At 38.9% G+C, this 245,205-nt stretch overlaps 5 protein-coding genes across 10 annotated transcripts; 2 read left to right on the forward strand and 3 right to left on the reverse strand.

Annotated features, from left to right (window-relative positions):
- Nucleotides 1-68,783: 68,783 nt before the first annotated feature.
- On the forward strand, nucleotides 68,784-184,652 carry lrfn1 (leucine rich repeat and fibronectin type III domain containing 1). 3 transcript variants are annotated; one of them, XM_023272023.3, is made up of 5 exons: nucleotides 68,784-70,029; nucleotides 126,650-126,701; nucleotides 154,400-154,515; nucleotides 178,678-180,074; nucleotides 182,721-184,652. In XM_023272023.3, the coding sequence occupies exons 4-5, from the start codon at nucleotides 178,699-178,701 to the stop codon at nucleotides 183,619-183,621; spliced, it is 2,277 nt and encodes a 758-aa protein (XP_023127791.1). In that variant the 5' UTR covers nucleotides 68,784-70,029; nucleotides 126,650-126,701; nucleotides 154,400-154,515; nucleotides 178,678-178,698; the 3' UTR covers nucleotides 183,622-184,652. The 3 variants fall into 3 exon arrangements, with proteins under 3 accessions (XP_023127791.1, XP_023127793.1, XP_035804836.1); XM_023272025.3 differs by having other exon boundaries at nucleotides 68,784-69,754; XM_035948943.2 differs by lacking the exon at nucleotides 126,650-126,701.
- A 5,432-nt stretch (nucleotides 184,653-190,084) lies between these two features.
- nkapd1 (NKAP domain containing 1) lies at nucleotides 190,085-197,067 on the reverse strand. Of its 2 annotated transcripts, XM_023272059.3 has the most exons (6): nucleotides 196,991-197,067; nucleotides 196,652-196,728; nucleotides 192,809-192,897; nucleotides 192,514-192,654; nucleotides 192,317-192,370; nucleotides 190,085-191,503 (listed from the first exon to the last, which is right to left on the reverse strand). In XM_023272059.3, exons 2-6 carry the CDS (start codon nucleotides 196,718-196,720, stop codon nucleotides 191,056-191,058), a joined length of 801 nt encoding a protein of 266 aa, XP_023127827.1. In that variant the 5' UTR covers nucleotides 196,721-196,728; nucleotides 196,991-197,067; the 3' UTR covers nucleotides 190,085-191,055. The 2 variants fall into 2 exon arrangements, with proteins under 2 accessions (XP_023127827.1, XP_054868358.1); XM_055012383.1 differs by lacking the exon at nucleotides 196,991-197,067 and having other exon boundaries at nucleotides 196,652-196,981.
- A 13,016-nt stretch (nucleotides 197,068-210,083) lies between these two features.
- On the forward strand, nucleotides 210,084-220,341 carry dixdc1a (DIX domain containing 1a). Of its 3 annotated transcripts, none has more exons than XM_055012223.1 (16): nucleotides 210,084-210,320; nucleotides 210,433-210,626; nucleotides 214,228-214,385; nucleotides 214,484-214,629; nucleotides 215,968-216,057; nucleotides 216,306-216,359; nucleotides 216,462-216,512; nucleotides 216,768-216,872; nucleotides 216,992-217,045; nucleotides 217,141-217,230; nucleotides 217,912-217,989; nucleotides 218,509-218,682; nucleotides 218,801-218,867; nucleotides 219,064-219,172; nucleotides 219,389-219,497; nucleotides 219,761-220,341. In XM_055012223.1, exons 2-16 carry the CDS (start codon nucleotides 210,604-210,606, stop codon nucleotides 219,842-219,844), a joined length of 1,392 nt encoding a protein of 463 aa, XP_054868198.1. In that variant the 5' UTR covers nucleotides 210,084-210,320; nucleotides 210,433-210,603; the 3' UTR covers nucleotides 219,845-220,341. The 3 variants fall into 3 exon arrangements, with proteins under 3 accessions (XP_054868198.1, XP_023127795.1, XP_023127796.1); XM_023272027.3 differs by having other exon boundaries at nucleotides 210,085-210,320; nucleotides 217,138-217,230; XM_023272028.3 differs by having other exon boundaries at nucleotides 210,085-210,320; nucleotides 217,138-217,230; nucleotides 218,521-218,682.
- A 119-nt stretch (nucleotides 220,342-220,460) lies between these two features.
- On the reverse strand, nucleotides 220,461-224,698 carry pih1d2 (PIH1 domain containing 2). The gene is made up of 5 exons (XM_023272029.3): nucleotides 224,246-224,698; nucleotides 221,795-221,915; nucleotides 221,475-221,714; nucleotides 221,065-221,339; nucleotides 220,461-220,922 (listed from the first exon to the last, which is right to left on the reverse strand). The coding sequence occupies exons 1-5, from the start codon at nucleotides 224,426-224,428 to the stop codon at nucleotides 220,788-220,790; spliced, it is 954 nt and encodes a 317-aa protein (XP_023127797.2). The 5' UTR covers nucleotides 224,429-224,698; the 3' UTR covers nucleotides 220,461-220,787.
- Nucleotides 224,699-224,772: 74 nt separating this feature from the next.
- On the reverse strand, nucleotides 224,773-241,257 carry tmprss5 (transmembrane serine protease 5). Its single transcript, XM_023272018.3, has 15 exons — nucleotides 240,949-241,257; nucleotides 234,462-234,532; nucleotides 231,425-231,701; nucleotides 230,323-230,461; nucleotides 229,885-229,965; nucleotides 228,646-228,759; nucleotides 228,145-228,280; nucleotides 227,798-227,911; nucleotides 227,647-227,690; nucleotides 227,301-227,463; nucleotides 227,002-227,186; nucleotides 226,049-226,147; nucleotides 225,788-225,930; nucleotides 225,526-225,678; nucleotides 224,773-224,969 (listed from the first exon to the last, which is right to left on the reverse strand). Exons 1-15 carry the CDS (start codon nucleotides 241,255-241,257, stop codon nucleotides 224,961-224,963), a joined length of 2,037 nt encoding a protein of 678 aa, XP_023127786.2. The 3' UTR covers nucleotides 224,773-224,960.
- Nucleotides 241,258-245,205: the final 3,948 nt, after the last annotated feature.

The raw sequence follows: 245,205 nt of genomic DNA on the forward strand, positions 1-245,205 counted from the left end.
GAAAACTGCTTTTCTTTCAAAAATAAGTACATTTCTAAGTGACCCTAAACTTTTGAACAGGAATGTATGCTGAGCCTAAAGTCATAGTTTTCAATTAACAACAGAGCTAGCAATGTCAATGTAAAGATGACTGTCCTTTACCTGGCTAGATCACCACACTATAAGGTTATTCCAAATGTCAATGTCAAATCATCAGGGCCCTTCTGCTTTGCCATCTCTAATTTCCATGAAATGTTTTTATCTTAAACTATGAATAAATGTTATCTGTAAAGTTTTAGCTTGATTTATCAAGTACAATCCAAGATAAAACAATCTTCTTTTTGCAAATTTCCCATCAATCCACTTTAATTTTTTTTTCACACATTGAAGATCTAAGGGAAATTTTCACTGTTGCTTCTCATGCCATTGATTCTGAAATCTGCAATGTTGGGCAAATAGATCAACTAGTCTCTGATTATGAGTTGAAATATGAAATGCACCCCACCAGTCATGCCATGTATGTCACAGTAATACAAAACATATAGAATACATGCAGAATTTACTGTGAATGTGAAATACTTAAAAATTAAAACTTTGTTGAACTTTGATACCTGGCAAGTTGTACCACAAAAACTAAAGTACTGGTAGATAGCCATATGCAAGTAAGAACTGAGTTCTAGAGTTTAGGATATGAAAATATGTAGCTTTTTAAATGTGGGCATATGTTTTATTTTCAAACCCCACTTTGTAGGAATAAACCGTCTTTGTCATGTAGTTTTGCTTTGTGTCATTTCTTTGGGAATTATCACTGCATTAGATCGTTGGGAAGACATCAGCATAATATAACCGTGATCAAATACATAGATCTGTTGAGATAATGGGATTTTTCCACCAGGAAACTTGAATGCCTTGACATGTATTTGATGGTAATCTGATGTACTTCTGTGAGCAAGACTTTAGTGGTAAATTTATTCTCATGATCATTGTAGAAACCGTCTGATAGGATCAAAATAGATTCTCTTGCTTCGTGTTCCAGTGGAAATCAACTTAGCCTTCAAGACCAATATCACTGTCAATGTGTGAATACATGGATATTTATAGGAACCACTGAAGAGTTTACCTTCAAGCTTTTTTTTTGGTATGTATATGAATTCAATAAATAAATTAGGTAGCAGTTTACTTTTGTTTCTCCAACTAATAAACTGGGATGACTGTGTGGAGTATGAACCTTACGGATGCCTTGTTTTGACATCCGAAGCAAACATAGACTTTGTGTTGCTGACCATGGTAATGCTCCTTTTCCTTGTTCAGTAGTGAATGACTGCTCATTCTTAGTTTCAGGTGACAACGTTTGACTGTGTCTGAAAACCTTGGGGGTTGAAAACAGCCGACTGTCTACTACTGTCTAAAGGTGTTTTAAAATTTCGCTCTTAACTAAGGAAAATAAATATTCTTAGTTATATTTTTTTGGGGAAAAGGGATTTCCAAAACTCTGTTGTACTTGGATTAAGCTTTCTGGCAATATTTTTGTCTTTGTGGTGTAACTGGTATTATCTGCTCATTCACGTATGAAAGCTTCAGGAAAATAACTATTTTCCCCGTTTTTGGGATGGCATGTGTCATATTAAAAAGTGTTCTAAATGCTTGGTTTATATTATTGTGACATTAAACTACATATGGTTCAGCAAATATCACTGAATGAATTCCTACATGATCTTTTTTATTATTATTCTGTGCTGAAAGATGATAATGGTTTCTTTATTCTTCTTCAATTTCAACTTATCCCATAACAAAGATTATTTGACTGTTCTACTTGTTCAATATTGGAGATTCTGAATCAATGATATGAGAAAAAGTATTGAAAATTTGAGGCTTTTTTTGAATAGTTCCTCAGATATTGTCATTCAGACATTTGAAAATTCTAAGTTTTTATTATATCAGGCTAAAATTTCACAAATATCTAGAAATATCAGTTATGTGGGTGTATCTGCAAACCTGTAGAGCCATATGATGCGCAAATGACGCGCAATTACACTTGCGCAAATTGTATGCGTCTTGTTGCCGTAGAGAAACGTACATGCAGTCAGTTTGTAATGAAAAAAAGCATAAAGCTATTTTTTTTTTTTTAAAGTTTCGTCATGATTTTACACTGCATGTTTTGCAGCTAATGGAACACAGATGAGAAGAAGTAGACTATCGTTGAGAATATTCAGTCAAGAACACTAATTTAACTTTTATTCGGGCATGAACGTAAATATCCTTCCTTTTGAAGCAAACCTTATTTTGCTTGAATTTTTTTCCCACATTCCCCCTCGTGCATCATTTGCAATAATAGCGCTTTTCCACCTTAATACATTTTTATATTCTTCACAGCTCTTCATTATGAAACCTGTTCCTGCTGAATGAAGTAGGCGGAGCCCGTCGGTCCATTATATGCGGAAGAGGAGTCAAATGACACATCAGACGCCCCCTTTTGTACAGAAAATAATGGTTAACAAAAAAATATAACCACCAACGTGATTCCCATTTTGTCTGATTGGAGTTTTAGATTTACTATCCGGTGACACAATGAAATGCCCGGTGTCCAAGTGGCTTCTCATAAGCTGACCACGTGGCAGAGAACAGCAGAGATCTGCTGCAAAGTTGGTTCATCCCTGAGATGTAATGGACTGGGCTGTCAGATAAATGCCACATTCATGGGTGCTGGAGACAATAAAGAGATTCAGAGGGGAATATTCAGCACAAACAGGTGCTCACAAAGCTGCACAGCATTTAAAAACAGGATTCTCTGCAGAAGCCGTGCTGTATGATGGGATGAACACCAGGCCACAAGGATCATCCAGGCCTTCTGTGGTAATATCTGGGCAGGACTCCTCAGTAAGTCATCCTTTATTTATTTATTTTTTGTTGAAATGAATGCCTTTATGTGCTGCATGTGGCACTATGCTGTTTGTATCTGCTAGTGTGTGAGGATTTTGTTGATCAGCATGCTGGTTGTGGTTATTGATTGTTGAAGCGCGCTCATGCTTTGGCTTATGCTCACTTTGTCTAATTATTGTTTGGAATTAGTTTTAGTTGGTGGAGCATCTGCCTTATGCTTAGCAGTGCCTGTCCGCTCATTGTTTCAGCTTGCAATGTTTGTGCAAGTAGCTGACTAAAATGTGTAACATTCATCTCCCCAGCTCGTGGTTTATTTGTTCCATTTGCACTGTAAGAAGGTTTTACCAATGTTTTTACCTTGTTATATTTTAGTTCCCGGAATGAGGTAGAATAAGACAACAAGAGATGTTCTAAAAATGTTTGGTGATGACATTGTTAGGCCATTATGTCCTAATGTTCTCAAAACTAAATGTTGCACTGAGAATGTTCTTCTTTTGGTTATCACACACCATTATTGAAACATTTTTTTCGATTCTAAATTGTGTTCCCTCAACATCCTCAGAGCATTGCAGATGTTGTAGAAGTTATTGTATTATCATGCCTTGAAAACATCTGGAAAACATTTTTTTGAAGGTTGGTTTGAAACATTGTCCAACATTGTCTTCAAAACGTCCTCAGAACGTTGCAAGTAGAATGTTCCACCTTTGTGAATATTTCACAGTACAGGAACATCTGATAAATAATGTTCTGTCATCTGGATATCAACATCTTGAAAAATTTTTACAGTGAAAACATCTCATAGAACAATAATCTACAATGCGTTTTCTCAACAAAAAGGTAGCGATTTTATTTTTACTGTATTACATTACAGAAAGTGTTCTGTAGAAGAAACATTTTGTCATCTGAGGCTTTGACAACATCTAGAAAAAGTATTTTGAATGTTGGTTTGAGTGTGTTCTTCCCTTGTTATCATGCGACTTTGGGAGAATGTTTTATAGAAGAACGTTCTATAATGTGTTTGCTTAACAACGTCCCCTATATCTCAGTGCAGAAAAGTCTCATAAAGAATGTTTTGTCATCTTAAGTCTTAATAACATCTTGAAAATGTTGTTTTGACTGTTGTATTGAGAACATTCTTCATTTGTTGTTGTTGTGGAACCGTCTTAACGGAGAACGTTCGACAATGTGTTCCCTTAACAAAAAGTTTAACCTTTAATGCATCACATTACCAGAACGTTATAAAATGTTCTGTATAAAGAATGTTCTGTCTTCTGAGGCTTTGAGAACATCAGGAAAACATTCTGTGAATGTTAATTTAAAAACATTTGTCCTTTTGTTATCATGGAACACTGTGAGAATGTTTTATAGAGGAACGTTCAAGATTGTGTTCCCTCAAGAACAGAACATGGTAGCCAGAATGTTCCACCGTTGTGAATATATCACGTTACAAAAGCGTTTTATAGAAGTCATCTGAGGCCTTGCGAACATCTTGAAAACATTTTTTGAATGTTGGTTTAAAAATGTTCTTCCTTTTGTCGTCATGGAACACTGTGAGAATGTTTTATAGAAGAATGTTCTATACTGGGCTCCTCAAGAACATCCCCAAAACATACTCAGAACATTGCAGCCAGAACGTTCCAACCATTGTGAATATAGCACCTTACTAGAATGGTTTAGAAAAATCATGAGGCCACGAGAACATCTGGAAAACATTTTTTAAAATGTTGGTTTGAGAGCATTCTTTAATTGCAGCCAGAGTGATCCACCGTTGTGAATATATCACGTTACAAGAACGTTTTATGAAAATCGTTCAGTACTCAAGAATATCAGGAAAACATATTTAGAATTTTAGATTAAAAACGTTCTTCCCTTATTATCATGGAACATAATCTGTGTTCTGGACAACATCGTCTGAAGCATGACTCTCTAGAAAAGTTACTGGAAATGTAACTTTTCTTGAAACATTCTTTGAACGTTTGATTAAAATATTTTCTTTAAGAAATGATTAGAGCTTGTGGGTAATTTTATGATCCAGTGTTGTGGGAATGTTCCCTGCCAGATGGGCTTTATCCTAGGCAAAGCTGCATATGGTACCTTCTTACAATGGCTGCACCTCTGTTAATGGCAGCTGTGGTGACATACAGCAGACGTGTGCGACTCGAAAATTGCAGCGATTTTTAAAATTAAGCCTCTATTAACTGTCTGCTTCTTCAGTGCCCACCGAGGCTTTAGGTAAAGTTATTTCCTCAAAGTAGAATCCATTCTGTTCAAGGTTTCTTGTCAGAATGAGTGACACATGTTGACGAATGACCGACTGCAGGGGAGCAGTTAGAGAAAAGTTGCATCATGTTGAAGCTTTAACCACATTGGATCCTAATAGCCTAACATGTCAAGTTGTTTTCCTTCCCGGTGATTGATGTGTTTTTGTATCGCATGTGTCACTCAGTAGCTGGGAGACTTTTTTGTTTGTTTGTTTGTTTTTGTTTCTTTACACGTCTATGTTCTAGTTAATATATTTCTCAAGCTCACTTAATCAAACCTGAAGAAAAAAAAAAACACCCCAGCTTGCTGAGTAAACTGATTTAAAAGACAAATTTGCTGCTATTTTCGGTTTAAAGTGGAAAAAGCCTGCGGATGCACTGACACCGTGTGGCTCCGTAAACTTTGTATGGACAGCAGATGGTTCTACCAAATATAGACACTTTCCTCTTTTTTTCATCTAAATTGGAGCAACATAACTGCAAAAAACAGACAGATTTTGTCTAAATATGCTGACATGAATATGTTCCAGTTAATTCTACTCACTGTTCATTGCAGATCTCAAATTGTGGCTACAATGTAAACCAGCAGGATCTGGCATTGAGTCTGAAATGACTCATTCACTGTTAGCTACATGCAAAACGTTCAGTAATGAGGAGTAAATTGAGATTGAGACACTGATGAATCATCATCATTTTTGCATGATGGTGTTCTGTTGCGCAACTGATTCCCACGTCTATCAAAGGTGAAGTTTCAGTTTTTGCTTTGGACTTGGTGGATGCCACGGACCCATTTTGTTTTATTGCTGAAATTTGGAGGGAGGAGGGGGAGGGCTATGTAGTGCTTCAACTTCCCCCACAGAGAATTTGCATTTTCAAATCAAATGTCAGAAAGTGCACTGAAAAAAAAATTAAAAGGCAGCATGCAAATGGACTGTTTTGTTGTGAGTTGGAGATGAAGTTAAAAATCTGATTTCTATTGGAAATTCAACTAAAAAAAAATTAACCAGTGACAGGTTCTTAACTACTAAATTAGTCCACAGCTTAGTCAGGTGTGGCTTTAAAGGACGATGATCAGATGGAGTCACCAGACTTTTTTTTTGACCAACGATTTTTAAAGAACACCTTAAAGTCCAACTAAATTCAGTTGACATGATGCCACAAATCACAATAGAAAGACAAAAATGGGTCATTTGTTATGCTGGATGCTGTCATGTTATTCAGGACCGTAGCCAGGTATTTCAATGTCTACAACTTCAGTGTTTGTCGTCTAAGAAATTATTGATAGACATGTCCGATCACATGATCCTGTTTGCCGAAATGTCCTTTAGTGTCATCAAGCCCGTTGAGAAGATGTGACTAGTTCCTGAATTGTGAAATCTGGTCGATGACCCCACTCTTTATCTGCCTTTTCTTGTTTTCAATGTAGTACGTACTTGTTGTAGAGATTCTGTGTGTTGGAACAACAAATACCAATTCCTTTATTGTTTGCCCAGCATAAATGTAGTAAAGGACATGGATGAGAAATCCTTCAGCTACGTGGCTTGGGCACAAATCTTGATGAGACTACTGATGTTTAAAGGCACAGAGGCAAAGGCAGACTCAAGACCTACTTTTGTAGCCACACTTTTGATTGATTTGATTGGGTTCTACTTATTTATTTGCAATTTTAGAACTAATTTTATTTTTTACCTCTGTTTATTCACTTATTTACACTTTTCAATTTATTTTGTGTTGCATTTATCAGTTAATTTTTTATTCTGTTTTCATGAATTTGGACTATTTTGTCTTCCTTCCTTCCTTCCTTCCTTCCTTCCTTCCTTCCTTCCTTCCTTCCTTCCTTCCTTCCTTTCTATGATAGCTTTTCTTCAGTTCCTCAGTCCCTGTGTTTTGAAATCTTTCATTTATATCATGATGTTTTTTTATTGCACTTTTATTTCTTTCATCCTTAAAGCTCTTCATTTCATTTGTATAAAAACTGCTATATAAATAAAATGTAATTGATTAATTTACTGATTGAGAGCAAAGATCACACCCTAATTCTGACTTAATTTGTGTTCTTCTAGCCTCTATATGCTTCTGCATTTAAGTTTTCTACTGCTGTTTTCATGGAAACCTCTTTGACACGTGACACTATATGGAAAGTATAGGTGAAAATAAGAACTGTTAGTGCTGGCTGAGCACCATCTAACTGCTGTCACACTTTCACGGCAGACTGGAGCACATCGCTGTTATTAATTAACACCTGCTTTTTCTTAACTATAATTTAGAATGTCTGCTTTGAAGTAAAAAAAGCTTACTGCAAGTATAAAATGCAGATCCTACCAGAAAGTACAATTGGAACAGCGTATCACTTGGAGGTCACACATACACGACGTTTCCTGGTGTTTTTAGTAACCCGGCTGGTTAGACCTGTAGTCAGGTGGAAATTCGGGGAGCGATGCTGTCAGATGACAATGGTGGAATTTCTTCCTTCTGCTTTGACAGGTGCAACACATTCAACACAATCGTGATGGAGATATCAATCAAATGCTGTGTGTGGACACCCATACAGTCTTGGGAAGAAGCCTAATCACTCAGCGTAAGCGAAAACAACCACGTGGATGGAATGTGGGTGTGTTGGGACAGTGACAGAATGCAGATACTCTCAGAATAATCTTCAAAATATTGAGTAATATCATGAGGAGATCAAATTTCAGAGATATATTATGATTAAATAAAAAGTCTGTGAATAGAGCACTTTAAAACACCAAGTTATACTGTGTATGACAAAATATAGTCAGATCAAAACACAACGCAGCGAATAAAAACCAACACAGTGTTGGAAAATAAATAAGACGGCTCAAAGGAAATTAAAACTCAAGCAAAGTCTGAAAAGGTTCTTGAATAAGAGTGTGTTTTTAAAAAAGGGACTTAAAGGAGGTCACTGTCTCAGCCGACCTGATTTTCTTGGACAGATCCCTCCAGAGCCTCGGGGCCCCAGTTGAAGCACTTTGTCCCCTTTAGTTTTCAGCTGAGCCCCTGCACAGACAAAAGACTTCTGTCCAAAGATTTCAAAGTACAAACGGTGCATACAGTACTAAGAGGGCTTTAAAAGGAACCAGTAACATCTTAAAAATCCTAAAACCTGCTGGGAGCCAGAGTAAAGAGGTTGAAACTGGACTGACGTGATCATGTCTCTTGGTTCTGTGTAAAAGCCTAGCATCTCAGTTCTGTACAGTCCAGAGTGGATCAATAGATTTTTTTTTTTTGGTTTGAGCAGGATAAAAATGGCTGCTGCAGCATTCTAGGGGGGGGGATGAGATGAAAGCGTGTAAACTGGTTTCTGTAGCTTCAAAAATGAAGATGAATCACATTTTTTTTGAAAGATTTCTGCGATGATAAAAAAAAAGAAACATGATTGCACAGGCTTTGTGGTGCGCTGCTCAAAAATGAGATTACTGTCAAAGCAGATGCCAAGATTCTTGATATGATTCAAAAGGGAGCCAGATGATGAGAGTTTGTTTTGCCGAGTGCTGGGAGTGAGTGACGAGGATCTCTATTTTGTGCTCAAATTTACCTACAAAGTTCAGTAATAGATGTTGTTTGCTATTTACTATAAGCAGACAAAATACCTCAGATTCAGAGAACAATTGATGAAATAAACCCACCCACACGGCAAAACTATAAACTACAGCTGTATGTATTGCAAAGTGCAAAATACAAACAGGATCTTAAATGGAGCAAAGACCATCAAAAACAGCTGTTTCACAAATTTCAGTGGAAAATAGAGTAAATGAAAATCTGCACAGAACAACAGTAATTTTGCAAATGGTTGTGTGTGGAAAGTATTGTGGCAGGAAGACTGAAAATATAATATTCAGTAAGATAAATATTTAAAGGCTGTTACAAGTTCAAATAGATCAGCAATACAACACCTGAGAGTACATTCAGCCTTGTAGGAATATTGTCAGACATTTACATTATCTTTTGCCTCGGCAAAGCCATGCTGTGATCTATATGTTCTGAAGATTTGCATCCTGTGCAATATTTAATTGGAAGCTGGCGTGGGCTCCGCAGGATTCGGTTAATTTAATCAGTTTGATAGTTTCTACTCGGAGTCTGTCAGGCATGTTTTAACCAAATTGCACAGTTTTGATGATTCACTGACACCAGCGAATATGGCAATAAAATATAAATGAGGTTCAGAATCGTGCAATTTAGAGGAAGTCCTGAGGTTGCTGTATAAGTTTTTCTTCTTCTAAATTCATCCAAGATGTGTAGTGAAGGGTCAAGCACATAATTTAGGGAAACGCCTGGATATCTTCATGTTTTTTTAACTTCTTGTTTCTGTAGTAAGGCCTAATAATTCTCAGCTAATTTAAAGTTGTAGAGCAGAGTTTTTTTTTTTTTTACTACATTGCAGAAGACCAAAATAAGCTGTTGGCTTATAGATAGAGCAAATGTTTTAGACTTATTTTCCTGCCTCTTCTGCTTTGCTTTTATTGCCATCTCGTATCTTCAATTCAAAGCAATAAGGTTCAGTGCCGACTTGACCACAGCTGCATAATGCCTCCTTTAAATTCAGTTTGGGGAGAAAATGACTACAATCAGTTTCGTTCATATCAAGCCCTCTCTTGAATGGTAACTACAGTGAATTCTGATTGTATGGAGAAGACCATGCTGTTAAATTTGACAGAGCAAATTGAAAGGGAAAAGAGCCGGAAGAGTGCAAGGTTGTGTTGAAATACAATATGCTTTTATAATTGGCGGCAACAAGGAAATGACACAAAATCTGATTCTAATATATTATTTATATAACAACAACAGACAGCACGATGTAGTCACAGTATACACTCACTGGCCACTTTATTAGGTACACCTCGCTAGTAAAAGGTTGGACCCCCTTTTGCCTTCAGAACTGCGTTAATTCTTCATGACATACTTTACTACTAACAAGGTATTGGAAACATTCCTCAGAGATTTTGGCCCATATTGACATGATAGCATCACGCAGCTGCTGCAGACTTGTTGGCTGCACATTCATGATGTGAATCTCCCCTTGCACCACATCCCAAAGGTGCTCTATTGGATTGAGATATGCTGACTGCGTAGGCTGTTGGAGTACAGTGAACTCATTGTCATGTTCAAGAAACCAGTTTGAGATGATTTGAGCTTTGTGACATAGAACATTATCCTGCTGGAAGTAGCCATCAGCAGATGGGTACACTGTGGTCATAAAGGGATGGACATGGTCAGCAACAATATTCAGGTAGGCTGAGACATTTAAATGATACTCATTTGGTACTAAGGGGCCCAAAGTGTGGCAAGAAAATCTCCCCCACACCATTACACCACCAGCAGCAGCCTGAACTGTTGATACAAGGCAGGATGGATCCATGCTTTCATGTTGTTTATGCTAAGTTCAGACCATCTGAATGTTGCAGCTGAAATGGAGACATCAGACCAGGCAACGTTCCTCCAATCTTCTATTGTTCAGTTTTGGTAAACGTTTGTGAATTGTAGCCTCAGTTTCCTGTTCTTAGCTGACAGGAGTGGAACTCTGTGTGGTCTTCTGCTGCTGTAGAACATCTTCTTCAAGGTTCGACATGTTGTGGTTCAGAGATGGTATTCTGCATTCCTTGGTTTTAATAAGTGGTTATTTGAGTTACCGTTGCCTTTCTGTCATCTCCGATCAGTCTGCCCATTCTCATCGGACCTCCGACATCAGCAAAGCATATTCGTCCATACAACTGCCGCTCACTGGATGGTTTCTCTTTTTCGGACCATTGTCTGTAAACCCTAGAGATGGTTGTGTGTGAAGATCCTTGTAGATCAGCAGTTTCTGAAATACTCAGGCAGCCCATCTGGCAACAACAACCATGCCATGTTCAAAGTCACTTCAATCCCCTTTCTTCCCCATTCTGATGCTCAGTCAGTGAGTGTAGATTGTAGCTTAAAAAGTTGATGAAACTGATCCAATTATCACATTATTGTGCATCCTCCAATCTAATGTGCCGATTCCCCTTTGGATTAGGTCACAGGTCCCTAAAGCTTTTAGTATTTCCTCTTTAATTTGGCAGAAAAAAATGCTTCCCCAGGAGGGAAGACCTTCACAGTTGTCCTGCATTGTGTTGTTTCCTAATTTAAGGTGTCATTTCTTTTTGCCTGTGAGCTCCCCCATTAGGCAAAAGGGATCCTCTCCTGCTTTTAGTCAGCAGTAAACCCATTCATGCACGAGCCTAATGTGACATATCCAATTATAGTTTATTAAATTTGGGAATTCTACCCCACCTCCTGTATTTGGGCAGCTGTAAGGTTTTCATACTCAATTGAATTTTTTTTGTTTTTACTCATTTTACTCTAAAGTTTGAGTAATCTTCCTCATTCTTCTTTGCTGTATTTTTTGGATTCAGAGGCAACACCGGCATAAAATGGAGCAGTTAAGGTAATACATCCATTTATCTTTGAAATGGACAGGTCTGACTATCTATTGGGATCATTCTTGGCAGCTTTAAGTATCAGAATTTTGTCTCAAAAGGCTTCTATTATGTGGTGTTGTGATAATCCATCCATTCGGTATGAGAATCCTGACCAAGAGAAAGAGACCTGAGGCACAGTAAATACACCCTCACTGTGTCCACTTGGCAGAACCATCCATTTATCAAAATACATTATATATACTGAGAGAAAACCAAAATCTTCTCTCCTCTGTGGATTCCTCAAATTTGGATTATGATCATCATCTGCATAAATGTAGCATTTTATTTGAGCCCCTAATGCACTACTGGGATTCCTAATGGCCTCAGCAGGGGGTTAAAATGGCTCCAGGATCTCCTCAGAGGCCTCCAGATTTAACATAGCCAAGATATCTTTTCATTGTAGGGTTTCACTTAGCCTACCAACCGCTGTTTGTTGTCTCTGAACCTGCTATGAGTGTGTTCACCTGAAAGAGGTAGAGTTGGCAAAGATGACTAATTGCAAACATGGACAGGTCGAGTTGCACATTTTACAAACTGTAACATTAGATAAATATGAAGATTTGAAACACATAATATTAAAGGACTAAAGGAAACACAACTGCAGCAGCCAAAATGGAGGAGAAGCTGAAAACAACTGCAGATTGTATGAATGTTAACAGGCTTATCAATATCACTACCAAATTATTATGGCCCAAGTAGATCTGACTGTAATTACATCTTTACATTCTGCTACTGTATCCATATGTATCTACTTTGTATGTATCATCTTGCTTATCATACATATATCCAACTGTGTGCTGTATGTTCCTTGTTCCCCACCCTCCTCTTCTCCCATCCCTCCCCCTCTACCTCTTCTGTCCCTCTCAACCCACCAGCCAGCAGGCAGATGGGTCGCCCCACATAAAGAGTTCTCAAGGTTTCCTCCCGTTAAAAGGAAATTTTTCTTGCCACTGTTGCCTTAGAGCTGCTCTCGGGGTTCAGGCATATGGGTTCTGTAAAGCTTCTTGAGACAATTTGACCTGTAATTGGCGCTATATAAATAAAATTGAATAAAATTGAATTAAATTGAATATATCTATATATTCATATATTGGTGTGTTCATAGTGTTCTGTCCATTTTTTTCTGTTTATACTGTAACATACTGGATATACCATACTGTAAATTATGCACTATACTGCTGCTTTTGCACTTCTGGTTAGATGCTAAATCTGCATTTTGTTGCCTTAGTACTTGTACTCTGTGCAATGACAATAAAGCTGAATTAATGTGCCACTTAGGTGTATTCTTCTGCTGTGAAAGACCATTTTAACCTTATTCCTTCAGCTGCAACCCTGCAGTGTTAAATGCTCTTGGAAGAAAGTAAAAAATGTGCGTACAACTTTACATATTTCTCACAAGAAGAACAAACTATAATCCTAAACAAATTTGAGGAGTTTACAATATAATACAGGCTAAAAACGGCACAGCTGCTGTAGCCAAAGTCAGAAAGAAAAGCTGCAAAAAACTTCAGATTGTGTGAATGCGTAATACTCTGCTTATCAGTATCACTCTCCATTGTGTATAAGTTGCACAGAGAGAAATTCAAGCTTCACTTTGATTATATTATGCATCACAAGATTGTATAATGAAGGTACAGATGTGGTCCCTTAATGCTGCTCACAAAAAAGCCACAAATTATTTGACGAATAAATAATCAGTTATTAAAAATAAAACTATTTTCATGGAGATGTGGAGGAAGAATTCAGTAATCTCACATTGAGTCTCATTTTTATGGTGTGTTAGACAGTTTAAGTCTCATTCTTACAGCTGCAGCCCTGCTGGTGTTAAACAGTCATGAGAGCAGGTACAGAACAAATATAAAAGCATCATTCAAACTGTTTATTAGACTTACTGCAAATCTTGTGACGTCAACAAGCAGGCTGTAAGGCTTTAGTGTTTTAATCAGTTTCTGTTTTAGGATTATATCACTCTACAAAGGCACACAGAACACTGAAATGACTCTGAAATCACTCAAAACTCTTGTTTTCCCCCCCTCATTATCTGCACTGGAGCTCCCAGAGTTCTTCCAGGAATCCTGCTGCTGTTTCCAAGAGAACTGATTGGTCAGTAGGCGGTGGTTTCATCTGTATTGATCTGTTATCTGGAGCATAACCTGCTCTGGAGTAGCATCAGTTACCACGGTGATGGACCTCACTAACAAGTAAACCACCATTGTAGTTGTAAAAAACCCAGAGTTAAACCTGAAATTACCTCGTTAACTTCAAAGCTTCAAAGATCTTCTTCATGTGTTCATTTTACATGTATCCATCACCTCTTTAATCATTAATAATTTCCATATTTTGCATACATTCATTATTTAACATAAATAATACAAGTAATAATAGTCATAGTCATGGTAGATAATGGTAGTGGTCTTAATCTGCGATGTTGGTGTCTCCTTGTTATGTATCAATTTCAACTCTCACCTGAATGTTTAAAAATAAACCCATGTTATGACACTATTTCCAGAAAATAACGCCTCCCTCCTTTTTGCTGTCCTTGTCATCAGGCTATGCTGACCTGGGGACATATCATATTTTGCAGTCGTAAACAACATTTGGTATGTAGCAGAAACCCTCTAAACACAGATAGTATTAGATACTTCATCATGTATTGGACAGAAAAACCAGAGACTGCACAAACACGAAACACAAGCCGTTGCCACAATCCAGGAAATTGAGGCTAAGGCTATAGTAAGGCTACTGGTTAAGTTTGAAGGCAGCCACAGATAAACCTGAAGCAGATTCTGGAAGACAATAATTAATACTTCTTGAAGTTACAGATCTTAGTGGAGAGAAGAACAGCAGACATACCTGCAGGAGACAGACTGTTCAATCTCAGTTAATCTCACATATACAGAGGAGGGTGTCTTAATTTAATCACATTTAATCACAAATTCAGTTATAGTCACCTTTAGTATTGAAGAAGCCCACTTATGAATTACTGCTGTTTCCGTGCTGTTAAAACATTGTTTTTAACGTATACTGATTCCAGATATCTGATATTGGCCTTTCTTGATTACCGGTAACTGGTATTGACCCCGAAAAATCTGTATTGGTCGATCCCTAGTCTTATTAATGTCACTTCTGAGTAATTTTTGAGACTTCAGTAAGATGCCCCATATGCCATTAACAAATCCACTGACCCTTGGTGAATAGTATTAGTAATGTGGGTTACTAGCTTAACACAGTTACCACAGCTCTTCAAGGGACTGAACTTCTGCTCCAAGCCAAATGATAACCCCTGTTTTGATGGATACATTTGTCCTGAATAATACTGAGTTTTTGGATATTTATGCAGTATATTGAGCTTGAGAGCCAAAAAACTTTCCAGAGGTGTAAAGAGTGTTCAGGTGTGAAGCTAATAGGAGCCACAGGACCTCAGGTGGTGTACCTTTTTTAAGAATTAAAGATACAGTGGCTGAATGCAGGGAAGAGGGCAGGAAGCTTTTCTCCACTCAATGCAAGTACATATTAGCAAGAGTAGTTGCTCTATTACTAAGACTTTTACTATAAATGTTTAATAAAACTCTGGGCTATAAAAAGGCTTTGGAACGTTTCCACTCTGCAGGGACTTTATTGTACTTCTGACCTCAGGATCACAGGTTACCAGCCTCCCCGGAGCTTTCTGGTCTGCCTCAGAAAGTGCTGGAGGGCGAAGGTTTTTCAGAATACTATGTATAGAGTGCATGTCTGAGGCAGTTTTTCATAAAAATCATTCTTTCTGCTCGAGTTTTTTCTCCTGGTGGTTTCTGCCCAACTCATCCTTCAGAGAAGAAATAGCACTGGATACACGCCTGCCCACTGCCAAGTGTGCAAGCCGTCATCTTGGGGTTGTCCCACATTTCAAATAATCTGTGCTTGGCATAGATGAAACTGGCTCGAGATCCTTGAGCAGAGTTGCCGGGGGATTGTCTTTTTACATGCCTTTCAAGATCTACTGGTTGTTTTTCCAAACAAAGTTGTTCTTTAAGTGCCTCTTTTATCCTGGCTGTTCAATAGGAAATAATGCCTCCCCTCAAATTTGCCCCGAGTGCATTCCAGGCGCTGTATCTTTGTTTTTTAATAGTAGTTCTCCATACTAGACTGTGTTCTGCCGTGCAAAGAATTAGAAAATCACTAATGATTTGTTTGCAGGGAGGAGGCAAAGCTGCAGCGTAACATCTTGTGAACACTTGGCGTTAAAAAAAAGGGGAACTGCTCTCGGTAATTGCCGGACAGATTGTACAGTGTCTTTGTGGAGTAGGTGTGGCAAAGCAAAGAAAGGCAGATCTGATCACATTATTTCCTGGCATGATGGCAACTCTCTGGCACACCGAGTCCAATCCAGCTGCCAATTTCTTGCTCCTGTGGTCGGGCAGGACCGTTGGGAACAAATGTTCCTGGCACAAAGCTTGCATTGTGTTTTATCTATTAGGTGCACAAAGAAGAGACTTGTGTAATGATGCAGCATATTGTGGATTTCATGCTGTAGGTGTGGTGTAGCGGGGCTGCTGTGGTGCTGCCTTTCATCTCCACCTGTTCAGAAATGGATTCTACAGCAGCAAAGTCATGGCCACTTTTTAAAATTAATTAATTTTTTTGAAAGGGACTAGCAAACATCTTATTTTGTTCTTTATATTACCACAAATATTTCCTACAGATTTTTTCCGTAGCATGACGAAGCATCACAATGTGCTTGATGTTTTGTGCGTGCTTTGAGTTTGTGCCTGAAGGTAGCTGTTGTTGGGTGGAGGCCGTCTCAAGCATGTAGAAAATATCAAATCCATGTCATGGCAGCGGCTTTAGTGTGAGTCACACTATCATCTGGATCATGAGGAAGCTGCTATTTCCCCTACAGCTTTAAAACTCTACATTCAAGCTCTGCAAGCTCACATCAAGGATAACAACAACAAAAAAAAAGATGGTTCATGTGTCTTTTAAGGTAGCTGTTCAGTGATGAGCTGAAATTCACATTTTATCCTGTATGATGAATTTTGGCTATTTGTAGAAGATGTTTTGTTGTATTTAATCTGTTGTTCCTTTGAACAATGGTGAAGGTTTGTCCCAGAGTGAACGTGTGCTGTAGTCTGCACTGTATAACAATATTTGTAGCTGTAATACTTTGAATAATTTATTGTAATTCTACAGATTTCCACAGTTTTGCTAATTTACTGATAATACCAAATTAAGTAACAGGAAAAAAAGTACTAATTTACAGTTAATTTTAGAAAATTGGGCCAAAATTGAAGTAAACCTGTATTTTCTGCTATGATAATTTGATATTTTACAGCATTTGACAATAAAATTACTTTATTTAAATTAGGGAAACATATTTTATAGATGTCTGCCATTATGTGAGGGGAATAATTCTCTAATCTAAGGACTGAAAAAAATGATTAATAATTTAAAAAAAAAAGATTGCAGTGTAATTGTTTAGTGTTTTTGTTACTGTGCATTATTATGTTGACTGTAAAAAAAATGAAAGCAACACCAATAACAAAAAAAAAACAGGCCAAAACTATGCATAATATCCAAATCTGTATTTTTACAACATTTGAAAATTGCACAATTTTTTTTCTGTATTTGATTCTGCAAAGAATATTATGATTTTACAAATGTTTGCCATTATTTGAAATAAAAATTAGGTATATTAAATTTTTTAATTAAATTAAATTTTAAATTTTTACAGTTTTTCAATGTTACAGTGTTAACATATTTGTTTTTCTGGCCCCCTTGCTGCTTGTTTTTCAAAATTTTTTAAAAAGTGTGTATATAGTGTCAGACATTCTGTGTCTGCTGAATTAAGAAGCTGTCTAAACTGAATACTCCTACGAAATGTTTGCACTAATAACTCACCCCTTGTTTCTCTTATGGCTGACTAAGAGGTTTTGCTGTTCAGTGGAGACTGAGCTCCCACAAGTGGCATCCATTTAGGATGTTTAAAACTGTCCCCTGTAACATCTCACAGTAATGAAGTCTGAGGTAATCAGTCCTTATATCCGGTAAACATATTTATGAGAATACAATATTCCTGTATGAACTGCTTCTACAGATTCCTCCGTCAGGCTGCCATTTGCTCAGTTATTAGCCAGCAGTGCTTATCAGTCATAGCTTGCATTGACCTGACACCATGCAGCTGAAGGGGAGCCACTGACTGACAGTCCCATGTTTTATCAATGAGGGAGCAGAGACTGTTTGCGACTGTGTCCATCTAATCTCTAATGATACGTCCCTTTGAGATGTACAAGCGAAATAGAGGGCCACGTTCATTTCACCAGTGCTGATTGATTGTTTGTGATAAATGGAATATGCAGCAGGCTCAGTGGTTAGCACTGCTGCCTTACAGCTAGACGAGCCCCAGTTCACATCCCGGCCTGGGCATGGAGTCTGCATGTTCTTCCTGTGCACGCGTGGGGTTTCTCTGGCTTCCTCACACAGTCCAAAAACATGCTGAGGTTAATAGGTAATTCTAAACGGTCTCTAGGTGTGAATGTGAGTGTGATTGTTTGTCTCTATGTTTAGACCTGTGATTGTCTGGCGAGGGTGTCCCCTGCCTTCGCCCAAAGTCAGCTAGGATAGACTCCAGCCACCTGCGACCTTAATGAAGATTAAGAGGTGTGTAGATACTGCATGGATGGAATATGCAGCTGTGTGGCTCGCAGGACTTTATTGTCTGTGTTGAACAGCCTCTCTAATAAAAGCAACACAACTGCATCCAAAGATTTGTACCTTACGGCGATCAGATGTAGGACAGCGTTCTTAACAGTTTTTATTTTAGGCTGTAGGAGTGAGAAATATAACAAAGATCTGATGAATAACTGTGAAAGTGGTTTCATTTACACACTGGGAATTAAAATGGATGAGCAGGTGGAGGGGAAGGAATGAAGAAGGTGTTGTCTAGTCAGTCAGTGGCCTGCTGTGAAAATGTGCCAATAGTCTACTTATGAAAATCCATATAGAAAGATGATTTTAAACACAAGCCAGTCTGAGAAGTGGTTTACCTGCTGAGAGTGCTGTAAATTCATTTGCATGCTCTGCTCAACCATAACCAGACTCCATCCTGAAAGGCTGAATCACAGTCTGCTGCACATACAACGCATCCTGCCCCCGAGGCAGGATTTAGAGCAAAGTCAGCACGTTATGCATCTCACTATCTACATGGTACCACCAAGAAACCTGACAATGAACCTGTTTTTGAAAAATTTATTTAATTATTTGTTTTTATGCTTGACAACCAAAAAAATCTGTGTTTTGGAGCGTTAGGTGAGAGCAGATATGAAGCTCTAGTGGGATTTTTGAGCTTGAAATGAGCTGACAGTGCAGGTTCCTGGTGAGTAACCTCAGATTGACGGGTAAAAACAACCATCCTCATAATATCGACAGTACGACAGATTTTCTGTCTGACTGTCGATATCTGTTCCGCCTTGAACTTGAAGTGGGAACGACTCTGCCATGAGGTGTAAAATTACAAGTTCAAGAAGATGACAGCACAGTTTATGAAGCACGGAGCAAAATTATATAGTATGAGCACGATTACTGACAAATGAGCACGTGTGGAGCTAAATCACATATTTGTGCTATGTTATTTTCTTAACACAATGTAATAAATTAAATGCAAGGAAGCTGTAATTTTATAATCAATCATTTTGACACAACAAAAGACAAATAAACTTATGTATAAAGATTACATTAAGGTGTTCCTGAGACTGACAAGAATGGAACCAAAGAATAGGATTTGTGTGTCTGTGACTTTACTGTGTAATGTTTTTGTGCAGCTATTGACAGAGACAGACTTTGTGTATGAATGAATGTGATATGTAGACACGTCTGAAAGAAAACAACAGAGAGAAATTTTTTTTCGCCAGCGTAATGCATTACGGTGGAACACGGTTCATTGCATTGAACATCAATCAACGTTTGGTTTGAAGATACACATTTACTGTATCGTGGCGTGACAAGAAAAAATATTCTCACGGATATTTTGAAATCGATTTCAGCTTCATTACTCAGTCCTGCTTACCTTCTCCGTCAGCACCGAGAAAAACAAACAGTTGGGCTGATGGACACCTCCTTCAGTCTCTCAGCTTCTTGACCTTTTGTTTGTGAGAGACGGAATGAGGGAATAAGAAAGAGGGAGTTTTTGTTCACTTCGGCATGTCAAAGCTGAAATTAAATAAGTTGTGCAGAAATTTGCTAGATATTGGAGCCAGAGTTTATTTTTTGATACGATTCATGACATAAGAGTGACCAATAATGTGGTTGTGTAATACAATACGAGTAGTTGACATTACTTCATTAGTGGCCTGAGCAAAATATTGTTGTTTTTTGCAGAACTCTTTATATTTTTTGCACCAAAAAAATTTTAGAATTAAAATTTTCTGCAATACAAAGCTAGGATACATGTGGGCAGACTAAAATAACAGCAAAAAACAGTGAAATTAGCATTTTGGTACATGAGATGTCTTCATGCTCACAGTCTTGATATTTTTCTGGTTAAATGTTGGACTCTTGGGCTGTGTTTTTTTTTTTTTGGCTCGATGACATTTTGCACAGGACAAGATATCACACAGTTTTTATTTTATCTCCCGCTCGAGGCTGCTGTTCATTTTATTTACGGTGGCATAATTTTAGCTTCATCTCTCCATTAACAACATGCTCAAAGAGGCCAAAATCCGCCGATTTTATTCTGGAAAATAGTTCTTGGTGCATCTTTAACTTATCATTTAAACAGCAAAATATGCCAAAAGCAACTCTGTGACTGTCCAAATGAGTTTTGTTTGCCAACACTCGATGCTGTTGTTTCAGTTTGAGCTCCGAACTGCAGATGGTTATGGGGGTTGCAGAGTGTTTTCAGATAAAAGGTAACATTTGATGCGATAGTGGCAGTGTGACTCTGTGTTTAGCTGACTTGAGGCAGGTTTGCTGCTTATCTCTGACCTCTTGTGTGGAATTTGCATGTTGCATTGTCGCAGGAAACACTGTTCTCCAACAACCTGGATGAAAAGTGTTCAGTAGAGATACGTGTCTGTATGATTATATGTTGTGTTGACTTATTGTGTCTTGCAAAGGTGTCTACCTCTTAAAATCAAAACAGAGTTGTTTTTATTGAGGATATAATTAAGGCTCAAGGGAAAATTACTGTTAAAGGACACTTCAAGCTTGATTGGAGTTTGTGCTGATTTCTTGCAAACCTTAACAGTCATCTTTAGTGAGCATTTTTGTGCTGTTGTTGTTGGTTGACACTTTGTCAGTTTTAGGCTGACAGAAAGTGGGCCTATAATTGTAATATATAGAAATCCCTGTGATATTGCCATCTTGAATGTGCTGCATACATATTTATACTGTTGCAACTGCAGGTTTAAATGAAAATAGGAGTGAAACAGAAGAACAGGATAATCTTGGTTCATATTTCAAGGAACAATTTATTGAAAAAGTTCCAACCACTGCTTCAAACTAAACTGAATCTGTGTTATTTTTGTGTGCATGTGTCGTGCTGCGATGCCCCAAAATGCCCTCATGCGTTTAGAATTCAGAAAGTTACAAACTGATTGCATCTATTGAAAAACTTTACGTATCAGTTTATCCGATAAAGTTTAAATTTTAATGCAGCAGTTTAATTTCTGTGTCTGCAAGCTTTTTGATTAGAACTGCCTTTGAAATCCATCCTTTTAATTAGAAAGTTGCGTTGTTCAGGACTGGGAAATTTATGAAAAATCTGTGTTAAGATGTTCTGCTGTGATGCTGTGAAAATGCAGTGTATTATGTGTGAAATATACTGTGTGAAGACATTTCAAAAGTACATATTTCTCATATGTCACCACAAACTGCGATACAATCACTGGAAGGCTGTGTTACGAGGTGTGAAAATTGGTGGTGTATGTTCAACTAACCACCAATTTCTCAATTTGTCTCCCACCTGTGTTATGACAAACCAGAAATATTACATTTCAGTGGTCACTGCTTTCCACTGATAATGGTGTTTAACTATTATGCAGTACATCATTGTGTAGGTTGTTAGCCAGGAGACAGTGACAGTCTCATTAAACTGGACCTTTAATTAATAATCTCGTCTGTTTATTACAAGTGTTGTGATGTGCAACCGCTGCACATTCAGACATCGTCAGCACGACAATGCATCCCAGATTGCTATCTTTGACTGCGATCTGAAAAAAAAATCGTTTTCTTAATTCGTCAAGAAGGCTAGGTTAAACTTAGCACGTAGGTCAGAGAGGCCTATTTTCCCCTTTCAGGAATCCTGACAGAGTGCCAGAGGGTCTGGTCACTTTCATTATAATAGACAGCTGAGAAGATTTAGTTTCTGCTGCAGTCACCAGGCAGCTGCAATCAGGAGCGCGACTCTCTCACGTTCTTGCTCAGTAATTAGAAACAAGGAGAATGGAAGGAAGAGCTCGCATTTAACCTTCACATCCCTTTGTTTTCTAAGATGTGAATTTCCCTGTCCAATCCTGCTACACAACTTATGTCTTTCTTTATGCAGTTTCCCTCATGTGGTCAAGGTCCTGCTTGTTATAGAGATTAAAATGCATTTGCTATAATAGGCTTTTATTTATTTCTGGTGTTCTGACATTAATTACATTTCTAATATTGTGCAATTTTGGATTTGTTTCAAAATAAGCATTAAATACACTGATCTGAAGGACTAGACCTCGTAAATGGAGTTCAGGATGATGAGTTGTGAGGCGTTTGCTTGTCATCCACACCACAACTAATTTCGTATGCCCACTGGGACTCTTGGCTCGCCGCCCTTCACCGTGTGCACCGAGGGAATCCCAAATTCCTGTCGTAAAAAAGCACAGGAAGCTGTGACCTCTTTTGAAAGACTATGAATCATCCTGTTATCTCCATCTCCTCAGCACCATCTCCATCTCGCTGTCGAGTCCGAGGCTCAGCAAAATGAAGCGGGGAAGGCAGTGGTAATGACATTGCAAAGGCATTCTCTAGGATTCAGTTGGGGAATCAAATTTGCATGGCTTCGGCAAACGGCATTATGCAGCGAAACTCAAGAGAACGATGCAGGTGGGAACTTAAGTCATACAAACGGTGGGAGTGATAGAAAGATCTGTTCAGTAATGCCTCTTTTCAACAGTGTGGTCCCAGGCTGGGGTAATGAAGCACAGACAGTCATTAGTATGCCCTGCGTGTCTAGTCAAATTAACTCTTGGCCTTGCTGCTGTGACTCAAAACAAGCAGCTCTACAAGTCAGCTGATTAAATGTAGTAAATCCCTGCGTTGGCTGATTTTTCCCTTAATTGGTGGTGAAACCTAAAACCAAGTTCCCACTCAGAAATATCATTCTTTGGATTCTCATTCAATATGTTCAGCCTCACCGGGGATCTAATTTGTCTAGAAACTCTTACTGTTAAATGGGAAATTCGAAAGATGCCTGCAAATATAAAAGGTAAACTGTTTATGGGTCAGCATAACCTCTCAGTTATATTCTTCTGAGTTATCATATGCACACTGCAGCCTCATGCTGGATGTTTGACTTTGGTCGGTTTTATTCCTTCTGGCATTCACATTAGTTCTGTATTGTCCTGCACAATCCTCCAGACAGAATGTGATTTAAACCTGTGTGTATCTATGAATTACCGAACAGTCACTGGTAAAATGAGCTTATTCGAGGCTGACTTTACTTAAACGTTTGTGTTTTAACAACATTAATCTCTGTTGCTTAATTATTCAAGTAAGGTTTAGAGATCTCGCAAACACGGAGGGCATTTGATTGATGAAAGGAGGAATTTGTGCTCCCCTCCTAATCTGTGTGCAGCAACAGAATGAGTTTCAAAGGTCACTTCCTTGCCTCAGACAGACATAATGGATATGTCACTTCTGTCTGTTTGTCGTGGCTACGACCGGAATATATACAAGTGTCACACTCCGCATTAGGCTTGTATCCTCAAGCATGAAATTATATCCCAACCTGTATGAGTAAAGGCACTGTAACAATTTATTTTTTATAGTTTTGGATTGCTACCTCTATTGAAATCCTAGACAAAGAATGGTAGTTGGCCTCTTTATGTTTTGTCTTGCTCCCCTAATAAAACTGCAGAATTAGACAACAGCATCATTGCAGAAATTCCTATCAGAAACATGTCTCCATCCATCTATTTGCAGGTACAAATGATTGCATTCATACATGCACCCAAGGGAGCAACAGGCAGCGTTCACATGTGGCATAATGCCAAATTGAATTCTTCAGCAAAAATAGGTTTAAGCTGGCCCTCTGCCAAAATACTAAGTAAATCTTGTACGTGCCAAATTACAGTGTTATCTAAGCTAGATTTGATATGGCTTATGCTGTGTAAAGATGGCTAATAAAGGCTGTTATAGATGAATTAGAAGATGCTGGATTAAGAGTTTATTGCGTAATGTACTGTTAAATCTACAATATCACTTCATGTGAGCTAGCCTCCCCCTTTATTTCTCCCCCACCCTTGGAAGAAGACAGGTTAGGTTGGATTTTCTCCTGTTAATGACTGTGACATTTTCTAAATGTCTTGTAAAATAGACCACATTGCCTGCCTTTGAAAGGGAAGTTGGGACACCTGGTGGTCCAGAGCTGGCCAGGGGCCCGAGAGATGGAGAAAAGGCTAACCTTTTAAAATAAAATGAGATTAGGTCATTCATCCTTGTCTCAGCATTTCCATTGTACAGTTTTGTGTGAGGGGGGAAAAGATTAAATCACAGCAATCTCAAGGCCTCTCACACAGAACCTAAACACTAAGATTAGGTTTTGCGCTTCCCATCTGCGACATATTGCACAATACATATAGAGTAGCACAATATGGGAAAGACTTACAGTTTCCCACAGTGTGCTGCGCTTTCCTGGCATAACTTTGACCCAGTCATCCCCTGCAGTGCAAGGTTAACCCTTATCTCACTTAGCATATTGATTCTGTGAAGTGAGTGTGGAAAAACGCTATCTTTTAGGCATTTCAGACTTCCCTTTAGGTCCTCTGACAGGATTAGGGGTATGTACAATATGTTGCATATCACATTGTTGTGCTGCTGGGGTGATAACTGCGTGTTGAAGTCACAGCATTAATGTTTATAGCTGGAGTTGCTCCAAACTTTTGGAGGATTTCTCCAAAAGGATCGTCCCCATTCCAGAACCACCAGAACAATTTTGTTTCCCCCCTTTGACTTAATATTCATGTGTCTTTACTTTGATCAGTTTGCTGTCAGAGTGAAATAATTCATGATGAGCTGTTGCTAATCCCGCAGAATCAGTGTTTCCAGCGATTAGTATTCAGCAGAAGTTTAATATTCACAGTATTTTAATTCATAACTGCACTGCTCAAATAAAGAACCTGACATAAGCACAGAACTCGACTACAAATTTATGATATTTTTTTTCGTAGCTGTGGCTTGCTTTTAATTCCCACACATGTCACTTGGTGGCTGCTGGAATAATTATCACCTGACTAAATATCTCCCAGCAACGAGCTAATTCTGTGTTAGGCTTAAAATATTACCTGAACAATACTGTCACCGTGTCACGCAGAATAATTTTCATCCTTTATTTCAGTGAAATTTTGTAGGAAATCACCATACTTGCTTCGAAATCACACTGAGGTTTCAGATTCTGTTGTACTGTATCAATTTCTGCTAGACTGACTTGCAGTTTTGTTTCCCATCATTACTTATTGCCGACTTTTGTGACTGTGAAGCTGCTGCTTGCCCAAAGAATGGCAATGATGGCAAATTGCTATATGAGGAAGAACCAAATATAGTAAGGATGTTATTCATAATTTAGGAGATAAACTATATTAAAACTTTCTACATTTTAAACATGCAACACTGCATTTGTTTACATTATAGGCTACTGAAAAAGTCAAAGCTGCTGTTTCAGTTCATTTAAGATACAAAATGTAAACCTGAAGAGGAAAAAAACCGTGCTTGATTCCCAAACTTTGAACCCAAAACAGCTGCAGGGAGCGAGAGCCCTGGTCTACGTTGGTGATTCAGAGGCATCTGAGCCTGCAGTCTCATGTCATTCCCATTTAATATTTTCATTAAAGAGATTACACACTGAAGCCTTTATAAAACTCGTGTCATTGTAGTAACAAATTTAACTCTCTGCCCCCAGGAAATTAATCGGACGATGTTAACCTTTGGTGTGATAAAGATAAATCCCCCAACTTGGGAAATACTCCTTTTCATGAGGACACCACCGTCCTAAAATAGAATAAACCGTTTTATCATGCTCCAGCGGTGCTTAAACAGTAAAACAGTACTGCAGTTAGTGCTCTGCGGTGCACATCCACCACCTTTTCCTCCTGCCGCTCTTCTGTTTTTATTTTACAACCCTCTCCTAATGCCCACAGCATGTCTTCTGCTGGAAGATCAAATGCAGTTTTCTGATTTGGGAGCAGTCAAGTATGGAAGTAAGTTCTGAGACACTGTGAAGCCCTGCACTGTGATCTTTATAAGGACCACATATTTTTTAGGGGGCTATAATCACAGTGGTTTCAGCCTCAGTCTCCTCTTTGTCTTGTGTGATGTGTGTGTGTGTGTGTGTGTGTGTGTGTGTGTGTGTGTGTGTGTGGTTTTTCCTTTGCAGAGGAATTAACGTACCATTCTGTTGTGCTGCTTCCTTTGGTATTATTTAGATTTTTTTTTTAGAAAACACTTAGCAATAATGGATTCGCTTTACACATTTTTTAAATTAGTAAGTACTAAAATAGACTGCAGTTGTTCACACATTAGCATTATAGCAACCAAATTTATTCTCCAATATTTACACACAGTTGTTTATAAGCAGCTGCTACGTAGAATCAAAGGAATAAAAATGCCACTAAAAATGTCAGTAAAGTATACCTGTGGGAGCCACTTTTCTTCAGACGCTTACGGCTTTTTATCGTTAAGAAGTCTGCATGCTGGGCTGCTTTGCTTTGTTGACAATCTCTTCAAACAAGAGATAACAAGCTACCACCTAATCTAACCTGTAAATAGCACATGTGGTGTCATAACATGATATTGTGTCCCTCTCTGTGTGGAGTCACAGTAAAATAAATGAAAGACAAAATTACAGGATCTATTGAGGATCCACCACATGATGGCCAAACAACAACAAAGCAGAGTTGGAGTGGACACTAATGGGCTGCAAGTAATTCCATGCTAAAGAATGATCTGTAGGCCACTGCGTTTAGAGAAATAATTCAAAGCAGCAGGTTTATTATTTGAATTATGTTTCTCCATAATCATTTAAAATGTCTTTGTACCTTTGCCACTGGACATTGTGCAACAGCTATTGTCAATTCTTCTGCATAAATGCAGAGGCTCATTACTGTGTGTCAACACATTTTTTTTAAAACACGTGAATCTGTTTCATAATAATTGCTGTTGAATTATTAGCAGTGTAGGCATTTGCAAATGAAATTGGGAATATCCATTAACTATCTACACAGTCTAAATGCTGTGCATAAAGTCAGCTGACACGCTGATTTTGATAAATGCACACATGCATTAGGAATTCAACTTTTAATTGTGCATTTTAGCTGCATCACACAGAGTTAATTGAATAGTTATCTTTACTATGCACTGTACTGTTGCACACAATACGTCATTTAAAATCAAATTCAGTAGCAAATCATCGAGGTTGGCCAGGTCATGCTGATTTTTACCCATCTGGAAGGGTAACCTGCACTCTAAAATAAATGCTTCCTGTCTAGTTTGCCATTACTACATCAGCCTTTAAAACCCGCTAAGGATACCAAAGAAAGAATGATAGCTTTTTGTAGCAGCATCTGCAGGGTCTGATAAGCCATGTCTAGCTGGTGTTAGTGAATCAAGACCCTTGACTATCTCCATAAGCCCTATTGCAGTGGCCAATTCCTAGATATGGGTCTAGATAAGCCTTGGCCTGCACATCATTGACAGCTTTCAGGCAAAAGGATAACCAGAAGGATGAAGAAAGAAAATCAGTTGTGATACATGTTCTTTGGGTCACCACACAGACGCCCCCTTCGTTGAGCTGCTTTGTATCCAGCTCTAAAATGAGGCGTGCAGTCTCTCAGCTCTGTGGCTGCAACGTGCCCTCTAGCAGGTGTGATGACAGGACAGTGTAATACAGGATTTTCAGAGACCTCAAACACTAGCTTGTTGACTATGTTGACTACATGACACAAGGTTGTGTGTGAGTGATCGGGGGTGGGGGGGTCCAGCACAGAAAGCCTTGGGCTCAAATATGAATAACCAGCTTCTGTTTGTGGCTGTGGCAGGAACATGACAACTATGCAGGTGCAAAAGCCAGAAATGAGTTCTAGCGAGCGTTTTCCTCACATTGCAAAGGGCTGAAGAAGTACTTGATGATGCAGTAAAAGTGAAACTCTGGTTTTTGTCACATTGTTCTCTTGTCAGTTTTTTTCCCTCAGTTACAGCATCCATTAAAATTCACAATCTAAAAATATAAAAAAAAAATAAATAAAAAAAAATAAAATATATATATATATATATATATATATATATATATATATATATATATATATATATATATATATATATATATATATATATATATATATATATATAAAAAAAAAATTGTTATGTGTTTTTGTTTTTTTTTCTAGTATTTAGTTCAGGAAGTGTTCGTATTGTAGGAAGGAGGAGGATGGGTAGATGGACAAAGCAAAGAGTTTTAACAGAGGGCACTTTTGTTTGCAGCTTGCCTCCCTCTTGTAGCTTAGCTTGTTAAAACACACTGATTAAAGTGTGGAGAAAAGGGCAGGTTAGAGAAACAGAGTGACTTGATTAAGATTGCAGGCAAGGGTTGCGATTTGGCATCAAGTGACAAGTGTATCCTCAAATGGCTTAATATCGTGGAGGAACTAAAGGCCTCCTGATATGAAAATCTAGTTTATCAGGTAGCAGACATATCCATCTGGTGTTCTTTTATATGTTAGAAAACATATCGTGAGTGCACATTAAGTATTCAAACCATGACTGAGCATTTCTGCCTTGAAGCTTCGTTGTGCTGATGACAGTCTCAAAAACACTGATTCAGACTTCCTGATTTTCATACATCACAAACCTAAGCAACCAATCACATCAACTTGCAGGGTGAGGCTTTCAGTATTATTATTCTTCTTCAGAATCACTTTGCAGTTTGAAAATGTGTGACTGAAATGGTCCCATATTAAAACTTTATGATGATTCTGTGGCATAGAATAGTTTTACAGTGTTTGAACAGACTCTAGATGAGCTGGTGTGTTTCAGCTACAGCAAACAGAGGAGTGGTGGGTATAGAGAGTTGTAGCGCCACATATTCTAGAAGAAATAACCATGTAGAGTTGCATTTAAGCTGTTTTAATGCATAGAGGGATTTGTTTCATGGAAAAAAATGTTACAATATTTAATTGTGATACATAGAGATGAGTTTTCAGGGGTTTAATCAATGCCTAGTGAGGAACTTTAAAGAAACAAATAGAAAATCTCTGAATATGTCCTTTTTATCTGACAGTGGCTTTTTTTTCTTGCTTGCCTTGACTTCATTTTTCTGTTCATGGGCGCTAGTTAAAAATGTGCAGGAAGCTGAAAAGTGCCATCAGTATTGTTGATCAGGACAGAGTGTCCTTGTAGAAATAATCATAATAAAACTTAAAGTTTATATGCAGTTTTTATCACAATAATCCATCATTTATTAAAGATGAACCAGAAACAGAAAACAGTCATTGTGTGTGTGAAAAACAGCACCGCCACCGAATTCTTCTCTTACCGTGGCCTGCAGGATACACCTGACATTTGAAAAGGTTGAGCTGCACATGACGCCTCAGAACAAGTTAAGAGAAAGGCCTGAAAGTCAAATACAGGCTTTTCTTTATAATTTCAAACTGAAAAATGGATAAAAGTTCTTCCATTTTTCTTTTGTCTCTCCCAATCGACACAATTTAAAGCATGTTTTCTTCTGCCTTTATTCGGATGTTGTTTGAAGGTGGTGGGAGATGGAAAGATTTGTATCTAGAAAAAAAACAAATAAGGCAGTGGAGATTGGAAAACAACAGAGCGTCTCTGCTCTGTATTGCAACTATATCAGCTATAACCTCATAGGTAATGTTTACTGTTAATATTGCTGGTATGAATCCTGTCTCCTCTTAGATTTCTTTATAGAAACTATGGATTTTTGATCAAGTTGGTCCAGTTAATGTTGGCAGAGGCTCATATATAGCAGTCTTATAATGTGCCATAAGCAGCCACATTAACAGAAATCAAAAAGTGCTCACTTGGTAATGTCTGCTTAGCCTGCAGTTTCTCCAACAGAGAAATGCTGAACAATGGCTTTATGTGAGAGTGTTTGCGTGCAGAGGCGTTTGCATATGTGTGCTAATGGGAAGCTAAATCGTGATGCCTTATCTTCATCTCCGCTCTGTGAATTCACCTCGATGCGTGGTAGTTTGAAGCAGCTTTCCTGCTGTCCAGTGAGACGATTTGGCTGCTCAATGTCTGCTGCAATCTCCGCTTTCTATACGGTCTCCTATTGAAATTCAGACAGAGCACATGTTTGGCATATTTTGTTTGTTTTTTTTGTCCCTTTTTCTGAGGTGTGCTTTGTTGACAAAACTATGTGAGCATCTGCTCTAAAGAAGAACAGAGCCCGACTGTAAAAGACTTCACAGATGTTATTAGTGTTTCATCACAAAGGCAATAATGAATATTCATCTGCATATTTTTACAGTTATTAATAAATTACAGCAGCAGTCCCCATAAGCATTACTTTCCGTAATTAGGCTAATGTTGAACATCCGTTTTCTGCGTCTTTGGCCTTCTGTCGTTAAAGAGAATGTGGATTTAATGATGCTACTATAAATGCTGCCATAGATGACCATTTGTTTTGTTCATCGGGTGCATAAAATAATCATAGTGGGTGCAAGAGCAGCATTGTCTTTGTTTAATTCTGGTAGAAAAGAATTACATCTCTATTTAAAGATAAGTAAAATAGCTGATGTAGCTGAACGTCAGTGTTGGATTTTGGGTGTGTACTTTTGCAACACACAGCCGGGAAGAACTGGAAAGTTAGTTGTTACCTCATGGCAACAAATCTCCGTTTGACCTGCTGGTTTTTCTTAAACCAGACTTTGTTTTTTCAGGGGATCAGGTTTGTCACAGCAAAGCTGCTTGAGCTCCTGTTCAAACAAAACAGCAGGGCTGCTGGACTCAGAGCTGCAAAATGCTCCTCTTGAGGAAAACAGATTTACAAAAATGTCTGCGTCATATATTAATCTAGCTGGCATGACTGCAGTTGCATATTTCGGCATATAGACCAGTGGCTCACAACATGATGGCTGAGAACCCCCTGTGGGTTATTAATTAAATCTAAAGGGATATTAGATGATTAACAGGATAGACAAGCTGTACAAAATGTTGATTTTTTTTCACAATATATTGAGTGAGCTTTGTTTTAAAGGATTCACAAGAGAATAAACTGTGATATTGACCATAACAAAGTGAATGATCTGCAACATACAGTGCAACACACTATATTCATTATTGCATTTTCAGTCTAAACTCCTATTCACAAAATATAATATGACTAACAAATTAGCAAAATATCACCCAAATTATTGTTACAAAAGGAATATTACCTTGCAGTAAAATAAAATGAAGTAGCACAGACATTCCAGTTGTTTGAAGCGGATCTGCAGCTGGATTTGATGACACAAAAACTGCCATAATAAATCGACTGCTAGGGATAATTTAGAACAAATTGGTTGATATTTTATACCAATTTATGCACAAAATCCATTATAGAGAGCTGTTATTCATTAAATATTATTTGTAGAAAAATTGATTTGAAAATGTTTTCTTTTTCCCTTTGGGTATTTGTAATACATAAGATGTTGACCAAACTGATATTTAAGGCCAAATAACCTTGTCTGTAGTGTCACACTGGATGCTTGTTTGTCTGTATAAAGTGATGCAATTATTCATAGAGCTCAGCAACACCTAAAAATGATAACCATCACTCAGCTTGTCCTCTTTTTTTTAATTTGGACAGGAATATAGCACGCCGCACTGTATTTTTTTCTGTTCATACAATCGAGTCCGATCAGGACAGATTGAAAACTCATTTCGCCATGCTTGATAAACATGTAAATACATGCAAATTTGTGTAGCGCTGCTGTTAAACTTAAGATTTTCAGCATGCATTTGCTCTGAAGGAATGGATTTTGACCTGAGTGATTCAGTGGGTGAATCAGGAAGCCTCTGCAAGGGGTCCTATTGCAGATCTGATGAAACCAGAGATGGGAGTGAGGGGAGGGGCAGAACAACGTGCTTTGATCTCCATCTACTTGAATGAGCACTGGCATAAATTGCCGCATCCACTATCAGCAGTGAAAATCAAATGAGATCTACAAAGCATGGGCCTAGCTTGGCTCATGTGCTCTCACCATTGGCAGGGTCCAGTGAGATATCATTAACATCACTGTAGTGGGAAGACACAGATAAGACAGGCAGATAGGCTGCAGAGAGGCGATAGCTGACTGTTTGTGCCTGTGTAATATATTGTCTTTTTATTTTGTCTTTTTCAGCTCGCTTACACTCTGTATGATGGCCGTTGGGGGTTTGTGTGTTATGAATTGGTCCGGCACCAGTAAGCTCAGGAGCATTCAGTGCTGCTGTCCGTATTCTCACATCATTCATATGTATGTTTTAGTATTCTGTCTTCATCTGCCTCCTGTTAAATTGACTGCGTCCCTCCCTGTAGTGTTGCAAGAGTGTACATCATGTTTACCTCCACTGGACTCTAGTTAAAGTGGACAGGTGGAAATGCTAAGGGAGCTAACTGTAACAAATGTAGGGGAAATCCACACAGCTAATGCTATATGAGCAGTTGTGTACAATGGAAACTAGTGATTTTCTGCACAAAATGGCTGCATGTGCGACCTATTCACCCACTCGTCAATCTGGCTGTCGAGCAACTCCACTTCCCAGATTAATGCTTCAAGCCGTTTTATGTCAATGTAACAATTGTTATGAGTTAAAAAAAATTACAAAGTTACACCACCTACTAAAATTTTAACACCAACATGACTTTAAAAGGTTACACACACATTGTGTTTTAAGCAGTGGTGGCCCAGTCGCCCTACTGTTACCGTTTAGCAGCTCTCTGTTCTGAAATATATAACTTACTTGGATCAACCACAACATTTAAAGCACTGCCTGGTGAGGTGAGTAACACTGATTATTTCGGTACAATAGCACCTGTCAGGGGGTGGAATACATTGGGCAGCAAGTGAACAATCACTTCTTCAAGTTGAGGAGTTGGAAGCAGGAAAAATGGGCAAGTGTAGGGATGTTAGTGAATCTGACAAGGGCCAAATTCTGCAGGCGAGACGAGTGAGTCAGAGCATCTCCAACACAGCAGGAGCTGTGGGTGTGGGGTGTTACTGGTAGTCAGTGGTTACCAAAAGTGGTCCAAGGTAGGACAACAAGTGAACCGATAGCAAAGTGATGGATGCCCATGGCTCACTGATGTGGAAGGGGAGTGAAGACTGGCCTGTGTGTGGTATAGTCCCACAGAGAAGCTCCTGCAACACTGTGAAAAAGAAAACTACAGTCTATTCAGCAGAGTTAGTATTCTGATTTGTTTGAACACGAAAATATAAATAGCTATACTTGACATGAAAATACACATCAGACCAATTGTGTGTACCTCATTATGTCTAAATTTGTAATTGTGAATAAGCTGAAAATGTAAAATGTTGTTGGTACAGCAAAGTTGGAAAAGAACACAGGGTTAATAGTAGTGACTAGTCACAGAACAATGTAAATATTACTGGTACAACAATGAAATATGACTTAGGACAATGAACCAAAAAATTTTACTGCAAAAGGTTGCCTTGAAATTTTAAGTTTTCTCAACTATTTTTTTTTTTTTTTTTACAGTGAACACAAATAGTTGAAAACCTTAATGCTGGCTGTGATAGAAAGATGTCAGGACAGTGCATTGCAGCTGACTGTATGTAAATTGCAGACCAGTTAGTGATCAAGCTCAACCCTGTGAACCACCAAAACCACCTACAATGGTCATGTGACCATCAGCATCAGACTTGATGCACACTGGACCGTAGGGCAATGGATTTCTTTTCATGTGAACAGCTGGATGCATGGTTGTTGTTTACCTGGGGAACAGAAATAGCCTGTGGAGGCAGTGGGAAAACCTGTGTCTGGGCATTCACATAGATGTCACTCTGACATGTACCTCCTTCCTTAACTTTGTTGCAGCCCATGTAAACCCGTTTAGTCAACAGTATTCCCTGGCTTCTTTCAGCAAGATAATAATCCCTGCCACACAGCAAAAAATACTTCAGGAATGGTTTGAGGATCTAGGAGGTGTGCATGTAAAGCAAATGGTAAGTGGTCTGCACTTACATAGCGATTTTCTACCTAATGCTACTCGCAGAGCTTTACAATGTGTTTGCTTGCCTGCCGTTGGGAGCAACTTTGGGTTCAGGACACTCCAGCATGTGGAGAGGCAGGGAACTGAACCACCAACCTTCCAAAGAGTGGACAACCTGCTGTACCACTAGAGCCACTGTCCCCCAGTCACTACAAGTCCAATCCATGGAGGTCTAAGGATCTTCTGCTAAAGTCTTTTACCTCAGGACGCTTTTAGAGGTCTGTGGAATCTGTGCTCTGACATATTAGAGCTGTTTTGGTGGCATAAATGGGCCTCCATAATATTAGGCAGGTGATTTTAATGTTGTGTATATTTCTATATAGCGCTAATCTACATTACATGTGCTGTGTTCCTTGTTTTGAAGCATCTAAACTACCCATACATATACAGTATATTGATTCACTGTGCCTAACGTATTGGCTTCTGTCTGGATGTTGTTATTCCTCTACTAACTATGTGTGAGCAGCCATTGGTTGATCTCCCACACACAAAATAAATCAGCAGCAGCCATAGATCAATCTTTAATTCTCTCACCCTCCCATTGAGCAACACCTAACAGAATAAAGGGAATACTGAGCACTAGTGCACTTAGTTGTACATTTTAATGTCATTAAATTAAGGAAGAATATTAGTAAGAGTGCTGGCATTAATACTGTTGCCATTAAAATCTTAACAATAACCATATCTCTTGCATTTTTGCGTAATGGCAGAAAACAAATAATGTTTAACAAACAGGCGGCGTGCTTTCCAGATCAGCAGTTTTGGGTTCAAGTTTAACTTCATTTCAGTACATAACACTGTCAGACTATCACCATAAAATGTCACCATATGCTTTATAGATTGTTGGCTGATGCACCCTCGCCCGGAGCAAATGTACACAACCACAGACAAATGTATTATTTTCAGAGCCAACAATGATTTCTCTATGAGAAACCCACAATGTGGGCTGCCGGGGGAACCTTTTTTTCCTTTGGTAAAAGACGCTGCAGCTATTGCCTTTCCCTGATGATGAGATCACTATCCATCTTGCTGAAATTTGGTTGGGGATTTATATATTCTGCACATCAATAAGACATGTTGCGAGCGCCAAGTACTTATTCAGTGCAGCTTTATGATTGCTGGGGAGTAATGCTCTTTTCTGTCGAAAAATGCTCCCACAGATAAGCATTCAAGAAATCCCTTTAAGATGGCGATGCAGATTTGTCCCTTAAGTTCTTTTTAGGGGAGATTTATTTCTTGAATCACAGAAATGAAAGGGGAATTTTAAGAAAAAAACAACAAGATTTAATTGCACAAAAATCTGCCCTTCTAACTAGAAAGTACATTCTTTTTGTAAACTTTTTTTTAAACTTTCTTTTCTTTTTCATCAGGGTTTCATTCCTGCCAGGTTAAACATACTAGAGCTCCATAGTTGCACATTACTCACTGCTGACCTGTTGGTCTTTAAAGATTCAGCAACATTTTACCTCATCAGTGGGATTTATCAATGTGAGCAGAGGCCCTTGATATGGCTGTCCAACATCTCAGCAACAAATGAACGACGTCTGTGTTCTGCTGGTTGTGGAAACAGTTTCACAGTGTCTGGTCCTGCATTGAAATTCCAGTCCTGTAAAAGACACAGACGTGGAGTGGAAAGATAACAAGCTCACTCCTAATCTCCCTAAATGTGTTTGAGGCAGGTGTTTCCTGTAAAATGAGGACAACACGCCAAGATCAAAGCACATTGCTACATAAATTCTGTCATCTCATTCTGCATTCAGAGTGGAATGACCTAGAAGCTATTTGCTGTTTGGAATAGTTAACAAAAACAAATGCAGATGTGCCTGCATCTTCAATTTGATAGTGGTGTCAGTGTGTGACGCTGACAAGGCCATAGGTTTCATTTTAGGTTTGAGCTGATGGGGATATCTGCTCGAGGTATTTATTACTAGATGCAGTTAATGGATATTACAGTGCAGCATCTGGAAACATTTACAGCAACTGCAGAAGTTGCTCTCAAGAACTTATCCTTGCCTTCAGAAAGGTCAATGGATAAATAAATGTGATGTTAACAGAAGTGGCTCTAAATTGTATCTATCAGAAGATACAAGGCCACCAAGGAAACAGAATTGAGTGTGTTGTTTTCAGCGAGTGACACCTTATCTACAGCAACCACAAACAACCAGCCTTCTATTTTGGGAGGAGTGGAAAGCTCGTCTTGCACTGGTTGTTATATATCCAGTCTGGACGAGGAAGACTCTCCTCACGCTGAATATAACAGCTTTGACAAAAAATCCCAACATTCCTCTGACCTATTTCAGTCCTGCATTCATCTCACTATGAGTGAAATCCACTGGCTAGAATATCTGAGAGTGAAAACAGTGAAGTCATCATGAGAAACTGATGTTTTTTCTCAAGAGACCTTTTTAAAGATTGAACTGTGGTGCTTTTGTTAAAAGAGAAGAATTCAGGTGCCCCTGTAGCTCAACAGTTTGAATGGGCGACCCATAAACAAGGATTATAGGTCTGACGTAACAGTCATGGGTTCAAGTCCAGTCCATGGCCATTTCCTGTATGTCTTTCCCCCACTGTTTTCCCCAAATTTCCTGTCTCTCTCTCCACTGTGCACCACAACAAAAAAAAAAACTTAAAGAAGAGAAGAATTCAAGGGTCATTTTGATCTCATATCTGTTGGCTACTATCATTTAACCCAATAGAACGTCTTTTCTTACATTGAGGCGGTGCGACGTGGCTTCCAAGATTGTACTCTTTAGTAGAGTTTTTTCTTTCTTGATCTTGAGTAGCAAATATCAGACTTTTATTCAAAACACTCCAGCATTGTCCCATGGATATGCAACATAGCGTCTTTCACACCCAGCCTTTGTAATGAGAAATAGATTTGATTTCACCCAGGGAAAAAAAAATAAAAAATTACCCTTGTGTCGAGAGGAAATGCACAACATAGTGCCGTTTCCCAACAAACAAAATTAAATCCGTTCCTCTTTGCATTACACAATTGGCGTCCCGAAAACAAGCAGTTGTGTTATGTTGCGTGGGGTTATTTTTTGGAGACGCCGATGGAGAGATGGTTTTAAAATTCAGGTCATATCCCAGCAGACAGCATCTGAAATGGGTGACCATATGATCCTGTCTGCACTGATTACCTGCTGCATTGTTAAGTGATTGCTTTGGTTAATAAGTTGTGTATCGAGAAGAGTGTGATTTCTGTAGCCGAATCTCCTGATGGAGATATAAACACAGCTGTTGGATTTTACAGCACGTGTTACTGGTATCAGTGCTAATTTGTGCCTTGTTTATGGAGCTGTAAAGTGATCTGACAGGAGGCAAGAGGTGTGTGTCTGTCTCTGTGTTTCTGACTCTGTGTGCCTGTGTGTGTGCGTGTGTGTGTAACCAGAACTATGTATGAGTCTTATGGTAACTGCTCATGGAATCACAGGATTAAATACCCGTTGCAGATGACAGATTTGACACCGGGTTTTTGTCAGATTATGTATTCGGTTTTTGAAATTTCTGCATCATGTGGTTTTATATTACTGAAGCATACAGGCAACAACAGGCATATAGAGGAGGTGAATAAAACATTTTATTGTCTATTTATTTCTTGAAAGAAGTCGTGCACATGAAGGTAAAACGGTGAAGGCCAGGAGTTTATAACTGTTCTGTGTACCGATTTATTTTGGCATAGAAATTATTCCCGCTTTCATAGAGACAAATTGCTGTTTGAAGTTGCATAAATAGTCCAATCACGACTGATTCTCATCTCAGTCGGGAATCAGATGCCGAATAACTTTTAATTTCATAATCATTAAAATGTAGAAAAAGATATGATGATTCTGAGGGAAAGTGGCCACGTAAATTAGGCTAAATCTAGCTGTAATGAACCTTTGACTTGCAGTATTGGTGATTATTTTTCTGTGTGTGTGAATTAATTCGCTGAGCTTCTAATTCTACCATATTTTCTCTGTTCAGAATTTTAAATATATGTTTGTAGATTATACATTGTAAATAGTGAAGAACTTGTACAGACAACAATATAAAGGGTTTTATGATTACATTATTATATAAATGCTCTTTCTGTTGAGAAAATTTTGTGATGATGCTTTAGTACAGTGATAAACATATCTGCCGCATTTTTCACCATTTTACCAAATTTATTTAGTTTGGCAAATAAGCCACTGTGGTAAAGCAGAGTTGTTTTAGGAATTTTAAAAGCTGAACTTGTCCTTGCCATTCTCAAACACATCACATTAGGATTCATCCTGAAATTCCTTACAGAGTTAATTACTCCAGAACACAATGAACTTTCTGTCACCTCTTTGTTCACAGACGAGCACCTCATGCATCAAATTAAAATCGAGCTTTTCAAAACGCAGTAAACAAGCAGCGCATAAAAGTCTGTTTGCCGAGTTTGAGCATTTGTATTATATTAGAAATTTCTATCAGGCATTCATTTCAAGTAAAATAATGTAGTTTGTTGAGGCAAGTCCTGCTACTGTAGCTCAGCTCCATAAACATGCACATATACAGTATGAGATGCATATCGGTTGCTTTTGCATGAAATTACCATGACAACTTGATGCTCTTGTACAGCACGAAGCATCTGAATCTCCTCTTCTATGGGATGTATCCAAAATGGGTGAAGTGAGGTGACAGCTTAGCCAGCTTGTTTACCAGACAGATGGAAATGCTGCTTTCTATTTATGCTGGGCATGACACACCAACCCCTGAAGCAACTGAGAGAGTGGGAGAGGGAGGGGGAAGTGGAAACGAAGTTGTCTCACAGTGATTAGAGTGTCTTAAGTAGCGGGGCGTTTTGCGTTAGAACTGTTTTCGCTGCAGCTGTTTAGACTTCGTTCTGGCGCCTCGACTGTCCTCGGTTTTGACTGGAGGTCCTGACACACAAAGAATCCCTTCTGACAAATTTAGGCCAATGGGAAATAAAATTGCAGTGGTGAGTATGTCATACTGTAGAGAAACAAGTGGCTGGATTGTTAACAGTTTGTGTGACCTCATGCTGAAGTCCACTCAAGCATCCATTCAGCGTGTCCTTGCTGCCCCCATCGTCGCCGCCCTGCTTCCCTCCAGGCTCCAGGATTAGGATCATTGTGAGCCAGCCTTCTCCAGACCTGTCAGTTTTTTTTTTTTTTCCCCCCACAAACTGACATCGGGACCCTGCCAATGAATGTGAAGTCTGGGCTGCCAACTTTTAACTGATACACGGCACTATGGTAATTGGCCCTGACAGCTCATTGAGAGTTAGGGGGAAAACTGCGTTGAAATCAGGCACATGTACGCTGATTATAAGCCGGTGCAGCCGATGTGTGACACATGTGCCTCATGGGCAGCAGCAGAGGAACACAGTGAAAAGACTGTCCTTCAGTTCTTCAGTTCTGTTTAAACCCCCGATGGTGTTACTGAGCATCTGCCTTGTTGAAGTGTCCTTGAGCAAAGAAAAAAAAAAAGTAAAATAAAAAATTTATTCTGACCCTGTAGCCAATCACTTTGGAATGAGAACTTTAAAAATAATCTCGCCATGAATAAATTATCATACTGCAATTCCCATTAATTGAAGTGCCATAGATTTACCCTCCTAGCCTAAATGAAAGTCCTGTGTAGTGTACAGCTGTGATATTTGGCTTGAAACAGGTGCTGTGACCCTGGGTGGTCCAGCAGCAAAATTTGCAGGCTAATCATGCCTCCATATAGCTGCAGAAAAATGAGTATTAGTAAACTCAGCTGGATTTGATATTCAGATTGGTCTTTTCTGTCAACACAATTACCAAGCATTAGCATTTACAGGGTGAATATTGATTATTGTATATGTTTGTGTGAGTTGGCTGCATGTCGAGTGAGCTGCAGGTCCTTTAGATTTAGGTGAAAGGTTTGGTTGTTCACAGTGATGGACTTTGGGGTCTCACAGTGTGGTGATGGGAAAAGTGCACCGCTTTCACTGCTCAGTGCCATCAGGAACTCAGAACTTCACTACAACAAACAATATGTGCTACCATGTTTGTGTTTACAGTTCTCCCAGTTCTCGCTTAATAACTTGGGTAGCGACTCATACCATTAGTCATAACAATAATAACAACAACAACAACAATAATAGACTAATTTGCAGCTGTAGAGAATATAAAATACAGCAACTTATGAATAAGGGATGCCTCAGAAACCTCATTTTGTTTCATAACCGAATGAAAATTGGTCTTATATGCTGCCTAAACAACATGCATGTGGATTTTTATTCAATTCTATTTAAGAAGATGCAGACAATCTTAAGATAAGTTTAGCTAACAGTTACCTCAGAAAGCTTGGCACGTTCAAGTTAAAACATCCACCTAGAGAGCATGGTTTGAGCAGAACGTCAGAGTCAGTGAAATTACTCAGTGGCTAGATAATGAAAGCTACACTGTTCTGATCATTTTCTTCATTCAGCCTGGAAATTTCATCTCTGCTGTTGCCTTGTTAGCTGCATTTTGGTTGATCAAATAGTTAACAATCATCTTAAGAGTTGGGAAAATGTAAATTTAGCTGAGTTAAATGAACTGAACTTGACAAAAACAAGTTCAGTAAACTTAAGATATTAATTTCAATCAACTTGTCACATAAACAGAGGCTAAAGAGTTGCTTTCCCTATACATTTTTTAAGCTTAGCTCTTCCTAATTTCATTTTGAGAACTTATAGACTCAGCTGTTGACTGATTTCAGCACTAGCTTTTGTCATGGTTACAGTTCTTCTGATATATAGGAAACAAAACATCCACAACAGAGATACACAGCAAGTTTCCACATCCATGTCTGTTTTCTCAAAGTACAAAAAAAGTCTCTGAGAAGTTTTAACTCTCTAACAATGCATCCTAGGAGGGCTCTTTGTGTATATTTCAATACAATAAAATGCAAATGAATCCCCTTTTAATGTAATTAGTAAAAAGCTGCTCCATGCATATTAATGCATTTATATGAATAATCTCCTTTTCCTTTGGGTAGCCACTATTCCAAAATATACACAGGAGACTGTACTTACAGAGCTTTAACTGTCAGGTGCTGGGTGTTTTGCATTCCACCACATAAAGAGCTGAGGGTTGTCAGCACAGGTCAGACCTTGTTACTGTTTTTGTTCAGTCTGTCAAATGATATCAATCATTGCTCTACTCTTTTTTGTCAATAGGTTGTTTTTTTTTATATGAATGTAGGCTTTTATATTTTGCTCATGTGCACAGATATGTGCACCCATGGCAACCTTGAAACCACAGAGTCCGCCTCCACATCACAAATCCCAATTTCACCCCTGGGTGCTGCCTTGAATAAAGTGAAAAGTTGTGATAGTTCATGGTGCCAACAGCTGGGTGTAAAACTCCTAAAAAAAAAAAAAAAAAAAAAAGAAAGAAAAAGAGAAAAGAGAGGTATTGATGATGAGACAGCAGAAGAAGTGGAGTGCCTTTGCAGAGGGCAGCAGAGTCTTCTTTCAGGGGATTTGACACTGTGCACCCACATCTGTTTATACAGTCAACCAACCCACTGCTGCTCAGAGAGAAACATTCATCACTTTAACAGAGGTTAAACGAAATAAGACTTATTTCCTGAAGCAACATGGGATGGAAGCAGCAACTCTGCTGTTAAATGAAAATGAATTTATCCCTTCAGACTGAACACACGAAGACCACTGTGAAATCCTCCTTTTCAAAAATGGACATTCCAGTAAATTATTATTTAATGGCGTACAGTGAGTGCTGTGTCCCTGCTCTTCCTTTATGTGCATCGTTTTGTTGTAATTCAGTGTTTTATCTGTACTGCTGGCTGTGCTGTCAGTCACACAGCTGTTGTAGGCCAGGATTATTTCATGGTGTTATGTTCTTGTGTCAAGTTGCATTTTCGGGCTGTAATATTGATTTTGTGTGGTGCATAAGATCACTGGCCGATGGCCATGTTCTCATCATGCTCTCTGGTATCGAAACAAAGCCTGAGTCAGTGAGTAGGCATCCATTATTTGTAATTTTATACAATGAGAGAGGCTGGTGACGTGATCAAGTCTAAGCAGAAAATCAAGGCTAAATGTGGTCATGAGCAGGGCTGCAACTAAGGATTTCTTTCATTTTTGATGACAATTTTTTCTTCAACAGATTCATTGTATGGTGAAATGTTGATGAGTGTTTCCCAAATATCAAGACAACATCGTCATATGTCTTGTTTTATCTACAGCCCAAAGATATTTCATTTACTGTCATAGAGGAGTAAAGAAACCAGAAAATATTCAAATTTAAGAAGCTAGAATCAGAGATATTTGATTTTTTTTTTCATGAATTACTCAAGAAGATGACTCAGTTCGCAAAATGGTGGACAACAACTAATGCGTTAATTAAATAATGATTGCTGCTCCACTCATGGGAGGACAATTGCTAAAATTTTCATTACTTTAAAATGCACATCTGCCACCCAAGCAGTGATGGCGTCAACCTTAAGTCCGTGCAATAACACATTGGTGTATATGCAGGATTAGACAGCTTTTGCACAAAAATATGTGCAGAGGATCCTGTAGAACTTGTTATTATAGGTAATCTAAAAACAAACAAACAAACAAACAAAAAAAACAACTCATCAGCAAACTGAAGTTCATTTAATCCACTGTTGTGCTGCAGGTGTCTCTCTAGCTGGATACACTCTGCATTAGTTTGCCCAAATTCTACTTTTTTTGTATCACAATGCAGTCAGATTCATTACATGCCACTTTCCCATCCAAAATTTGGAGCTCTTTTTTGGGGGGTTTGTGTTAAACCAAATCACCTGTGCTTTCATGATTGGCAGAACATGCATTTAGTTCAATTGACTAGCAATAACATTGGTCCTGAAATACACATAATGTTAGGTACAATTATTATTTATTTTTTGATTGATTGACAGGGCTGCACAGTTGCTCGGTGGTTAGCGCCGTTGCCTTGCAGCTCGAAGATTCCCAGTTTGTGTCCCGGCCTGGGCCTGGGATCTTTCTGCATGGAGTTTGCATGTTCTCCCTGTGCATGCATGAGGTTTTCTCTGGGTACTCCGGCTTCCTCCCACAGTCCAAAAACATGCTGAGGTTAAAAGATTATTCTAAACTGCCTGTAGGTGTGAATGTGAGAGTGATTGTTTGTCTTTATATGGAGTAATAGACTGTTACCTGTCCAGGTGTCCCCTGCCTTCACCCTCAGTCAGCTGGGATAGACTCCAGCCCGTCGTGACCCTTATGAGGATTAAATGGTGTAAAGATGATGGATGGATGATTAATGACAAGGTACAAAATAACTACAACGCACAATCCTTTGTGCTGGAAGAAACACTAATAATAATCATAATTTATCACAACCACACATGCACAGATACATACTTGCTCTGATTTTCAGCTGCCCAGTGATCTAGAACAATGCTATCAGAGAGCTGCAGGCTTTGTAAGACTTTTGTTTTTCAGGATTAAAAAAAAAAGAAGAGAAACCACATCATTATATTAGTTAGCGTGAGGTACGTTATCCTTCCAGCTGTTCAATGGAAAAATGGACTTGTTCGCGAAAATTACAGTCCCCTGTGAGCTGCATTAGTCACCTGTCGATATTGTTTTTATTTGTAACAAATAACAGTGAACCACACATCTGTCCCTTTAAAAAAAATACAAATTTTTAAAAAGCGGCAGTTGTAACCCAGTTTGCAGAATAAAGCAGCAGGACTCCTGACTTTTAAGTAACTAAAAAACATCAATTTACTATGTGCAATTTTTTGATGGCACATTGCATAATTTCTGCCTACTAAAATTGTTACATCACATCACTGCACTACCAGTGTGTTAATTCACAACCTGAACCTTTTTTTTCTGTCAAACTGTAGCACGTTGCTCAGAATCTTGCTTTGCTTGGGCAGTGAACTGAACATAACTATGAAGAGAGATTTGCTCTCTTGACAAACAGACAAGTGATGTGGATTACCTACAGCAAGATGAGCTCAGATGTATTGAAATTCAAGTCATGGCTGAAAAATATTAGACGAAATCAGAGCTTCGCCTTCTAGGTATTTTCATATTGTCATTTTCTCATCCAGCGAAATAAAAAAAATAAAAAAATCTAAATATATTTAATTCACAAAAGTTACAGAGAAAGGAGGAAAGTACTCTGGCATATTTACTTCATATGTGATTTTAAAACTGGGTTTTAAACTGGGTCCTTTGACTTTAGCCGTAGGTGACTGAGGAAATTCAGGTGTTTCCCAGATAAAAAGAAAAAGAAAAAATACCCCACAGACAGTGACATTTTGCTCAGTTAATACTGCCAACATTTGAGTTAGTGAAGTTAAAACGGCAGCGGGTGAAGCAGGACTTGAGAGTAAGCAGCATTCTCACAGGACATCCTTATCACCTATTCTTTCATTTGTCCAAGGCAAGTTTTGAGACCCTGAAATTCAGGGGATTAATGTCTGCTGTGATAAACGACAGGATGTGCCGTCGGACTCGGAGCTGCAATCCGCGGGACTGTTGAACCATGACGCCCTTGCAAAGCATTTCATTTATATTTTAGGGATGAAATAAAAGGAAATGACTAAATCAACTGAATGATAAATGAAAGGGCAAGGATAATAATCATAATTAAAAAAAAACATCCAGAAAGATAGGTGCATTTTCAAATGCTGACCGTGTAGGTGAAGTGAAAATTGAGAGTGGAGGCACAAGGAATGCTAACTTTATCCTCTCTGCTTGAGCTGAGGCACTTGATTCATCAAAGAGGGGGTCAGGCAGTCCTCATCACTGCCAGGTGGGTTTCATTAAGTTGTCATCCTCAGCAGGGGAGAGTTGCTCTGTCTGTCGGTAGCTTTCCAGAGGGCTGAAGTTCTTTTATGCTGGCTGACTGAGTTCAGTGAAGAGTGAAAATGTACACATATGCAGCATGTTTCTCATCACATGCTAGTTAAGATTGATTTATTCAAGAGATATCATTGAGATAGTTAGTTTTTGCAACAGAGATCGCTTATTAAGTAACGTATATACACTTGCACGCGTAGAGACATGCAGTTGTGCAGTTTGTTCTTGCTTAATTTAACACTACGATATTCAGAGACCTTTATATTGTCATGCCATATATTTTTTTGAAATTCAGCGTAGAATTTGCATTTTCATTTCTATATGTCCATTGATTTTCCTTTGGGTGGCATCAGGCTAAGTAGGGCACTTCAGCCATCCCTCCTCCTAGCATTACTTTCCAGCTCCTCCCGGGGGATCCCATTCATTCCCAGGCCAGATGAGATATGTAATCCCTCCAGTGAGTTTTGAGTCTACCCTGGGGTCTCCTCCCAGTTGGACGTGCCCGGAAAACCTCCAAAGTAAAGCACTCAGGAGACCTCCTAATCAGATGCCTGTACCACCTCAACTGGCTTCTTTTAATGCAAAAGGAGCAGCGATTCTACTCCAAGCTCCCTCCGGATGTCCGAGCTCCTCATCCTATCTGTAAGGCTGAGCCTAGTCACTCTCTCTATGGAAGAAACTCACTCTGTCTGCTAGTGTCCACAGCCTCATTCTTTCACTCATCACACAGAGCTCATGACCATAGTTGAGGGTTGGAACACAGATCAACTGGTAAATTGAAAGCTTTCCCCTCTGGCTCTACTTCCTTTTTTCACAACAGCTGCCAGGTACAACACCCATCATACTGCTGATGCTGCACCAATCTTTGTCCATCTCACGGTTCATTTTCCCGATCCCGAGATACTTAAATACCTTCGCTTGAGGCAGCGACTCACCTCCAACCCACTGGTTTCCCACAGAGAACCATGTAACACTTGGAGGTGCTGACTCTCAACTTGCTTCACGCTCGACTGCAAACCGCCCCAGTGCGCGTTGAAGGTCACGGCCTAATGAGGCCAACAGAACCACATCATCTGCAAAAAACGAGCTTATTGTACACATTTGTATATATCTTGCCTGACTTTATTTGTATATGTGTCTTTAGACATAAATGTGTCCAAAAAAATGGTGAAAATATAAGCAAATATCTGTAAAATAATGATGTTCTTATCTGATTTCAACACAGTAAAATAGTCATTTTATGGCCAACATAGATACAGTCCTACCTGAATAACTTGGTTTTAACATTAAGTTTAGCTTAATTATTGTCTTTTTAGTTAAAATAAGTTTAACTTTATTTATTTGCAATCTTGATTTGTCATTTTACTAAACATTTTGAGCTCAGTATCAGAAGTGTCTTTAATATATCTAGAAAGTAACAGAAATCACCTCTGTTTCACCTGTGATAGGAAAAACTGTTCCAGCAATGAGATGTGGGTGAAATGTGGATAAAAACTGCACTTATGGTTTACAGCAATACCCATGATGGTTGTATACAGCACTCTGACCTTAAGGACATTAAATATCACTGCAACGTATGTGATAATTTAAAGTGAAGTAAAAATACATGCACACGATGGCTCCTGGATGTCAATGATGACGAGGTGACCTTTTCATATAATTCGCCTCAGTGAGTATGATAGCCACAAATCAAATAGGACTACGGTAAAAGGTGTCTAATGGTTTAAGGGTAGAGGCAGTAAAGTGAGTGTACATAATATCTCCATCTGCTGCAGATAGCAGATTTCCTGCAATGTTTCACACAGATGTGTGCCACATCGACTGAAACCAGGAACATTCATCAACAAATGAATCTTCTGTTATAAAGTACACCATTAACCACCACAGGAAAAAAAACTCTGCTTGATATTTGACATAATTAATGAGTTTGGCTGCTGTTGAGGATGTCATCTGCTGATAACAGTAGGGTGGCACAAGCAATCGAATATTAATCAAGATTTTGGCTTCCCACAATTAGCTGAACATGATTGACTGCGATATTGATGTTTTACATGTGTGCTGTTGTCATAGAAAACTCAAATAAAATCTCTTGGTTTCACCTTGGATAAATTTGACATTACAGCACCATATTTTATGTTTTCCAAAGTAATTTTGTGGTCTGCCTGCAGTGGAGACTAGAGGCTTCTCTGTGCACAGTCGCCTCTAGCATCTACTTCAGGGGACATCTGTAATTTGTAGTGCCTGTTGATAAGCCGATGTTCAGCAAGCGAGAAGTTTAGAGTGCAGTTTAATTGCTTTTTTGCCTCTAGGAGATTCACTGAACTCAGGTGAAGAAGAATCTTTTGAGTGAATTTTGATGCAAAGATTTGTATATCAGCAGGAATGTAACACAACATGAGTCAAATGAGTTTTCTGTTTAAATTTAAGGTGCAATTAAATGATTTTTTCCCCCCAAAACCAGTGAATAGTTGTGATGAATAGTCCTGAGCTGAGTAATGAACAAAGCAATCGTGATCCTAATTTTTGCTGGAGTCATGCAGCAGAACTTTACCAGAATGATGCTACAGGATCTGGTGGAAACCCTGGCTAGTGGTCTGCATAATGAGATTGCTAATAATCAATAATTTGAAATAAATAGTGAAAGTGCATGCTTGTAAACTTTTTGTTGATGCATTATTTAATCCTTGCAGGGATACTAACCTCATATTTGGCAGACAGGGGAGAGCAGCGAAAATTTCACTGAAAGAAAAGCAAACAGTCAGCATTAAAAATACAGATTTTGTGGCTCAGAGACACTGCTAATGGAAATTTTATGCTGCTGTTGGACCCTTAACACAAGATGAATAAATTCATGGCTATGGTGTGGTGTTAAAAATGAATAGTGAAATGATGATTGAAGCAATTAGTGCCATTTAATTTAATTGTCCAGATATTCCTATTTAATTGCCTTGCTCATGCATATCAATCTATTGGGTCTAAGAAAAGAAATCTGTTTACAGAGTGTGAATGTCACTTGATCCTTGTGTAAATTGATGGTGGAGGCACCGCAGTGTATTTTCATAATAGGGAATGAACTCCCCAACTTTTATGCATGACAAATTTAGAGTATGGAGGGTTGTCTGCATATAAACAGTGTAGGTAATTGTCTGCCATAAAGTAACCTAACTGTGTAAGGTTCTCATCAGATATATTTTACAGTGGGTTCCTGCAGAAATTGTTCTATTTACTATAGCTGTAGCGGACAGAAATACTGTTTTCCCGAGAAGCAAAAGAACACCCTGTCCTCTCTTCCATGACATAAACACACACCTCCTATCTTAATAATACCTTATTCCCCCACATTCATATTTTGTAATTGTATCCTTGTTTGCATAGTGCAAAGAGTAGTCATTAAAAACTTCTCGTGTGCAGGGTTTTCATACCCGACTGTGCGATTGCTCTCGACTGCACAGGAAATACAGTATGGTTCATTATGAAGCATTTGGCAAAGGGGCACTGGCTTCTTTGCAGAACCCTCAGAGGCCATAACAGTGATAATGCCACACTGACATTATTTGATAAACCAAACTGCATCATTATAACCACTTTGTGCAAAAACTCGTTTTGTTTATGGGATCTCCTCTGCGGTGCAGATACAATGAAGGCTGCGTTGCACCAAAGCATTGAGGTTTGTCTCCACTAATCATGCTGCCAAGTCTGCTGATTACATCCACAATAATCAATGTGACGTCTTCAATAGAAAAAAGGGAGAATGAAAAATGGAAATTCGCACCATCTATGAGGGATCCTCGCCCATAACACACTCACAGACCCAATGATAGGATGAGAGATTTTATTTGTCATTCTTATAATTACATTTTTAAGCGGCAGTAAATCAGGTGTGTCCATGTTTGTGGTTGTGGCTACCTATTGGAAAGAGATCAGGATGAAATATTGGAATTGCTGCTCTGGGCTGGGAAGATGCTTGTTTCAGCATGTTGTGCATGTCACCCTTCCCACCACAGCCCCAATCAATGCTGCCTTGACAAATCTCCCCCAGAGTGGGAATCATATTTTCAAGCGTTTGAAGGGCATTTGCTCACACTGGCCCTCACTGTGACCCAGCTCTGGTTCACATTCACAACCATTTCACAGTGCATGACACATACAATCCACTCTATATTCAGAGACTGACTCCAGGATGTCATATATCCCCATGCTGTGCTCCATATATATGATTAGCATATATACAGTGGATGATTAGTAAAACATATGACAGATGGAGTACAATGTGGAGATATATAGCTATATATAGCCTGGTTCTGTTCTCTATCACAGTTACTGAAGCCAGATTGTGCCCACACGACCGGCGCCACTGTACCAAGTCTTCCTCGTCTGCACCCTTGGCTGCTTCTGTTTCTCTAATGCTCGACTGATTTTAGCCTCCTTCTTGCCCCTGATTGTTGAGTTACATTCTCTGCTGGCTGTGAGCTAGGTAATAGTGTATATATGTTAATAATTTATTAATTTTAAATATGCTTTTTATTTCAAAGCATCCTCACATATATAAACAACATTTATCTTACAGCAATAGTTGATTAATTCTGGTGAGAAAAGAGAGAGTTTTTTTCTTTTTAGAGAAACAGCATCCAAATTGGCTGTGTTGTTGTTAAAGAAAATACAGTCATTAGAACAGGTTGTAATGAGGATGCAGTTGATTTTAGGGATGAGTTACTTGCAACCCAGTGAACAAAGCATTGATATTCTACCCTGTTGTTGTTCAATATTTTTATTTTTACAAATGAACATAAACATCTCACTTTGGCCTGAACAGTTTCAGAAGCCCACAGTATGGCTGAGAGTCTCTTCACATTTGCTGTATTTTGGCAGCGACTGCACACTTTTCACTGCTCCCCCTTTGCACATGAATGCACCTGAAGTGCAGGCGTATCAGCGAACATTACAGAGCCTTTGACTCATGGTGATCAGCCGGCCATGTGAACCAGTATGATGTTCAAATCTTCTCTCTCTGCTGGTGAGTTTCTCACCCTCTATAATATTTGACTCATGCTCACCTTTGACACGACAAGGACTGAGGTGCCAGATCAAAGTATACATGAAGAGAGTTTGAGGTGAGAAGGGCAAAACCAACCATTCATGCTCGCTTGTTCTTCAACTGCTGACTAAAGCAAACCAGTACACTGTAAAAATAAGTCCTGTATGAAAAAAAGCTGTGAAAATCTGGCAGCAGCAGCGTCAGGAAAAGAATGTGTTAAAAGATGGTTGAATGCTTAAACTTCAAAAATTGCATCAAAAACTGTGAAAATAACAGCAAATATCTGGAAAATAGTAAATAGTATGTATATATATATATATATATATATATATATATATATATATATATATATTTTACCTCATTAAATACAGTCAATCAGTGTTATTTTACAGTGGTGTACTGTTAAAACTCAAATTGCTATTTGTAAACATACAGATTTTGATATGGACATTATGTGCACTTCTGGCCTGTCTGTTTGTTTTAAAGTCAACATATAAATGACATCTTTCCTCATTGGATTTAATAGCTATCTGCGATTTAACAACACTGGGAAAATCTATAAAAAAAGATATTTCTCAATTTTTAATCCTCAATGTATATATTATTATAATATTCAATAAGAACAAGTTACCACTTATATATGTGTGTGTGCGTATATATATATATATATATATATATATATATATATATATGTATGTATAAAATATGGATGCCATTTACAGTTTTGTCAGTTGTTTTATTTTGTTTGTTTGTTTAGGAATAGCATTTAAAATAATACACTTCACTGTGGTTTTACTAGTTATTATCTATAATTCAAGAAAACTTGAAAAATCTGTAAAATAACAACATAAACTACAGTTAAATATATATACACATATTTTTTTACAATGCTTGTTATTTAGCTTATCATTTAAAAATATTTTTAGTGTATTGAAATATATGCAGCTGTGACAACCAGGGACATGGGAGTTGATAAACAAAGCAAATTGGTCCAAAACAAGAGCCTGATAGAGTGAAACTGATAGTGTATGGATCATGGTGCGTGTGCAGTTTGTGTAAATGTCAGATTGAAGGTAACAGAGAATGGAGAAAAAGAAAAAATATATATTGTTGTTTTTTCCTTATTGCTATTCCAAACAGTTATCTGGCATTTCAAACAACTGAACATTTACTTTTTTTGGTCCAACTTTTGGAACAGGAAAGTTGAAATGTTTGGACCCAAACTAGAGTTTTAATTGATTGAACTGAAGCCCACGTAACAAATGACATGTTTCATATCCTCACGTATGTGCCAGAATGACATTCAGGTGTGTGAATGATTCCTGTTATCACAGTAATGAAATATGTGCCACACAAGATTTCAAAGGGCCTTTTTTAAATGAAATCTCGTAAATCTAACTTCATAATGGTTCTAATGTTTTTTAGTCCTCTTTCTTCTTTGCTAGAAGATGTCAAATTAAATGTGCATGAGTTTGAAATAGTCGGCACATTGAGTCTTGTGAAGGCTTTCCAGGAAAACAGATGGAGCGCAATTAAAAATCCAGCTTCCCAGCACATTCAAATATATTTTTTCATGAGAAAAGGTCATATATGATTGCCAGGTAATCTTGTTGCTCTGACTGAAGATGAGTGAATTCTTTTTTTGGTCAGGCAATAACCAGCACATAATGCAAGCCTGAGAAGACACACGGTGTCCTCCAGATGAGGAGAAAATACAAATGAAATGAAATATTGCAGGAAAACAACACTATGCTGATGATGTGCTGCTCAGGTAAATCTAATGCTGCTGGGCTGATGCTGCATCGGTGTTGGTCGGGGGAGTTAATGGTGTAATTTCAGTTATGTTTGTGATCACGATCCCGCCAAAAGATCAGAGAGGACCACGGAAAAGTTACACCCAGGCTGGTTGGATACACCTAATGTCAGAGTCACCTTAGTACAGTTACATTACTGTGGTAGAATAGCTAAGAATAAATGTGATAAAGAACACACTGTAGAAGAACCTGTGGTTAGAAGCTCTGTAGCACAGCAGTGACTGATGAGAGGAGGTGAAGATGAAGATAAACGGAGGAATGTCATGACCTGAATGTAGGGCAGTGCAGGAGGGGACGGGAATAAAAGCCCTAACCTGACAACTAAACCTCGGCTTCCTCCTGAAAATGATGGCGCATCTGCGTGTAAATGAAAACACAGAGGCTGCCAACCGCACTCTTAAACTTTCAAGGTGATACCTGATTCTTTGTATCAGTGGGAAACTGTTGCCAAGGGAACAGAATTACTTGACTGTTGATAAAGAATGTCAGGCAATCAGGGAGGGAACTGGAGGCACTGAAGCACACTCTGATAGGGCAGCAGCAGCACCTCCACCTCTTCTCTGAACAAGGATGTGGGAAACCTGACAATCCATCAGCTATTCCACTGATGCTGGTCAGATTCACTGCAATGCTGTGGCCTAAACGTCTCAATCCGAGCACAGCCGCCACAATAGAAGCAATGTAAAGCAACGGCATTCATAATGACAGTCATTACCTGACAAAAATAGACCTTGGAAGGTCACCTGCATGGCGGTGCTCAGTTTTACAGAAAGGCAGCTAACAAATGTCATCGCGCTGTTCTCCGTGGACTTCAGCTGCAGAGTCAGTCAAAGCAAAAGATCTATAGCTTGACATTTTTCTCTTTCTGCAGCGTGTCGTCGGTTGTACAGTTTCAGGGGAGCCTGTCAAACCTGCGCACACAGGCCTCTTGTCTTTATGTAACAGATCTAATTTAACGCTACTTGTTTCAAGTGGAAACTCTCCCGTCCACCCAGTTCAAGCTCAAGTGAATGTAATCGGGGCTGAGGAATATTTTCTGTTTGATATAGTTTACTTCCAGGGTCCACTGCACTCCCAAGGTTATGTATATAAACAATGCAAAAGCACAAAAAATCATGCGTACACTATTTCCCACAAGTCAATCTGTATTTATAAAAGGAGATAATGCAGCGAGAATGTGCCCAGTTTCTACATGATTTTTAGTCCCTGTTGTAGGTGATGTGAGGTAGAGATGAGCTGTTGCCCTCCAATATAAGTAGTCTGTTTGATTTGTTTCCGATATTACAATATTCCTGCACTTACTCTTAAATATTTATGACTTTGGAATGTTAGATTTATTTTTATGCCCTTTCCGGCTGTCATTTTTCCTGCTAAAGATCATTTTATTTAATCTTTAGTTGTTCAGCACTTTGTTATAATTATGACGGAGACATGAATGATAATTAAAGGTCACATTTTTTAGACATTTTGTCAAAACGAAGTAATACGGTGGGATGTAGATCTGTGAATGAAAATGTGAGGGTCTCAGTGATCCCTGAATAATTCAGGTTTTACTATATAGAGTTTGACAGATCAAATATGTTCTTTTAAAATTCTGACATACACACATTATAGGGGACACAGTCCCGTCCACGTCTTTTTGTTCTTTGAAAACCTTTTTCTGTGCAGAAGTTCAATTGAATATGTAATGACAAGATACAGTTTGACACATGGACCAATGTTGGAGTGGCAAATAAATGAAGCAGTACGCATACATTTGGGGATGTCATCAATTATTCCAGGTTACAAGTAGTGATTAATTTATTATGTCTTTACAGAGAAGACTGACGATGTCAAAAGTCTAGATAAATTAGATTTACCGTCATTATTCAGTAACTGAGATGCACTGATCAGACAAAGAATTCCCCTCCCGTTTCTTTCTTGTTTTGGACTATTTTATTCTGAGGTCTGAAAAGTGATGGAAGCAGAGAGCAGAGTGAGAGCTCGGCACATACTCATCTGAATCATGCTGAGTTCATAAAACTGTAAGCTGCAAATTGGAAGTAATTATGCTCCACTTACCACAGAATCACCTCTCTGAAGACTCTTACAAGCTAAAATGTTTGAATAACAACCAAACACATTTTATTTCCATTTATGTTTATATAATTAAAATAACGAACTAAAATGATAATGTTATGTTCCGTGAATACTCCGAAACACACTCTGCTTTCCTCTGCAATGCTTCAATAACATGAAAGCAGTAGTTTAGGTGATAGTGGAAACGGCATTTTTAAAAAAAAAAAAGCGACTCCAAATAGGACTTTTGGCTTGTCTTTGCATGAAATTCATTGACAGCATGATGTGAAGCCATATTTCTTAGATTCTTGGCAGACACGATGCAGAAAAATCTGTGTTTAACAAAGGACTCTGCCAATTTAGCACCGATTCAGAATCTGCCAAATTAGTAACCTTGACTATATTACAGTTGTTCAGACTTGGATTCACACAGAGCTCAGTCAGGATCATCCAAATGAAGGTTCATAACTTTTGCAATTACACAGGAATTAAACAACTGAAACTAATGGATGTTCTTGTGCCTAATTGAGGATTCTTTGATATTTTGCATTACAATGGACAGTGTTTTTTAAAAAAACTAATTAAACAGGACTTTGCACTACATATTTTCAGCTTACAAATCCCTCTGACTGTTGAGACTTTCTGAGACTGTGTTTCCAGATCAGACTAAAAACCTACTGTTCTCAACATGCAAATCTACCTTTTGGGAATCAGTGAACAAAAAGGAAATTGTCAGAGCATACACTAATTGGCTAAAAGTACCTGCAGACCTTATTCCACACTAACATCTCTTTCCAAAACTATGAGCAATAATGTGCTGGGAATGCTTTCCACTACATTTTTGAAGCATGGCAGCAGAGATTTGTTCCCATCCAGACACAAAAGCGTCAGCGATGTCTAGCACTGATGTTTGGCGATAAGGCCTGGCTCTCAGTCGGTGTTCCGGTTGAAGGAAGAATTATCGCAGTTCATCTTGATGTTGATGCATGGGGGTGGAGGTCAGGGTCAAGTTGTGCCACGACAAACACGGGACACCAACACCTTATGAACCTTGTGTTGTGTATAGAGGAATTAAGATACTGAAATGGAAAGGGGCCTTGTAAATGCCACCATAACCAAACCATGAAAAACAGTGTCAGATCAAGGACACAGAGGTAAGGCTGTCCATATATTTTAATTAATGTTTTAACTAATGTGATTGGAATTAGAGTACAAAAAGGGAAAAATCAACTCTATGCAGTTTCTATACATGTGTGAAGTTGTGTACATGTGCCAGAAGAATATTTTTCACCTGCTTGCATTGTGCAAATTTCATTATACATTATTCTGAAATTGCATCTGAATTTAGCATTTAAATAAGAAGATATTTTTACCCACATGTTGGCATTTCTTTCAGCTTCCTTGGCTGTTGTTTGCTTCCGATCAAACCAAACGCTGTAGAAGGAGGCACATGAAGTATTCATTGTTCCATCGTCTTGCCCTGCTACAAAGCTCCAATTGTATTAATTTGGCCACATTCACTTCCAAATTGCCTTGACTCATTTGTGTGACAGCTGAATTAAATATAGTCTCTTAAATTTCACCAATTACAGGGTAGAATTAAGCAGTGTGTTATTTTTTTCCCTGTTTCAGTAAAATATTAAAGACAAACCATTTGATTTTAAAATTATTATTTCCTTTCTGGTCAGAATTAGTCATCCACTTCATCAGGAGTAGGCAGCAATAGATATCCCGTTCTTACATCAGTGAGTTACATCAACCTTTGCTATTTATTTTCACACTTAATTTTCTTTTCTTCCCTACAGGGGTCTCATATAAAATTTAGATTTTTTTTGTCTATCTCGTTTTGATTTAAAAGAGAAGCTGTCAAAGCACCTGCTTCTAGCTCTAAAGTTGAAATGGGCTCAGCTTCTAAGCAACGTCTCCAACTCAAATTCTTTTCAACTGTTCTCACACTTTTCAACCTACATTACATCTTGTTTTCAGCTTTTGTCACACCAGTATGGTGTAAGATGGAGATACATTGCGAGTTTGTGCTAAGCTAAGCAAAGCTCACTGTCTTGTAGTGGTAGTTCTTATTAAAAGGTGTGGTTGGCAAAATATTGAACTATCCCTTCTCAAAAATCTTACTTTTTTTCCATTGTGTGGATGCTATGCCACAATACTTTTGCGTGTCTATGGTGTCATATTGCACCAATTTTTGTGTAAAAATGGAAACATGATGAATACAAATTGACTGGTTATTGGTTGAATGAGATGGCAATTCGAATATTGTATTGGATCTGACATTGTTTCACTCACACTGCCCATAGCTACTAAACAAACTGCAGAATCACTTAACTGAAGAGGTTGAGGATGATGAGTAGTCTGAACTGAACAAAGACGATATATACCTCGCCTGCCTTTCCAATGACTCCAGTCTTGGCAGCTCTGCAGCAACTGATCCTAATTCACTCACTAACTCTGAAACTCTCCGACTTGTTCAGCGCAGAACATTTGAAGTCCCTCTCCTTTTCCAAGACTGTGCGCAAATTGGTTAGCAAAGGGATGAGCTGGTAATTGTTGCAGCATCACAGAAAGCATTGCCTGACTCCTCACAGAACTGAAGTGAACTCCTCAAACTGAACGAAGTGGGTCATGTTGGGTCATCTGTAGTCAGAAATTACTTTAACTCTTGTTTCACTGAAAAGCTTTGGTGTCATTTTGATGATGCAACGTCACTCACCAGCTTTAAACAATAATATAATGCCATGTTGTGTGAATTGTCAGAAAAATGAAATTAAAATTCACATGTCAAGGTGGTGCTAAGTCTTATTGCATACAAGGTCAGATAGAGCTGTTAAAATCTCTCTCTCTCGCTCCGTCGCCCACACAGACACTCGACAGGAATCTTTAATATTCTCTATCATCTGTTTTCCCTTCAGATTCTCCACATTTCAACCTGCGAGCTCTCTCTTTTGTCACTTGAAGTAAACACCTTTTTGTGCCAGCGATATTCCCTGCATGGTGAGAGTTCAGAAAGAATCCCTTAGTTCGTCAAGATAAGATGTGGTATTGATGATAGCTCTGCGTGAGTCAGACCTTGAGCCAGTAATTTTGCTGTATATGAAGCTCTCCCCTGTAGATATCTGGTCTGGGAGTAACATCAATTGGCTTGTGGCACAAAGAGAACAAAGTGCAACAGTGTGTAGTTTTACTGTGATGTAAACCTAATGTGCTTCTGATGAATTTCTCATTAAATAACTGTGCATGGCAAACTATGGATAAATGTTGGGCATTAACACTCAAAGCTCTTTAGGCAGACACAGTGATGTGAGGAGATTTTTTAAAAAATGCTTAGTTCAAAGAGTATCTTTGTATCTAGAGTAGGCAGTTTAATCCTTAAAACTCCCCTGTCCAACCTGCTCTACTAGGTTTTTTTTTTATAGTGTATTAAAGCAAATACATAATCCTAAAGACTTCAGTTCATAATTTTTTTAAAGGATGTTTTTTGTCCATGCCTTCTGGAACAGCACATGAAAACATTTCCTGCCCTGACACCCCTGCTGGCAGAGTGACATTATTTAGTTTTCAAAGCTGTCCAGATTACAGTTTCAAAAATAGAACAGTTCTAATTTGTCAGCCACAGGGTTTTCTCAGGGTTACAGACAAAAACATCTTTATTGGAGCTGTTTGTAAGATTTCTGGTGGACATGATGCATCTGTCTACGTCAAAGAAGAAACCCAAACTGTGTATAGTTGTTCTAAATGCTACTATCACTGGCCCCTCCTCTGCTGCAGATGGACATGATTCATAACTCCTAGCTATCTTTGTCATTGAACATAAATAGATGCTGTTTGGGGGGAATTTGCAGAAACAGTCGATGCTGTCATTTCTTGGGAGCACTGTGTTACTGACAAACACTTTCATGTAAAGGATCAGCTGCGTTACTACACCCACCATCCACCTATGAGCACCAAGGACACATTGTAGATCAGAAAAATGTGGCGCAGTGGTCATGTTTCCTTCGAAAGCGTAGCATTCATCGGAACGTTGAGGGCTATCAAACCATACGTAGCTTCCTTTTTTCTTAACATATTAATGCATTTCTGAACAGTGACAACATACAGCATCGTCATGGTGTGTAAAGAGATTTCACACTGTCTCAACCATCATTGCCAGAGTTAATTGCTCGAAAGAGTCCCTATGCAGTTAAAGCAAAACAGGATTAAACACCAACTGATCTTCCCCCTCATGCTTTACACTGACACCCTTTACCAGTGAATGTATACTGCAAAGACACTAACAAGCATGAGTCCTTACCGCTACTCACACTTCGTTGTACGGAGCTGCAGTTTGGCTGGTTGATTTTTTTTTTCTCTGTAAGACAATCTGTCACTGAAACTCGTTATCTATACATAGTCTTTCTTAGACTGTTTACCGTGTTTTAGTAGCACCTTATAAAAGTATAGACTTGGTTTATGCAATGATAAATACATTCATATCTGCCTGTGCTTCCTCTGGCATACGGAGCATTTTGAGGGAACATTTTGTGCATCATAAAAATGTGTCGCTGCTAAACATATGCATCGACAAAGATCAGCCCATTAAAATGTATCGCAGCCTGTCTATCTTTTAGACAGTGACACTCACGTTTTTTTTTCTCAATGTATGTTAATGCACAGCAGCTATACTTTGCATATAAGAGCGACTACAGTCAAACCAGAGGAGAATTTATTTCTTGTGTCTCACTCTGATCCTGTCATCACCTCGCAGAGATTGTTTTGAGCCTGATGATATTGGTCAGGGAGAGCAGCTTCAGTCGCTTGATCCACAGTTGGTGCTGCATAACACTAGCTATTGAATATTGAATGATCAGCCTCTGGGGAAATTAATGGGGTATCACAGCAAACAGGCTGTATCACAGATCTGGTTAAAATGACAGTGGCAGGAAAGATGGGGAGAAAAAAAAAGCAGCTTTGGGGAGGAAAACGCTGAGCGTACTTAGTGTTATCTATTGAAGTTGCAGAGCTGCAGGTGCCCAAGGCTCGACTCCACCTCACTCTCTTCCTGTGTACACACTTGACTCCTCTGTGGAAAGAGCAACAACAGCTGTTTAACCTGAAGCACTATTGTCCAACTGAGGGATTTATGGATAAAGGAGTGTCAGTGTAGAACAGAAAGAGAGTTGTCGCAGCCAACATGTTCGCTATTCCAATATAAAATGACAAGTATGGAGCCGGAACAGCTGTTCTCAAAATTACATTTTGCATAACTTGCGAGATCCCGAGCTAAAATGTGCCCTGTGAGGAAAAAGGCTGAGCTTGAACCAATAATATTAAACACAGTTTCCTGTGTCGAGGGCTATTTTTAAATGGGGGGCGGGTGGGAGGACCTAAACTGGCTGCCTCCCTGTTGGACAGATGTACTAATGGAATTCTGCATAGTCTCAATTATAAACAATACCCAGATCTACTGTGAGATGCAAACAAGGCATTGTGTATTTACAATTTTTACTTCTCTGCTGAGAAAACACAAAAAAAGAGACGAGCAAAGAGCCTAAAGGCAAATATTGTGGCTTAGAAGACCATATCATTAGAGAAATATACTAGAGTTGAGTAACAAAAATCCCACACTATAGTTTTTAGGCTGTCAACCAAGAACTGACCAGTTTATTTACGAAGATACAAAATCTGCATCATTGCACGCACTGTTTAATGTGCATCAAAATACAGGCACTTATTGCTTCCTATGTACCGTTAAGGACACAAATCATTTCTATTGGAGTGACTCTCCTCTCTATGCAGTGAAGGGCAGCAGGTAATCTGAGATTTTAACCACCTCTGCAGGAATTTCCTTATAAAACATCAAACAAAAAATGCTGTGAAAGTTAGACACAACACTGTAGAGTGAATAGTTACACATTATTTGCTAACAAGAGCTACTCGGTACCCTGCAAACATTCACAAGTCCACGGAGACGAGCTAAGAAAGTAGTAAAGGTGATACTGTTTGCCTCCGGTGGGTAACCCTGCTGTAAACCTGCACACCGGTGGCCTCTTGACTTGTCAAAATGCACTACTGTCCTGTGTCAGATATTTGCTCTCCTGGCACTCTCTCACTATTTAGCTGGACAGCCTCTTCTGTCAGTGTGGTGTGATGCGAGTCAAGTGCTATAGCCTTCACCTTTCCAGCACTGAATGATGTGATGCACTGTGCTGTGGCCGGTGTAGGCAGCACATAACTAAACCCAACTGAATTAAACATCAGACCTCTGCTTGCACCACTTTGACTACATTCCCGGCAGCAAAATCATAAGGAAACCCGATGGTGTCTGCAGGTGACATATTGCTCATCAATGAACTGCTCAGTTTAATACAGTGTTGCACCATTGAACACAAGTAATGCATAAATCAACGCCTTACCTGGGGGTTGGCTCACCCTCTGCCCTGGTGTGTTCCCCCTGTGATTCAGGCAGCTTTGACATTCACCTGCCTGCCATCATGGGCAAAGTAACAGACCAGTAGCCTGCCTGTCTGTGCTGATAACGCACTCTATCAGAGTCAGCCGGGGAAGAGGAGATGAGGGTTGTTCTGTGGCGCTGCTGTGCTCAGGTGGGGCCTTTAGTCACTGCCACCCATCCTGTGTGTGTTAGCCAGCATCCTCCTTTTATCTCAACCTTGGTAGCCTCTATTCCATACACCCACTGAACCCTAACACTCATCTATTCAACAGCACAAAACCGTGGTGTGGAGCCTTGAAACTCACCTACATGCACTCGCACAATGGCAGCCTCCAGATCCATCTCGTCAGATGTCCTTTTACTGACTCTTGAGCTTAATTGTCAGTCGTCAGGGCGGTTGGCAGCTGGTATTTTGATGAGACCACTGCTTGATTTAAAGCAGAAAGTGCTCGAATACTCCAGACTTATATTATACTTTACATTCATAGCGGCTCTAACTCCAGCAAGAATGGCACAATGATAGGCTGCATGACTAATTTCTTTAGGAAGACCTTGATGTACTCTGCAACTTGTTAGCAGCAATTACAGTGCCAGCTGAGCTTGTGATAGTATCTTAGGAAAGATAATTAAGGTGTCAGACATTATTAAAGTTCTGAGACAAGATGCATAATTTCTGAAATACCAACAAATGTCACTTGGACGTTCGTTTTGTCAAAGAAGACACATTAACTTAACTAGAGACATCTTGTGTGGCCATGAAACTTCAGACTAGAAGGATTCTCAGTTAACAGTCCAAACTTAACTGACGTTAAATCTTAATCCATATTTTTGTGTAAAACATCACACATAAATATTCATTCAACTCATATGGCATCAATGATTCTCTTTGTCACTTGGAAAATTCAACGTTCAAGTGCGTTTGCATGTTTTCTGTCAAACTTTCCGATGAAAGGCACTTTTGCAGAACGATCATCACCTATTATGTGGCTGAGAGTTGTGTACTCAGCACAAAAAAAAAGGTGTCCAGCTGAGTTTTTTTCCAGATTATTTTCCACTGACAGATGCTCTCTGAATCTGTGCTGTGAGTGATTATGTTTGTCAGGACGGCGGTCTGTTTGCCGAGCACTAGAGAGTGAGATTGGGGAAGTGAGAATAGCCACCCAAGATAGACAGCTGCAGCGCTGTGTTGATTGCCACTTCCTCTTGTGTGATTTGAAATTGAGTTTTTTTAGGTTAAAAAAAAGTGTCCGCCTACGGAGCTCTAGAGTGAGCCCTTCATCTCCATGCCAAGGCGCTACAGCCGCTCTCACTCATCCTCTGACTGAAGGGCCATGATAGAACTGAATTTTTTTTTTTTTTTGCACCAGTGTCCAGATGAAGACTACAACACAATGCTTATGTGTGTGCAATCAGACTCTGTTGCTCTTGCAATTGGAGTAACAAATTGTCTCCCTTGTAATCAGCCTCTCTTTGCCTGCTGTTCTCATCAAAATTCTTTGAATGTTCTGTTGCCATGGTACCTTGAAAAATCTGCAGCTGAGATTTTTTTTCTCCTCCCTTCCTGAGATAGCAATTCTCATTTTTCTGTCTGCTTCCCTCACAGACAAAATCACTTTGGATCAATTTGAAATAAAATTAGCACATAATGTAAAAATAGATGTTTTGGAAAAAAGAAAAATCAGACCGAGTAACTAAAATGAGTAATGTTCTGCTGTGTAGCTTTTTGCTGGATTTTGGTTGAATTCATTTAGTTGAATGCATACACAAACACACTAAGAAATATGGAGCTTGAAATTGCTCTGGGCAGGACTGTGGAGACTCCATCAGGGGCAGCGGTTGAAATCATGGTCACCTCAACCACAGCATGCACAAAGATCTATATACACAACAAATATTACAGGTTTTAGATAGAAATGCTCAGTTGAACAGTGTAATCTTTCTCTCAAAATACTTTCCTCAGAGGTGCAGGCAGGATCAGATACATTGGGTATGTATACTGAATTCCTGAACCCTCAAGGATCCATCAAAATTTCTGTGAATTAAATTTTAAAAATATTGTTCTCATTTGTTTTGAAAATTGGTCTGTAAGGCTGCATTAACCATTTTTTAAAATGTTACGGTAGATCAAATGACCATGTGTAATGTAAAACTGAAAGAGAACTTTCATTCCAAGCTAAAGTTTCCCTCAGCTCAGTAAGCATTTTTCATTTTTTTCAACTCATTTTTCTGATTTTACATCTGTAATGTTTTGGTTCGCTGTCATCACTCTCATTAGCCACAACATGCTTTGGTCAAAAAACCTTCAATAACCCCAGTGTAGAATTTCTGCACAGCACCCGGCAGCTAGCCTGTGAACACAGCGGGGCATTTCCTTAAAGCCTTTGTGGAAACCAAAGGCACCAAAAAAGAACATAATTTGTCAGGTGTCCATAATGAACCTTATATGTCAGCAGGTTGTGTAAATAAGCAACTGTTTGCCACAAACCACAACATGTAATAATACATCAATGTTTCCCCTAATAGACAAAAAAATGCAAAAAGCAAACAAATAAATAAACAAGCAAATGCAGCTTTAACCCTCCAATTTTGACTGAAATATAAAGTCCTGCATCTGTGGCTGGAAGCAGAGACAATTTGTTTGATTATATATTTTACAAAAATGGAAAAATCCTTGGATCAACATGTGCAACATTTTTCCTAGTGCCCACAGACGTTACCAATACTTAAAAAATGGTGGCTCTTGTATACTCTTTTTTTTGTTTATAGGATCTGTTCAGTGGTGGAAAAGAGCATGAAATAAAGTGATTTAGATAAGCACAGATTTAGATAATTTTCCAGTAGAGCACAATTTCACACATGATTAGTTCAAGGACTGTGAAAGAGTTGAAAATCCAATGATTCTTTCTGCTTTTACAGTTTTTGGCTATAATAAATTGTGTAATTTTGGCCTTTTTTTCCCCCTTTTTTTTAAAACATAGAAATGAAAGCACAGTGTTGACATTACTATGTAAAATGAATATAAGTTACCAGTTAGTTGAATCCTAACATTTACACATCAAAAATAAACACCTAGTGCCATTTTAGTGCCAGACCTGGCTCACCAGGTGTGGATTACAGGTAAAAGTCTCCCAATGGCCCCACATTTCACGTGGCTTTCTCCTCCCCTTATGCTATCTATATATTACCATTTTCCGAATTCCCTTCACTGCATGAAATCACAACAACCTCTGGCCTAGCAGATGCTAAATGTCAGTATTCGCCTCTCTGCATGCAAATGTTTCACAAAAACAATTTCTGTCATTCTTTTTAGGGGACGGATTAAATGAAATACAAACAAGTCAAAACATTTCCCCTCCTATGGCAGAATGATAATGAGGTGCAGTCAGACCATTCTACACAGCGCTGTGCCAGCACTAGAGAATGATCTGCCTACAGATCGATATACAAAGTCTTCATATTTTTGTGAATCGAAGTGAAATGTGGATTTTCTATTCTTTATTTTAATATATAACTTTCAAAAGTTCTTTCTTGTTCTCAACAGTCCCTAACAACTGACATGTATCTTTTGTTCAAAGGGTAAAATAAAACGCCTGTCACAACCTTGCATTCCCTCCTAAGCTGAAGATCAAAACATGCCAAGCAAAAAAAATTTCCAACTCCTGCTGAAGAACAACAGATAAAGCTTTAATGTCAAAAATTCTCACTACAAGCCTTCATCGGGGTTCTGTGGTAATTTGCAGTCAACCATAAACATATTCAGCTTTTTCCAAAGTAGCCCTAATTGACCATATACAGGAAATACAGAAAACATTTGTACGGCTGCAGGCACGCAGAGATTCATTAACTGTAAAACAACAGATATGATGGATGATTTCATGCCCTCATGCAAAGTGAAACACAGTGCTCTTTGAAATACTGAATTACTGAGTGCAGCTGCTCCATTAAGAGAGATGGTGTCAAAAATCATGTTGAAAAGAGGCCAGACATCCAGTGTCTTCTTCTTTTTTTTAATTGTCATTGAGAAGGTGTCTCTTGGTCCAGGAGGAAGTGATTTAAATTTCATTAGAAAAGAAAGAGAATGACCTATTGGAGCCTTCCTTTTTAAAAGCCATAACCCAAGATGAATAAATGGGGGACCTGATTTTTAAACATTTCGTTTTGCTGTTTTAATATGGTGCTATGACTATTCAGTGTCAGAAAGACACTTGGTGATAGAAGTCTTAAAATACTAGGCTGTTTTCCATATACAGCACATTATCTTCCACTGATGAGAGCTTTTGTAGCTGAAACTCATCTTTTTCTCTTAAATGTGTTCCTAAAGAGTAGCAGCATTCTTTTAAATTTTTCAGTCATTAAGATGAACCCAGAGGACTGCTTGTGAGTGAGACATACCTCACACCTCCCATACAGATGGCCGATGTCTGTCTTTAAGATTTCCCATACAAGGCCACATTGAGGAGGCCTTAAAGCTGCTAAGTAGCATTTATTCTGTTTAGAGAAAAACAGGCCAAAGCTGACATACAGTATGTCTGAAACATGAAAGCATGATTGCAGTTGCTACGCGTAAGCGATGGGAGTGGAATAATGTATAAGATCATTCACGCTGATCAGCAGCAGTTGCAAAGGATCCCTGGTGTTTGTTCAATGCATGTTCTATATATGCATTTTAATTGTAACACAAAGAAGCACTGTTTCTGTCACCCACTATTCATGCTAAGCAACAGCAATTGCAGTACTGTTTACCATTTGTATTCTATATGATATACAGTATTGTGATATTTTTTGTAACCCCTAAAGAACAGATTTTTTTTTTAGTTTGAAATAGTTTTCCTTTTCTTTCTACATAGATCTGAGAACATGGCGATATCATAGAAGTCCTGAGAGCTCCACATATGTACACAGTATATGCATACCATCTGTACCTCATACAGGCCGACCTCTGCTGAAACTGTCTGCTTACTGCTTTTACCAGTTTTTTTTCATCACGTTAAAAAAAGCACTGCTGATGAGCCAATTAGAGAGCCTTATCGTGGAAATCACATCTGTGATGTTCCCGCATTTGATGGTGAGACAGAGGCTTTAAAGTACATTAACAGGAACTTTTTGCTCTATGAGTGAGAGTGCTAATGTACAGGGTGATTCAATGGTATAAACAAGACTGCTCTAATCTGTTACAGAGCGCTCTGTGTACTGTAATGATGTTGCAGGCTGCTCCTGCTGACAGCTTTTTATTGTTTCCGTCACTGCACTAATTTTAATCCCAATTCAAGGTACACATACACACGAGACCATTCACTGAAGCACTGAACTGATGGAGCACCACATTATCGGTCCTTTGGGCTCAGCCAGGGAGAAGAAATTGGGAATTTTACTGTCCTTAATGGAAATTGATTTGAACAATTTGTTAAAACACCGGCAAGGGCAACTGTGTTGTGTCAAAAATGACTTTTTCAGATGGACACATACAAAGGCTGCGTGCGCCTGAACCTAGATTGAGCAACCTCCATATGTAATATGTTCCAGGTCATTAAACACACCCTCTGAAGGTATTAGTGGCTGGGTGGTAGTGATGTGTGATACCACTTATTTCCTTTCTGATCCACTGGAAGTGAATCCTGGGCTCAGAGTGTTGATACATATGCTTTTTGTGTATGAAAACTTATAAAAACACTCTATTTCTATTTTGTTTCCCAGATATCATCATGTACTATGTACTATAATACAATTACTAGGTCAAACCGATTGTTTGAGCCACATGTATGTGTGGTGAAGCTTTTTTTTTTTTAGCCTCTCACAACTGTAGAAAAGACGAATCGACAGGTTACATAGACGTGCTTTTCTTTCTATGGCGTGCCATCTTCAAATAAAAACAACACCAGTGAAATACATCATGAAATAAATAAATGCCATAATAGTGCATATAGTCAAAACAAATGAGACTTGAACATTGGCTACTCAAAGCCCAATGTTTATTAGGTTTCTTTCTGATACAGTAAATCATCAGAATCAGAATCAGAATCAGAATCAGAATGAGTTTTATTGCCATTGTTCATGAGGTTCACAAACGAGGAATTTGACTCGGTGCAATGCTGCTACATTAAACATTTAACAAATAGTAGAGATAAAAATAAAGATAAAAATAAAGATAAAGTAAATACTATAATAAAAGCTAACATCTACTATAATAAAAACTAACAACTAAGTACACTGTACAACAAAAAAGTGACTAAGCTGTGTGTTCCATTACTTGTGTGAAGTGCATTCATTTTGCAGCCATATTTCTACATAGCAATTTGTTGCATAATTTCTATTAGACGACATTCCGACATTTTAAGAAAGCAGAGAACTCCCACTGTTTGAAGAGCAGACGTGAATCACTTTCCCACGGTTGGTGATACACATCGGCATAGCTACACACTTGCTCTCTCTGTACCTGAATGGTTCCTGCCACCGTCAAAGGCCTCGGTGATAGAAATGTGTCTCGCCCTAGCAGCACCTTTCTTCCGTCAGGGGCTCACACATTTCTAGAGCTGTATTTGGAACATGGTTTTGACACGTTGAGGAGGAAGCAGCTCATATCAATCTGGATACTACATCCTGCTGGTGACATATTTGCTTTCTACTGCGTATGATAAAATACACATTTTACCCAAATTACTGACATCTTTTGATACAAGAATGAATTCCTAGAAGTGAAACGTCCAGATCAGAAGTATTGATATTTCAGCTTCGGTCTGCACATCACTAGTGGCTGGTGTGTGCTTGATCTGAGTGCCCTTCTAATGTTTTGAATTTTCGGGGAGTGTGCTGATTAGAGTGGATGGCTCACACTGACCTAATCTGCTATTATGCTTTCAAAGACTAGTGTGCAGTAATTTCATCACTTTGGTGAGCGAGGACCGTTTGGATGGACAATATCTCAATAACACACTAATCAATCACTTTTAGAGTGCATTACTGTGAGAGGGAAGCTATGCCCCATAGAGTGCAGCCTGATATAAATAGCAGATTGGCTTCCTTCGTAGCACTTTTTCAATTTTCCATCAGGATTCGTTGCATGTGTCTTAGCCGCTCACCCACCTCACGAACACACATGCTCATTCAGATCAGGCTCAAAGCAATCACGTAATGAGACTTAAATTCCACAGCGCGTTCTGCAGCACAATGATATTTTGAGAAAATGCTGTCTGTACAGGCACAAGACTAGTTTTAGGGTGCATTTGAGTCTAAAATCATGTGGTTTCAACCCTTTTAAAGATCACTTTGTTTTGAATATTTACCGAGCTATAGTTAAGTGGTTGGATTTTGATTGATATTGCCCTCTGAAAGAAGAAGCATCATTTGCAAGTGGTTATGTCTCCCAACATGAGTTTGCATCATCTCAGTAATCCATCTAAAATGCCCTGCAGGTGCCCCACCCATTTTTAACTGCCCTTTAATTACAACAGGCTCTTGTACAGGCAGTTAAGCATCAGATAACTGTGACACCTGTCATGTTGCAGTAGTGGAACAAAGCTGATGTTAAACCTAAAAGGTTGCATTTATTGCAAAACTGAGAAAAAGAAATACTCCTGTGAGGATTTACTGTTCTTATGATGTTCATTTTAAGGACATAAAGGTTGCCGGTGGTACTCGATTAGATATAGCCTTGTTATTTATGGTACTTTTATTTCTTATATATCTTTTCACATTATTACAGTCCTACATTTGGGACCTGTTATGTGCGATCCTTTCAGTGTATCTTAAATTTTCTAATGTGATGAGCTACTTTTTATGGTCTATTAATTCAGCTCGCAGAAGACGTTTAAATCAACTGTACTTTAAAGGTAAGTCTGTAATTTCCCCTTATGAGTTCCTGCATATTTCAGGTCTCTAATATCCACCGGTTCACGCAGTGCCAGTCTGTGCGCCGTATTGTGTGATGCTCCTGCAAGCCAAATCAATCGGATTTGACAGGATTTGTCAAGTCCACCAGAATTCCTTTTCTTGCCACATATCCTGTGGCCTCTAAGCAAGCAGGACAATGCAGTTGGGGACGAATATGCACAACAACAACAAAAAACGAGATTCAAAACATGTTGCGCATGTTGTAACGGAGGGTGGGCTATCACTGGTTTTCTTGTGCAACTGTGAGAGGATTAACTATTGTGTTTTTTCTTGTTTTTACTCGTGGGAGGATATCCATTTTATAGGCTGGATATCGCATTTCTGTAAGATCTTGGCTGAGAGGAGTGCATGTCCCAGAGTAACACGAATAAGAGGTGCTATCTGAGGTACTATATGTGGGTGGTCAAAGTATTTGTGCTTCTTCTTTTTTATTGAAGATTGAGAAGGATAAGAAGTATTCACTGGAGCCTGAACACAAATCAGGGAACACATCTTCCACCTATAGGGGGGTGAATGGGATTTTTTTTTTTAAGTGCAGCAATGACCCAACACCCCCTCCATCCTCTCCATCCTCTCCATCCCTCCATCCCCTCCCTTCCTGTCCACTGTTGCAGTATCCTGTTGTGCTGGACCATCCTGGAGTACCACAAACACCCCTCCTCTCCATATGAACTCACATGTCCAAACCCTCTTTCTTCTCCTCCTCTTTACCACAAAGAAAGGAAAAAAAAACAGCCCTCAGTGTATTTTCTTTAAATGCAGCCCAAATGACATCACATTGCTGCAGTGCTGCACTGTCCATGAAAGGTGTCAGTCGTTTCCTCTGATACCAAGATTTTTTTTTTTTGGTCCACTGGCCCCTTGGCTCTGCTCTGCTCCAGACATCATGGCGTGACAACATGTTTGTCTTTTACACCGGGCTGGATTTACGCAGGTGGACGCCTGCATGAGGGAGCAGAGGCGCATATCCAGAGAAAGGTATTGTTTTTGTGGTTGCCTGTTCTCTGGGACACAGCAAGATTCTCCTGCCTCATCCCGGACGGAGAAATCGACCGCATTGCTTTGTTGAAGGAGCGCACAGACGGACAGAAGTGGGGGGGAAACTCACAAGCCCGCATGGGTAGAATTAAAGAACAGAAAAACCACGATATCAGCGCATGGGTGGGATTCCTTCATTGCGCTTCAGACGAGGAGGAAGTTATGACAACAAATGGCTACACTGATGGCAGGAGAACGGGCTCGGTGACTGCGCCGCGATGCTGTAATTAACGGAAAAAACCGGAGAGTTTTCGTGATTTTGGACTTGAAGCTGGTGATTTAACGCCAACCTTCAACCGTCTTTTATTTCCCGAGGAGCGCAACCTATCGCTTCACACCGAACCCCTGACTGCAGTTCTCCATCCTGACACCATCTGTACTGCAATTCATAACAGGCGTGAGATTTATTGGAAATTTAATCCACCGTATTCCTGCGTTACACCCCGGTACGCAGAGGAGAGGGGGGGACTTGATACGACCACGTACTGACGCTTTAACCCATTTGGAGACGACTCGGACGCATCACTCGGACCCTCCTGAACTGCTCTATGGATTTTTGGGAGATCTCAGCTTTACATTTGCTGCCTTCAAGCCTCAATCGGATCGTACTGGGAATTTAGGTGGGGTTTTTATTCTATCCCGACGCAGGTAAGATACCGCACTGTGTCTTGTTAGTGACACTTCAGCAGCAGATTGCCCCTCATCACGTCCACTTGGAATTTTTCAGCACAGCCCCGACCGGCGTAATAAGACGGTTTCTCGTTTTTTCCCCCCCCGATTTTGCGCGTGAATTTGGAATAAATGAACTGTCGTCAGCATCCGAGGCTCGGGGTGAATTTATCCAGAGAGACAAGTGTGTGGACAGCTAAATCATGTGCACTGGGATCAACCCTTCGGCATCTGCTTTATTAGTCCCACTTTTGGTAAGTCCGTTAGACTTGGAGAGAAATGCGAAATGGACTTTGGCAGCTGACGGTGTGGATGAAATGTATGCAAATGGTTTCCAAATCTGTGATGTGCAAACTAAATATAGAAAAACAGGCCTGCAATACTATCTATCTATCTATCTATTTTTCTATCTATCTATCTATCTATCTATCTATCTATCTATCTATCTATCTATCTATCTATCTATCTATCTATCTATCTATCTATCTATCTATCTATCTATCATCTACAAGTCTTTCATTCTAGTCTGCTGGATAATATGATGCCTGTCTAGCTGAGATGTGTTCAGACTACTTGAGATCTTCAGTCCTCACGTGGTGGACCAGTTATTGTCAGTATTAGTGCTGTTTTACAGTCTGTTAGATTCCAGTCTGATGGGCCCCAGACAGCCCTGTCACACTGTACTGCTGTGCTGTGGCTCCTGACCGTGCAATGAAGATGCTCTAACAGTGACACGAGTTGAATTCCCACAGACACAAGCACATGTGGAAATGGCCCGGGTGTGTCTTGCATCAGCACCATGCAGAGACCAAGACTTTTCTCATAAATTAGCAGCAGCAGCTGCTGTAATCCTCCTATCAGGGCAAACTGCTCTGATTCTTCAGAGAGTGGACGGTTTTACAGTAGAGCCCAAATGATGAGGGGGAAACTTGTTAGTGTTAACTTTTAAGTTTAAAAAAGCCACACACGGCAAGGTGATTATCTGGTTTTATCGTGAGGCCTCAGCAGGATGTGGGCTGCACAACACCTTTTGGTTTTGGCCAATCAGCTAAGAAGTTTTGGAGATGATACAGAAGCACTGATGCAGCATGATAATGATCTCATGGGCACTGCTGTGAGTGAATGCTGGCGATTATGTTTGCAACTGGATTTTTTTTTAGCCTCTCTCATCATTTTCTCCCCAATAAGCTATTCTTCCTTAGTTTCAACTCAGCATTTGTGGTTAAGGTTGTGGCTGCACACAGCTTTCTCAATTTTGGCACACAGGGCTGGAGAGGTCAGTGTCTGGCCTCACTGTAAATATCTCTTCATCACCCAGAGGACATCAGCAACAACAGATAGGAGAAGTGAGGGTGCAGGATGCCTGTGTGGAGTCATGGAGGTTGTAAATCTGTTATATTGAGGTGAGGTTAGATGTCAATATCTTAGAGTAATGTCAAGCGAGCATCCTTCATATAGCTCTGCTTTATTTGCACAATACATTCTGAGGTATCTCCAGGGGAAGATGTAGGCATTGACCAGCTGTGTGGCTCCATCAGGGCAGGCATTGAGTGTTACTGCAGCTTGCAGTGCTGATAGAAAACACCGACTAGCAGCTGCATCTACTGTATACACCCTTCTTTACCATCAGTGATGCATGTATGTTCCTACATGACAGCGTACCCCACCTCTTCACCGCTGCCTGCTAATGTCTACAGCAGAATGAAAAATGACTGTTGTCATAAAGTCTTGACACTGTTTCATATTCTGACAGATGTCTGAGGGCAATAAAATCTCATACTGTATTTGTCATGTAAAGCATATGTAGTTTTAAAAAAGCAGCAAGTCTTTGGCACACTGTACATGTATATGTTTTAAGTAAAGGTTTAATCCTGTGCTTTTGAGTGAATACTGCAAATTGAAATTATGTTTGGTTAAAACTGTGCATCATGCAGGTTTTAACACAAGGGACTTGAAACATCTCCTAAAAACAGAGGTTAATGAGGTTTCTTCTTAGGGAGGGTTGATACCCTTGAGCCTTATTGGATTTGTAATTTGAATTAGCAATGCATGCAGCAGGGCTCTTATGTATTTAGAGGTCTTTACATATATATATATATATATATATATATATATATATATATATATATATATATATATATATATATATATATATATATATATATATATATATATATATATATATATATATATATATACATATTTGTACTAGCTGTGTGTTTTGCTGTGAGTGGTGATGATCACGTCTTCGGCTTGTCAGTGTGTTGCAGGATGTTACAGCAGAAGCTCAGAGCACTCGCTGTCATGTGTTTGCCTAATGAAATCAGACAGGATGGTCATTATCATTATCATGCATTATTGCCAACACTTCCATGTTCAGCAATGCTAATGCAGGCAGGAAACGACTGCACAACAAATTCATATCTCAGCAGGTAATGCATAAAAAGAAAGTTACGATGGCGTGTTTGCAGAGATGCTTTTTTTCCGTCTTTTATGCGTGCCATGGGGTGAGATTGATGGGGTCTGTCTGCCTTGCCATTCTGTTGCATTGTGTTACAGCAGCTGCTCATGGTGCCTGTGTCATGTGTTAGCATTATGAAATCTGGAACAGTGGAGGGTTGTCAGCGACTGCAGGAATGAGGGAATAACAGGCAACACAAGCTATTGATCCGTATTGGGGAGTAAAAAAGATTTTAGAAAACAGTATGTGGACTTTCTTTTTTTCTTATTTCATTTACAGTGAGTCATGTTCACAACTTGACATTTTCAGAATGTAGATATGTCCTGCAAAATTACTTCACTCAAGATATTCTAAGCTATAATCCTCAGAGGTAAAATGGTAGTATATTTAACCACTTTATTCTTTATACTTAGCCACACGTCTCCACAATTATGTGCCGGATCATAGTGCCTAATAATATTGTGTGGTTAGTTCAAAGTGCAGAGATAAGAGGTTGATTTCAGCATTATGGAAAAGTAGTTTGTTTTGACTTAGTACAGTTGCTGGTCTTAAATTGTGAAGGATTTTTCATATCCACTTTGAAAACTCAGGCTGTCTTTGCAGTCATGTCTTTTTTGCAGATAAACAGGAACGGATCTGAGGATGGTATGATACCACCCATGACAGACTTAAGATAAATGGTCTCAGTGAACAGAAAACTCTAGCCTCATGTTAATTTTGTGAAATTTGGATCCTGAACATAGCCAAGAACCAGTAAAGAAAGCAGAAAATAAGTGCCAATTAAGTTGTTATCAGTCGACAGAATGAGATAGATGTTTCTCCCAAGGCAAGGCAAGTTATTTAGTGCTTGAAATGCATGGGAAAAAAAGTCGAAGAAGTGGCGTAATTACAACTAGCCAAAAAGATCAAAGGAGTAGCCACCAAAGCACTGAAGCAATTAAACTGGAGCTTTTTTTGCAATTTATTTTTTAGGGTTAGCGAGTAACAAAGAAACAGGAAAAAAAACAATGGTTCACTCAAAGCGCTGAACACAGGAGGCAACACAGGTAAATAACATACACGCCTCAGGAGGCATGGAACACTCCACTTTTCAACTTTGCTGCATCATGAATTTCAGTGGGAACAAACGTAAGAGCAATAAAATGTTACACTAAATGGCTACTGCAGTGTACTGTTAAAGTGGTAAATAGAGCTATTTATTACCCACGTGAGATGATGCGGTTCATATAGATTGCTTCTTCTTACTCTTCAGTAAACAGTGAATTATCTGGTAATGTGTTGAAGATAGAAAATGTATTTTTCCTGCTGCAGTAAAGTAAACCCATGCGCAGTCCGTAGATGTGCACCTGAGGTGGATAGAAAACATTATTTTACCTGTTTGAAGATGAATGTGACTTTGTTAGCTCTGATTTCTGACCTGTCCAGAGAGTGCTTTGCAGATAAGCTGCTGTCCCCTACAAGTGACAGTGCAAGCAATGTTGGAGATGGAAGAATAAACTCCATTGTTAGCTGTAAGTGTTTTTTCTGTTGCTTATGTCACAGCAAATATGTTAAGGCAATTAAATGTCAATAAATTCATATTAAACAAACTGAACAGTGGAAAACCCTTCTAAACTCAAAATCCAGTTTAAAGATGCGTCACCCAGAGTAGATAGCCTTTTGCACTTGGCCATGTTTTTCTGTGTCTTGAAAACATTTGTATTCTGACTGGGTAACCTTTAGAAATAATGATTGCTGCATGGTTCCTCCTATCTTGGAGGCTTTTAGCCTCTCACATCTGAGCAGTATATCTGAATAAAGAAAACTGTCATTTATTGTCGGAGAGCATGCATGTGTGCCTGGAGTCTGCCTGTTAATGGCGTGGCTAACTTGCTGTCATTTGTTTCTGACAACGACTGATACAAAAGAAAAAGACTAAAGGCTGACCTGCTTGGTGCTACACGATGACTGTCACATGTAAAATGGAGTATTAGGGTGTGACCAGAATGTGCAATGGACTCTGGTGTAGAGGGCCATTGAGGGAAGCGGTGGAGAGTCATTTTGAGAGAGGCTAGCTGTCTGATGGAGGGATACAGATGCAGATAAAAATCCATATGGAGGTTAGAGAGCTAATTCTTTCAGGAATACTGTGCAGGATGTGGTACGATTCAGAGCGGAGCCCAGTGGTAAGCAGCGGTTATAAATCAAACATACCATATTCAGCCTGTCTACAGCAGCCAGAGTCCTGACACATATTCAGCTGGGAAAAGCATGTAGCCGGCTGCAGAGCACATGGCATTTAAACTGCAGAGGAGCATGACTTTTCATACCCATGAGAGTCAATGCATGGTACCAGCCAGGCGCCCATTGCTTCTCCTGACTGGGGTAGGAAAATTATTGGTGGCATCTGTCTCCCTAAAGAAACACTGTTGTGCAGTCATCCTGCCACTGTGTCAGCCTCAAACTGTTGCTCCCGACACTGCGTTGCAGAGCCTTTATATGGACATTTAAATGAAGTGACATGATACCATTACGTAAACAAGAAACAACGGATGCATGTGGCGTAATAGCAAACTTCTAGATGTCTTAAATTGCAGCTTGTTGTCTTGTACTGTTTACCTGAAGGTGACATTGATCTAGATCCTGCTTTCAGTAGCTGCATCTGGTCAAACCGATCAATATCTGATACTAGAACTGCATTTCCCCTTTAGCTCTCTTGAGCAAGCCAATTAAGAGTACTGCATGCTCTCATACGGAATTTGAAATGTGCACAAACACTATCTTCCCCACAGTGCCATTAAATAATGCATAAGAACAATATATTATTGTGGACCGCTTACTACCACAGGTCTTACTAGTCCTTTTTAAGACTTTCTCCTCTGAACCGAGAAGCATTGGACAAAATGTAGTGCATTTAATGCACTATTCAATCTTGACTGAGGCATTAGGAAAAAGATAATGCACCCATGAATTACTCCTGCTGAATATGCCTCTGTGATGAGAGATCATTCCGTTCTTACTTATTGATTCGTTTGTCAGAAAGTTGTATGGCGTGCTCTTCATCAGACTGCACCAGCATCACTGGAGATGTCTAACCCTGCTGCCTATTAAAAGCGGAAAGACTACAGGAGCATTAACTATTCTAGTGTAGTGAATGGCTAAGAGCCTCAACCTTCACATTCTGTTTTCTCTGTTTGGTTGAATGTGTGGCTTTAATAGAGAAAACATGCATTATCTAGCACCCCAGTGCAAAAAAGCAAGAAGTCTGCAAACGGTTTCTTGTCACTGACCATATTTGTATCTAGTTGTCTCTTCAAAGTGTCTTCGCATGTTGTTTTCAGGACAGCTGTGGGCACTGGATATGCTTCACTTTATGCCCTTTGATGCTGTGCAACCACAATAAGAAACAGTATGGATCTAGTTGTTTCTTTGTGTTTTGATTTTTCCACAAAGCCCGTCTATTTTAATACTTAATCAAAAGCCGTGTTCAGTTCTGAGCGTCTTGGATTCTTGTTTTTAAAGCTGACAAACAAAATAACAAACATTCAAATCACGTTGACTGAATCTCTCCATGGTTTTAATGTATTTAAGGAGAATTTCACAGGACTACTGGTGCATTGATATAAGTCCAGCCAGGATATATCATCGCAAAATTGCACAGCTACAGTAAGATGAAAAAAGATATTACCTCAAAGGAACACAGCGGCAGAATATCCATGCATTTGGCCCGAATCTGTGAAGTAAGTTTTACATTAGTGCAATCTGTTGAATGTGCTATTTGATATTTATCTAACAGGATTCACACCTTGATGATTTACTGCCGTGGGCTTTTTTGGAAACAATAACAACTTTGCAGGTTTATCTCATGGTATGGTGCACTATGTTTGTGTAAAACTACAGATTATTGCTGTTTAAATCTGTTAGACCTTTGAAAGCTTTATTACCCTGAAATACTGAGTACATTGCACAGAATAGATTTAAGGTGCAGCTGGGCAGAAATGTGGTGCAAATAATTATTGATTAGTGTTTTTGGAGAGTAATGGATGTAGAATATATCCAGTATGTTCACTGTAGATGAAATGTCTGTTATAAATCATATTTGATATTGGTTGTTTTCCCAAATGTTAATGTAGAATTAAGAAAAAATGTGAAAACTGTTTAAAGGAAAGATTTTTATGAGGTGTACTTATTTGGTTGCACTTGCCGTTAAGTAAGCAGTATAACACCTTGATCAGCACATTATTACACATACATGAGCACAAGGACACCTAAGTAGGAAGGATTTCTTGCTGATGCAGAGCTTGAACTCTGGCTCAGGAAATCTATCCCTCAGATCAGCATCTATTGAATGTTTCTATACTTGTTTTCAAATAGTTCACTGAAGTTCAGCCATTAATTACAAGAGCTGTTGCTACTGTACCGTTTCCAGCAGCGAGTTAATTTCAGTAGAATACGTAATTTTGGCAGCGCTTGTGGGCGCTTCATTCTTCAGACTGAATTTTGTACCTCTGGAATGTACCCAGTCTGTCCCATGTGTCCGCAGGCCGACTGACTGTTTAGTAGGCTGTGTGAAGCCCGCAGAGCATTAAATTTTCATGTGTTGCATGCATTCAGTGAGTGACCGTGCCAAATGTAGCATAGATTAGCACAATATAGCTTACATGGCATACTGTAGCAATAGGTTTGCCCAGGGGGAAATGAATCAGTGCCCATTTACAGTGTTTTGGCTGTCTAGCCATCTATCTGTCCATACTTAATCACCTATAGCGTTTGTTTGGTAAATCTCACAAACTTTTTAAAACTAATGCAGTCCAATACAGTCATCCAATTAGTCCAACCAATGCTAAATAAGCATATATAATATATATCTCTATAATGAGTCAGAGATTTAGCCATTGCTGTAGCCCCCGATGTCAATCATTTTCCCAATTAATTGATTAGGTTGACCGATAGAATCAAATGCCAAAAGATGGTGAAAATTGACAGTCTCACAAAATCCAAGGTAACGTCCTCAAATGTGTAATTTTGGCCACAGCTCAAAGACATTCAGTTTGCTGCCAAAGAGGAGCCAATAATTTAGAAAATGTTCAAAATTAAGAAGCTGGAATCCGAGAATTTAGACTTTTAATCTGTAAAATTGTTGGTGGTTAATTTAGTAGTTGACAAGTGAATGATCAATCCATGGAGGTGTGTGTGTGTGTGTGCGTGTGTGTGTGTGTGTGTGTGTGTGTGTGTGTGTATATGTATGTGTGTATATATATATATATATATATATATATATATATATATATATATATATATATATATATAGACACACCACCAGTCCAAAGTTTGAACACATCTTCTCATTCAATGGTTTTTATTTATTTAATTTGTACATTGTAGATTAATACTGAAGACCGCAAAACTATACAAGAATACACATGAAATTATGTTGTACACAAAAAGTGTTACTCTTCAGCATTATTCTACAGTGTACAAAATGATGCAAATAAATAAAAAACATTGAATGAGAAGGTGATTCCAATCTTTTGACTGATAGTGTACACACACACACACACACACACACACACACACACACACACACACACACACACACACACACAACCAGTCAACAGTTTGGACACACGTTCGATTTCATGATTTGTCTTTATTTTCATGACTATTTACATTGTATATTCTCACTGAAGGCATCAAAACTATGAATGAACACATGTGGAACTAGAAAAACCCTCAGAGAGCACAGTACTCCACCAAGGCTGCATGGCTGAATTTAACATGTCTGGCTGGGGTTTGCTACATACGTGATCTAAATATGTAGTGGACGGCAGGAATTGATGGGACTCAGAAACAGCCCACAGTTTAATCATTAGTTCCTTGTATGATTTCCAACTGATAAATCACAGTCAGTCTGTAGTAGGATGCAATCATGTGATCGTCAGCAGGTAACTGACACAGTGTTCACATCATGGTTACAGTGATGCCGTGCCGGCTGCTGTATCTGGCAATGGGAAGTCCTTAACAAAGCCGTGCAGTGTTTCCTCTAGGATTTTTTCCGGCAGCAGGCTCCCGCTCCGCTCCCCCCAAAATGTGTGCATAAAAGTATATATCTGTTTGTCTAGCTGTGTCACTGTGTCTCAGACCTACTCTGTGTGTTTGCTTATTTTCTGGACTATTTAGTTAATCTATACATATTAGCACAGTCTGCTTTAGCCAGTGATGGGGCAAGTCAAGGAGAAACTTGAAACTCAAAGATTGTTAAGTTGGTGCTTAATGCTGCCATGTGATGTGATTAAAACTGAGTCATTTTCCAGGCAATGAACAGTGACATTGTTGCCAAAAACAATTAGACGCATTCAAGTCGAGACCTTTAGTGGGGCACTGGTGACATCCCAAAAAACGATCTGCAGTCCTTTTGGAACAGAGCCTCATGCGAAGTGGATCAAGTGCATGCTATGCTTTGTGCAGCTGCTGCCAAGTCACAATGCAGCTTTAGCCAAATATAGCCTATAAAAAAACTGTAATACTACAATCCCTCTACTTTACTTGTGCTTAAAGCTTGTGGAGGGTCTTACTGGAAGGCAACAATGCAACAAAAGGTCCTACTTTACTATTCATTGCAAATAAAGTGCCATTCTGATGAGCATTTTCCACAATATACACAGTATCTTATATTCCAGTAAGTAAAGTGTTACTTTCTGTTGTGCCCTCCTTGAATGGAAATCTGTTCAAGGGAATCAGCTGAATCTAGTTTCTCCAGCACACCAGTTTGTTCTCTGCAGGATGGTCGGCTGAAGGCTGGGATTATCGGGCTGCTGCCAATTGTCTTCATCTGGTCCGATGCCGTTGTCTTAATTATGAAGTGCTCTGGACATGCCTGTCTGCCAGATGCCATTAGTATAAATACTAGTGTGAGGTTTGGGAATTTCATTTTATTTATTTATTTTTTTTTAAAGAAATTAGGATTTTTTTTCCACCATTAAAAGTGCAGGGACCAGCCATACCGTGGTAACATTCCACTCAGTATACTGCTATCTTAAAACTGAAATCTCTCTCTGGAGTCCTACTAACCCACAGACTGCCAGTGGACTTTTAAGTGTTTTTTTCTTTACTCTCTCTCTCTGAACTGCCCGATTTCTAAGCCGGCATGCTTTACATAGGACGAATCGGCTCAAGGATGGGTAGTTTGTATCCCATTTTCTGTATCTGTGCCGGGCCAGCACTCAGGGCAGGTGGATGACTTTGACTTGCAAGAGATGTGAACTGGCAACACAAAAGCTATACCGACTCAAACATGTCCATGGGAAGAAAAACCGCAGTGGCATGGCAGTCTCAACCCTCAGCGTACCTGTCTGTCAAGATGCATTGAGACATGCCAACCAAAGTCGTGTCAGAGGAAACAGTGCCCGGGAGAAGGTCAGCTGTATATCATGTTTGTATGAGTGGCATCAAGACGTGAGCCAAAATGAAAGCTTTATGGGCTGATACTGACATCAATAGTTGAAGTTGCAGCAAACAAACCAGCCCAGTGCAGTGCAAAGCAAAGTGATAATCTTGTTAAAGAGTGATCATCCCCTAACATGCTGCATGCTTTTGGAGCCATCCATGCTTAGAGTTATTGATGATTGCCCTTTGACGGGCTTCAGCAAGATCAGTTCATTAGATTGGACTGACAAACTACTTTCTCCATCAAGAGTCTTGATAAATGACGCCTGGATGTAGTTGTTGTGGGCTGGGTGTCTATTGACTAAATGGGCCTCATTATCGGTGGCCAAGATCAGTGATGTAGGACATTCATAAAAGGTGTCAGGCTGCTGCTGGACGTTGGGATGGATGGATGGTTGAAGACTCCAGGCGTATCCTGCAGATAACTTATATGTGTTGTAGATCTTGGTGCTTGACCTCAGGTTTGCCATTCTGCACGGCTGCACACTTAACTCCATTTCAAAGGAAAATATTGAACGGTGAGAATCCAAAAGGTTTATTCTCCAGAGCGAGTGGCTTCACATATGATACTTACTGTTTGTCTGCTTAATTTAACACAGGCAAGATTCTTTTTGATGCATTGTGTTGACGTTGCTTCCGTTCATACACAATAAGTGAAAGATGTCAACACCTTTTGTGCCACTTGTGGTTCTGTTGTGTTCATACATCCATCTGAAGATGCATTGTTGTAACAAAATCAGTAAAATATGACAACAATTAATACATTTGTTCATTTTAAAATGTCCAAATAGGTAGAAAATGTCTACATATCAAAAATATTCTGCATTAGGGTGTAACTCATCAATTTTTTAGTGTCAGTTAATCCACCTGTTTATCATTTTTATTATTTGAAAAGCTTGGTTTAGATCCTTATCCTGATAATATATATATATATATATATATATATATATATATATATATATATATATATATATATATATATATATATATATATATATATATTTTTTTTTTTTTTTTTTTTTTTTTTTAAACCCAGTTCAGCATAAATCAGGAAAACAGGAAAACACAAATATGACATGTAACAAAGAAAAACAGAGAATTCTCTTGAAAACAAAAATCTGAACCAGAGAATATTTGGCCATTTATTTTGCAATTTTATATTTACTCAAAAACAAACAAACAAACAGCAAAACTAAACTAAAACTTAATAAATACCTAACTGATGATTCAGTTATCAAAATAGTTTTTGGTTATTTTTATTTCCTCAGCTTCACTGTCTTATCTAGACAAACTGTAAAATATTACTAAATATTTTGTGTTGGAGCAAACGTGGCACATTCATATTGTTTATTCCACATCTTTATTTATTCACTGAGCCCACTGTCACAGTTTCTTATTTCACATAATATTACTTCTAACAGATGTGGCATCAGAAAGTGGAGCTTTAAAGATTAAAGAACTGCTTCTTTGGTTTTCATAGCTTCAAAAAAAAAAATTCTTACTCACATACACAAATCTTGACGAAAGCGTCGTCTGCAGAAATAAGAAGTTTGCTGTCAGTGCCTCTAATTATTAAACCTGAAGGAAACTTAGATTTTTCAGGATTTTCATGCCTGAGCTCAGCAGGTAATTTTAACAACAATTACTGACTCCTCTTGGACTGTATAACCTTAGCTTTGCAGATAAGGCGTCTGTATATCTAATTGGGGAAATGCTGCATGTTAATGTGACAAACAGGTGAATTTAAAATGCACTTTCCTCTTGTCTTGTGCTTTGTTTTGCCTCATGATTGGGTGCTGCTTTGTGCTCGGTGCATGTCTTGGAGGGAATAAAGCTCTGGTTCAGGATGAAAAGGCGATAACATCTGAGAAATCCTCTAACTGAAAGAGCGCATGGCATTAGCTCAGTAATAGCAGATGGATACTCCTTTGATCCATGGTTGGGGAGGAGAAGTCGATTGAGTGACTGTGATAAGACATTCAGCAGTTAAGTGCCTCTATTGTGTCTTGATTCGGCTGTATTTAGACTACACAGGCATTTTAATAACACTATTATTTAAATAAGGGATTGAAATTGAATTACAGCATACATATGTTACTACAAATGTGCTTTGAAATTTGAATCACATGTGTTATCAGATACAAGAGGAACATGTGTTCATCTGGATTATAGAGAGCGTACATCCTTTCAGTGTCAAATTCAATCATTAAATTCTAAAAAAAAAATTCCCCGTGAATATCTTTACAGCTGCGAAAGTCTTTGAATTTTGACATGTCAGTAATTTTGAGATTAGACAGCTAAGCAAGCAAGACGTCTGGCAGCTGGCTGTCACTGGAGTGGCTTTGGGGAAGGGACTTCATTACATTAGACGGTAAAATCCACAGTGCATTTTACAGTATTCAGTGATTTTCTCCTGTGATCATTACCCACAGAAAATTCAATCTTAAATCACATGTTTAAAGAAATTCCTGAAATTAGGAATTAAATGTAAATCCACCGAGGCTTGTGAAACATACAGCAACTCACTGGCAATGTTTAGTTGGGCCTTCTTCTTCTTAGAGGAAAAAAAAACATCTCATAAAGACATTTTGCCTGAACACTTTTTCATCCTGCTGTAACAACTACAAAAGCTCTTTTATTGGAATAATGTGGAATGAGACAGCTTTGCGTAGATTTCCTTCCCAAGACTCTCCGATCACTTTCGAGTCTGTTGACTGTGGCATTAACTTCATTTCACTCGTGTGGCATTGTGGCTCTGGCTTTTTTTTTTTTTTTTTTTGGTTTTCCTTCCCTTTTGTAGCCCTGTTGATAAGACATGTCGCTGTTATTTGCTGTGTTGCCATGGCTGCAAGCATCCCTCAGAACTGTTAGGTGCTTGTGGCATCCTGGTGGCTCAGCTGGATAAAGTGTGTGCCATGTAATCATGATATGCTGTGTTTGAATCCAGCAGAGACACTGTGCTACATATTGCTCCTTTTCTCTCTCCGTCCCTTCTGTCTCCATCTTTCCCCACTGTTTGCGCTATTATCTGACAAAAATATGTAAGAAAGGACATTTTCAACAAGGTGCTCTGATTCACTGTCCTTCATGTTAATGTAAAAGTGGATGTTTGGGCAGAAAATCGCTGCCTTGCAGAGCAGGTTCTCTACTGGCAAACGGAGACACCCTTAAATCAACTGCCCCTTTCAATTGGATATGCAGTAAAGAGGCTCGGAGATGTAAAACAAGCCTTATCCAAAACAGATGCACCCTTGTGTTTGACTTGAGGGGTAGTGTTTCTCTCAGCATGGCTCTAGTCTAATCGGTGGCCTAACATATGGCTGATGAGCCTTCAGCACATTCTGGTCCAAGCACAGTTAATAGACTCAGAATGACTTGGCCTCTAGGTGAAACACTTTGTGTGACAGAGATGGGCCTGTTACAGTGTACTTCCCTCAATACACAGACAGTACACGGAGTACTACTGCAGCGATTCTGTATGAGTTTTAGAATCCTTGTCAGTATTAGAGAATGTAACTGAAGATGTTGAATCTTTACCTAAATAAACACACCTGTAATTAATCAAGGAGTAGGTCAGGATTTGTATATTGCTGTTCACTGATGTTTAATAAAGGTTTTTTTTTACCTCATAACATGACATTTACAGCAAATCTCTTCTGAGATTGCAAGTAGAAACTAAAGACTGAAAAGATTTTAGTTGATGTTAAATGCAATACTGGAAAAATAGCATTGTATTATCAGGCTGCAACTAACAATTATGTCCATTGTTGATTATTTTCTTGAGTGTTCAGACTTTTTAAATTAAATATGTAACTATAGACTATAAAATGGCAACCAAAAGGTTGATTTGTGTTTCCCACAGCACAAGATGACCTCCTCAAATGTCTTGTTTTATCCACAACCTATACATACTCAACTGACTGTCATAGAGGTCTAAAGAAACAGAGAATATTCCAATTTAAGAAGTTGGAAGCAGAGAGTTTTGCAGTTTTGTTGCTTTTAATGCTTCTCAAACCGATTAATTGACTGTCAAAATAGTCGCAGATCAGTTTCATAGTTGTCAATTAATGGTTGCAGCTCTACTGGGTTATTTTTTGCCCATATTGTGAATTTAAATAGTTGAGTTTGATGGCTTCACCAGAAATGCAAATGCTCCATTGTGCTAAGTTTCTAGGCATTAAAAGCAAAGTGAGGATGCGTTCAGTAACTCCAGAAGTAGCAGTTAAGTTTAACAGCACCAATTCTCCTCAGCAGGTTTGCACACAGTTTTCATGGTACTTGACAGGTAGGTTGCTGCAGACATTTTGGAGAGCTTGTCACAGTTCTCTGGATTTAGGTTGTCTTGGTGTCTGCTGCCTCTTCATGTAATCCCACACTGACTCCATGATGTTGAGATCAGGGCTGTGACAGGCTCATACCATCTGCTGCAGGACCCTTTGCTCATCTTATTGCTGAATCTTTATGATTCTGGCTGCATATTTGGTGTCCTGCATGAATTTGAGACCAATCAGACTGTCTAAATCCATGGAATGTGTCTGTCTTGGCATTATCTGAGTGCAGGTGTACAGAATCTGTAAACTGCATAACCCCAAAGCAATGTTGAGCCACATAGTTTAGGTCTAATTTGAAGATGTCTTGGAAATGATATAAAGTTTGTATTTGAAATGTGTTTTTCTATTTTGCTCATAAGTGAAGTCGGCTCATACATTATCACCTTCATTTGCTTTCAGGAGCAAACAGAGGCTTTTCACATAATGTATGCTCTGTTCTGACTCACAGCCGTGCTATATAGAAAAGGCGATGTTGATTTTTCTCTTTAGTATTTTGCATACCATTTACATTTAATTTGGCTGGTAGCATCATAATTTAGCATGGCATTTATTCATACAAACCAGTGTCTTGTTTCCACTTGATTGAGTCTATAAAAAGCTTTCCATAATGCACAGCTACTTTCACCATTTACCTTATGCCATTACAATGCAAGTAGAAGCCAAGTTCATTATGGCTCCAAAAGTCAGCCTTACTATTATTCAAATATGTAATTATTTTCACAGTAATGTGTTTGTCATAGGAAGTCCCTGTTAATCGTGATGGATCAGATTACTGTAGAATCTTACATAGACAATTATGTTTGCGCTGCGCAACAGTGATCCTCAAAGGTGCTGCAATCGTCTTTCATAAATGAGTTTTTAGGTAATATGCTAATAACTGAAATGAAGCTGTAAAGTTGTCAGTGTGGCAGATGATAAAGCGCCTTAGTGAGCAGTTTATATACATGGGAAAATCAATGTAGATGTGCCACAGAGACTGAGAATGTAAATGTAATGAGATATGTTTGCTGAAAATAAGTGATTGTAACACCTCTGCTAGTTTGGGGATAAAGATGATGCTCGGATGGAAATGTATTTCAGCAGATGCACACAATTTCTGTCAACTATTACTTATTTTTTCCAGGTGCACGAACATACTCCTGGTCTCCTTATTAGGTACATATGTAATGTCTCACGCAATCCACTTCAACAACTCTGCCGTAAATAATACTTTGATGAAACATTTCAGTGTTTTCATGTGTCACTAAGATGACAATTCTACTTTACATGCATTATTAAGATTATAGTAGATGCTGGTATTGATGGTGCACTGAAATAAACTACATTTAGAAGTGTTGATGGGGTGGACATTTTTAAATATAATACAGACCCTTACACAACCACCCATTCTGACCTAAATAAGATAGTAGAATTGTCACCTTTAAGACAACAAACTGAAAATGTAAAAGCTTCATGAAAGCAGAATATATCTAATAAAGTGTCTGATCAGTGTAAACTAAAATATCTTTAACAATGTTTGTTTTTAATACACCACCGATTTACATAAGTAGTACTTACTGTGGCCCAGTAATTTAATACTATTAGTCAGAAAAATTGGAAAATAGTTTTAAACCTTTACAAAGTCGAGAGCCTTCAAATCTGATTTGCACAATGTTCCCATTTCTGGTGGCAGTGAGCCTCATAACCGGTAAAGCACAATGAAAGAGACTTTTTTGACTTTGAAGTAGCTAAATTAGAATGACAAAGGCACATGGGAAAGCCAAATTAAGATGAATAACAATTAACAGTATGAGTCAGCTTCTGAATCTTTGGGGAGGAAAAAGCTTGCTTTGAATTAGAAAACATAAAAGAAATTACAGCCACAGCTGACTGAAATATCAAGATATCATAGCTACAACAGAGTTTAAGCTTTACAGAGCCGAGCCAGGAGCAAAAGACTGTAGCTGACAAAGGCCTGGTGTATAACTGTCTGAATAATAAGGACAGGAGAGAGCAGTGTTGCTTTTATGTAGAACAAAGGAGGGATATATGTTCTTGTATGTTTTTGAAGCAGATAATTAAACAGTTTCCATATGTTACAGTGAAAAATTCATGATTTTAGATACTCATCCCTGGCTGTGTTCCCTGAGACGGAGGTTGTCTGTGAATAATTAGCTCAGTTTGAGCTTACTCGTTAAGAAGCTTAGAAGTGCTATGAGCTAAAGTATAAGCCGGCTTAGTGAGGTAAGTCTTGTACACCAAGTATTGACCACATGTTCTTGTGGAGCACAGATATATTTTCAGAATCTTTAATAGGAGGTTTGCTGGAGCCCTATCACATATCGGATTAAGGTGTTTTCTGAAAATCATAAAGACGTTCCAGGTACCGGTGGAAGTGTTAAAGCACATGAAGGGCTGAGCTGTCACCCACTTCTCCTGGGAAGACTGCAATTCCACATCCTGGAAATGCTTCAAATGATTATGGTGGATGTAGTAGTTGGGATTGACATTGTATCGGCTTGTTATGTGCAGGTTACACTGGCAACCATCGCTAAATGAAGTCTTTATGATGGTGTTTCCTTTCGTTTGGATGGCGCCGCTTATGAGAAAGTAATAAGCCAGTGACCCTGTATGTCAGTCTGTCTAAGCTGTGATGGCAATGTCAGCAGGATAAGAAATGTATAATGGCCTTGTAGTCCCTGTTGCCTTTTAAAGACGTCCAGATTTTCCAAGCCATTACCTCTGAGAGATGAGCACCAGTAAAGAGTGAATTATCCTGTTTGAGTGGTGTGTTCCACACCAGCATTGACTCACTCAGAAGGGGACCTTGTTTTTGTCAGTAAATCAACATGGCCCGTGAGTCTTGTAGTTGCACACGAGGGGGAATCATTGGCAGGGCCCATCCTTCAGGTTCGCCCTCCTACAGAAGATGATTTCCAATAGTTACTGAGACCGTCACGCACCTCCAAGGGCTTAGTTTCTCTCTATAAAAACACCATCTGCAGTAGTATGTCACATTTGGAATTTCTAGTGTGATTGCAAAGCTAATTTGTCCACAACAACCTATTAAACAGGACAAGAATAGTAAACCTTTCTATTTCCAGGAGATGGAGAATTAAGACTTTAGCACCATTAGAGCAAATGGTGCATGTCACTACAGTGTACTTCATATAGCAACCGACTAAGTGCCAATAAATGTACCCTTTTGTAATTCCGCCGGAGATTTCTTCATCCACCATTTCCCCTTTAGATCTTTTTTAAAATTTTTTTAGGAATAAAATAAAGCTCCATCTGTCCGTCCATTTTGAAAGTAGCTCACACAGTGCAAAAAAACAACAGCAAAAAAAATAAAAAATACTCGAGCCTTAATTTAATGACAGGAGTAGATGAGATTTGAAGGAAGTAGAGAGGGTTGAGCTTCAGTTACCAGACAGTGCATCACAGAAGAATCTCTGGGTCATTTCACAAGCGTGGACTGAACAACTCGTATTCATTTAATGCACTGGATTTATTAAAACTTCTAACAGTTTAATGTGCAGTGTGTCTTCAACAGCACCAAAACATTATTTAACAAGAGTGCTCTGGTGTCCTTTTTGGCCCCAATGTATTATACTCTTTGCTAGAGTTTTTAAAAAGTGCTTGAGTTTTGTTCAGTAATGGATGTTGTGGCTTCCTGTTTGTTAGTCAACATAGAAATAGCCCCTAGTAAATGAGTAAATGGGTGTACAGCTGGTTAATGTATTTGTTATACATGCACTGCTCATTGTATTCAATATTTAGATGTCAGCTAAAACTGTTCTGAGGCTTGACTTCTCTTAGATCACACTCAAGCAAAAATAAAATGTCATGCTTTCAGCTCAGTCTCACCCACCAATGAAGACGCTTCTAAAAGAGGAATGACGCAGATGTTACTGTCTGCAGGCGTTTTTTTTTTCTGCATGTATCTAAATTGGGAGCAGAGCCATGTAATATCATTTTAGAGACATGTGCTATAGATAATCACTGAGAGGCAAAATAATAGGGTTTTGGACTGAAGTTCACGTTGTAGATGCTAATTTGACAGCTGCTTCATTTCATAAATGTTATTGAAGTAGGATGACAGTAATGTGAGAAATCCTTTGTGTTGAGCTTTGACACTCTTAAAATCTATTGTGTGTTAATCCACTGTATGTCTGCAGACAGTTTGCCACAGTAATACCCCAAAGAATCAGGATGATGCCAGTTTTTTGGAAGATATTTTTGCCCATACTTTTATAAACATCTTATACGGATGTCATGCATATTCTTCAGGTGGAAATGCTTTCTGCCAAGAGTTATGAAACAGGAATATACCTATATATCAGGCTCTGACTACCTGATCGGATTTCGCAGATTTCCTGTATCCTGTTGCGGCACAAACCACAAGAGCGGATCAATTTAACGTGGGCCAAAATTTAACTCTTAATCGTCGGTTAATTTAAACGCAACACATCTGCGATGCAGAGATGGAAGGAGGCACATTTTCAAACCCAGTGTTGCAGTTCACCGCTTTGGAGCATGCCCCAGCCATTGGCATGTAGTCACACTGTTTCCATTATTAATCACATGGTTCTCAAGGACGACATCTGTGCAAATTAGTATGCAGAGAGCTCAAAGATCACTTACCAGCACTGACTTCAGAATTAAGTGTTAAAAACAGAATTCTGGCCTTTTTTTCTCTTCGTGCCGAGGCCATATCTTTTCTCCTGCACAGAATGGCCATGGGGATTTTGCTGAACATCTCAGGCTTTACAGTGTTTTCACTGAAATTCTTTGTGCATGACAGATAAAGACATTGCTGTAACATTAATACTTTTACCTCCATCTTGTCTTGTTGTGTGAAAAGGGCTCAGTGAAGGAGAAAGCAGACTCACTGAATCCCTTGTTGAACTCTTTTCTTTTCAATATATCATCAGTTCTACTATAACACCGTTAACAGACTGAATATATTCAAGGGTTTGGTTTTATTTAAAGTTTATACTGATATGACAAAAGACAGCCGTGGTAATACATCGATTGGTCTCAGCATTAAAAGTAACAACAGGTGAAGTGAATAACTTGGACAGTCTCCTTACAATGCAGCGTTCTGCAGGGAAACCTGAGGTCCTGGAATTCGTATGGATATTACTTTGGCATGCACCACCCACCTAAACACCACTGCAGATCAAGCACACCTCCCAATGACTGTGGCACTCCCTGATGGCAGCAGTCTTCCCCAGCAGGACAATGCTCATGAACAGCCTCCAGACTCTCCAGATTCCAATCTGATGGAGCATCCGTGAGATTCGCTGGAAAAAGCCAGAAACATGGAGGCCTACCACTGCAAAAGCCACAGTACCCAAAGGATCTACTGCCAGTGTTGTAGTGTCAGACACCTCAGAACACCGCTAGAGGTCTCACATCCATGCACGCTCCAATTATGGGACCTACATAACATAAAACAGGTGGATTTAATGTTGTGGCCGATAGAAGTAAGCAATGAGTTTTTGTGGCTTTCGTAGATTTGTAGATCTTCAGATTTCCTTCATTTATTTTATCGACCCATCAAGCTATTTTTTTTTAACTTTCTACCTGGAAAAAAAAATTTCCAAATTCAGTCAGTGGCAGCCACATAACTATCAGGCTAAAATGAACAATCTTGGTCTCAATGGATAAGAGACACTTGGGAGAATTTTGAAATACAGCAAAGTCTCTTAGTCCCTCATCACCGGGCCAGAGTAAGATTTGAAAAACTCCAGCAGAAATTTGACTTTTTTTCTCTTTGCTCTGGTGCAGAGACCTCTGGGGTGGGAAGGGTTAACTCTTTTAATCTAATATTAAAGCAAAGTAATTAGTGTGGCTCAAAGAAAAAAAATTTTTAACTTGTACAATTGCATGACCACTGTTCAAACTCCATCTGCTAGTGATGATCAGGAGCCAGTTGTACCAGCTGTTAGGAAGTTCAAACTTAGCTTAATTATAACACAAGTGCTTATTATGTGAAGATTTTACACATGAATTGAATTTGAGTTTCACCACTTACAGTGTTTGTTATGTCGAGATTGGTTCTCAATAATATCAAACCCAGTGATGTCTGTTGGGATGCTGCTTTGCTACCTGAAAAACAAAAATTAACTTGGTAAATGTTTCACATTGAAGAGTAAAAGAGGTTCATCTGACCTGACAACTACTGCATTACTTCAAAAAACAAAACAAAACACAGTAAATACAAAGTAATATGTTAAATATTGTGCCAGCAATAAAATAAATGAGCAAATATAGTCAATTATCTTGCATAAATATTTCTAGCAAATGTTGAACGGCAATAATTCTGCAAACTGCCAAATGTGAAATAATCATATTTCCTGATGCATAAGTAAAAGTTATTTGCAAATTGCTATGAATGAACTAATTATATACATTTGCTAGTGACCAATTTACACAATGTTGAAGTTTCACAATTTACCTTAAGTTTAACTCTGGCTTTTTTGGTACAGTAATTAATACTACTATTAACCACTACAGTTTTCACCCCTGGGATCCCAGTTTCTGAGTGTTTTTGTTATTATTATTTTTTGTTTTTATCACTGTGGGTTAATTTGTCACTGCATTATAAAGTCCTGTACCTCTATGGAAACAGTACACCTATAGCTATAAATAGAGAGAACTTAAAGTGTATTTTGTGCAGCTTGGCAAAGCTATATTGCCATAAATCACAAAAAATGAAAACAAATAAGAAAGTTGAATTTCTTGATAAATTTTTTTTCCTCCAAGTTTTCTAAAACTTGGAAAATCTGGAATCAACATGTACAACATTTTTTTTTTCTATGTCAAAGTGTTACCAGTACTGGTGAAAAAAAAGATTGACTGTGTATACTATAGATGTTTTACTTACACATTTAACTTGTTTACATATTTGTCTCCTATCTGCTCTGTGAAAGCACAGCCTGCAGTTCAACTAAGTAATCCCATCATGGTTGCACTAAGGAGTGCTGAATTTATTGTTTTTTACAGAGTCTGGCTAGATTAAATGCTTTGTTTTTGGTGAATCTTCAAATGAGACATATAGAATATATTGAATTTGATTAAATGTCTTTTTTAAACATTAGATTTGGAACGTTTAGGTGGATTTTTCTGATGGAATGACACTTCTTACACGAATAGTTCAAAAACTGTCAAAAACCTGGTTATTCTCTCTGTTTTTACTGTTTCTGGCTCAGATAAATGGTGTAATTTTGCCACTTTTAAAGATAACATTTCTTTCAAACTGCTGGTGGGTTTTGAAGTTCAGAAGGCTCAACATTAACTTCTACTAAATTGAATTTGAGGTTTTTACGGTGCAGTTATATTCAGTAGTTTTTTTTTGTTATATAGTATATGATTTTTTTGTTTTCTGTGCTGTTTTGCATAAAACACTTTCTCCTGGTGGTAGTCCATGTTAAACTGGCAGTGGTCTTTGTGCATTTGTGCTGTCTGTGGATTCTTGGAACTGCTAATATGAGAAGTGCTCACTTACATTTAGATTAGAAAATGAAAAGCTTCTATCGCAGTAAAAAAAATCACTTTATAGAGGGCAAAGGTTCACAGATGAAGTTTCAGTGAAAATCCCATATCAAAATACAGAGAGCTGTTATGTTAAGTTATTAAGTTATCTTGCAGATGACTCGAGTCTAACTAAAGGTCCTCTTTCATGTAGTGAACTGTGGTTGAAAGGCAAGGCCCTGTCAATGCACACTTAGTGGCTGACATTCAGCTAATGAATCGTCATGCTGTAATATATTCATCCCCCTGCTGTTTCTGAGAACAGGTTGGATTTTGATACTGAAGGATTCATCACTGCCGTCTACACACTTCCAGTGTTTCAGTGGAGGCGAATGGGGAGTGCAGGTTCAGTCGCTCAGAGGCAACAGATTTAAAACTGTGGCACTTTTCCATCAACAGCCGCCCATAGCCACCTCTCTCAGTGAAAACAAGGAGTGAGTTGACCGGCAGGCAGAAAGGGATTTGTTTAGCTCAAGGAAGTGAAAGTAGTCGCCTGCTATTCACTTTTCAGTGGAACTTCTCAAAAACCTAGTGTGGCACTTAGAGGTAGCAATGGACCCTGGAGGAATTGCCCAAGAACAGCACCATCTAATGGTGAAAGCATCCTCCTCTCTGCCCAGAATTACTTTGCCAAACTGTTACTCTGCCTCAGAGAATGAGAAGGGACTCGAGCAGCACTGTGACCTCTCACCCGTAAACGAATGCACTCGCTGGACTTTTAGGATCTCACTGTGCAAGAGGCATACATCCCTTTTTTTAGCGTTTGTGAACATACATCGCGTCATGCCTTATTCCAAAGATAATCTAATAGACACTGTGTGGTAACACAAGGAAGCTACCATCTGTCACCTGATGGGTGTTTAGTGTTTCAAAGACTCATAAGGAAGAATGTGCAGTGCAAATAGAGAAATCCCCAGTGCCAACTCACTTAGACTCCCACTCATCCACCCACTGAGATGTCTTTGAACTTGAGATTCACAATTGATTTTCTTTAAGTTGCTTTAATGGGTTGGGCCCGCCACCCGATTACCACCGCCCTAATCTCGCTCTGAGGTTTTTTCCCCCCAACACATGCTCATTAAATTTGAATGTGAGCTGGGTGTGTTTCAATCCAATCCCAGCTCCCCTCAGTCGCTGTGTTGTGACACTTTTCCCTCATCTTACTTCCCCCCCGGTGGCGTTGGCTCGTGTCCTCATTGTTTCTCATGTTCACTCATGTAACCACAAAGCAGTGTCACCCAATATGTGATTTTGGAGATAACGTAATGTAGCGTTCAGGCGACTTGATCCCAAGAGGCGGATAGTTTCGTTAGGGCCTCTAGTGCAAGACGCTTAACCTGGCCAGTTAATCACCCATGCTAATGATGTCTGCTGCGAGCCCATATGCTGTCCGTAAGCAGCCAACAAAGAACAGCTTTCATCTAAACCACAGATTAATGTGTGCTGTATAATCGCAGTATGTGTGTTGTCGGTTCAGGTAGGAGTTGATGAAAAGATATCCAAAAAATTAGACATGGATCAGTTTCTGTCAGCTGCTGTTTCTAAAGTACACAAGTTAAGCTCTGTTATATTCTTTTACTCTTTCGGGATTGGGTCGTAGAAAAGTTTTGGATTTAACGTTTTCTTAAGATAATGGATTATATTGTGTTTTCATCTTCATTTTTTGCTAGTGACAGAAGAGATTCTGGTACAGCGGTTAGCACTATCGCCTCACAGCAAGAGGTTTCGAACCTGCTGGTTGTTTGGGGGTCCTTCTGTGTGGATTTTGTATGTTTTTCACTGTGCCTGTGTGGCGTTTTTTGCGGGTTAACCGGTGATTCTGAGCATGCATGGTTGTCCGTGTCTTTGTTTTATGCCTGTGATGGACTGGCGGCCTGTACAGTGTGTACCTCACCCCTCACATAGTGTCAGCAGGGAAAGACTCCACAGAATAAAAGGGGATCTAGCTAATAGATGGATGGAACATTCGAGAAGAGAGAGTATAGTAAACATTGACCGAGAACATTACAGCTAAATGACACGGTGTCTTTTATTGATAAAAAACTTTTTTCTAAAAAAAAAAAATCTTTTGAGAGAAGGATAACATTTTGAAACCGTCACACTCATTCTTACATCCAGAAATTAGTAAATTTGATGTTACTTTCCAGTGTATGAAGAAATGACATCCTAGATCAGACATGAAAGCTTTCTATCATTTCTTCTAAAACCACTATTTTTCTTAGACACTCAACTTTCTTGCTGAATCTGAGTTTGTGTCATCAGATTGTATTGATTCCACATAATAATGAAGATTTTACACCATGTACAGCTGAGGGATCCTTTACTTTCTATTGGATTTCTGCAAAGTCATTTTGAAGGGATTCATCAGCATGTCTCCATAAAATATAACTGAATTGTTCGGCTTGTCGATTTCAAGTCTCATTTGAATTCCTTTTAACTATCTGATCGAGTCATACAATTACCATTAATCATCTCTCAAGTCCTGCTGTTACAGAGGTTATATCAACTCTAATTTAATCTTCTTCCCATCTGCTCTCTTACTTTGTGATCAGCAGAGGATTTCAGCTCAATCAAGACATGAGATCAGAGGATACTTACGACACTATACTGACATGCAATCAGATCTAATTTTAATGCTGATGGTGTCCTGTAGAGCAAAATACTGTCTGGTGTATTTTTTTTTTTGTTTTGTACATATATACAGTTTTCCTGAAACCCAACTCTGTTTCAAAGAACTGCACATTTCTTCCCAGTTGAAATACTATCGAGTTCCTGGGTTGTGCTCGGGTTTCCTCTAGTGTTTAGTTGGCAGGTGGTGATTTTTAAAAAATGGTTCATGACGGGTCACCCATTGCGTCGGTATGCTTGTCTGAAATAATTTTGATTGTACGCCCCTCCCTCTCCGTGGCCACCTTTTAGTAGAACGTCTCTATGACTCGTGTTCTTTCTCTTTCTTTACAATGCTGACAAAGAACCGCTTCAAAAGACCGCAGTTGTCTTGTGCTATAGTACTCACACTTAATAGAAGATTTCCAGCAGTGTAACATGATGCCATCAGGCCCGAACTGCAGAGGACCGGCTCAGCCCCATCCAGCAGAGTGCACTTACATGCCAGCGCCAGTCAGATTATCATTAAAGACAAAAGCAGGAGTGTTCAACCCTGAGCTTACCCAGTGTCACACAGTCATTATGGAACACCGCTGCTCAATGCAAAAAATACAATAAGAAAATTAGTCCAATTTGCCAGTGCATTTGCTCAATCATTAGCTTGTTTGGCCTGTCTTTTAATGCTGCTGAATGTCTGATTGGCTATTACAATAATCGAGGAGCAGACCATTTAAAAGTGAAATGGACTCCCAGCACAGCAACCTATGAGGGATGCAGGTATTTGTGTAAAGTTATTTCCCTCCTTTTGCAGAGAAGCGATAATAAGTAACCAAGGAAGTAAAGCTGTATTTTCTTCACACACATGCAAAACAAATAATAAAAAAATATCCCAAACAAATACAGTAAGAATAAATTACAATACTAAACAGTGAGAGAGAAACTGAAATATACGAAAGGATGGAGGTCTGTACAAAGGCTTTCTTTTAAAGGTAGGTTTAAGAGGCCATTTAAAACAGTCCAAAGATGGGGGAAGATGATTGCAGATGGTGATGGGAAACTAAAGGTTAGAGCTCTAGAGGATCAAGCCACTGCATTGACTGTGAACACGTGGGTGAATAAGAAGTCCTCTCCTCTCCCTTTGCAGCGACTAAAGGTGCTGTTGAGCAAGAATGGCAGCAGGGCAGCTGAGAGACCACTGAATATGTATCAGTTACAAGGGTGCTTTTGAATAGCTGCCCTTTGTTCTGCCCTTCCTAAACAAGGAAGCAAGAGAGAGAAATAAGATCTCAATAGAGCTGTGAAGACATTAAATGATTTATTAGTCACTCAAAGTAAAATATTGTCTGGCAGCCATTATGATAATGATTAATCATTTAAAGCATTCCAGCAAAAAGTGACAAACATAACCTAGTTTCTGCCTGTGGATGGGTCTTTTTCACAATATTCTGACATTTTATAAAACAAGCAATCAATCAAGTGAGAAATAATCACAGTCACAGCCTTAAAGCTATGACATTATTAGTACTACAATTATATCATTTTGCATTAAATTTGTGACATTCTTCGTCAAGAGCCTAATGGCTCAGAAATTACTGCTGCCTGTGGAGAGTTTTTTTGCAATATCTGCTCAATTATTGTATGTAGTCAATGCTGTGGGATTTTTAGTGTGTATTTTGTACTCTCTGAACCCCAAGCAGTTTTCTTTTTCATCACATTTTTGTTCACTGCTGGCTTATTTTCGCTCCAGTATAAATTTCTTCACCTCTGTGGAAAGAACAAACTCATCGCTGGAAGTAGATGTAAATATTTTCCGCCTTACATTTTTGTTGTTTTCTATTTCTGTTTCTTTTTGTCTCTCGTTCCCTGTCTGCTCTGTGTAAACAGTGTCTGCAGTTCAGCCCAGTTAAGCTAAAAAGTTGTTGGATTTTTGTGACGCAGCAGTCAGTTGCAGCTGTGTCACTAATTACTTTCTGGAAGCATTGAGTAACACAGAATTTTTAATTTTTTACAGAATCTGTTTCGTGCAAACAGTTTTAGTATTTAGCTAAATTAGCTGACTGAACCACATATCAGATAGTACAAGAACCATCAGAAAGTTGAAAATCCAAGGATTCTCACTGTTTTTACATTTTCCAGCTCTGATAAATGATGTAATGGTGGTAATTTCTGAGTAGACAACCTGATCATGTGCTTTGGGATTCTGAGGGTTTAACCTGCCCATCTTATCCTACTATTAGTATTAGTGTTAAAAATTTGAGCGGAAACGGGAGTGCTTCATCAGTGTAGAGAAAAGTCCCAAAACTACCAATAATTTTTTTTAAATGTCTATTCAGTCCAGTTCATTTTTATTTATATAGCACCAATTACAGTCAAATTGTCTCGAGACGCTTTACAGAACTCATATGCCTGAATCCCAGAGCAGCCCTAAGGAGACAGTGGCAGGAAAACACCCTTTTAACAGGGAAAAAAACCTCGAGCAGAACCCGGCTCTTTATGTGGGGGATCCATCTGCAGCTGGCCGGACGGGTTGAGAGGGACAGAAGAGGTAGAAAGGTAGAGATAGAGGGGTAGAGGGTTAGAGGTAAAGCGGGAGGGATGGGAGAAGAGGGGGGTGGGGAACAAGAAACATATAACATACAGTTGGATACATGTATGATAAGCTAGATGATACATACAAAGTTCAAGCTAGCATTGAAATTGATTAATTTATGATCTTTGGAGCTTTTTTCCTCACTCTGTTTTATTGGAAAATAAAAATACAGTCTTGTGCAGAGCATGGCATTGCAGAAAAAGACCATATCCTGAAAGCGTCCCTGGAAGAATAAATGTGGAAAAGACATTGAAAAGACACAGCACCACACACACTTATTACAGTATGTATATAAAATGGAGCCTTTACCAGCATGCTGTATTATAAAATGTAGCCATTGTTCTTGTCACTTTTAAAGATTTATCACGGAAAATGTATTCAGTAGTCACCTATTTGTCTTCTCTGATGGCCTCATTGAAATTTTGTTTTTATTTTATGTGCTGACTGCAAAAGTTCTTTTGGTACAGAGCCCTTCGCTGATAACATTCCTCTATATATGCAGAATACAGTCCAACCACAAGCCACGAAATTGGATTGTAGCAGCAGTAATTCCTTTGAAGTGTAAGGACTTTAAAGATCAGTTGTGACTTGCTGCCTTGGTAGCCGTGGGAGTCTCTGCATGTTTTTAGGGGCCCAGAATGCAGTTGTCCTTCTGTGCTTGCGTCATGCATTTCAGTTCTTATAAAAACCTCAGATCTCATGTTACAGCTTCTCTAAGTGCTCCTTTATTATAATGTTGCTGAGTGCGAATGGGAAATCGCGCATGTGTGATGTATATATAAAAGACACTTGTGGGTATTGTTAAAAAGGCTGGTAATGATATAGAAGCTTTATCATGCTCAGTAGAATAACGCCTGGCTGCGGTATAATGGGCTGCTGCTGACCTATTTGGACACTATAATAATGTCCCAGTGGAACAGAGCACAGTATAAACGACTAAACTTGGTGAGATGCTTGGCCATTGTAAGGACCTATAGAACTGGGAAATGTAATAAAAAGTTTATAAAAGATACCAGAGTGGAGCTTTCTCAGAGTGGACAATTCTTTTCTAAGATGCCCTAATTTTATAGACACTAGGATGATTGCATTTGATGTAATCTGTCTGAATTTTTAAGAGTGATGTTCAATTCGGTCTTTAAAACAATGTTGTTTGATGCAGTGCAGCACCTGGCATTATATAACTTTAAGAACAGCACTGCTACACTATTCCTTAAAAAAAAAAAAAAAAAAATCTGTGTCGCATCGTCCTTTATCTTCGCGAAGGTGCCAGCACAAGTAGGACTTGATATATTTCAAATGTGATCATATGCTGTCCAGTTCAGTTAAGCTATGGCCAGCCTTGCGGCGGTACTCGATTTTGTTGTCACTGTAAATTCACTCTCCCCGAAGCGTCTTTGGCACCATCACTTGTGTGCACGTGTCTGCCTCTATCCTTTTCACACCCCTGCATCTTCCCCTTCTGTCTCCTTTAGGGAGCGTTTTGCCTTTTTTTTTTTTCTTTTTTTTGCTTTTTCCTCATTGATGGTGCATCTCTTTGTTCTTTCCCTGTTATATCACCTATACACTGGAAATTTTTGACTAGGAGGAAACTAAACATCAACCTCCCAGTGTTTTTCTGGGTCAAGTGCAAAATGAAATACAGTAGGACTAGTCAGGGATGCACCAGTGCTGGTTTCTATGGTAACTGCAGGGCTGTATTTAGTGCAGTTGTTTCACTGCGCCTGGCTCTGTGTTTTCAACCAGGCGAGGAGGGAAGAGTGAGGACCGTTCCCAAGGGGGCTAAGCAGAAAGTGGGGCAACATCTCCCGTCACCGTCAAACAAAATCTTTCAGCTTTAGATGGGATCATGTCATGAATTCCTTACCTTTTTTTTTTCAGAGACAGATGAGGCACGAAGGAGGTACGCGCAATCAAACAGTCGCAGTCACAGATATTAACAGACATCACTTATCTGTTGACACAAACTTCTGACCTTTCAAGTCGGTGTCTTTCTACTGTGTACTGTTGGGAATAAATGACTGAAAACTTTAATGTTGTCAGCATTTGCACTAGTAAACAAAGCCTGCTGCTATTACGGTTAAAGCAAATATTCAGAATCAGAATGATGATGAATAAAATCATGTTGAGCACAGGTTGTCTCCTACAAAAGGCTCAAAGTGAAAGAAAGCGACCAACTGACACTGAGTTTCTGTGAAATCACAGACCACCATTGAAGTGACTGGTTAAATCACACAAGGAAGTCATTTAACAGTAAACAGGCAGATATGAAGGTTAAATCATTTAGGGTGCTGTTTGTCTGGTGTGAATCCAGTTTCTGTAGAAACTCTCTCAAAGGTATTTCATGAAGTTTCTGACCTCTGGTAGATCTGCACAGTATTTTTTTTGTGGGGGGTTATGTGTGTTTGGCACAAGATTTAGTTCTTGCAGGAGTTTCACATTTTTATGAATCAACAGGTCAACAATACGAGCAGTTTTTGTATGAAAGCAAGAAAAACACTGATCATCCCAACATTTAACCCACTGAACTGAAACATGTTTCTTTTTTTTTTGCTCCTGTCTCACTGTGGACTCATTTTAACTGCAGGTCCTGCACCCCAATGGAAACAGCACCACCATGACTAGAGTCAGAGAACTCAGAAATGCCTTTTGTGCAGTATAGCACAGTTATGTGAAAGGGCTGAAAAGATTTTTTACAAAAATTGGAAAAACCTGGAAGCAGCATGTACCACGTTTTCAGGTGCCCACAGGTGTCACAAATGCTTGAAAAATAATGATTCTACATATACAGATATTTCACTACTTACATTTTTAATTTGTTTCCATACTTGTTTCCTCTTTACTCCATGTACACATACCCTGCAGTTCAACCCAGCGGAAAAATTGTAAAACTAGTCAAGACGAAATATTTTTAAAGTTTATTTTTGATGAATTGTATAAAATAAGAATAAAGTGTTTTAATGGTTTGAATATGTTTTCCAATAGAACATGTCCCAGGTGAGTGGTTGAATGATTTTATTTTCATAGTTTCTGGGCTTTGGTAAATTTTATAATTTTTGCAAATTTTTTTGAAAGATAAGATGTCATTCAAACCCACCGGCAGATTTTGGAGTTCAGAGGGTTAAACAACAACATAATAACCTCCCAAAGATGAAATAAAACTAGTTATGCCAGCTTTTTTTGTAACTATTTCCACCACTAGAGAGGCTTGCTGTTGTTCTTGTGATGTTTGGGCTTTGAAAGATGAGTAGAAACTAGATGTAATGGCTGTGAGAGGACAAACTGTAGTTCATGTGCTCAGTAGAGGTTGTCTTCTTTCCCGCCAATGTCTTCTAACACATAATTTTCAGTAAACATGACATGGATGTTAGTATACCTACCATCTCATTAAGCCTGCATTTGTTTGATAGCTTTTTCTAAGGAAATCAATAAAAACATTTACTGTGAACATGTTTCTCTTTGTGAATAATTACACCGTGTTGTTTATAAAGAACAGGCTATTAGATACTTAACTATGAAGTGTTTTCAGACATTTTCAGGATCATTGCATTAAGCCCAATAAAAAACTTGCACACTCAAGTAATTAGGTCACTGTTTTCCAGTGATTTAGCTCTACATAAATGAATGATTTACATGACATCTGGCCAAATGCATCAAGTTTTCCCAACTCCAAACCTTTGGCATAAAGGCAGCACTTCCCCCTTTATATCAATTATATATGATATAAATCTGCTGCTGACGAGGAACATGCGACTTGTCAAAACACAAAGGCCCATTTTATAGCCAGGTGACTGCAAGATGCAAGAAGGAAAGAAAGTTCAAAGCTGGAGCACTTTGGGACATAGTATTTAAATTAGGCTGGGGTGAAAGAGCGACCAGAGAAAGTCTACAGCTGTTTGAAGTGTGACAGTATTTCATTTCTTCCACACTTTGCATCTAATTTCAAGTTCACGAACGCCGCGCTCACGTGTCATAGAAACCAGTTTTAACTCTTTGAACACATGCTCATTAATTAGGCATCGCATCAACAAAACACTCGCAGCAGGGCCTCTGGTTGATTTTATACTTGACATGAGTTAACTCTCGCGATTACCTTGTGAAATACTGGTGTTATCAAGCAGTTTTATTTGGAAGACTTTCTCCATAAGCTTTTATAAACATTTTAGCCCGCAGTTTCTCACACCGAGGTTTGTTCTGGTCCTTAATTAGAGCCGCAAATTAATTATCTGAATTAGTGGTTGTATTAAGGGTTCTGCCTCCATAAATGCACAAAACAAACATGACAACGAAATGAAATGGTTTATGAATAATGTAAAACGAAGGTGTGAAGAGGGAAATGAAGCAAAAAGAAAAAAATCTGACGCATGTACGTGTGGAAGTGTTAATGGAGAGGAAATGTGTACAGATAGATCGTTGTGCTTCAGTAAAAACGACCATTGACAGTTTAAAAAACAAAAAAATTCTTGCTTACTTAACTCTAAGCTGAAATATTTATGACTGTAGATAAGTAAGAAGGACTGTTGGTGGAACTGAGATTTTGTCGAAAGCAGCATATGCGCATAAAAATATACACTGCCCCTTTTTTTTTGGTATTTTGTGCTTAAGTTAATTTTCCAGATGCAGTCAATCAGGACTTTTTCCGAATAAAACATCAAGGAGAATAATCCTAAAATCAAAACAAGGAAGTGTTGAATACTCTGCGTATGCAATACATGTTAATGCCATAGTAAATTGTATAGAATTGTGCTTTCCTTTCAAAATTGTTGCTCTGCGCTGATGTAATGGTGTCAGTGGAGTTTCTCTGCTACATTCATTGACTCGCGGCGGTTCAACTTTCAGTCCTCTCTGCGTAAAATCATTCTGTCACACAAACAGTATTGTCTTTGGCATTGTTTCCTGGTTTCTGCCCTCTACAGTAAGCTAATCTTCATTCATAAAGCTACCACTGACACCACCGACATATCTGCAAGTGATTCGCCCTAATTTGTTAGAAGACAGTGGGAAGCCTTTATTGTGACGCCACCTCGTAACAATGCCAGGGAGCTACGCTGAAGTTGAGCTGAGAATTCCTCATATCTTTTCAAAAGCACGAGTTGAATAGAAGACAGTGAGATGTTCTCTGAAGGGCAGTGACGACGTTTTAGCAACTGGGTGTAGAAATAAATAAAAATATGCAGGAGTTTGGTTCTGGTTTGCGAGCAAAACATAAGAAAACAGAGGCAAGCACAGGTGAAATGGTGGGATGAAACACTACAGTAGGTTTGCATAAAGCTCAAACCACCATGTAATATGCACCTGTGGACATACAGTGGGCAGCTTGCCATTTCTCTGCAGTGCTGCTCACAGCTCAGCACTGTTTCTATGATCTATATCTGCACGATACCAATAATCCAACACAAGGAGCTGTGTGAAATATAAAAATGTATGTAATTTTCAGTCAAAACTACTTGAAACGAGACATTATTGATTCCAGTGATCCGCTCTGTGCGCAGTGTTTTTGTATATTCTGCACATTTCTCAGTGTGAAAGACAGTTTTATAGGAAATACTGCCCAGACATTAGTCAGGTAAATTTATATATTTTAATAATATTGTGAGGTCTTACCCTCAACATATGAATTTGCAACATTAATCCTATTCCTCTATTGGAAAGCACTTTGCCTTAATGTCTTTATATTTATATATATATATATATATATATATATATATATATATATATATATATATATATATATATATATATATATATATATATATATATATATATATATATATAAAAATAAAAAATAACGGTAACTTGACTTGACGTGTGAACCACAGCCAAAGGACGAAAGTGTGAAATATGCCAATACCTGTTATCTTTGGCAAAAGCGGTGTTTGCTGGAAAAAATTATCCAAGTGCATGAATACATTTACAAATTCTGTATTTATTTTCTTTTCTTTTAGAGTGTCACAACCAAATTTGCCCTTTCGAATCAAACACTAGCATCAGCATAGACAGCTGCAGCTTCTGTCTCACATACCACCTCGTATGCATGTCGCTTAGAGTGGGGTCATTTAGCAGTTTTTACAATTTCACCACTGGAATGACATTAATATAATATTACAGACAACAGTTCCAAGATTAAATATTTACCTTTTTGTCCGAGATTCTGTCACGACAAACCTTTTCCATCATGTGTAATTTATTGTCTCTGGATGTGTAGACGTTGGTTGAGACATTGATGAATGCTCATTTATGCATTTTGTACATTCTGCCTCTTGTGTTACTGCTTTTTCTGTACATAATTCCTTTTCCATCACCATTAATCTAGGCTTTTCTGTTTTTCATGCAAGTAGACTTTAACAAACTACTTTGCAAATTCTCTGTTTTTATAGTAAATATTGTACTTTTCACTACACTGCATTCACTTGACACCTATAATTACTATTTTCTTTGAATTTTAAGATCATACATATAAAACAGATGGTGCATTTGAATAATAATGATTAATTGTTGCATATTGAGCTCACCGACAAAATTGAAATTAGCAGGTATGACATTAAAATGCTCATTACATGTAATTGTATTTAAAGTTATAATGCCTTAATAAGACAGTAATTAGGATATGACCCAGAGGCTATTTTTCCATATGAGTGTCTTTCATTTTTTTGCATCTAATTAGTCTATACTTACCTGTGATGCTCGCTGCAGGACAGAAGAACACAGTGTTTTTACATCAAGGCATTGCTTAGTAAAGGGCCATACTTCTTTTTTGGAGTTGTAGACAAACAGAGGATATTCCTGGAGATAATGTCTCCTGTTTGATTTATAATGAGTGAATCTGTAGAGGAGTAATCTACTTGTGAGACGCTCGGGGGCCGAGCAGAGAGCTGTACGACTGCGAATAAAACCACCCCCGGACTACAGAGCTGTCATTAATCAGGCCCTTAGCTGACAGTCCAATGCCTGCTGCTACGTTCCCTTCAGACCCCGTAGTAGGTTATATATGTTGATTGTCTGTACTCGCTCTTCCCCCGTCCTCTCCCAACCACTTCCTCCTTGTCATTAATTAAAAGCATGTAGCGAGTTTGCACGTGCCACTCTTTTAAAAATATGCGGGCTGATTTTCCCATCAGGCTGTTTTCGGCTCGTCTCTTTTTGTTCGGGAAACTGTCTCTCTCTGTCAGTGATGAGGGCCAACATGCCACAACACACTCCAGCTCTTTCAGTCCGACTCTGGACAGCACGACTATTCTTCGGGATACAAAACGGGTCTGTTTAGTGATGGTGAAGGGACTAATTTTCCTTTGTTGTGATCCTTGCTTAAGCTGCATTCAGCACATATAGTCATCACTGCATTTGCAGCCACTAAGCTTATGGGAAGTGTGACTTACTATGCTGAGATGAGCAGTATCTGACTGTGACAGTGTGTGGTGTTAGACAAGGGATGGCAAAGTGTCGTTTTCAAAATAACACTGTGGCCACTGCTGAAGTATTTAGATTACTCCAACATGTGGCTGTTTTGTCCTGGACGAAAAATATAAAATGCAGCAGAGACCAGACACACTGCACTATGTAGGAACCCCGTAAAACAAACAGGAGTGATTCTTGGATTGAAGAGTCTTGAGTCTTTTTTTATGTTTGTGCAAACACGCCACTTTACTCACCTCTGCCAAAGATGCAGGTTGCTTTCATAAGACAACTGAAAGAGCTCCCTGTCAGAAGAGTGCTCCATTAGTGCTACACCCACACTGCTCTTTTCTCAGACGTTCAAGGTGTATCATTTATGGATTCTGCCATTGTGTGCATATGCAGCAACTCCTCTGGAATGTGCCGAAGAAATTGTCAAAGACGGGGAGCTTTTCATTCCTCGTTGTACAGCACTTCTTTCCTGTTTTTTAATGCTGCTGTTGGAGTGCGGCAGAGAATCTTGATTCCATGGCAGACAGATGCCAACTTTCATCCCTTTTGAATTTCCTTCGCAGTGGCACCATGTTGACTGAGAACATGAATTCAAAGTGAGCCTGAAAGTCAATTTCATGAGAGTTTGACAGGCAGAATATCTAAGCTCTATATGCACCTTTTGATCAATTCTCTGGGTGTATATTAAGATTGACATTTTCTTAAACCTAATGAGCTTTCAGTTAGAATTTCATGAAAAGTGAACTGTCTGGGTTTTCTTAAGTGTTTTAATTTGGTTTAATAAGCATGAGGATTTCTTATATCTTCAGCTACGTTTCACACAGGAGACGCATTGGGAGATGGAGGTGTTGCCTATGTAGGTGCTTCACTGCTGTGGATGGGGATGTGCAGCCTCAGGGCGAGCATTAAAATCAGCAAACAAAACACACAATATACCCAAAGCTGGCCGTTCTCCAGACGTTTGGAGGGCATTGTGCAGAAAATATGTTTATGGTCTTGTGAAAACACTCAGATTTCAAGGAAATGGTTAAGATTTATTAAGTATTGAGTCCATTCAAACCGCATGGTCATTTATCAGGCATGAAAACTTACTGTGGCAGCAGTAGCAGCCTGACTGTGGATTAATAAAACAACAAAATTCACTCAGTATGCTGCTCAGGTCATCTCATGGGTCAGACAACAGTATGGTTTCAGAGCTTTGCCTCACAAGCTCCTCAGACTCGACTCTCTCTCCCTTTAAAAATGATGTAGGTTTTCCCATTTTAGATACTACAGAGACAGATAGTTAGGAATAATTTCTATGATTTCCTCAGCACGCTTGCTGTAATCACTCACAACGGATTTTAAGTCTGGTTGTTTTTTTATTTCATTTATTTGTGTTGTTTTGTGGTCTGAGGATTTGAGTCACTAAAGCAGATTTAGGCAATTAAACAAACATGTATAACACAGTAATTTAAACTCTTGTTATGAAATTCTGAATTCTTACACAGACCAATAATATGCAAAACACTACCACTTAATATTGTGAAAATCAAATACTTGCAACTCAATTAGAACAGTTTATTAGTATACTGTGATAGTACCCATGCATGTAGGTGATTTGTGCATTAAAGTAAACTTTTGCATACAATTTGTTGCAGTCACTTACATCAGTGAGATATTTTCTGATACCAGACTCTTTGATGTTAAGTGCAGAATGCTGCATGACTTTGAAGTCTCTCAAGATGAAAAGTATTACTATGCATACTGTGCATTTACAGTGCCAGTGTTTCAATTTGTTCCAGTATTTCCCAGCACACACTTGTTTGTATGTATATGGGTGACTGAGGACTCGATATGGTTGGTACTGATTTGACACAAGCTTTTCATTTACTTGAAGCTTTCTTGAAACACTTCTGCAGCTGCTGTCACAGCAACATGCAGGCTTTTTTAAAGTTCCCCCCTAGATCTGCAAACTTATTTTCACACTTGGCTTTATTTAAGAACAGAACATATCGCAATAAAAGAAGGTATTCATGAGAAAATCTGTATTGACATTGCCTCAATCCTTTGGTGTGTGACATTAAATAAGTTCTACAGTGTTAATAATAGATTAGCAACACACAGCCAGCATACCATTTCAGAGGCCTTGCCTGTTTTCCCTGTCTTTTTTAGATGAGATACCCTACTTGTTAGCTGTAAATTAATTCCCCCTCAACCACATTAAAGTTTGAGGTTTCTTTTGAGCATGCAACAGCCTCCGTATGAGCTGTATGTTTGTAGTTTGCCTCCTCACAGACAACAAAGGCTATGCTTTCCTTACAGTTGTTTCACAGTGGGGAAAAATTAAGGAAATGTTCTTAGATATTTTTCTACTTCGATCCACTCCTGCAGCAGAATACACTTCGCTGTTATATCTCTGGATATTTGTAGCTGATACTTTCACCAATTCTGTCTCAGTTCTCACATGTTGTCCTGCGTGTTTGCAAACAAGCACTGGAGTTTACTTTATCTCGTTAGTATCTCATTGTTAAGCGCTTTCCTCCAATTCTTTTGCTAATCAGGGAAACAGTTGTGTTCTGTCTGATTTCAACTTGATGTTGTAGAAGGGGTGTGATTCTCAATTTTTAATAAGGCCAAACTTTCCATTTTCCAACATATTGACTGAGGATGGAGCCATAACTTCATATTTCTTTAGTATTGTGCTGTGTGCAGAGTGTGTAGTAATGTGTGATTATTTTGCACTTTGCTTCCTATAACTACTTCTGTTGACACCTACTGTGACTGAAATGTAAAATTACTTTTTTAGCTTTCATATGAAGTAGTCATTGGAGCATTGTTCTTGCACAACTTCAGAAAACACTAGCCATTGTGTGATTCCAATATATCAGTATTTTGAGTAGACCAGCATTCAAAATACCCCACTGCTGCTTTCTGTAGACTTGCCTAAACATAAATAAGCTTCTTTCCAGCAGCATTACAAGCATTTATAAGATTTTTCAGGCTTTTATGTTAACGTTGACAGTAGATGTTATGCTCCAGAAATCAGCTAATGTATACAGAGATACATAGTTTAACTCCCATGCTCAGGTTATGCAGCTAAATGCCTGCTCTGACACCTTTTACCAGCTCGCACATACTGTTGCATGAATTGACTAATTGAGCATTTAAAAGGCCAGAGTGCTGTTTCTGCATGTTTTAGTGAGTTTACTATAAAATCACATCTACTCTGATTTGCTGTCGAGCAAGACGCCTGCTTTTTTAACCTTTCTTTTAGCATCTGCTTTTCTTATCTCTCTCAGTGTGAAACCAACTTACACTGACGTTTAAATTTGCTTGCGAACAATGAATATTATAATCATCTTTTAATTTTTCTCAGTCACGCTATGGTTGCGTTGCTAATGCAATTAAAACGGTGGCTTGGTCCGAACAATCTGCTCATACGGTGCGTTAATGTACATGTGGGATGCACATCCATGCTATCAGCGTTTCCCTTCTTCCAAAAATCTGCTTCTGCTTATTGTTCGTCTTAGATTTTATGATATCTTGTTAAAGGAGCACTGTGTCAAGTCACTGGATCTTGGATGTTTCGCCAGTGCAGCGCCAAGATAATGAGGATCTCAGCTCTATTTGTGAAACGGCAGAAATGTATGCAAAATGTTCAGTCTCTTAGAAATTTTGCAGTGCATTACCTCCTGTCAATCTTAATGCAATATTCAAGCATATTAAATATATATGGATATAAACATTTACTTACAGAGAGTTTCTTCTTTGTTGTGAGAAACCTGAAAATGTAAAGATGTAAAGGTTTTTACCTGACTACTATTCCCATGAGCAGTGTGCAGCCTCTGTCTGAGCTGACTGAAAGCAGTGAAGCGTTCTTTTACTTGTCTACGAATGCATGGTGTCTCTGGAGGAGTAAGTCAATGAAGAGAGGAGCTTGCTCTTTCTCCTCCATTGAGAGTGAAACAGCTGAGAACACTGACCAGAGCAAAATCACTTGCAAATATGTGACATTTTAAAATATTCAATTTTTTTCCTCAGGTGGCATTGCATGGTACACTTTTAGGGCTCAAAACTTACTCATTTACCTATTCTTACCTCAAGCCTTTCATGAAGCAGGTGTTGCTAAAAGAAAAAAAAGCAGAGAACATAAAACAAACCCAAAAAAACCCTCTTCTGACACCAATGCAAATGTGTCGTGAAGGATAAGATTGACAGATTAGATGAGGCCTCCTGATGCTCGCTAATTAGCGTCACTGGTTATAGTAGGATGAATAACTGTTAGCACTCAAACTCAACTCTTCCAAAACACCGTCCATCTGTGTGCTGCTATATTTTACATCATAAATACTAAATTCAAACTGAAAATAAGGTATAATCACTCAGCAATGATTTATTCATGCAGATAGTGGACTGGAGAGCTCACAAACTAAACACTGTGCTGTACATTTAAATTTAGAGGAGAAGAGGTTGTAGCCATCCTTCTACAGGACAGGAGTTGTTTTCAGATATTGATCAGAACTGACAGTTGCACCTTGTCAAAAGAACAATCTTTCATGTGTCTAGATATCATTTTAGTGCTAAATGAGCACAAACAAACCCGGTGTCATACTCCAGAGAGCTTTTAAAATAGCCATGTGTCGAGGGCCTTGCTGCACGGCGGTTAAGGCCCAGCGTCGGGGGTCGTAGTAAACTCCTGCTGTCTGGGTTATCAGTCTCTGACAGCCCAGCGCTCTCTGATGGCTGCTGCCGTCACAGGAGCATGCATCACACACTTGTCAAAGCGCCTCTCCTCCACCCACCCCCTTTCCGCCAAAAGTCAACACCACAGTTTCACTACACATATACTTATGTGCTCGTAGACACCCTCACAAGACGCGAGCACATGCGCACACTATGCAGCACACATATACAGACACGTTCCCATTATGGTGACAAATCCTGCCTGAGCTGGCTCCCATCTGTGACTCATGGCGTGGTATGTTGTACGAGTCAAACTCCCCCGTCATCTGCCTTTCACAGATGGATCTGTGGGGTGTCCAAGGGTCTTGTCTGGTGGCTATGACTGCAGGATGGTTTAGATTCAAACCTCCTCCCCATCTTTCAATGATTCGAACTGAGAACTGACGGTATTTCTCAAGCTATGAGGTGTGCAGGAGGGCAGCTCTCCAACGTCGGGGTCAGGTTAATCATCATGGCTCGACTGGGTTTAATCCATTAAACCATGAGTTCACCCCTACATAGCTTGGCTGACTGAATCTGTGCACTGATCCCATTTTCTCTGTATACATATCCCTTCTTTCACCATGGCTCCTATTTGCCCCTGTAATGGGATTAACTCCAGTGACACCAATCTGAAATCTAGCTTTAAACTCTGCAGGGTGAGTCTTATTCCACTGGTTATTCCCGTAAGGGATAAAATATCGCTTGGGTTAACTAATTAGATTCCTCTCCCTCTCCCTCTCCCTCTCTCTCTCTCTCTCTCTCTCTCTCTAACGTAAATGTAAATGATGACAAATTAATGATAAATAGCTGGGTGTATGCACTTCTTGTTTTCTGCCCGCCCGGTCAAGATGCCTCCAGTAGCATAAAACACAGCTGACAAACCATGTTAATTAATGTGTCTGTAAGAATATGCAGTAGAATGTCATAAATAATGGATGCTGTCAAGCACAGCTCAAATTCATTGCAACCTAACGCTCCCCTGAATGACTTTGGGTCTGTGCTGCAAATGGCGCTTTGTCCGGCTATTACTTATTCTTGCAATAAAGAGAAAATAGGCTCAGTCCATGCCTACGCTTAAAATCCAATGTGGTCTCCGTTATTATTGTTGTACCCACCAGTAACTTTTGAAACACAGCTATTAAGCTAGCTTATTATCAAGCTCTTTTCCACTACATAATAAAATCAACGTGGAACAATTGACCTTGGCGGAACAAAAACCCTTTCACTCCTCTTTCTCATTCTCATGGTGCAACAAGACATTAGTAAGCCGATTCATTGCTCCAGTCTCTTATTGCTCCCAGAGCCATTAACAATCAACAATAATGTTTTTTTTTCATCCTCAACACCCTCATCTCTTGTTCTCTGTGGTCAAAGGCGACACAATACAAGGGCATCTAGTTTGGATTTTATGCAGGGGAAATGTGCACAAAAGCATATGTTTGTTGGTCATCACTTGTGGGGATGCAGTGAACTGTTACTAACCACATTTGACCCCATTAATATGAATGTGCCAGAAGCTTTGTCATGAGGCTTTAAGATGTTTTTTTTCCTTGGAAGAAGCTACCGTTTGTAGAAGGTGAACTGCAGGTCAAAGTCAAAGTGAACTTAATTGTCATTCACTGGCAAATGACATTGCATTTCTGTGTGTTCACTGTGCAGCTCATTGTAATGTCTTTTTAATTGTGATTTAAATCGATTCGCACGCTGCGTTCCATGTGCATAGTGGTTAAGGAAATCTGCATCTTTGCTTCAGAGCTTAAAATATTTTAGCATGTATTTTGCCGGCTGCGGTAAATTGCACAAACTTTTAATGTGTGAATGGAGTTAATTTGGCTGCTAAAATATATTCGTACTGTATTTTAAACACCATTCCCTTACGTTAAACATGAAATTTGCGTAAAAATACAAAAATGATGCAAGAACCAGCACTACAGATGTCAAGAATGTAGCTAAATTGAGAGATAATCCACTGCGAGGTTATGTCAGTCTTATCTGAAATTGTTGCACGGTAGAAAACCAGGGAGATTTCACAAGAGCCTGTGAAAGGGCAGAGTGTACGTACAATGGGGTATATGGTAAGGCCACATATGCATTACCTGCTAAATTAGATTCAAAGTAGAGTACTCTATAGAAAGGCATTGTTAAAATGCCTCTATTATATGAAATGCTGCTGGGAGTGTGTTTTGGTTAAGAATCGAGATCACATAGATGAATTGCCACACGTCCTTCATCACATATGGAATATATTGTCTAGATGTACTTCTCATTACACATAATACTGATGTGTGTGGTTCACGTGCATCATTTAGGACATTCTCAAATTACGTCAGATTTTCAGCCTCTTTAATCTTTTAAACCTGATTTTTACCTGATATATGAAGCAGTAAATGATAGTTGGCGAGCCTGTGTTTCAGACTGACCGGTAAATTAAAAGAAAACTGGATATTAATAGTGCCGAGGTGTGGGATAAGGATGGGAAAAATTACTTTCTTTTTCTGGGCAAGAGTTTCTTTGACTCATTTCACTGTAAATAAATATTTTGCATCCTGCATATGTAGGCTATAGTACACTAATAGATGTTGTATTTAAGGCACAACCAATTTGAGTGTCTCATTTCATCATGGCCAAGAAGAAACCAATCGCCACCAACTCATCTGCTTCTTCCTTCGGTCACTGTGTTTCAACTCCCAGTCTTATTTCGTTGTATGCATAAATGTTGAATTTCAGGATCCAGGGGCAGTGGTGGCTGAATGTTTTAAGGCTCTGGGCTACTGATCAGAAGGTTGTGGATTCAAACTCCAGGACTGCTGTTGTTGGGCCCTTGAACAAGGCCCTTAACCTGACCTGCTCCAGGGGCACATTATCATGGTTGACCCCGACTGGGATATGCAAAAAGACAGTTTCATGGTGCTGTAATGTATTTTGTGACCAGTAAAGGCTTCTTCTTCTAGTTTCCAGCCAATCATGTGCTTGCTCATGGCACTCCTTACATTCTTCACTGACTCTTCCTGGTCAGAGTCACAGAGGGAAGCAGGTTTCAAGTCACAGGTATGAAGTGGAAAAACAAAATTCAGCAGCTGAGGGAAAATATCACTTTTTTTTTTTGTCTGACATTGCAACAGCACTATTCACATTGTAATATTCACGTTGTAATAGATTTAAAAGATGTGATGGAGCATTAGCACATGAGATACATTTAAAAACTCAACTGGCATTAGTTTGTAAAGCCATTGACACAACTGTTTAAATTCTGGGTCAGACCTGCTGCATCACAGATTAAATGTCAACATTTTCTAATACTGCTCAGACATAAATGAAATCAAAGTGACCATGAGTAAGGGACCTGCTCAGCGCACCTCCAGTGGTGACGACCAAATATAGTTGGAAGAACCACTTTAAAACAAACAGTGTGATATTTTCAGGATTAATGTTTTTATGCTTTCATGCAGAGTGAGATGAGACAATGCATCATGAAGTCATAACCAGGAGACCATCAGATTAGCAGAGCAGGAATTCTTTTACCTTTAAACAGAGCTAATTGGTTCTCTTTGTTTCCAGTCTTTATTCCATGCTGGCCTGGGATAACGGCCACCTGATTGTGGCTTACAATGAATGTAGAAGCATAAGAGTGGTATCAATCTGCTCATCTTACTTTCAATAAGAAAACAAATGGGCATATTTATATTAAACACCTAACTATTTCTTTATGAAAGACTTAAAAGGGACAATGAATCATTTTCAGAGACAGATAAAACCATCTCTCCTACTGCTGCTGGTTTTCTTGAATGAGTTTCTTTGCTCTGGCATTTACTAGTTCACTACTTTTACTGTTTTAATCATAAAAATGTCATCTGGTGTGCTAAAATCTCCTAAAACTGGTGCCACCGTATTATAAATGCCTTTTATGAAGGCTTTCTTGTACTTGATAGATCATTCAAAAATAATTGATAACAGCAACATTTTGCTGTGTTCATGAATGTAAATCATTAACAAAAGAAAATAAATCATTGGCTCTGCAGCAAAGGGTGCAAAGAGAGGAATGGATTTCTCACTTTCTAATAAGCAAAACATTGATGAAGGTTTATTTTTCACAAAGTTGGTTCTCAATATTGGTTTAAAACTGATCTATAAAGCATCAGTAAAAGTTCTGTTATCCTTTAATAAACCTGCTAGTAACCACTTTGTAAAAGGTGACATGTATTTTGGACTTCCTCCTCTTTCTTTCAGTCAGCTCTCCGTGCAGGCGAGCCGACTCCACCTGCACTCGAGTGCATTTTGATTGACATTTCTGAGCAAACAATCTGTTCGACTGCAGTCCTATTTCATCATGGCCTTGCTGCCTTTCACTGCCTCTCCTCACAATCTGCTGGACGGTGTTGAGAGTGTTTGGCCGGTAATGTCATTTACTCATGCAGACACATGCCCATATTTCCTTCCCTTTCCTTCTTTCATTTTTGTCAGGCACAGATGTCCTAAACTGGACCCCCCTTTACATTTTATGGAGGACTTAAAATATAAAGCAGGACGTGAGTTTACCCTTAACAGTATCATTAAGTAATATCAAAGAGTCAGATTAGGATACAATCTATATTGATCACAAATTCACAAATCCACTCAGGATAAATGTAGGTGGTGGGTTCTTTAAGCATGTAGTAACAAAGAACAGGATTACTGTCGACAAAATAATAGGTTATTGTCTTTTCGTAAAGCCCTGCAGTAAACAGCCAGTTTTTGTGGCCTTTCTGCCACAGCGTTGTCCAATTTATCTTAATGGAAATCTGCAGCTTTTTTCAGTTAAGGCCAAGAGAGGCCTGAGCTGCATCTATATTGAATCCAACATATGATGAATAGCAAAGAAATTAGATTTTATAACACATCAATACTGAATTTCAGATGAATTAATTTGATAACTGCAACAAACAGGGCCTCTGTGTACCCATCATACCGCCATATTCCTTATCAGTGATGTCTTTTTATCCCAATCACTTTGAACCTCATTCATGTTCATGGCACATCTTTAGTGGCATGTGGAAAAGCGTCCACGGTAAAGCGCAAAATGGATTGGGCGTCCATGGTGGCTAATTCTGATTCAGGGAATTGAGAGAGCTGTGTTAAGGATGTTAGGCATTAAAGAGTTGTCTTTTTCATGGGATTATCTGCGAAGGAGGAAGTCAGTAGTCAGACAGAGCTGACTGGCACGGCAAGATCAGCTTCCATCCAAGTAGAACACTTCTTCAGGCATGCAAAACATGCAGACTTAAGTCACATAATCCTTTTCAATATCAGCAAGGATGTCAATACACTGACATAAATGGATAGGATACGACAGTTTTTAGGGCTTACTGGTTTTTTTTTTTGATCACAGGGTTTGCAGTGGCGGTTGTCAGTTTGCTGTTATTAGCTATTGTGGATCTGCTAACATTATAATGACAAAACATATTTAAACCGATGGCAAAATGCTTTAGCAGGGTGCAGCCCAATGTTGTGGCATTTATGAGGCTTGTAGATATTGAAGTAAATAACTGGACACACAAAGCTAGCACTGAAGCACGTCTCAGGGGCTAAACAAACAATGGCACTCTCTGCACATTTAGTGCCCGAGTTCAAATGAGACTGTAACTGTGGATCATAGCAGGGCTTTTCTGGTGTTTTGTGGAAGCGTTGTTCTGTCAGCGTGACTAAGCAAGGCTGTCCAAGTCCAGCTAACCATGACTGTCTGAGAGGGCTATGAAAACAATCGCTTTTCAAAACAAGTGGGTTCAGGCAAATTGTTGACGTTCCACATTGAGATGTTGCTAAATGTTGAAAATGGCATTGTTTTTGCATCTTTATTACACTGCCAAGCATTTGAAATCCTGCACTTAACATATTGGAAAAGGCACTCGGTATTGAAAGCAACATATTTCAGGATGTTCTTATTATATCCTATCAATATTTACTGCTGCAGCCGCCCAGTTTCTCCATGGAACTCATTAAAGTTTCATTGTGTCTCATCTCATCTTACCTTGCCTTATCGTGGACTTTGTCTTCTGCTGTAGAAGCTGGACATTTATAAGGGCTTCAGTGATCAGCTGAAGGTTTTAAATGTTGAATGTGAGATGTGGAATGTTTGAAAGCAGAAATTAAGTACACATATCCATTTATCCATCCATTTTGTGCACTCTCTTATTCCTGAAGCACAGTCTGTGCAGGCATTCATTTGGTGAAAGCCAGAAAAACACACAGTGATCAGTGGGGTTAAGGAACTCATCAGTTCCAGTTAAATTGAGTTTTAAATAAGTTTAAGCTGAAGTAGTAAACAGAAAAGTCACTGTAATTACAATTGGAAAATGAATTATCTCATGAGCCAAAATTAAAATGCTTTTCACCATTATGTGCGTGAACTGTTCCACTATATTTGAACACATAAACAGTAATGAAAAAAGAAAGTTAAAATCAAGCTTTATTGCAAGAAAACTGCCTTGTGCATCTTCATTTTTTAATATAAAGTGATCTGTCATAGTTATATTCTACTCATTTTAGTAATAACTTGCTATTTAGACATAGTTTGCTGTGGATATTTTGAAAATCAGAGCACTAGATTATCTCTTGCATCATTAGAGGGATGGTTGTAAGCTGTGGGCCCATAAATGACACGTTTGGGTTCAAAATGATCCTCAAAATGTCTTTAACTTTGTCTCTCCAGCATGCTTTAAAGAAAATCTCTTCAGTTTCCATTCCCAGTCCTGACGGAGTGCTGTAAGCTACGTCTCGTCGGACTTTCCATCTTGTGTTGAGTCTTTTTTTTTCACTGAATGAGTACATCTGTCATGTAATGGCTAGTTTGATTGGTGAAATGACTCTAGATTTTACAGCTCAAGTTTTTTATTACAACTCCCTGGTAGCAGCACGGCAAACCAGCTGCTTGGGGGAGTCATAGCCTTGGCTTCTCTTTTTGCTTCTGTATGAGTTGAAACTTGTCTGTAACAAAAGTTGTCTGTTTTGTTTAAACGTGGGTGTAAATGCAGATGATGCAACACTGGCGTCTGCATGTGTCTTCTGCGATAGTATTTGTGGCTCCAGTCAAACTTGACTGCAAGATTTTCAGATGGACAGTGGTTTCCACAAACACCTGTTTTGAAATATTGTTTAAAAATCCAATTTGGCATTAAAATGTGTTTGTGTTTCCTCCAATCACCTCTGAATTGGAAGCAAGTGCCGGTTAATTTTTGCAAGTCGGTGAAGACACACATGCAGTTATCTCCAAAGTCACAATACAAACATACAAAAGAAAACCGCTTTCTTGAATATTTGCTTTCCTCCTCTAGATTTGTTAGGCAGTTTTCCTCTCCTACATTGAAATTAAAACCCGGCGTTTATTTAAGATGTTCCCGTGAATCTGTATAATTGTCATGGACCTAAAGTAGCGGGTGACTCTTGCGTTTAAGTGTCTTTCTTTTTAGTTGATTAAAAAAGTGCCGCTTTCATGTGATACATGTGTTTCTGCTATAATTTAAAGGATGCAAATTCACACAATTGCTCAAATCAAAGTCTTGATGAGCTAATTATATCATCAGACATGACAGCAGCCTCTCCAAAGAAAACAAAAAACCCACCAATTGTAGTGTTTTACTGAGCACCTGTCACCATGACGCATACAGCAGGTTCCTACAAATAACCTGTCACTGTTTAGTCAGTGTATGTAGCTTACACAGACATCAAACCAAACATATATGCAGCTTGCCACTGTCCGCTGTGGGTGGTCTGATAAGGAGCAGATTACATCCAAGGCGAGAGGTGTCACCGTAAAGTAAAACTCTGTTTGTAATGCTTGTCTGCCAGTTACACAGTTATGGTATTATTTTTGCAGCCTACTCAGTGTCTGTAACTTGTCACACAAAGGCACATTTACAGTCTTATTTTTAAGTCATTAGTGAGTCATTCAAATTTAGTCATTCTTTTGATTTGGATTTGACCAACTACTTATTTCCCTTTTGTTAAGACTCCCTATTTAAGCCTTTTTAGCAAGTTAATGTAAGTCTCACATGTCCCTAGAATGAGTAATTGCAGCTCAAAATACCACACACATTGTTCATTCAGCCATGCTTTTATAAAATACGGTTTTATCCCTGCTCCAAATGGGCTGTTTCAGCGTCTGTGGCTTTAAATGCAACTGAGCCACTGCTGCTGCTGTCTGTGGCCCTTTCAGGAAGAAGACTGTGTCTGGATCTGCTCTGTTCAGCAACTGACAGAGGAGCAAGACAACTGACAGTGACATGAACGAATGTGTGAGACTAGGACATGCTGTCGCTTCTAACTTTCCTTCCGAGTGATCATCTGACATGGAAATATCGGCGAATTTACAACACAGTTGTTGTCTTTAACATATATGTGTGGTGAGTTTGTCAGACGATGTTATAAAATCAGCAATTTATTGGTGCAGAGCAGCAGCAGCTAAGAGTTGACCATAAATTGACTGAAAGCTAACATGTAGTGTTAATAGGCTGCCTTTCAGTCAATATCTCATACTTGTCGTGTTGTCTCACAGCAAAAATAGAAAAATATGTAAATGAGAAGAGTTTCATTGGGAATTCACGTGCATTAAAATACAGTACATGTGAGCATAGGAGACAAACAACAAATGTATGAGTTTTGGTTGTGATGAGGAAGAAAAGGATGCGAAAAGACAATAATCAACACCCAATCTTTGGATATTAGCTTCAAGTCTGTCAATAGGTTTCCATATTTAAAGCTAGGAGGCTGTCAAGTCGTCGCAGGGTGAGAGGAATGACAGAAGTGAACAACTTGTTATTTTTATGAGTTCGATTATGCACCTCTGAGTTTAGAAAACACACAAAACAGTCGAAATGCAGTTTTGTCTTTTCTTCACTTTGCTAAGTTTCCTTCATTATGAGCTCTGTAAATTAACCCCTGATCACCCCGCTGACCTTTAATAATGCTGAGTGTAATACCACAGCACTGAAGTTTTACCGGTACATGTGATGTATGAGTGGTTCAGTGCTATTATTATCCACACGGCCATATGCAAAACCAGCAGCTGCTCTCGTTTTGTTAGAGAATCTAACGTTCAAAATGGAAATGAGGCTTGTTAAATGTCCTACATGTACGACCGTGCATGCAGATTTATAAATCAGACAAAAAGAAGGCAAAATGCATATTTCTGTCATCATGCAACACAGATTTTTAGTCATGAATTTGCACCCCTGGTTGGTAAACTTGCACACAGACACCAAGTATGTGTTTGAGTAAGTATGCCTCATGACAGAACATTTTCTTAGCTGCAAAACTGTGCTCATTTAAATGTCCTTATGTATTGTCTGTTTAATTGCATACCATTTTGGATAAAACAACAGGCAAAAATAATTAACACACATTGTATTGTCATGCTAGTTACTGTATTTATAACCCAAAGACACAGGATAATTGCTTGGTGAAATACTGCATGCATGCATATGGAAGAAAATCTGCATGTTAGTGTCTCCCACAAATTTAAACAGGGACATGATGTACCCTTAGAGGAATATTTGGAGTGCTGTGTAATCGTATTTGGGGTGCAGTATATTTGTGCTTTGGGTCTTGGCAGTTCTTGCATAGGAGCAGTTTACTCACAGGAGAAGCCAGACTGGATTCTCCATGCAGCTCATTACGAAACAATCTGCTGCTTTTAAACGGGGATGAATACAGCAGACAGGATCTGCCATTACAGAAGCTTATGCCAAGTCAACCTGCTGACGATACAGTATATTTCTCCTTCTATCTTTGTACAAACACAACTATAAAAAAAAGTTAACTAGGGGTGTGATCAGGCAGTTTCAGCAACCAGATGGTCCGTCTCAGCAGTCTAACAAGAGACTGTACTCTAGAATGTGAAATTTCACTTGGGGTGCCAGGATTGCATGAATTTCGTGAGACACGCCCCTTGAGTGTTGACATCATTAGTCCTTTGCAGTTCTGTTCAAATTTGCACCCTTATCTACAGAAATACAGCTCAACAGTGTGTGTAAGGGGGAAAATGTCAAAGATACCAATGCAGAGTATGAATTTGAGTATCAGTACCAGTATCAGTAGGATGTATAACAAAAAGATGCGGGCTTTGACTGCAGTCAGGTTGTACCTGAACACTGTTTGACAGAACATGCCTTTGAAAAATGACTATGCATGAAAGTAAGCATGATCAGTCCACATACAGTAAAAGCAATGAGTTGGTGTTCCCTTGTTTGGCAGAAATATATGTATTTTTCTGTTATTGCTGACAATTTTATAAATCCATGTCTATTATGGTTGTGTAAATGATACCTCAATTAGCAAAACTGATTAAAAAGTATCTATTTATATTATTTCTCAGTTCTTGCGCTGACTAAAACCTCTTTGTCAGATGCCAAAAATGTCTCTATGCTGGAGAAACCCTGGACAAATCTCACACAGTTTTCTGTGTTTTTGTTATTTTGCACTAAAAGCCTGCATTGCAAGTGAAATCAGCAGAGACACGCAAAAAGAGGCATGCTGTTCATTTGGCAGTTTGGTGTGTTAATTATTAGCTTATCAATAATGCATTCACCTATTAAATAACAAGTGACTCATCTCCACCTGATGGTACACTAGTTGCTTTTATTATTAAAAAATACCAGTAATTGGGGCCGAAGTCGTGCTCTCATACATCTCTAGTAAGCAGAGTACTGTGGCTCAATACCATTAGTGAGAAATTTGAAATGCTGCTGACATGAGTTTTATGCCCTCTGAGACCTTATCGATACTGGTGAGTCCAATCTATATGAGCTTTAAAGATTTTGCAGCAAAAATCCCCATTACCGCAGTCAGTCACATGTTTATGTCTGCATTAATAAGTAAAAGCCATGGTTCGGTGTCTAGATGAGCAAGTCAGCACGGAGTGAAACAACAATAGAGAAGTGTGCTGTTGCAAACATGGTACATTGCTCTTTGAAAGTAGGGAGCCAGAAGTTGCTGTGTTAAAGAAAACCCATCCTTCTTGCACACTGTCTCTCATACCTCCCTGATTATTTATGTGGTGTTGCTAAATGTGCTGAGCATGCTTAAGTGTATAAATAGCAGTATGGACATCATCAGAGGCTTGGGCTCGTGAGAGGGGGAAAGGGGAGGGGAAAGAGCTTACTACCAGAGCATCAGATCATGAGCAACAGAGACGAGCCGCCCTGACTCATCAAGAACGAAGGGAAACTCTGATCCTTCACATGCACGTGCAGTCTGCGTGTTCAAGGCTTATGGGTAACCCCACTGACCTCTATGGCCACTGGTGCATGAGTTTGTGTTGTGCTTATTGCATAATTATTCATATCAGATGACTAAATGCATTATTCAATTACCACGTTCCCCTTGGTTCACTGACTTATATATGTGGGACGTGGTTTAGGATAACACACACTTGCAAATGTAACTGTCTTTTTTATTTTTTTTCATTAAAAATAGCTGCATATCCAGAGCAATTATTAGAGCGTATCTTATTTGATGTGATTCTCTCAGGCAACTTGTATTATTGCTCAGCATCACCGCGGTCACTGTCTGCACTACGGAGCGATTCATGCCCAGCAGAAGAGTCACAACATCCAAGTCACTGTAAATATTATAGTAAAAACCTTAGCACATATTCTCCTCATCGCTTTAACACCCCCGCCATTATCTCTGTGTACTCGTGCTCCAGCTCTCTGCAGTGCAGCCCACAGTACAGGCCTCTACTTTGCCTTAGGTTGTTGCCTTTGTCTGGAGCTCTCTCTCCTCTCTGGAGGTCACTTTGGCTGCCCTGGAGGTACAGGTAATGGTCAGCGTGCCAACTGTGGGCATGCTAAGAGAACCATATGCTGTCTGTTACATCTCACTCAGCAGAGGCAACATGCTTGTTGGGTATGTGAACATGCTTAACATTCGCAACAAAGGCACTGCGGTCCAGCCGTCAGTTCAGCGTGTCTCGGTGCATCACAGCAGGTATTTCTTGCATCTTTTCCCTCCTCGCTGTGTCACTTCTTGTTTTGTATTCCAGACTAACCAGGCCTCCATAGGTCAAAGCATCTCGCTGCTATTTGCAACGGATTCGACTGGTTAAGTTCACTATGGCTGCAGTTTAAATATGTGTTTATTTGTTTTTATAGGTGTTTTTTATAATAGCCATGCGGGTCCTGGCCTCAAAATGTTTATTTTAACCTTGTGGCAAGTCAGGCAGAGTAATAGAGAAGTGGATGTGCTATGTGCCTAGCATTTTCACACATGGTTTAGACACTGCTATAGAGAGGGCCTGTAGCAGGTTCTTTTTCACTCTTCATTAGGAATTCTAGAGGGTGTTTGGACTGAGAGGCGATAATGTTTCTATGGACATCACTAGCCTCTAGTCACACAGCAGAAGAGCAGCAGATACTGAAAAATACGAGCAATAATACGATGCAGTTTTCAGTATGGAGCTGCTTTAGTTTGTGTGGAGGGCTCACCTGAAAGGAAAACATAGTGAGAGTGCAAAAATGTCAAATACATCATCAGGTTTGTTCATATGCGGACACAAAATCCAAGCTTACAGTTATCTGAGCGGCTGCCTCGCCCTGCGTACTGAAGCTCTGAGGTCCTGAAACACTGAACAAATAGCTGTTTGTCCTTGAGGGTGGCTGCAAATGAGAATCCCGAGTTGCTATGCTGGGTTTATAAAAGCAGGGAGAGGCTCACCACCACCCTGACAGCTGCAGTGTCTAATGAATCATCAATCATATAGAAATCAGCCTAATATATATATCTTCTAATTAGCATTATTTATGTACAGATGAGTATGAATCTAAAGCTGTGTTATTGTTGTAGAACTGATAGTATTACTAATTGTCTTACTCATTTCTCCCCTAAGCCAAGTGTCAAATATTTTCTCATTGCATCTTTGAAAATGTGAGGATTTGATGTTTTTATTTGTCAGGTTTGATAGTTAACAGTTGACTGATGGATAGTTCTTTCCTTTTAAGGTAGGGTTGTATGAGGCAGTTAGTCATTACCTGTAGTAAATGCAGTCTGGCGAAGCAGACAGGAGTGTAAGCAGCATACTGCTACAGACAGAACAATGTATTTTAGCCGACTAAAAATGGTCCACCTAAAAGAATCAATATCAGTTAGAGTGTAGGCTATATTTAGAATATTTTTGCTGGTTTACCTCACCGTCAGACGGCCCTTTTGGATGAGGAACTAAAGCCGGTATATCCATCTGTGCTCTCTTCAAAGCCACAATTTTACCTCACAGAACATCAGAGTTTCTGGTCTGCTGCTGCTTCGATTGATTTGTGTGTTTGTGTGACTTGGGGTTTTGAAGGGTGAGCTCAGATGGAATGAACATGTTAAAACACCAAAGTCATATTCTACATGTAGCGTGTGCTTAAACTGATATAGATTTTTTTGAAGCGGCTAAAATTCATTTTGCTGCTATTTATTGTTAAGCTTTAGTACCGATCCTACTGTAAGCTGCTTTAATTTGGGCATGATCGGCTGTACGTCAGGGATCTTTAAACTTTTCAACCCGCAAATGTTCGGGTCAGAGATTCATGACACCCACTATCACCGGAGGTGGCAGAAGCATTCAGATGCAGATAATACACATTACTGCTGCTATCCAAACACAGGCATAATGCAAATGCAAGAGAACACAACAGCCTAACAAGCATAGTAATACATTATTATATATCCTAGTAGCAGAATATATCAGTCAAAGTAATCTCCATGCATAAACTGCAACTGCTCTTTGTTTTTCATCTTTGGCTAAAATGTGCTATTTCCTATTAAAGTCAGTTTGATTTATGGAAACAAACAACAGTTGTAGGTAATGCATTGACTATACATGAGATCCTCATATAACCTCACTTTAAAATGTCCAGACTAACCCTTTAATATCTCAGAATTTGAGGCAGATGTTCGACTAAAACAAGTAATTTATACAGTTCATCCGAGGCTGTGGGAAATCATAATCAGCACTTAGCAATTACAAATATAGCAAGCAAATTAACTGATAAGGAAAATAACAAATAATGAGCAGTATATGTATTTTGAACCGCAGCAGTTAAGCTTTTAAACGCGGCACATCATCACTTTTAGCAGAAATGAAGTGCTGGCTGGAGGCAGCATATGATTCTAATGACATCTGATCTTTGAAAGATGTTTTTGAAGCAGAACTGCTTTTGTTTTGCAACCTTTTCCTCTTCTCCGCTTCCAAGTCGCACTTCCCACCACGGTGTGCTTTTTTGATGAGAAAAATAACGACAATCGTCCGAATCCGGAGTAGAAAATCCTCTCGCGAACCCAATCACTGTGTCACTGGACTGCGACGCATGTGTTTGATGTGTCTGCGTGGGAGTTTGATGAGTAGATGGAGGGGCAGTTAGCATGCAGTCACAATATGTACGATGACAGCTAAGGCAGCATGAATAGTGCTGGTGATATTTGCAGTGTGAAAGTGTGTGCAATGTGTATTAATCAATTCCTCAGTGTTGGCTGCTTCAGGGGATGTGAACATAGGATGGATGTCTCAGGGAAGTGCAGCATGCGTGAAATTGTACTTCTCACATCACTGTCTTAGGTCAGTCGGAAAGCCGGCCGTCGGACGTTATGTAATGGCGTTTTGAAAATAAAGTATTTAGGTTGTGTTGAGTTTTATTGCGAGACTTCAGATTTCGCTACATGCTTGGAATTCTGCAAATAGTACATGTTAAGGGGAGCTCTTGTAGGCAGGATGCATGACACTAAGGAGGAGGAGGAGGCAGATATGTTTTGGATGTAACTGATGGCTATACTGAACAACCTCTGAAGGTTGCTCTCAATGTCAGGATCTTTACCAGAGGCTTACCTTCTTTACACTCAGTAGAAGGGAGAGTTTGGGTTTGGTAAATATGTGTTGTTAGGACAAACATTCTGTCCGCCGTTGACTGGAATTGGTGAAAAAAAAGAAAAAGAAAAGAGGGACTGTTAAGATCCTAATCAAGATTGCTGTTTTGGCAATTAAATTTGACAGAAGAAAATCAGAGCTGTTCTTCTGTTGTCATTATTCTTGGAAAAAAAAGAAGAGAAGAAAGTGCAAAGTGGTCCCTTTTTCCTTCATCTCCAAAAGCTTCAATTAACTGTGATAGCTCCGTGTGCACCTTTTAGTTGTGCACTGGGGAGGAAGACAAGAAACAGTGGCTCCCTTGAACAGTTTTGGCCTATATGCAGCACTGTAGCAGGTAAATGAGTTTTAAGAAGGTTGTTTTTTCACTTCAAAAAGCTATTTACACCAAAAGTCTGTTTTGCTGGTTCATCCCATTCCTGCAGTTTGCTTTTGTGCCTGTGAGATTGATGTTGCTCAAATGCAGGTGTGCAGGAACCCACTTAGCTAGAAATGCTAAGTGCAGCTGCATTGACGTTCATAGTCATGTTGAATCTTTATGTATTTCAGGTGGTAAATCATCAGAGAGACAGTCTATAAATACATCAGTCACTGGAATAAAGTTGAACTAGTGTTACTCTGCATTTAAAGAGATGGATGGTGTGTTTTTATGCCTGTGCAAAACCAAATATACAAAAGCAAAACTATCAAATGGTTTACTCAGTGTGTTTATCTGCACAGAAGCATGTCCAGCTTACTAACTGCAGCGTTAATCCAGTATTTTAAGTCCAATTCACCCTCATCCTAACCAGTTGAGGCAGATAATCCACCCTCCCTGAACATGGTTCTGCCAGAGGTTTTTCCTGCCCACAGTGCTGCTCATAGAGAATCATTGGATTTGTTGGGTTTTTCTCTATAATTTGATATTTTAATGCCTCGACCATAACTATGTGAAGTGCCCTGAGGTGACTTCTGTTGTTAACTGGTGCTGTATTATTTATAACAGAATTATACTGAATTAAAGACATCATAAGCTAACCGACATATATAGTCATGGAACAGGTGTTCATGAGTTGTGCATTTAGTTTGTATACTTGTATCATTCCTCATACATATAATTCACTAGCTAATTATGCACTCCAGTGTAAGGACAATGCTGTTTGTTTACTTTTAGGATATGTATCAGTAGTATCAGTAACGAGGTTCTCTAACCTTAGCGTAAGTGGCTTGCTGAATACAGCTGGCAAACTGTGGCAAACGACTAGCTGTTGTTGGTTATCCCTGCCTTTGGCTACCTTTGTTTGAAATCAAAGACCTAGTGTTTGTGTGAATCATATAACTTTTTCGTCATCACAGTAAACAGCATCTGTGCTGTGCTAAAACAAAAGGCTAAAAGTAGGCATGAGGAGTAAAAATTTCTGTGGTACTTGTGAAATCACAGTAATTCAGAGCTGTAGAGGATCTAGTGCCATCATGCACACCTTTGTCACAAATAAATAAATTTGATTGTGCCCATTATCTTTTGGATAGTTTTTTCTCAGGCGTCCAGCCATGGGCTCCACAGAATTAGTTTCTATACAACTAAACTTACATTCTCAATTTTGAGGTAAACATATTTTCTGCTGAAGTATGTTTATTGGTGATGCATCACGAAAATACATTTCACATCAACAGTTGTTTGCCATTTATCATTTTTGCTTCACTGTCACTCCGTTTCCACCAACCAATCATTTATCTGATACGGTAGGATTCATGACCCCGGTAATCCAGTAAATGGATGAGAAGCTTCAAAATGTTGTGAAAGGGCTGTATTTTGACCCAAACCAAGATATTTTCCAATTCTTAGCCATGTGGTATAATGTCTCTCTCTACTAGCTCTTATGGTTCATGACCTTTGGGTCTCATCCAAAAATGTCAGAGGAAAGAGAGACATATAAAGTGATGTACAACATATACCCTCAAAACTTGTGTTTGACCTTTTTTTGCATGACAAAACCATGAAAATTCACATGGAGGATGTATACACTGAACATATGAACTCCACACAGAATAAAACGGTGTATGTTCTTGCAATGATGTGGACCAGTGACAACAAATTAGACTGTTAGTGCCACTTATACTAAGATTCTATTTTGGCTTTTTAAGTTGAGGGAGGTAAACGATAATGGTCAGTGGCATTGCCAAAGGTTAATTCACAGGTCAAACACAAAGCGGCAGAACCCATTCATTTGTCAGTAATTAATGAATTAATTAGCTAATTAATTAATTAAATGTACTAATAATGAATGGCCTTAGGTGGGGCTAATTAAAGGTAATGAGCTGTGGTGGGTTTGCTTCAACATTGTTGTAGTATTTGACTGCATTTAACTGAAATGTATTTCATTATTTCATTACAGTCGTTTGTGGTGATTTGTATTAAATTCATGAGCTTTATTGAACTTTATGGAAAATAGGATTTTTATGGGTGACAAACTAATAATACAGTATATAATGATACAGCAGCCTGCACAGCACAGAGGAAGAGTGCAAAACCTCCCCAAAGTGCATGTTTAATATTCAGCAGTCAGTATTCATTGAATCCATTCATTGAATTTAATAGCTGTAATGAAAAATTACATATGTGAAGGGAAAACCTACCTCAAGCTAATGCAAGTGTATGATCTGAGGTTAATTATTATACAGGCTAATCAACAATATTAGCTATGCATAAAAAGCAAGAAAATCATTATTACAGAAGACGCCACATAAAACCATATTTCTCCTTGAAAATTTCATCTGGCAGACAGGCTCTGAACAGAAAGCAATTGTTCCAGCACTACTTTGATAGAAATATCAAATCATTTGTATTAAGTCTGGGGTGGAATCAAAAATTGAACTGTAAATTGAACCTTTTCATGATTCTGACACTATTAAAAGTGGTGCCGTACGGCCCCCGATGTTATTTGTGCTTGCACATTAAGGTGTGACCGTTTATTTCTCTCTGCAGACTGCTTTGAAGTGAACCCTGTGAGGAGCATCCAAACCGACACGATATTCTGGTGAGTTACGAAACTGAAATTAAAACCCTCTTCACATTTCCATAGCACGCTGCCACACATCCAGACTGTAAATGTGAGCAGAAAAGTGATGGGCCAATTAGACGGAAGAGAGAAGCTGCGATAACAATATGCTGAAAGAATGTTGTCACCCTTTGACTGGATCGATCACTCTGGCTCAGTGTGTTTGATTCATCACACCAGCATTCTCTGCACAAAAGACAAACCCCACAGTTTTACCCCATCTTTTTCTCCCACATATATTATCTCAAATGGAGACGGAGAGGAAGTTAAAAGCACAGCATCTCATTCTTTTCCTCCCCTCGGTCACATGCAGCTTTAACCACATGTTCACGTACAGGGAGAGAGAAAAGGGAGAGAGAGTGACACTGTTAGTTATCCTCTCACATAGGCAGGTCTGGGCTGGCGCCACGACTGTTTGCCTCATAGCCTGCGCAATGGGAGTCGGCTCCATTATCAGAGCTGCTGCTTCGCCACCCTGCAGCAATCCCAGCATCCTCTGCTCCTGCAGATTTAATTTCTTATCTCAATAGGGAAAACAGCCTCTCTGATGAACAGCAGAAAACACCCTGGGCTGCTGTGAACACGGATTGAGAATATATACAATAGATGATTTGATAAACTTTTGAATGTGCATAGCACTGATATCCCTCATAGGAATTTGTGGTTGGTCACAGATATTCAAGGGAATTTGCTCTATACTGTAAATAATGATTCAAGGACTGAAGGCCTTTTTTCACAGTTATACATTGAAGCGCTTATTTACGGCTGTCAAGCATGTCAGCATTTCCTGGTAGATGAATGTCTCTCATGTGCTGCTGTTATTCTAAGATATACCAAGTCGTCCTCGTGTCTCTGTTTGCAGATAAATAAAGGCCATTCTCCAACTGCTCCACTCTCACTTGACATAAACTCAGCATGAACCGTTGCCTCATGTGTACTCCTTTTGTTAAAAGTCTTACGAGAGCACATTATCACCTCTCAGAAAATAGAGCAGCTGGATATTCTTAATGACAAGTTTGCACAAATGTCTTTGTGCGATAGAAAAAAAACGTATCCAAGCTTCTTACTGTGACGCTACCATGGATATTTTTTTTCTCTTATTGTTTTGTCATTTGCTTTCTTTCTGACAACCTGCAAAATCTCTTTCTTGCTCCATTCGGTAAGAAGTCAGAGTCTGTAATGGAATGGAAAGATTTGACTTGTTGTGGCTTTTCCAGCCCTTTACTAACAGCTTCATCAATGTCATGAAAAGCCACTAGAGTGGTAATTGTGTGTCAACTTTCCCGGACCCTGAAACAAAAGTTATTATGTGAACACAAAGAAGTTTTGTAACGTGATCTAGCCTCTGCTAAATTAGTTTTCTTACAGTGATCACTTGGCACGTCTGTAGTTAATGATAGTAGTGCTATCTTATCTATGGTCTAACCTATCAAGAGCAATTTATTATGATCATTAAAGTTTCATTAAAGTTTCATTTAAAGTTTCTTGTCTGCTTGGGAGTTTTAAACAGTGGTGGAGAAAGTTTCCAGACTGTGTAGTGAAAGCAGCAACACTGTAAAAAATACCTCAAATAAAAATAAAAGCCCTAAAATCTACTCAAAGCATCAAAAGTAAAGATTCTCCATATGTAGACTAACCCTCATTTTTTATATTATTGTATTAATACTAATCATTCAGACATCATTTATGTCATAGTTGGTCTAAAGGAAGGTCTGTTAAACTGTTTTTAATTTATGTGAAGTCTTAAAATGCTAAGAAATTAGTAGCTTTAAACTACAGTATTTCCCTCTGACGGTTATATAGAAATGTATTTTCACATTCCATAAATTGAAGTGAGGGAGCACAGTACAAGGACACGAAATCAGTACTTAAATAAGTAAGACATTGGGTGCCTTCCAATACCCATACTTCTTTACTGTATAATACACCAGAAAAAGATTTAATATGTCCCAAGACATAGTAAGTCAAATGCAATAGGCCAAAAAAAAAGTACCGGGCTGTCCTACTACATTTAGCTGATTTGCAGTATACAAGCTTTTCTAGCTACTTTGACCCACAGTCCTCTGTGCAGTGGACAATACGTCGCATTCGTCACAGTGTCTTGCTAGAGTATAAACAAGCCAGGGGACAGCTCATTTCGCACTACAGACTGCGACAGATACTCTGTATGAGCCAGAAGGTCAAAGCTTAAGGTGCAATGTTGTGATGAAGTAGAATGTCCCAGTCATATGTACGTTGAAGTACGTAGTGAAAGTAACGCAGCTTTACATTAGAATTTAGATTTAAAGGTTCCTGAATACGCAACTGGAACATAACAGGAAGAGAAAAAAAATGTCTAAAAATTCCCAGTACAGCATCATGTCATAGTACTAAAGAGAGACGTCAACACACACAGCTACTAAACAGTGCAGATATTGACTCTGATCATTGTCAGGTAGCGGGGGTTTATATAATGTGCCACTGTGAAAGGACATTGCTTTTTCTTGCTTTGAGCCAAGAGTCCTGCAGGATGCATTTCTGCACAAGGTCAGCGTCTAGTTTTTAGCTTCACTCGGGGAAGCACCCATCAACTAATTTGGCAGCTGGGTGGAAATACAAAGTTAACAGTTCATAGTATGAGCGATAACAAAGCCGGTTAATTCACCTAGAAATACACGAGAGAAGAAATGTTTTAACGAAACCAGCAGCATACGACCGAGCTTCTTTGAATTAGTTTTGCAAAGTGAATCTCACAGAAGATTTTGGTGTTAAACTGAAAAACAAGCTGATGACGTGGTAGAAAGATTATTAATTATGTGATTATGTTCCTTTTTGGTGGCAAACTGAATCCAGGAAATGAATTTGACATCTATGACACCTCCTTTTACATGTGAGAGCCAGGTCAGTACTTTGATTAGTTTTTCCTTCTAGAAGCTGTTTTATCGAGACACTGCAGAGAACTGAGCTCAACACAGGGCTAATACCAATTCATTACTGGTGAGACTCTGGTTCGTGTATTTGTTCCCGACCTCATGTGTCCTTGTTAGCACAAATGCATTTGCTTTATGGAGTTGTTTTTAATGAGAGAAGCCATTTGCAAACATCATGACACTTTGCTACTGCGGATCTTTGAGTGCTTTATGTGTTAAGTTCAAAAGGGGCAATAATGCAAAGGGAGCTATGGAGGATAATGATAGTGTAAGAACGCTTAATTCTGAAAATGTGATAGTTCATAATGTTTTCTTTGTTTATTTAGTGAAAAAAAATAGAAAGGAATAAAAACTGTGACTCTTTCCACTGTGATAATTGTATTGCATCCTATTTCTTCATGCTCTTTGTTTTTTTGATAGAATCAAAAATGTCAGAGTTGTCAATCTAAACAGTGATTCAGGAGCACAGAAAAGATAAAATGCATTTTATGTCACATAAAGTTGAAGCGACAATATAAAGCAAATAAATAAATATCACACAATTAAATTAGTGCTGATCCGTAAAAAAGATGCTTTTAAAATGCTTATTTAACAGTTCTCCTTCCCTGAAGTTTGACAAAGGATTCAGAAGCAACACCTCCGGTTATGAAAATACCCAGTGTTTTCTACAAAGAATAAAATCATTATCATAATGTGCCATATAATTAACCAGCCCTAAGCGGTGCATTTTATAAATGATTGATTATAACCAGTAATGCAGATTTATCACAACATTTCTTACTCTTTATTAACCTGTGCAATATTTTGCAGCTAACTTACATGTTTATCTCATGATACCATGCAACAGAAAATGGCAAAACTAACTGATATTAGATTAACAGTTTTCCTCCACTGGAGCACATTCAGCACGGCAGAAATATCAGTGCACCAAAATACAAACTTTTGACTCATTTTGAAATTAGACTCTCTTCATGCAAATAGCTGTTTTGATGTCTTTTGTTGGCATCTGCTGCTTTTCTCAAGGCGCTATAATTAAACAGGAGGAGGCCGCAACCCTTCTTTATTCTGTGTCACTTTGAGAAATGGCTGCTGCAAAGCACGCTGTGTCAAAGCAATACAACTTGAGCATCACCTAGATTGCACACGGAATTGAATCCAGTTTGAAGCGTGTGTGTATTTGTGAATTTATCTTCATTTACCACGGCGGCATAGAAGACAGGAAATGCACCAAAACTGAGTTTGTGGTAAATTTTCTCAACAGCATCACGCCTTATTTTCGATTTATCACAAACAAGTGCACAGCTACCTGTGAAGCAGAGGTTATGAAGCCACATTACTCGCGACTCTACAGCTGATATCTTATTGAACTGCTTTGATCCCTTCCTCTGCTAATTACTTAAGTCGTGACACTGTCAATTATAGATAAACACATTAGAAAATGGGGGTTAATAGTCAAGATCGAGTTAACAGTTAAACCACTTCAAGGTTATTTCACTTGTTTCCCAACACTTATGAGAGCAGTAGTCCATCACAAAATAGCCTCCCTCTTCCTTTTTTTTTTAAAAATCTACCTTCCATGTGCAACCCCCTTCAGGTTTACACCCACAGCTCATCCCCCTGAACTGACAACATCCTCAGGATAACTCTCATACATCATCATTAAAGAGCACGGACTCAGGCACTTTGTCAGAGTTTGCAGTCCAGTGAAAAGGTACAAAGGGGGCAGAAAATAGATCCCTTTGATGAACAACAGATTATGATGGAGAGGTGAGCAAACATTCCTCTCATTCTCTGCCCACATGTGCAGGTGCAGCCTCCTCACACAGTAGCAAATTGATGTCTGATCCCATAGACAAGCCGCAAATGGAATGTAATCCTCTTGGATCTTTGTTAAAAACTACAGTGAAATGTGAATCTTTCTTTTCATATTTAAATATATAATACAATAGGACCTGCACTTCTATAAAAACTGATTTAATATACTTGCACATATGTATTTTTTAGGTCCTATTCAGTATTTATAGGCCTTTCACATATATTTACACTCCAAAAACAAGCTTTCTTTCATAGTTTTGTGTGCCTGTATTATCAGAGGATCTGCAGCCTCTTTCAGCCTGACTCCAATTGTTGTAATGTGACAAGTGAATATTTGACATATAAATTCTCACTGAGTTGTGTGAGTTGAAAGCTCAACCCGACTGGTTCTTCAGCTACAGTCTGTGTTTCCTCTGTTTTGGTTGGCTCACCTCTCAGGGAGGTGTCTCCAAATTTAGAAACCTTTCTGACAACGTGTTAGCTCTCAAGCACAACAGCGTGCAGCAGTTTACAGACGGGGCTTTATTGTAGTATGCATGAGCTTAATGATAAAAAGAAAGTGTTAGAATGGAATATTTAGAGCTGAAATTTAAATCAGTGATCTTTGTCATATTGAGTGCAAAATTTTGTTAGCAAGCAGTGCTTCTTGTAATGCAGAATTACCTGCTATTTGCGTGTTTATCTTACAAAGATGTCTGCTTTTGTGCAATACTGTGCAAAAGTTTTGGGGCATTTTACATTATTAGATTTCTACCATCATGAAATGCCTTCAGGAGGCATCAGATCAATGCAGATTCATTGTGCAACATCACGACAACGAGCTGAGTCATGAAAAACTATCTTCAGCAACAATGAGAACAAAGAGTCCTGCAACAGATGGCGTGGCCTCCACAGAGCCCTGTTCTCAACATCGTAGAGTCATTCTGGGATTATGTGAAGAGACGGAAGACACTCAGACAATGTGAAACCTCAGAAGATCCTTGGAATGACCTACCTGCAAAGTGCAGTGAAAATCAGTTTTAAAGTGCAGGAATGGGCACACCGAAGATTAGTTTAATTAGTTCTTTTTTGCTGTTTGCTTTCCAGGAAGTTAATTGATCAATTACAACTGTATGCACACCTTTTAGCGCCTTAATCCTTTGCACAGTAAACAAGGTGTTTATTTATGTATTGGGATTTGGCCTGAACTAGGGAACTGCCCTCTTCACATATGTATGAGTTTAGCTGCCAGCAAAATAAAATTATATACCTAAATTTATCGCACAATACGTTTAACCAACTATATTTGAACTCCCTGTTCATAAAACTAACAAAAATAACAAACATTGTGTATTATTGTACACAGAAAAATGACTGGGTCAAGTGGAAACTGAGGAACGTCAATATTGTTTATACTGATATTATAGGTTTGTATTACATCCTTAGTAGTAGCAAATACAGTGTCTAGTAATGCTTTGCTGATTTATACTCCTGGTGGCATTACTTGTTTCTGTTATGTCTCTTGTGTTATGCTGCTGGTGTACATGTGTTACAATAGCTTCGACGTTTCAGTTAAATGAAACATGATTTTCTGTCATTTATATACTTTTAGGATGTCAGAATTCTTTGCCATATTGTGTCCAAGTTTCAGGCTGGACTCATGTCAGCTATCAGCTGCATGTCAGCGCTAGCCATCGAACTAGCGTGAGTTTGAACATGCTTGCAAACAGCTGATGATCGTGTTTAATAGCTTTGTTAACTAGATTGTCCAGTGCGTTGCTTGTGTCCTATATTCTAGCTCAAGTGTATTTCAGAAGTTAACATTTTGAGTTAAAAAAAAAAAAAAAAAAGATTTAATAAACGAAAAAGGTAAATTTCAGCTACTACTGTCAGTCTTCATAGCCGGCTTTTTCATGCCAGGCAGTCAGAACAAAATTGGCTCATTGTAAGGGAAGCTTTGAAGAGACTGAACCTTAAACTGTCTATTTCAGACAGAGGCTGACCTGCATAAAGGGACCACCATGGGAAGTTTATGGACTGTAAATCATTCAAAGATATGCCAGGAGAGTGCCAGAATAAAAATGATAGACCTGGACATGTACTTGATATGTCCTCTTTAAAAAACAGGCTCTATAGACACAGCCGGTGCCAACAGGAATAATAGTGCGGATGCTGAGTAAGTATTTCTTTTAACATTTGCTCGCGTGTGTTGGTACATAATTGAGAATGTGGTCACTTGAATGACAACTAATTAGTGAATCAATTACGCAGATGTTTGTTACTTCTGCTGACCTTTGCTATTTTGTGCAACAGTAGTTATATTTTAGCTGTTGTGGGAAGTTGTTTTATTGTGGTATTTGTCACGAAGAGAAAAGGAGAAACCAAGAACACAGAACTGGAGTCACATTGAGCGCGCTGGCAAGAGAAATGTACTGTAACGCTGCAGCCTCATGACACGCAAGGGGTGAGATGTCAGGGACGTAGCGTTTGCAGTGAAGCTTGGATTTTGAAGGAGGAAGAAGAGAAAAGGCACAACTTGTCTGCTAAAGGAGAGACCAAGTCAGCACGGCATGTAAAATTTATTTTACGTTACACATTCATTTTTCAGGGACAACACTCATTAATTATCATCAACGCGATGCATGTTTTATCAGTGTAATCCATTTTGTTACTTATTTATTGACCATTTACTATATTCATTATATATTGAGACGTTTTATCTTTGGCTCGTTTTTTTGCACATTTTAGGTTTTGAATCAAGGAAAAATGCTATTTAGTGTAATGTATGAAAATACACAAAAATGACAGTACAGCGAATCTGAATCTAAATCTAAATGTGCACGACTTAACCAACAAGCTAATCATCACATGCAGTCAAGGCAGGTGATTGTCACCCATTTGAAGAAACACACAAGGCGTACAAAAAGCAGATAAAACGATGTTAGAGCACAAACAGAAAGACAAAGCTTAAAGCTAAGTCGAAAAATGATAAAGAACAGGCACACATAGTGAGGACTTCACGGCAAAACTTGAAATACATCCACAATAAGAGTTTCATTTTAAAGTGTCCATACTAAATACCTGAAATATACATCACATGATTATTAAGGTGGTAACACCTCTGGACACGAGTCACTCAAATAATAGTGTGCCTCCTGTGCAGTTTGGTGATAGTAACATGATACAATGCAGAATTCAATTGCACAGTAGCTGCTAGCACTGACAGCAAGGACACCAACGCGTGCAATTTTGTATCCATTAGTCCTGAACAATTGATCAATCTCAAAATCAAAATTGGAATTTGAAACAATGCAATTAGGAGCATGTCTGACTTATTTTGCACCATTTGTGCTTTCATTAACCTGATTGCAGACACTTATACAGCACTTAGATGTTGCTGCCGAGTCATGAATTGCCAATCAGTTTTGAAGATTTTTCACAACAGAAGTCATTTTTTAAAGATAGATAGATAGATAGATAGATAGATAGATAGATAGATAGATAGATAGATAGATAGATAGATAGATAGATAGATAGATAGATAGATAGATAGATAGATAATTTACTTTACCCTAACATAGTCACAGCTTTTGGTATATTTTTTCTATGACCTTTGCCATTTAGAAAAGTGCAATAAATACATAGTTTAAGTTTTTTTTTTTTTTTTTTTATCTTTAGGTTCTTATCTTGCATTGCATTAGAATATAGTGCAGTTGATTTTTTGATGTTATCTCACTTGGTAAACATCCATGCCTTATTTTATTACCCAATAAATACTTAAAAAAATGTATTGCATATGGCATTATCTGTTAGAGACATCGCAGTTGAATTGTATTCCCAAATTTATGAGCCTTACTACCTATGTAGTAACCTCTGGTAGTCATGATAGGGACGTGGCAAAGCAGAAATAAACAAATACTGACTTATAAGACCCCATTTAGCCAGAAAACCTGGTTGTCTACGTTTCTGTGTTTATGTCGTTTCAGAAAGTCTCCAAACTGACACTGGTTCAGCAGTACTTCAAGAAGTCTTTGTTTTAGGTGTCTTAAAATGACAGAGTAATGTGGACATTAGGCGTAAACATTGCAAAAGTTGTTCTTTTCAAAAGTAGTTTTGTAGTGGTATAGGCACGTACGTAGCCTTAACATCACAAATACTTCACAAATGTAGTCTTTTGTGACTGACATGACACAAAAGAACATAAAATGATGCAGGTTGTTTGTGTAATGTTGTTAAAAGCCCCTTGATTTTGCTGCTATAAACCAGGGATTTATAGTTGAAGTTATAAGAACTGCAGAGAACTATAATATGTTGGTATACACAGTGAATAGTGCGACAACAGCCCTGCATAAAAAAAATACTGTTATTTTTTGTTTCGTTGCTTATATATTGGAGAACACTTCAAAATTCTATATCTTTTGTAGTGTGTTCCAGCAACTGCAGAGGAGGTAATAACTGTGCTGGTGGAGTTTTGGTACGAAAAGGCAAACAGCCTCTCAGTATGATTTCTTACGAAAGTGCCATGTTTAACGGTTCATGCTGTGAGTTTCTCTGGAGAATTGAGTTAGTGAGACCTGGCACATGAAATGCAGCGTTTTTGCTCTCCCCTCCATACACCCACAGCCGCTTTTATTATTTTTTATTAAATAGCTCAGGAGGCACGTACAGCTGCATCTATTACAAGTGCATGTCAGTGGTTTGATAGATCAAATAAAATAAATCTAATGCGGATCAAAATGTGGAGTACAGACATGACAGGGTGAGACAAAGCATGACAGAAATTCATAAGCGACATCATGTTCCCTTTGTTTGAAATAAACCTTCTCCCCTGATTGTGCGGCACAACAAGAGGAGCTATAAATTATTCAGGTGCTCCCCAATGGCCGCCCATTTGAAGCCGCTCACTTGCGTGTGACTGGACGTATTCTTCTGCCGCATTCTTCGCCGATCTGCCTTGTTTTAAAATGGCAGCGAAATACATGTGACCTCTGAGTAGGACTGTGCCTTCGCTCTAATGCTTAATTTATTCATTACCCCTCTGCTTGCACCGGCTGCAAAGCTCCTAATCGTAAATACTGTAGAAATATCAGAATGAATGCGAAGGGGAAGGAACACAGAGGATTATTAGAGCTACTTGTAAATAACAGGTGAAATACAGCTGTTTGTTCGTCACGGTGCAAGCACAAGGAAGGAGGTGAGGGAGGAATAACAGAATGCAGTGGTCATAGATAATAAGACCATTTGCTGTATTGTAGTCCATGAAGGACATCTCCCTCCAGACAGCACAGTATGTCATTTCTCTTCACTGCTGTTCCTTTATTCATGCTGATGTGAGGTTTGCTGTAGTGACTGCCAGGAAAAGGGAAGATGGTTGAATGCTCACTCTGTGAAGCATTTCTTTGGGTTTTAACGCTCACATCTCCATGACTGGCTGTCTATATTGTTTGAGAGCTCTCTCAGTTTTTGCAGATTTATGTTCATGACATTGGAAAATGCTGTGCAACAATACATTTGTGCAGACCGTGATGCTTCCAGCATATTTGAAGACTACTTAAGTTTTAGTCCTTAAGATTTTTTATGAAATCAGAACCCATTTTGGTGCTAATTATTGTAAGAATTTTCTACAGATATACCCATTAATGTGCAGTCATTTTCTCCCTCTCCATTAGTTTTTTTTATTATTGGTGGAGTCCAGCAATCCTGTGCTGAATACAGATTGTCTTCACACACACAGATGATTCACAGGAAAACAATGCATGCATGTAATCCTGCCAGACTGTCCTCTTTAGAAGAAAGATGGCATCAGTCATTTCTTAAAGTGACTCAAAAAGACATATGTTTCAGTTCAAGCTACAAATCTCTCTGGAGGCTGTAGTAATTGTAATGAGAGCAAAGGGAGAAATGAGGTGACTGTTGTAGAGCAACAAAGTCTGCATAGAGAGAAAGTAGTGGATGGATGAATACATCAACAAACAGCCGTCGAAGACAGAAGACAGCAATTGATTCTCAACCAGGAGATAATGTTGTTTTTTTTAACGAGTACAAGCATTTCATAATCTTAAAAACATGTTGTTTATTTAAATGAATATAGTAGCCTGAATACTGTTCTTATTTAACCCATGTCATATGCTTTCTGAAACCCTAATCATGTCGCTTTTGTACCCAAATCTAGTAGAACATGCAAAACCATTTTCCAAGGTTTGCTGTTGTATTGAACTGTGTTCTCTCTTACTGCTAAGTTTAGGGAATAACAGGGTACATTGAATAGCATTACATAATCAGGATACAGAAAAAGACCATAAACCATTAAGTTACTGAAAAAAAGACATATGAGAGTACTGCGTAAAAGTTCTCAGCCTCACCTGGAAACAAGGGGCGGACCTCCTATTTTGGAGCACAGCTGTGTACTATAAAGCGCTGTATCACTGATAGAAAAAACTCAAATGTTTGAGGCAATCAAAGAAAAAAGGCGAGGAAAGCTTTGAGCTGGTGGGCTGTTGCTCCAGGACAATGCAGCCGTCCACACATAGTAGTTGGCAGAAGCAGCTAAATGTGACTTTCAACTCTCTCACCTGACCTCACTTTCTGATTTATATCTGTTTCCAAAACTGAGATCCCACTTGTGTGGTCGCCATTTTCAGAGTGATGATGAAGTCAAGCATGCTGTTAAAGAGTATTTGGATACTCAAGAGGTGACGTCTTCCATGAAGGGATAGTGAAGCTTGAACATCAGTGAACCAAGGGCATTAAAGTTAAAGGAGACTATGTTGAACAATAGTCAAGAGCAATCTTTCTCCTGTGACGTTTTCTGGTGAGGCTGAGAACTTTTTGAAGTACGCTCGTAATCATTACTGATAAATGTAGTAAAAATTATGATTTTTAGCAGAATTACTGCTTCAAATACATTTTAAAATAGGTTAAAGAATGATATATTACAGTGACAAAGTTAATACCTCTTAAGCTTTCGGAACAACAGACCAGCTTTTCCAGCCAAACAAACAACACTGGCATTGTTCCTCAACCGTCACATAGAGCAGAAAAGCCACTGTTTGCATTTAGTTAATGGAGGTTTTCATTGTTTTGAGTTTTGCCTCATTTACCATGCTCTACAACTGCACATCTATTTTATGTGTCTAAATATATTCATACCTGCAGCAACAGACAGCAGCAATTCCATTTGAGTGCATCCAAAATGAAAGAGTTCACATTTAAATGTGCGGTACAACAGCAATAACTTGATTATTTACACTTACAGTCATAAATTAGCCCTAACGTGGACACAGGATTGATGTAGAGGTATCAGTAAGTGATGTTATGTACTTTTCTTCACCTCGGACAGGGCAGCTGTCACACAGGCAGACAGATTATAAGCTGCAGCCTAAGCATTAGTTACATCACCGGCATCATGAGGTTGAATCCTGAGCTCCATCACAGCTGTTGGCATATTTTTATTTTACTGTCAGCAAAAGTCTGGTTTGTTTATTGAAATTGGAAATATTTTTCTGTCATGTCAAGTGTTTTACCACAGAGATTCAAAGTTGTATTTGCAGGAGCAACATCGGTGTGTGTATTGACACATAACTACAGTACAGAAACACAACCTCCCTAATCGTTACAGTAACCACCAGTATATAGAACGGGTGCTTGGCAAGAATGAAAACACATCTGCAAGAGGCTATAGTTAGATAAATTGCATTACATTAACTACACAAAATAAACAAATAAAGAGATGTTGTCAGCAGATATGGGCTGATTATAGCTAATTAGTTATTGTGGGTGTTATGGGACTTCAAACACACTGTGGTATCCCTTCTGAAGGCCTATTCAAAAAGTCAGTTCACTCAAATTCCTATTTAATTACTATTAGAAATGAACAAAAATAAGAACATTAGATAACCCGCATACTGTGTATCCATTCAATAAGCCTGCACTTAAAAAAAGTCATTGTCTTCATTTGAATATTTGAAATTGTGTTAATCCAGAAGTAACAGACCGTAATCAAGTTATATTACTTTAATTTTGTGATACTTGAATGATCTAAATCATTAAACGTTTTAGAAGCCCCCCCCCAGCCCTGATTACTACAGTGCACAGAGGTAGCAAAAACCAACCAGCAGTGAAATCACAGGGATTCCTGCTTTAGTTTAAACTTGCAACATTAATTAAAACTTTGACAACTTGCAAGGCTTCAAATTGCTGCACAGTGTACGGCATAAATGGCAACGAACCACACTGAAATGCCACGCTTGTGACAAATCTCTTTTTGAGCACGCCATTCTCTTTGTTTAAATTTATTCATTTTAATCAGAACTGCAACATCACAGCAACTCAGACTCAACAATATCATCTCTGGTGAAACCAGCACAAAATGTCCCTCCGACTATAGACATAATGTGTCGCGTCGTTTGTCATGTAGTCACTCACATCCACACTTGACAGTTCCTGCCTCTGAGTGTGTGCACTGATCAAAAGGCAGACTGCGGGGCCTGGGAATAGTTCCTTAATGTTGGTTGTCGATTTAATAGTTCTCTGAGTGCGTGCAGCCATCAGGGGACTTACAGACACAAACTGAGGTGAAGTCCAATCTCTTTTAACGGACACGTTTTCCCAAATAAATGGATCAATAACTCAACTCCTCTAATCCTTTTCTCACTTTGATTCTGTCTGGCTGCTGATATTCTTTCTCTTGGATCCAAAATGAAGAACAGGCACCGTTTTTTTAAAACCGAGATGACCTCAATCAACACTGTCTTTCATAACTAAATGTTTGTCAACAGAACTCGTTTCTGTGTTATGATTGCAGTTTAAGTCATTGATAATTAGTCATGCACTGTTGCCCATATTCAGATGTGCGTGTCACCGTGAAGCAGGGCTGCTTACGGAGCACAACCAGGTTTCAGCGTCAGGGTGGCACTCTTATTAAATTCCCAGTCTCTGCTTGTTCCCACGTGTCCTCTCCTTTTGGCAAATAAATTGGAGTGAGCTGACCTTTCATTAGATATGCACCGGAAAAAAACTGGGTGTTTAAGCTTGAAGAACGAGACATGTTAACTTCAATTAATCGTGAATATCGTTACAGCAGGTGACGTGTGCAGGATGCTTCGCTGCACCGTGCACATATTTTACTCATCATCACTCTGAGGCATTACTTTCTGATGTTGTCCCAGTGGATGAGGATGATCGCTGGCCTCGGTCTCACACTCTCACACCGCTCTGCGATACATATATAGTAGAAAACAATGAATAAATGAGGGTTTTAGTACTCTGTCAGTTATGTAACTTCGCTCAGACAGTACTGACTCGCAAAGTACCACCGATTTATACAAACCTGATCCGTGTTCCAAGAATGAATCCCCAAAATATGAAGCCCAGTGCAAGTCATTTCCAGAATCTGATTTTCAAATGTTCACTGTCGACATCACTCAAAAAGACATTTACCATATAATGCAAGAAAAATGATGGTAAATATTATGTGAATAGTCCATCTTGCTGCCTTTTTCCAGACTTTGGAGGCAACTATTCCAATTTTTAACCTTCTGTCAGGGTTTGGTCGAGGATTTCATGGAAATTTGACATTATTAAATCACCACAATATGTACAGTACAAAAGAAAATGGGACACGCTTCACTTCTCCCAAATCTCATTGCACAGCACACACAGTTTTCCCCCTGAATATTTTGGAATCTGCCAGCTAAAGGAAGAATAATAGGTCTTAGCTGTTCCACAAAAAATGTTTGGCTTACAGATAACTGAGATGTTACTCTATAATTTTTGGTTTTAACACATTTTAAGCGTAAAAATGGAGGTTTTAGAATCATATTCAGGGACTGAAAGAGCAGGATGGAGGCAAATGTATGAAGACCAAGTTGTTGCAGAGCCGTAATTCCTTTTAGGACGTTATACACACAACAGCAAGGTTATGCTTAAGGGTATAATACACGTCTGCTGATACAGGAAGTCTAGAGATGAGGTAGTTTGCTGACAGAAAATTACCTGACAGCAGTTTTGATGATCACTAAATCATTTGGCAAGAAAAGAGACCAAACATTACCTTCTTTTAGAGTTTTAAATGTGAGAATTTAAAGCTTCTCCCCATTTTAGGTCACTGTAATTTGAGGTTTTTTTTTTTTTCAAAGTGATTGTAGATCCTAACAGTATGCATTCTGATACCTTTCAATTTGCATTTTTTGTCAATTTTTTGGATCCTGTCAAATAATCATTTGAACAAATAATGAACATATTAACTGATAAGGGAAATAATTTGCATCGTGATAATGAACAAATAACTATGCCACAAGGATATATTTGGTTAGATTTTTTTTAAAAGTGTCACTACTTTGTGTGTCTGTTTTGCACCATAAGTTAAAATACAACCCTATTACAGTATAATCAACAATAAAAATCATTTAGAGAATGACTGCAAATCAATAAAGTTAATTCATGAATTTATTCGACCTTTATTTAAACTCAGAGTTGCTTAAAATCGAGGCCTCATTCACAATAAAGGCGAGCAAAGATACAAATAACCAGAGGAAGTGCTGCGGGCATACAAACAAGAAACATAGTTAAAAATGGTGATTAAAAATATTAAAAATAATAAAACCACTGAGAATAAATAGAGCAAAGACAAAATGAATTGGCTTGAACAAGAACAGCTGGAAGTGAGATAAGATGAAATTGAAAAACCTAAGTTGCCTTCAGGATGAAACTGAGTCAAGCCTCAGGTTGTTCTGCATGTTATATCAGGTTGCAGATGCACATTGAGTATAACATTTTCCCAAATTCGGTAGAAGCAGCCGGGCACCTGCAATGTAATCCAATCATTTGAACGTGTTTGATAAGAACTTGCATCAAAAGACAGCAGGAAAACTACGTATATAAGTGAATAAAGCCTGGTGTCTATCAGGCCTTACAGGGAGGAAGCACCACTCAACCTCAGCATGAATATTATATTTATAACTGCTAATAAATCTTAATGCAGAGTGATAAACAGCATCCAAGAGGTTTAACATTTACAACTGAGGCATTATATAGAAAATGTTGCCAAAGTCCAATACTGATTAAAGAAAAATCTAAGGAAAATGTGATATATTCCTATAAAAAAAACAATATTTTGTCTTTATTTGTTGTCAAAAAACAGTTACAAAAAGTTAAAAGACAAAGATTTAAAAGGCAGCAATTATTAATAAAGAAGGTCAAAACAGGTGAAGTTAAAGCTAATTATTTACAGAGTGCATCTTAAAAAAAATTTTTTTTTCTCCTTTGGCACATGTAAAGTTGCTCAGATTCGCATTAAAGTTTCATAGTCAAAGAACCTTTAATGGAAAAGTCACAAATCAGTATCAGTAGCAAAACTACGAAAGCTTTACTGTAAAATCACTAAATTCGAGGTAATACGATTCCATCTCTTAGTTGGCCAGACTGCAGATTCCAAGGCTTTCGGGTGTTAGGAGTTGTGGAGGCGAAAATGGGATGAAATAAAAGCCGGGATAACTTTGTCAAGGCGGGAAAAGACTGTATTTTATCACTACTTTCACTGGTGGAAGCAAGACAGCACATTTCTAACGTCTTCGTCTTCGAGAAAAAAGGCTCGAGTTGGGAGAAAAAACCTCCTGATGCACAGAACTGACAGGAATTTCCAGGTTACAGATCTTTTTGTTGAATGAGATTAATAGAGGTGAGTGGGTGGAACTGAGCAATCTCGGGTTTATTATCATTGACTTGCCAAAAGTTTGGCAAGCTGGTCATTAGGGTGAGTCTGCTGGTATAATTTCACAGAGAATTTAGCCCTAATAATTCCATGACAGCCTGGATGTGAATGTCTTTTTTTCATTTTTAAACTCATTATCAGTGGAGTTTTGGAGGCTGGAAGTAGTGGGTGTTTCCACTGGGGAAATGGATATCCTGTTTGCAAATGATGTGACTAAGTTGTTTCATCCAGTATTATTACCACACAGAGGTAAGTGTGCCTGAAAATGTACATTTTACAGTGGAAATCTGATCAACAGAAGACATTATGAGGGTTGGATGCAATTCACTTTCTTTCATTTATAGTAGTTTAATAGATTAATCCCGTTCCAAACAATATTGAACATTCAGTATTGGCTTGCATTATGTATTGATGGAATATTTCCTCTAAGTAATTCAATTACAGGCAGGGGCATATTGTAAACATATTTGAATACTGATTAATGGCACCTTAGGGACTCATAAAAGGGCTAAATTCAATCCATGGGAAACACCAAACATGAAATACACTTGAGATGATGCACTACCACCAGCAGCAGGAAATGATCTATCAGCAAGTTATGATTCGAAGCGTTTGAAGGGCAGTAACTGTGACATAAACTCTTTTTGGAGGCTTTCAAGCAGGATGACCTGGTGTGTGGTGTCAACTGCCTCACTGAGATCAAAAAGGATTCAAACAGAGCAATCACAAGCACAAACAGCAACAAGGGCAGCTCAAGGAAAACCATCTAGGCGTCGTGGTATGACTTAAAACCCAATTTTAACTTCTCAGCTTATTATTTTTCATAAAAAGCAGCAGTTTGGGGAGACAGCTTTTTTCCCGTCGCTTAAGAGAAACACACTATTGTATAATATATATATATATATATATGTATTGTAATCAATGGTCTACTGCACATGTTGAAGTTTTGAAGATTTTGTTCAGGTTCTTAACCCTTGTGTCGTCCTGCGGGTCAAAACTGACCCGGTTTAAAGTTTGAAAATGTGGAGAAAAAAAAAATTTCACAGTGAAACTTTTGATGTCCACATTTTCGACATTTTTGGAAAATCTCTGAACATTTTTTGGTGGAAAAAAAGAAATGTGAAAAATGTTTCTTAAGAACATTAACAAAAAAATAAATTTTTATGTGAATGTTCTTAAAGAAAATTTTATAAATGTTTGAAGTATTACTGATATATATGGAATCACTTTAGATATTTTTAGGATTGTTTTGGAAGATTTTTACTCATTTTTTGAAAATATTTACAAGAATTTTCTTGCCAAATTTGGGGATTTTTTTTTTTTTTTTTTTTAAATAAAACTTTTAAGGGAAACTTTTAAGGAATTATTGGCATTTTCTTCGTAAAGGTTTTGCAAATTTTCAGAAATTGGGGCAATTTTTTGCTGAATTTTTGGATTTTTTTTCAGATAAGGAAACAATATTTTTTGGTGCCTGTAAATGAGGACAACAGGAGGGTTAAATACTGACTGCAGCTCACCAAGGTGGAGAAGATCTTCAAACTGACATGCATTTAGGGAAGATATATTTTCTCATTGCACTGTAAAATCTCTGAAAGCCAGGCAGAGAGCAATTGACATTTTCAGATTTGAACCTCTGGATATTATTCATGAAAATGCAGAGCATATTTGGAGAGGCCCGTTTTAACATTTTATAGAGTCTCAGAATCTCACTAGAGGTGACTTGTTCCACCCCACATGATTCTGTATCCATTATAGATGGCCAGCTCAGCCATGCCAGCAGTATACATATGTTTACAACTGTCAAATGCACCAGGAGGAGTCACTGCAAGTCCTAAAAAAACAGCCATCCGTCTGAGCTGGATGGATCCCGAAGACCTTGTTGTAACATTATCTCTCAAGTATATCAATAATACATACAGAGATAAATGCGCCCAAGTGCATGGAATGAAAAACATTGCAACCGGTGGAGCGCCTGGAATATTATGCAGTATGTTGAAGGGGCTGGTGGATATTCACATTTATTTTTTGAATATGCACATTTTCTATTAAAATGTGGTACTTGAGGGTTGGAACACACCGAACACTGAGCTTTATTTGTCGGTTATTAAGAGTAATTAAATACTGCAATGTTTGACCACTAGGCATCAATTTAAAAAAGTTACACAGAGGTTATTAATGACAAAAATATATGTGTCAAACACAATGCCAAAAAATGTCATATATTATTATGTTCCAGTTTTAATGACAGTTATAAAAAAATAATATTTTTTTAGGATTTTCACACTTTAATTTCAGTTTGCTTATATCATGCCATTGTTGTTTTTTCGTTATGAGGGAAAAAAAGAAAATACATTATTTTCCATAAAATTAGTGCTAACTGTAAAATTCTTCTTTTTGATTATCACAGTCTAGAATGTGTTAATGATTGACACTGACACTGAGTCTGGTGCATTATTATTTTATTTTTATTTTTAAAAAAAGAAAAAAAATGTTTTTGTAAAAAAAATGCCCTAAAAATGTTATATATTATATTTTCAACTTTTAATAAGTAATGTCTTAATTTAGTCAGTAAATTTATAATTTATTTCATATGTAATTTAAACCATCAGTACTGATCATCAACACTAAATATTCTTTTTTTTAGTGTTTTAAACCTTTAAATACCAGTTTATTTACATGATGCTGTTGTGTTTTTTGTATGGAAAAAAACGCTTATTTTCTATATAATTTCTTACTTATTTTCTATATAATGAGTGCTAAATGATATCTTTTTTCCTTGAATATCACAGTCAGGGATGTGTCACTGTTGATGCATTTCTTTTTAATTTTTTTTTTATTTGCAGTATTAGATTTTTAATTAAAACTTGCACTTTGGGCCTTAAAGACAATAATGTTCTTGTCAAAAAAGAAAAAAAAATTCAATATAAATGTTATATATTAAAGATGTCGAAACTTGGACTGAGGAAAGCCACATAAATGGATTAACAACACAACGTTAACGGTAATATGAAGGTTCCCATTTTATCAGCAGTGAAGGATGGGAAATGTTCATCACTCCGTCTGCTTGGGAGCTTCAATGAACAGTATTTAAAAGGCTGTTTAGCTCAAAATGCATTTTTTCCCAGTGAAAAAATACTCCAGATGAACAGTGTGACAGAGTTTAGGATTACATTGAAATACATCAAAGTTGTCCCCCAGTTAAACTCTGTTTTGGAGCGCCGGCTCCCTTTGATTGTGTAGTTGAAGACCACGGACGGCAGTGAGGTGTTATTGGGTTTCACTTTAAAGTTACATGACTTCTGATGTGTTTAATAGTTGATGCTTTGAGGCTGGTGGTGTCAAGGCTCAATGTTGCCGTTTTCCACTTCCCAAACATTCAGTGAGACTTTGTAGAACCCCCAAAGAGTATTTTATCCTAAGTTCTGTCTCATTCATTGAACAACTCAAGAGTATGTGCTCATGTGTTTGAAAGGGACCAAGAAAGTAAAGCTGGATTTTATTCATACCCAAAATTTAGTTTTCTTGAGGAATAAGCCACTAAACTAAAATATGAACCCAGTTTACATGGTAAAATGTTGACGCTCTTTCTAGCCTTCTATGAAATGAGGTTCATGTTACAAATTGAGGTCCAGACATCATGTAACATTTTATTAATTGATGTTTAATGCTTTTCTTCAATTAATGAACATGAGAGAGAGAGAGAGTTCAAATATTTGGCACTTATTTTATGAATTTTAGATATGTTTGTTGACACTTCATGTTCATATAAAATGTTATTCATATGTTTTATTCAATAACTCAGTGATAAGGATAAAAACAATTTGATAAAGTTGTAGTTTGTGTCTCCGTTTAAGCCATACTACGACATTAAAGCCATTTTAGTATCTCTGTGCTTTAAACCTAATGCTCATACCAATAGTGCTAAAGATAAGAGGGAGGTAATGGTAATACTTGTCATTTTAAACATATTAGTTAGGCATGTTAGCATTCACTATTTAGTAAAAACCATAAAGTCAAGGTAAAGCTGATGGGAATGTCATTGCTTTATCTGGTATTTAAACATAAATCAAAGTATTGTTACCATTCATCCAGTAAAAGACATAGAAAAACACATGGCAATCCATAAGCCAGTACTTATGATTCAGCCTGCACCAAAGTGATGGACCAACACAACCTTGCCATGAGTAATTCTGCTAGCATGACTATAAACATAATTTATATTTAATAACACACCTGAAGTTTTGGCTCAAGTTTTGAGCTTCAACATGTAACTGCATGAGTTTGTTCTGACCAGACACATTGATAAGTCAGTTTCTGTTTTGCTTGAGTAAAATCAGATAGAACAGGAAGATCTAATGCTGCAACTAATTATAAATGAAGTCAGAATTTTAAAATCAAAGCATCTGTCACAGTTTAGGTCGTATGTGACTACTAAGAACATTGTCTAATGACAAAACAGAGGTAGAATAAAATGTTTTGCAGAAGCTCACGTCAGCCTCTGCTCTTAATGAGCCTGATGCTGACTTAATTTAATTAGTGTTATGAAGAAACCAATAAGACAAATGAAATAACTGGATTTTTTTTGGATTCGGCTCCATCAAAATGAAAGAGCCATCTGAGGAAATCAGATAAGATTCCTGCATTCCTCCTTTGACATACTGGAAACGATCTTATCAAGTCTCTCCTCTCCTGTTTGGCCTCTTCATCCTGACTGTTGTCATGACAGACAAATGCTGTTACAGTGGCAATAAATTCAAGAATGAAACACAAATTACAGAAGCCTGAGTGTTTACCTGCCTGGAGAGAATTGGGATGTTTTCACGAGGGGAAGAAAATGAAGAGCACTTGTTTTTTTAACCTGTTTTGTTGGTGACTGCTGCACCACCACCTCCACAACCTGTCAAAGTGACAGCGTTGACAGCGCTCGGGCACAACGCTGACATTATTTGCAGATGGTAAATAAGGAAAAAATGTCTGACGAGCTAGTATGATTCATGGTTAGTCCCAGCTCTTGTTTACAGACAAGTTGTCACATTCATTTAACAAATTACGCTGGTGCTCGAGGCTCAGTGAAATGTTTTTGCCCTCCGATTTTACTGGGGGATAGAGGATAGTAATATTTAAAAAAAAACTCTTTTTCTCACCTGAGTCTTCAAATCTTTTGACTTCTTCAGATCTCTGCAAAGGGATTATGCAACAAAACTGGCAATATTATATTGCAGGGTCCCCCCCCTTCATATTCAATTAATTGCACAAATTTTCAACCAGCTAAAGGCAGCTCCATTACTTTCTCATAACCCTGCTTAGAGGCTGTATGTAACAGGATATGCTAATACTTGTCGTACTAAGCCCTTGTAATCTTCATGCTTGAATTTGCGAACAGAGGACCACGTCTCTTCCACATACTGTAAATACTGATGGCATAATATAGCGGTGTGGGGAAAGTGTCAGGAGTGAAATGCAGCAAACTGTGATCCTGCAGCATAGATATGCAGCTTCAATAAATATCACCGAAAGATTACAAAAGGAGCAGTTACGGATTAACGTGAGATCCCCCGTCCTTCATAATACATTTTCCTGGAGACTGCAGACCATATGCTTATGTAGCAGTCAGTGATCCATGAAATCACTTGGTTTTCATGAAGCCGATTTGCATTTCCAGGTGAAAGCTCAATGGGGCAGGGTAGTTGTAAAACCTTCATTTAGTATATCAAACCTGTCTTTTCTTATTACGGCTGCACAAAATGATCGCCACACCACTGTTAGTGAAATGTCGCAGCATGCTAATGGCATGTGATGTGCAGACAGTAAGACCACCTCACGCTGTTTTGGAACCACAAGGCTCGAAATTTCTAGCGTTCTTTATCATGAGCTGTTTCTGTATCCTCGCTGTTTTGCCGAGATAATTGCTAGCTTGATATTAGTCATGAATATCCACCCAAGCAAGTCTGGAACAGAGAACAGTGAGAATAGTAGATGGAAAATCTTTAAAGGAATTATTGGTTTAGCTTTTTCATAAGAGCTGCTTGTGCTGAGGGACTCTTTCATGCCATTTCTATTAATCTCAGGTCCTTATGATTTCATAGGTTTTTGTTCTCTTGGTGTAACAAACATGTGAAACTGCAAAAATGTCCATAAACTGCCAAAAAAAAAACCCTTGTGGAGTTTCCCTTTAACATTTGTCCAACAAATGCAAAAAGTACAAAGTACACCCTAAATGGTGACATCTTTACAGCAACTGAGCAAACCACACGTGACATGGTTGGAATCTGGTAATTAGATGTTAAGTTCAGTCAAGTTAAAAATTTTTCTAGGATCAAGAATTACTTTTGTGTGTCAGAATTTGTACCCTAAAGGGACCCAAAGAACAAACATTATTATTGCATGTTAAACTCTCAATGATGCCTTTTTTTTCACAACATGAATATATAACCGGCCTCAAAGTTAGAAGTGACTTTATTATTTATATCGGCTCACTGCAATCTTTGCTTTAATGATTCATCACTTGCCAGTTGCTTTGGATTAATATCATATTAGGATGTTTGATGTTTAGTAAGCTATGACCTACTACGAGGTTTTACAAGATTTTGGCTGATCACATCGCCAAACTCGTCCAATGTTTCCCCAAAGCATTTACTGGAGCCAAAATATACCTCAAAACATTTCACAACAGTGTTTGAACACAACTATAGGACCTCTTTACTGTGTGTGGCCTAAATATTTCTGTTATAGAGCTTCTGGTGCTGTAGTTTTGATCCCAGATGGCAATGATGTTTTATTACTTCCCTCTGTTGGACTGAGATCTTAAAAAAGAATCATTTCAGTAGCTAGTCAATCGGTTAATTTCAGATTTTCAGAGTCAATTAGTTGTTTTTGTTGATTTTTCAGCAAAAATCCCAACGTTGTTATAGTTGTAGCAACTCAAATGCAAGGATTTGCAGATTTTTTCCAAACATCCCATATTTAGCATTTGCAAACATTTCATAAATATGCATAAAACACCCCAACATAGCTGTAGGTAAGTATAAAGACATTAGGAGTTTGAATATGTGTGTCAACAGCTAAAACATCTCCTTCAAAGTATTTATAATCAGTTTATAAATGATTGAAAACAGCATAATCGTTGCTGACATCATAAAAAATTACGACATGATTAAAAACTTAATGTGAAATATTAAAGTTTTGATTTGTGACTCTTGAGTCTGTTCAAGTCAGTGCTGAAAACCACAAGGCCACAAGATAAATACCAGTAAGTGGCCTTGAGTTTGGAATTACTACAATTTTGTTGGAAAAATTAAACATGCTGATAAGTAGAATAATGAATATGACCGACAAAACTACTTTGTAGTGTGTTAGAAGCTCCATTTAAATGCTAAACAGGATGAGATGCAAGTCTTGCTTTTGTTATATCTCCATTCAAACAAGGGAAACTGCAGTTTTCTGACATTTTACAGACCACATGACTGATTGGTTGATCGAGAAAATAATTGGTGGATTAACTGGCTATGCAAAGAATAAGAATTCAAATCATACTGGAAGCAGAAAACTTGCATTTGCCGATCCGAGTAATGCGAGCAAAATCCGATTGCTTGGTCAGACTTGTAACTCGACCTGCACTGACATGGTAGGATGAAGTTTGCACCTGCAGCTAATGCATCACACTGGACCTCCACATATGATCCATGAGCCTCATCTGAGGCCGTCTAACCATAATACAGCCAGCCTTAGTTATCACTGAGAATGGGATTTTTTTGACCCACCAACCTGTTGCTTTAGTTCCTGGCCTCCTCTCGGTAACCTTGCTCTAAAGCATCACCAGATTCATGAGTATTGATTGGCTTTTTTTTAACCTCTAATGGCAAAGGTTTGTAGAAGCTAATAAAAAGCTAATTATTCAATCAAACTGCTCCTACAAGCAATTTTCCTTGAAACTATTTTGTCTGGTTTCGAGTGAAGAGCTCGGTTCAGTTTGAGTCAGACCAGTGGCATGGAGCATTCATTAGAGTCTGATGTTGTTTTAGATTAGCGGACACGGCTCAGACAAAAAGCAGCTGCTCGTCCTTAATAATCACCTCACTTTTGTGCTTCTGTCCCTTGTTGACTCTGAGAATTTTGCACTGAGTAAATAAACAGGATACATCTCATGTATTTAAAGGCGTTAGGTCTGCCCTTGATGACATCTTTTCAATATGTTCACAGTTTCAGGGTATCGCTGTCCATGCAGTTCTATTAGTTCGATGTAATTAGACTCAGACTGAAGCAACACAGCTGTTGAGAACCTATGAATACGTATAGTACTATGATTGATACCTTGCCATATAGCGTACAGGATCCTGTGTGTAAATCAAGCCATTAATCAAAGTGCTGACATGAGGTGTAAGTGACTGTAAAGCCGAGGGGAAAGGGAAATGGTCTGATGGCATTCAGTTTCGTGGATCTGCTGAGGATGAGTTTGACCTCACGGTTATGACAGCTATCAGGCTACTCTACACCTCCGAACAGCATCACTGTTTCCTGAACGAGTGGCTTTGTCGGTCCACTGCTGAGTCATGATGACATTGAGAATGTCCTTTAATAAGCGTGTTACAGCTGCAGCTGCTTTATCGCTCGTCTTTATCTTGGCCAGTGTGATTGCTGCAGTCAGGAGAAGCAAGACCTTGCTGAAAAATTTAAATCAAACCAAACCTTTTATTCAGTCAGGCAAATTGGAAATAATTAAAGCCTGTAATAAATACACAAAAACCTCCTCCCATGGCTTTGGTAGAATTAATTTCTCTTTCTGCTGCATTAAATACTGTTGGTCCTTGCTTACCTGCCAGAAAGCAGAAAAATTGCCATCACTTCTGTTAATACCTGGGGAATATAGCATCTCCAATATGAATGCATTCACTCAAATCTATAATTGATTGAGGCTTTAAGGCTTGTTTTTGTCTCCCTGGATGGTCAGCGGGATCTGATGTAATGAGATGCCTGGAGGTTTTTTGCAGACATTCTTCTTCTGCTTTTGCAGAGCAGATATCCAAGAAAGAGAAAAGAACCCCTTGCTTTAATCCAGCAGAGAGATAATTCTGACATTGTCTTCTAAATATGTAATTTGTAATCTTGTGTCTCTAAAAAGAGTATGAAAAGACAATTCTATTATATTCCAATCTTTAAATAAATCAGTGTCGCTCTGATCTCCTTTTCCTGATTGCTGTAGGCAGAGTTTTCCAAGGAGATCTCCAAGCAAATTTGCTATTAAGTTGAGCGCCTGTTTCGGATATCTCTCTTTTACAGTCTAATAAAACAACACACCCCCTGCCTTTGCTATCCTCTTTGCAAGCTTATAGTAATATATTGACAGATAATGCCTTCACTGCAGGTACATTTATGACTATTTACCCCCAAAATCCACTTTTAAGCCTGTAAAATACAAACACACGTATTCATGTAAGTGTTGCTCGTCTCTTGTGCTCATCATGAAGGTGAATTTCAAGGTTAAGGATGTTTTGACAGATGTTTTAAATCATGCCTAATTGGTATTTGGTTTTGTTTTCTGTCCTTGATGCCACTCACATCAGTGTGAGTGAGTGACAGAATATAAGCAAGAACGGGAAATCTTAGTCACCCCTGTTGTCACACTGAGCATATAAGTAACAAAGCTGGCAGCACAGGAGAATGACTGTCTCCCTAACAACTGTCTTTGTCTTGCACAGACAGGACGGAATCACAGTGATGGATAATGACATGACGGACTATGTCCTTTGGCCAAAGTTGCCTGGCACTGAGGATTTTTTTTTTTTTGTCTGTCTGTCTGTCTTTTTGCTTCATATACTGGCCTAGAGAGGAAACAAAGAGAAGGAGAGGTAAAATGTTGTGGCTGTGAGTGGAAAATGAAGCAGGGAAGTGGAGTGTGATACAGTGAAGGGGAGCCATGTTGGAGATAAAGTGACGCCGCCGACTCCACACTTCTCACACTGAGCCAGGTGATGAGTTGATGCTTGGAAATGAATGTTAAACTATAAAATCACTGGGGAAAGTCTTCTTTAAAAAAAAAAAAAAAAAAAAAAACTGATTTACAACTCCATGCACCTCCCAGTGACTGCTGACTGTCACATTGCAATCACACCATTGGAGGGCTGCTGAGTTTTCGCCACATGCAGGAATAGAAGGCGTTAATATGCTTGGCATGATAAACTGTGAAATTATAGACCCCAAAAATTTGCCTGCACCTACACTCTTACTTTGTTTCTCTCCATTTCAACTCTGACTTTATCCTACGATGAATTGGAATTGAAAGAGGATTGAAGTGACGTATCAAAAAGCAAAAGCTTGCGTCATGAATTCTTCATTGGCTGGATGAATAGCTGAAGGTGACAAGCCTAAAGTCCCTTTCTGCATACAAATTGATGTACAGTAGAGCTGAGTGGAGAATTCTGTTTTTTCATGCATGAAGGCTCTCTGCAGACAAATGCGAGCGATATGGTAATCTCTCTTGGATTGCGTGCCGCTGCACTGCAAGCAGAGCTGTGACATGTCATGTAGCTTGTACTGAATTTTTGGGACAAGTGAGAAACTGAAGACCTGTGACCTTGGCAGTCACTGCACCCAAGTGTGAAAAAAGGCAAGAATAAAGTAAGAATGTTGCAGGGAAAAGTACCTCTTAAGTGAGTTAGTAAACCTCGCCATCGTCCATCAAGGTCAAACACGTGCAAATAACGTGAATACTTTGTTGAAGCATGCAATAATTGTTTAGATGCATTAATCACCGTATTTTTTCCGTCACAAAATCCCATCACGAACCAAAGTTCTTTGTTTTGCACAGATAAATTCCAAAGCAGTGTCAAAATATGATAAATTTTTCATTATGTTCCCCTTTACACTTTGTTCTCCTTTAGCTACAATGATGCAGTGAAATATTAATGACAGGACACACATTCATAGTCGTGATATCTCCAGCTCTGTTTTTCTGGTGCCTCTCCTGCTGCTTATGCTTCTTTCCTGTTGTTTCATAATCAGATCAGCGTTCATATCGCACCCAAAGCTGCCAAGTGGAAAAAGGAGCAAGCTCAGTCAATGAGATTATGAATGTATGACTGCCTCTCCAGTGTGTTGAGAAATGTTGCCTCCTCCACTAGAATAATGTCTCAAAGTACACGATAAACAACCCAAAATGTGTTAAAGGAGCCACTCCTCTGGCGGGTTTTTTAGGGGGCGAAGTTTGCAGACTCACCTCAGCTGCAGCGTGGCCTAATTCTAACAAAAAGATGTTTCTTGTCCTCTAGGTGGTGTTTTCCTGAGACGCCAGTGGGAGTCGCCTGCCTCAGCTCTGACTCTGTGACCGCCAGCTGATCAGAATGCTGATGTGGAACTTGTGATGGAGACCAGGGCTTGATATCTGGTGAGTCTGTCGCGTTTTCCCCGAGTCGCTGCTTACCAGCTGTGAGCCACTGCAGCTCTAACTATGCTGAAAGTGTTGCATTAACAGTGATGCATCAGCAGACTGAAGATGCAGCGCTATGTAGATCAATGGTGGGAATTCATTACAGGAAATACAGTAAAACTACAGGTGCGGAGCAGAACTGGGTCAAGTATGACAAGAGTAAGACTCTTTCTGTTTTGTTTTTTTTTTTCCAGCATATTTTCCATATGGATGGAGCTAAATAAAATCTGGATTCTGCTTTATTTGCTAGGTGTGTTTACAAGGAACAAATCAGGATTCCTGTGGCTCTCAGTGTGCTCAGACACAGGGCAGAGAATAGCTGTACAGTGAAACACATACAAACACACGTCTAAATAATGGCTAAAACTAAGCAGAGACAAGCAAAAGTCAACATACGGCTATTACGGATAAGCATGGAGGTATGAAAATAATATATACTGTACACAACAACATACAATGTCTGCAGGGTGACAAAACTTTACAAGAGTGGGTGGGAGTGTCAAGATTGTTGAATAAACGTTGAATGGTTAATTAAAGTTAATTAGGACGGAACATTGCATAGAGTAAATGGTTTATGTAGAGTTTATAGAGCCAGTTTTGATTTACATTTGACAGGAATGGATGTTATTGCACAATCTATCTATTAAACTGTCATATATGTAATCTGTCAGGCCAGTAGGAGTTTCAGTATCACAGTGTTAAAATGTAGAGATTGTTTTCTGACAGCATGTTTCTGATTTAACTGCTCAAAAGAGAGGAGTGGGGAAAGAAGCATGTTCAAAAGTCAATAAATGCTTTAGATTCTTCAAAAAAGCATGTTCAATGTACTTGATAGAAACCTGATACTTGATTATGAATAACAGGTTACAAGAGACTGATGTTCATTTGTAGGAGAATATTTTAAAATATGCACATTAAAGGATTTTCTACAATAGTAGTGCCTCCTTTAGCCTTGACACAACAACACCCCCACAATATTTTATTGCAATATACTACATCTAACCGAAAGGCAAAATAACAATCTTTTTATCATCTTTTCTATTCTGTCATCCTGATTTTGACATTGCAGCGTATATGTGCTCTAGTGAAATGGAAAAACAGGATTTTGAAAAGTGAGGGGGGGGATTACGTTTGTCCGTATGGGCTCAAAAATACGCTCCTTTGAAATTTTCCCCACCTACCTAAACAGAATTTAAAAGGCAAACTCACAACTCGCGTTGACTTGACCAACTCTGCCAAGTATTTTGAATAATGCGACCCACGTGTGGCGCAAAAAACGTTCTATGTGGAGTCGTAATTGATTACATCTCTAACCAACCAGAAACGGTGCCGTAAAACACCCTTCAAAAACCCTGCAGCAGTAAATAAACACAGCTTCATGTTGCAATCGTGCGATATATAGCATGAGACTATTAATTAAAAGTTGTTACATGAGAGGATAGAGTTAATGATCTGTGCTGCGTCTTCAGAGGGCAGTCAGCCGAGAATAATTGTGCGCATCAGAAGTGCGGTAGGTACCTGTATCCCCATAGCATCTGTCTGCTGTGCTCAAAGTAGGTTTGCATCCTGAAAATGTCATCGCACCACATCCAGGCGCTATTTCTGATCCAGAGTGCTGCCAGTAACTGCTGAGGGCGTAGTTTTAGGTAAAGGTCTGGGTGACTCTCCAGAGGGGTGGGGTGGGGTACAGTAAGGAGGAGGGTGGGAGGGAGGTGAGGTTATTGTGCCTACCCCTGACCCTCGGTGGTCAGAACCCCTGTGGTTTTAGCGGTCAGGGGGGAATCACACAGCGCTGAGAACAAAGAAATATGATGGCTCCCACTTGTCCTCCTCTGGTTCAAAGGGAATGGCAGGGCAATGCTAATTAGCCAGCTTGTGTTACTGAATTGAACATAACTGCTGTTCCCCTCAGTGTTCCCCCCTCCCCTCCGTCATACGCCTAACAAGCAGCGTCTACAGCAGCCATGCACCCTACATAACTCTGCATATTTTTTTTATTTTTTTGCATTGAGAGACATCCTGTTCTGTTTGTGTCTTAAAAAAGAAAATAATTCCCATAGTTAAATTAATCCTTTTTGAGAGATTTCAAAATCCACCTCTCCCTGTCAAATAAAAGCAATTTGTATTGCAAAAGTATGGCAATTTTCGACTCGTATTCTTCTGACACCTTTTTCCCAGCTGCTGATTTTGAGTGCAGTTTAATCCCAGTTGTCAAGTTTAAAGGCAATAAGAGGCATAACAACAGGATCCCCCTCCGGTTCATGTGTGCTTAGGTAAAATTATGGTACTGCAAACTTAAAAAATGGCGTTCTATCAGTAGGTAGTGAATACATTTCTTCAATCAGGGATCGAGGGGGGAGTGAGGAGGAGGTCAAGTTCTTACCCTCTCATATTCAAAATTCCACTGACGGAGCTGTGCACATACACCTCCCCTCCCCTGCGTTCTGTGGTCTGCTTCTCTTGTCAGAGTAATATGAGTCTTGCTGTCAGTGTTTCCTGGAATACCAAGCATTGAAAGCAGCGGCAGGCAGCGTCGAGTCTCAGTTCGGGGTATTCTTCGGGCCTGAGGCACGTGTCGCCATGTTGGGATAACATCTGCACCTGGTTCTTGTTATTGCAGCTCTAATCATCTGCAGAAATTAAGCTATACACTCGGTGTCAGCCTCCGTCTCTCCGAATAACAAGGGCTTTGTGAATTTGAAATGGCGTCGCTGAAGCTATTTCAAATAATACTGGAGAAAAATATGGTAAAATCAAAAACACCTGCGTGCGTGTGACCACAAGTCAGAAACAATGGACGCTTAGCTCCAGGGGAGTTGTGCTCGGCATCTTGGTGCTTTCTCTCTTTCCCAAATATCTTTTTGTTAGTGCAGATGCTCTCAGGGTTGGCAAACACATTGAAGACTGACTCACTTAAACATTCTCAGCTTGGCACACTGCTGATTCATAGTCTATTGATTTCCTCATACATCAGATTCTTTTGTGCTGTTTTACTGTTATGTATGTGTACAGGAAGGAAGGCATCGCCTCTCCAAGGCACAAACGTCTGTTTCTCAGCCCCTTGTTGTTGCGGAATCGCATGATTAAAAGCTCAGAGGCATGTTTAATGACACATGGAGGTGCAACCTTATTGCATAAGCATCATCATTAGTTACAAGGAGCAAAGCTGAGTTTAAGAATCCATTTACATTAATGGGCAAGAATAGCACAATCAGTGTTTGGGAGCATAAACAAGCCTCTCTCTCCCAGAGCAGCAAAACAAGAGAACCTCTGATCTGTGTTGTCATGCAAGTGTAAACCCCGGAGCTCATTCATTCAAAAATAAAAGGTGCATTATATTTTGATGTAACTTTTACTGCAGCGCTTGAATCCAAAGAGGCAAGCTCTTAACATAAAAAGGTATCAGTAACCAAAGGAAATTTCTCTACTCGCAGGTCTCTTTCATAAATTTATCATTTTCTTTGCTGTTGCAGAAGTCATTAGGGCATTGCACATTACAGAGCAGGACAAACTCTTCTGTCTCCTCTCTGGCAACATGGTGGGTAAAAGTTCAGACAGGAACATGCTCAACTTTTAGGTTTTTTGAAGATGAATTGTTTTCCTGGAGGCAGGCTCACACAATACCTCAGCTAGGCTCAAGTTAATTATGCTTTGTTGCGTATATTGTATGAATATTGTGTGTGTGAAGTGTGTTCAGACACAGCTTTGGAAGTAGTGTTGTTCTCACTTGAATAGCATTAATGAATAATATTGTATGCCCCCCCCCCCCCCCAAAAGCTTATTAAAGCTTTTCTCTAAATTCTAAAACAAAAATGAGTGTTTGCTAAAACTGTATATGATACTTTATGCAAATAGAACAGTCTGTTTATTTATAGTGCTATTTATAAATATCTACAATAGCTCTAGGTAACGGCCTCTACCACCTCCTGAGCAGAGAAACACAGAAACAAGCCTAATGTTCTCCATTTGCCTCTCTTTCATCATGAATGTGAACATCCCTCCTCAAGTTTCTACCCTGTGCTGTGTGCTGTAAGTGCCTCCTGATATAATGTTGCTGCCAGTGTCTGTGTCCATCTGTGCCTTGGTCTGAACAAGGCCGTGACAGGGTCTCCCCTTATTTCCTTTCATATCATTTACCAAATACGGCGTATGGGAGTAGGCTGCATGATAGTGGCAGACGAATAGCTGGTTATGAGCCACAGCTCCTCCATTGTCTACCATGGTGGAGAAAGAGTGGGAGCCCCTAAAGAGGCCTGGCAGAGTCTCTGCTTCCATCTGCCCGCATGCCTCGCCATGGAGCCCAGCTCGCACCACTTGAGATTATACTCACGTCCAAGCTGTTACTGTAATTTGCATTGGCTCATAGGCAGAGAAGAGTGAGGAGGAGGAGGAGCTGCACATGAGGCAGGGATGTTATAAGTGGTCCTGGCAGCACAATGAGCTTGCCTGGGTGTAGTATTATGGACAAGTGGCATGGACAGAGCTATATTAAAGTGCAGTAATGGGATTGAGCAGGTTGCCCTGCTGTTCAAGATTATTGTCTGTGTTATTGCATGAAGTAAATTACAAAAATCTTCTGTTCAAAACTACCTCAGACACATCCAACACTGGCGCTGCATGCTTTATAGCCGCTCCCGCCTCTAGCAGCGTATGTAAACTATCAGTCACGATACATAAAGCAAATAAAATACGTCACTCCAGCTAAACCCTTTGTTATGCATTCCGCTAATTAGCAAGTGATTTCCCTGTAATTCATTCAGATGAAAGATCACACACCAGGAGAAAACCCACGCAAGCTCTGAAAAAAAAATAAGCACAAGTCTCAAGAAGAAAAGGCCGGGGCTGAGGATAAAAACTAAAAACGAAAACGCACAAGTTACTGCGCTGCCCTTTCCGTTTCAGATCATACATCAAACCTGGGAAGTGATCATAAGGTTATCCTTGAGACTTCATTAAAAAAAAATCCGAGGCAGCAGCTTTGTTTACACCATTTCCTGAACTGAACTGGTATTTGCATTGAACGTGGCAGCAGTAGCCATTTGGGAGAACGGCTGATTGAATGCACAAAAACTTCATATTGGAGGATTTAGAATGGAATTCACGTTTCTCTAAATACAAGAGAGCGCAACCAGAACAAGCACTTCCAGCTCGGTCCCATTCTTTGATGTCCTCGTTCTTCAGGCCTAATTTGTTCCTAACTTGATAACTTTTGGACCGCAATGTGGTTCAGCAGCTAATTTATCAAAATTTACTAATTAAGTAGACACAGAAAATAAAGAGCCATTCCTGATAATGCCACCTCCATCAAAGAGGTTGTGAACTAATTATATATGATGCAGCCTCGACCACAATACCCAGCAATGAACTTCTTGTAGCTGGTGGCACAGTCACTACATGTACAGTATTTAATGTTTCCTGTATTTAATTATTATTTCTGTCAGATATTTTCTGTTAAATATATACAGGAAATGTATTTTGAAGGTTAAAAAAGGTCAAATTGAACAGGAGCTTAAGTATTGTAAAGACAGACATTAAGGTCCAAAATGTCAGACCACTTTTAATCACTTTTATTTTCTTTGGTAAGTTTGTAACACATCAGCAATTTTACATAACAGCTAATTTATTTTGTGGAACACTGACTTTCCATTATAGAGAGAGGGAAATTGACTGTTTTACGAGGATCCAGCCGTATTAACTTTGTGCACAGCTGTGAAAAAAAGGAACATAGATAAAAAATAATTACGTGACTGTCTGATAAGCGAGAGCTAAATGTGTCGTTCAGTCTCAAATAACAGACCTGACAGGTTTTTGATTAGGGACTCACAAAGTGCAGCTTTAGCTTGTCATTTTAAACATTTCATTCACATAATTGCTAATTATTCTGATATGTCGTGAATTAAATACATTGACCTGATTTCCCCCTAAAAAGGTATTTTCAGGCTGGAATGTTATATAAGCAGGCAATTTGCTTTGGGGTTCATGCACGTTTCAGACAGGACTTTAATTTACACCTGACAGGTTAAACTCAAATACTTGAATACAGGCCTGGGTCATTTTTAGTCTTCTAAAATGCATTGCATGTTTGTTTGTTTAATCAAGCTCATTTTTTTATGAACACTTTACAGAAAAGTTGGGTAGTTTGTGCAACCACAAGAGCCACTGTGAAGCATGTTTTTAAGAAAAGAGTCACCAATTTCTTAATATTTCATATATGTGGGAACAGGCTTGCACTTCGGTGATTTGATGCACAGACAGAACATACTAACCCGGGATGTTTGTATCACATCTTTCTCATTTGGTTTTGACCTTACATCCAAACCAAAATAGCATTCTCCTTTGAAAACTGAGCTTTGGGCTGTGGAGTGTGCAAATCTGAAAACACCAGCTTGCCAACTTTATGCTCATCTGTGGCTCGTAAAAAAAAATTTGGCTTCTCAGAATGTTCTTTCACTGAAATTGTTATACTGTACTTGCAATAAACTATGCATGCTTGTGAGCCCTCAGCTGCTTGGATGCAAGTAGGAGGAAGATAACCTGTTTTGGCATTTTAATGTGAATGGAGGACTTTGCAGAAAGGAGCTGAAGCTCCTGGTGTGGGCGTGTGTTGTTTTTGCACAATTTAAGTCTTGATTCTACTCCCTTGTGGACATACACGCAGGCAGCTGTGGACACCACAGATGTGTAGTTGTTCTTATTATGGTGCTTTGTAGTCCACTTGAAGGCCTGGTCCACACATGCACTACTACTACTGCTGAGGATGTGCACTTCTCCACTACTTCACTACAAGCGGAGTTGTAGCCAACACAAATTTTGGGCTGCATGCAGACGTCTGTAGAGAGGTGAACTCTCGCAAACTCACGGATGTGGAACATATAACACTGGCCTTGGTCAGTCTAAGATAGACAGTCACATCATTGTCACCAAAGACATGCTGAGGTTAGCTGATGATTCTAAACTTTCCATAGGAGTAAATGTGAGTATGCTCGGTTGTTTCTCTGTGTGGCCCTTTGATAGACTGACAACCTGTCCAGAGTGAACCTTGTCTTCATCCTAAATCAGCTGGGATATGCTCCAGCCCCCCACGACTCTACAGTGGTGTGTACAAAATGGATTGATGGATGGACATTACTACCACTGATTTTGTTTTATCCACTAATTAACAGTTGGTGGCAGTAATGTGCCAACAAATAAGGAAAATACTGTTAGGAAGTCAACACAGATGTAAAATATAAAAATGTAGGACTCCAGTTTTCTCACAAATCCTATTTGCAGATATGTGTTGAAGAAGGAAATGCCCTGCATGGTTGTATGAGGTCCTCAAGAATACACACAATCCATTATGTTTCTAAAAAATATAATAAATTGGGCCTCTTAAACTTGAATGTAGCCGAAGCAACGTTGTATCACCAACCATGCAGGCAGGCAGACAGACAGCTGGCCCAGAGCCCCAGACACCTCCAGGCACCAAAACCCCCCGGTTGTCTGAGTGTTTTTTCAATTACTTTTACTATCATTAACCACTTACTTTTCCAAAGCACAATGCAGACTCACATGTAAAGCGTTTTTACACAGCTCCAAACGAGGGCTGTGCAACACTGAAGCAGAACTGTCATTGCAGTATTTTGTTTTTCTGATGTATATTTTATACTATGGAAAAACAGTTTAGTAAATATGTATCATGGGTGTAGCACATTGGAGTCTGTGGTCAAAACACTGCAGCCTGGTCTACTTGTTTAAAGCGGCAGCCTTCATCATGGTTCACCGCATTGTCTGTTGTTATACAGACTTGACGTCTCTCATCTCAGCACCCAAAAGGCGCCAACACCTTTTTAATCCTCTGATGTTCTCGCTTGTATGATCATCTTGGGGAAAAAATGCAGTTTGCAAAACACAGTGACTTTTCAGTTGGAAGTCCTGATTAATAAAGTGGACGTTAAGACTTATGAAGGGCTGCGTTGCTCGGCTGGACCACAAGTCTGCTGTAGCTGCTTAATAATCCACTTGTGCCAGCTCTGTTTCAACTTGTGCCTTGCATTTTAAGACAGTGCGGGGATGACAACTTGAGAAAAATAGGTGTGTGAACGTATTAGAAGTCACTTGTTAAGCGAGTGAATCATGCTTTTAAAACTCTTTTTGGTAACTCATTATCGTGTCTTTTGAAGGGTGAAAAGTTGTCGCTTTAGTGAGTTCTCTTTGCTGTTTGGGACTTTTCTCATGTGGAGTAACACTGGCATGTGAAATAGTTTTTGCTCTGGATGGCGTTCAGATCTGACTTTGTGTTCATACAGAGCTTTGTGGCACTGATTTAAACAGCAAAACAGTGACTACAAAGTACCTATTTTAGGTCAACATCATCTCTGTTGCTGAAATATTCACATAGAATTGATGTTGGTTTTCTTTTAACAACCAAATCTATCTTTTCAGTATTTCTCTCCCATTTTCAATCATTTTGCTGTGCACACATGGAGCCTGAAGTCAACAAACATTGTATTTTGTGTTAAAATCTCCAAGAAAACTCAGAGCATCCAAGAGTATATAATGCTATATTAAGATAAGCTAAGATAAGATAAGATAAGATAAGATAAGATAAGATAAGATAAGATAAGATAAGATAAGATAAGATAAGATAAGATAAGATAAGATAGTCCTTTATTTCTCCCCACGCCAGGGGAAATTCACATTGTTATAGGAGCTTATGTAGCGATAAACATAGTAATAGTAATAAAATAATAATAAAATAGTAGTAATAATATTTACAATATGTACAGGGATGAGAAATGAGAATGGAAAAAATAAGTTTAAAAAGTGCAAAGATGTAGCAATGCAAGAATTGCTGTGCAAATTTTATGGTTTGGGATGATATGATATGAGTCCAGTTTATGTTAACATCAGCCAGTGATGCTGATGTTGTAAAGTCTTACAGCAGATGGGATGAAGGACCTGTGATAGCGTTCCTTCTTGCAGGGTGGATGTCTCAGTCTGCTGCTGAAGGAGCTGCTTAAAGACCCCACAGTGTCATGCAGTGGGTGAGAGGGATTGTCCATGATGGATGTGAGCTTTGCCAACATCCTCCTCTCACCCACCTCCTCTATGGAGTCCAGAGAACAGTCCAGGACAGAACCTCCTCCTGACCTTCTGTTTAGTCTCTTTCTGTCCCTTTCAGTGCTCCCTGCTCCCCAGCAGACCACTGCATAGAAGATAGAAGACGCTACCACAGAGTCATAAAATTTCCGGACCAGAGTCCTGCATGATATTGGTGGGGGGTGAGATGAGGAGGGGTGATGGTGGTGGTAGAGAGCTGAGGGGTGAAGAAGGAGCTGGCTGGTGGGTGCTTTGATGAGAGGGGGGAGGAGTGGGAGCAGAGTCAAATCTGTTAAAGAACAGATTCAGCTCATTGGCCCACTCCCATTAGACAGCCTTCTCTAGTAGAGTGGTCATGGAAAAAGAGAACCAAGTTATATTTATGTATTAGGAAGCGTAAAACGTTCTAACATGATGATGTTGAAAGTTTACACTGCATTTTCTTCAGTGTGACAGTTGCGAATGCGCACGTCCCAGTGTTGATGGTGAAATTAAAAATATGGATTTACTACCTGCAATATTGTAGTTGACATTGTGCACTGTAGAAAAAAAAACAAAAGAAAAAAAAAAAAGAAAATCTGGCAGCAAAAATGCCAGAAAGCCAGATTAGTGAAATATACTGTGGTAAAAATAACAGCAAATTCTAGCTGATTTAAATATAGTAACAGTTTTTGTTTTTTTTAAAGTTGTATTATTTTAGACATAATTAAATACAGATTTGTTTGATGTGGACATTATGTACAGTTTAGCAATTAATACCTCTTCCAGTTATGTTTCTAGGTACAAATAATATAATGGACATATTGTTTCTTTCAAGTAGTGGAAAAAAGTAAAATAACGATATTTTTTGCTGATGAAAATATGTTAAAAATTGTGTAATATAACAGTCAAACATTGTAAAAGAACGAATTATCATTTGTATAAATACAGCTATTTGATGTGGACATTATTTGCACTTTTGGTCTGTATATGATGACTTTTTTCTGTGATTTTCTAGGTAATTTCAGTAATTTAACAAAACAGGGAAAATCTGTAAAGTAACCGCAAGTTGTTTACATTGAAAAACTGGCACAATGTCTTTTTACAGTGTGCTCACATGTTACATATTTCTAAATAAATTTGCGTTTCATCAGATAATGAGCCGACATGCTTTGAACCCTGAGGCTGGTTCGTTTTCGGGCCTCTGGGCAGTGGCTCGGTACGAAACCACAGAATATTGGGACCCCATATTGGGTTAGTCCAGCTGTGCAGTTTAAGGATTACATTTAAGAAATACATGAGAAATACTAATGTGTCCCTACATCTTCATGCTGCACTCACTCTCTCCCCTAAAAAAGTGAAACAACATCAGGGTATTAGAAACGTGCAAATAAACAAATGCACGTCCAGTAATTACACTTGTACACAAGCAACTGGTGCCCAGAATCCAGTCGCAGTAAACGTAAAGTGACTGGTACATAATGACCAGTCGGTGATGAAGTGCAGCAAGTGTTTGCTTTAATTCATTCTCCTGGTACAAAGCCAACTGTAGATAAATCCACACTCTCAGTGAATTTACTGCCCCGCTGCCACTCTGTATGTATTGACATTGCAAGGTGCTTTATTTGGCACAGAAATAGGATTAGTGAAGCCTTCAGTATATGTTTGTCAAAAGTGCTAAACCTGCTTTGCACAGGCTTTCCTATGAAGTGTGTCAAATTGAAGCTGTGCAGTTCATTATTTGTCTGCAGTTGGTGGATCACATGCAGTCATTCGAAGGTTGTAGCACACGCTGGGAAGCATTATAGCCTTGAGTGATTTTGGGACACTGTCCTCTATATCAATTAGAGCTTTATGAATATTCCATTATTGTGCCGTGTTATTACAGTACATTTATTCATGTGGATCCTGCTGGTAATAAATCTCAATTGTTTCTGTTAATTGAAAGATACTGTATTCAGAAAGGAGAAGGTGCATATTGGATATTTACTTTTGCATTTGACTTACAGAATGATGAATGGGGTCGTACACATCTACTGAAGCAGCACAGTGCTTTAGGTTTACAAGGCTGTGCTTACAGTAGTAATGTTTACTGGATTCATCATCTTAGTTTAACATGTTTCCTAATTAACTTTAAACCCCAAGCACAGCAGAAGTTGAAGGAAATGCCTATACAGGAAAACTTCAAGGATCACCAAAGTTATCACAATTCCTCCTTAGTAAGATATTAATGTTGTCGCAAAGTTTATAGTAATCCATCCAATAGTTTGACTTAAAATGACAAATATCACATTCATAGTTGTGCAAAGTCAATAATAAACATCGTCTAAAAACCATGAATACCTGTACAAAATGTATTAGTGATCCGCCCAGTAGTTGAGCTACAAAGACCAACATCAATCTAAAAACCCAAGGTATAAGTGATGTAAATTTCAGTAGCTTTAACCTTACAGACAAAATATTTGTCCTGTCACAGTGTTTGTGTGAAGAAAATCCAGATCTCTGCCTTATTGTAGCTGCTGCACTTCATTCAAAGGAATAATTGATGATTTGATTGTGTGATTAACAGATGGTCCACATTGTTTGTTGCAGAAAAAGCTCCTTTAATACTGAACAAGCAGGTCAGTCCTCCAGCTTCATTATGTGAAATACTTTAAATAAATAACAGATCTGTGCGTGGCTGTCTTGTTATAAAATGGATATAGTGCATTTCAACCAAGAAAAAAAGGTTTTAAGTTCAGCCATTTGATACGTTTTCTCTCCGGAGTGTAAATCAGCTCTTCACTAGAGTCTGCTGTGGTGGAGAGGCACATAACAGGCATACATAATACCTAGCAAGGGTACATACAGAGCAGGATCAATGCAGTATAGGAGCCTTGGGAGGAGGATTTGAAACCAAGTGTGGATTCCTCAGCATCACTGTAGCACAAAGTGGCATCATAAGGTACCAATTCTAGAGGGCCTCTTCAGCTTGTCTACACATAGCGATCGGGCCATGAAGCCACTCTGCTGAGGAACAGGAAGACAAGAATAAAATAAAGCAGCACATCAGTGAGTAAAATGATAAGAGTAGAGGACAAACAAACATGCATCAGAGTGGAAATAACAAAACTGTCACCATATGCCCAGAGTACATATAGAAGAGACAATCATGCTGCTCCAGCATTTGTAAATCACCAATTTTTGTCACTGACCCTTGTTGGATTTCAAAATAACTAAGCCTAGAAATAGAAATCCCGTAAGATGGATGTCATTCAGAATCAGTCTATCCCCTCATTGCTTGCTAGCAGCTCCTGCTTTTATCTAGGCTTGTTTGTCTGCGCTTCCTCTTTTTCTTTTCTCTTCTTATTTTCTTGACGTATATGTCGACTGTATTGCTGCAATCTCTTGGAAGGTGTCAGTGAAGCTGCTACATGGAGAAAAGAGGAACAGCCACACTGTGTATTGTTGAGCTGTTTGTTGATGCCAGAACATGCTACCTCTTAAAATGGCTCCAAAAAAAGAGCAAATTTATGCTGAGTTTCTGCAATCACAAAGGAGTGTTGGGTTATTATATTATTGCAGATTCAGGTGTCGTGTTTTGAAGTTTGTAAAGCGAAAATGCTTTGTTGAGTAAAACTTGAGTTAAAATTTGCTGGTTATTTATGTCAGTCAGCAGTGCAAAATGGAATATTTAACTTATTTGTACTTCACTTGAGTGCTTTAATTTTTATGCTACTTAATACTGCACTGGAAACACTGTAGTTTTACTTAACTGCATTTATTTGACACCTATTTTTACTTGTTTCTGTCCATGTTTATATGGTAAATAATAATATATAATCATATATCACTGACAGAGACACTGAGTACATTTTTCATTATTATTATTTGAATCCTATTATTGACTCCTGTATTTCTCCTTATAACAGAATATTTTCATATTGTAGCATCGACACGTCTATTAAAAGCGAATATTTGAATATTTCTGCCTTTACTTGATACCATTAAACATGAAACACCTCATTTTTGTCATAACCGCTGCAGTGTTCTTCAGACGTACTGAAAATACTAAACTTTTTACTTAATGGCACTTATTGGACACCTATAGTTACTTGTTTCTGTGCATGTTTGTACATTAAAGTAATAATAGCAACACATAATATATGATAATGTGTCACTGATAGGGCTACTTGAGTAATTTCTTTCATTATCGCCTCTGTACTTTTACTTAATTGAGGTTTTGCATCCCAGATTTTTCCTTATTACAGAGTATTTTCATTAAATAGCATCGATACGTCCATTGAAAGCAAAGATTTGAATATTTATGCATTTTCTGATACCATTAAACATGAAACACTTCATTTTAGTCGTAACCACTGCAGTGTTCTTCACACATTGTGAAGCTCTGCAAACCTCTCACAGCCAATCTAAAGTATGCAAATGGCCATTGTAAATGAGAGGACAGAGCATTGTCCTGTTTATTCTATTAATCATGACAGCTAACAGATAGAATGCAGTAAAACGTTTAGTTTTTTGTCCTTTCTTTGCTCAGTTGTAGAGTCAGTTTGTGTATAAAGGGGGCTGACAGGAACAACATCATGCCTAATATATCCATTATGCATCTTTTGGTCCTTGTGATTCGTGTGTGACTATTTCAGTGCAGAATACAGTGGACCTACTCTAATCGGCATTCTGTGCAGGGATGTAGTATGTGGGTGGTGAGACTTAAAAAGCAAGAAACAATCACTCCACATAGGAGAGTGTTTGCATAACATTCATGCAAATTAGGACAATTTACACTTTGATTATTCAAGTGGCGTGATATATTTAGGGAGCACTGCATAGTATGATTATTTGTTAAGACTGTGTGATGTAAAGAAATCGAGAGGTGCTGCTAAAATAATTTGTCAGTCAGTCGTTTGAATGATTTATGAAGCCAAAATACCCCCCCCCCCCCCCCAAAATGCTGATTTTAGTTTCTCAAATGGGAAAAAGTTTCTGGTTTTCTATAACAGTACATTGAGTTTTTAAGAAGTTTTTCAAACAAGACAAAAAATACAAATACGTCTGGGAAATCAGGATAAATACCGTTTGCTATCATACCCAGATTTCAGAAGTTTTCCTTCATTTTTAGGTAAAGCTACCAATAACTAGATGTATGTCCTCCACCCATCTCTTTATATATGTAAATAAATGTTGCTTACCATTTGACAGATAATACTCAACGGTACACCACTACAGTCCCTGATAATAATCTACCAAACCATCTTAATTAATTGATATTTTTGTTGTTCCAACTTTCGCCATTTAATTTTTAAAGCACGGTTATTTGTGTTGTGGTAATTTGCAATTGCAGAAGCAGCTACTGAGGCTTGATTATATCTGTGAGGAGAGCTATTCAAATTAAAAAGAACAGGTAGCAGGTAAAGGCTAACAGTCAATCACCCGAGTGTTCAATCAGTAATTGATGTGCATGACTGGCCTTGTGCACCGCCAATGTGATCCTAATGTTCTCCGTCTTGTTTGGGGAAGCTCTTACAATTAAAGTTTATGGAGCCACAGTAGTTTTTGTTTCTTCTGTTCTTCTTCATTGAAAGTTTTAAATGGGATGTAATTGAGAAGACTGAGTTGGCACGCGGACATAATTACAATATGTAAATGCATTGCGACGACACCCTCCTCCCTCACCCGCCGCCACCACCTCCCCCCGCCTTGATGAGATGCGACCAGAAATGCCCCGGGCTGTGCAGCCTCGGTTTAGGCGTCCGCTGGTGGAGACAGAGCTGACTCCAGTGAACTCAACCTGTCAATAATTATGCCTGAATCCTGACAAGAGTGGCACAAGGGCAGCTTGCAGTTCACTGCCTGCACCGTCTAATTGGCATTTACGCTTTCCTGACAAAGTCATGTCCAGAAAATATCCCTAGTTCTGGGCAGATGTTTTTCGAGAGGTAAAAACAGACTGTATCATTGTTTGTTTACAGCCGCTTCAATGTCACATTGAAAATATACTACGGCTAACTTTGTATAATAATTCTGGTTTACAAAATCCCATAAAATAGTGGAAAATACCTGCTATAAATGTCTTTAAAGCTTCTTAAAAAAGACAAATGAGATGTCTTTAAACTTCTTGTCTTGTCTGTTCAAAACCTGGTTCAATATCACATAAAAGAACAGCAACAAAACTATCTCAACTAAAACTTTTAATAATCTAAATCCTTTCATTTTCTGTTGATTGATACTTTCAGCTGTATGATTATCTCTTTTAAGATTTTAAAATGTACATTTGTACAACAATTAAGAATCAACTTTAAATCAGATAATTAATGATTATTATTGACCTGGCCGACTATTGTTGCCAATATTTGGCATTTTCCGATTGTCGATAGTAACATTCTTATTTGCTGATTATTGATTAATTAAATGCACTACTTCAGGTCTGATGCAGTCACCTCTCTCTGTCTGTCATCACTCTGCGGCCACAGAAATGTCTCTTACCCAGCAAAGACTGAACAAGAAGCACAAGCCGTTGCCACAAACCAGGAAATTAGGTTCTCTCACAATGGTTAAGGCTACACTAATGCCTAGCGGCTAAGTTGGAAGACAGCCACAGATTAACCTGAAACAGAGTCTGAAAGAAAATAATTAATAATCCTAAAGAATAGTGAAAGATTAAGAAAATAGAGAAGAACAGCAGATGTAACTGCAGGAGACAAAATAATGAATCTTAGATAAACAGAGGAGAGTGTCCTAATTTAATCACTTCTCTTTCTATTTTACATAATCAGTTATAACCACCCTTATTAATGAAGAAGCCTAGTTATGAATGACAGGTTCTCTGTAATCACATGCTGTTCAAACATTACAGGTAATGCATAAATGTTCCGGATATTGGTTACCAGCCTTTCTTTTAATAATAATAATAATCCATCCATCCATTATCTATACACTGCTTAATCCTCACTAGGGTCATGGGGGGGCTGGAGCCTATCCCAGCTGACTCGGGCGAAGGCAGGGGACACCCTAGACAGGTCACCAGTCTGTCACAGGGCTACATACAGAGACAAACAATCACTCTCACATTCACACCTACGGGCAATTTAGAATGATCAATTAACCTCAGCATATTTTTGGACTGTGGGAGGAAGCCGGAGTACCCGGAGAAAACCCACGCATGCACAGGGAGAACATGCAAACTCCATGCAGAAAGATCCCGGGAAAGCCGGGACGCGAACCAGGGATCTTCTAGCTGCAAGGCGAAAGTGCTAACCACTACACCACTGTGCAGCCCCATAATAATAATAATAATAATAATAATAATAATAATAATAATAATAATAATAATAATAATAATAATAATAATAATAATAATAATAATAATAATAATAATAATAATAATAATAATAATAATAATAGGCAAAAACCCATATTGGTCATTACCAAACAACAATGTTGATGTATTGTACAGTATTTATTTCATATTATTTCATTATCATGTATAATATTACTTATAACCTCAGTATAATTGCCAGCATTGCTTTATTTTTTTTTTATTCAAGCCTTATTTTAGCTTATTTATTTTATTTCAGTAATGTACAGTGCTCATATCTTCTTGCTTTCTACCTTTAGGAACTACATTTCTTAAGTTATGTTACTTGTTTTTTCTGAGCAATATCTGGAACAAGAATTTCCTTTGGGGTTAATAAAATTTTATCCTATTTTGTCTTTAAAAAAAAATCTATAATCATTACAGAATAACCCACGAAGATCATCTAGAGGAAAGCCGCCCTCTAGAATGAAGCCATGTTATGATCTCAAAATCACATCAAACCGGTCATATTTCATTTGGAGCGAATATAACTCGACAGGTAATTGCACATTTCTGTACAGTTTAATGATGGTAGTTAAAATTCATGTACATTATTGCCACAGAGGACAGTTATTAAAAGGACACTCGGGTGTGTGTTTGCTTCATGTGACAGTTGTGTGAATTATGAGATATTCCGAGTTGGTGAAACCTTTAATTCTGTGTGGTTATTTTATTATGAGAATATCCTGGAGAATTTGTGGATGTCCTAATTAAAACACCCAATGAATCAAGGTGCAGAAGCTCTCTCTTGTGGCCTGTGGCTGTTTAGATAAAGACTGACAGCCGAGCGTGTTGATTTCATGACTTTCTTCAACATTGCAAAGACGATCCTCGCAGCTGCACGCCTTGCGTAACGTGTTAACTGGATGGTGTTAAGAATGCACCAGCAGAAAGGAGCTACAGCGTCATAAATAGGACAAGCTGTCTGAGACGGTCTGCTTTTGGCTTCTATTTTACTCCTGCTTCAGTCTTTAGAACACTCTTATTTTTAGTGATTTTTTAAGTGTGCAGCTAGATTATCAAGAACATACCTGCTTTTGTTTTTTAGCACATCTCTATCCTGAATGTGCGAGGCATCAAGAGCATTTTTAAGTAGCAGCAGAAGTTATCTTTTGTTCATACGGACACACACACTCTCTCTAGTACCAATCTGAGCCAGAACACCAAGCTGAAAATTGCACTTGTAGTCTTAATTTATTCTCCCCTTTGATATTTTCTCTTGAGGACTTGCTGTTTTTTTCTTTTTTTTCGCTGTTCTGTATGTTTTGACTGTGTTAACGTGTGATGTGAAGCTACTCAGTTATTTTCCTGCATGTATTCTCCTGTGTTTGTGTGTGGGTGGCTGTGTGTGTCGTAACATGCTCATGTGTACATGCCTTGTGCACAATTATACTGTAGTCTGTCAATATGATAAGTGAATCCTCTGAATATATTAGTCAATATAACATTTAATGATCACATCTCTGTGTATATGAAGCCTGATCCATTTAGATAGACTATGTAGCAATGTCATGATACTAGAAATGTAGTAGTTGATACCAAAACCAATACAAACTGAGATTTCAGCATCTTATTTTGAAAAGCCCTGTTGCACACACAGTCTGCTAAAACACAAAAGCAGGGGGGGGGGGGGGGGGGGGGGGGGGGGGGGGGGGGGGGGGGGGGGGCGGGCGGCTGGAGCCTGGAGCCTATCCCAGCTGACTCGGGCGAAGGCAGGGGACACCCTAGACAGGTCACCAGTCTGTCACAGGGCTACATATATAGACAAACAATCACTCTCACATTCACACCTACGGGCAATTTAGAATAATCAATTAACCTCAGCATGTTTTTGGACTGTGGGAGGAAGCCGGAGTACCCGGAGAAAACCCATGCATGCACAGGGAGAACATGCAAACTCCATGCAGAAAGATCCCGGGAAAGCCGGGACGTGAACCAGGGACCTTCTTGCTGCAAGGCGAAAGTGCTAACCACTACACCACTGTGCAGCCAGTCCAAAAACATGCTGAGGTTAATTAGTGATTCTAAATTGTCCGTAGGTGTGAATGCGGTTGTGATTGTTTGGCTGTATGTGTAGTCCTATGATAGACTGGCAACCTGTCCAGATGTCCCCTGCCTTCGCCCTAAGTGAGCAGGGATAGGCTCCAGCCACCTCGTGACCCTAATGAATATAAAGCTGTGTACAGATAATGGATGGATTAATTAGTTTCATTGTGATTATTTTCCTTACCTTATTATTTAAGAGAACAGATAGTCCAAATTCTCTGATTCTGGCTACCTAAGTTTGAATATTTTTTTATTTCTTTTCTTTAAAACTGAGTATCTTTGGGTGATAAGACATCTGCAGGTATCATTTTTGGCTTTGAGAAACACTAATCTGCATGTCCCAGCATTTTAATTACCAAGCAACTAATCTATTAATCAAGGAAATGACTGACAGATTATTTTACACTAAAGATAATCATTACCTGTAGCTGTTAGTGTTCAGATCTGGATTTCTTTCTTAGCTGCTTACATAAGTTTGGGGTGTTTATGTGACACCATTTTGGCTTTTGCATTATTTTTTGGGCATTTTGACTTTATCTGAGAGATAGAAGGGAGTGTAGGGGAATGACATGCAGGATTCTGATACTTTATTAAAATGGCCATCCATTAAAATATGCACGAACTAAGGCTTTATGTACAAGGACTAAACTGACAAAATATTGCATAAACATTGAATAATGTAAAATTCTAACCTTGCCTCTCCCCCTAAAGGAGTTGTCTGACCTCCTGGTGCTGGATTACCTTCCCTACGCAACTGTTGTCACTGTTGGCAACACCACAAGTTGCAAACAGGTCTCTCCGGCATCAGTGCCAACCATAATGCACAGAGCAGCTTGTTATCTCTCAAAACCCTCCAGCATTTACATGAAGTTTTTTTTTATTTATGCTTGTTTTTCCACCTACTCAAACGCACCTCTAATACAGATGAGTCATCAGTCATTAGTGTCCATGGGGAGAGCTACTTTGCTTTCATATACACTGAATTTTCTAATTCTGAGATGCATTTTAAGCCGCATTATAGATAGAAAATTGAATAAAAACACAATTACAGCAAAACTTGAATTCAACTTTGCATTAGCTGATGGTTAATATTATTATAGATAATGAAACTAGGGAATTTGAGCCTAACAATATTATTTCCTGTAATTTTTCAGTCTTTGGGATTTCTATAAACCTTAAATCCTAAGTATTTTAATTAGAAATATGCATTAATTTAAAAAAAAAAATCAAAAAATAGGGTGAATCATTGCACTAGCACCTATTTTTGACACTTGCTGAATTTCAATCCATATTTCAGGTTTTTCTCCAATTCGGATCTGTGATTCTGGTGGTTTCATACAAGTATGCAGGTTTTTCTAACATCCAGACAAGTAATAGTTCAGCCATTTGTGGACAATTTTAGGTGTCAAAGGCAGTTTGATGGATTTCAGAGCGTGGGATGGATCCAGATTTAGAAAACCTTAGCATAGTGTTGAATGTCAGGTTCACTCTTGGGTGGCTTTGAGGTTGCAAATCTTGAAATATTAATTATGATGAATTATAACATTCACCTTCCTACATGCAAAAGGAAATAATGAGAAACTTTAAGTGGAGTTTACAAGTATAGGTAGGTTTTAATTTACTACACTGTGGAGTCTGTATGCAGCCTGTAACGTATTTATGTGTTGATATATATTTATATACATAGCGCGTCTCAGTTGGCAGTACCATTGTTTGCATGGACGTATGTAAATGTGTGATTTTCTTAATTTTTATGTCTTTCATTTTGAGTTTTAGCAGATTTAGTTCCTGAACAAGCCATTCTTAATTAACAATGCATGTGCCTAAATAATCCATCTAAGTAATCCCCTGTGAAAGGTTGTGCTCCAGCATAACTGGACACAAAAACAAATCTGAACTCCAGTTCACCTTGTTCTCTCCTGCTGTCTTCACATCGATTCGGTGGCCGCTGCTAATATTAAGCAATAAACCAAAGACAGAAAACGTGATGTGGAGCTGCCCTTTTCTCTTTAATTCATTTGGCCATTCACACATCTGTTCACGTCCATCCTTACCTTCTCAGCACCCATTAAGACTGGAGCCTTGCTTTTTGGGCAGCTCAACATCATCTTAATGCAATTCAAAGACCTACATTCTCCTCCAGAGTTGCCGTGGCAACAAAGTTTTTCCCCCTCCTTGAGATGCTGAAAGATCAATAGAGTATCCTCGACGGTGTGGCAGGAAATGCTCTGGCACAGATGGTCCTCTGAGAAACCATGAGCTTTGTGGCCTAGTTAGCATCTGAATACTGAAACAATCAAGCAAGGTCACTATTATATTGAAATTAACTGGTGTTCCTTGCACTCACAGGGGAATCTATTACATAGCAAGTATGATGTGCGCAGCTGTAGCCTGGTGCGTAGTTTCAGCTTTCCCGGTGTCTTTAAAAATGGAATTTGAAGAATTAATTTAGACAAGGCGGTCACACTCTGCTGCCAACAATAAAAGAGCGTTTCTAAATAAATAAATTCTCTCTAGGGGGCTTGGAAATGTTCTCACACAGTGTACCACCTAGTCTGTGTTTTTGCACGAGGAGGTAGTTAAGCCTCAGTATAAATGTGACTGATCACAGAAAATGACTGGGTGCGCGTTCTGTTTTGATTGCTCAATCTTGGAATTGGAAGTCGTGGCTCAGCCTGCAGAATTGGTGCAAGGAGAGGTGGAGGTGTTAACGCGAACCAAGCACAGGTCTGAGTTCGGTGTCTCTTTTAAATGCAGTCTGATGGTCTAGTGAAATGCAGTATGAAGTCGAAGTAATTGTGATCAGAAGGCTTTGATAAACTTTCACACAGTGCTTCAAACTGTTCCTCTCCCCTCAGAAAGTGACATCATACAAGCCCATATTTTAAGGAGTGCTGTGATTGGACAGCAGCATTTCATAGCTAACGAGGTGCCCTGTTGTCTGTCAGACAGTAGCCAGCCAGCCAGCCAGCAGTGTGCGCATGTGCATGTGAGCATGCACGTGTGTGTGTCTGTGCGTGTATGTGCAAGAGAACGAAAGGGAAAAGCAACTGAGAAGTTTCATTGCTGGCTGGCAAATGCAACAGGGGTTGATGTAAAATGACAGAAGAGCCCTTGCAATTTCAGACTTCTCTCGCTATTTTGAGCTCACACAACAACTCTCATCAGATCAAGTCTAAGGTGTGCAAAGAACAACCTTTGTGCAAAGCATATGGACAAGGTAAAGTAGAGATGGAGGAAGAGCATGTGGCTCATACTGTTTTTTAATGAATTTTGACATGTGGCATTTAAAATATTCCACAAATGTTACCGCAGGCATTTTTCAGTCAAATTTAATTTAGGGCTATTGGTACTGTGAGCATTAGATGCTTTTGCTATTGGCACAATGGAGGACAAAATCAGTGGTGTTAAGGACATCAGCACCTCCTCAACATGGTGGAACACAGATAAAGGGGCTTTAAAATTAGTCATGACAAATTGGATAAAGCTTCACAAATGGCTGAAAAACACACATTCTTTATGACTAAAATCCACAGCCAGCTATTTCCTGATTGAATTACAATTATGACTGTGGTCCACTAAAAAAGAGACATTGCTGCTGATTGACATTGTGTGTCTGGTCAGGATGGATCAACATTTGTGGCAGTGAGCTGTAAGAGTCGTGTCAATCTCTAAACCTGCACTGCAAAAAATGTGTTTGAGCTCCAGTCAAAGTAAAGTGCTGTTTCAAATGAGTGTCATTTGTATTTCTGCTTTGGTGAAGGTTACTTTTGTGGATTCTTTCTAATCAAAAGAACATTTTTCCCCTTTAAATTGGTATTCTCATTTCAGCAAAAGTTCAATCATTAGGTTTACTGCTCTTTTAACACTCCGTCTGATGTCATGACTCTCTTTCTTCAATTTTTCTGCTGCAACTTAACCACCATTTACTTCCACTAGGATTACCAAGTAAAGTAAAGCTTAGATTGGATTAGATTCAACATTATTGCCATTGCACAGAGTTTTAAGACAACTAAATGCTGTTTAGCATCTAATCAGAAGCATAAAAGCAGCAGTAAATTGCATTATATACAGTGTGGGTGTGCATAGCATAAACATATTGAACATTATGGACAGAGTGGTATGAACACACAGTATATAAATATAACAGCAGTAGATGTCAATAATACATATGTAGAGATAAATGTCAGTATGAGCAGTGTAAACAGTATGAAATATATGCAGCATATACAGAGAATGAACAGTATAAACAATATGAACAGTGGATAGATGAGCTGGAGGATATATGCAATACTGTATAGTAAAAGGAAAGAGAAAAAGCAAAATCATGTTTTTTTTATTTTGTGTTTGGATAAAGCAAATACTTAAGTTGGAAAAATTGGAATTTTCATGGTGACTTGCCTTAATATTAATTTGCAGCAATGCTCATTTGAGAGAGATCAAACAATTTAAGTATGTCTAATTCAAGCTAGAGACATTAATGTCACTTATTTAGATTAACTTGATTCGACTGCATGTTACCAATTATACCAATTCATTGAAGTTGATCCAACAATTATCTTTCTTCAGTGTAGAAATGTAAAAGTCAGGTGCCATCCCTTTTACATAAAGATCCCCCATGGTGGAATTTTTTATTTATTTTTTACCTTGCTGACGTGTCCATATGGTGTTTTTTAACCGCTGGAAGACACATCTTGTTTAAAATAAGCAGTCAACATCATAGCTGAGCCTTTCTTGCATAAAAATTAAATGGAAGAAACTTCTAAATATGGCATTTTGGTACAGAGGAATGAGTTCTTAGGGGTTTAATCAATGACCGGAGAGGGGCTTTCATCAACATTTACAGGATCTCTCACAAACAGTGAAGCTTAAGGCATCAGCAATCAAGATCGATGCCAAAGAGGGTAAAACCACTGACAATATGGCATCAGAACATCACTGTTTGTGCTCCACTGGGGTGTCTTATGGTTATTACAGCCAAGGATCACTTTTTACCCCTGTCACCACAGGCATGTTCTCTCAGAGACTGAAATCAATAGCTCTAAATGGGAATCAGAGTATCAGAGCATCCTCAAAACCTAAGAATCACCAAATAATGCCTCCATCGGATGTGCTTGAAAACAAGCCCCATCCCCACTGTTTTCACCTTTACTTTTCACTGCTGGGATTTACATGACATGTTTCTGTAAAAAAAAAAAATCCTTGAGCACTGTTGACAGGCGCCCTTTCCTTTAATTCTCCACCCTGAAGTGGATTCCAGGGCAAGAAAAACACGCAAGCCTTGTTACATGATGGAAATGCACATGGCATGGTTACCTAATATAGGAAAACTGCCCTGTGATCATTCGAGAAATTATACGGTCCAGCGGTAATGCAGCCTGGTGGCACAAAAAAACATTCTGATATTTCCATTAAAAGGCTACAGAGACATGTGCTTCTCACAGCGTTGGCACAGCCTTTCATCATCCCAGGTGCCATTATTTCAGAAAAGCTTCATTTCATTTTGTGATTGATACTTTGCTGGCAGTCTCAGCAATCTTGGTTAGATGCTACATTTTTTGCAGCAGGCTCTCATAAAGGCTGTGATCCTATTTCTTCATTCAAAGATCTTTATTTTTTACTCAGTGTCTGTCCTGTTTTCCTTTTGTCTGTCTCACACACAGGACCTGGGAACGTGATCAACAATGGACCGGCTGGTTCTGTGCATGCTGCTGTGTGCAGCTCTGGTGAAGGGATACAACTGCCCTGGCCGCTGCATCTGCCAGCACCTCTCCCCCACCCTGACCCTGCTCTGTGCTAAAAACGGGTTATTGTTCGTGCCCCCTACCATCGACCGCAAGACTGTCGAGCTGCGGCTCACCGACAATTTCATCACCATCATCCGCAGGAAAGACTTTTTCAACATGACCAGCTTGGTCCACCTCACGTTGTCTCGAAACACCATCAGCCAGATCACCCCTCACGCCTTTCTTGGGCTGCGGTCGTTGCGGGCACTCCACATGGATGGAAATCGTCTCAGCGTTATAAAAAGTGACCACTTTAAAGGCCTCATCAACCTACGTCACCTCATCCTGGGGAACAACCAGATCCACCATGTGGCCCCCACCTCCTTTGATGAGTTTGTTTCCACCATAGAGGATTTAGACCTTTCCAATAACAACCTGCGCACCCTTCCCTGGGAAGCTATAGCCAGAATGATCAACATGAACTCGCTCGCATTGGACCACAACCTGATTGACCACGTTGGAGCGGGAACTTTTACACTGCTCACCAAACTAGTCCGCCTGGACATGACCTCTAACAGGCTGCAGAAGTTGCCGCCAGATAGCCTGTTCCAGCACGCTCAGGTCCTGTCTGATGCCAAGGGCACCGACTCATCCAAACTGGCCGTGAGTTTTGGCGGAAACCCTCTTCACTGCAACTGTGAGCTGCTGTGGCTGCGCAGGCTGACAAGAGAGGATGATTTAGAGACCTGTGCCTCACCAGAGCACCTCATGGACAAGTACTTCTGGTCCATCCAGGAGGAGGAGTTTATCTGTGAGCCTCCGCTGATCACCAAACATCTTGCCACTAAGCCCTACGTGATGGAGGGGCAGGGAGTGACTCTTAAATGCAAAGCTGTGGGTGATCCAGATCCGGATATTCACTGGCGGTCACCAGACGGCAAGCTGGTGCATAATAATTCCCGCACCATCCTCTATGATAATGGCACCCTTGATATTCTCATCACCACGCTGAAGGACAGCGGGGCATTTAATTGTGTGGCGTCCAATGCTGCAGGCATCGCTACAGCTGCTGTTGAGATCAACATGATCCCCTTACCCTTGTTTGTTAACAACACAGGCCACATGCGTGAGGACCCTGGTCTCTCAGACATCACCACCTCCTCCAAATCTGGCAATGACACCAAGGGCTATGACAAGCAGGACAGAAGGGTGATGGTCAGTGAGCTGACCTCGTCCTCTGCTGTGATCCGCTGGCCGTCCGAGCGCCACATTCCCGGCATCAGGATGTACCAGATTCAGTACAACAGCACAGCAGATGATACTTTGGTGTACAGGTAAGCCAATGATGGAGGCGGGGTGGATGGTGGGAGAAAAGGGTGGTATGGCAGGGACATGTGGAAAGGTGAGACATCTGGAGTTACCATCTGCTGAATGACACAACAGTCCATTAAGGCAGATTGACAGATCCCAAAGATGCAGAATGATTAAGTATGTGCAAAAATAAGCAGAACTCCTATAGTGTAGTCGAGGGAGTAAACTGAGGAGGAATTTTTCCATCAGTTAAAACACATTAATTGCACTATTTGCAGAATTTGTCCAGTACACTTACAGCACACGGTCTTCACATTTTCAGTAATTAAATTTACCACTCTCTGATTGAGTGCTTGTAGATTGTTGCAAGCAGTTGAATAGATTGTGAGTCCATGACTGCAAAGGAGCATTATGTTTTTTTCAGCATCATTAAAACATAATACGACTACAGCAATAACACAAGGACCAACTATTTCTCCGCATGTAACTGTTTGTATCATTAGCAAGCGACAGCAGTAATTGGTAGCAACACAGAGTGTGATTAGATGTTGATGGGCTCAGTTTTAGTGTTGGAAGACGTATTTAGATCATGTTATACTACACTAGTAAAAAAGAAAAAAGCTTTTTAAGTAAAATCCCTTCAGGTGGGACCCCTTTAAAGACTCACAGGATACATCTGAAGGGTTGTAAGGGGATTAATAAGTCGTAGCTAATCAAATGTTAGATTTTTGGGGGCTTTTCTCAAATAATGCTTTTTCGTAAGGTGCCACCAATCAAAATGGTTGGAAATCACTGGTTTAATCAGTATTTACCGTTAAAACTATAGTGAAATAGTAGACACATTGTTGGCATCAAGAATCCAGAATCTTTATTGTCATTGTGTTTTCACAAAGTGAAATTTTGATTGGTGACTCCCAGCTATAGATAAAAAAATAGAAAAAGGCACACTATATACAGATAAAATAGAAATCCTCAAAAGATACAGATATGAAAACAGAGTTAGTGCAAATGAGCAGTAGGATGGGTGGTAAAGTGCTGCAGTGATTAGCACTCAGAACAAAAAGTTGTGGGTTTGCACCTGCTGATCCCCTGGAGCTTTTCTGTGTAGCGTGGGTTTTCTGCAGGTGCACTGCCGTTCTCCCAGGGTCCAAAGACATGCATGACAGGTTAACTAGTGATTCTAAATTAGCCACATGCATGATTCTCTGTCGCTTTGTTTAAGCCAGTGATGGAGTGGAGGACTGTTCAAGGTTTGCCCTGCCTTGGTCTGCCACGACCCTCTGCATGACAAAACGGATTCCAAACTTTCTGACTTTGCTTAAACTACTCATTTGTGATATGCCATTGTGATGTTAAACTTCACCAAATCAAATCTTAAAATCATATTTCTGCTCTGCTCTGCTCTATTCTATTCTGTTCTACTCTGCTCTACTCTACTCTTCCCCTGCATTGGGTTCAAATGGTTAACATGTACACGTCTTTTAATGATGTAAGAATTTGGGGTTGAGGCATTTTCTAACCACTGTATATTTTTTTTAGATGGTTTGGGAGGTTGGAGCATCTGAAAACCTTGTGATTATAAATTGAATGTAGTGGAGTATTAGTATGAAGTGGCATAACATGAAAATAATTTTGCACTTTACTGTGCTTATAAAATAACTAGCTGCTTTGGTTAAAAACGTAGAGGGATACAAGTGGGTTTTCAAGGTAGGCAAATTGATTATCATAAGTCACAGTATAATGCAAATTGGTAATCCAACTGAAAAGAGAAAATGGCTGAATGAGTAACCCTTTAGTGACAATTAAAAAATGTTCATGTTTTATACAGAATGAGTTCACTCTTTCAAGGTAAAACTAACATTTGCAGACCTTCGGAAAATATGTGAACAAGTTACATGTGTTTCTGATGCAATATGTGACGCAAATGAACTGAATCTATTATAGTGTGATGTATTTCAAAATGTATAAATTCATGGAGTGAGTTAATAATGGTGGTTGACTTTCTTTTCTTTTCTTTTTTTTTTGAGGCTTTATCGGCTATAATGAGTAGCTCTCCTGTATAATTTTCTCATCCTGTTTCAGCATGGAGCTGAGTGTTGTTTTGTCTTTAGGTGCTACATTATTACCTACAAATGATAACCATCAAAGTCCCCCTGTAGGGAAAAGGAACAAGCTTCTAATTATATTAACGCCAATGTTGACCTGAAGACAATGGCTTTCTCCTTCGTATTTAGAGTCGTGTAATCTTCCTGTTGCCAACAAACTGTGACCTTAGGTATTCACACATGAAAACTGTCTTCACATCATGCGTCAGATGTCCTGCAGCCTGCAGCTGTTGTGCAATGTTTGTGAGCCTCTTCTGCCTTGTTTATCACCTTTGCTGTCGTTTTATACACAAACCCCTTAGAATAACATCTCACAGCTATTTTACGACATAAATATTCTCTTATAAGTCAACTTTAATGAAGTGTGGTGCTTTTTATGTTTGTGTCCCTGAATGAGTGCTATTTAATGCTGGATCACTGATGGCCCTGTTGCCGTTTTGTTGTGTGGAACTGGCACCTTTCTGTGATTTAATACACCTTATGCAAATCAGTATATGTGGGCGTTGTAATTCTCATGATTAATCCTCCACATCTTCACCACCATGCTGTTCCCTTTCTCTGCAGAATGATCCCATCTACCAGCAAGAACTTCTTAATCAATGATCTGGCGGCAGGCCGGGAGTATGACCTTTGCGTGCTGGCAGTTTACGACGACGGCATCACATCATTAACGGCCACACGTGTGGTCGGTTGTGTGCAGTTCCACACGGCCAGTGAGGTCAGCCAGTGCCGCTTCATGCACAGCCAGTTCCTGGGAGGCACTATGATCATCATTATCGGTGGTATAATTGTTGCGTCAGTGCTAGTGTTTATCATCATCCTGATGATCCGTTACAAGGCCTACAGCAGCCCAGAGGACAGCAAGACCAAGGTCAGCACCAGCATGCATTCCCAGACCAACGGCAGCCAGCAGCGGCTCCAGCGCTCCGCCTCCAAGCAACCTTCCGACGAGGGCCAGCGTGAAACCCAGGCGCCCAAAGAGTGCATGGCGCTGGTGTTGAGGGTGGACAGCGAGAAGAGGGAGGATCCAGGTGCCACCACTGCCATCCTGGAGGTGGAGCTGCCTTCACTGTCTCTAGACAAGATGAAAAGGAGAACCAGCCTGGATGCCCAGCGCTCCGGACCCCCATCTGAGGACACACAGACGGACAGCAGCCTGACAGGCTCCACCATGTCCCTGTGTCTCATAGGCCCCAATGCTGGAACCAAGGAGGCTCCCAGGCTCAAGGACAAAAAGAATGCCCTGGCCAACATGGGGTTGCTCCCCAATGAGCTGGCACGAACTAGGCACAGATTCTCTTTTGACGGTGGGGATTACTCCATATTTCAGAGTCACAGTTACCCACGCAGAGCGAGGACGAGGTGGCACAAGTCCACCAACCAGCTCAACATGGAGTCGTCGCCGCTCGCCAACAGGAGAGTTACTTTCAGCAGCACTGAGTGGATGCTTGAGAGCACAGTCTGAGGGAAGCAGTGTAGCCAAAAAATGGCTCAGCCACACAAAAGCATACACATGTAAAAACACAACTATGTCTTCATGCCATACGACACACTTTTCCCTGCACTCAGCAAATGATAAAGCACATTTACTTACACATGCAAACTTTCTGTGAGTTCCTGCAGAAGAACACAATCTCCCTTCATCCTGGCTCCCCATCATACTCCCAGAGAGGTTTGTTGGCCATGTCGTTTCTTTATGCAGCAGTGCCTTAGTCTTTAAAAAAAAAAACAAAAAAAAAAAACGTATGAATGGAGGATGCTGCTCGCTGTAGTCATAAACCTTCCTCTCTATCATTGCCTCCCACTCTGATAATGGGAAGCATTACGTTGGATTTTTAATTTTCTCCTTTTTCTGGGACATGCCAAGGGGGTGTGGCATTTGGATGTGACTGTTTATTGTTAAAAAACGAAAAGAAAAAAAAACTTAATCATAACTGTAAAGTGAACAGCCAGGTATCCTGTTATGTCAATCATGTTTTGGGTTTCTTTCAGAAAAAAAAAACAAACAAAAAAACTTTTTGCACAGAAGACACGAGATACAAGGACAAGTATCACCACCAGTCTATACAATAATAATAATAATTAAAAAAAAGGAACAGAATTTTACAAATGCCGATTTCTAATGTTAGCGTAGAGGGGGACGGACGCGGAAACCTGCCATGGATTCTTCTTTGACAGTGGGACTGTATGATGTTAAATAGGTATTGTTCCAGATGTGACTGTATATTAATCGGTACTGTATCTGGCTGGTCTAGATAAAAGACAACAAAACAAAAAAGACATATATAAGTATATTAAAACTTTGGTGTATGTGTACTAACTATGTAAGTAAGTAAGTCATATGTCACATGACTTTTTACAAAGCATTTGGGTGTTGGCTGCAAGTTTTTACATTAAAAACCTGTGTCATCACACCTGTCCCTATTTAGTATGTCAAAGTTTGGACCATTTATCCCCTCACGAAGGGTATTAAATTTTTTGTGTGGGTTAACTGTATCAATGGCGTTGTCTTCTTGTGCTGCAGGAGTAGCAGTGTGCAGGGAGGAACACACAAATTGAGATGATAAATATTTAATCCTTGAGTGCTATTTATAAGGCTTCAGTGAAAGCTCCACAGCATCCACGGAGTGGGACGACGAGGGACACGACAAAGGTGCTGAATTCAAACACAGCCAGCTGCTATTGCCAGGATTGTAAGATTTGTTGCTTTCCACAAGGGGGAGACAAAGCTCTGCAAGGTTTCTAATTAATGTCAGACTGCAGTGAGGATGCATTAATAACCTTTATTAGCAGAGAGCCTGCATCACATCCTGCACTTGTTTTTCTGAAGTTCTAATTTTAGACCTCAAAAATGGGGTCAGATTTTGCTTTATTTACTTATTTTTTAGCATCTAAAAGCAGTGTGTATGTAAACACTCAAAACATAGGTATACAAATAATTATGTAGTCATGAGCTGATAAAAGGACACTTTTCAAGTGTTTATTTTTGAATTAATCAGAATTTATAACCTCCTGTGAAGCATCCATAAGTGGCTTTAAGCATATCATTATAACACAATATGCCACAGTAGTATTAATATTGAATGACATACCTTTAAAAACATCTACAATTCCTCACATTTCCTCACATTGAATTATGAAAACATCCTTCAACTGTTCATGAAAGAAGGCAGCTTTAAAACTGTTCACAAACGTGTTCATTCAGCTGCATGTCATCGCCTTCGTCAGCTGAGTTTATATCCAGTTGTCATGGAGAAGCACCTAATAATGAAAAAAATGTGAGAGTATTATTAGTGAATACAATAAGTCCAGACATATACACCAGTCTTTCACAACAAAGACAGGCGAAGTGAAGAACACTTACTATCTCGTTACAATGCAGCGTTCTGAAGCGAGGCCTTGGGCTCTGGCAGTCATGTGGATGTTAACTTGACATATACCACCCACCTAAACATTATTATAGACCAAGCAAAATTGGAGATGTGATTGTTGTTCATTTGTAAACACTTAAAGTATTGTTATATCTGCGTACAGCTATGTTATAGTGTATTTTAAACCATTCTAGAGTCTTTACGTGCTGCTTAAAAACGGGATGAAATAAACTATCAAATAAGTGCATGACAACAGGAAAAGATAGGATTGGGGTGGATGAGGGATATTTGTTTGCTTCCTCTGACTACAGCTACTTAGCACAAGCTGAGATGAAGCTGAGCTGCAGGGACAGCAGAGAGATAAAACATGGAGAGGAGAGATAAGTCACTCTGGGGGCTTTCGATTCTCCTGAGTCTCTGATTTGCATCCTCAGCGACGGAGAGGATTGAGTCCAAGAAAGGGGTCATCTCTTCTTTCTTTCTTCATCAGACTTAACTAGGATTCAGCTAAAACATCCACATTTTGCATTGCCTTTAGTGTTCTCTCTCCAGTTAGGGGAAGGTTTATGGTGTAAATGCTCGGCTGTCAGTTTGTGGCGCACGAGCTTTTCAGCCCCTGTCCATTTCCTCATTAACCACTGAAGCTTAACAGTGTGGAAAAGTGCTGCAGACCATTTCTCCCAGCAGGAGAAGTATTTTCTGTCTGCTCCTATCTGTAACCATTATTCAACACAAAATCTGCTTAGGTAGGTGGAGGCTGAGACATCAACCTGTCTTCAAAATTGGCCCGGACAGCCAAACTAGCGAACACTGGGGGTAGAGCAAAGTGTGTTGTGTCTCATCAGCAGTTCTGAGCAACTGTGAAAAAAATGTGCCTTGACTTGGTGAAGGTTGTTTTTTTTTTTTTTTGCCGAAGATCCCATTATATGTTTAATGCATACTAATGCCTGTTTGAAAAGTCCAATCTGAGCATGGTTTATTACGTTTAAAGTTTAAAGTCTTATCCGTGCCGACCATGCTGCCTGCTGTAAAGCATCACCGCTCATTCCAACAAACTATTCCCGCTGTGCTGATGCTCAATTTTGTTGAGCGCTTCAGTGATTGAATGATTTTATCACACTTTAACAAGAAAGTAAGCTAAATAGATAATGCTTTGATCCTATGTGGAACTTGTGATGCTGTTTTTCTAACAGCTGGATATCTTGAAACAACCAGCTTTTTACACATTCTTCATCACTTACACCTGTAAATTGGGATTTTGTTTAATGTGCTAACAGCCTGTTTCGCGTAGCTTCTCATATCTCACAATTGGAAGAGAGTTGCAAATTGAAGAAATACTAGCACCTTAATTGTGTAGTGACTTTTCTGAAAGTAACAGTAAAAGTTGCACATATATAGTAAGTATAGATCAGTGTAAGAACAACTATGTTTTTGTTTGAATTTATTTCTATACAGGACTACATCCATGCTTTTGCGTGTTTTTGTGTGGCTTTATATGTGTTGTGGTTTGATCTAAGCAGTTAATATTTACCTTCATTAATTACCACAAACACACCAAAGTTATGATTATTTACCATCTGGGACCCAAGAATTCTCTGTGCAAATGTTTGTGCCAATCCATCCTTTACTTGTTGAGATATTTCAGTCTGCAGAAACTGGTACTGTCGTCTCCAAGCCACTGGCGTAGCTAATAACGGTAGATATATTTCTCATTATCATTATAATATAGTGAGATGCATTTTCCTGTCTAAATAGGTGGAGCTACGAAACACCCTCAATTTTGGATTTTGCCCTTTTGCCAGGATACTTACTAACCGTGGCAACATGTTTAAAAAAAACCCCGTCAACACCGATTTGACTTGCCGAATTTCATTTGCTTTTTTCCATTTCCAGGATTCAGGCAGTTGCAGCCAAGCTGAACACAGCTCACTCTCCGCTGCTTAGAGAGAACACTTAGCCTATTGACACAGACTTAGTGAAGTGCTTCGGGCTTTTCCAGTACACACACTTTAGAAGTGATTTACCAACACTTCCTTTGGCATCAGATTATCTAAAAATATCCAGATGGCACAGGCTTAGTCCTTGTTACCAGGTTTGCACAGATGTTAATGTTTAGAATAGGGGTGTTTAAAATGTGTATTTCTCAGACAAGAATAAGACGTTACGGAGGACAGCTATCTGCAGCTTTTCAGGAGTATAGACTAGAATAGGATAGCAGTCAAAGAGCACTTCCACGACTCACTAAATTTATTCACTTTGATCATGAACAGCAGCTTATTAAGGTCTATCTTGTGCATCATAAAGAATACTGCGTGTTCAGGACTGTAGCGGGATCTTTGATATGTGATGGACAACACAGAGGAAGCTGTGCTTTGTTTCTTTTCTGACAAACAACTTGACAAAAGAATCACAAGGCTTCTAATCAGAAATGTAATTTTCTTATGCTGGAGGCTATTTCAACGTATTAAAGTATGACTAATTAACTCTTATCTAGATGTACACTGCCATCTTGTTACATTTCAGTTTTTAGCTGCAAACATGAGAACGTTGTCCAAACAGGTCAGTGAAAACTGTAGTTGTGATAACACTTATGCTAGTGCATATGTGGGAATCTAATGAAAGAATCATGATTTAACGTCCATAACCATTTCTGTTAAAGGATAAAAGGTTCCAAGAGTTGGGTTATTGTCAAGAAATCCCATAAAATCCTCTGTGGTCCTCTGGCCTTCCCCCTGGATGCCTCTCCCAGCCTCCCCACTTTTAATGCACCACATGACACTCAGGGTTACACTACCACGGTGCAGGGATAATGTCTCCAGTCTGGGATCGGGAGACATTAATAGGGGGTAACGGGGGGGTTTCACTGCTATGGCCTCACTGGTGGGACTCGGCGTCCTTATGGCTATGGGGTGGCAGGGGTGGACCATCATCCGTGTTGCTGTGGCTGGGGGGTCCCCGGGACCTGGGGCCTGTGGCCTGGGAGGGTTCTCCTGCGTGCCCAACGGGTCCGGGCTGGTGCGATGGCTCTTGGTGGGCTGCGGAGGCTGGATTGGCCGTCCTGGTGGGCGCTGTGGCTGTGGCATGTGGTGGCTCTGTCCTGGTGGGTTGTCAGGACGCATTGCGGGGAGTGGGGGCCCTGGGTGTACTGCGCTCGCCTGGGGCCTGGTGCGGGGGGTATGCGGGGTGCCTCCCTGTCGGCATCGCCGGGCCCCACCACACTGTCCATTTTTACCCTCTGGACTCGCATCGGGGCCTGGCTTCGATTTCCTCTGGCCGGCTCCCGGTGGCGGCCTGCTTTGTGCTGGGCTGGTTGCCATCCCTTCGGTGGGCCGCTCGGCCCCTGTGTCTGGCTTCCTGGCTGCATGGGGCCACTGGCCCCCTCGGGGGTGGGGGGTTTGGTGGGGGCCGGGGTGGGCGGGGTGGGGGTTTGGGTGGCAGGTGGGTCCTTGGGCCGCCTGGGTCGGTCTTGGCACGCTGGGGGTGTCGGTAGCTGCTCCCTCTTGTTCTCTGGGTTTGTGTGGCTCACGGTGGCCCCGGTGGCTCTCTGGGGGCCCCGGTGGCTCTCTGGGGGCCCCGCCCTGTGGCTCCTACGGCCCGGGGGGAGGGTTGCCCTGTTGGCTTGGCCCTGCCTTGCCGTGATTGCTGTTCTGGGCTTCAGGGTCCTTCACACTTGCATGTTTGATCAGGTCTCGCCAGCTACTGTCGAGTCCCATTGTCAGTGAATGATGGGACCCACCAGAATGTGCTGAGAATCTCTCCAGAGTCTCTACCCTAAACTCATTCTCTCTTTCACTAGTATCCTCTTCCGGCCTATTTTATTCTATTCTATACTATCAAGACATCCACAATTATGGTGCTCAGTACCATTTGTTTAATTATTTATTTATTGAATCTCTTTTTCTTTTGTGTTTTTTTTTTCAGTTTTATTGATGGGCAGTTAGTAGTTGGGAATAACACACCACCTCACAATCTTTAATTGTAATAGCACCGCCTGTTAGTTTCTATCCCTGTCCGTCCTGTTCGTCCTGTCCAGTCTTTGTTTCCCTGCACATCACTGAGGTGTAGCACCGCCCTCCCTGGCTCATAATAGGGAATTCTAAATAAAGAATATCTGCTTAGCTTTCAGGGAGGGCCGGTGATGGTCACACACATGCACTAAATATTAAAATATTTGGCTGCAAGACTAAAATATGCATCAGTCTCATATAATGTTGACACCTCTTTTGTGGAGTTAAACAATGAGAATAAATGCAGACAAAAAAAATCCCATAAAAAGACAATACTAACTCTTCTAAAAGATTGTCCAAGATACCATTTCATTATTTAAAGTCTATTTCTGTTAAGAACTGAGCAATATCGTTTGAGCAAATGCTGCTAAAACAGGACTTAACATCGTGTATTTACTGGAAGCTATTTTCAGCTCTGGATTAATACACATTTGTGGTGTTCTAGTGATATGCAAAACAGCAAAAAGGGTGCATAAGGGATTGATTCAAAGACAACTGCAGTGCCAGTGTTCATTGTAATGAAGGAAGACATCACAGTGCAGCTCACTGATGAGTCTTGGAATAGTTTTATTATAACAGTGAAGCTCTATGGCAGCGGAAAATAAAGGGCTATATGGAAGTTATTTCATTCGTGCCCACGTGCTATGCATCCTCACCACTCGGCTATTGTGTGGCCCAACTGAGTGAAAATCATTGAGGTAGTGAGGGAGGCTAACTGTTTACTAAAAAAGTGAAAAGCGACAAGTGAAAAATGTTTTCTTAAAGCTCATCATTGCTTCAAGAAAAAAGCAGCAGTCTCTCACAATATTCTAAATACTGTAATTGTGTTAAATTGCTTGTTATACTATACCCCACTATACAGTACCATCAGCTCCACAGACAACACTTGTTAGTTGGATAACATCATTGTCAGTTTTGGTCATTTAATGGGAAATTTTGCCAACTAAATAGATACTGAATATCACCACAGTTATCCTTGAAAAATGCATATTCCACCATTTTAAATATGAAAAATACATAATGCAAAATACATGTTTATTTTTCACCTATTACAATATCCTGCTTACCAATGTTAAAAGCAAATTCCCAATGTATCACAATTAATGAGGAAAGTTGCATAATTTGATTCTTTTTCTCTTAAATTAGGTAAAAAAACAAACAGTGGTCATTTCAGGACAGATTTCCACATGAAGCAGGCCAACTGAGGAAAGAATCAATGATCAATCACCGAGCCTGCAGCCCACAGGATTTTCTGATGAGGCAGGTGGAGGATACCCCACCATCCCTCTTCATGCTGCCTGCAGTACCGTGTGCTTCAAGCCACTGCAGAGGTGATGAGTTATTGCTACGCAGAGCGCCCACGGAGAGGACCGACAGCACAGGTTTGTTGATGTCAAACAAAGTACAATACAGAACAGCCCTGCAGTGAAAAGCCCTCTGTGCAGTTAAGATGAACAAAGGACTCTGCAGTGGTTTTCCTGGTTGTTACCTGAGCTGTGTGCCTGTTCATGTCCGTGTATCTCAGTCTGCAGAACTATCATCTGAGCTCTCCTCTCCTGCTGCTCTCCAGTTTTTCCTCCTCTTCTTTTTTGAGTTCGGCCCTGAGTCTGAGTCTTTGTGGGAGTCCTGCTTTCGTTTTTTGTGAGTCCGCCTCTCCCTTTTAACCTCGTCATTACTGTCTCCCGAGCCACTCTCCTCATCTCTCCCTCTGCTTTTTGCACTTTTCTTGTTCTTATGTCGACTTTTAGTCCTTTTTCTCCTCTGCTTGTCTTTGGTGGTGTCGCTGTCATCAGTGCTGCAGTCGCTGCTCGACGACTCCACTCTCTTACGTTTTTCTTCCGCACCTTTCTTCCTCTTTTTCTTTTTCTTCTTGTGGGAGGATTTTTTGGATCGTTTTGATAAGGATGCTTCTGTGTCAGACTTGGACTTTTTAATCTTGTGACGACTAACCTTCTTTGTGGTTTCCTCACTAAAGGAAAGCAAAGAACAAAATAACTGTAGGCAAAACACAACACTAGTATGTTTTTAGGTTTGAAATGATGTCTTATAGGAGCAATTCACCAGTGCTACACAGTGAGATCAATCTAATGAAAAGCAAGCATCTCTTCTAAGGCTCTGGAGAAGTTTTCAATGGGGAATGAAAACAAGGGTTATTTCAGCATTTTGATTGGAGATCTCTGTTTTTGCAACAGAAAAAGCAGCTGAAAGAATCTAATGTCACATTTACGTCATGTGGGATGGATGGCAAAGGTGAAAAAGACTCCCATGTTAATGACTTGAAGGTGCTCATGTCAGCAAGATGCTTATAATGTTGGTAGTTAGAAGATTACAATATTATGTATTTACAATATAACCTGTGATCCATCACATGTGGGTTTAATTACACTGAACAACTCTCTGCATTCAACGTTGTTTTGTATTTTTCATTTGACAAAGTACAAAGTCAGATACAAACTTATAAAGAACTAGCTAGAAGTTGATGTGTATACTGTTTAGTTAAAAACGCAGAATTACAGTAACTTTGACATATGTGGCTGTGGCACAGGAAACTCATCAAACTTTAATATGCAAATGGTAGGATCTGGCTTTTTTGGGTTCACACTAGGGACTAAAAGTCAAGATATCCCGACTTCTCTGCATATCAACTTTTTTTATTTCATCTTGCATGACTACCAGTTTTGTGGAAGAATAGTAGTAAATTGCTGGTGTGCCCTTTAAAATCTTGGTTGCATATGTAGCTCAATTTTAAGCTTGTTCAGTGCAGTGCTGCATTTTTGCTTACCCATCACTTTTGAACTCTTCAGGATAAAGCTCCTTAAAGCCGCTGTGTCCCCATCTGTGATGTAAACACATGAGATGCTGCAAATTTGTCTGCCTTAACTAACTCACCTGCTTTATACAACAGCATGAGTGAATGTGTATTGTCATTAATAGATAAATAAATACAATACAGAGCTAATTTCATTTCCAGTACTGTACCTGTCAGGATCATTGGCCTCGAAGTCATACAGTTTGCGCGTCCAGTATCGAGCCTCTCTGTCATCATGTTCTGAAACTCGCTCTCTGCTGCGACTGAAGTCTTTATGTTGATCTGACACTCGATCGCAGTGCATACGTCCTCTGGAACAAAATCATTATCAATAAATCAGCAAGCCAATATGCCGTAACAGCTCCCTAAACTGAGAGCTTCATTATGAAACACGGTCTCAAATGAGTATTGGTGTCTCTTGTATTTAGGTGGCTCAAATTAAACTGGGGCATTCACGGCTCCTACCTCACACACTCTGCATCTGACAAATGTTTGTGGTGGGACATTTGGATCTCCCAGTCTCGCATTTTCCACATCTCCATCTCTTCCTGGATCTGCAGTGGGTCAACAACAATATATGCATAAAAACTACCCTCACATGCATTGATGTGCACAGGATTCAAATATTTACAGACATTACATACATCCTTTTTCTCGTGGGAAATTAAAAAAAACAACCTGGTGTGTGAACATGCGTGTGGCTGCCAAGTATCACTATAAACAACCTACATTTCTATCCTAGCTCAGTGATATCTGGTGCCAGAGCCTGGTCCTTGATCAATTTATTCGGAAAAAAAATTCAAAAATATCCAAGCGCATCTCAGGGGACAAAACTTTTTTGAGCCTTCATCTATGAAAACAACACACCATGTTCATTTCTGTGATGTGTGCAACTTAATAGAGCTAAAACAGTTCCTTTTTAATCAAAGGACTGAAAATAGGTAGCTGTTTTATCATTTCAGTAACTTGTTAAATAAAACGTCCACTGTTAACTAGTTCCAGCTTTCAGAGTATTAGAATAAGAAGTAAACCAAACAACAAGCAAGCTGAGATATCATTTTAAGCCTTTTGATACTTGTGAGTTTATTTAGGCAATATCACAAACACAATATAACTCAACAGCACCACAAACTGCAGTCTTAAAAAATGACTGTAAAATTAAAGCAACACCTCTTTAAAGCATTTTCTAACAAAAATGCAGCAAAGTACATTCATAAAGATGGGATTTATAACAGAACACCTGCATCAGACTACATTAGTTTCAGTGGTGAAAGATTTACACTGAAACTTTAGTAAAAGTGGAAATGCAAGTGTGTAAAAATACGCTTGAAAATGTATTCAAAGGGTCAAGAATTAAAGTATTCATTATGTTGAATGGCTACTATGAGTGATCAGTTATAGAATCCCTGAAGTCCACAAATTATCATCATTCAGCAAGTTAAAATGTTAGTTCAGGACTTCTCAGTCTCTGTATCAGACATATGGTGCTCAACCACAACATCAAAGCGACTGACAGGTGAAGTGAATAACATTGATTATCCTGTTGCTATGGCAACTGTCAAAGGGTGGGATACTTTAGGCAGCAAATGAAGTTCTTGAAAGTGATGTGTTGGAAGCAGGAAAACTGGGCAGCATAAGGATTAGAGCGACAATGACGAGGACCAAATTTTGATGGCTTAGTCACAGCATCTCCAAATGGCAGGTGCTGTGGGGTGTTCGTGGTAAACAGCAGCCATCACCAAAGAAAAGTGGTCCAAGGAGGGACAACCAGTGAAAAGGTGAAAGAGTCATGGGTACTTGAGGCTTACTGAAGTGTATTGGGAGTGAATGCTGGCCACTGTGGTCCAAACCCACAGAAAAACAAACTGCTGAAAACCTTAATGCTGGCTGTGATAAAAAGGCGTCAGAACACGCAGTGCCAGAATGCTCACTCTGACCCTTGTCTACTGCTGCAAGCAGCTGGTGAGTATAAAAAATTGCACCATGGAGCAATGGAATCAGGTGGCCTGGTCTGATGAATCCCATTTTGTTTTACATCACAGGGATAACCTGGTGTGTGGTTTACCTGGGGCAGAAATTATCATGAGCAACATGATGCGCTATGGGAAGCAGTCAAGCTGGCAGAGGCAGTGTGATGCTTCAGGCAATATTTTACTGGGAAACCTTGGCTCCTGGCATTCATTGTTACTCTGACATGTACTAGCTACCTGAATATTGTTGCAGACATAGATCCTTTCAAGACAACAGTATTCCGTGATGGCAGTGGTCTCTTTCATTAGAGTAATACACCCTACTACATTATAGAAAGGTCAGGAATGGTTTGAGGAACATGACAAAGAGCTCAAGCTGTTGGCTTAACCTCCAAATTTCCCAGATCTCAGTCTGATCGAGTATCTATGGCATGTACTTGAAAAATCAAAGTCTAACCCGAGGAGGCCTCATCGCACAATGCATTAGTGTCTGATATACCCTACGACACCTTCAGAAGTCTTATGGAATCTGTACCTCAAGTCCAAGTAGTTTTGATGGGAGACCCACACAATATTGGGCAGGTGGTTTTAATGTTGTGTTATTAAGCATTGATGTGAACAAATGCAAAAATAAATTGTAACAAGCTGGTGGGGAATGAACTGTTGCATTAGCCTGTTGAATAGTTTTGAGACCCTGCACAGCTGTGATCCTTCGCAACAAGTGGTTTCACTTATTTGTGTGATTTTCTGAAGACTGTTGAACCATGAACAGACTAGGCTTCATGGACAGCTCTCTTTCCATCTCAATCCTTGGAGCTTCAGTTAAAAAAAAAAAAAAAGCTAGACTTTGTCTTTCAGGCTCCTGAAGACATTTCGCCTCTCATTCAAAGAGATGTGAAACGTTCAAGAACCTAAAAGAGAAGTCCAGCTGCTTTCTACTGAAGCTCCAAGGATTACCAAGAACTGGATGGTTGAGAACCTACAAAAACATACTTTGTCTTTCTTGTTAGTTTTATTGCTGGACAGGCAAAGGATATAAATGTTAAAATGCTGTGAGGTTTTTTTTAGTCGTGCCTTCGTTTTTCTCACTTTGACGTTTTGCAAAACTGATGTCAGATACATAAAGCGCAACAAAAGAGTGATATTTTTATCTGAATGTCGTGGAGAGTATGTATAAAGTAGTACAAAATAAAAATAATTGCAGAAAGTACAGCAACAATTACCTTTAACAGGGTTTCTGCAGAAATCAGCCAGTCAAATTTAATGCTTTTTAATGCCATTTTTAATGCTAGACTATAAAAATTTTAATGCCACGACCATGAACTCAACAAATTACATGGGTTTGGTTTTTTGTAAAAGATGATTTTTATATGAAAACTGTCCCTACATTTCACAATTTCTGAATCTGGAAACCACCCCTGACCACCAACAGGCTGCAGTCATTCTCTGAATTCCATGTTTTCTGGCCATTTTTACTGGAATTTGCATTTCCCCATTTCCCAGCTCTCCTCCACTTGGTCCAGCCTGCTGGCCACTTTCCAATCATGCAGTTTTTGGCAATTGTACCCGACCAGCCGGAACAATTATCACAATGCTTCGGCATGTTTACGCAGATGCACATATCTGACGAATCGCAGTCTATAATTACATATTATTATATCATTATTATCAATTTTTTTTTTTTTAAAATGCAGAAAGAATTTTTAATGCCTCTGAGAATCAAATTTAATGATTTTTACTGCCATTTAAGGCTTTAATTTTCACAAAATCAATTTAATGACTATTGATACTTTTTAATGCCCTGCAGAAACCCTGTTTAAATAAAATTTGAGCAGATGCTAAGAACAGCTACTTTTTACCTCTAATGAACTTTGGCTCTGTGTACCTATTAAACTGGCTAAGTAGGTTTCCCACAAACACATTAAACTCTGGTAAACACACATTAAACACAAATTAAACACATTAAATCTGTTGTAAGACTGTACAACATCAGCATCAATGGCTGATGTTAACATAAACTGGACTCATATCATATCATCTTGAATCATGGTAAAATCTGCACAACTCCTTGCACTGCTGGCATTTTCTGCACTTTTACAATTACATGTATTCCACAAGCCACTTTATGCTGATGTCACTTATAGTGTAGTAATACTGCATTTATTCATTTTTCATTCTTAATTCTTGTCTATATTGTACATATTATTGTTATTATAATTATTATCTTTACTGTACATATGGTTAGTGCTGCTCTGAAAGATTTCTGCTGCTGTAAGACTGGAAATTTCCCCTGACCTGGGGAGTAATAAAGGACTATCTTATCTTAACTCAAACGCACCTTATTGTGGGCATCTGTGTGGCGGATTACATTCCTCAGCAACGTCTTCCCCATCGGCTGCTTTGACATGACGACTCCTGACGTGTGACACGTGTAAGTAAACACACAAAACAATTCGTTGCTTGGCAAAGCAAAACATCAAGGTGACAAGTGCACGAACACCGGATTATCTTCAGAAGACTACATACTGAGCATCGCCTGTTCGCTTAGCTCGACAGCTAACAACAACACTCAACCCGTTTACCGTCTACGCCTTGCTGTTTGTCAAAACAACGACAAAAAACACTAGCTGCACGACTACACGTTTACTATCATTTCGTAAAGATGTACAAACTGTACCTTTCAGAAACGAGTAGCATTCAAGAAGAACGAAAACCGCCCGCAGTTTCCAGCCAATACTTCCGCTCTACGTAACGTCGTCGCACAATATATGTCACGAAATGTTTGGAAAAACTGAGCCGTGATTGGTCCAACGGCCCGTCAATCATCATGGTAGCTGCTATGAATGTTAGTATTATTCAACACTTCAACAAACGACTTAAAATTTGCTAACTGGTACATAGTTGTTCTTAAAGTCTAATCTGTTAAAATGTTTAATAGCTCTAAATGTTATTATGACAAAAATAAGGCATTATTTTGAGAAACTAATAATAATTTAGCAGTATTTAATAGCAACATTGACTCAAATTGCTCATAGTTGTCTGTCACCATGTTAGCTGCAGCAACAAACTAAAACTATAACATTCAGGTTTTTTTCCTGTACTTGACAGGCTGAACAATGTCAGACCAGAACACGAGATGTTGCAAGAAAAAACAAGAGAAAGGGGTCCGTAATCTGTGTATATTTTGGCAATTGGATTTTCCGTTCTGAAAGGGGTGTTGAAAAACAAAAAACAGTGGTTATTTGATTTTCATTTTAAAATACAAAAATTAAAATTGAAATACAAGGCCTTTTTCCTTTTCATGATCAAAAAGGGATATACTAAATTTTAAAAATGCTTTGATTTTCATTTTATATTTAGAATAACAAAAAAGTAAAATCAGTAAGAGACAGAAACGAAAAAAAGGTCCGTTTTTTCATTTTCTGAGACCGAAAGTGGTCATCAGCAAGTGTGAAGCCAAACAGAGTACGGTGCATAGACTGTATATAATTTTTTTTCGTTAGTTTTCATGGTCGAAATGAGGTGGCCGATCTTAAAATAAATCAATATTAAATTTTATGTAGAGCATTAAAGTTTTGCGGAGCCAGGGGGCGGGACTACTTAATTGACAGTCCGGTCTGGAATGATTGACAGGTTCTATGGAGGAAGCAGCAGAGATTCTGCTCTCCTCCTTTGGATTAATTCTGATACAATAACTGTTGGTTTATTTATTTATTTATCTATGCAGCAGCAGAACATTTTCCACAGACAGTTTTCCTGCCTGTTGGCTTGTTTTAACCAGTTTTCTGCCTTCGGCTGATTCTGCCAGCAGACACTGAAAGGACTCTGATAGTTCGGTAAGTTAATGTTTATTTTCGTATCGGTGCCGCTTTTAATCCACTTTATATGCAGCTTTTGTGTCAGATATAATGTGTGCCATGCACTCCAGATGTTGGTGGAGTTTATTTCTGTGTGTTGACCAGAGAAGAGAGTTAGCATCCAGTAAATATTGGTTTTAATGTTAGCGATGCTAATCGAGCTAGCTGCTCAGTCGTAGCCTGATTAAAGCTAACGTAGCATTAAGCTAACGATGTTTGTGTTGTTTCATGTAAACAGCTGCAGTGTGTTGTGTTCCTGTAATGTGGTTCATTAAGTTCATAAAACTGCTGCTGGTTGACGTTAATGTAACGTTCAGGAAACTTAAATGTGATTAAAACAGTAACGTTAATGTTCTAGTTGTCAGTAATCAGCTTTAATTTGACACTAAAACAGACTGATAGTTTTAAATGACATCAGTTTCATTAATTTGTTAAAAATTGTCTCATTTGTTGTTGTGATGTTGCTGCTGATTCATTAAAACCAGATGATCCGTGTTGAAGACACGTTTAGTTCTAGTATCAGAAGTACATTAAGGAAAATGGAAGTTTAGTTCTGCTACGTCAAAGATTTCAGGAATGAAATAACTAAATGAGTCTTTATGCCTCAAACTTTATACTTTACAATAATGAAGCAATGTGGAGAGTGAAGTTTCTGTTTCACCCACAGCGTGCTTTGGGGCAGCCGGGTTGGACTTGATGTTTGAAATACTGACCGACAGCTCAGATTTAACTGTCTGTAGTTCTGTTTTGATGGATGTTAAACTTTCATTCAAAGCCGCCAGGAGCTGGGTCTTTAAAATAACCGCCGTCTCGTTACAGAGTGAAAGTAGCAGTTCCTCCTGAAGGTCAGAGATTGCAGCATCTGGGGGCCTCTTCAAAAGAAGACATAGTTGATGAAGGCGTTCTGGAGCAGGACCAGAAAGACCATGACCAAGCAGCCTTGAGATCTTAGACAGCGTCTCCCTCAGGTGGGTGTCAATGGTGTTCACGGTTAGGTCTGTGGTAATCCCATCATAAAATAAAACAGAAAAAATCTACATTATAAATCAACATGTAACCAAAGTACTCTGTGTATAATGCCATAGTATAGGATGTAGTTCAGAAAATGTCAAAGTATAGTATACTTTTCAAGAATACCATAGTATGGCCTGTAGTTCATAGTACAGCATGTCGGCAAAAAAAACCCATAGATTATTATGTGGTTCAAAAAGCGCAAAATGATAGGATGTTGCCTAAAATTGTCATGTATGATATGTGGTTCAAAAAATGTCATAGTGCAGTATGTTGTCAAAATAGTATGTTATTCTAGAAAACAGAGTATAATATGTCGTCTAAAAAATGCCATAGAATAATATTTCATTGCACAAGTAGAAGTATAGTAATTTTTAAAACTGTTTAAATTCTTATGTTGCTAAAAAACAATAAAAAAGTCATAGTAATATGTCAATTAAAAAAGCTTATAGTATAGAATGGCGCCCAACAAATATCATAGTATAGCATGTCGCTCTAGAAACGTCATAGTATGGGCTTTTGGTCCAAAAAACGTCATAGTATAGCATGTTGCCAAAAAAAAGGTCATAGTTTAGCATGTCACTCTTAAAATGTCATAGTAGAGCATGTCGCTCTAAAAACATCAGCATAGCATGCCGTCCAAAAAACATCATAGTAGAGCATGTCGTCAACAAACATCGTAGTATAGCATGTTGCTCTAAAAACGTCATAGTTTAGCATGTCGCTCTAAAAATGTCATACTGTAGCATGTCTCTCTAAAAACATCATAGTATAGCCTTCAGTCCACAAAACGTTATTTCCCGGCTGTCTGAAGTAGGTGAGGAGCAACACAAAAACATTCTTGCACTGCACATCTCTGCACTTTTAAACTTTATTTTTATTTTTATTTTTTCTGTTAAAAAATTTTGCCACCCTTGTATATATTGTAAATAAAGCTGCTGTAACAATGTAAATTTCCCCTGGAGTGGGGAGAAATAAAGAACTTTATCTTATCTTATCTAAAAACAGTCCAAACACTGGTTTCCAGAGGGTTAGAGGAGTATTTATTTGAAAGAGTAAGTTTACAACAACACAACATGTGAGGGGGTTAAAAACAAATGGGTGTTAGTAAAATAAAAATAAACAGAACTAAAAGTGAACTTCATGTTGACATTGATGGGCATTCCAACAAGGAACAAAGTAAAAGATAATCAATACGAAAAAAAAACTCTTCCTGTTCACCTCTTAAAACCCAAAAACACACCGCAGTAGCACCCTAAACTAAAACTACCAATGGGTTTCCTGTTTTCCTTTGTGAACAATTCAAAGGTCCCTCTCTATCTCCCCACACATCCACCAACCACTGGAACACATCTCCAAAGTTCTGCTGGGCCAGCTCAGCTTCCCCTCAGAAGAAGTGCTGCCACCTGCCAGATGAAGGAGCCTTTTGAGAGGCAGCTGGCATCGTGATTGGACTGTACTTTGGTCTGTTCCAATCCAGCTTCAGCTCCAGAGACGGCAGGCGGAACGAGTCAACGGAGGCCAGGTGGACGAAGGCATGCAGCTGAGTACAATCCAGAAAACAACAGAGGAGGAGTGCAGCAGCCCAGAGCCAGAACAACCAGAGTAGTCTTAGAAAACATCATAGTATAGCCTCTGGTATGAAAAAACGCCATCATATACATCGTATATTGTACAAATAACAAGTCAAAGGAAAGAGACATACATTGTAGAATTGTAGTAATTGTGGGCTGACTGATTTACTAATTATCAGTATTTCATTTTTTACTGATTTACGGTAATAAATACATTTAAAAATGGCACTACTTTGGCTCTGAACCTTTATCTACCTGTGGTCGCTCTGTCTTCTGGAGTGATTTGATTGGTTATACGTCATGAATAAAACTCCTTTAACTTAACATCTGTAAACAAAACAAAAACATATCAACAATGTTTTCTGTTAGAGTTTGTGTTCTTCAAAGTTTAACTCCAAGATTTTAAATACTTTAATTTACTGCAAATGAATATCTACTCCAAATGTCTCACTAATAATCATTATCAGCCTTAAAAACCCACAAAACACCCCTCTATACTTGACCACACTTAGTACAGTCTGGTTCCCCCTTCTATAAATCTGCTTGGAATCATCCACTTCCTGTTTGTCAAAGTGGCCTTCTACCTGGACAGGTTTCGTTGGAGCTCATGCAACAAGCATTTTGGGTAACTGCACTTTAATATGGATGGATGACACTGAATTAGAGTCTGTTTTAATGACACTGAGTTAAGATGTGTAGCTCTGTCATTAAGTAGTAAATTATTTCTCAGAATTCACAGAGAAAAGTCTGAAATGTTTGCTAGGTTAGCATCCCACATGTTCTTTGGCTCAGCTAAAGCTAACTCTCTGCAACTTCTGGATCTCTTGAGCTGCTTGTTGTTAAAATATCTTGCTAGAGGTGCTGAAGCTCAGAAAGTCTGAGATGTTTGTTCAGAATAAGCTCATTCTCAAGTCTGATCTGAACTGTCCTCTTTTGTTTGAACTTTCCCTAAACTTCGGAGTTAATGACAGAGCAGCACATCCAGACTCAGTCTCATTTATGGAGAGATTAAACTTCAGTGTCATTCATTGATGTTAAAGTGCAGTTTTTCAAATGTTTGTTGCACATGCTCCCGACCAAACCAGTCCAGGTGGAAGATGATGTGAAGAGAAAGCTCCAGGGGATGAATATCACACATTTACGTTGGAAATAAATGTCCTTTAATGAGACATTGTCATGCAAAATTTGGATTTCCCTTTAATGATGTTCAAATCTTTGTTGAGTGCTTTGTTGATGTTGGTTTCTAAATGTTTTTTGACACTCGGCCCCAAAGATTAAAACCTTCTACGGCTCACAAGCTGCAACAATTCACACATTATCAACTATCTTTCTGACTAAACTAAGATAAAAAGTGAGAAACTGCCTGATTCCTGCATCATGAATGTAAATCTTTTTGGTTTTTATGACGGTAAACTGAATATATTTGGGTTTGACATTTTATAAACCAAAACAAGAAATGAATTACTGGAGAAAACAACAGATTAATGGACAAAGAAAATGTATTTTCCAACATACATGGCTGAATTACAACATTACAAGATACATACAATTTTATTAAATTATACATAATGCCAATTACAGGTGAAATTGTCTCAAGACGTTTTATTTTTACATTTTTTGTCATATCTAAAATATGACAGAGTAAGAAATTTAAACCTCTTGACTAATCCAATTTATTATTTGGTTTTTAAGAGACTAATGGACAATTAAAATAACTTTCTCCACTAAAACTAATAAACATGAGGTCAAATAGAAGGAACAGTTTTCAATACTGCAGTCCCATGAGGACAAGAATAAAGTCTCTCAACAAAAACTAAATCTGCTGGTGGATTCCATTAAAGTCTGAATAAATGATAATAAAGTGTGATACTAAAGGTTTTTGGTGCTAAAAATCTCCAAGTAAAGATATCAAGTTGAACATCCAGATAGAGGTTGATAAAAGTTGACCTTTCATTTCTCTGGAGCGACTCCATGGATTTTATGGATAGTGGTTAAAGACCTCCTCTTCAAGTCATCTTCCTTCTAGTCGCTTTAAAAAGTCAGTCCATCCTGGCCGAACTTGTTCTGCCTCTGACCTGGTGGAAACTCCAGAAACACGGGAAAACCCGCGGAGACTGGAAGAACTCGTGGAGACTCGAAGAACTCGTCGGGCGGGGGAAGGTGTGGTGGGTGGTGGGGGAGTAGAGGGGGAAGGCCGCCACCCACCTCCCCGCCTACTCTCCGCCCTGACTCCACCCAGACTCCGCCTTGGCTCCACCTGTGTGGTCACTTCAGAAACTACGATGCCAAAGGGACGACGAAATTATTTCTTTGTATCTGATCTGTAGCTCAGTGAGTTAAGGATTTGCCTATGGAGCTGCAGGTCGCTGGTTCAAGACCAGACACTTCTTAAATTTTCTCAAAATTCTGACAAAGACAAAGAAAGAAAAGTGCCGTTGGTGGGTCTTGAACCAGCGACCTTCCACTTGGTAGTCTGTCTTCTTATCCCCTGAGCTATTCGCTCAGATACTAAATATTCTTTTTTTTGCGCATTTATCATCTATTTTTCGTCATTTTTGAGGTTTTTTTTTAACTCGAGTCTCGACTCGACCGTTTTTCTCAGGAGGTTGGACTTCAGCCTTTGTGCTGGAGGGTGGAACCCTCAGTTCCAAGACTTTTCAAAGCCTCCACACCTCCCGAGTCCTCAGGACCTGAGCTTTCACACAGTCTGAGGGCTGAAATTTTCTAAGTCCAACAGTAGTTCTCTGTTAGATTGAACTTTCAGACAGTCCAAGGACTGATATCTTCTAAGTTCCTGAGTAGTTCTCTGTTAGTTTGAACCTTTCGACAGTCTCAGGACTGAAATCTTAAAAATTTCTCAGTACTTCTCTGTTAGTTTGAACCTTTTGACAGTCTGAGGACTGAAAACCTAAAAGTTCTTGAGTAGTTCTCTGTTAGTTTGAACCTTCAGACAGTCTAAGGACTGAAATTTTAAAAGTTTCTCAGTACTTCTCTGTTAGTTTGAACTTTCTGGTTGACAGAAGCCTTAAAGCGTAAAGTTTGTGGAGATCAGAAGGTAACATTAGTTTGATCCATGCCTTCAACTACTAGTAGACTTTATCTGGAAAGCAGTTTTCTTAAATGAGTTCTTAGTAAATCTGTCCACAATCAAACCAAGAACATAGAAAGAAGAAATGTTTGAAGAAACAACCTGATGTTTTCATTTCAGACTAGAAAACGCTTTAAGACCTTTATGTTTTTGCTCTTTTTGATCCTTTTATTGTCTCTTCTGTTTAATTTGATCTTCTAAAGTCTAACTGGTGTCTTTTCAAATGTTGTCTTTGGTTTGATTCTTCTTAAATGTTTAGTTTTCTTCTTTTCACACCTTTTATTCTTTTCTAATGTCTGATTTGATTTCCAAATGTTTTGTCTTTTAATGTTTAATTGTTTTTTCAAACGTTTTATCGGCCTGTTTGAAAAATTTCCTTTTCTTTCCCAATGTTTAATTTTTCGATTAAATCTTTGTTTTTCTTTTTAAATGTTTTACCACCTTTTAATGTTTAATTTTCTTTTTAAATGCTTCATTGTATTTTCTGTTTAATTCCTATTTAAAGTTTTGTCTTTAAGATTTAATTTTCTAATTAAATAATATAAATAACATAAAATTTTTAATTAAATGTTTTGTCTTTTTATAGGTTTAATAATCTAAGTAAATGTTTTGTATTTTTTAAATGTTTAATATTCTTCTTGTTTAATTGTATTTTTTAAATGTTTAATTATCTAAAATATGTCATTTTTAATGTTTAATATTTTTGTTTTAAAAAATTTGTTTAATTTCATAATTACATGTTTTGTATCTTCTCTTTAATTATCTAATTAAATATTTTGTCTGTTTACTATCATTTAATTTTCTTTTTTAAAAGTTTTATTGTATTAAATGTTTTTTTTCCTTTGATTTAATTGCTTTTTTTAAATGTAGTTTATTTCTTTAATCTTTTTTTCTCTCAAGATTTAAACCCCAACCTCCACAAGCTTCCCTCGCTATACACATGAACCAGGAATCCGTGCACCTGCACAGGAACCGGCTAACTGTGCAGTGCTCCCCCCTCCACCACCCCACATCCTTATCCCAACTATCCTTGTCTAACGTCATGCTTTGCCTGTTTGCAGGTTTGTTTTTTTAGGTTCCTTCTCAAATTGAATTTCCCAACATTGGAGGTTTCATTTGGTACAACGAGCCTTTTTTTTTCTTTTACCCTTTGCAATCCCTGCCCAGATCCCAACATGTCCTTTTTCTTTTTTTCTTCAAGAAAGGTGCGCGCAGCTCTGCGCAGCAGCCGGAGCCGTCATTGGCAGGGCAGCTCAAATGAAATTTCCTTGTATATGAAAATGTGCAATGACCAATAAAAGATTGATAAAAAAAATGAAACAAACCCTTAAATCACAGTGAAAATTCTTCTGTCGTCACAATCATGAGTTAGTCAATTATTCAGTTTATCAATTCAACTTTATTTGTTTAGCACCTTTCACACAGATGACAAAACTAAACAAGCAAAGCGAAAAAGCTGCTAAAACTATGATTAAAACTCAAAAACATATTTAAAAAAAGCATTTAACATGGTAATAAAATATGTTGTGTCCAGGGGATGGAGGGAGTTTATTGAAGTCTTCTTGGGCTCACATGGTAAATCTTTTAAAATATAAACTTGATATTTAGTCTAAGGAAACTGCAGAGAGACAGAAGAACCAACAATATCTCCTGTTTTCTCCTTTAATGAGTCGACTCTTCTTGTGCTTTCAGACCAAAGAACTACAGACTCTTCACAACCTGCTCAAACTCTTGATACAGGACCTCACCACACGGATCAAGAAGGTTTCCTTCTCATTTCTACTCTGAAGCTCACCTTCTCCTGCTCAAACTGCTGACAAATGTTTCTGCTGCTCTAAAGTCTGGTCTCCAGAACTTCCTAAAAACTCAAAGTCTCTTCTGCTGCAGGTTGCTTTGTAGAACTGTTCCAGAAAACCTCACTAAACCACATGGAGAAGCCTCAAGATAGTCGTCCAAATGAAACTGTACAAAAACCAAACTAGCATAACCCAAACACTAAAGTCTCCTGCAGCCTACCAGAGAACCTCTGAGAACAGAGAATCAGGACAGGAACTCTTACCTTCTGGACAACCAACGCTGGTTCTCAAACAAGAATACAGAATGTGTCTGACCAAAAACCTCTAAAGACTCACTACAGCCAAGATAAAGACACAACTCAGCTGTACCAAATCCACTAATCACTGCACACATTAGCACCATGTGCTAACTGTGGCTAAAGAACCACATTTACCAAGACAACTATCCAGTACAAAGCCCTAAAACACACCAAGAAACACATTAAAGACGATTTTACTGCTGGAAGCTGCAAGCTAACGCCTAAAGAACTAACTAAAGCAATGGAGCCAAACCCGGTTCTGTTGTGAAGAGAAGCAGAGGAAATGTTTGTCTGCAGCCACATAAAGCAGGAAGACACTGAGCTGCTCAGGTGTTCCTGATAACACCAAGCTGCTCAGGTGTTCCTGATAACACCAAGCAGCCACCTGGACAGCCAATAGGAACACAGCTTACTGGAAGTCCAGAGGGCTGGCTTAGTCAAGGAAATTTAGTTTAAAGTTGAAGCAGAAAGTTAATAAAGAAAGTTGAAAACCATCTTCTGATACCTGAAATCTCTGAGTTTTCACACAAAGAACACCTGAACATGTCAAACTGGTTCCATAGTAGAACCATCATTGTAAAAACATCATAGTATGGTGTGTTGCTCCAAAAACATTATGACCCGGCTGTCTAGGGTCACCGAGGAGCAACACAAAAACAGGACAAACGCTGGTTTCCAGGGGGTTAGAAGGATATTTACTGGATAGAGGAAGTTTACAACAACACAACATGTGAGCAGAAAAATCACAAAGTCTGTGTTTAGTTCAGCTGAAAATATTAGTTTTTGTCTTTTTTATTGACCAAACTTTTCACGAAGTAGATGAAGAATAATTAAAGCTCTCATGTAGAAGTCCAACTTATTTTGGATCCTTGTGGAGAGTTTAATCTTAGAGTTTGTAAAGCTGTTGAGTTTTTATGTCTCCAGCCAGTAGCTCCAGTCTCATCTCCATTCGCCCCTGATTTCCTCAGCCTGCTTCCCTACTCCTTCTGTTGTCAGTTCCCCCCATCTTGTAAGTACCCCTCCTTAGCTTAGTTTTAGTTTAGTGATCTTCCGTTTTTGAATTCATAGTGTTTGTTTTAGTTTTGTTTCCTCCCAGTTCAGTTCTCCATTTATGTATCGTTTTAGTTTTCTGGTTTAATAAAAGTCTTTCCTAAATTCACCTGTCTGCGCCTGGGTTCTCCAGCTCCCCCAGTAACAGTATTGCACTATATTTCAAAACTAACAACAACAAAACAAAAATTTAAGATCTGTCTATAAAATATGATGCAGATTTATAGATTAAACTACCCACCAGTGAAAAGTTAAAGTTGGCTGAAATGAAATTAATTATTGTGTTTTTCAAACAATACTTCTGTAGTTTTACTGAAGTAAAATAATATTTCATCACTGTCATTTACTACATTTGGAGGTCATTTTTTCTGGTCATATTTCTCTGTTATTTGTCATCAAACAGATTTCATTGAATTGTGCTAAAAATGATCTGGACACAAGCTGAACTGTGAAATCTTAAGAGAGAGAATTATGAAATATATTCACCATTTTTTTCATGTACTTCACTGAATGTCTTGCCTTCCACACGTTTATGAAGGTAACACATTTTAAGAGTGGTTCTGCCTTGCTTTGGGTTTGAGTCCTCGATGCTTGATAATTTCAAGATAATTTAAGAGCAAAATTGCTTGTTTTACAATGGCTGTTATTTATTGTGCAAGTCTTCCAGACAAGATCTGATTTATAGTAACAGAGACTGACTTTGAATCACCTTTCACTGTCTCCGTTGTTATTGCCCAAAGGTCATTCAAATAATTTGTTTCATAGAAGGCATAGTAATATTTTGCAATCAGAATCCATTGTGACCGTGTGAACAATCTGTTCTATTTTAGCAACTCATTTGATTTACAAATAGGCTGACTGCATGCTGTCCCTGTGGCAAGCCAGCTTTCTTCTCACCTCCTCAGTCCCCAGTGGTGGAATGACTTTCCCACCACACTTTGAACAACAAAGTCACTTCTTATATATCATCCATACATGAATTGAATAGTCTCCATTAAAAATGCTTCATTTACCCTAATTCCCTCAGCCACATCCTGGTCTGTCAAATCTTCATTGTCTGCCTGCTCAGTATCTGAGTTTGTCCTTGTCTTTTTAATTTTGAGGCAAAAACACTCAAAGTAACACTGACAAATGAAAATCAGTGCATGAAGAAACAGAAACAAATGTATGAAGGCGGTTTTGGGTGAAGTTTTTCAACAAGTAAATAATTTGCCAAACTGATATCAGCAATCTGTGTGCAAATATTATTCATGCCTCTTCCTATTCTTTGGAAACAATACTGAGCTGTTTCTTTTTAAGTGATTCAAATACTTTTAATTTAAATGTTTAATCCTTTCATAAGCCCATTAAGTGGGTGGCTGTGCATACAGTATGCCCTTGATTGCTGATAGGAGATATTTGTTTTACTTTGCATAAAAATAAGCATAGCCAAATATTCATGTGTCTTCCTGCTTGCAGTTTTCTGCCAAACCATTTCCAAAACCAGAGTACGGGGCAGTTAAAAGATATTATATTATTGCATGTGAAGTCACTAGTAAGTCTAGGTAACCTACTGTGGTTCTTTTTATAATCATTTTATTGAAGAAAGCTGTTAACTTTAGGTTATTTATAGTATTGTTAATTTATATGCTAATTGTATTCATCTATGTCACCATAATTAGGTGCTTATTAATGTTGTGATTGTATGAAAACATGCTGAGATTTACAGTTAAAATGATAGATTTGCATATCTTTAATGTCCTTCTCCGGTCATTGATGAAACCTCTAAAAATTTGTCTCTGTGTATCAGAGTTACATATTTAGAAGGGTTTTTTTCAATGCAAGTATTCCCTTCTTGCCTTAAAATTGTTTAGATGTACACTATATTGCCAAAAGTATTTGCACCTGCCTTGACTGGCATATGAACGTAAGTGACATCCCATTCCTAATCCATAGGGTTCAATATGACATCGGTCCACCCTTTGTAATGTGAATATTGTTTCAAGACATAGAAATGTGAACCTTTCCTAAAAACTAAGCTGACTTTTTGAGAATGCACACTGAAACTAGACATTGTAGCTGTAATTTAGCTACAAAAGCACTAAAATGTAGTTTTAAGTATCATGCCAATAAAAAGGTATGTGTTTAAATGTTGCCAGTGTGGGATTAAAAAGCATTCTCAGTCTTTTTTTTGGAACTGAGAATTTTCACTTCCTATAAGTATGCAAACGGATTGAAACATTTGTGCTTTTTCCATCAGCGTGACAGCTTTCCTTTGCCTGTGGTGCTTTTCTGCACAAATCTAATGCTGCATTAGTCTGGTGGTTTACATACATATTCATGGCTCTACAGTAAAGTAGATCATTGAAGCGTGTGTTGATGGTGCTCATGCAGAATTTAAGACACTGTCATTTTGTTCTGGGCAGAACTGCAAGCTGCCACGTAGAGACCTACTTCACATTTCTGCTGATGACACCAACAACATTTATAACAGCCTAATCACAGTGTGCTCAGCCAAAATGCCTTTCAAAGAAGTGCTTCACACCAGAAGCACGTCAGAGAAAAAAAGAAGTTTTCTGTTGCCTGCTGGTTAAATTGTAAGGCTTGCACATACATTTTAATTTAAATTGATGTTTTTGTTTACTTCCTGGCCATTTTTTACACTTCCAGTAAAATGCTGTTCCCTACATATAGGACACAGCTGTGAAGGATGTGAAAAGGGCTGTAATTGTATGCTGATGTGTCCATTCTATAAAAAACATTTTCTCTGAAAGTAACTTTCTCTGACTGTGTTGAGAAAGCAGAAACCTCTCATTTGATCTGACTTGTGTACTGTGCTGTGATTTCACAACATCCATATGTTAGTTCTTATTTTAGCTGCAATGATTTACAGAACAGAGAAAGCAAAGGGACAGGAGAGAGAAGAAAAAGGAGAGAATCTCCCTCCTCCTCCTCTTTGTGAAAGGAGAGAGCAGTGGGGAAAGGAAGGAGGAGAAATGAGGGAGAGGGGGAGGGTAAACACACCCAGACACAGCCATGTCTGACATCCTCGCATACTGAAAGAAGGAAGGACTGATACAAAGCCAGTGCGACCAAGCAGAAGGGAAAGAGGGAGGGAGGGAGGGAGGGGATAAATGCAAAAAACCCCGGCAGAGAAAAAGGGTGAAAAAGATGCACAAGAGCTGCATCAGTTCTTGTCCGAAAGGAACAAACAACATTGTGTTCGTGAATGGGAGCTGGTGAGCTCAAGCGCAAGGCGAGTGCAATGAGAAACCAGGCAGACTCCAGTCGCTGGTGTTGCTGAGCACCAATCCTCTCTCCTGTCTCTCTCTGCCAGCTAGGACTGAGCCTCGGTATGATTTAGGGGAAGGGTTTGGGGCTTTTCATTAGGATTTGGCGCTTAATGTTTTAGGAATATGCTGCTGGAGAAGATTTGAACGTGCTGTTATTTCTGATTGAACACAGTGTGCGACGTGGAGACTCCTCTAGCTGCTGCTTTCAGGGCTGCTGCTTTCAGGGCTGCTCCCCTCCCTGCTACCTCTGGCTGTGGTTGGGCTATGGTCCTGACTGAGAAGCAGGGCATCACCCAGATGCGGGCCGCCGACTGTATGGGAGGTTAAGCCTGTAAACACCAGCATGGGAGCCAAACAGATGAAATGGTAAGAGCTGTTTTTTTTTAATTAGCATTTTGTCAATCTAGGCTGCTATTTTTGTCGACAATGCACACTCACATCAGTGGCAGATATATACCACACATCAGGCCTGCATTCAGAACACTGTACAACATCTTATTCCCTTGATCAGTTTGTGTATCTCAGTTTAAGTCTTAGAGATGCATTTCATCCCTAACAACGTGACTTTGAAGCCCAAACTGAGCAGGTTATTGTTCGGTGTTGACAGTGCAGTAGGTGTGGGTGTGTCCCTGTGTGTGTCTGTATGAGCTGAGCTGCTATTGCCTAGCAACCGCTATCTTACTGCCATTACTGGTGCTCCCATTTCATGATTCAGACAATAATTATAAATTTTAATTGATATTAGAATAACCAATATTGTTCTTTCTCCTTCAGTTTGAAAGGACAACATTTTAGCTATGAAAAGATTTTAAAAAGTCACGTTGTTTACATGGATTTTGACCTATATTTACCAGTCAAGCCAACTATAAGCTACTACATTCAACCAATTCACCTCTACATATAAATCTACCACCTTGTTAATGTATAAACTTTCCATGCTGATCCCTGATGTTGGAAGAAGTACTCAGATACTAAGTAAAAGTACTTCAAGAGTTTAAAATATACTCCACTATAAGTAAACATCCAGCATTGTGTCTCTTTATTAAGTGTTACCAGGAAAATATACTTAAATCATCAAAAACTTGAGTACTTATAATTACACAACATGGCCCCTGTGATTGATATACTATTATATATGACATTATCGTATTTTTAGTAAGCTGCATTTTACTGCAGCATAAGACTGAGTTTTGATTACTTAATATATTGTATGCTATTTTAATCAAGTGACTCTCATGCTGGGTGTTGGGCCTCCTCCATTGGGTCACAAGATAAATCTCAGTGATCATGAGGTGATAAATGTGAAGAAAAGACTAGAAAAAACAAAATTATGCAACACAGTTTTAACTTTGTCTCCTCCCCTCAAATGATTGCTTTTTATGTGATACTGAGTCTTTTTTTGTCCTTTAATAAGGAATCACAAGCCAGAAAGTTGGGGAAGTGTTGGTTTAATCTGTAACAGCACATTTTATTTATAAGAATGTGAGATGTTGTTTTAAGTGAAATATTTATTTTAACAGTAACCATAACTTTCAAGCAAATTTAAAGGAATAACGGGTAAAAGATCGTTGTGAAGTAGCAGTATAAAGAACCAAAAGCTGTAAATACTCAAGTACTGTAAAATTACATCAAATTTACTCAGTAACTTTCTACCACTGTTGATCAGATGATGTTAATCTGTTGCACTGTGGCTCATCTTTTGCAAATCCCAGCGCTTAATCTTTGGCTTAACCCATATGTTCCAAATCTGTATGTCTGTGTACGTGTTCTCTTAGTGCAACAAATCGGCAGCGAGCATCTAAAATATATTTGTTAGACTTTATTGAGCAGCTCTCTGAGACAATGATAGAGGGTATCCCGATAATGTCATCAACTGCAGTGACAAGATTAGTGGGGAGGCAGCTTCTTTGATCCCCCTTGGAAAAACACTTAAGGATAATTACAGCGGTATCCGATAAGACGCTCTGTTCATGTTTTTTTTGTGACCCAGTGCAGTGACTCTTTCTGAGAGGTTGTTAGGACCAAACTATCAGCTGTTTCTCAGTATGGCGAATGTGCTCAATTTTCCTAATTTCAAAGTGTTTCTTTCTCTATATTTTTTTACTCATGCTAGTGGCATGCTAGCAAGTGAGGCTGCAACTAAAGATTATTGTCCATGTTGTATCTCTATTATTTTCTTGATTAATCAATTAGCTGTTTGGTCTACAAAGCGTCAGATAATGGTGAAAAATCTGATCAATGTTTCCCAAAGTCCAACATGATGTCCACAGCACAAAGATATTCAGTTTACTGTCATAAATGTGGAAAGAAAGCAGAAAATATTCTCTTTTTAGAAGCTTAAATCAGGGAACTTGGACAATTTTGTCACCAAATTACTCAAACTGACTAAGCTATTATCAAAATAGTTGACGATTAATTCAATAGATGACATCTGCTAGCAACAGGAGAGTCAGTTATCAAGTTTTGTCTGTACAGAAAATATTTCAGATGTGCTACAGATCTGCACAGTGCCCACACTATCAGCTGTCATGTCTGGTGATCTCCTGACCTTTGTTGTGTTGCATCCAAAAGGTTAATGTTGAATAACTATTGGATGGTTTCCCATGAAATTTTGTACATACACACTCATGCCCCCCTCAGGCTAAATTATAACAGCACTGGTGAGCTTTTGACTTTTCGTTTAGCTCATTACGACAAACTTTTAATTTGTCTGATGCTTTTGTTTATGACTCATTCCCTTGAAAACATCCATATCAGCCTCAGTTGAACTTCTGTTCATTTTCTCCCCACAAATGTTAGCATGCAAACTTACTAAACTAAAATGAATTCTGAAAATGGTTCCGTGCTACACCTGAACATCAGCATGTTAGAACGGAGATTGTCATTTTTAGCGTATATCATGCAGCACATTTAGCATATATCTAGCTTTTACCTTAACATTTCCACATCTGCATTGCCATAGATTTTTTAAGCTTGTTAGTTTAGCAGTTGAAAAACAGTAAGTTGTCACATGAATATGTACACAGTTAGTCCATACAGGGGCAGTGTGAACACCAAAAGGACAATGATACAAGTGTTTACTGTCTGTTGTGATTTCAGCTTGTGCTGAGTAATGCTATTAGATAAGCAGAAAATCTCACTGACTACAATATAAGTCTTCCTCCATATGTATGGGAAGAACAAGTTCAACAGCAGTGTAATCCCTCAGGACATACTTTGGGTCTAAACACAGTTTTATCCCACAGTTAAGTCCACAGTTATTTTTCCTTCTTAGTTGTTTAGCCTCAGGAGCAAGATGATGAATTGTGATGCTTTTCCATGGCTTGCTAGCATGGAGTTTAGATCTGTTTCTGCAATCACAGGCTTGTTTTCACACACAGACACAGGGGGGTGGGAAGAAGGAATCCTCTGTTCAGGGACCGTGCATAATGCCATAGGTCGCAGGTCACAGTAGCTCCATCCTATTTCTACAAACACAGCAGAATGAAGATGACAGCTGGCCCGAACCTCAGGCTGCTGCAGAAGCTCTCAGAAAGCACAAAACCTATATTCATCATCAAAACAGCAAGAAACCAGCGATTCAGAAACCATGCAAACATTATGTTTTGAAATTGTGGCTGAAGGGGGAGAAAAGCATGCAAAGAATTTCCTGTGGGAAAATGACAGAGTTGTGTGCATTCCTGCTCCCAGTGTGTGTTTCCTGAACAGGTTTACAACCTGTTTAATCCTGTTTTGTTCATAATTCCTTTATTTACAAAATACTCAGCCATATTTTATACTCTTATGGGCATAATGTGTTAAAAAATGGATTTGGTTTAAAATATTTAGCCCAGATGGGATTAATTGACATTTTTATGCTCCTTCGGGAGTGTATATCTCCATATTATGTTGCTAGGTTTATTTATTGCCGTTCATTTGGCAGGATGCAAACACATTCATTCCTTCCTGTGCCCACCATCTGTTTCAGTCTCAGCTCAGCCAGCCCTGCTCACTCCCCCAAAGAGGAGTATGTTATCACCCAGTCCACTGACACCCCTAAAGACGAAACGGTCCATGATCAGTCTGAGAACCAGAGGGAACCTCAGGATGAAAAATCTGAGCCCACAGAGAAGAAATCTGTCACAGGTTGGTTGGCTGCACATCAACTGTTGTAGAGCCAGATACGATGCAATGAAAAACGAGCTCTATTGCCTCATCTCCCTTTTTTCCTCCCTTCCTTTCAGAGGAGGTGTCTCTCTGTGGATTGTGTCCCTCCCTCGGGCAGGATGCGCAGGAGGAAGAAAAGTCCTGGGAGGAGCAGCTGGATGCCCACCAGGAGCAGCTGGAGAAGGAGATGCAAGAGGCCAGGAGGATGGTGTTCCGCCTACAGGTAACTCCTGGTGATGACACACTATAAAACAAACTGCACAGCTACTTTGAAAACACTGACAGAAGGTATACAGACTACAGATGCCTCAGAGGAAGGTTGCAGTTAAGCATACAGTAAGATTTGAGCTTGGTTTCAGACTTCTGGTTGTCTGCCCACACCTTGAGTATTTTCAGTGTTTCGAACAGATTATATAACGATAATAAAATGTCAAAAATAAATAAATAAAAAACAAAAGTGAAGTCATCGACTTGAGATAAATCAAGTTGCTACATGAAGGCACTTAGACAAGCTTACAAAACATCTATTTGTTCACTTCAATATCACTCGATTTCAAATTTCTGCAACATCTTCACAGGCAGACCATTTTTGCCTCTCTTCACAGTCAAAAAAATCACTTTACAGTTTGTTACCTCCTGGCCAGTTGCTTCTAATACAATGAAATCATTTTTATTTGCAGTGATCTAAGATACTGTAGGCACCTTGTAAGATACAGAATTTGCGTTGTCTTGTAATATTTTGAATATATGCAAAACATACAGAAAATGTGTGAATTTATTATAAGAATTGTAAAACAATTTCTATTTTATGTATAGATACCTAACATAATTGCATATTTCAGTGTAGGCTATAAAAAAAACCTGTCATTTCGTGTTTTTTTTACGTATTTTCTCTAGTTGCATGTTTATATTTCACGTGAGAGTTAAGAATTAAGTGACATCAGCGCATTAAAATCAAGAAGTATACATTGAAATATGTAAAAGAAGCCTGTTCCCGTTTCATCATATTCTTATTTTCTAAGGTTAGCAGTTCTGTGTACAATATTAAGCAATAAATGAATTAATTATTCACCATAAATCATGTCTCTTTTTTATTATTTTGTGATCCATTAATCAAACATTTTGAATGATGCTTGTGGACTGTGACTTAAAATAAGGAAAGAAAAGTTAATTTGCTAATTAAAAATGACCATTTATTGGCAGGTATGGTTTCATTTTTGTATTTAGGTATATTTTGGGGTGCAGAAACAAGACATCTACACACACTGCAGAGGTACAAAATTAGATGTGTGTGGTGTCTCTTACAAAAATAGCCTTTCTTGCTAATTATAAACATAATACTGTCACTTCTAAACATAAGTCTTAAAGTCTATGTGTACTCCTGCAGGCTTTTTCATGTGACTTAGTCAGCTGCAGTGCAATAGTTGATGTGCAGCTATGTATAAAAATAGAAAACTGCTATATTAACAAAACACAAGAAAATATCTGCCATGCACATTTAATTATGAGTGCTTACAGACCATCAGTCTGTGTGTCTTCATATGTCTGCTTTTGTTCTCAGGCTTTGCTGCTCCACGGCTCCCTCCCTGAGGAAGACCAGGACGGATCCGTGAGCTTCGGAGACAACCGGGCTAACGCTGAACAGCAGCTGGTACAGTGCCCTCTCTCTGCTAACTTGAGAAAACCACACTTGCTCGCTACTCTGTGTGAAGTGTCAGCGTCAGCCCTTCTGTTGCGATGATGTTTGCAGCCATCACTGCTCTCAAGAGTGGCCAATGTAGCGCTCAAATGAATCTCTCTGATCTGCTAGCCTGCTGTCATGCAGGCCCATTGCTTCCTCATACGTTCTGACATTTTTCCATTCTCTAATTACCATGCTCATACCCTCTCCCTTTGAAGGTTCTAATCCGCAGTCGTCTGGACCAGAGCATGGAGGAAGCCCTTGATCTCAAGGTACAGTAAGTAAATGTACCGTAATTAGGTTTAATACAGATGAGCCGCCTTACGAGCAGAGTCTCTTTTTCTAATGTTTCTGTTCATTTGTTCGGCTCTTAGAGGGAACTCCTGAGGCACAAACAGGAGACGCGCCACATTCAGGCCATCAAGGTAAACCTCTTACTCTAATTTTAAAGATGGATTAAAGGATGTAATTCAATATATTTCACTTGTGCACTCTTCCAAACTTATGATTCTGCAGGTTTGTGTTTTTTTTAAATCATACACAATATATCTTCTTTATTTCTTTACAAAGATATGAAAGTTTAGTCGTGGGTGGATGCAATTGATGAAGCAAGTGGATGCAGTTTATCTGTATTCAGGTCCTTTCTGGACATTTCTTTGATCCCCCCTCTTTCTCATTAGGATGCTCTGCAGCAGCGCTTGGCAGTGCTGGAGGATGCTGTGCTGCAGCTAAAGCAGGAACTGCTAAGGTGCAACATGGCCAAAGATCAGCTGGAAGGGGAAAATGTGAGACAAGTGATGATTTCCGTTTGACACGATAAAATATTTGACCTGCCTGACCCGTGAATGCAGCTTTATGTGAGAAATATAACACTCGTATATCACATTGATGTATCTACTTGCAGGCAGAGCTCAAATGCAAGCTGAGCGAAAGGAACAAATTACTCAGTGAATATGAGGTATTGTCTTTTATTATGTACACGTCAGTGCGTTCTTTAGCTGCATACATGCAAATAAAGGCTTATGTCATCCATCTTTCTTGTCACAATAGCAGCAACTCGGGAGGAAGGACAGAATACTGCAGCAACAGCAACAAAAGCTTGACGAGGCTCAGCATAAAGCACACGAAGTCAGCCTTGGACGGGTACTGAGCTTGACATGTTTCATGTTTTTCCACGATATACTGCATGTTTGGATGGCAATCACTCACATAATACTAGTAATGATATTTATGCAGCCTTTTTTAAACACGGCTGCAAAGGAATTCACACAAGGCAGCAACATACTTTTCCTCTTGTTAAAAAAATGAAAAGACCACTTATGCTGAAAGCAACACCATCCTCTAAAAGAGTACTATAGAATAAAAAAGGTAACATTTCCTATACAACTTAGAATTGTAAGCTTTACACAGTAAACCATTACTCAAGGAAGAGGAAATAGTGCATTTGTCAGAAGACTATTTTCTGCGGCAGATTAATACACATTTCTTGCACCAGTGAGTATTTCTTGCGGCAGGATGGTATGTGAGACTGAATCAGAATAAACTACAGTGCTACAATGTTCAGCGTAATAAAAAAACATGTCACCCAGTGCAACAGCGTGACTCACTGATGTGTTTTTAATAGATTTTGAACAACAATGAAGCTCTTATTCAGAGGAATAGCTGCAGAGTGTCAGGCTTTGCTTTAGCTGCCCAGGTCTAGTTTTGTTCGTTCTTACTGTATTTTCTGTTCAGAAGATGGTTATAGAATATCACCAGCCTTAGCATGCAAAAGATCAATCTCACTCAGGTTTATTCATATGCCTATTGTTGTCTCTTTGACAGTCATTTAGGAGTGAAAATGGAGGCTACGGTAACTCGGTGGCTTCAACATCTCCTCCAGCATTCCAACACAATGCCCCAGTATGTAATCTTTTTTTTATTTCCTTAATCAGAAATATCACTTGCCACTTAATGTGTTGATGTTTATGGCATACTGTATAGGAGCATGGGTCTCAGAGGAAAAGAAAAAGAAATGTGAATTGGGCAGAACTAACTCAGATGTTTAAGTCAAAAGTAATAGATATACATCAAACTTCTGAGGTATCAGGTCTGAATTGGAATACAGAGTCAACATTTTAACAGTCACTATTATGAAGTATTACTAAAAAGTCAAAATGATCAGATAATAAGCATCATAACATGTCAGAATACTGACTCACAATGTCAAAAAGTGGAATAATTCAAAATTATGAGACATTGAATTCACAAGCTTAAAATTGGGAGAATTGTGTTTCAGACATTTTGTCATTTTGAAATAATGAGTCAGAATCTCCTAATTATGACTTAATCTGACTATTTTTATTCTGTCATGCTAAACTTTTGTAACTTTTTTACTGCTCTGAAATGAAAAGCAGAATGACATGTATGACTATCAAAAAGTGTTTGTCACAGGGTGAGGAGCTGCAGCTCGTCCGGGAAGCTCTACGCAGTTTGAGGGACAGTTTTTCGGGCCACGACCCCCAACATCACACCCTGGACACCCTGGAGCAAGGCGTGGCCAGTCTCATGGACCGGTTGCACTCTTTGGACACCCAGCGCAGACAGGACAGAGGGGTATATGCTCTCCCACACAAAGAATAGTAGCATATCTTGTCACTCGATGAAGGATGACTCAACAACACATGACACTGGACTGTTAACCACGAGTAACTGCTGCTGCTTCTTCTTCTAGGAGGAATTCAAATCACCAGGACGCAGAGCCAACTCGACAGACCGTGACTCCTGGCCGCCGAGCTCAAGTGAGACAAACAGAATCCTTGTTATGTTTAGGATTTGTCATCCTCCGCAACATCTCAACTCTGGCCGTTAAATCAAATTCTGCCATTCAGTTACACTGCCATGTATGGAAGGGGCATTATTGGCTGTGAGGTTAGAGCCATTTCAGATCCTGGTTGTGGGAAAAACAATATTTGCTGTGTTTGTAATTATCTCCAGAAATGGCGCACTCCCACAGCAGCCCGGGTTTGGACACTGCCGTCTCCACTAAAGTGCTCTACTTCACCGATCGCTCGCTAACTCCATTTCTGATTAACATCCCAAAAAGGTGACTTAGTTACACAGCTGCATTATTGCTTGTTCCTTCACTGTAGCATGCATGATTTTTTAAGCACATTGCTGCTTGAGTTAGAGCTGAACTGAGGCATGACTGGAGTTATATTGGGACGCTTCAGTGGTTGGGCTGGTTAAATGTTTATTCTAGAAAATGGTTGTGTGCATGTACGTGTGCATAGATTATGACTGACTCCCGTGTGCTGTACAGGCTGGGCGAGGTGACACTGCGAGACTTCAAGGCTGCGGTAGACAGACAAGGCAGTTTCAGATACCACTTCAAGGCCCTTGACCCAGAGTTTGGCACAGTGAAAGAGGAGGTAGGTGTGGGAGTGAAATTATAGCCCCTGCTTCTGTTCACATCAGCTTCAGCAGGCAAATATAAAATGGCAGTTACAGAGTAAGATATGCTAATAATAGCCGGGCCTGCTCTATACTTCAAAACACTGTGGGGTGACTTATTTCCATCCCAGAGATTCTGATAACACAGAGTAGTCATTTTCACTTTCTATCTAGACCTTTGTATCGTACATAATAGATGCGAGTCTCTCAGATATGTAAATGCTGAATGTTGGCTGCTCAGGTGTTTCAGGATGGAGCAGTTGTGCCCGGCTGGGAGGGAAAGATTGTGGCGTGGGTGGAAGAGGATCACGGAGAGCGGAGATAGAACCTAAAAGCCAGAGATCACCACTACAAACCTCAGTTATTCCCACTGGACCAGGAATCCACTGAAAAATACTTGTGATGCCATAAGAAAGAATAGTTATAATACAATTAACTGGGACCAATGGAGCTAATTTTACCATTTCAATACAAAACCATGTTTTAAAGTGAATGTTTCATATAAAGAATTTGACTTGACTTTTGGTTACAGCACTATTTGATGGAACGCATATTAGACATTGTTTGCAGCTCATAAATTAATATGTGGGACGACCGTTTAATGGTCAGTGATGTGATACTTGAAACTGAATTACAAAAGAATGTCACTTGTACATCAAATAACACACTCTAAAGCTGTGCTCTAAAAAGCTGTCATCACTGCATAGTATGCAAACCTTAAATGAAAGTGTTTACTGACATTTTTCACACGTTCCAGATTGCCAAAATTGTGATGTTGTTGTTCTGCATCAATTTTGATGTTTTAATAAATTATTGCATGGATTATTTAGTTGTCAATTATTCCCCCTGCATACAGTAATGACACTGCACACCAGCTCCTAGCCATTATACACCTCCACTCACACACCCACACATTTATAAACAAAATCCACAGATTGCCATTAAAGTCAATTAATTTTTTTTAGGTTAAGAATTAGATTTGCTGCTGCATATCAGCCCACACGGCACAAAGGGACACTGTCACATATTTGTTTTACAAAAATATTTTGCTGTTGGAAATGGATCCATTTACAGGCAGCTGTTTCTTGTTTGTTAGCTTGAGTTTTGAGGCAGAGGATGGGTCCCTTCACAGAATAATATGATCTCAATGCTTTTCCCATTGCATAAAAGGAATTTAGTTTGCTTGTATTATTTACTTTGAGGTATTTTCGATGTCAGAATTGTTTCCTCGCCTCTGGGTACATTTGTTTCTCCATTAAGGCAAATGATCACAAAACATCCACTTTCAATGTAAGCCTTCGTTTCTTCCTATTAAAGATGGCAGATGCTGTGTCTTCATTTACAGTTTTTGGAAGCTTCAGAAGCAAATAGTAAACATCCTCCACTTCCAATAAGATGTCGTCCTGCAAAGAGAAAGACATTCAGCACACTTTAAGACCCACTACAGGCCAATAATGTATTTTTTATGACATCCAGCTACGCACTCACGCGCTGGATTCTAAAGTGGTTCATTATAACTGTTGAAGTGAGTGTGTAACCGCAAACCTTAGACATTCTCAGCTGGCACTCTGACATGGAGCAAACCTTTGGCAGCTCCACTGTCAGCTCCACGCTGCGAGCAGCTCCTGCTGTATCCGTCTTCACCTCAAGTTGGTAGTCTGGCTTCTGCGGCTCCACAAAAGTGGTAGAGATGACCTGGATCAAATCCTTCTTTGTGTGCTCTGCAGGTCTATGGATAATTTGGGCTGCTGAGTCCTCGTCTTGTTTCTTTGCTCGCAGAGTGGAGAATTGCTGCAGGAGGGCAGCTGGTGTCTGACCAGCTATGAAAAGGAGGAGTAAGGATTATTAGAAACTGGGAAAAGCTGAAAGATAATTTACCTTCAGGAGGAAAGGAACATAGCTCCAACCTGAAAGGTTTGTGGCAGTTAATCATAGTAAAATACTTCTTGCTATACCTGTGTCTGCTTGTTTGGAGGAATTGGACCACTTCTGAAACCCAAGCCGGCGGTGGAGCTCATCTGGGCTACTTTTTGGGCTCCAGTTTACGACACTGTATTGCTGAGATAACCTCATCCCATGCTGCTGCTGGGCAAAGCTCAGGGCCTGCATATAAACCTGGTTCATGTGAGCTTGCTCTTCCATGCTTTCCTGCAGCACTGCAGGGTTTAAAGCCACATCCAACACAGCAAACCAGCCTGTAGAGGAAAAACTATCAGTATTCTTGTTTTTATCATGTAACAGAAAGGCTAGCTCTGCAGTGTGTGATGCATTTGACCTTCATCTGTGCCTGTTTTCAGTTCTCCTGCACACACAGGTAAAGGCCTGCTGGGATCCTGAGGTGCAGGCACACGCTTCCAGCTGCATATGTTAATGTACATCCAGCCTTTCTTTGGTTCCTGTTAAGGACACAGATGCACTGTCAGAAAATCTGTAACAACCCAACCTTTCTTCAAAGCTATAGATGGACACAGATCTGAAAGCTTTGCAGAATGTAGTAAAAGTCTGGTGCCATGCATGGAAGAATAAACGGAGCTTAAACAGTTAGTCTTTCAACCAAAGCTTAATTCGTGACAGCTTTACTAATGAATCCATTATTTAAGTACATTTTTAGTCAAAATACACAAACTTTGGCCTGAAAATAGAACATATTTTCTTCTCCTTATCATACTGGACTGACTATACCTGGGGTTTAAAATGCTGATTGGATAAAATAAGAAACATGAAGACAAGGATTTGGCAACATTTTGGTCATATTTTGTCATATATTTAATTTATTAGCAGTTACAAAACTTGTAAATGTTATATTTAAATGGGGTCACAATATTTTAATGACCTGCCAGATTAATTTCATAAATAGTAGAGTTGTCCATGTATCATAATTATCTAAATGTGTCTCTGTACTTAGTCGTTTTTGTTTTGTTTGTTTTTTTCTGTATAACATTCAAAACAAAAACTGTACAGGGAAACTTTTTGGTTACACTTGCTCCCCAAGTGCATTCTGTATTTAAACTTGCAGTGTGGGACTTTTGTCTGCACCTTCTGGTAGTGAATGTAATTATACAAACAAGCGTAAGACTGAATGCTGAGACTCTTTTTATCTGGAGCATTAAGAAACCTTTTTGGACTCCCTCTAAACTTACTCCTACTGTAGTTGCTGTAGTCTACTACTGCTTTAGTACTCAATCTCTGTAGCGCTATTGTTTCTTCCCTACACACACACACACACACACGTGTGTGTGTGTGTGTGTGTGTGTGTAACTACGGCAATGGTGCATAATAGTGTATCACTCAGCCCTCACCTGTTAATATGCTGACTGTCCTAACTAGTAACTACAGTACTGTAATGTACAGTATAATAATAAAAACTTTAGACCCAGTCCAACAGTGTGACTCACTGATTCACTGATGTGTATTCAGCAGATTTTCAACAACACTGAAGCTCTTAAGCCGCAGTATATCAGACTTCGCTTTAGTTACACAGATCTAGTTTTGTCATTGCATTTTTTAAATTAATTTATTTTGATATACGAAGTAAAAATTATTAGATACAAAGTCAAAATTCTGAGATCCATCCATCCATCCATCATCTATACACCGCTTGATCCTCATTAGGGTCGTGGGGGAGCTGGAGCCTATCCCAGCTGACTTGGGGCGAAGGCAGGGGACACCCTGCACAGGTCACCAGTCCATCGCAGGGCGAAAATTCTGAGATTCCACTCGAAAATTTAGAGGTATTAGGCTAAGACTGGAATACTAAGTCAACATGTTAACAGTGGAAAGTAAAAATGATCAGATAAGTTAGCATTATATGCCAACAAAAACAAAATAACTTAAATTTAAGAGACAATAAGCCAAAGTTTTGATTGCTAACTTAAAAATGTGAGAACATCTCCAGCATTCCAACATAATGCACCAGTATGTATCCCTTTTAATATAATTATTCAGTACTGTCCATTAATGTTCATTGTGTTAATTTAAATTGCTTGGTATATGGAAGCATGTGTCTGGTGTAAAAAGAAAAAAGTCAAAATCATGGGAAAGGAATTCAGAATTTTGAGATAGTAAGTCAAAACTATTAGACATAGTTAAAAGTCTTAGGTACTACATAAAAATAGAAGTTTCGGGTTAAAATTGAAATAATAAGCCAACATATCAATAATAACAGTTAAACATACGATACAAAAAGTTAACATTGTACGATAAGAACAAATTGATTTTAAGCCGAAAAAAAGAATAATAACTACAAATCATGAGATAAATATAACACATAAATAAATGTCTACGGTTACTTCCTTGTTCCGCTCTGGAAACCAATCATTGCTGGATGACGGAAAACGCGTCACTGGCGGTGCGCCATCGCGGGAACGTCGCCTGAGATTTCAAATTCAGGTGTGCTGTAAAACAGGCAGACTTACCTGCCGCTGATGGGCGTCAGTTGTTTAAAGAGACTTATTTATACGTAAAAGTCTCGCGCTATAACTTTAAATTTAAAATAACGTTGCTGTCAAGGTGGCTGAACTTATTAAGTGAGTCACAGAATATGGTGGACAACACCTGTATGAACCTGTAGGCCCCGCACACCTAAACGGAGCTATTCAATCAGACACACCCGTGTCTTCTTTGCTTAAACGCTAAATGTGTGTTGCTGACAATTCGCTTATCATAGCTAGAGTCAAGCTAACTAGTAGTTAGCAGTTTTTAAGCCGCTGCCACCGACGAGACTCACCAGTATTTGGGTGCGCAGACAGGAGTGGAGTTCAGGCGGCGAGCTGAACTCTGTTCCTTCCTTCATCTGTTTCTCTATGAACCTGCGGTAAGCAGCAGGGTCATTTTCAGAGAGATCATCCAGCATGGACCAGAGCTGGTTGACCTGCTGTAGAACATCCTCTGTACTGCCAGCGGAGGACATGTTCAGGTAACTGCCTTATTTATAATGCTAAAGAGATGCTAACTAGTTAGCTGTTTTTTTTTTTTTTTTTAAAGAAAATAACAAGAGAAACGCCGACGTTTGGGCGTTAAAATCAGAAATCCAGCTTCTCTATAGTGTTAGAAAATACTGTCGATGTTAAAATGTCGCAAAAAAACATTGAGCTATAGTCCATAAATATAAGAAGCTAGTTGATTTCTGTCAAACTAATGCAACAACTAACGCTGGCTTGGCTAATGTTGTCAGTTGCTATGGAAACGTCACACAGATGCCCCCCAGCGACGAAAAGCAGAACAACAGCTCAATAATCAGAAACGACAAAGGGATTTAAGAGGCATAATTTATATTTAATACATGAAAAATATAACATAGAAATGTATTTTCCCGTGTGTCTGTATGTGTACATTGTATAACGGACATTTAAAGTAAAAATATAATGTACGACTATAGCTTTTAATGTTTCAAACAGCTACATCAGTGGCATCCTCTGCTTGTTGTGGTTTGTGAGGCCTCCTTAGTAATTCTGCAAAGAGACAGAATCATGATGAGTAATCAGTGTAAGCTTTAATTATGTTCCATTGTGGACTGTCCATTTCCTGATGCAGAAATAATGGTATTGCCAGTATATGAAATTAGTAATTGCTTGTTGCAGTGGCGTAATTGGTAGTTAAGTACAAGTATCAGTATCTCTGTTCTTAAATATCCTCCATTAGAAGTAAAGTATCCTGCATTGATGAAGTTAATTGAATATAAGCATTGTCAGGAAATGGTTTTGAAATTAGATGTGCGAAAGTAAAATCGACCTGTCAGAGTGTTGGCTTTGCTTTATTATTGATTCATTGTGTATTGTATTAGTAGCATTTTAATGTGAAGGCCCAGGTGGAGTTACTTTAACCCATTGTATATAGTTTGCTCATTTATAATACATAATAATTAATAAGCTGGTTAGGTTTTTTGTATGTATATGTTTCATCTACAGCTGTTGGATAAAGGTAGTGGAGTATAAAGTCAAAAATGATGCTTTTCTGTACAAATGCTTGTTTACTCTCCACAGCAGAATTTTAAAAAAGTGTTTTTACCTCAATCATTTCATAGACCCAGCCCAGGAATTCAGCCACTTTGGTGTAAACCCCAGGATGATTGGGCTCAGCGCATCCCGTCCCCCAGCTGACGACCCCCACCAGCCTCCACACATTTTCATCCTGACAAACCAAAGGACCCCCGCTGTCTCCCTGGAGAGGTGAGACGCAAACACTGTTCATAGAGCTGTAGCAAATAACAGAAGACAGGATAAATCTTTAAAACACCTCTGCATGGTAGTCTTCAAAACATGCATCTCACCTGACATGCATCCACTTTTCCCTCCATGTATCCGGCGCAAAGCATCCGTGGCGTGATCTCTCCATTGTACATGCAGGAGCTGTTACATTTCTTTGTGCTTATTATTGGAACTGGCGCCTCTTTCAGGGTGTCAGGTGAGTGAACTAGGAGAGAAAACACACATGTAAGGGCGGCTCTGTCAATGCACTTGACACACTCTGTCAACCTGCTTGATTTGTAGCAGAGCTAAATTTATTTTGGAGCAGTGCAGTAGCGTCTTACCACCATCAGGCTGCGTGTATCCCCATCCAGAAATCCAGCACTGTGTACCTCCTGGAACATCATAGTCGTACTGAGGCAGGCAGATGGGCCTAATTGTATCTAGGAGGTAAAAAGGAATTTTTCTGCTTAACACAACAAATGTGACAGATTACCACATGATAATTTGGTTTAATTTAGTAAGACAAACTTTTTCCCATGTGATTTGGTTTTGTCCCTGTCTTCTATAGTTACTTTTTACATGGTCAGGTACAGCCCTAAAATCACCTTTTACCAAAATTTTTAAAAAATTTTTTTATTATTATTATTTCAATGGATATATAGGCTTCACTGTGTGTGACACTAGGATGCTGTTTTCCCATTTATTTGCTGTTTCTTTGTGCTCATGTTAAATCTGATCTACTGAACAGGCATATCTTTACAACACAGAGGCCAATTGTGGTCCTGTATGCAACTTAAAGAAAGTTATTGTGGAAAATTGAAACTTGAAATGCACATACACCGAAGTAGGTGTCATCTTGTGGGCAGAAGTTGCGATTCGGGAATGAAGAGCATTTGCATATTGATGTATTCTGGATTTTTGGAATTGTTGCTTAAAGCAGGGAGTTTTTAAATGCCTTCAAACATCTGGAGGTGTCTTCTTTAAGCTTTGTTGAGGTCGTATGCATACATTTGAATGTTTATAAAGAGTTGATTGTGTAAGACGTCGACGCAGAGGTGGATTTAATCCTATGCTGCAGCTTATATTTGTATCCTTATGATTCAAAGTGCATATCATTATCATACAGAAGTTAGTACACCTGACACACCTTGGAATGAGTGCTTGTACTAGTTGAGGACATCTTTGCTGAAATGTATCAGAATAGGTAAATTAAGGCCACAGGGTGAACATATGTTGCATTTTTCTAGTGCTGCTCAGCTCATATGCTGTGTGAAAAGCTTGTGAGTACATAGACCTGAGAAATTGAGCGGCGTCCGCAGCTTCATCAGTGCTATATCGCTGTCATGGCTCCTGTGGTTGTAGTTCTTGTTGTAGATAATCTTCTCCACAGCGTATCCTGTATGCTGAGCCATTTTAGCGGAGCTGCGAGTCACAATGCCAGCGTAGACCACCCAGCTGGAGACCTGAGGTAGCCTGTAGCTGGCATTTGAGAAAAGAAAAGAGAAAGCAGATACTGATAACAGACCGATTATTATCCTTCGTCGTTGCTGTAACCTCCAACCTTTAAATGCCTGGTAAGGTCAGCAGCCTTACTTGTGCACACAGTGGGCAGCTGTTACTACCCATTGACTGGTGATGATAGAGCCTCCACAGGTGTGACGGTTACTGTAGTAGAGGCTGACCTGCCAGGGCCACCTGCCCAGCGTGGCCTCAACTCCCCCGATTATCCTGGGCAGCTTAGCTCGTGTCCCACACTCTACACAGAGATCCATTCATCAATAAAAAAGAAGAGTTGAATTGAATTAGTGAGAAAGCACTGTAGCAAATGTCATCATTCACTCTGCTTCTGATGTGAGGCTTTTCACAAGAATTAGGTGAGAGCCACAGGGCTTTGTGTTAGGTGCAAAGTCAAACTAAAAGTTAAGTTTAATCTGCTCACCAAAACATTGCAAAGCGATAACCTTCCCTGTGATACAGCTCCCCCTAAATGAAAATAAATTGGGTAACTAATGATGCATAATTAATGTGTGAGTAGCCACAATTTTCCCTTCATCATTATGAGTATGATGTCCTGAGACAAATTGCCTTACCTGAACTGCCACATATTTTCCAGACTGCTCTTGTGTTCTGAGGTTATTTGTATAAAGCCATCTGTATAGTTTGGCCCGATATCGGTTAGATTCACTCCTTTATGCTTGGTCAGTCTGACAAGAGAACATATACAAAATGGGTGGGAGTGAGTATTAAGATAATTTAGACTCATAAGGTGTGAAACAAGATTGTAAATGAGGTATCAACAGATCATAAATAAGCCAAGCCTTCGAGCTTAGTAAAGCAGGCTAATATTAAAGTAAGTTAATGAGTGAGCGCTCAGGTCTCAATCAGGCTGATTACTATAAAGAGGTGCTGTGAGATCTGGCCAGGAGTTCAGACAAACCTCAGATAACCCAGCTGCCTGCAGACCAGTGTTCCCAGCGAAGAGTTCCACCTCTCATAGCACACTGGCAGCCAGGTGGGCAGCTTCCCCAGCTGGATCTCCAGTAGAGAGTTCTCTGGGCTGATTCTGTAAAACACTGAACCTGATTGATTGAAAATCCCTCCAGAGACAAACTCTCAGTCAACAGTAATGAACAAGCCTCTTCTATGAGTGCGAAATGATGAGAAAGAAACACGAGGATCTATGCTAATTTAGTCAATGGAGACATATCATTATGTGTGATGTTTTTATGTCAGTCAGTGGGCATCTCTCATGAGTGAAGAAAAGACAACAGGAAGCAGCTGCTGAATATTAAATTTACTGAACTAAAAATCACTTCGGAGGTGACCCATGACCCGGTATGATGAATCACATCGCAATAAGCTGAGCAACTGCACGGTCCTGTTCTGTTGATTCAAAAAACCATGAAGCAAATAAAAACCAAGAGAGGAGGAAACAGACCTTTCCTGGGGTCAGAGATGGAAATGTCCTCTGTCACATTGCAGAACGACGTCTCCTTCGTATCCCCAAGACCCACTGGACTTTGGGAGGAGGAAGGCCTTAGCAGAAGTTTGACTGAGTGTAGATAAAGATGTAGTTGATAAATCTTTAAATCAGCCAGCAAGACAAGCAGCAAAAACATTTTGCCACATTCTCTGAATTTGTACCCAGAACAGACCAACATCTGGAGAAATAAAATGTCACTCTGCAGAGGAGAATGTAATGAAATATTTTCATATCTAGAAACACCGCTAATCAGAATAGAACACTAACCAAAACAAAAGTTGGCAATATGTTTTGCCTCTTTCAATTGATTTTTCTGTAAAACCCAACATCCAAAACACTAAACCTGTTTAATGAACTATAATGAACCATTTTTGATGAAATCTTATAAAATAATTTCAGTTATTAGAGATTCTTATTTCTGAGAGACACAGTATTGCTTATATAGGAAGCAGAGTTCTGTTTTTCCTTTGCATCCTTTTATTATATTAAAAATGTGAATAACGAATGCGTTAAAGACTTGGAACCACGGAGCAGATAAACTGGCCAGCGTATCATCCAATACTGGCTAATTGCAGGTACATCTGTATTAGTATATATAGTGGTCAATTTGTAATAGAAATAGCCGCACAAAGATAGTTCATACATTACAAAGTTTGTCCAAGTTTATTTTTAACTATAAAATGTCCTGCTCAATTTGTATCCTAATCAGAAATATTTATATTCATTCAAAATATATATCTGAGGGACCATATTACAATATATTCTTGTAAAGATAATTTAGTAAAGTTGTAAGATTAGTCAGTCAAAAGAAAATCTGCTATCAACTAATTTGATAAAGAATTAACCTTTTTAGTGATTTATTAAGCAATAATAATCCAAATTTGATGGAGGATTTTCTGCGTTTCCTTGTCTTACTCTAACATGTGTTGAATATCTTTAAGTTTTGAGAATGTTGTCTTGAATTTTAATAAATTGCGACAAGCACTTTGATGTGTTGATGTGCTCTGACCAAGCAAATTCTTAAATCTTCCGAATACTGATATTGAATAAATGAGGCTCTTTGCTAATTAGCATTGACCTACAACCATACGGAGGCTTGAGTAGTTCTAATAAGACTTTTTTGGCACATTTGTTTCCACTTCCTGATCTCTCCTAAGCTCATTTAGCGATTCTTTCTCAGACATAGTGACTCACCTAGAAACCAGACACCTACAACTAAGCCTCCCAGGAGTCCAACTGCACACACCGCTGCCAGCAGCTTCACCAGCCTGTGAGCTAAAGAAACAGTTAATACTGGAATTAGTCTGTCTTGATCCCTGATATGAGATGAGAAGAGTTGGCAAATGTCAGCTGTTACAAATATGGCACACTGAAGCAAAGACACAGTCAGTAATTAAAAAGCTTTACACTATACATACTCGACACTAAAGGGTTAAGCCAATCTATCTGGTTGCATTTTCATAAGAAAGCACTGCTGCACGTCCGTCACTGCAGTGCAGATGCTTTGATTCAGTCTTAATTGGCCTTCACACGCCAGGCAACAGCTAGTGTTGTTTCTTGCAGAAATGAAGCCAGATTGCTGTTGTAGTCTGATGTCTGATGCCCGTTGGGTGGTGCACCACTGGAGCTTACCGTGAGTCGTGGAGTGAATGCCTTTTAACCAGCCCTGGACTCCCTTGGTCCCCGTGACTCCTGCTGCTTTCTCTGAGTGAAAAGGATGGCTGACAGCCACCGGGTTTTCAATCACTGATAATGTGTCTCCATCGAGACTCTGTAAGAATTACAGGAAGCATGTCAGGCTTCATTTACACGTCATTCCTGTACGATAAAGTTTTGCTGAGTTTGTTTGCTTGACACAAAAAACTGCTCATCAGCTCATCAACCTATGAAGCAACTTCCTTAGGAGATCCCGAATATTAGCAACCTCTGACCAGTCCAGATGTGTAAGTGTGTGTTATATATCTCCTCAATGATGATCTGAAATCTTGGCAGATCTGCTTTGTGTCTTGTATAACCCAACACTCAGGCTCAAGCACATTTTCTGCATCTGTTCCCAGGAATATTTTACGGTCTATGTGTGCGTGTGTGTGTGTGTGTGTGTGTGTGTGAGCTTAATGTCTAAGTAGCAGCTGCTTCTATAAATTGAGCATATTGCAGTAATTTTGATAAGGCCCTTCATAGATGTTAGATGCAGGCTTGGCATTATACAATTACAGTACAAAATCCATCTAAATGAATGCTATAGCATTATCTCTCATGTATTGCAGGAGCACTTGAATGTAGCTAAACATGTAATTTGGGCCTCTGGAATTAGCATAACATAGCACACACACACACACACACACACACACACACACACACACACACACACACACACACATATATATATATACCATCATATCTATGTGTGAAAACAACCCTTCATACACTTTCGCCTTCACTTACACTCTCAAGCTTTATTAATAGCTACATGCAGATTTCACTTCAAACTTCTACTAGAGTGGTTTCTCTCTTATTTCCATATGTCTGCGTTTTTTTTAATATTTATGACATTCTGCACGATGATAGAAGCAACTGTCATGCAAGCTTTGTCGAAGTGAAAACAACATATGTAAAGAAACTTGTGAGGTTGCAAGCAGAGGTGACAGTGTGAGAAAGGTGTTGTTTCCCCATCCTGCATACATTAGACAGATGGAGCAAGGTGCAGTGAATCTGTAGCCTCCCTTTTTCTTACCATGTTTTCCTTGCGTACAGTCCTGAGGAAAAGGCAGCGGTATCCGTGCTCATCTGTAGGCCGACGCTCTAGAGGTCCGTCCCGCTCGCGGTTGATGCACCATTTGCCATTTAACAGAATGCAACTCTGGATTTTCCCTTCACAAAGAGACAATGAGGTCAGCAGCGGTGTAGAGAATGAGGCTGTTGTTTGTCCAGGGGGGTCATGGGGCCTGTGGAAGCAAGCTGAACCAGGTCTTTGTAGGGGGGGAGCATCTCCAGAGATACCTCCAAGCCGACTATTGATAGGACACCGGGGGGTTGCTAGGTAACACTTTTTACCTGTGCCAAAAGATTGTCTATTTTCACCCGAGACATGTTATTACCTGACAGTTTGTAGGTTCTGAGAAAAGGTCATTATTGCAGATTGTTGAAAAGTCTCATATCATGTCAATCCCCATCATTTGAAATCCAAAGCTATCATCGCTCAACACTCAAAATGAAGTCTGTTCTGTCTGTCCGCTGACAGATGAGACTTTCTCTTCTCTCTTTTAACCGGCTTGCAGTCAGACAGATTTTTTTTTGTCAGTATTGTTTCTCTGTATTTCAGATATCATCTGAGTTTTAACCACAGTTGAAAAATGTGAGTTGCGTGACCTTATGAAGTCATTAACTCTAAAAATAGTAGAAATAATTAACAACTGAGATGAGAAGGATCTGTGCTATTTGAAAATGTGAAAAAATATCTTGAACCCCGTCAGACAGGAGATCAAAGCTTACCACCGCTTCATTTCCTGAAAGACGCATTGGATTGCTAATAAAAAGATAGAGTTAATTAGAACTTGTAGCTAAAGGAACATTTATTGCGAGAATTATTTATATATATCTCTTATACATGGTGTTGGATATTCATTAGCCAGAGTCCAGGTGATGGGAACAACTGCCAGGAAGAAGATTCCTCCTCGTTTGACTGTCAAAGCTGAATCCAAAAACCATCCCACATCTCTTTGGCTCATCTAACAGGTGTCATATGGAATTATTTGGAAATCAAACAGAGTAATAAGCATTGCAGCAGAGGCGTAAATTGCATGTGATGGAACAGCAGCTGAAATTCATATCACCAGGGTTGAGAGGTTAATAATATTTGATAATATTAGCATAGCGCTAAATTGTTCTACTGCAGACAGATGAGCAGAAAGAACATAGCTGTTGTGTGGTCATTTTCATAAAGATTTAATGTCTCCCTCTTCTGGCGAAATACATTTTCTCAGACTGCTGGGTAAACAGTAATTTACAGACCTGACATTCACTTGCTAGAAATTATTTGAAGAAGATGAATAAAGCCATTTTCATTCAGAGAAATCTTTCTGGACCACTTTTTTCTTGCTTGATTCCTTGTTTTGTAACCCTCTATTATGATAGTAAAAAAAAAAAAGAAAATTGCAAATAATTTTGGTCATATGTTCTGCAACTTAAAGTGATGCTTTTCTTCTTTGTAAACATTCTCCAACATTGTGCTTCATGGTTTTATTAGACCATTTGACTCTCAGTTTATTAGCTACAGCTCCTTTATAAACAGTCAGTGAAATAGCGCAATAAAGCAGTTAAATAAACCAGCCATGTCAGACTTAAATGACAGTTATCCTAATTCTGGTTCTATTTATATTGGAAATTGATTGTTTAATATAATTTAATAATGATAAAATAGTAATTTCCGTGATAAAAAACATGAGTAGAGATGGCCAACTGCAACACTGAAATAAAATAAATTATTTTTTATTTCTGCTGAAACTCTTTTTGAGAGGCTTTATGGTCATTTGAGTGGCTCCTGTTTGTGGTGCTGCATAATTGGTGCTGAAAGAATTAGTCAGTTAATCAGTAATCAAAAGGAAAGGACAGTAATTTTCTTAATTAGGCAATCACTTAGGACATTTATCAAGCAAACATGCCAAATGTTCACGGCTTCCTGCTTCTCAGATACGAAGACTTGAATTAAACGCGTATGTGCTGTTGATCAAACAAAAAAAGCAATTTCAGGAGTCAGGTGGGGAAAATGGGGAATTGTGATGGACATTTGTCAAGATTTTCATGCATTTTATATACACATAATATGAGCAAACAGCAGCTACAACCTGAATTGTGTTTTATATTTTGTCTAACTTAATATAACTAAGTGCAATTCCACAACAGCTCAAACTAGAGCCCCAAAATGATCACAAAGGTCAATAAACACTCCTTTTAATACCAATTTTAACAGTAAAAGTTGGGATTTATTTGGGGCTAATGTTTAAGACTACATTTATTTTTTTTATCATATATACACCTACTAGTATATCATTTAATATCATAAGAAACAACCACCAAGCTGAAGTGAATGTCTGTATCTTGAGTAACCGACTAGACCTTGGCTCGTGCCCATCTCTTGATCAGAAATTTAAATTTCATGAGTAAATCCCTCCAGTGCGGCCATAACAATAACAGTGGCCCCACAGTGTGGGCTCCATTCATTCATTTATTCATGTATCACAGTCTGAGGCTCCACTGTGAGGAGGTTGGCTGCTGCCCAGCTTGGAGCTGCATCTATCCCTCTCTCTCTGCTCTGAGGGTGCAGCTCTCTCCCCGTTTGGTGTTCTGAGATTTGATCAGCTTGCACTCTTATCTCACCCATTAGTATGTGAGCCCTCTGTCCGATGTCCAGACCTTGAACATCAGATGCAGCCCCTCGGTCCCTGCTCGGAAATCCCCACAGTAGGTTCTGAATGAACAGAAGTGAGGGATGCTTCTTTTATAAGGTTTGGACAGTGTTTGCCTCAACAGCTTTTTTTGCCAAAGTTCAGTCCACCAAGGCATTTAAAAAATGAACCATTTATGCGTGGGCTGCCATGAGTGTTGTGCCTTTAATGCTTTTGGCTGTGACCTCTCAGTAGAGGCACACATTATAGGTTGTAGTGGCCACAGATGCAGGTAGTTCAGAGTGGAACCTGTTAAAGACACAATCCAAATGCACCAATTAAAGCTTTTTTTCTCTCACTCTCTCTCTCTGACGTACTTCCACAGACCTGAACTCGAACACCTCTTCCTGAATACCACCTGTGATGATCCATATGTCTTCCTTTGAAATGTCTCTGAACTGAGAAAGGAGCAGAATTAGATGATTTATACCACTCTCATATCTGTCAGCTAAATGGGAGGCTGAAGATAGCAGCCGGTGAGCATCAGAAAGTCTGGAAACAACAGTGAGAAACAGCTCACCTGGCTCTGCTTCAAAACTTTACTCCCTGTACCTCAAAAGCTCACTAATTAACATGTTACATCTTTAACACTTTAAATTCCCCTGTTTAGCATTTATTAGCACTGTATAAACATTCATTAGTTAATGCATTTGTCACACCTTCAACTGTCCATAATGGGATACAGCTGTATAAAGAGATAATGAATGAGAGTTTAGTTAAAAGCAGGGATTTAACCGTCTCCTTGCTGCAACATCATATTTGACACACATATGAAGGTGTTGAGTGAATAAGCATATTTCCAGCAATGTTGGACTGTTCATTCAATGCTGTTCAATATATAAAAATGGAAAGTGGTTTTTTTATCCTTTTTTTTGAAAGAACATTCTACAACAGGTTTAATTAGTTTGCTCCTATTTATTCTGATTTCTCAGCTTGTTTGTGATGTTTTTAAGCGCTCTTACTCCCAGCATGTGATGTTAAGGTGTTAAAACAAACCTGTATATGTGTATTTGTTACCCCTAATACACACCTGACGAAGAATCTTTTTGTAAAAATTGCCTATTTGATTGACCGGTATTTTAATACATTTTAACACAATTTACATTTTCTAAACTGTTGATAATGTCTGTTGCTGTTGCTCTTGCATGTGTAGACACAGCTATATATTAAGTCTGTATTTTCAACACAAAGTTAAATCAGCTTATGAGGAAAAATGTAGTATCAAGACAGATAATGGGCCTATCTGCCACACTGGACACATTAATAAGGATTTTTCTCAGGTTTGTAAATAGGACAGGAAAGGTTTTCTGCTCAGCCTTCATGCTGTAACTGTACAAGTTTGAGCTGTGCTGTTCAGCCATTGTTTGAGATGATGGCACAATCTTTTTCCACCTGAGAAGGATCAGTTGTGATGCTGGCAGAGTAGCAAAAGCCACACTTTCAGTTTGGCTAGATCACCTCAAATATGACCACCAAGGGGATAGGATCAATAACAGCGCCACATTCGGTACATTTGAAAAAGCTTGAAAAAATCCTCCATCTGCAGGATAGGTCCAAAACATACGGCTGTGGGCAGTAAACTGCTTATTTGCATCAGATTTATATGTTTAGAAATGACTACATTTACCTTTCCTAAAGCATGGCTGAGCCTGTTGGCTCTGCATGTGTGCAGTGTCATGACAGTCATGTGTTCACACTGTAAGCTGTCCAGGTAATGATGCAGCACAGGGTGAGGGCAGATCTATGAATCCCCCATCAACACACACACACACACACACACACACACACACACACACACACACACACACACACACACACACTGACTTGATGCCAGGTTTCGCTCTCTGCCAGTGGGCTCTGCCTTCTGTGGAGCAGTAAATCCGCTGTGCTCAAGCCCTCCTGCAGTCTGAGCTGTAGTAACATACTGCCCTCTTGTGGTGGAGTTAAAGACCTCCTTTTAGGATCAGCTGAGGATAACCTTGCAGTTAAGTCACTGCAAAAGTTGCTGAAATATTCACAGATCCCATGTTCATATGCAAGTTCTAAATATATAAAGACCTGTTTCCTTTCTCACTATGTCGGATGTGTTTTAATCAATGTTTGAGGTCACAGTTGATAAAAAGTGAAGCAGAAATGTCTGAGTAAAACTGCCAGACACTGTTCTATAGAGCAGATGTGTAAAACAATTTGTGGCTCTCATGGTTAAATTCTTCAACAACTATTTCAGTTTTGTTGTGCAGCATATTGTAATTATGGAACAATAGATTTTGTGACAGGTCTGAGCGCGAGTGTGGCCTCATCATAGTCGCTAAATGGTATGCAGTTGCGTCTGTATTGAAAGTGGCAGGATGAATAAATAGCTGTCATGTATGTGTTTGTATCTTGTCTTGTAGAGGCTAATGATAGTGAGGGTGGGTAAGAGCAGAAATGTTCCCCACCAGATGGTGGGTAATGTGGTTTGCTTTAGCTGCCCACCACGCTCACTCTAATTAAACAGAAGAGATTACATTAACACCAGCTCCCACTCAGTCTGCTCCTCTGCTGAGCATGCACTGAAGGCGGGGTTCATGTCAGAGGTGGAGGGGTTTCAGGTGATAGTCATTTTTCACAGAGTCATATGTCTGCTTTAATGTTAAATTTATCTCTTTGGAAATTAAAGTTGGAGAAGGTTAGAAAAAACATGCTTCAGACCACATGGATTAACAAGAAATTTACCCCCCATCTGCTCTAGTTTTGATTTGAGTAGTTGATAGCTTCTGAAACTTGATTTGCCATGAATATCAGGTATGATGGATGGAAGAAAGGATTCAACCGTTAAAAAATTCAAAGTTTACAATGGTGTCAGTAATTATTCTAATCAATCGATAGGTGGATAAATATAACAAATGAGTAATTAATGAATATGTACATTTATTTCATAATGCATTTTACTGTAGGGAAATCAATATTGAATTTTACTGGTAAACTAGTTTCTCATTGTCAGACTATTCTGCAGCAGAGAATGATCTGGCTGCACCTCACAATCATTCTGATGTATAGGGGAAAACACTGGAGGTTTTTTGTATTTCTTTAGAACAATCGCAGTCATCTTGGGCATAGCTAAGTGAAGAATATGGTATTTGTACCTGTTGCATGAGCCAAATCCTCTACAAAAACTTGAAATTTTCAGTGTGGTAGGCTGCTTGCTGAAAGTTGATGGTTATACATTAATTTGCTGAAGATGATTTGGAAAGCTGTGGCCATTGGCATTTCAAATGAGTCACATTATTGGTAAACAATATCCTTTATAAAAAATAAATTACACAGGGTTGTTTCTTCTAAAATGGCACGTTGATGTACTAATAGATTTTTTTCTCTCCCATTTTCCAGCTCTTGTATCAATTCTTTAGCATTGATTAATTTTCTTTAATTGCTGGCATATCTTAGGAACACACTCATTTGCAGCTGAACTTACTGATTGTTTATGAAGTTGTAGCTTTAAAGATGTCAGAAAACAGTCATGACTTCTTCATGTTCAAGAGTTTTAAGAGGTTAAGTTTGGTGCCCTTCATCTCTCAGGATGTATTTCTGATGTTGATGGCACTCTGCCTCATAATCCCAGACCAGAAAACTGTCCAGATCATACATTTTCCTCTGTCCCTCAGGCTCTGTGCTTTGGCACATTCAATTTGAATTAATAACAATAATAAAAAAATAACATGATGCATGAGAGAACAAACTCCAGCATCTGTGTTCAGTAACAAATACCTCCCAGATCAAGGCGTTCAGAAATGATTGAACCCTTGTAGAGGTAGAATGTGAACATTTACTTTTGTAAGTAAAGTACAAATTAAAGATACTTTTACTTTGAGTATTTTCTTTTCTCCATTATATTTCAGTGGAAAAGTTGTACTTTTTACTTCACGAAATTTATCTGACAGCTTTAACTGCTTTACAAATTATGATTTTTATACACAAAACACAAGAATTTATAAAGTGCAGTATTTTGTTTTTAATGAAACTACCAGACAGTTTATACATATTACATTAAATACATAATGAATTCGTCAATATGCAGTAAATTGACCACCATTTAGAGAATCATCCAGAGCACTTGTGACATATTTCTCACTATTATTACAAAAATCAACCGATTAATGGAGAAAACAATCAGCAGATTGATCCACAGTGAACATGATCAGTAGCTATATTTGGATACAAAATGGTTAGAAATTAGCTCCACCTTGAAATGCAACAAAAAAAATCTGATGATACAATATGTAGTAGTATATCAATCACGTGGGACATTTTTCTTTACTTAGCATTTTTAAGACCAAGAGTACATATTCGTGATAATACTTTAATAATAATAATAATAATAATAATAATAATAATAATAATAATAATAATACATTTCTACTTCATTAACATTTCAGTGCAGGACCTTTACTTATAAAAGACTAGTTATACTGTGTACCATTAGTAGTTTTACTTAAGTAGGAGATGTGACACTTGTCTGCTAATTGTTTCTTGGGCATAAAGGAGCTCACAGATGGCACAGAGTTTATTGATATGGAGTTCTCTGTCAATATGAGGAGTAAAGAAGTAAAAATTCAAATGGAGAAGATAATAATGAGGCTTAACAAAGCAAAACTTCATCAAAGATAGTTTGTTTGCCAAAATCAGCAGTTGGGTTCATTCTAAAAAAGCACAACGGAGCAAGAAAAACTAGAAACTGTTAACTGAGATGGTGGATGAAGGAGCAGAAGTCATGCAGATGACCAGAAATCACTGACACAGTGAAGAAAAGTCCCTTATGACTGCACAGCAAATGAAGAATTCCCTCCAGGATGTAGACGTGAATGTTTCCTTGTCAATGATCAAAAGAAGACCTTATGATCATCACTTCAGTAGATTTAACAGAAGATACAAACCGCAGTTCTGCTTGAAAAACAGAAAGGCAGGCTGCAGTTGGCAAAAACACCAAAAAGAAAAACTATTATAGTCCTGGAACAAAAATCAGACCCTGTCAAAATGATGGAAAGAGGAAAGTGTGGAGGAAAAAAAAACAGAAATGGGTCACAACATAAAGCTCATCTGTCAATGAGGTGCTTCTGTTAAGGCTTGGGCATGTATGACTGCTAGTGGAACTGGCACACTGGCATTTATCGATGACTTCACAGCTGATGGAGGGAACAGTATGAATGCAGTAGTTTACAGGAGAGTTCTGTTTTCTCACATTCAGCCAAAAGCATCAAAACTCACTGAGCAACACTTCTGGACAACTATCCTAAACATTATAGACAAAGTAACTAAGGATCGTTTCAGGGTGAAGAAGTGGAAGATGATGATGGAAGTTGATGCTGAGTCATCTGCCCTCATTTCACTGGATTATATTTAACCTGCTGAAGATCAGACTTAATATAGTGAGAACAAGCAGGAACTGATGTGAAGACTTGAGAGAACATCAACAGGGAAGATACAGAACGTTTTTTATTTGTTTTATATTTCATAAGACTTCAGTCATTCACCACAAAAGGTTTCCTGCAAAACGCAAATTACTTTTAGCCCTTTAAACTTCGGACAGTATGTGTTTAAAGAGCTACACCTCCCACACAGTTATGCATACACTGTAAAGCTAATCGAATTAAAGCTGAGACTTGGCACTTTAATGTAGTTTGCTTCATTCTGTTTCAAATTGACTGTGCTGAAGTACAGAGCGTAAAGGACGGAAAACTGTGGAATCATTCAAACAGCTATTTATTTATTTATTTGGTTGGTTGGTTGGTTGGTTAGTTTCAGGCACACCACACGAATCATAAAGGCAAAAATAATAAAGAGATGGAAAATAAAACACACAAAATGAGAAACAAAACAAACAAAGAAACCGCACCCTAAATTAATGTCTGGAAACAAATAGGATGGAGTTTAACTTATTATCTCCTACCCACTACATGTCCATACGTCTCATACATTACTGTTTGCCATTTGCATAAAACCCCGTGCTTTCACACCTCTTTAGAAACCCCACCTTTACTGTTCCGTATTATTATATTTTTCAAGCCGTCTTCTTTTGTATATTTTCATAAGTTTAAATTGTGGTCGGGACTCTATGTCTGTGATCTGTGGATACAACAGATAGTGCTTTTACTCTTGTTTTAACTGAATAAAGTTCCAGAGATGAAAAGGTTCCACAAAAAATCAAAACAAAGAAAACAGATGATATTTATTTAATGTTAATATTGTGATCCCGTTAAACTGGCCTTGCCACCTCATGAGCGATCCATTAGTTGTAAGCTACAACCTTTATGCTGCTACATAAACAACAAAATGTTCAAGACCTGCCAGTTACAAAATATCTCCTCAACTTCATCAAATGTAAATATTTTTCTTCTGTAGCATCAGTAACATTTACACATACATTCACAGTGTGTGGTGGACAGGCTTGAATGGATTCACATACTGCAACTAAAAAAAACTTAATTATCCCTGTGATGAAACTGAAAGAGACAAAAAAAACAAGCACTAGAAAATAAGAGCCTGTGATCATTATAGAGAGGCACTGTAAACACTTCAGGCTGGAATTTAGCTGACCGGATTGAAGTCTTATAGCTACAAAATAGATTACACAATAAAACGCTCGCGGCCCACTCACAGGGGACTTTATGGGGGAAAACAGGAACGCTGAAAAGGAAACCGAAGGAAAGTATTGCGTTGGCGCGATAACCTTTTTTAATCCAGCATCAATAAATGTACAGTAAACAGTGCCAGTTGTTGTAATTAAAAAAAGAAAAAAGAAAGATCTCCATTTCACTGAGTAGTGCAGGGAGCAGACCTGATGTATTGACTCCTTTAACATCTGGGATGAAGCAGAGTCCAGCTGTGGCTCTGGCAGAGAGCCATCAGAGGTCACCACAGAGCCTGGAGTGACTCCAGCTGTCTGCAAGTAGCCCAGATGATACATAAACTCTATAAACAGCTTGAGCCTGTGAAGGTCTGTGGCAGGAGCCAATAAACTGTTAAGAGGGATCAGCGGTATTGTCTCGGTGTAGATGGTGGGCAGGGCTGGAGCGGCGCTGTAAAAGTCAAATGTTGGGGTTGAATTAGGGCATTGGAGGCTGTAGAGAGAAGAGTTACAGCACATGACAGTGACTCCCAGGGGATGTGAGTGATAATCCAACCCTGGGGTGCTTCTAGAGTCACCTTTTATACGTGGAAAAGGCTTGAGCTCAATTGGTTTCGCAAAACTTGCGATGCTGTAAAGTGAGTAATGTTAAATTAGGACAGTTATGCTTTGCAATAAGTATCTTTTCAAGGAATACGTAAAACATCCCAAAACCGATGCTTATGTGTTGCTGAAAAGGTATTTGCTCGACAAAAAAAACTTCACGTTTGTCATAGAAGTAGGAGTGACATTATGTTCAGTGACACTTAAATCACAGTGGTACTTGAAATGACAGCATTCTGACGTTAAAATTGTGAAATCTGAATACAAATAGTCAATCTTGGGTTCCAATTTATTTTGTAATAGGAGGAAATTATGTATCAAAATTACTAAGAATCAATCCTACACTTCTTTTGCCCTTTTGAAATTTTGTCAGTGTCCTATTTTACCACTTGTGTATTCTCAAAATGGGACAATGCTCTTCGTAATTTTGATGAGGAAAATTTTTTTTGAGGATCACAGAATACATGCAGTTGTAAAGAAATCAAATTTCTGAATTGAAACAACTATAATTTCTCATAAATATGTTATCAGATAGCTTGCTGGAACTAAGCTAAGAAAAAGCTGGGTAGTTGTGTTTTAGTTTGCCTACTTGTGAAGTATTACCACAGCAATAAAAGCTAGCTGTTTAATGCTATTAATTATCCCCCTAACATGTGTAAAATAATAAATATGCAAATATTTTAAGTTAATATGAATACGTTTGCATATGTGGTGGCCATGTTTGAATATTTTTTTGTTTTTTTTTAAATCAAAGCACAAAAAAATGCTAAATGCTCTCTAATGGTTCAGTTGTGTTGTATTTTAATCATGTGAAGACAATAAAAACGTAGTTATCTTCTTTAATTTCTCATTTTTTATATCAAAACATAAAGTCATATTTTGCCAGTAGTGTCTCTAGGAAAGTGTTCATGGGACATGTTATGATTGAGACATAGTCATCAATTCTTTATTTAATTATTCTTTATTTTCACCTCTGTATATTATAGTAAGGAGGTTAGAACTGATTGAATTGTATCAGGTTGGGAGTTGAGCTACTGGAATCATTCTCTAATTGGTCACATTTTCCCAGTACACACTATAACATCTAAATACCACATTGTGTGTGACATAGCATGAAAGTAATTGGCAGAAATAATGGATAACCAGCTGAAAGGGTCATGAGTAAATGGTCAAAATGGTTAGCAAAACTATAGTTAACAGGTTTGTAGCAACCAGTAATGTCATACCTGCCAATAATGTAATAAATTTGCCCAATATCAGGCATATGGGTTCTGTAAAGCGTCTCGAGACAATTTGACTGTAATTGGCGCTATATAAATAAAATTGAATTGAATTGAATTGAATTTTAAATGTAATAAAGCCAGTAACATAATAACTTGCCAATAACATAGCAACTTGCCAATAATGTAATAAATTATTACGTTATTACATTAATGTCCTCGCATTAAAAATCTTTTTTGAAAAATCCTTTGAAAATGTATTGACTGCAGCTGACAATGTAAGAATACATAAATAGGACTGCATTTCTGTGAAATTAAAGATGTCTTTGTGCAGTTTACTCATCAAAAATAGGTACAGTGGATGGCATAGTCGTCATATTTATTCATCTTGGATCCATCCCATGTCGCTCTCACTCTCCTTAATTATGGTTGTAAGAGCCAAATTAAGAATTATTTCTTGTACAAAATCTTTATTTAGAATATGGTTTGTTTGCCTAGATATGTAACTTCATAATTCCATGTGAGTGTCTCTGTTGGACTGGATGTTGCATTGTCAAATGAATTTACCAAAATTTTCTTCTCAGAAAACATTTCATTAAAACTTTTTTCAAACATTTCTCAAGGAAAAGCGATTCAGTCCTTACTTAAAATTGTATTTAAATAACTGGACTGGCACTATAATGGCACTTAACTCTAAAAAACTGAGGAGTATTATGTAAATAATGAACTAAGGGGAAAACATCAACATAAAATTGACATTGCTTCTTCCAGTAAATGTCTTTAACTTTGTACTGCCCAAAAACGACATTACTGAGAAGAATCCAGGCTTTCATCCATTGACTGCCCTTGCCAAATAACTGTTTTATGTGTAAGCTTAGACCACTGTTGGTCCAGCAACCTCAGAGGGCTTCATAATACTAATGGAGCAGTCATCTTCTTTGTCTAGTTCTAGGCTCTCTGCAAGTGCTTCTCTTATATATAAGAAAAGAAGTGCAATCCTGTTTATGTATTATTACTTTATCGGCTGCAGATATTACGTTTTCAGCGGATTTTTTTTAATGCTAGGCCATTAACGTAATAACCGACGAATAACGTACTAACTTATTACATTATTGGCAAAATGTTATTACTTTATTGGATCAAAAACATTATTACATTATTGGGAAATTATTACATTATTGGCTTTATTACATTTAAAATGGCCAAAATTATTCCGTTATTGGCCATTATTACGTTATTGGTTGCTACAAGGTGAGAAGACAGACAAAACTAAGAATGTAGTCATTCAGCTAAATGTAAAAAGTAAGTGGTAAATAGTTAACCTTTCACTGGTCACTGATTAAACCCCTAAAAATGACAGTATTCAAATTTTTCCATGAAAATGATCATTTTTAGGCCTACAGTGGTTGTGATTTAATGCTACGCTGTTGCCTGCTCTCAGATGACACATGAACCTTAAAATCACTGTTGAAATATCATCCATACATGAGTGGAGTAGACTAAACAAAAACTAAAAATGCTTAATTTCCCATGATTCCCTTCAGTCACATCCTTGTCTGCCAAATCTTCATTGTCTGCCTGTTTGGCCTTTGAGTTTGTCCTTGTCTTTTTAATTTTGGACCAAAAACACTCAAAGAAATGCTGAGAAATCTGTGCATGAAGAAACAAAATCAACTTTTTGACGGCAGTTTTGGTAAAGGTTTCTCAGCATTCTTTAGAAACAATCCTGAGCTGTTTTTTTTTTTTTTTTTTTTTTTTAATAGTTTACTTAATCCTTGCCTGACACCATGAGATGGGTAGATGTGCACACAATATGCCTTTGATTCACTTTGAATGGACATGTTTGTTTCACTTTGCGTAAAAAAGCACGTGTCTTTCTGCTTGTTATTTTCAACTTGAATCTTTTACAAAACCAGAACACAGGGCAGTCAAAAGAGGTCGTGCTATCACATGAGAAGCTCATATAACCTAGATATCACCTAGAGTGGTTCTCCCTGGGATTTTTGTGTCTGTATTCTGTTGAACAAAACTCCATTATCTATAAATCGCTTAATCCTTATTAGGGTCGCGGGGGGAGCTGGAGTCTATCCCAGCTGACTTAGGGTGAAGGCAGGAGACACCTGGACAGGTCACCAGTCTGCTGCAGGGCTCCACATAAAGACAAACAATCACACTCACATTTGCACCTACGGGCAATTTAGAATCACCAATTAACCTCAGCATATTTTTGGACTGTGGGAGGAAGCCAGAGAACCTGGAGAAAACCCACACATGCACAGGGAGAACATGCAAACTCCATGCAGAAAGATCCCAGGAAGGCCGGGATGTGAACCGGGGATCTTCTAGCTGCTGATTTGTGCCCACAAGATAAAGCAGGTATAAAGCATAGATTAGCATGTATTCTGTTCAAATTTATCTTGAAGTCCCTCTCTTCTGTGTGTCAGAATTACATATTTAGATTCTTTTTTTCATGAAAACAATCCTTTTTGTGTTATAAAATTGCTTGGATGTACCTCTACATTATTGCTTTCTCCAACATGTGCCCGTCTATGAAGTCCCTGCTTTACTTGTCAGTCACCTCTTCCCACTCGCTGCAACTTGAGCACACCAGCTCACCTACGACTCTGCTCATACATTATAAAGC

This window comes from Amphiprion ocellaris, chromosome 7, assembly GCF_022539595.1.
Source record: "Amphiprion ocellaris isolate individual 3 ecotype Okinawa chromosome 7, ASM2253959v1, whole genome shotgun sequence".
NCBI classification, from domain to species: domain Eukaryota; kingdom Metazoa; phylum Chordata; class Actinopteri; family Pomacentridae; genus Amphiprion; species Amphiprion ocellaris.

Excerpts from the sequence above, each read along its gene's own strand:
- dixdc1a (XM_023272027.3), top strand. The coding sequence starts at position 210,604 with ATGGGAGCCAAACAGATGAAATG. Across the intron at positions 214,386-214,483 it reads AGAGAAGAAATCTGTCACAG|AGGAGGTGTCTCTCTGTGGA; the intron begins GTTGGTTGGCTG and ends CCTTCCTTTCAG. Across the intron at positions 216,873-216,991 it reads ATCAGCTGGAAGGGGAAAAT|GCAGAGCTCAAATGCAAGCT; the intron begins GTGAGACAAGTG and ends ATCTACTTGCAG.
- nkapd1 (XM_023272059.3), bottom strand. The coding sequence starts at position 196,720 with ATGTCAAAGCAGCCGATGGGGAAGACGTTGCTGAGGAATGTAATCCGC. Across the intron at positions 192,898-196,651 it reads ACACAGATGCCCACAATAAG|ATCCAGGAAGAGATGGAGAT; the intron begins GTGCGTTTGAGT and ends GACCCACTGCAG. Across the intron at positions 192,655-192,808 it reads TCAGATGCAGAGTGTGTGAG|AGGACGTATGCACTGCGATC; the intron begins GTAGGAGCCGTG and ends ATTTTGTTCCAG.
- tmprss5 (XM_023272018.3), bottom strand. The coding sequence starts at position 241,257 with ATGTGCTGTAACTCTTCTCTCTACAGCCTCCAATGCCCTAATTCAACC. Across the intron at positions 227,691-227,797 it reads GAAAATATGTGGCAGTTCAG|GGGGAGCTGTATCACAGGGA; the intron begins GTAAGGCAATTT and ends ATTTTCATTTAG. Across the intron at positions 227,464-227,646 it reads TATCGCTTTGCAATGTTTTG|AGTGTGGGACACGAGCTAAG; the intron begins GTGAGCAGATTA and ends ATCTCTGTGTAG.
- pih1d2 (XM_023272029.3), bottom strand. The coding sequence starts at position 224,428 with ATGTCCTCCGCTGGCAGTACAGAGGATGTTCTACAGCAGGTCAACCAG. Across the intron at positions 221,916-224,245 it reads GTCTGCGCACCCAAATACTG|GAACCAAAGAAAGGCTGGAT; the intron begins GTGAGTCTCGTC and ends TGTCCTTAACAG. Across the intron at positions 220,923-221,064 it reads GCCAGCTGAGAATGTCTAAG|GACGACATCTTATTGGAAGT; the intron begins GTTTGCGGTTAC and ends TTCTCTTTGCAG.
- lrfn1 (XM_023272023.3), top strand. The coding sequence starts at position 178,699 with ATGGACCGGCTGGTTCTGTGCATGCTGCTGTGTGCAGCTCTGGTGAAG. Across the intron at positions 180,075-182,720 it reads GATGATACTTTGGTGTACAG|AATGATCCCATCTACCAGCA; the intron begins GTAAGCCAATGA and ends CTTTCTCTGCAG.